Source organism: Miniopterus natalensis, chromosome 6 (assembly GCF_054644295.1).
Source record: "Miniopterus natalensis isolate mMinNat1 chromosome 6, mMinNat1.hap1, whole genome shotgun sequence".
NCBI classification, from domain to species: domain Eukaryota; kingdom Metazoa; phylum Chordata; class Mammalia; order Chiroptera; family Miniopteridae; genus Miniopterus; species Miniopterus natalensis.
In genome coordinates this window covers 83,881,902-84,125,694 of record NC_142086.1, presented here as the reverse complement: position 1 = coordinate 84,125,694, position 243,793 = coordinate 83,881,902, and the positions used below count along the sequence as shown (strand labels likewise).

General features: G+C 46.4%; 2 protein-coding genes across 4 annotated transcripts; one reads left to right on the top strand and one right to left on the bottom strand.

The window, feature by feature from the left end:
* Nucleotides 1-11,302: 11,302 nt before the first annotated feature.
* HLCS (holocarboxylase synthetase) lies at nt 11,303-166,259 on the top strand. 3 transcript variants are annotated; one of them, XM_087818402.1, is made up of 11 exons: nt 11,303-11,320; nt 20,304-20,441; nt 28,077-28,239; nt 29,356-30,299; nt 34,105-34,287; nt 53,533-53,804; nt 155,351-155,418; nt 157,041-157,201; nt 160,682-160,796; nt 162,343-162,556; nt 164,427-166,259. In XM_087818402.1, the coding sequence occupies exons 3-11, from the start codon at nt 28,188-28,190 to the stop codon at nt 164,596-164,598; spliced, it is 2,181 nt and encodes a 726-aa protein (XP_087674528.1). In that variant the 5' UTR covers nt 11,303-11,320; nt 20,304-20,441; nt 28,077-28,187; the 3' UTR covers nt 164,599-166,259. The 3 variants fall into 3 exon arrangements, with proteins under 3 accessions (XP_087674528.1, XP_087674527.1, XP_016076113.2); XM_087818401.1 differs by lacking the exon at nt 11,303-11,320 and adding an exon at nt 16,891-17,106; XM_016220627.2 differs by lacking the exon at nt 11,303-11,320 and adding an exon at nt 17,427-17,485.
* Nucleotides 166,260-167,092: 833 nt separating this feature from the next.
* Nucleotides 167,093-210,403, bottom strand: SIM2 (SIM bHLH transcription factor 2). The gene is made up of 12 exons (XM_087817826.1): nt 210,195-210,403; nt 201,612-201,694; nt 198,499-198,588; nt 191,989-192,097; nt 189,342-189,427; nt 186,908-187,107; nt 182,621-182,727; nt 176,015-176,162; nt 174,521-174,689; nt 173,419-173,836; nt 170,856-171,221; nt 167,093-167,145 (listed from the first exon to the last, which is right to left on the bottom strand). The coding sequence occupies exons 1-12, from the start codon at nt 210,367-210,369 to the stop codon at nt 167,093-167,095; spliced, it is 2,004 nt and encodes a 667-aa protein (XP_087673952.1). The 5' UTR covers nt 210,370-210,403.
* Nucleotides 210,404-243,793: the final 33,390 nt, after the last annotated feature.

The window sequence follows — 243,793 nt, the reverse complement described above, 5'->3', positions numbered from 1 at the left end:
ATAGCTTAACCACGTGATGACTGAAATCTGGACACTGGAACCATCTCTGCTTTGCTCTTTTGCTGTTTCCCATGGACAATGTCACACATTGTGATATTGTAATTAAATATATATTTGGTCTTTGTCTCTGTTTCTGACACAGAGCTTCTGAAACTCTTAGAATTTCCTAAGTGATAAGAGTGATAGAGATATCTTAATATTTCTCTCAAATCCCTTTCAGTCACACTTGAGTTTATGTTAATGAGGTGGCATTTGGAAAGCACCAAAGGTTGGAGGCTGGTTGTCAGGGTAACCAACCATATGACTGGTGACATGGTGGTCGGTCACATTGGTCTCTCTGGCGAGAGGAGAGGACTGGAGGTTGATTCAACTGCCAGTGCCCAGTGATTTAATTAATCATGACTATGTAATGAAGCTCCATAAAAACTTATGTGGACAGGGTTCAGAGAGCTTTCAGGTTGATAAATACATGGAGATTTGGGGAGAGTGGGGCACTTGGAGAGAGCATGACAGCTCTGCACCCTTTCCCCATAACTTGTCCCATGCATCTCCTGCATCTGGCTGTTCCTGACTTACATCCTTTTGTAATAAACCAGTGAGCTAGTAAGTAAAATGTTTCTCTGAGTTCTGTGAGCCACCCTAGCAAATCATTTGAAAGCAAGGAGGGGTCCTTGGAACCTCTGATCTATGGCTGGGCTGTCAGAAGCACGGGTCTTGTGTGTGGTTTGATACGATTTTAAACCCACTTGTTTATGGCAAAAAGAAAGTTGTTTTTACAAGTAGTTATTTTGATACAAGAGTGAGGTGAGGGGTGCTGCTGAGAGCTTATGGATAAGAACCTGTGGAGAAGTAACTACGGTGAGGGGGCCCTATGAATACCTAGAGTTTGTGAAGACTGTCCGACAGTGTTCAGTCTGGGAAAGGCCACTCTTTGCTGATCTAGGAGCTCTCTGAAGACCCTGGGGTATCAGCTCGGGCTGCGATAAAGAGAACTGGGCAGTGGTCCTGGGAGAGGACTGTCTTGCCTGCTAACACTAGCAACATGCTTGAGCAGCAAGGAACTTTGTTTTTCACTGGCACCTGGACGTCAGTTCTTGGTTGGTTAGGCCGACCTTTCTGAGAGCCAACTCATAGAAACGTCCATCTCAGACTAAATTTGGGCTTTATTTCTTTCATCTCCCCCTTGCCTGGAACAATAATGTAATTAATCTGCCATTGGTTTGGAGTATTTCTTTATTGGTTTCTTAAGAGACATTATCCCGTACTTTATTGGCTTGTGAAATTATTGTAATTCCTGCAGTGAACCTATGTTAAATAAATTATTGGCAATGACAATCTCAGTTTCTGAAAATAATTTTTTTCCCCCAAACCAGATAATAGGTAACATAATCTGGGCTTGCTACTGGCATCTGACATGGGGGGAAGGACATTGGGGTGGGGGGGAGACGACTGAGCCCTTAACCTGTGGGATCTGATACTCTTCCAGGTAAGATAGTATCCAAGCTGAGTTGAGTTGTAGGACAGCCCCTGGTGTCTGTGAACTGCTTGGTGCTGTGGGAACAACCTCCACGCATTGGAAATGGTACTAGAACCATTTACACATTCATCCCTGGGCTCAGTCTTCATCTAGGGTCTCCAAGGACCTGCCCACCTCACCTGTTCCAGCCCCCAGGATTCCACAGCGAAACCAGCTCCGTGTCAACTGGACCTGGCCTGGCTCTCTGGGAGGGAGCTGTACACACGACATCTGAGACCCTTCGCAGCTCCACTGAGTCCATCTTGACGGCCTCTTCTTGCCCTGTCTGCAGGGGGTGGCAGGCATTGCCCTGTGCTGTGCAGCTAGCTCCTCATAAAAAGGGGCTTGTTATGGCCCTGGCCAGTGAGCTCAGTGGTTAGAGCTCCAGCCCAGGCACCAAAGGGTTGCAGCTTCGATCCCCAGCCCCCAGTCAGGGCAGGAGGCAACCAATCAATGTGCCCCTCTCCCATCGATGTCTCTCTCTCTCTCCCCCTCACTCCCTCCCTCCTTTCCACCCTCTCTAAAAATCAATGGAAAAAAATATCCTCGGGTCAACAAAAAAGGGGGGGGCTTGTTATGGGCTGAATTGTGTCCCTCCAAATTTCTGTGTTCAAGTCCTGATCCCCAGTACCTCAAAATGTAACTGTCTTTGGAGATAGGATTTTTAAAGAAGTAATTAAAGTCAAATGAGATCAGTAATCCAATATGACCGTGTCCACATAAGAAGAGGTTAGGGCACAGGCACGTGCAGAGGGGAGACCATGTGAGGACAAGGGAGCGAGCGGCCACCTACAAGGCAAGGAGAGAGGCCCTCAGGAGAAACCAGCCCCCCAGCACCTCGGTCTCAGACCTCTAGCCTCCGGAACCGTGAGGAAGTCAACTCCTGTTGCTTAAGCCATGCAATCTGTGGCACTTGGCTATGGCAGACCTCGAGAACGAACACAGGGCTTTTGGCATCTCTCGTCCCAGTGTCTTCTCGGGGCCATTTGTCCTGAACCTTGCGAGTCGGCCTCCCCTTACATTCCTGGAAAATAACCTTGACCATTTCTAGTCCAAGCCCTATTTCACCCTTGGCTGGATGCTCCTAGAACAGAAGCCTGGTACATAACTGACACTCAATAAATGCCCCCCCCCCCCTTTTTAAAAAAATCCTTACCTGAGGATATTTTTTCCATTGCTTGCTTTTCAGAGAGAGTGGAAGGGGGAGGGAGAAAGGGAGGGAGGAGAGAGAGAGAAACATCGATGTGAGAGAGACACATCACTGGCTGCCTCCTGCAAAGCCCCCACCAGGGCCAGGGATGGAGCCTGCAACTGAGGTACCTGCCTGCCCTTGGCCAGCATCACACCAGGGACCCCTCAGTCCCCAGGACGACCATCTAACCACTGAGCAAAACAGGCTAGGGCCTTTTTTTTCCCCCCTAAAAATATGTTTTTATTAACTTTAGAGAGAGAGGAAGGGAGAAGGAGAGATAGAAACATGGATGAGCTGAGCTGCCTCCTGCATGCCCCCTACTGGGGATTGAGCCTGAAACTCAGGCATGTGCCCGGGACGGGGAAGCCAGCTGCGACCTCTTGGTGCAGTGCTCAGCCAACTGAACCACACCGGCCGGGCCAGATTTCCTGCTTTTCCTTAATGTCCCATCCACATACCGCATTACATTTAACCACTTCCTCAGGCTCCTCTTGGCTGCAACAACTCTGAAATTCTCCTTTTGAATGACCTTGACAGTGTCGAGGTCGGGTATTTTGTAGAACGTTCTTGTATTGGAATGTGTCTGTTTTCCCATGATTACATTGGGTTTTGGAGTTTAGAGAAGTATTATAAAAATATATATATTTGGCCTTTGTCCCCAGTTCCTGGCACAAAGCTCCTAAACACCCTGGAACATTCTGAGTGATAAGAGGCCTTTGTTACTCATAATGAGTTCTCTTCAATCCAATCTGAGTGTGAGCTAATGAGGTGATAATTGCTGTGCTCCTACTTGGCTAGCGATGTGGGCAGGTAGCCAGAGGAACCAACCAAGTGATCAGAGGGTTAGCAGTTTCAGCCCCCTCTCCCCTCCCATGAAAACCTCCTAAGCTAAGGGGTCAGAGCTTGGTGCTGTCAGGACGGGGCCCTAGAGAGGGCAGAGCGGCTCTGGGCCCCGTCCCCTTCTATGCCTTTCTTCCATTTGGCTGTTCCTGAGTTGTGTCCCGCGTAGCAAACCGCTCATAGTAAGTAAAGCTCTTCCCTGAGTTCCGAGTGTCCTAGGAAGTGATCAATCCCGAGGGGCGGGGTGTGGAAACCCGTGAATTCGTGGTGTGCTGGACAGAAATGTGGGGAGCCTGGGTAACCTGGCTGGCTGGCGTCTGAAGTGGAGGCCGAGAACTGGGGAGCTGGTGGTTGCGGCTGGAAAAGGCACCACGTGTTTGGTATCAGGAGGAATCAAGGGCTCCAGGAGGAAGACCCGAGAGGGAAAGCCGAGAGCCCGTATTTTTACTAAGCATCTGGAAGGGGGTGAGAGACGGGAGGGCTGCATGAGGGAGGGTTAAAAACGTAAAGTCTCCAGGGGCGCGCGGGGGAGGGAAGGCCGGTAGCAGGACGCCCCGAAGGGTTTGCTTTCTCCTTTGAGTTCAGCGCCGCACCGTGTGCGCAGCCCGCCCGGTGCCCAGCCGGCCGCGAGGGGGCGCAGTGCGCGGCGCAGACACCAAGCGCCCCGCCCCGCCGAGCAGCAGGTCGGGGTGCTGCGGGTAGGGTGGGGGCCGGGGCCGGGGCCGGGGAGGCCGTGTCGTGGGTCAGGGCCGCGGAGTTGCACCGGGGAAGGCCCGGAGACCCGCTCCGGCCCCAGGCGCGCCGCCGCGCTCGCTCCTCCCTGCGGGTCCCGCGCGCTGGGCCGGCCGTCGGTGCGCACGCGCGGCCGGCTGAGGCCCGAGAGCCGCGGTTCCCGCTCCGCCCGCCCGCCCCCCGCAGGCTCCGGGCGGGTCCCAGGCCACTGGCCGGAAGATCAAATGTTAGTACAAAGAACGGAACTGTCCCACCCGCTGCCGGGAAACCGGGCTGAATTCCATAACCTGGGTGTGGGCCAGAAAGGCTTTCTAACAACCCAAAATCCAGGTGCATGGGAAAAATAAAGATAGCTACGTTGGGCAGCACTGAAAAACAAAAACCCTATAGCCAAGCAAAGAAAAGCCCACAGCAAATAAAGGACTGGCAAATTGAGGGAACTAAGGACCAAAAAATCCAATTTAAAAAAGGGCAAAAGGCATGAATGGACATCTGCAAAAAAATGATATAAAACTGGGCCCTTAAACGAATGTTTATTTCCTTTCACGACCGAGAAATGCACATAACTCTGAGCTATCACTTCTAAGTGCCACAGTTTGCAGAAAGTCAAAGCAATAGGACAGCCTTGGGGTAACAGGCACTCTGAAAGAAACACTGCTGGTGGCAATGCAAGATGATACAACTGTAGAGGAGACTTGGCAATATCTAAAAAAATTAGTATGTATTTACCCTTTGACCTAGCAATTTACAATTAGCAACTCACCCTCAAGAAACACCTACACCAATATGAAAGTATATATATGTTTAAGGTTATTTATTGCAACATTGTTTGCAGTGACAAAATTTGGAAACAATCTCAGTGCCAATAAACAGGCAGTTGGTTGAATAAACTCTGGTACCTCCACACAATGGAGTACTACACAGTTGTAAAAAAGAGTGAGGAAGATCTTTATGAATCGATATGGAGTGATTTCTAGGATATATTGATAACTGAAAACGCTAAATACAAGAGTACATATAGTATTATGCAATTTTTTGTTATAAAATAAGGGGAAACAGTAAAATATTCAAGTGTCTGCTTAATTTTGCAAAAACAATAAATAAATAAACCTCAGGAAGAATAAACTAGAAACTAATAAATTTAGAAATTAATAAATTGGTTACCTACAGTGGGTGGCTGGGAATGGACTGAAAGTCTAAGAGGAGATGGCACTTATTTAAGCCAGACCATTTTTGGTAGTTTTGACGTTTAGAAACCTGTAAGTGTTTTAATATTAAAACAATGAAATTGAGTCAATAAAGATGGGGGAAAGAAAAACCTAAAATTGCATACAAATGGAAGTAAACAAATGAACTAACCTGTATAGTAAATTACCCACAAGACAGAAAAATAAACTCAAATTACTTTTGTACACAGCTCTTCGATGCACACCTTGTGTTTGTAAACAAGCACCAAACAAAAAACCTATGAAGAAATTTTGAACTTATTTAGTTGGTAGTGATCTGAAGTAGCAACTCTGACAATATTTTCTGTGTGCTGTGGGATTAAGCAAATTAGTCATTATAATGATATTGTGGGGAGGCAGGGTTCTCACTGTGGGAGAGGGTGATACAAATATGGAGAAAAGGAAGGCAAGAGCTCTGTGACTGGGATCTGTCTCCTGGATCTGCCTGCTGAAAGCCTAGGGGGCAAGGCACCCCATAGGCCATGAGCATTCCCTGCGTCCATATCTTGGTTTCTAAATATCATTCTCCAGAGCTCCTGGGAGAAGTGGGTCATTCAGGGAGGGGCAGGGAAAGTGAAAGAAGAGCCAGGAACAGGTTGTGTCAGCTGAAAGCAAGGCGATGGTCCAAGAAGGATGGGGACAGGCCAGGAGGACACAGGGGCCAGCTTGACAGGGCTTCCAATGGCCAAATGAGGAACAATTTGAGCATCAAAATGAGTATTGCATTAATGGATTATCACACTGGATAAAAAAGAGCCCACAAGTTTAGTGATACTAAAAAGCAAATAAACTTACATATACATAGAGCTAAAAGGGACAGCTCTTCTGTATAGTAGAATGCCAACTAATGAATGCTGAAGGAGCAATAGAGTTCAAAAAGTCACATATTGAATGGATGCCAAAACTGCCTGGTGCAAGTTTGTTGGGGAATAAGCTATTACACAGTCTCAAAACATCACTCCGCAGATGATTAACTACACAGGTAGAAAAAAGGAAGCTATCTAGTGGAAACACTGGTGGATACCATTTTAACCATGTGATCAAAGTCAGCATCACCAATAAGGGATGAACTGACATCAGGTGCCCAAAATGCTTAACCTGAGTTGGATCACTTGGAAACAGCAGACTCAAGTTGAGAGACAAACTAAAAAATAACGAGCCTGATTCTTAAAAAATGTCAAGGTCATGAAAGACAAAGGCAAGGATTAAAGAACTGCCCCAGATTAAAGGGACTAAAAAGACATAACAACTCATGAAATGTGTGATTTTGAACTGGGAAGAATAATATTGCTCTAAACGATGTTATTGGAACAATCTGGACTGAAGAGTAGATATTAGCAATGGATCAATGTTAAATTTTCTGAATTTGGTCTCTGCAATATGGTTACATAAAGGTATGTTCTTTTTTATTGATTTATTGAGAAGAGAGAGAAATAGGTAGAGACAGAAAGAGAGAGAGAGAGAGAGAGATTTGTTGTTCCACTTACTTACGAATTCATTGGTTGCTTCTTCTCTGTGCCTTGACCGGAGATCCAACCCGTACGGTGATGACGCTCCAGTCGCCTGAGCTACCTGCCCGGGGCCCATAAGAGAATGTTCTTATTCGTAGGAAATATAGCCTGATGTACTTAGGGGTGAACAGTCATGATTTCTGAAACTTAATCTCAAATGGTTCAGAAAAGAAAAAAGTCTGTTATACCTTGTACCACTGAGTAGATATACCACTATTTGAATAATGTGTTCCCTGTTGTTGTCAATTTAAAATTTTTGAATTAAAAAATCCCCCTTATATGCTCAGCTGTGCGTGGCTCAGCTGTTTAGCATCGACCTAGGATCCAGGAGATCGTGGTTCGATTCCCTGCCAGGGCACATGCCCGGGTTTCTGGCTTGATCCCCAGTAGGGGGCGTGCAGGAGGCAGCTAATCAATGACTCTCATCATTGATGTTTCTATCTCTCTCTCTCCCTTTCTGCTCTCTGAAATCGATAAAGATATATATATATATATTTAAAATTCCCCTTATAAACAATGCTGCTATCAACATCTTCACAAATATAATTTTTCTTCTTTTATCATTTTTAGGATAAATGTCCAGAATTATGCATACCAAATCAGAAAGCATAAGTGTTTTTGTGGCCTGAAGAAGGGAGTATAAATTCAAGAGTGGCTGATTTAAATAGAAGGCTGTATGTAACGTGGGAGGTGAGGGCATAGACTACAAATAGCAGGAGATTATGAGAGCAGCTGCGCCAGCTATTGTGCAAAGGTCTCTCTCGTATTACTAGGAAAACTCCCCACACCAAGCTTACAGCAGCCTTTTCGGGTTAGTAATACCCCTGCGGTTGTCCTAGGACTCCTGGGTCTAATCCAAGCCACCATGACCTAAATTTAGACATTGGACAATAACAGCCTTGTGATTAACTGGCTCATTGCCTCTAGAGGATTCTCCTGATGAACAACCACAGTGTGAAATTTTGTGTTTCAGAACCTCATAATTCCCCGAGGCAGTTGTGAAAATCAGTATAAATGTAAAATTTAAAAGAAAAAGTGTTTGGCCTCAAAGGCATTGAATTGGAAACAAATAAACCACTGGCAACGGGAGTGTAAATTGGTATCTCTGCTTTGGAAAATGGTTTAGCATTATCTTTTAACACTGAACTCTAGGGCGGTTCAGTAATTCCTCTCCCAGGTGCACACCCAGAGAAGCACCTGCCTGTGGGCCCTGGAGATAAGAAGGGGATGTTCAGGCGGCAAGCTGCAGTTATTCAGTGTCATCAGCAAACAATGGCAAAACAGATTATGGTGCGGTCATACTATGGAACGCTACAGAGTAAGGAAATGAGCAAAAAGCAGCTGTGCACAGTTACATGTGTGAAACTTAGAAACTCGGCCCAGAAAAAATGCAAGGCTCAGAAGTTTACTTTTTCTGTTTTTCATTTATTTTTTTCTTTATAATCCACATATAAGTGAAATCATGTGGTATTTGTCTTTTTCCACTTAAGCATAAAACCCTCTAGGTCCATCCATGCTGTCACAAATGGTAAGATTTCATTCTTTTTTTATGGCTGAGTAATATTCCATTGTGTGTGTATATATATATATACCACTACTTTTTATCCACTCATTTATTGATGGAAGAAGTTTACTTATTGAATAGTATTATTTTTATAAAGCTAAAAAGCAAAACAATGTACTGTGTAGAAATGCATTCATCTGCATTTGAGGTATTTATTTATTTATTTATTTATGTATATCTTTATTGATTTCAGAGAGAAGAAAGGAGAGGGAGAGAGATAGAAACATCAGTAATGAGAGAGTCATTGATCGACTCCCTCCTGCACGCCCCCGACTGGGGATCAAGCCCGCAACCCGGGCATGTGCCCTGACAGGGAATCGAACCCCGATCGCCTGGATCCTAGGTCGATGCTCAACCGCTGAGCCACACCCGGCTGGGCTGAATTTGAGATTTTTAAAGCAAAGAAATGATCAATGTAAACTTGAGATTGTGGAGCCAGGGACATGGACTCAATGAGGACTACAGAGGTCTTGGCAGGGTTCTAGTTTTCAAATCGGGCAGGTGCGCAGTGTTCATTTTATCACCAGACTTCTTACCTTATATCCAGGTTACAGAAACTCTACTGAATGTAGTTAAAAATTCACTGCTATCTACTGTTTTTGTATGTTGCATTTAAAAACAGCAATGCAGAGAAAATCAGGAAACCACAAAATTTTACAGGTGGAAGAGGCCTTCAAGGTAATGGTTAACCTGAAATGTAACCACTTAAAAATTATAAGTATTAGGGAATAGTTATCGTTTGGGAAATTAGGGGACACTTTCTAAACATGAAATCAATGGAAGAAGTCATAAAAGAAAAAATTGAGGGGTTTTATTTAATTAAAACTTTAAAATGGTACAAGAGCCATCTTAAATGAGGCCAAAAGGCAAATGATAAACTAGGATTAAAAATACGCCACGAATATCACAGCTACAGACTAATATCCTAGGCTAATGTCGTTAATATATATATATCCTTAACATATAAAGAACCCATAAAATCATTAAGGAAAATACTAACACCAAAACTGAAAAATAGCAATGGATATGAATAGATAATTAATAGATGAAGAAATGCAAATGGCCAGTAAGACAATTGGGGAAAAAAAATAAGTGTTTCTAGTAATTCAAAAGAACAGAAAATGAATCTTTTAAAGTCAGACACCATTTTTCATTAATCAAAATAGCAAAGATTTTAAGACACTTGTACTGTAGAACTTGATACTGACAAGGGTGTGCTAAAAATAAGCCCTCGCTCTTCTGCAAGAAGATGAAGCCATACAACATTTGAGACAAGAAGTCTGGCCTTACGTTTCGATAGTCTTAGCAGGGTTCAGATCCCTGACTTACAGGAGTATAGGAACACATCTGAAACGATTACCGGAACGGCGGCTAAAAAGTTCTGTATAGGCCTGTCCACTTCGACATCATGACAGCAAACATGGGGGAAAACAGCCCAATAGCAGCAGCGTTCTGCAAACTCGGAATATTTTGCAGCCATCAAAAACCGTGTAATTGAAGACGTTTATGATCACCCCTGAATCCCCCCCGATTTACAGAAACCTCAGCAGTGATGGGAGATCTCAACTCGAGGTTTCCTTAGACCTGGGGTACTTTGTAGCCCATGGGTAAGCACCTGCCCCCAGGGTCAGGCATGATTCCTTTCCCCAAACGCTGAGTCTCCCCACTTGTCTCCAGTGGACACCACGTGTGGGTCTGGGTCCCAGCACAGAACTAGGACCCCCTAGCCCCCCAGACGGGAGGAAGCCCCCATCCTTGCCTGAAATGGCTGTGCTGAACATTAGGACTCCTTGGGGTAGCCCTGGAAACCTGGTGGGTCCTCAGCGAAGGAAGATCAGTTATTGTAACGCGAGGAGGAGCAGCTCGGGGAAAGCAATCACGAGTAACCCACGCTCTGCACCGCCCGCGAGCACCGTCAGGAGCCCTCAGTTTGGCTTCTTTTCTCTCTCACTGAGCAAAATCTTCAGCCACTTTCACAGTGTGCCAGGAACAAAGACAGATCCTGCCCCTGCCCCTGCCCCTGCCCCTGCCCCTGCCCCTGCCCCTGCCCCTGGGGTGTGTGAGTGTGAGTGTGTGAGTGTGAATGCGTGTGCAAGTGCGCGCGCGCGAGTGTGTACGTGTGCGTGAGTGTGCGAGTGTAACTGTGCGAGTGTGTGAATGTGTGAGTGCGTGTGCGTGTGAATGTGTGTGCGTGTGAGTGTGTGTACGTGTGTGTGTGTGCGAGTGCGTGAGTGTGTGCGGAGGGAAGGCAGACACGTGGTACAAACAATGGGATGGGCGAGCGTTCCGCAGCGGGCTTGGAAGGGGCCTCGCCCCGCCGGGTCGCGCGCCTCGGGAGGAGGGGCCGCGTGACAGTCCGGCGGGCCTGGACGGGGCGGGCGCGGCTGCGCGGGCCGAGGCAGTGCTCCGGCCCCACGCGGACGGGGCGGCGAGGGGTTACTCCGGCCGAGCCAGGCGTCCGAGCCAGTGTGTCCGGCGGGGACAGAGCGGGCTGGGGCGTGGCCAGAAGTCGGGGTTGCGCCCCCTCGGGGGCCCCGCCGAGGGCCGTCCGGATCCGGCCTTTCCCACGGTCTGTTTCCCACGCCCCCGCCGCCACCTGCTCGGTCCTAGGCGACGACGCCCCGCCCCCTTCGGGCGCATTCCCGCGGCGCCGCCCACTCGGCGCGGGAGCAGCGGCGGGGCTCGGAGGCCGGAGGCCGGGGACCGGAGGCCGGGACCGCGGCCGGGGTGGGCCCACAGGTACGTGCGGCGCCGATGGCTCCCGGGGCCGCGTCCGGCGGGGCAGCGGGGCCGAGGCTCCGCGGGCGCGGGCGCGCCGCCCGGCGGGGCTCCTGGGAAAGGCCCGACTCTCCCCGGCTCTTCTTTGATCCCGCTGCTTTGCCCTCCTGGGGAGACATTTATAGAGAGGAGTAGCTGTCGCGGCCCGCGCGTCTGGCCTTGTTTTCCCGGGTTCGAGGTGTCCGAGCGGGGCTGGACCCTCCCGGGCGGCGCGTCGGCGCGGCGCTGCGCTCCCGGCTCCCCGGGAGGGGCTCTCCCCCTAGGCCTGACCGTCTCACACACGCGACGCGCTTAGGCCTGCGGTTACTGAGTTGCTGCTTCATTTCTTTTCGTATTTCACCGGGTTTACTGTTACAATAAGCTGCCTGCAATGCTTTTGGGGCTAAGAAGTGGGGTTTGCATAAACATTTTAAAAGTCACGGTTTGACCTGCAAAGCGAGGGACATCAACAGGGGCACCACCGCTTCGTGGGACCCCTTTCTGGATTCTCAGCCCTGGTGCCTCCGGGGAAACACACGTTCAGTGACAGCAGCGGGGAAGCAAAGCTGTGGGCCGTGGGGAGGCAAAGCTGTGGACGGGGCTGCACAGAATGCCTCGGTGCTCCCACTGCTTCTTTCCACCAGGCTTCTTGCCAGACCCATGAAATTTCCAGTAGCAAAGGTTTTGTAATAGGTATGACTTTTTGTTTTCCTTAAGCAGTAAATTGGCTTTTCATAAGCATGGAAGTGACAGTTCCAAAGAGAAAATGTTCAGGTTGGTGGAAGGGGAAGAGAAAATTAAGTTGTCCTACAACTCATCTGCCCCTTTTCATGGAACTTTTGGCCACAAGGAGAGAAGGCCTCTGTGCTCGGCGTTACTGCAGTGTTTGTAACTCGTAGGTGGAGTCTGTTTTTCCATAGCTATCTTCCTGTGTGCTTTGGTTACACCCACTGCCAGGGCACTCTGCCTAACAATCCTTACCCTCTGCTTGTCCCTGTGGTCTTTGTTCCAAATATGCTCTGTCCAGGATTCCACTCAGCAACTTATGGGGCTGCAGTTCATATACAACTGAATATTTTTGCCCTCTGTCCTACATGGCATGGTCCTACTCTGAATTTTCTAGTTAATGTGATAGACACCATTCAAAGCAGCAGCCCAGGACTTGACACTGATTTCAGTTTAAATCTCATTTCATTGGGAGGTGACATAACCTGAAGTTGTATTTCAGGTGGCATAGACTTCAGGCACCATGACTGACCAGTTGAAGAATATTTGTAGGCATACATGCTTTTCTGTGCCTGAGAAAGGCATTGTGGGATCTACTGGAAAGGAGCCCTGCTTTGTGTGGACCTGAGAGTCTGAGTTTCCTGTGCTGTTAAAAGGAGGAAATAGTATCCACTCCCTAGAGTTCTTGTGAGGGTGAAATTGCCTTACCCTTCTCTTCCTGTTGACGTTGTACAGGTGGCTGTTTCTGGATCAGAACAGGCACCAGTCATGCATAATGATGTTTTGGTCCACAACGGAGCACATATGTGATGGTGGTCCCATAAAATTACAATGGAGCTGAAAAATTCCTATAGTCTAGTGATGTTAGCTGTCATAACATTGCAGCAGTCATAATATATACTCAGGTGTTTGTGGTGATGCTGGTGTACACACACCTACTGAGCTGCCAGTCGTATAAAAGTATAGCACATGCAATTATGTATGGAACATACTACTTCATAATGATATTGACTATGTTACTGGTTCATGTATTTACTATGCTATACTTTTTATTTTAGTGTTCTACTTACAAAGAAAAATGTTTGCTATAAACAGTAAGCCATGTTTTGCCGGTAGCAGCCTCATAAATCTCATGTTTGCTGCATCTCGATTGCATCATTTTCTCTTGTGCTTGGTTTAATCTCGTGTTGTTTTATACAGTGACATGCTGTACAGGCCTGGGAGCAATGGGCTGTACCATAAAGTGTGTTAAGTGCACACTATGACGTTTGCACAACCATGAAATCACCTTGGCGCAATTCTAATTGGGTATAATCAACGCTATATGCTCACCCTCCACTGGCACCTTGTGGATGCTCTAATTCCCAAGCTGTGGAAACAGAGGCACCTGCCCACGGTCACTAAATGCATTCGTGTGTGCATATGTGTGGAGTCTGGGGCCGGGGAATATTGGAACCCAGAATGCCTGACTCCATACTGTGACCTCTTGCTTCACTATGGAAACTGCAGCTCACAGGCTCCACCCTGGGCTGCTGCAGAGGCCGGGTGGGAGTTGGGGTGTGCGCAGCTGCTAATGTTTTTATCTCACTTTGGTTGTAAAGGTTGTAGTCAATTTCCACATTCATTTATTTGATCTCCATAACTGGCCTTTTAAAAGTGAGACCTTAGTTCAGGTAATTGAACAGGATCAGTAGGAAGACAGCAATGTACTTAGAGCAAGCAGGGTTCACCTGTTTACAGCTCACTTCACCTTCATTGAGGTGATTTAGACTTTTGAGGCTGCTGAGTGCATGAGTAGTTGGTTTATTGGTACTAAGGCCCCAAACAGCAGGCCCTGTCTGATGGGCAGGAAACTGCTCACAGATGGACAGATGGTGACTCCCCTCCCCCAACTGGGAACAGATTCTGCCTGGGATGTAAAGGACCACTCTTCTCTAATGGATGAAGATAAATTTGCTCCCAATGAAGAAAATTCTGTGAGCACTTCTCTAGCGGCTGAGTAAAAGAGATAACAGTATTACCTCACTCTACAAATGGATGTATGAGCCAGTTTCCAAAACTTTTATTGAGCACCTCCTATGTGCTGGCACAGTGCTAAATGCCAGGGATAGGAAGGTGAATATATTACTGCAGATCAAGTCACTGTCAAGTGAATCGTGTTGTCGATGTATTGGGATCCCAGAATTTCAGAGCTTGGGGAGGGGGAAGGGGGGGAGTTGGAGACCATCTGTGAACTTCCAGCTTCCACCAGGTGACCCTGGCTCCTCGGTGCTCAGGTCTTTCCACCTCCTTAGGGATGGGTAGCAGCTTCCTGCTATTTCTATTCTCTGGGTTGTCTCACTGTCCCATGTTTGGTGTGTTAGTACTTTCATTGTGTCTGTAGCCATGTCTCATTTGGCCAGAAAAGCAAGTGCTGCAGAAAAGATAGAAGGGATGAAAACTGGAAATGGTTAGATTTTTGAGCCATGAGGGTTAGATTTTTGAACTACAATCCTAGTGATTGAGATGGGAATCTTTGTCAATCTGATGGGTTTCTACAGATTCCCACAAAGGTTTTAATTTCTATACTCTATTTTAACAAAATAAAATTCCATTTTACCAGATTTGACAATATGATTGTTCCAAAACAATGTGGTATTAATATGAGCACTAAAGCTACGAGATAGAGATCAAGATGTTCTGTACAGTTCCTTTGGCTCTCAGTATCCCAGTAAGGCTGTGGAGTAACTCCTAATCTCTCATTCAGCCTGGCTCTACATACTCAGGTGACGGAGGGTTTGGTTCCACTATTTCATTTTGCTTTCAACTTAAGGGTACTGGTATTCTAAAAGCTAATAGTTTTAAGCTCTTAGAAGATGGCAGAATTTAGCACATAGTCCCCTGCTACCTCCAGATACTGACTTCCTGGAGGAGGCAGGAGGAAGGTCCAGCTCGCCATTCCATTTTGAAATCAGCCTTCTCAGTCTACAATATTCTGTGTAAGTTTCATTTCATCAGAGTCCCTCTACTGTCACTTGAAATATAGTGAAAAGATTCATACACCTGTGCTCTCTCACCAAACTAACCGGTTCTGCCCTATTATTTACTTTTCAATAATATTAGAATGCACAGTTTACAGTTAGCAAATACATTTTAACTAGATTCACTCCTATCTTAAAACTTAGCTCTTCTTTTAAAATATATGTAACAATTTTTTACCAAGTTAATGTCACATATTATTATACCAAGATTTATAACAAATACATTCAAGGAGTTCTTCCAGTTGGCATTATCTTGACCTATTGCCAGTCAATGTTGATTTTTTACTGCTAGGAGATCAGGGAGATAGATATTATCTTGGCATTTCATATAATTAAGAAATAATGACATATTACATATAAGCTCCTAAGGTTTTATGTAAAAGCGTTTTTTAATTCTTGGGTCAAAATTCACATCTTGCCTTTATTATTATCTGTATTAATCATAGGCAACTCTGGTGTAGAGCTCTGAGTCCTTTTGATAAGTGTAAAACTTCCAAAAGAAATAATTGTAGGAAAATAATCAAAGTTTATAAAAAGAAAATGAAATTAAAATAAGTTTCTAAGCTACATCATATAATTATAAAGAATTATTTATAGGACTTTAAAAAGGCATTTAAATACAGAATTTTCTGGTCCACCGTGATGCTCACCTTGTTCTTTGAGCCCAGTTATTTCCTCTTGGAGTCTTTCTCTTTTGAAGTCTCGCCTTGCTATGTACAGTGGAAGAATTTCCTAGGTCACCTGACCAGAAGTCTGAGGTTTTGAAAGTGGGATACTGCTATTTTAAAGCAGATGAATAAAGGGTCAGGGCACTGGAAAAATCTGCCCTTGGATTCAGTAAGACTTGGGAGTGGTGTACCGGACTGCTTTCACTGTAGTATGCCATCCACTTACAGCCAAGGCCAGAACAGGAAGCCACGCAGGGAAAACCTTGGCTGCGCTTCTCAGTTGAGGAAACTGCTCTTTACTTGCGAATGAAACTCCGGTGTCCCTTTGAGTGATGTCCATAGTGTCCTGTCCCCAACACTTATTTACATATTGCCTTTGGAAAAAATGAGGCCCTGTGGGAGAAATCTCGCCCGTGTCAGGAATAATTATGCTTCTCTTAGGGGACAAGCGCGCTGGATCCTAATGGACGTTTCCCCTTTTCTACTGGTTTTAGGATGCTCGCAGTCAAATTGGTGACTCACGGGTAAAAGAACACCAGGCAGCCTTTTTTTACTGCTCATCTGTCTTACTCCTGCCCTGTCTTCAACTCGTTCCTGCCTTTACTTTAAAATGTACAATACAGGAAAAAAAAATATTGCATTGTATGAACTTACATGATCTTAAAATCCTTTTTGCAAGGCCTCACCTCATTTCCCAGCTGGACTGGATGCAGGCTGTCTGTTGGCACACACTGATTCCCCGTACGGTGCAGGTTAATTAGCTATAAACATACACAGCCCCCTCCTCAACCAGACTCCCGCCCGCAAAGGAAGGGGGGCCTGACCTGGCCAGGCAGCCCGGGGCCTACCCCCTGGTGCTCAACTTGCTTATCCCCTGCCCCCGCGGCCTCCCATTTCCCTCCATCACAACACACCCGCCCCAAGCGGCCTCTCCCCGCGCCAGCCCAGCCTCCCTCCATCATCCCGCGCGTCCCTCCCCTCCCGGGACCGCCTGCTCCCTCGCACCCTCCCCGCTACTCCGCGGTCCCCACCCCCCGTGGCTCCGCCTCTTCCGGCCGGCCGGCGGGGGCGGGGCCAGGCGGGAGGGGGGAGGGGCGGGGCCGGCCGGGCTGGCGAGGTGGCGCGTCCCGGGACCGCGCCCCGCCGCGGCCGGCCGGCCATGCTCATCACGCTGTGCTACTTGTACCTGTGGGCGCGCTGGGGGCGCCGGCCGGCCGCGCTCGTGCGCATCACGGTGCAGCGGCTGCGCGCCTCGCGCTGCTCCTTCACCTTCTGCGGCGCGGCCGCGCGGCCCCGGGACGCCAGCGTGTGCCTGAGCCGCGGGGGCCGCGTCTTCTGTGTCAGCGAGAGCCAGGTGGGCGGGCACCCGCTGGGGCGCGTGCGGGCGGCGCGTGCGGGGGGCGGGGCCTCCGGGGGGCTCCCTCGCGCCAGCCGGAAGCGCCCGCCTGGACGCCCGCCTCAGCCCCGGACCGTGGGAGCCCGGGAAGCGCTCTCCGCGCCGGCCCGAGGCCCCGGGCTGGGGTCCCGGGAGCGCCAGGCCGGGGGCCCGGATGCGGGGGTCAGAGGTCCGGAAACTGACAGGCGACCTGGCGCACGGGTGCCTGTGTGACGGTGCGCTGGCCACTGGCGCTGAACCCACTTAGCCTCCTGACACCCTCTCCACTGTGGCCTGGAGTTTGGTAGAACACGAATTCAGAGCGAGCAGATTCTCAGCTTTCTGTCCTATCTCCGAGGTGACAAAAACGGCCGGTGCTCTCCCTCCGTCAGTTGCGTCGTTTGCTAGCCAGGGCACCCCACCCATTGTCTTTGCATCTGTTTTGTTTGTTTTGCACAATCTTTGTTTTTTGGCCCAGGACTTAGCCTGGTGGCTGCAAGTTCAGCCGGCGCTGTGCTTTAATCTCTGCAGAACCTCAGCTCTCGGTAAAAAGGAACCATTGGTTCTCTTTCCGTTCAGCTATTGGACATGGACTTGATTCACCGCGCGGTTCTGCGCACATTTCCATGGACCTCACTGATACTGTTCATTAACATTTCAAAGTGTTTTTGCATTTCATGGTTTCTTGCCTTTTCCTTCTGGAAAGTTGGATCATTTTTAACATTAAAATGAGATTTTTGTATGTGTGTAAAACCATAATACCCGGCTGGGAATTAAAATCTTGTCTCAGGTTTTGAATATTTTGTTGAGGTTATGCTTAGGTATGGGATTATACGGTGCTGCTAGCAAAGTAAAAAAATGCCCTTCCTTGTGAGTCTACTATAGCACACAATATATAAGTAACCATGTCTCAGATCTCTCGAGGAGTGCGTACCTGGTACCACCTAGATGCCAGGGGGTGAAGTTCATGACATACAGTGGACGCCTGAGGGCAGGAGGGCTTAATTCTCTCAAGGAACCCTGATTGAGAAAGATGACAAACGGGGGGAAAATGGAAGGGTGGATTTTTAGTTCAGAGTGGAAATTTGGAACATTCAAAACATTGAGAGGTAAAATGTCTTTAATTTTCTTGGAAGACAGTTTTACTTTTTTTTTTTTAAATATGCTCATCTAAGGATATGTTTATTGATTCTGGAGAGAGAGGAAGGAGAGAGAGAGAAACAGAGAGATTGATGTGAGAGAGACACATCGATTGGTTGCCGTGGAGTTGGCTCCGCTACTAGGACAGGATCAGACCCAAAACCTGGGTATGTACCCTGATCAGGCATCTAACTTGTAACCTTGGGATTCTGTAACTTTCTGTGTCCCTGGCTCTTTGCATAGTTAACTTTACCCCAGAGTTTTGCTCAGATATCACTGTCTTACCCACCCAGACTAGATAGGATGGGCCTGCCCTGTGCCCTCAGTGTTTAAATCACGGTTCATCTTTCTAGTTTTTTGGTTTGTTTTTTCTCCCTAGGGTCTGGGTCTGTTTAACTTTGCCACTTGATCTGTAATAATCACTCAGTATTTCAGTGAATGAAGAAGTGTTTAGTGGCTGTTGGGTTTCAGCTTGATGTTTAAGGCCTACAATTAGGGAACTTGACAATTTATTTGTGATTAGCTACTGTTATTTTAAGATTTAAAATATCCTGGGGCTGATGATTTGGTTCAGTGGATACCTTGTCAGTTTGCCTGGACCGAAATAACTTTACAGAACTGAATCTTATGCCTTTATTGTCTTTATACTTTATATATTTTAAGTCAGATGCGTACATATGGAATGTTTATAATTGAAGGTCCCATAAGAATTGATAAGTATAATCAAAGATACTTTATACAAACTGAAAATTTTAAGGTTTTTGTTTAATGCACACATTTTCTTTGTTGGGGTCAAGTGGATAATCTGTTTTTTGTTTTTAATTCTTTCTTTTTTAATCCTCACCTGAGGATTTGTTTTTATTGATTTTAGAGAGAAAGGAACATCAATGTGAGAGAAACATCAATTGGTTGCCTCCCGTACACACCCTGACCCGGGATTGAACCCACAACCTGGGTATGTGTCCAGACTGGAATCGAACCCACGACCCACAACCTTTCTGTGTATGGGACAACACTGCAAGCAACTGAGCCACACTGGCCAGGGCTTATTTTTAATTCTTATATTGATAATTATATTTACTCACATAGAGGAGTTGTTTTTTTTTCTCTTCCAAATTTAATTCAACAGGTAATAAGCATGTACTATGTGCCAGGTTACTAGGCCTGGTGGAAACTTTTTTTTTTTAATTTATTTTAGAGAGAGAAAAACATCAATTTGTGTTATTTATGCATTCGTTGGTTGATTCTTTTATGTGCCCTAATGTGAGATTGAACCAAAAACCTTAGTGTATTGGGATGATGCTCTCACTAATGGAGCTACCCGGCCAGGGCAAGGAAACACCTTTTGATCTTCCCAGGAAGGGCAAATTTGAGCTGATTCAGGACACTGGGGAGTCTGACTCAAATGCGCTGTGTGTGTGTGTGTGTGTGTGTGTGTGTGTGTGTGTATTTTGGTGGTGATGCTAAGGCTTTCTGCTCTGGGTGTGTCTTGTTTTTACTGGTTAAAGCCTTAAAACTGATTTGCTGTCTTTTTAGAGAGATTTCAGGAAGGAGAGCAGAGATTAGTGATTTTCCCAACCTGCTCACCAATCTTGAAGCTATAAGAGCTGGAGGAAATGGAAGAACAGTTCTTCAGGCTTCTGTTAGTAACGGGCTTCTGCCTACTGGGATGCACTTCTGACCCTCCTCATCTTTAAATGTTCCTGCAAGTTGTCATTTGGAAAGCTCCTACATACTCTGAACAATAAGGAACAGTAGGAATAAGCCCAGAGTCAGAATTAATTGTTTGATAACAAGTATCTAGAGATGTTAAAGCTGTCCTGAGTCGTCGAGGGGATTTTGCAGCTGTTTGAGTAGCCACAGTTCACCAATAAACACAGGGTGAATGTGGTCTGTAGGAGGGCACCAGATAACATGATTTAGATCCCGCCTGGAATTACAGAGAAGGGGATGTCCCTGATATTGAGGTAAGTGGCAGTTGTGGTTTGAAGTGACATTAAATCCTTTCTGTGTGTGTTTTCTTTCTCTCTATCCAGTCCATTGATGACTTGAACAAATGGGCCCTATTTCTTGTTTCTCCTCTTATACATGAAGCCGAACACATAGCATTCGTGACAGAGAGTGTTTGGGTGCAAGGTGAGAATCTGCAGAGATCATCTTCCTCTTCAGAAACCGTGAGTAACGTGCTTTTCACTTGTGTATTGTAAGGAAACTGTGTGTCTTAATTAAAACTAATTTCATTTTTTAAAAATAATTTCATTTTTTAAATGTTTTTATTGATTTTAGAGAGAGAGGAAGGGAGAGGGAGAGAGAGAGAAACATCAGTGATGAGACAGAGTTATTGATCCGCTGCCTCCTGCACACCCCCTGCTGGGGATAGAGCTGGTAACCGGGGCATGTGCCAGGACTGGGGACTGGGAACCTCTATCTCCTGGATCCTAGGTCGAAGTTCAACCACTGAGCTAAGCTGGCTGGGCTAAATTCATTTTCTTATGAGTGCTATTTCCTGGCCTTTGTGACTTCTTTTCTTTTTGGATATTTTGGGTTAAATTAAAATATGTTAGTGAAATTACTTTCACCTATTTTAATTTTTATTATTTATTTATTTTTACTTTTTAAATGTGGCTGCTAGGAAATGAAAAACTGCCAGTGTGGCTTGTGTTTGTGGCCCTCACTTTGTTATTATTGGGAAGCACTACTCCAGTCTCCCCAGGTCATTTAGTCCATCCTTACATTAAACAAAACCTTCGAGGCTGAAAGTTGTCCTGAAAGAAAGGGCTTATTGAGCCATATGCTACCAGAAAAAGGACCAGGTGGTCCTGGGACATACAGTCTAAACCACCAGCATCTGGGCTAAATGGAAGAGACGAACATGCCCACTGTCCTAGAGCCGATGGGGCCCTTTTATCTAGTGGGTTTTGGGAAAAAGATATAAGTTGTTTTGAAAGAGTTTACACTGGCCATAAATAAAGGGGGGAGGGGAAAGATGAGGAGGGCAGTTCTAGGATAGATATTTCCCACTCCTGGATTGGTTGTGGGCAAGAGTCCAGAAAGTTCATACATAAAGCAGGATGTGGTGGTATCTGGTGGTTGGCTTTTTTTTTTGATAGCCACCTGGAAGTTGATTCAAAAATTAAAAAAAAATATTTTATTGAATTTACTGGGGTGACACTGGTTAATGACATTATATAGGTTTCAGGTGTACAATTCTGGAATACATCATCTGTATATTGTATCGTGTGCTCACCACCCAAAGTCAAGTCTCCTTCTATCACCATTTATCCCCCATTTATCTCGTACCTGCTTCTACCTCCTCTCCCTCTGGTAATCACTACACTGTTATCTGTGTCTATGAGGGTTTTTTTTCCCCTCTTAATCCTTTCACCTTTTTCACCCAGCCCTCCGACAGCTATCAGTCTAATCTCTGTATCTGTGAGTCTGTCTCTATTTTGTTTGTTAGTTTATTTTGTTCATCAGATTCCACATATGAGTGAAATCATATGGTACTTTTCTTTCTCTGACTGGCTTATTTCACTCAGCATAATACTCTTTACCTCCATCCATGCTGTCGCAAAGGGTACGATTGCCTTCTTTTTTATGACCCAGTAGTATTCCATTGTGTAAATGTACCAGTGTTTTTATCCACTCATCTACTGATAGGCAGTTGGACTGCCTCTACCCCTACTACTACCATGGCGGTCAGCCTCACCATATTCCAGCCCTCAGAATGGATACAGCCAAGGTGGGCGACAGCCAGCTTCCTCTTTAAAATTGAGATCCAGAAGTTTCAGATATCACTTCTTTTCACATCACTTCAGCTGCAGGGGAGCCTGAGAAGTACATTCCATAGCTGGACATTTGTGGGTTCAGAGAAAACCTGGAGTTGTGTTACTACAAGGGAGAAAGAAAGACTAGGTATTGGGAGATAACTAGCATCTCTGACATAGTTACCCCATTTAATTTACCTCCTAAGGAGGATTTAATTAAGATTGCACTTAATGGTGGTGGTTTAATTTTTTTTTTTTTTTTTTTAAATCCTCACCCGAGGATATGTTGATTTTCCGAGAGAGAAGAAGGGGGAGACTGGGAGAAAGGAAGGGAGGGAGGGAGGGAGAGAGAGAGAGAAACATTGATCAGTTTTGCCTCTTGTACTAGTCCCGACTAGGGATTTAACCTACAACCTAGGTATGTGCCCTAACCAGGAATTGAACCTGAAACCTTTTTGGTGTACAGAACAATGATCCAGTTACTAAGTCACCTGGCTGGAGTGCTTAATTCTTAATTTTCTGGGGGTGGAAAGATGTCTGCTCACCAAGGGTATTATCCAGTTAACTCATTTTGTCTGTGGTCCAGAGTCCGGTAGGCCTTATGGCCAGGAGCTGGATTTGTCTAGAGCTAGTTTTCTGACCACCCTGGTTATTACACTGAGGTCCGTTTTATAAGTTGGGTTGCAGAACCTAATAAGAAGTTGCTGTCATAACTCATGGTCTTTTCACAAAGTGTGCAGTCCTGTTCAGGTTGATTGCTTGATGGGATTTTGCCTTTTGGGGGGCTCATATGAATCTATGTATATATTTTTCCACCTAGCTCTAGTCATTTGAATTTGACAGGATCCTAAGGTATTCAATAGAAAATATTTTATTTAAGAGAGACTTTTGAACTTGATGAGATCTTATACATTCTTGCACATTAAAAACATTTTTTATTGATTTTGTAAATTTTTTATTTATTTATTTTTTAAATGTTTTTATTGATTTCAGAGAGAGGAAAGGAGAGGGAGAGAAACATGAATGATGAGAGAGAATCATTGATCGACTGTCTCCTGCATACCCCCTACTGGGGACTGAGCCCGAAACATGGGCAAGCACCCTGACCAGGAACCAGAGTGTGATCTCCTGGTTCATGGGTCGACACTCAACCACTGAGCTACGGCTGCCAGACCTATTTATTTATTTATTTTAGAGAGAGATGAAGGGAGAGGGAGAGAAACACAATGTGAGAGTGTAACAATGATGGCTGCCTCCTGCATGCCTCCCCACCAGGGATGGAGCCTGAAACCCAGGCATGTGCCCTGACCGGGGATACAACTGGCAACCTTTCATTTCATGGGACGATGCCCAACCAACTGAGCTACACTGGCCAGGGCCGTGCTTTCCAATTTTTAGGACTATACAACTCTTGCAGATATTTAAAATGATACCTGTTGGAATTTGGGATATCTCATAGATGGCTTTCACGTGCCTTCTGGTCCTGGGCATTCCTTGTGGACCTGTGTTAAGTTGGTGGAGTAGACACGGCACTGCTTGCTGAAATCTGTGCAGCCTGCAGTCCTGCTGCGATGAGGAAATCCCTTTGTTTAGGGCCGACCAGCTTCTTTAGCTTTGATCTTTGGGAGTCAGCCTCTTCCTTGACTTCCCCTTTCTTTGTCTACCCTCCTTTTTCCATCTTGAGGTGCAAATTGGAAGGGCCCTGTTTACTTTTTGCCTCTGGAAGGCAAACACCCCTGAGCCCCGGAGGAGATGGGTGACAGTGCGGCTTTGCTTTGATCAGAGCACCCATCCCTGCTCGCAGGAGTTTGCATGGTCTGTGGCTTCTGGACCACGTTCCTAGAAAAAGGAAATGCATTTCGGTGAGGAAATGCTGGCCAGAGTTGAGAAACCTGATCAGGGATGTGTGTATATTGTTCTTTGGCTGCTTCCTGTCCTTCCCCTGCCTTTGTTTATCTCCTGCTTCTCTGCTCTTCAGAGGTGTGTGAGAGTTAATGAAGGGCTCGTTTTACACTCGGAGCTGACTTTGGGGGTAGCTCAGCGGACTTGCCCCAGCAGGGTGCTAAATCAACGTTTGAGGGCCTGAATGCTGGGCTGGCTGTCCCTCGGCTGAGCATTTGTCCTCTTTGATTGCCAGCGATAGCGCTGAGAACAAAGATGCTTTTAGCTTCTTGCAGGAGGTTGCACTGTTGCTTTTCATGCTTTTCATTCACCCTCATCTGAAAAGGCAGCCCTTGCCAAGGTGAGAGTTTATCTTCTCATCCTGAGCTGACATCCTTCCTCCGTTCTCAGAGCTGGACATAACTAGATATTTGTGTGAAGTGTAAGCTTCACCTCTCATCTGATCAAAGATGTCGTCTTTGAAATGCAGAGTCTGATAAACATTGGTCACCCGACCCTCCGGATGACTCCTAGTCACTCTAGGGGGTGTCTGGGAGGAGGTGAGAGGAGCAGGTGACAACTCTCAAGGGAAGGCTACAAGTGGAGCTAAAAGGAAATTCAGAGACTTCTCTTCCTGTAAATATTCTAACCAGTTAACGGGTTTCAACCTTTTGACCATAGAGACCTGTGTTTATTATTTTTCTCTCTAAGACAGTGCTTATCAGCTTTTAAAATTAGTTTCCCTTAGGAGGAAAATTCAGTTCCATTTGAATTCTCTCTAGAGGGAAATGAAATACTGCAGAATAAGGTTTTATGGGGCAGGGTGGAGCCTCAGAGGATGAAACCTTTGTGATAGCTAGGGTTGCTTTCATGCCCCATTTCCCTGACCAGTTTTTGCCCACTTGGGGGTGAGGACTCTGTGGTTTGGAATAAGAGCACCCCCTTAGGGGCCAGGTGCTTTATGTGTTACCCCGTTTAGCTCTCCAAGTATCCTTCCCAGAAAGGTGCTCTTATCAACACCTCACAGACAGGAAACCAAAGCACAGAGATACCCATCCAGTGACTCACTTGGGTCACACAGCTATTAGCCAAAGGAGCCAGGATTCAACTTTGGGAAGTCAGACTCTGGAGTCCTCTTACTACCTAGGCTATCCTGGAACAGTGTGGAAACAAGCAAACTGCCCTCTTTTTTTCTTTTTAAAATTGGGATGCAATTCATGTACCATAAACATCATCCTTTTAAAGGGTATGATTACAGTTCAGTAGCTGTGCAGTCATCACTACAAAGAGAGACTATACACCCTTCAGTGGTCACTCTTCACCTCCCCCCCCCCATCCCCAGCCCCTGGCAACCACTGAGCCATAAATTGGAATGTTTTGGATATTTCATACAGATAGAGTCATGTAATATGTGACCTTTAGTTATTGGCTTCCTTCACTTAGCACAGCGATTTTCAATCTTTTCCATTTTCTGGCAAATGAAAAACTAATTAATAAAATTCCGTGGCACACCAAAAAGTGTATTTTTTGCCGAATCTGACCAAAAAAATAGGATAATTTGGATTCATTCACACCAGATGGCTATTGGGTTGGCTGTTGTCATTTTCTTAGACAGTCTAAGGGAAAAAAGATCAGTGCCCCTGACTAAATAGCCAGGCATTGCATGTTTTAGAAATTCTTGTGGCACACCTTGAAAATTGCTGACTTAGCATAATGTATGCAAGATTCATCTATGTTGCAACATGTATCAGTACTTCATTCCTTTCATGGCTGAATCCAGTGTATGGATATACACATTTTATTTCTCCATTCATCTGTTGATGGACATTTAGGTTGTTTCCACTCTTTGGTTATTATGAATAATTCTATGAGTAGTTGTGTACAAGTTTTGTGTGTGGACTTGTTTTCAGTTCCCTTAGGTATGTATACACCTAGGAGTGGAACTGCTGTGTCATTGGTAGCTCTGTGTCAAATTTCTTTTCCAGAGGCTTGTACCATTTTATATTCCTGCCAGCAATGTATTAGGGTTCAGATTTCTCAACATCTTAACCAACACTTATTACAGTCCTTTTTGTGATAGCCATCCGAGTAGAGGTGAAGTATCCCCTTGTGTTTTTGATTTGCTTTTCCCTAATGACTAATGATGTTGAGCATCATTTCAAGTGCTTACTGCCACTTGTATATTTTCTTGGGAGAAATGTTTTCCAGATCCTTTGCCCATTCATTCATTCATTCATTCATTTAAAATATGTTTTTATTGAGAGAGAGGAAGGGAGAGGGAGAGAGAGAGAAACATCCCGATTGGGGATCAAGCCCACAACCTGGGCATGTGCCCTGACCAACCAGGAATCAAACTGGCTACCTTTCAGTGCACAGGGCGACATTCAACCAGCTGAGCCACACCGCTAGGGCCCTTTGCCCATTTTCAAATTGGATATTTGTCTTCTTATTGTTGAGTTGTAGGAGTTCTTTATATATTGTGGATACAACTCTCTTATCAGATACATGATTTGCAAATATTTGCTCCCACTTTGTGGGTTCCCTTTTAATTTTCTTGAAAGTCTTTTTGAAGTACAAAAAATTTTGATGAAGTCCAGTTATGTATTTTTTTTCTTTTGTTGCTTGTACTCTTCGAGTCCTGTCTGAGAAACCATTGCCTGATCCAGGGTCGTGACATTTTACGCCTATGTTTTCTTCCAAGAGTTTTATAGTTTTAGCTCTCATATTGATGACTGCATTCAGTTTCATGTTTGTTACTCTTTCCCCATTGAATTGTCTTGGCAGACCTTATCCAAATTCTGTTGTCTGCAAATGTGTATTTATTTCTATACTCTAGAAATATGTATATAGGCTATATGTTTGTCCTTCTGCCAACTGGACCTTGACTTTTGAGCCCAGGTTTCCTGGAGGAGCAAGTACCCTCAGGGCAGAGTGGCTTGGCTTGTGAAAATTCCCCTTGGCCCTGTAGGCTCTGGATTTACCCCAGCATTTGGCGTGGCAGTTCTTCATTATCCGGTCATTCTTCGGTGCTTTTAAGATGATGCTTTATTTATTTTATTCAGCATTTTTCATTGTTTTCAGCAAGAGTTAGTTTTAAAAATCTAGCCTACCAAAAATACTGCCTGAGGCAGTATTTTTCTGAGACAATTAATTTTGGGAAGTAGGGAAATGATTCCTGGCATCTTAAAAAATGATCACTTTTTACTACTATTGCTTTTAACGCCAGATTCCTAATAGCTAATAATAATAGCAGCTTTCATTAATTGAGCACTATTTTTGTCCCAGGCTTTTTACTGGGGGGCATTATGTATCCTTTTTAACCTCATTAACACAACAAATCTCTAAGATTATAGGTATTAACATTATCATTTTATCATTTTTCCTATTTTACGAGTGAGGAAACTGAGACGTAAGAGGTTCTAAGACTTGCCTATGTCTAGTGATGATTAGCTGACTTTTACCTAGACCCAAGTCCTTGGACTCCAGAGCCAGGCTCGGAACTCTATGGGGCCCCTCTTCTCCTTGTCCCAGTTTCAAATTCTTGTATAAAAACTGGAAGGCTTAAAGGACTGAGTTTTGTCTGCTGTCATTTCCCTGTCCCCCTTTGGTGGAAATGTGAACTTGGACAGGCAGGAATTCTGTGGAGAGACCCGACAGTTCTCACCATTCAGGTATCAGTAGGGAAGCATGTTTAAAACTTCTCACTCCTGGGCTGCAACTCTGGAGTCTGAAGCACCAGATGGAGTCTTGCCCAGGAACCTGAAGCTTTCATGTGCTCCGGAGAGTGTTGTTTTAGTTGGTCATGGTCCCCAATTTGAGAAATCTTGTTTACGGGTTACATTATGAATCACAGACATTGTGGACTTATTGTTTAATCCTGTTTCTGTTACTGAAGGGCAAGTTTATGTTTTGCCAGGGTTTGGGAATGGCCCTTTCCCCCATTAGTCCCTTGAGAAGAAGTTGAGATGTCAGTTATCTTGAAAGGAGAAGTTTACCTTTAGTGCTTTGTAAGCCCTGCTGTTGGGTAGAAATGAGAGAGTTGAAGCCAGAACACCACTGCTGGTAATAATGAGATGGGGCGCTGAAGGGAAAAGTGAAGTACCTAGTTATTTTAAAGAAGAGACAGCTCAACCTTTTTTTCTTTGTCCCACTTGTTCTCAGGTTGTGAAGTGGTCAGACTGTTGTTTGCCGTTAGCTTGCAGACCTGGGGACCCCTATCAGTTAATTGCCAAAGCAAGCGTGGATGACTTCAGCAAGCTGGGGGTGGCGTTCATGGAAGATAGACTCCAGATGGCTAATGGACTGATACCCCAAAAGATTGTTTGTAAGTAGCTTTAGATGTTTTCATCATAGCAGATGTCATAGGTTATTAGCTTAAGGACTGTCGAGCACTCCTACTTGGTATGACTTAAGGGAATGCTTATTTTCAGTTTAGTTCAGTCAACAGGTTAGATTCCCATAATAGTATAAAATTCATACATGTGTCAGGTTTTTTCAGGCTCTTACCCCTGAGTATGTCATTAGTGCTTTTAAAATTCTTAAGGATATCCCATAATTTCATTGTCTGTGAGCTGGCATTCAAATTCAGAACCCATGTAATATTTATTTCTCCCAATTTAGTACAGAATAACTAGTTTCTAGACTTTAGTTTGATCGAATGGAATGCATAGCCAGTGTTACTATGAAGTTCTAAATCTTAGCAGTTTTTTTACCTGAAGTCTTTTTTTTTAGGAAGCATGCAAACTGTTCTTCCTTAATTAGGCTTCAAAGCTGGCTTTCTGTGTCCATGAATGTCTTCATTTGTATCTTGAGCAAATGAGTGTCACTTACCAGCTTGGAAACTTGTAGATCACTTAATTTCCCCATTTGCCATGTGCATGTGCCTACCATGTCAGACATGTAGCAGATGCTCACTAAATGGTTTTTGACTCAGTGGTTGTAAATTATATTCCAGTCCTGAGACCAGATACTGGAAAGACCCTTCTCCCCGGTTGGTCCTATGAAATGTCCTGGGAGTGACATTTTCCTGGGGTGTGCCTAGATAGACTCTAGATGAGTACTTTTTTGTTTTGTAGTTTCATTATCATATAGGAGATTGACCCCCAAGAAACTGAGTCTAGGAGTAAGTAGACAAAATTACCTCTCTGAATCTCACTTTCTTCCCTAGTCCATGAAGGAATCTGAGGTTTTCTGATTCGTATGGGAAAGGTGTTATGGATACTTGGATTTCACTTGAGATCATCAGGGGCCCCTTTCTAGCAAGTGGGAGCAGTTATGTGGTTCCAAAGGATGGCGCAGAGTTGAGGTGAGGATGCAGTAGGAGCTGTGCAGGTGGCTGCCCGGGAACGTAAGTCAGGGAACACGGAGTGCGCCATGAGGTTTTGAACTGAGCTGCGTGACAAACCAGAAGAATTGATTGTCTTTTCTGCTCATGCTTTAGCGGTGTACCTGCAGGACTCCGCTCTGAAGGAACTTAAGGACCAGGCTGCTAACAAGCCACCCCACATCCTGCAGCCGAGCCCTGAATCTGCTGTCGAGGGTGAGCTGGGTCCGGGCGTTATGGAGCACGTCGGTAAAGATGACCCAAAGGTTCTTGGTGCAGAACCCACCCAAGGGCAAGGCGGTGCCTCTGGGAGCGAGCCTGCTGGGGAGAGCGACGGAGAGGGCTGCGTCGAGCTCTGTCACCTCCATCTGTCTAGTTGCCACGAGTGTTTGGAGCTGGAGAACAGCACCATTGAATCCGTCAAGTTTGCATCTGCAGAGGACATTCCAGATCTTCCCTACGACCCCAGCGGCAGTTCGGAGGGTGTTGCTGAAGTTACCTGCCGGGAGAGAGAAGGGAGGAGAGCCAATATGACGGGAAAGGCACCCAACATCCTCATCTATGTGGGCTCCGACTCCCAGGAAACCCTGGGCAGGTTCCAGCAGGTCCGGTCTGTCCTGGCTGACTGTGTGGACCCTGATGGCTACACGCTTTACCACCTGCCGGGGGACAGTGCGCTCAGAGACCCGTGGTCAGACAACTGCCTGTTGTTGGTCATTGCCACTGGGGAGTCTATTCCCAAAGACCTGTACCAGAAGTTCATGGCCTACCTTTCTCAGGGAGGGAAGGTGCTGGGTCTGTCCTCGTCCTTCACGTTTGCCGGCTTCCGGGTGACCAGCAAGGACGTATTGCAGGCGACAGTCCAGAACTTGGTTTTCTCCAAGGCTGACGGGAGCCAGGTGAAGCTCAGCGTCCTGAGCAGTGGCTGCGTTTACCAGGAGGACTCCGGGGAGTGTCTCAGCCTGGGCGGGCTCCAGGGCCACCTGGAGAATGATGATGAGGACAGGCTGATTGTGCAAGTGCCTTTTGGAGCACACGGAGGAGAGGCTGTTCTTTGCCAGGTAGGGTGGCAGGTTTCCCTCTAATGATCCTTGGGTATCTCTGATGGGGTGTATCTCCATACAGCTGTACATGGGAATATGCCTGTGTGGCTGTGCATTGAAATGTTTGAGAGCCTGCACTGTGGGGCACTTTGACCTTCAGGCTGAGAGTTTCTGCTGATGTGAGTAGATGGTTTAGATCAGGGTTTTCCTGTTACATGAATATCTCATCTAACGGAAATACTTGTGATAAAGGAGTGTGGCAGACGGTGTTATGGCTAATTTAAGATTGCTGGTTAACCTAGGATTAGTCAGAAAATTCTTTCTTGCTTTATTCTGTACTGGTAATAATCTTTCTAAAATACATTAGTCTGCTCCCTTGCCTCAAAGTATGCTCTGGTTAATATAATCAAACCTTTACTTAATGTAGCTAGTTGAATGCCTTGGGTGGTGATTCCAATGTTAGTAGCCATTACATTACAGTATCATAGTTGATGTCAGGGGTTTCTATGATTGCTCCCCAACTGGTGGGGCTGTGAGTGTTGAAAACATCTTCAAATCCTTAGTTCCTTTCTTATGATTTGTCACTCTTAAAATCTGAGTGTTGAGAAGAATTTCAGATAAGAGAATATTGAAGTGATTTAGATTTTGGGCATATTAATATGTAGGTAAGAAAATGGAAAGGGAGATGAAAGGAAAAGGTACTTTGCACCCTTAGGAGGTCTTTTAGCTCATCTGCTGGATTTTTTTTCCCTACCCTTTTCCATTTAACTTTTTGTTTGTTTTTTTAAGCAAATGGTAGCAGGATAGACTAATTCAAAATTCCTAATCACTTACTGCAAATCTTTTATTGTCTTTGGGTAAACGTTTTTGTTCAAGTTAAATTAACACTCTCCTTGAGGATTTGGTGAACTAATGAGACCACTAAGGAGATGTCGATATTTTGCCCAGAATAGTTGCCAGGATAAGTGTAACAGATTTTGTTTTATTATAGGAATTTTATTGAATTAGAGAACTGTTTCCTTTTTTATTGTTGTTTGTTTTAATTTTGTATACTGTCTCTCTTTTCAGCCCTCCTGAGTCTCTTTGGTTTTCTGACCAAACATATTTCAAGGGTATATAGATTTGTTTCTTTACCGTTTTCTCCACTCATTTGTTCCTAAGATGCATATAAATAAGGAATCTAGACATCGGGAAGGATGAACATGGACAACCAATCAGGTTTTCTCCAGGTTGCAAGCCACATGAACTTGTTTTTGGGAGGCCTAATACATGTCCCTCTTATCTTTTCCCTGCAAATATGGTAACTATAGTAACCGTGCAGTCTCAGAAAATCCACTCTAAAACCCGACTTCCTAGGGCCGTATTTCAGTTTTGGAGAACGAATTTTACCACCCCGGTGCACAGACTTGTACTAGAAAATTGATTAGGCACTGTGGCGATCTGTTTCTCTGAGTTACACAGCAAATCTCCTTGCTGCACCATTTAAATTGACCCCATTACTGTCATAAAATTTGATACTGCATGCATTGCTCTAGAAAAAAAGGCAATATGATGCAGCTTCAAAAATCAGATTCAGAGGATTAGACTGTCATTTTTGAATTTAAATGATTTTCAGTCTCTGTGACAGGGTCACTGTTTTCTCCTCAGGCCTGTGTCACTATGATACCTCGCCACCGAGATCAACCAGTAAATATCCTCACAGGCTGGTTAGTTTCCTCTTTCCCTGTTCAATTTCATAGCCTTCATCTTGGCAATAAATCGAGTAATGATGTAACCCAGTAAGAGGAGGCGAAGTACTTCAAGGGCAGACCACAGCTGCAAAGTAGGTGGTGGTCTGGCGGCCAAGGAGCTGCACCATGGTGTTGTTGCCATCCATGGAGAAAAGGGGGTTTGCAGCACCACCCACTAGATGCTAGTAGCACCCCCTCCCTCTAAAAATTTTAATTTAGAAGAAGCCAAGTTACAGAAATCACTACGGTGACAGCATTGCAGCCAGAGGAGACACTGGTCGGATCTCATGGAGGACCCCAGTGCACATTCCGCACATGCACGCTTTGCTGCTTGGTCTGAACCGAGGTGCAGAGCCAGACCTGGCCTCTCTTCTCGCTCCATTGTAGAAGTTTCTAATCTTGTGATGGACAGGAGCGCTCCTCACACAGTCTCAGTACCCCCCCCCCCCCCCCCCCCCCCCCCCCCCGTCCCAGAGCCCTGGAGTTCTACACGCTTGTGCTGCTTGGATCTGCGTGTTCACAGCCTGGGAGCACATGTGCCATTGTCATACTCCCCCTTCTCTAGGGCCCAGGTGGGGATAGAGCCTCGCTCATTTTATTTGTGCCACCATGAGGGGCAGTGTCCAGGGGAGCCATGTGCTCACATGAGTTAAAAGTGACTCACTGCTGTGCTGACTGTCCACACCAGTCCTGGCTTCTTGGGGTGAAACTGTGGGGTAGGACGCTCAGTAGTATTCGGATTCCTTACAGGGTTTCCCTCTTCTGCCTGTTCCCCCTCCGGGCTCTTTAGAGGACAAACTGCCCTGCTCCTGCCACTGACCACCTGGCTCAGTGTGTGTGAAGCAGGGACCCGCTGTCGTAGGGGCTGTGCAGACACTGTTCTACCAACCTTGTCAGATTGGCCTCCACTTGCAACAGTGGGAGCGTTTGGACAGTATCTGCCCACGGTGCTTCTGGCTTAGTTAATGCTTGGGTGGGAATTGAGAGAATTTCAGTTGCCCGGAGGCTGATACCAGGCTTTTTGTTTTCATGATGCTTCTATACCGTCAGGTCGGGAGCTCTGCAAACAACAAACCCACAGCTGACCCCTGGCAAGAGCAGAACAAATGAAGCAGACACTCTCAGGTTGCTTTCCTGGGTCCTCAGTGTTCTGCGCCCTCAGACGCGAAGGCCTGGTTAGAATCTAATCCCAAACGAGTTCTGGTACTGTCGTCTGCGGCCAACCAGACCTTTCATTGATAGGTGGCGCTGTTGCAGTTTTTACAGCGCAACAAAGCCTGAGTTAATGCCTGAAGTTCCTGATCTTAAACTCAGGTGGAGGAGGTGGGGCAGGCCTTTCCCGGGTCCCCCAAACCTACTCATCTGCTTGAGTTCCTGCAAACATGCTTAAACAGGGAATAAGACTGCTGTCCTCCCTGACTGCTTCCCAGTAGTTACGACTAATAGGGCAGAGTGGAGTTTCAAGCCTGACCCAATGTATCTCCCTCCCCAAACTCAGTAGTGACTTTACGTGGGTTCTCAGCGCAGCCATATTTCTAAGTGTTTTGGTCAGTTATATAACCAAATTAGGTGACTTGCCCAAGGTCCCAAGACTGGTTAATGATAAAAGTTGGGACCTGGAGAAAGTTTGATTACTCTCCTGGGTTGTTTACACCACGGTCTCTCAGCCTGACAGCTATGGTTTTAATAGGCTCTTCTGAATCTATTTTTTAAAAAATATATTTTTATTGATTTCAGAGAGAGGAAGGGAGAGGGAGAGAGAGAAACATCAATGATGAGAGTGTCATTGATCTGCCTCCTGCATGCCCCCTACTGGGTATTGAGCCTGCAACCCAGGCATGTGCCCTGACTAGGAATTGAACCTCGATCTCCTGGGTCCTAGGTCGATGCTTAACCGCTGAGCCACAGTCGGCTGGACTCGGCTCTGAATCTTTTCATTGCTTCGCATTACTTTCTAAATATTCAGGTTCAGAGTTTATAGCATGTTGATAATTAGGATTCATGTTCACATTTTCAGAAACACTAGTCAAGACACTGTTTTTTGTTAATGTCTCTGAGTGCCCCCGTTTATGAACTGGTGTTTTTCCCCTCAGGTGCACTTAGAACTACCTCCCAGCTCTTCAGTAGTGCAGACTAAAGAAGATTTCAATCTGCTCAAGTCTAGCAATAGTAGAAGATATGAAGTCCTTAAGGAGATCCTGATCACCCTTGGCCTAAGCTGTGACATAAAGCACGTTCCTGCCTTAACTCCTCTTCACCTGCTCTTGGCTTCGGAGGTGAGTGTGCGCTCAGCAGGGGAGGTGCACCTGAGGTGCCCTTCCTCCAAACTGTCACTCTTACCTGACTCATCCATGGCCCTGGGCTTCGACTTTGATTTCTGTTTTGACTTCAGAACAATCTTAAAGCTGTCCAGGGTTAACTAATATATTTGATATTTGCATGAAAGGGAGGGAGAGAAGACTATTTGAGTTTAGAAGGTCTTAAGTCTTAAGGTTCTGGCCCTTCCCACTTTAAGGGGAAAAGCGTCACTGTTTTATGTGCCAAGAGTGTATTTGGAAACCACAATTTACGCGCTTGGGATTGAAAACCTTTGTTTTGATTTGGACCCATCTCAGCAAATCTCAGGAAAGGAAAATCCCGTTTTGCTTTATTTTTGTGCTGAAGCCTGCCATCTTGTGGCCAAGGGGGCTCTGGATTTCAGTGTATGTCTTAGTTGTGTCTAACAGGAAAAGGGCCTGGAGTTGGGGATGCCTGCAGGAATTGTCCTGGCCTTGTATCTGCATTTGATGCCTGTGGTTGATACGTGGTGGTTGAGCAGGTTGCCAGTTTCTCCACGTGTGTCTTCTTGCTTATCTCTTTGCTTTGCCAAGCTGTCAATTTCTTATTAATTGTGTCAAATTATTTTGTGAGCCTATTTCTGTTGTCTCCCCTAAATAAGGAAATGGGTGAGTTTAGTGACATAACCATGCAGATTCGGCAAATACCTAATACTAAACACCAATCTTTCCTGCTTTCCCTTGAAAAGAACACATTATATCTCCTACCCAACATTTTTAAAAGAGGAGGAGCTCTCCTTTGGGTTATACTCTGTCCCTTGGCAAGCTTGCTGTGCAGAGCAGAGCAGAGCTGTGAGCCCTCACCTGGAGAAGAGAGATACAAAATCTGGAGCATTTAAGATTAAGGTAGTTTATAGGAGTATTTGAGGACTAGATGAAATAATATATGTGAAAGTTCTGTATAAATTGTATTATTTAAAAGACAGCACTGTTATTAATTTTAATATTAGATTGTTGGGAGGTTGAGTAAGTTACAAGTGTCTAATGTTTCTAACAAGTGCCTGGTGCTATAGGTAATTATTTTAATTTTAAAATTAATAATAAAGCAACAGGTTCTTTTTTTCCATCTAAGAAACATTCTTTTATTGCATTTTCATTACACAGTGTTTAGTCAGTTTGCACTCTTTTTAATGGGCGCTCCTGAGAATTAATGGTATGACTTTTGTTTGCACCTGTATCTCAGGAAATCAAAGCTTGACGTCATTTACTTGTTTAATGCGTTTCGTTAATAGAAGGAAAAGCACCACCTCCATCCATCTGGTGACTTATGAAAAAGTATCAAAATAAAGCTGGTCCTCAGAGCTTCAGCTCTTGTAGACCACCCTCCTGCAGACCTGTTACCATGGAGGGATGGGCAGAACCATGTGGGTAAGGGGAGATGTGACTGCCACTCTCACAGACCTTCTCCCTCCCTCCTTTCCTGAGCATGGAGGGCTGAGGCTGGACATGTGAGGAGGTTCCTGCCTGCTCTGGAGGAGGCTCACAGCCTGGCAGGTCGGGGAGCAACATAGACCATGGCTTGCCCTTGACCGTGCTCTCTGACCTTTTTCCAGGAGTTCTTCTGACCATTCTGGTCTTGGGACTTGTACCTCTTGATTTTTAGACATAGCAATGGAGAAGGAAGGGTGAACCTAGGTTATTCTGTGAGCAGAAGTTTGGAACTCAAGGCTTTTCTAGTGTCTTCTGTAGGATGCGCATAACCTGAAATACCTAAGGCCTTATTGGGCATCTGCTTATATCACAGTACACAGCAGATGCTTCCTCCTTTTGCCCTTTAGGTTCCTTTTTTTTTTTTTTAACATTATTGATTCCAGAGAGAGGAAGGGAGAGGGAGAGAGAGAGATAGAAACATCAACGATGGGAGAGTCATTGATCGGCTGCCTCCAGCACGCCCCCAACTGGGGATCAAGCCCGCAACCCAGGCATGTGCCCTGACCGGGACTCGAACCCCAATCGCTACTTGAACCCCGATCGCCTGGATCCCAGGTCAACGCTCAACAGCTGAGCCACGCCCGGCTGGGCTGCCCTTCAGGTTCTTTAAACTGCCTCGGGGTGGGGGATACATTTACCCTATACACAATCCATGAGAATGAAACGCTTGAGCAAGATTAAAGCAAATACTTGTTCTGTATACACATACATCAGTGTTTCATAGACTCCAAGCCTACCAAACCCCTTAACACATTCTAACTTTGGAAAGGTGTAATTTTCAGTGGTATCCGCTTCTCATTTCTAGTCTCCGTTCAGTCTGGTTGATCTTGGACATCTCCACTGTGGCCTACTTTTTCTTCCCAGCTGCTTCTCTCTGAGTTCTGTTTACTTTGGGGGCCCAAGGAACTGAGCGAGCGAGTGTATGGTTGTCGCGTATGTCCTCATTTCTTGGTGTTTATTAATTCCCCTCAGAGTACAAGTTTTCTAAAGGATTGTCATGCAAATGAATGTTAAGGTAGCTACTTACCCACTGTGACAGCCTTTCTGGTGATTCCTGCTTTTCTGATGCCAAGTCAGAGACATTTAGGAACATCTGGCCGTTGTGCTGGGGGTTCGGTATTGGTAGGTAAGGATGACAGGTTGGGACTAGAATATTTTCTGTTTGCTTTCCTGTAGCCTTCCTGGTAGCTCTCATTGATCCCCATGGAATTAAATTACACGGAGAGGCTCTTGGCATCCTGGCATCCCACTGTGTTAGACACAGCCCACCCTTAGATTCATCACCAGCCTTCCGAATTGGATGCCTGCGCATGCTCTCTGCTTCCTGTAAAATACTCTGCGCTGCTGGGACTGAATCAAAGATCTCTGGCCACATGGTGTCGCTGCTGAGCTAGGCTGTCTGGTGAACAGACACCCTGGACCGATCAAGTTCAGTTTAGAGGTTTAATTTCTTTCTCTTGACATCAATTTCACATAGTATAATTTAGTAGTTTTCCATGATACTGGTGGCACTTTCTTTTGGGTCTGTAGAGATTATTTCAGTGTCACAGTTAATAATATTCATCTTTCATTAAACATTTACTGTGTACTAGGTGCCATTACAGGATGGAATAGGAAAGAACAAAATATACACACTGGTTATCTAAATACCTTTACTGCATACCAGCTGTGTTTATATAGTTTGGTGCCTAGACACTCACTCTTTATAGCAAATAGCGCAGAAGATTTATGAGGTACCTCTGTGCTTCCATATTACTGCGATATGAATAAGACTAGCACGGTGATCCAAGTAGGAAAAAAACACCTGAAGTACAGTTGACCCTTGGTATTTTCTAGGGGTGTGTCCTGAGGCCTTCGTCGACACCCAAATCACCACAGTATCATGTGATTTCCGCTATAAAATCCAGTCAGTATGATTTCATGGTGTCACCGTGCATGACAAGTCCAGGCTTGCTGAGGTGCAGACTCCTGGTGGCCAAGCTGGCCTTCCTCTTTGGCTGGGGTCTAGCCATTTAATTGAACCTCCCAAGGGCAGGATTGAAATTTGGGTCTCAGCAAATTTATGATATGTCAAAGTAAACCAATAAAACACATGAGCACATTCACACCATTCCCATATGTCCATAGAAAAAAGACTGGAAGGAAATACAGTATATATACAGTATATTTTTGGGTGGTGGGCTAAGGGTGATTTTAATAAGCTTTTAAAACTTTCTTTGTATTTTCCAAATTTTGTATAATGTACATGCTTTATTTTTATAAAGAGCAAAACCAGCCCTAGCTGGTTTGACTCAGTGTTTAGAGCATTAGCCCATGGACTGAAAGGTCTTGGGTTCAATTCCAATTAAGGGCACTTACTTTGGTTGCAGGCTTGATCCCTGGCCTCGGTCAGGGCGAGTGCAGGATGCATCCAGTTGATATGTCTCTCTCTCATCGATGTTTCTCTCTCTCTCTCCCCCTATCTCCCTTCTACTCTCTCTGAAAAGTAATGGAAAAAATATCCTTGGGTGAAGATTAAAAAAGAAAAAAAAAAGCAAAACCAGTTATTAAAAATTAAACAACAAATTGCTCTTGTCAGTAGACTTTGAAGGCATTGCATAAATGGTCAAAACTTGAGTTAAGAGGCAAGGAGTCCCATATAGATATTGATGTTTTACTTAATGTTTGACATCTATGTTAATTATTAAAAAAGTATTAGTTTTGTTAGTAAATGACTTTGCGCTGGTGAATGCCCATTAGGCTTAATTGTGGCTCTCAGGGCCTCAGCTGTCTTTTGGCTCCTGTGGGTGGAAGGTCCTTTGGTTCATAATTTGAGTGTCCCTCCCCTGCTTGGATGTAGCAGTTTCTTGATGGAACCCCTTGATTGAACTATTTCTCAGAAAGGACCACACACTTGTTAACATTACGCTGTGAGTACTTTCAGGCAGGTGACCTCCTTTCTGGAAGTGTGGGTGGACCTTGAGACTCCTGAGCTACATGCTGTACCACGGGGTTCTGTGGAGTGAGATTACTGGGTGGCCACCAAACCTGCCATGGGTGGTGATGCTGAATTACCAGGAATCCGCTGTCACTGTGGGGGACATGAGTGTGTTTGTGAGCGACACCGATTTTATAGGGAAGACAGTTCTTTCCCTTACAGAACCTAAAGTCCAATCGAGAGACTCACTCTCTTGCTTCCATTTCTATCTCTGCCAGGAAAATGGCAGAAAGAGAGCCTGTGCTGTAGTGGCCTGAAGGGTCTGCCCTGTAACAGATGTGGGAACCTGAGTGATCGGGACAGAGACCCAGCCTCCCTCCATCCCTGCAGAACTGCTGCCTGGGAGTCCTTTTCCATCCCCCAGTCTGGCTGTAGGACTCGGAAGAGGGTGGGACAGTGCACAGTCCGCCTGGCATGCACCCTTCCCCAGGGCCATCCCGGCTCTGGTCTGGGGAGCACGAGGGTCTTTCGGAAACCACAAAGCTGGGATTCTTTTGGGCATTGCTCGTGGCCAGTTGCTAATGATGTGGAGGCGACCTGAGAGGAGCAGGCAGGATGTTTGCAGCAGTCCTGCGAGGGAGTATGTGGTTCCATTGCCTTGGGGTCAAGGTGTAACTGTAACAAGAAGTGACAACTGGGTTTGTTATTGAAGCAACCTGCGGAAAATCACCCTGTGTGTGCGTAACTGGTAGTGTGGGAGTTGCGGGATGGCTCAGATAGGCTTAAAAACAAACTGGTATCACATTTCAATTTGATTCAACCCCAAATTATTTGCTATGACCCATCCCCCAAAAAAAACCCCCAGGTGTTGTTGATAATGATAGTTTTGATAGTTCTACACGTCAGAAAATTCCTATATAGTCCCTTCCACCGGGAATTACTTTTTTTTTTTTTTTTTAAAAAAGTCTTTATTGATTTCAGAGGGAGGAAGGGGGAGAGAGAGAGAGACATAGAAACATCAATGATGAGAAGTCATTGATCGGCCGCCTCCTTCACACCCCCAACTGGGGATCAAGCCCACAACCCGGGCATGTGCCCTGACCCGGAATAGAACTGTGATCGCCTGGATCCTACGTTGACGCTCAACTGCTGAGCCATGCCCGGCCGGGTGGGAATTACCTTCTTGATGTTGGTTGCTTTATGAAGAATCTTAGCCTAAATCGCAAATATGTTTGTTTGTTTTTTGTTAATCCTTACCCGAGGATATTTTTCCCCCGTTGCTTTTTAGAAAGAGTGGAAGGGAGGGGAGGGAGGGGGGAGTAAGAGAGAGGGAGAGCAGGAGAGAGAAACATCTATGTGAGGGAGACACATCAATTGGTTGCCTTCTGCATGTGCCCCAACCTGGGCCAGGGATTGAACCTGCAACCCAGGTACATGCCTTGACTGGAAATTGAACCTGTGACCCTGCGGCCAAGGCTCTAACCACAGAGCTGTGCCGGCCAGGGTGCACCCTGTGGGTATTATCTTCCCTTCTCCTACTGACCACTTCATTTAGCAAACAACGCGGGCCTACTGAGTATGAGACCTTGCTGTGGAAGTTTCTGGAAAGTGAGGTGATTTCTTATTTCATAGCCTGCATTATAGCTAACCAAGTGCCTTCATGTGTGTCATGGTCTCATCGGGTCTCACAGTGGCCCTTGGGTGGGGAGGCAGAGGGAGGGGTCCTTCCCCCTCAGAAGAGCAAACTGAAGGGTCTCATGTATTATTATGAGTTCACCAGAATTTGGTTGTTGTTTTGTTTTTTAGCACAGCGTTTGGTACGGAATGCCTCCCCCCTTCACCTTTAATCCTCAGTCTGCATCTTGAATGTACAGTGAGGGAAGCTTCTGGTGTTACTCTGAAATACAGCTTAAAAACGAATTTTTAGAGATCGAAATGAGAGAGAACGTCAGAATTCCAGGTGCGCCCTGAATAGCTTTTGACATGCGGCTGACGTGGTGTTGTGGCAGCTTTTACAACCCGGGCCCAGCAAAAGAGCAGCTGGCAGATTAAAGCAAACATTTCAAAGCTTTATAGCTCTGAATGTTTTCAAGGCTCTTTCACATCCCTCTTTCTCTCCTTTCTTTCTTCCTTTGCCCTTCCCCTAAACTGGACATTTTTTGTTCATTGTAACTGACTTCCTGTTATCAAACACAATACCTGTGGCAAAGGTGGCATGGTGAGTTTTGACACTGAAGCAAAAGAAATGACACGTGGGGTGTTTCCCTTAGCTGCCTTTATTTTACTGTTTTTTTTGGGGGGGGGGAGAGGCTTTTCAGCTACTGTATATACTGTATTCTTACTTGAATCTCATTTCCACAAGAAAGTTTTAAAGCAGCTCCTTTGGAGTGTGAATACTTCTGGGCTAAAGCCAAGGCAGAGACTGATAACATGCAGTGGAAAATCCAGTCGCATCTTGGGTTGTTTGCACTTCTGACTGGTAGTCTTAGAGTTTGGGTTTTCTCTGCGTTGCCACTCTTGCCTGCTGGCCTGGGGAAGGGCAAGCTGGTCTCTGAGTGACAGGGACCTCTTTCCCAGTGGCCACTTCCTGGGGATAGCGGCCTGTCTAGGAAGAGCGGTTTTGCTTCCTCAGACTATTTATATCCTCCGCTGTACAGTCACAGATTTGTGGATGGGAAACAGGCTCTTGTGGAATAAAAAATCGCCCAGGACCAAATGCTTTTTGCCTTCTGCATCAGCACCCTAATAGCTGCCATGTGTGAGCGGTATGGATTATGGCGGTAGCTCCTGGGGAAGTCGATTGAAGCTGCCTCTGGGAAGTCTTGCAACGTTCTTCAGAGCAGATTTCTGTCTCCCAAGTCGAAAAAAGACATGCCAGGGAGTGAGCGTACTGGGACCGGGTTAGAGAGCATGATCAAAGGGCCCGCACCTTGTGATGGTGATCAGGTGTAGAGCTGAGGGCCACAGGGCGGTGAGGGGCGGGTGATAGCAGCAGAATCGGGGGAGCGTGGCTCTCAGTTCAGGAGCACTGGGCTCTGAGACCTGATCTCTAGTCGATAAATGTCGTCCTTCACTTTTCGGGATGGGAATGATAGTTGTGTTTCCATTCATGCTAATAATTTGAGAATGTTGCTCCAAGAATTATTCTGTCTTGAAAAAATGTTCATGGTGTTTCTGGATTTCAAGACTGACAGGCAATTTGTGGGCCTGAATGGTGTCTGATCTGCTGTCTGCCCTGCCTGAGCGGGGACCAGGTGGCGGTTTCCTGTGCCGCGTCTCAGCAGCGGGACCCGGGCAGTGCAGGTGAAGGTTTCGTTGGCTTCCTCGTAAGAGCAGGCCAGCATAGCGGTGGGAACGCTCAGCCAGGGTTGGTCTGTCTGGCTGTCTATCTGTCCACCAATCAGTCTCCTTCTCTCAGAGATAAGGGAATGCAAGTCACTTCCTTAGTTTTGTTCTTGTTTCGGCCCCTGTAGCTGCTTCTGAGTAGATGCATCTGTCCAGGCACCACTATTCCCGGTGTGGCCACACAGCCTTCCAGGTACTGAATGCTCCTTGTTCAATTCTGCAGGATCCCCCTGCTTGTGTTGTATTTTCCTTTCTGAAAACGTTCTCAGGCTTCAGTTTAAGAATATAATCAGTAGAAGAAATATTGATGGCACAGACTATAATTTTGGTGCCTATTAATCACTGAAGATACTCTCCCTCATAAATAATTCTAGAGCTCAAACCCCTTTTGACCAATTGAGCAACATGACTTCGCATGCAAACACCTTAGTCTTCAGAACATTTGTTTTAATTGATAATCCTTAGTGGTATTTGAATCTTTATAATTTTAACATGAGTATAAAAATATATACTTGTATGTTTGTTTTAACTAAAGATTCAAGAAAATGCTGTACAATTGATGAAATAGAACTTTCCTCTGTGGAGAGTCCTTTCTCCCCCTTGCGCCTGAGAATGAAGAGACTTAGGTTATAACATCAAGCGATTCTACTAAAAAGGAAAGGCACTCATCCATTGACTTAGACTGAAACATAATTTTGTTGTATGGGTGTAAGTTTTGTGTGTCTTAAGTGCACGTGTCCAAGTGTGGGGAGGGAGGGGTTGTAGGTGAAGAGATGATTGTGTTAGCACTCACATCCCAAGATTTAAATTCAGATCCTACATAGAATCTCGTGGGAAGATGGACTGGCCTCGACCATCACCAGTCAGCAGGATTCTGAGTGGATGCATCACTGGGCTGCTTGTCAGTATCACAAACCACAGGTCTTTCTTGAGCGCTGAACTGTAAAAACTTCTAGTTTAAACCTGGCTGCTTCCTGTAGGCAAAGTAAAAGTTTGAAACAGTAAAATGAAAATGGAATATCCTTCGTAGAAAACTTACAGAGCTTTGCTCTTCTGTGCCATAGAAAAGTACTTGACTAGTTGTTTTCTTTGAGCAAAAATGAATCTTACATACAGCACTTATTACGTGATTGAATGATGGCACTGCTAGTTCCCCTCCTGTTTTTAATCTCAGTAAATATGAAAACACTTATTAAATATTTCTTTTAAAAATGTCTTTTAAAAGAAAACAGTAAAATCGTGGTTTCATAAATTAAAAAATGATGGTTCATTTTGGGGGGGCGGGAATGAGGTGGGAGAGTGGGGAATGTCCAGGCTGTTTCACCCTAGGAATTGCCTAGATTATTCTAGACTGTTGCTTCCCATAGGCAACCCTGATATACACGATGATTTACCTTTTTCTTTGGCTGTTTAGTTCCACAAAATGCTTTAAAGGTCAAAGGTTTGTCATTTTGAAGATTCTCCTCTTTGAGAATCTTCATATTCTAGCCTGGTTATTAGGCCATTTTCCTTCCATGATGATGGGATTAGGTGTGGTGTCTCAGATTGGCCAAATGGGCTTGTCACAGAAGATGGCTTTTTAAAGGACAGCCCAGTGCCACTGAATTCTCATTACAAAACCTCTCTGTTCTTTTGGGGAAGGGTCGGTGAGATGACCTCTCACATCCTTTCCAGGAATCTGCAGTGTCATGCTGGTTCTAGGAAAGCAATTACGTAGATGCAATAATAATAATAATGATACATTTTTAAATCTTTTAAAGTAATTCTTTTGGACACATTCATTTCTAAGAATTTGTGATTTATAACCATTTTCATCTTTATACTGGAACAACTTGATAACCTCCTTCCACAGTTCATTTAAGCACAGTGAAAGAAAGTTATGCTTCTGCTTTATTTTGTTTCTCTCTCAAACTAATTTTCCCGTTGTTTTAAGAATTATCAATGTGATATAGTATAGCAGCCTCAAATTTGCAAACAAGTTGTGAAGTTAAAGTTTGTGTGCTACATTGGCTGTTTAAGAGCATGGTGCCCATTATGTGTATGAGTAGGTTTTCTTACCAGCTCACTCATGTTCTCATGCTCCACGATGCAGTCAAACCACAGAACCACCTTGTGGTGCTGTGTCTGACGGGCTCTGGCCGGGCAGATCCCAAACCCAGTGGGATCACTGAATACCTTTTCCTGTGCCTTGTGTTCGACTTGGAATTTAACAGCTGAGTTTCAGACATTGCTCAGAAACAGTCTTGTTGTACACTTAGTGATACCGTGCTGTATGTGTACTTAGGGGGAAGTAATAAATTCTCATCGGTAGGTTAATGCTTCTTATATTTAAGAAAACATTTTTTATTTTGTGTAGCTGTACAAGTAAAAGAAAATACAGGGTGGGGCAGACGTAGGCTTACAGTTGTGAATACGCAAACACAGTTTATTCTTACATTATTATTTATTAATTATTGTTTTATTTTCCATACGAACAACTGTAAGCCTGCTTTTGCCCCACTCTATTTCACAGAAAATTTCCAACATACAAAAAGTAAACAATAATGTACTGACCCCCTGCGTAGTCAGCACACCGCTTCATGCTTTTCCATTCTGGCCAGTGTTACCTCATTCGCTCCTACCTACTCCTCCTCCTGTATTATTTTGAAGCAAATCTCAGATCAGATCTCTCACCTGTAAATATTTTAGTATGTGCATCTAAAAGATCAGAGCGCTATTTATAAACATAACCAAAATACCACTGTCACACTAAAACCAAAACAGCTCCTTCATATAATCTCTTATGCAGCCAGCGCTTCAGTTTCTAAGTAGAGAGACATCTTTAAAGTTGGGCTGCGTCACCCATGCATGTCCGTCCTTCGTAAAACAAATGTGAGAAGGAAGCAGTGAGATATAAACCATTGTAACTTTCTTGGGGAAGTGATTTGGAAAGTTGATTTGTGTGCCTCTTTTGAATGCCATATTTTAGCCCCGTTATTAGGCCATTCTGAAAATAGCAACAGATAACCACTGGTAATAATGGGCAAAACAACCCTGCCCACTGACGGGAGTTTTGTTCCACGGTCCCCTTTCGGAACTAAACAGGAGTTCCTCGCCCTCTCTTCTGCCTGCGCAGTCCTGGATTTCCCTTGCATGGGTGGGATTGATTTTTGCTCCGTATGCTTTCGGTTCAGGTTGATGTTTAGCCTTTGACCCAGCCACTTTCTTACAATAAACAGTTTGTTGATGAGAGCAGCTGCCCAGCAGATTGTTTCCAGATTGTTCTCATGCAGAGGACAGAGTGCACCTTACGAAGAAGTCAGCTTGGAACCCGTGGCTTCTCCATGCGGCTGCCTGCCTTTCAAGCCAACTGTCAGCCTCTGAACGCTGTGTTGTTTATGTCAGTGAAATGGTGTGAATCCGTGTCAGAAATCAGACCTCACAGTCTTTACTATTTTATTTGATTCTCTGAATGAATGATAGCATTTTCTAGGGGTTTCTGCCACACTCCTTATATTACAGTGGGAGTTCCTAGCATTTGGGATGTGGAAATGAGTGCGCCCAGTGTGCTGTGTGAGGAAGAACATACTTTATCTTGTATAGGAATCTGGGCGCCTTGACTGTTTAAAGGTTTTTCACACAATTAAGGAACAAGATAACTTTCGAACTAAGGTAAGCATTGTCTGCCTTTTATTGCCATCTTGCCCTTTTAAAATAAGTTCTATTTTTTTCTACTTTTGAAAGACAGTACTCTTTTTTAAAATTTTTTTATTATTAAATGAAAAAGACAGGTACCCTAATGACTTGGTAATTTATGTGACTCAAAGGTGCCCCTTACTTTGGATTTTTGCTGCTTCCCTAGTCTGTCCCCCCCCCCCCCCCCCCCAGCTGTTACCTAGAGTGGCCTGTCTGCTTGCTGCAGCCTTCATTAAGGCGAGGTCAGAACTTTCAGCATTGGAGCCAACACGTTTTACTAAACTGGCCACCAGGGGCTGCTGTCAGAATGGTGAGGCTGAGCTCACCTCCCTGGAGGCAAGTTTACTTTTTCTACAACCAGTAAATTTTGTTAAGCTACCAATCCTGGTTTGAAAACTCAGGTCTCACTACACAGCCTCCAGTCACCAAGCATGCTCACGGCTGTGTCCCTTCCAGCCAGGTATTACGTAGGCCCTGGACACAATTCAAGACCTAAGATTAAGACTTGTGTGTTTTTCATTCAGTGCCAGTAAGCTGTTATTAATACACCGATTCCACGCATACTGAGAAGCTTCGTGAAACGCTCTGGGGTTTGTGCTCGGGAAAAGTACTTCCTGCGTTTGGACTCTAGGGTCCAGGCCTCTGGAGGAATTGCCCTTGGTGATCAACATTTGGGTTTTTCTGGGAGATGGTCTTGCCTGGAGCGGCCTTAGCAGCCCTGCCTAAATGTCGACAGCATGAACAGGGTCCTGTTGATTCACCTGAGGTGTGAAATGCTAAAAGGTGTTTCTGGTGGTTGCTTTGTTTTTTTATTTATTTATTTTTTTACACAGAAACTGCATCTTTGATGATTCCAGGATTAACAGCAGAGCAAAAATGTACAGTGAATGTCAGATCTGGCAGGTGCCTCAGAGTTTCTGGAGCAAATCCCTTCGTTTTCTCCAACTTCTTAAGGAAAATTAAAGTGTTAGAAAGGGTGAAAGAATAGGTCATGAATCCCACGTAGTCTTCACCTGGATTTGCCCCTGGTTGACATTTTGCCATATTTTGATAAAGGGTTCGGTTTTTTTGAAAGATGCATATGTTACTGCCCTTATGTGAAACACAAAGCTCAGGGCTTAGCGTAAGTTGTTTACGAGAGCATGAGCCTTCAACATTTTTTGCTTCTAGGATGTGTCCGGGGTGTGGCACTAGTTTCCACTCGGCCCTGGCTTATTTTTAATTGAAGTGAAACCAGTAGCCTACTGGTGTGTAATGGTTCTGGGTGGCTAGTTGTCACCCTACTGGACTATGGGTACATCCTGTCTTTGCATGGACTAACATGCATAAACTTCTTACAATATAACTTAAAAATGTTACATTATAGAACATAAAACATCTTCTTAGAGCCATATGCTATGAGGACAACTAGTGGATCTTTTATGTCCAACAAAAAGGATTCTGTTCCTTCTCGAGGAAAATTCCACTGATGATCACACATGAGTTACAGGATTTGCAAATTTTCTTCAACTTTTTAACCCAAGTCTTGTGACTTGGAACCTTGGACCTGATTATTTGCTTCTATAAGAATTCTTCTGGCAAAGTGTAAGTAGTGTACAAATGCTCTTGTATTATTTATGTGGGTATCCGTCTGCCCCATTAAACTGTAATTCAAGATCATTTGAAGGCAAGGACCATATGTTGTCAATCTTTGTATCACTTTTCCAGTATTTTGCCCACACTAGGCATTTAGTAAGTGCGTTTGGCTTTTCCCACTAATGTACTGTGAATCTCTCCCTCTGCTCCTGTGTCTGGGAGACCCGCGGGGCCTCGGGCACAGGCCAGCAGTAAGCAGCCCAGCCAGCTCCTGCTGGCTGCCCGGCCCAGTCTCGCTCAGTCACCCTTTATTCAGGTGTAACGGGAATTCCATAAACAACCATGTTAAGCAGTCTGAAAGAATCAGCTGTTGATGTGCCTGAGGAGAACTGACAAGATGGAGTTCAGGCGAAAGTGGGAAGGGTTTTATCTTTTATTAATGTGCTTTCCACTTTAGAATCCATGCCAGGTGCCCGCTGGCTGGTCAGCTGCTCCTGCCGTACACCAGTGGCACTTTCTGGAGTGAAGACTTCTTAGACCATCTCTTTTGAGTGCTTGCACATATATCTGCCCTCTTTTTGCACACTTAGGGTGGTGTCCCAAGTCCCCATCCCCATGTGGTATTCTCTGGGATTCTCTGCGTTTTCTGGGGCGTCATGGTGATGGCAGTTGAACAAATGAAACTTTGTTAATGTAGGCGGACTAGGTAGAAAGCTCTCAGCTTTTCCTGAATTCTCTTCCAACTGGCCACTCTCTCTTGCCAGGCACCATGTATACAGTATTTTAATATTGGAATCCTAGAGTTGTTGTTCTAGCTTTTACTGAGGAGTAAATATTTGGGACTAAACATTAAATCTTGAAGTTGACTTAAAAATGAAGAAACTGAGCCTTGGCCAGATGGCTTAGCTGGCTGGAGTGTTGTCCTGTACTCCAAAGGTTGCGGGTTTGATTCCTGGTCAGGGCATACACGTAGGATGCGGGTTCGATCCCGTCAGGTCATGTCCGGGGCACAACCGATAGTTGTTTCTCTCTCTCCCCCTATCTCTCTCTCAAATCAATTAAAAACAAACAAACATGTCCTTGGGTCAGGATTTAAAAGAAAAAAGAAGAAACAGAGGCCCAGAAGAGGCAGTGCCTCCCAGCTGGTCGGTGGCAGTGCTCTTGACCCGATTCTGAGCTGGGGTCCCCTGCCCCATGCAGAGCTCTCCAGAGAGTCAAGGCCAGGCCAACAGATGAGGGGCAAATAGTATAGGGTGGTGTGGCCTTGTGGTGCCCTCAAAGTCAGGACTGTGCCTGGCGCTCGTGGAGGTGTGGACAGTCACACCTGTGCACGTGTGCATGCGCGTGTGTCAGCCAGGACGCGCCGCCTCAGGGTGAGCTGGGCAGGGCCGCCTACAGGTGTCCCACTCGCACCCGGGCTCAAGGCGCAGAGCCTCCTGGGCTCCCCACGCCACGTTCCCAGCTCTGTCAGAAGCCTGTTTGTGTTGGACGGGGCCGAATGGTGGGCGTTGTAGGCAGGCAGGCTTAATGAAGGCTCTGGAGACTTCTACGGGTGTCGAACCCAAACCCCCGAGCCCCACCAGTGGAAGTTAGCGCCTCTCCTGTAGGGGTGGTGGCTGCCCCTTTCTTTTAGTGCCGGCCATGGCTTTCTTTTGGTCCCCACACTTAGAGAATGGATTTCACCTCTCAAACGAGCCCAGTTGGCCCAGCAGAGGTGTGATGCCCGTAAAACCAGCCTTGTTAGAAATGACTTATTCATTACCTCTGTTTTACAGGTCCACCCAGCCTTTTGTGCTCTTTCGCTAGTTGGCAGGTAACAAAAAATGCAGTAAATCTGTGGCCTTTCAGAGCCTCAGCCCGAGCGATACCTTTACATAATAAAAGGAATACAGCGTAACAGACATTTATTGAGTGCCTACTGTGTCCCAGGCACTGGGGACCTAGAAATGACTGTGACGAGTGCAGATTGAGATACCTGATCCCATCTGTCGTAAATCCTTTGGTGTCCCAGGGTTGTCATCTCTGGTACGCTCTGGTCACTAGTGAAGGACCAGGATGTGTAGAAACTCATCTCGTTGTTGGGCCCACATGGGGCCTCAGGGCTGGCGTGGGAGATGCAGTCCCTCCAGAGCGAGTCCCCTCGGCCAGTTCCCAGTGGCTTTGGGCTCTCTCCCAGCAGGTGTGTTCGTCACTGTCCAGGTTCCCCTGTTCCCCTGTTCTCTGTCCCTTCCTGGGCTCTGACTGCTCTGGGCCACAAGGTCGCACTGGCAGCAGGTGAGACAGGTGGACGGATTTCCTCTCCTCTCTGCCCTTGGCTTGCAGCCCCTGCACGGCTCTGGCCTCTTGCTCCTTCAGGCCCATGGCTGGTTCAGGTGCCCACATCTCTGTGCTTTGATTCTGTTAACTCTGCCCATAGTTCCAATAAGGAGCCCTTTGGTTGAATCCTTTTGAATATTCCCTCTGCCTGAAACCCTAGAGCAGTGAGGAGTAACTCACTTAAATGATAAAACCTTGTTTCTCTGTGCAGACCTGCCAGCTAGGCAGCCAGTGAATGAATGGTGGACCAGGCTTCACACTGAGGCCCTCTTGCCAGCCATCTACTCCCCCTGCCTGCCCCCCCTCCCCTGCTCCACCCCCCACACCTCTGTTTTACTGCTATTTCATAGTTGCACATTATATTGAGTTTGTATCTTTTTTTGTGATGCCGTCAAATTTTGATTATAGTAAATGGGCGTTTGCTGTGTTGCTTCATTTTGGGTTAGGTCTTCTTGTGAGGATGTGGGGTAGGAATCAGAGCAAGGGTTTGGGAAGCAGGCCGGTTTGGTTTCGTGGGTTCACATCCTAGCCCTGGGACTTTCTGTGTAGTGTGGGCACCACCACGCTGTCTCGGGTGCCCTGTCCTCCTCTGTGGCTGGTGCTCTGCTGTGGAGGCGCCGCTTGCTGAGGATCAGGGTCCGGGTTTTAAGCACCTAGTGTGGCGTTCTTTCTGGGGGGGTGCGCAGCAAATGGTCTCTTTCATACCACAGATCCAGTCTCGTGTCCGATGAAACAGAACTTAAATTCACTTAGCAAGAGATGTTGCCAGTCACTCCTCTGTCTGTGGGGGGAGTCTTGTTCTGAGAAGTGACTTGAGTGGCCTCTGTTGCTGCTCTGCTGGTTAGGCAAGGAGGAACCCTGAGGAAAGCTCAGTAAGGGCCCCTCCCTGTCCTCTGTGTCTGCAGGGCCATTCACCGGGGGCAGTGGACTGATTGCACAGAGGACAGGGAGCTTCTTGGGGGGGAAATGGGTTGAGACCTTGACCTCTTTTCTCTTTCTCTCTCTCTCTCTCTCTCTCTCTCTCTTTCTTGTTTTCCTGTTAATCCCACCCATGAATATTTTTTCCATTGATATTTTAGAGAGAGTGGAAGGGAAGAGGAGAGACACACAGAGAGAAACACCGATGTGAGAGAGACACATCAATTGGTTGCCTCCTGCACGCACCCGACTGGGGCTGGGGATTGAGCCTGTAAAGGTGCATGTCCTTGACCAGAATCGGACCTGCAATCTTTAAGTCTGCAGGCCGATGCTCTAACCACTGGGCAAACTGGCTAGGGCTCTCTCTCTCTCTTTAAAAAATTATGATAAAATATACGTAACATAAAGTTTTCTATTTTAATCACCTTGAAGTGTAAAATTCAGTGGCATTAATTTCATTCACAATGTTGTGCATCCATCCCATCCCCACTATCTATTTCCAAAACTTTTGTCACCCCAAACAGAGACTCTGTACCCATGAATCAGTAACTCCCCAATTTTCTCTCCCCTCAGCTCCTGGTAGCCTCTAGTCTACTTTCTATTTCTACGAATTTGCCTGTTTTAGGTATTTCACATAAGCGGAATCATACGACATTTGTCCTTCAGTGTCTGGCATTTCACTTAGCACAGTGTCCATTCATGCTGTAGCATCTGTCAGAACTCGATCTCTTTTCATGGTTGAATAATATTCCATGTGGATAGACGCCACATTTTGTTTATCCATTTATCTGTCATTATTCTACTGACACTTGAGCTATTTCTATCTTTTGGCTTCTGTGAGTAATGTCGCTGTGAACATTGGTGTTCAGGTATCTGTTTGAGTCCCTGCTTTTATTTCTTTTGGGTTATACTTGGGAATTGCTGGGTCATATGTTTATTCTCTTTGACTTTTTGAGGAATTGCTGAATTGTTACCGCTACCACTTTGAGAGTCAGTGTCACTAGAGTCACTCGATGGCCTCAGACGGACCTAACTGGATAGAAGCTTTGTCCAGGCCCCACAGGAGAGCTTGCTGGGTTGGTGCCAGGGCCAAGATGAGTGGTCTGAAACCCGGATGCCTAGGGGCAGAAGAGGTAGCACACAGGAGTCCAGCTGTGTCCCCAGGCGATGAGGGCAGTACTACTTGGCCCCAGCCAGCTATTGCCATGTGGGAAAGCGTTCCCACTTCTTTAAAAGCAGCAGGAAATTTGGTGTGAAATGTCCTGATTTTTACGTGATAGTAACTAGTTTAAAATGGGTGGCCCAATTAAAACATGTCCCGGGGTTCATTTGTCTGTTGGTGATAGCTGACCTGCATGTTTGTGGGGATAGACTGGTTTCAGCAATGTGCCACCCAAGCTAGAAGCCTGTCCAGGTCCAGTCATTCTGGGGTGACAGTGCTTGGGATTGGTGGCTGATCACGGTAGGGAAGCAGGAAGGCAGGCTCTGTGGGAACCCAAGCTGGATGCAGTGCCATCTAAGGAGGAATCTGGACAGGTTAGGCAAGGGTGTGTCAGACTGCCCCATTGGGACTGGGATGGAAGCATCTCCCTCAGGCGAGGAGAACATTCATCTCACACCCTACCTGACGCTTTGCTCTGCTTGGTGGTTCTGGTGCTTAGAATAAAAGTCCACCCGAGGATTGCAATTCCCTCCTTAGATGAGGTCAGTCCTGCTCTTCCAGGAGCTCATCTTTTGATTATAAAGATGCTGTGTGTCCCATCCTGTGTGTGAAGACACTGAGCCAATGTGAAATTGGCTGTAAAATACCAGTTTGTAAACTACAGTGGTAAGACTGGGGTTGTTTCACTGGAGAAGGTTATCTACTATTTCTTTGAGTGTATTTAACTGAGTGTGAGACACCCCTAAAAAGAACTTGTAGCCCTGGCCGTTTTGACTCAGTGGTTAGAGCCTCAAGCTGAGGACTTAAGGGTCCCAGGTTTGATTCTGGCCAAGGGCACATACCTTGGTTGCAGGCTCGATCCCCGGCCCTGGTTGGGGTGAGTGTAGGAGGCAACCAATCTATGTGTCCCTCTCATGTCGATGTTTCTCTCTCTCTCCCTTCCACTATCTCTGAAAAAGCAATGGAAAAAGATGTCCTCAGGGGAGGGTTAAAAAAAAAAAAAAGAGCTTGTATTTCATGTCTTTGTGGGTTCATTTTCTGATTTACACACTTCTGGTTGCCTGGCAACTTACACTGTTACGACTGAGGCACAGCTAACCTGATTATTTACAATGAGGGCAATGTGTCTCTGAGAGAGAAAACCTTTAGAGGTTAGGGAAACCTTTTCGGTGTTTCTTGGGAAGAGGAGGACCGAACACAAACAGAGATGGTAAATATTTTGAATCCAATGCCGAATCAGAGGTATGGCTGTGTTTCATTTACTAAATCTCCTCAGATGGATAAATGTAGCCAATGAGGCAACTGGTGGGTACACAGAGGGCTGGAGAATTGCTAGTGAACCCTAGAGCTGGAGGGGACTTTGTAGAATTTAGGATAGAAAGTAGGTTAATGAACTCTACTCATTTCCTTGGATCCTGGTTTCTGAACAGTTTATTTTAGTAGTATAAGCATGCAGTACTTAGCATACTTATTGTTGTATAATGTTTCCAATCTTTTTTTATTACTATTTCAGAGGAAGGGAGAGGGAGAGATAGAAACATCAGTGATGAGAGAGAATCATTGATCAGCCGCCTCCTGCACGCCCCCTACTGGGGATTGAGCCTGAACCTGGGCATGCGCCCTGACCGGGAATCGAATCAGGACCTGCAGGTTAATAGGTTGGCGTTCAGCCACTGAACCACCCCAGCCGGGTGTCTGTTGTATAATAGTTTAAGTGTTCAGAATACAGTAATTTAATTTTTATTGGTCATGACTTAGGAAGTACTTATGTAACCTAAATGGCATCTTATGGTCATCTAACATAATGCCACGTTATGACCTTTCCATTTCTGTCTTTACAACACAGGAAATCCGGGATCCTTTTATGCAGTGGCTGGAGAAACGTGTGGATCCAGGAGGAGTAATAACATCCAGCAAGCTCTCCCTCAAGTTTGTCCCATCCTACACATCTGAAATAGAAGTCACCCCAACTGCTGTACCCGTGGTGACTGACACAATGGCCTTCTCCTCTGAAAATTTTAACTTAGAGATCTACCGACAAAATTTGCAGACAAAACGACTTGGAAAAGTAATTCTGTTTGCCGAAGTGACATCCACCACCATGAATCTTCTGGACGGGTGAGTTGTGGACCTGTGCAGATGAGTCCAGTTATGTTGAAGGCTCTTTCTCTGTAACCAGTGCTGGGGAGAAGGGACAGGCCCATAGAACAGGAACTCTTAATAAACCCATCAGCAAGGTAGGTGTACCGTTGTCCTAGAAGAGTCCAAATATAGGAAGAAGTGAAGTTCTTTGATCAAAGGTTTGTGTTTTAAAGAATGGGCTGTCTTTGTGCCTGTGACTCTATTTTTAATCAGGCCTTTCAGAATGTCCTTGGGGAAAAAGAACATCATGAAAAGACACTTCTAACAGGTGGCATCATTGTTCAAGTTACTGTTTTACTTTCGTGTTGTCAGAACCAGCGTTAAACACTTAGTTTACGTTATTTTGCAAGGGCGTCAGGATAGCAAATCTGAACAACATGTAAACTGTGTTTAATTGAACCAAATTGGAGCTTTGTACTTTGAAAACCTGTTTTGCTGTGTTCCTGTCCAAGACATTTTTTGGGCACTCTGTAATCCCATGTGGATGTTCAAAATTTATTGAAAATTTTCCTTTTTTGTTCCTTCTGTTTCCTGGACTTTGATTAAAGGTTAAAAAATGGAAAACAGATGAAAGGAATTTTTTAACTCACAAATTAGTCAGTATTAATTAATACTCTTATTTTGAGATAGTTTAAAAAGTAGGGTTAGAAAGGGAGTGAACAACAAAAGCATCTTTCCTCAACATGGGACTAAAATGCATGGAATGAAAGACTCCCCCCTAAAACCCCAGATTCACCATTTCTAGACACTTTCCCCTAATAAACTGCATGGCTAGATGCATAATTCAACGTATGGAACATATGGAAATGTTTTGGCTTTTTTTCTTAATAATTCCTGGAATTTGATAGCACACTGATACCTCGTACCTGGAAATGGCAGCTTTAGCGTGTGTAGAGGATGTGGAAAGAGCTTTCGCAGGGCAGCGATTTCCAGCCTGTTTCCATGTCACGGCACGTAAACTAGTTACTAAAATTCCATGGCACACCAAAAAGTATCGTTTTTGCCAATCTGACACAAAAAAATAGGTATAATTTGTATTGATTTACACCGGATGGCTATTGTGTTGGCTGTTGTCATTTTTGTGTTTGACAGTCTGAGGGAAAAGAGGTCAGTGCCCCTGGCTAAATAGTCGGGTATTGAACGTTTTCAACATTCTTGTGGCTCAGCAGTTGAAAATCATTGTAGGGGGATTGGCAGAGTCGGGGGGGGGGGGGGGGGAGGGTAGTAGGAAGGGGAGTGTGAGTCTTGGTAACAACAGTTCTTGTTGACCGAGTTTTGTGTTGTCATTGGTACTTTCCCTCCAGTATTCCAAACCTCTCCTGCCTCCACTCCCCTCCCGCCAACCCCGCTCCCCAGTAGAGAAGATGCCTGTTCTTGTAGGTGGAACAGTCATTACTTGCTGGTACAAACCCTGTGGTAATCTTTTGTTACTCAGATGAACAGCTTATTATATCATGGGGGGTGACCCATTATAATTACATTTTCTTAAAAAAAAAGAAATTCAGGCCATGGCATTTACCACAAGATTTGGGGAGTGAAATGCAGATGGAAAGACACTGGCACTTCCAGACTGTTTTTACTACCTCCATGGACACGAGTGAGGACTATTTTATGCTCAAGGATCGAAACATGGGACTAATGGTCTCTGAGCTTTTGTAGCGGGCAGTGCGTTACCAAGATGCCTGGCAGCGCACTGCTGGATCAGGCGGGCTGAGGCTCCGTGTGATCAGGTGCTTGGGTTATACCCTGGGGAGCCCGTGTTTAGGATGGAAAATAATGCCATGAAAATACACTGCTTTAGTACCCTGAATATTGGTAAGCTCTTTTTGATACTGAACTTTCTATTAAAAAATAAGAATTCTGTCTTAAGCAGTGTGGGTTTGTAAAAGTGTATAGCTGAGCTTAATGACAGTGGAGTTGGAAACTTCTGTAGGAATTAAGAGTTTCTATTTTTATGAAAGAAAAATATTTTAACTTTTCCAAGGGCATTTAGGAATCTTTTTTGTTTCTCTTCTTACCTGGTCTTTGTAGAGCGCGGAGTGCAGCGGCTTTGAGGGTTAACGCTTGGTCCCTCTGCTGGGTACAGAGCAGATGCTGAGTAAATGTTGCTCACCATGACTTACCCTCGACGTACACCCTCTTCCCCTGTGCACATAGGCTCCTTCCTACCCTCAGAGGTGGTTACTCACTGCAGCCTGGTGAGTCCTCGAGCCTGGTGAGACGTTCTAGGGGAGGCTGTAGCCTTTTTCAAGAGAAGGAACTTGAAGAGGTCACCGTAGTGCCAAAATGGCCTAGAATTGTCCACAAAGGGATCATGAGATAGACAAATAAAACATATGGCTCATTACTTTCTAAAAGTAAGACCAAAATAATTTGTGTTATATTTGATCCTACATAAGCTATCCTTATGGAAACGCAGTGTATTGTGGTAATAATAACAATATTAATAGCCAACACGCATTGCAAAGCTTTTTATCTTCCAGACACGGCTTTTATGTACTTCACATGTATGGACTAATTAAATACCTCATCTTTCAGTGCCTGGGGTCATCCTTGGAACTGAGTCAAACTCTATCATCACAGCGTGTGTGGGATCTTTCTTGTTTCTCAATGTTTATAATAATTGCATGGTACATCTCATCAGTGGTCAGCTAGGCAGGGCAGGATGGATTTTCTAAGCCCTGGACTGGGTTTGCTCCATGCTTATTTCTCTCTTTACATTTACGGCTTCTGTGGCAACTGAGCGGCTCTTTCCTAATGGACTGGAATAGAAGGGAAATTTAAATCAGATATAGATCTTTATTATAAGGTTTCTAAAATCCTCCCCCCCAACCCCCTTGGGACTTGTACCAGCTAAACGTTGGGAATTCTCTTTCTAAGAAAGGAGGGGAAAGTATATGTGTTACATGGGTGGTGTGTGCTATTGAGTTGGCTCTGACTCCTGGTGACCCTATGAATGAGTGATGTCCACCATGTCTTGTCCTTAGCAGCCTTGCTCAGCCGTTTTTTAAAAATTTATTTTATATTGATATTTTAGAGAGGAAGAGAGAGAGAGAGAGAAACATTAATATGAGGGCGAAATATTGATTGGCTGCTTCCTGCACTCCCCCTACTGGGGATCGAGCTGGAAACCCAGCCACATGCCCTGACCAGGAATTGAACATGCAGACTTTGGGTGCACGGGACGATGCTCCGACCAACTGTGCCACACCAGCCAGGGCCCTGCTCAGCTCTTATACACTCATGCTAAGGGCTTCGTTTATGGGGTCAGTCCATCTTATATTTGGGTTTCCTCTTTTCCTGCAGCCTTATATTTTTCTTAGCATTATTGTTTTTTCCCAAGAACCCTGCCTTCTCGTAATGTGTCTGAAGTAGGAGATCTTCAGTTTTGTCATTATCTCCAGGATATTCAGGTTTAAGTTGCTCTGGGATGCACTTGTTCATCTTTCTGGGGCTCCAGGGTACCCACAGAGCTCTCCTCCAACACCATGTTTCAAACGAATCCAGTTTTTCCTATCAGGCTTCTTCACTGTCCAGCTTTCGCACCTGAACATAGTAACGGTATACGTAGTAATGCGCGCTGTGGATGATCTTAGCCTTGTCTCTAATGACTCGTCTCTGCTCTTGAAAGTGCATCCTGGGGGGCGACCAGCAATTTCGGACACAGCCCCAGGTATCCATGCTGCTTTTCATTTGCCTGACTGCTAAACAAGGTAGCTGGAGCCTGTGGCAGCCCCAGTGCCTGCAGGATTTGAAATCATAGGTGGAGATGACTATTTGAGTGGTGACACTAGTTTTGTTTTACTGCTTAATCAGTGCCATTAGAGGTGTTTTTCTTACGTTACTGTAAATCTAGGAGGATGTGGAACTTTCTCTTTGGACACATAGTTTGGAGGACGTCATATTTTTTTCAGTGACTGCAAACCCAGCTGAGCTGCTGTGGCTGGAGGGAGACACTGAACGCTGTCTTTTGATGTCTGGGTGTGAGAGCAGGCGGGTCCTGAAGCCACTGACTGACTGCCTTCACCTCCTGGCCCGCCCTGTGACTGTTGAAGCCGTGCTAGTGCCTCAGCAGAGGGGAGGGAGCTCTGGGGGAACCAGTAGCCCAGGGAAATATGGGAATTGCTTGCTGATGATGAAATTAAGGCAATTCTCCCCCCCCCAATAAAAATAAAAAGCGAAAACCATGTGAGTGATGTTTCCCCAGTAGTCTGACCTGGCTGTGCCACCCCTACCCCGTCTGGTTAGAAAAGGTAATTTCCCCCTGTATCCCTCCTCTGGTCATTTTCTCTGACATGTATTTCTGACTGTGAACTGCATTGTCTACTCTGTTGTCAGGGTAACACCTTTTGGGTGCAATGCCGGTTTTGATGCCTTTCTTTTTCCTTTCTGTGCTGTTCCCTGGTAGGTTTCCCTGTGACCTGTTAGCCTAGCTGGTTGGACAGAGTCCCAAGGGCATGGGTTCAGTCCTTTGTCTGGACCAGTGAACTATACTGTGTTCCACAGTCACGTCCTCCAGCTGCCGACCCAGAAAGCCCTCCGCACATGTGAGCTGTAGGTGGGGGTGGGCTCTAGACTGGGGGTGTGGATGGGCCACTGCTGATCCATTGGCACTGCCGGGAAAGTGCCTCCGGGTGCCCACTCTGTCCCGGCGAGGACAGCAGCACCGCACACTTGTTTCACCTCCTGAGGAGTGGTGATTGGCCCTCTGCTGTGAGGAGGGTGTTTAGGCTGGGCCATGGAGCTGAAGAGCTTGGGGGTGACTGAATCACGGTGATCACTGGAATCTTCTTCTGTTTGACTTGTATATTTTTTGATGACTTGTCCTGAGTCTCTGGCAGACACTGAAAGGACTCATGTGTGCAGCAGAGGGTGGTGAGCCAGGTGCTCAGACTCACTGATAGTGATTTGCTTTGCATGCTCTTGCACCCACAGTCACCTGGCCACAGGTGGCTGCTTTTCATTTGTAAAGAATAATTTCTCTTTCCTTATTAAATAAGGTTATTTCCTTAACAGTTTGTAAGTCCTTTGATTTTTTGGGCTTAAGTTTGCCTTCATCATTCACGGAATGAGCATGGATAGAGTGCATCCCTGGTGCCAGGCACTGTGCCAGGTGCTGGGGGTGGTGGAGAGAGATGGAGAAGTTGCCCTGCTCGCCTCCTTGGGCGTCAGAAGGAGTGAGTCCCAGGGCACATTCAGCTCATGGGGTTCTGGTCACCTTCTGGGCTGAGCACTGGGAGCTGGGGTAGAGAGCAGTGGGCCCATCAGTAACAGTGCAGGGAGAGAGGTTGACTGGTCAGTGAACCTTCTTGAGCTGTTGCTCCTATGTGTCAGTCATTGTTCCTGACGCTATAAAGCTCAGTCTGGCCTGGAAAATGCTGGAACTGAAGGCTCCACACTAACTTGCTCTGTAACTGCAGCAGTGTTGCCCCTGGGCTTTGCTGTCCTCAGCTGAGGGATGGGGGGGGGCTCTGGATGCTCCCTGGGGCACCTTCAGCGCTACTCCTTTGACCATGTGGCACTCCCAGGCCAGCACCTGCCACCCAGCCAGCCTTTCTGTTGCCCAGTAACTTCCAGCGTCTTTAGAAGACGCTGGTTTTCTGATTAGCCTCATGATAGTTGAGGAAACTGTATGAAATTTAGTTGACTTCTACCACCAGAGGCACAGACAAACCCATACAATCATTGTAAAAAGCACGTTTGGAGGAAATTTAAGAAAGATAGTATTTTTGTGTCCGAATTTGGGGCCCATCCCAGCTTTTCACCTCTCTACATGCCTGTCTGCTCAGTTCCTTTCCTTCTCTTCGGACGCTGCTCCCCTCACTCACTACTCCGCACCCTCCTCCCTGAAGTCGAGGCCGAGAGGACAGAAATTGGGCTGGAACTAATTTAATGGCTGAGTGACCTCACAGTAGAGAAACAGCCGGGTCCTAATAGGGGTCTTTGTCTACATTTTCACCCTGGCTGGTAGCATGCCAGTCAAGAGTCAAGCTAGAGACACAGGTGGAAGCGATTAGACCTGTCATAAAGTTTGAAAAATTGATTCTGGAGGCGAAGTGAGTAGATTGAACTTGACAGTGTTGTCCTAAAGATTCTAAGGGAAAATTCTGTAGTTTAATTGGAAATCCCCTGATTACTCATTAGCTTTCCAGATGGCTTTGTTGATGTTTTACATATTAATGCCTGTATTGTGTTATGGGTGTTCTCTTAATGTGCACCTAGGTAATGAGCAAAGAATAAATACATGGGCGAGTGTCCCAAATTAATGGGATGTTAGCGTAATTGTGAAATAAAGGGTTTTAAAGAAGTTGATTGCTCTGGAATAATTAGCGTGAGCTTTTTTTATGGGCCAATTTGGTACTTTTAAAGTGAAAATTATTGGAGAGTTTTAAAGAAAGTTTCATTTTAATGTTTATTTCTAAATTAAGGTTTAGAATCTAACTCCAGCCTTTGACTCGGGTGGTCATGACTAAAGGGCTGTTCTGGCAAGTTCTCCGGCAAATGCTTTTTTTTTTTTTGGTCCCAATTCAACGCCTGATTGAGTTAACCTTTCCCACGCCAAACTCCTGGAATTGAATTGTAAAGTGGCCTCCTGTTTTCCAAAGATCTTCCACATTAATCGGTTGTGTTCTAGGATGTCTATTTTTACATTTTGTCACGGATTTTTAAAAGTAGGGTCAACTTACGGGGATGTTTGCCATCTTAGGATGGTTGTGGTGTGTCTGTTTAGATGGCGTTCTCAGCAGAATTGGACCTTCTCAGTCTCTCTCAACGCTGGACAACATTTAACTCTTGGTCAGCTTGAAAGTCCCATGTTTGACTGCACAGAAGGGTGGGACTGAAGGCATCTGCCAGGCCAATGTCCCGTGAGCGACAGGCACCACCTGCTTAGGGGCATGCACCCATGGCAGGGACTCTGCTGTGCCCGAAGCAGTGGGTGCCCTTCTTCTGGAGCCCTCTTCCCAACCCCGGCACAGTCTTTTTTTTTAAGTTCTTTTTTAAAAAAAATATGTTTTTATTGATTTTAGAGAGAGAGGAAGAGAGGGAGAGAGAGAAACATCCATCAGCTGCCCCCTGCATACCCCCTACTGAGGATTGAGCCTACCTCCCGGGCCCAGCAACCCCTTGGTGCACAGGATGATTCAACCACTGAGCCACACCGGCCAGCCCCAGCACAGGCTTTTGCATGTTCTCAGTGGTGCCGATCCTAATCTTCTGAGGGCATGCCAGACTTTTAGGGAAAAAACTAGACAGCATGGTGGGTGTCCGCTGTGGGAGGTATTTGCGGAAACGGCCGTCTCTCCGTGTTCGCTCGTTTCGCATTACTGAGGACCTGACGCCTTGGTTGGAGCGCGGGGCTTAGGTCCTAGGGCGGGGTATTGCTGCTCTGGGTCCCGTCTTCTCCCGCGTGAGGAACTTTGGGCAAGTCAGGAGCCTTTCGGGTCTCCTTTTCCTTGTCTGTATGATGTAGCTGGTGAGTCTCTGCTTTTTTTCTTTTCCCGTGTAGTTCAGTCACTTGGCTGATCTCTCTCCAGGCCGGCCGTGTGCCCAGCGGGAACAGACATGGCTGCCTGCCCCCCCTCCAGGAGCCTGCATTCCTCCCAGGGCAGGGCCAGGCCACACTGAAGTATGTCTGCAAAGCTCTCAGCTCACGTGGCTTGAACTGTCATCATTGTTTAAACTCTGGATGTGATTCTCTCTTTTTACCTCCTCAGTGCATCCTTCAACGGCAGCACCGGGAGTGTCCGTGAAACAGATCGGTCTTGTCTTTGCCCTGTGTGTTTGGTTGGGGTAGAATTTTTGTTGACAATTTTGACAGCTTTTTCTCAACATACTTGGAAACATGATGGCTCATCTCTGGTTGCTATTTTGCCAAAAAAAAAAAAAAAAAAGTGTTGTTTTAATCTAGCTTTTCTTGAAAGGTGAGAAAACAGTCAATTGTCCGTCTTTGTGTTTCCCTTAAAATATGTGGAACCAGTTCTCTTTATCAGATGTTCTCTTTGTAAATCTTAACACTTTATCATTTTCATAGGTAACAGTAGTCAACCTGAAAGAGCCACTTGTTCCCGTTTGGACAGTTCCTTCAGCCCCGTGGATGTGCCTCACGCATTACCCACATCTTCTTTGAGACCCCTAACCCTTCCATGCCAATCAGATGAATGCATGGGTTCGATGTTGCTTTATGCTCTTGGATTTCTTTAAGCACCTCATCTATTTATTCTGTGGAATTCCTTGATTGTATACATGTATTTGATATTCTTTTTGTCAGATGCCTCTATTATATTAAAACAAGTAATAAGCCTGGCTAGTGTTGCTCAGCGGTTGAGCATCGACCTAGGATCCAGGAGATCACGGTTTGATTCCCGGTCAGGGCACATGCCCAGGTTGCAGGCGCATCCACAGTCAGGGGCCTGCAGGAGGCAGATGATTGATGACTCTCTCATCATTGATGTTTCTGTCTCTCCCCCTCTCCCTTCCTCTCTCTGAAATCAGTAAAGATATATTAAAAAAAAAATTGATAAAAAAGAAGAAGTTAAGTACTGTATGATATTACTTATATGTGGAATCTAAAAAAGCTCATAAAAATGAAGCAAAATGGTAATCACCAGAGGATGGGAAGAGGGGACTAGAACAGATGTTGTTGAGGTAGAAACTTAGGAGTAGTACAGGCACATTGTACTACTCAGACTGCCTCAGAAGTGTTGTGGGTTCAGTCCCAGACCACCACAGTAAAGTGAATATGACAATAAAGAGTCACTCATATTGCAGTCTGTTAAGTATGCGATAGCATTGTGTCTTGTAAAAACAGTGGACATTAATTGAAAAGCACCTTATTGCTAAAAAGTGCTAACCATCATCTGAGGCCTCAGCAAGTCATGATCTTGCAGGTGGAAGGTCTTGCCTCGGTGTTGATGAAAATGCTGTACCTGTGAAGCTCAGTAAAACAAGGTGTGCCTGTAAATAAGTCCTTTAGGTCTAATGCCCAGTGTGGTGAACAGAGACAACAGTATTGTAATGTAACTATCAAACTGGCTAAAAGTCTAGAACCTAATCATTCCACTAAAAAAATGACAATTTTGTAACATGATAGACCAGCTAGTTATTGCTACAGTGGCAATCGATATATAAATGTATCAAATTAACATCTACACCTTAAATTTACACAATGTTATATATTGAATATATTTCAATTAAAAAAAACACTTCTGTGAATGCAGAAAAAACCTACTTGGTTTATGAATGAACATTAGTTTCTAAGTGGAAAAATATTAAATATTCTTAGAATTTAGTGTTCACAATAATTCAAGTATGATCGCTCACCTGTATACATGTGGTGAGAAGATAGAGGCCAAGTTCTGGGTAAAAGAAAAATGTTTTGGTAAAAATCTGTAAATGTGTTGGATGATCAAGCAGATGTTTTTCCTTCGCCCTGCTCAGCATCCCTCTCTCCCTTTTCCATTTCTCTTCTGGCTCTTTGTGACTCACTTAGAAAAACTTATGTTTTCCTTTCCAATAAAACACTTACCTGCTTTGGAGGTGAGGGTTGATTTGCTTTCATCTGCCCCTTTAAAATCTTTTACACACCTACCATTTGGCCAAACACACTCGGAGCTCTGAAATGCCCTTGTTTCTGCTTTCTGTTTTGGAGAGAAGCATGTTCTGTTTCTGCATGAGGGGTATTCCGTCACTTTGAGATCCCAAACGCCACATTTTTTCTGCATTGCACAAGGAGTCATTCATCATTTTCATTCTTTGTTTGGCTCTCCCACAAGAGTATTCAAATTAGCGAGAAGGAAAACGATGAAGTCATTGCCTGGCAGAGAAGTATTTTGCTGGGACGTGGGAAGGGGCGAGGAGACAGGAGGGGAAGGAATTTGTGGCGAGGTCTGCACCTACCTCTTTTTCTGACCTTTGGATCCAGAGTTCACCTGGATGCTAATGTAGTTTTCACAGTTTAAAACTGGATACTATGTGTGTACAGAATTTAAATAAAAAACGAAACTACATGGTGGGGTGGCTGTTTCAGTGACCCTGGAAACTCAGGCACTCAGGCTGTAACTTTATCTGTTTCTTTCTGCCGTACCAACTGTGTGATGTTGGGTGAATCACCCTACCTCTCTGGGCCTGTTTCCTCATCTGTAAAATGAGAAGGTTGTACTAGATCCTTGCCTTAATTATTTTTTAAAAAAATAACAAACCCCTTTTCAAATGAAGTACCTCACTGTACAAATGGGGCTGGGGGGCCTTCTCAGAGCCCAGATGTCTCAGGGCACAAGTATCAAGACCACTGGCCAAGAAGTGTCCAAGGTCCTTTCAACTAGGACAGTCAGGCCCAGCCCACTAGAAGCACTTATATCTTTATGGCAGGCTGACTGGTTGGCTGGACTGTTTCTTTTTAAACCCTGCCTAGTTCTAGCAGAATTTAAGGCAATGGGGATTTAACTTTATCTGTTATAAGTTCATTCTGTTTCCTGTACAATCAAAATGGAATACACTGTCTCTTGGTTGTTATGTGTCATGTGTAAGCTATGTGCATATTACTCATAGAACTCAGCACCATTCAGAGTTTCGTGACTTCCCCAGACTAACAGTAGTGAGGACTACTCGGGGTTCCTTCTGGAACCCAGGGAAACCTGGGTGGGTCCCGTGCCTCTGTGAAACTAAGCAGCTGTTGTCTCAGGGGTGATCGCCCAGGTGGTTATTCAGGTGTCTCCAATTAGGGATGAGTGATGTCTGAGGGGAACAACCTCTGCTGGAAGAGCTTCCAGAACCCCCAAACTAAGAATGGAGGACTCCATGGAGTAGAGACTCAGCTGTGGTGGAGAATGCCCCGCAGTCCACAGAACTTTATGAGTGTCTTGGGAAGGTAAAGTGGGTGGAGTGCGGATTGTGGAATTTGGGCAGGTATGTAGTTGTCTTAACTGGGATAGAATGAAGGATTTCACATCTGCTAAACCGAAAATCACCTGAACAGTGGATACTAGAACTCTCAAACCCTCTTAGATCTGTGAGGTGCCTGCAAGGCCAGTCACCCCAACTTCCCGAGGCTCTCTGTGCTGTTGTGGATGTGTCTGAGCACCCGATGCTGAGCAGCTGCTGTGACTTGTTCAGTTGACAAATATGTATTGAGGTCTTAAAACCTGGGGCAGCTCATTCCAGTTATCTTAAGATAGCTCCCTCCCAAGATGGATCCTTTTAAACCCATCCCATTCCATAAAGGAAATCTGGCCATGGATCCAAATAGAGAAAATTTAACTTTCTCCCAAAGGATAGCTAAGATATTTAAGATAGTTATTAGTTAAGATAGTTAAGATTAGTTAATTAGTTAAACTAGATTAGTTAGTTAAAATAGCTATTTGAAGATAATTATTATGGCCTCCTTTATCCCCATGTCATCTTTTCTCTAAGCATCTCCAATTATAAATGTTTCTTCCCATCCCCGTGTTGGAGCTCAAAACTTTAGGGCTGAAGGACCAAAAACCTTGATAGAAAGCCAGCCAGGGTACGTGAAACTACTTAAATTAATTTTTCTCAAAATATTATTCAATTATAAGAAGATTCTTGTTCATTACAGAAAACTTAGAAATATAGTAATGAATACTGAGGAAATGAAAATCATGTATAACCCCACCATCTATAAAAGATCATGTTAATCTCTTGGTATATTTCCTTCTAGTTTTTTTTCCCTCCTATACAACATATGTAAGTTATGGTTACATTATATGTGAAATGAGCATTTCCCATGCAATCAAATGGTCTGCTAAAACCATGTCTTTAATTGGGTTCATATAGTTTGACCATAATTTATTTAAGCAATTTCCTATGCATACATTCTTATCATTTCCAGTCTCCAGCACCTATTATAAATGATAAGCATATTTCTTTTTGAGCTAGTTGTTCTGTATAATTCTTTAGCGACCCCATTACAGTATTTCTTTTCCAGAAGATAATTGGAAAATTATAAAGCAAAAGCAGACATTGATAGAAGTTGAACAGGATGAGGCTAATATATGTTGTTATTTACAATATTTCATATTATTTCATCACTATTACCTCATAATATTTCATCTTTTGTCCAGAGAGATGTCATACCTTAATAATAATAGTTAACATTAAGTAAGCATTTACTCTGTGTCAGGTACTATGCATTATGTGTATTTTTCCATTTCAGTCTTTACCAAAACCCCATGAAGCAGATACTCTTATAGTTCCCATTTTAAGAGCTGAAGGAACTATCACTTAGAGAGTTGAAATGTCTTGACCAGAGCCATGCAAAGAGTGAAGTGGTAGAAGCATTGACTCAAGAGCCTTAATTCTTAGCCCCTAATATTATACTACCTCCAACAGATGCTTTGCATAATTTGTAGTATACTGTATCCCCCAAACTTCCAGTATCTACTTACATATTAATCTTGTTACAAAAACAAATCAGGTTAGCTGACATGTCTAATTCTTGGTGATTTTCTAAATTTTTTAATGAGATGGGTGCAGGAAAGGACTATAATGGGAATTCTAAGTTAAAGTCCCCATTGTTGAGTTTACTAGTGGGACAAGTACTTAACTAGTTTGTTCCTCTGTACCATTGTCTGTAAAATATGGACAATAGTACCTATATTAATGAGTTGTGACCTGGATTAAGTAGAAGGGTATATATACAATATAGTTCCTATACTGTATGGGCTCTCAGTAGTAGTACTTTCCTTATTTCCTTGAATTCCAACTGGAATAGACATCTCTAATTAGTAAAATTTCTTTTGAAAATTAGAATGGCATATTTTCTTTAGCTTGTCTAGTTCACAGTAACCCTTCAAAGATCAGCCATAATGAATTTAGTTATATTTCATCATGTTCCCAAGTTCTGTGAACTTGAAATTAAGTCAGTAGTAATTATCCACTTTGAACAAGAGATAAAAAGATTGAAAAAAGAAAACTGAGGCTCAGGAACCTGTGAGATGATATCAAAATGTCTAATATATGTATAATTGGACTCCCAGAAGAAGAAGAGAGAATGGAGTGGAAAAAACCATTTGAGGAAATAATGGCCAAATGATCCCCAATTTGGTGAAAGACAATTTGGTGACAGGTTCAAGAAGTTTAGCAAACTCCAAGCAGGATAAATAAATATGATGAAAATAGACTTTGGCACATCCATAGACTGCTAAAGACCAAAGATAAGGGGAGAATACTGAAAGCAACCTGAAGAAAACACACTTTACATACAGAAGAACTATGAATTAAATGGCCATGGATTTCTCATCAGAAATTATGGAGACCAGAAGAGAGTGAATAATATTTATTAAAGGCTCAAAGAAAAAAACAACAACATACTTGTCAACCCAAAATTCTGTACCCAACAAAAATATACTTCAACAATGAAGGTAAAATACATTTTCAGATAAAAGAACATGAAGACAATTTGTCATAGTGCAGATCTGCTGGGCAAAAATGTCAAAGGGAGTCCCAGAAGGTGGTGAGAAATACAGCAGATGGAAACTTGGATTTTTAGGAAGGATTGAAATGGAAAATATCTGAGTAAATTTAAAATACTTTTCCTCACTTAATTTCTTTAAAATATATATGACTATTTAAAGAAAAAATTATGACATCATGCATAATCTTGTATATATTGATGTAATACATTTGACAACTAGCATAGAGGACAATGGAGGGGTGGTAAATGGATCTATATGACTGCAGTATTTCTACATCTAATGTAAAATGGTATAATAGAAGCTCAGTAGATGTCTAAATTAAGCATGTATATTTTTAACCTACAGAGTAGCTACTAAAAACATAAGGCAAAGAGGTATAGCCAGAAAGGCAATAGATAAATTAAACTTAAAGATCCAATTAATGCAAAAGAAGGAAGGAAAAGAAAGGAATAGAGAAACAAAAGGTAGAAGGAAAGAGCCAAACAAAATTGATCAGAATGTTAGACTAATCAATAATTACATTAAATGATAATGGACCAAGTACTGCAGTTAAAAGGCAGAGAATGTCAGAATGGATAAAAAAAAGTTTAAGACCTGAGTGTATGTTCTCTTTAAGACACATTTTATTGTTTATTTATTTCTATTTTTTAAAGTATGTTTTTGATTGATTTTTTTTTAGAGAAAGAGGAAGGGAGAGAGAAAGAGATAAAAACATCAATGAGAGAGAAACATCGGTCAGCTGCCTGCTGCACGCCCCTTACTGGGGATTAAGCTTGCAACTTTGGCATGTTCCCTGACCTGGAATGGAACTGGTGACCTCTTGGTACATGGGACAACGCTCAACCAACTGAGCCACACTAGCTGGGCTCTTTAAGACACATTTTAATTATGAAGACACATGTAGGTAGGAGGGAGAAAGATACACCATGCAAACAGTAAGCTTAAGAAGGTTGGAGTGACTTTATTAATAATCATAAGACTGACTTCAAGACAAAGAATTACAAAAGGTAAAGAGGGATGTTTTATAATGTTAATAGGGTCAACTCGTTGAGAAGACATACAATCATAGATACGAATTTACCTGCTAACAGAGCTTCAAAACATATGAAGCAGAAATCAACAAAATTAAAGAGAGAAATAGACAAGTCCAGAATCATAGTTGGAGATTTTCATACCACTCTCTTAACAGGTGAGGACATGAATAACACTTATCAATCACTTTTTAAAAATGATGTTTGTAAACCCTGCATCCAGCTGAATGCATATTCTTTTCAAGGACACATGGTGTATTCACCAAGGTAGAGTATATGCTGGGCCGTAAAACAAGACTCCATAAACATAAAGTGATTGAGATCATGTAGAATACATTCTCTGTCCACGATGGAATTCAGTTAGAAATCAATAACAAAAATGTATCTAGGAAAATCACATATTTCAAAATTAAACAACAGATATCTAAATAATCGAAGGGTCAAGGAAGAAATAAGAAAATTATAAAATATTTTGAAATTAAGGAATATCTTAATAGAGATACCATATTAGAAGACTCAATATTGTTAAGATTCCAATTTACTTTAATTTATGAGTTCAATTCAAGTTTAATCAGAATCTCAGCAGGAGTTTTTATAAGCTGAATCTAAAATTTACATAGAATTTATATAAGAATGCAAGGGTCCTGCAGAAGAGAAAATAATTTCGAACAAGAACAAAATTGAAGTCCTATTACCTGACTTGAAGACTTACTATAAGGGCAGCTGGGCGTGGCTCAGCGGTTGAGCATCGACCTAGGATCCAGGCAATTGGGGTCCAAATCCCGGTCAAGGCACATGCTCTGGTTGTGGGCTCGATCCCCAGCCGAGGGTGTGCAGGAAGCAGCCGATCAATGACTCTCTCATCATGGATGTTTCTCTCTCTCTCTCCCTCTCCTTTCCTCTCTCTGAAATCAATAAAGATATATTTAAGAAGAAAAAAAAGACTTACTATAAAACTTTTGTGATAATCAAAGCTGTATGATATTGGCATTAACAAAAAATAGATCAATAGAACAGAATATCCCCAGAAATAGACATGACCATTTGATTTTAGACACAAGTGTCAAAGTACTCCAAAGCAGAAAGGAAAGTGTTTCCAAGAAATGGTCCTGGAAAAGCTGGATATATGCTCTATATAGGAAAATGAATTAATCTTGACCCCTACCTCACATCATACACTAAAATTGATTTGAAATGGATCATAGACTTAAATACAAAAGCTAAAATTATGAAGCTTCTAAAGGAAAGTATAATGTTTTCATGACTTGAGAGTAGGCAAAAGTTTCAAGTGCACGTGGTGTATTTACCAAGGTAGAATATACTGGTTATGAAAGCAGTCATAAAAGAAAAAAATTGATAAATTAGACTTTATAAAAATTAAACTATTCTCTTTATCAGAAGATACTGACTTAAAAAATGAATGTACAAGCCACACACTAGGAGAGAATATTTGCAAAACAAGTGTCTGGAAAACACTGTTATCTATGATATATAAGGAAGTGTGTGACCCAATAATAAAATGACAAACAATCCAATTAAAACATCTGAACAACCCAGTCAAAACATCTTAACATATAATGCCAGCAGCCAAATAAGTACATGTAAAGATTGTTAACATTTTTTGTCTTTCAGGAAAATACAGATTAAAACCAGGATGAGATACTGCTACACACCCACCAGATTAGCTAAAAATGGAAAGACTGGCCGCACTGAATATTGGGGAGGATGTGGAACCAATCACAGTTCCCAAACATCCCATCGTTGGTGGCAATATAAAATGGTACAACCACTTGAAAGAACCGGTGTAGCAGTTTCTTATAAAAGTAAACATGTACCTCCCTTCTGACCCAACAGCCCTATTCAGAATTATTTACCCAGGATAAATGAAAATATGTGTTTACACAAAGACTTGTACATCATTGTTCATAGCTGCTTTATTTACAATAGCCAAAACCTGGAAACAACCCAGATGTCCATCAGCAGGTGAATGGATACACTGCAGCGTATTCATACATGTGAACTCCACTCAGCAAGAAAAAGGAGTGGATTCCTAATACATGCATCAGCTTGCATGAATATAAAAAACTTCATGCTCAGTGAAAAAAGCCTGCCACGAAAGGTACACACTAAATGATTTCATTTTATGCAGTTTTAGAACAGGCACATCTAATCTGTGTCAGGAGGAAATCAGAAGAGTGGTTGTCTCTGGGGGCGGGGGGGCGCGGGGAGATCTACTGAGAAGGGCCATGAAGAACCTCCTGAGTGATAATGTTATTTATTTTGTTAAGGGTTTTGCTAACACAGGTGAATACATTTGTCAAAACCCAGCAGAAATTATTGTATCACCACAGGTAAATTTTACATAAAAGTTAAAATATTGAACTCTATTAGTATTAGGTGGTAGGGCCATACCTGTACCTTATATTGAAATGCATGAAGTAATACATGGATGGACAGATGGCTTGATAGATGCATACTAAAGCAAGTATAATAGAATATTCATGTAGAATCTAGGTGGCAGGTATGAGTGTTCACTCTAGAATTCACCCTTGCTGTAGTGTGTCAGTATTTTTATAAGTAAATCACTGTGGAAGAATTTTTTAAAAAAATTATGATCATATATATATATATATATATATATATGTATATATATATATATTTAAATATGTCCTTATTGATTTCAGAGAGAGGAAGGGAGAGGGAGAGAGAGAGAGAAACATCAGTGATGGGAGAGTCATTGACAGGCTGCCTCCTGTATGCCCTCGACTGGGGATCAAGCCCACAACCCGGGCATGTGCCCTGACCAGGAATCGAACCGAGATCTCCCGGATCATAGGTCGATGCTCAACCACTGAGCCATGCCGGCCGGGCTATGATCATATATTTAAAATCAATTTAAATGGACAGAAATTGGGTTGATGGGAAGTCTTTTGGTAGCCCTAATTGACTGTGGATGTGGAGGCTGCACCATGAAAGGAAATGTCTCATGTTTTCTACGTCCATTAATTTTCCTCTCTTGTCTTCTTCCTTTTATTTATTTAAGCACACAATTTTCTTTCCCTCCTTGAATAAAATAACTTGAAGTATATGAAAAGTATTAAGTTCAAACTGAAGTGTTCCTTTTGTGACTTGTTGGATTATTTACTCCTTAGGTACTGGGTATTCTGAGTACTAAAATTTAAAACAAAAATCACAGTCTGTATTCTTGTTTTCTGAAGTCCCAGTGGCCTAATTTCTCTTTATTTATGCCCCTGGTGAAAATATGTTAAAAATCTAAATTTGTCTGCACATAAAGTTTTCATTTCTCACACCTCGTATCATCTAGCCTGCTGTCGGGGCCTTTACAAGTGTGTGCGGATTGGGAGGCTCCCCGCTGGGCACAGGCGTGGGGAAAGTGTTCAACCTCCTGTTAAAAAGAGAAGATATAATTAGCAGCATTCTTATTATTTAAAGTATTTTTGCTGCTGTATATTCTGATGTAATTTTACTCCATAATTGCTCAGAACCTCTCTGAGGCTTTTTAGCCAAAGGTGGGGTGAGGGAGTAGGTGCTGGAATCTCTTCCTCCTAAGATACTATTTTCCAGATTCTTCTGCCCAGGTCCTTTGAAACAGCCATGGTGGAGCTTTGAGGGGTTACCTCTCTTCTCTTAGAGTTTGGATTTTAGTTTCTGATATATCTAGCTCATCATTTTGATAGTCTTCTTGTTAACTAGTCGTGAAGATATTTTTCCCAATATGATGTTTTCTCCTAACCTCCCACCCCACTTAAGACTTTCTGTTTATTTTAAGGGACACTTTCAATTATGATTCCTTAGCAATGACCTTTGGTAGGAGGACTGAGGTATAAATCCTCATATCTCCAAATTTAGCCGGTTTACCCATGTCCAATGGAATGATGGCATAGGTAGTCTCACAGTTTCTTTCTACATATTGATAATGTACTTTTAAAATTATTAATGAACCATTTTCTGGGAAGATAGCTTAAGAAATGGGAAGGAGAAGTGCTCATATAGGTGAAAATCATTCCAAGTAATAACTAATAAGACTGAGTTAATTGCTAATAACCATGAGAGTGACTGTTAAGACTGTGTATGAAGCCTACTGGTAAGAACTCTGCATGTTTCCCTTCATTCCTCCCCACGCCGCTCTTCAGCAAGAAGGAGCCTGAAATGCATCTGGGGAGACGTGGTGGTCCAGGTGCATCGTCCCCGGGGAGCTGCTGGGCTTGAGCGCCAGGCCAGTGGCGGCCAGAGGCGGTTTCCTAACCGCAGCACTGGGGCCAAGAACAAAAGCATCTTGCCCCTGACAGTCGTTCAGTATCAACTTCTGAAGTCCCTTAAATGAAAAACACACATGCTTTGGTGTGGAATTAATTATTAAACCGTGGCTATAACTTTTACTCTTCAGACTCTTTGCAGTTTGAGGGTGATAGCCACGGTTCACAGATTTTGTTTTAAAGGTGGTTCTCTGCTGTTCCCATCCCTGTGCCATTCCTAGAAGATTCCAAAGCAACAGTCTAGGGTTTCTCCAGAACTTAAGTGCCCCTTTGTTCATAAAATGATCCTAGGTGCAAAGACCTCCATTCTTTCCTTTTTTTTTTTTTAAAAAAAAGAATAAGGACATTAGAAGTGATCCCTGAGGTAGTGCTGAAGTTCTGACTGTGGTTTTAACTCAGCTGATATAAACACAAGATTAAGGGTGCCGGCTATTGTAAATAATACTGTAATGAACATAGGGGTGCGTATGTTATTTTGAATTAGTGTTTTGTGTTTCTTTGGATAAATACCCAGAAGTGGAATCGCTGGGTCATAAAGCAGTTCCACTTTTAATTTTTTGAGGAACCTCTATACTGTTTTCCATAGTGCCCATCAATAGACGAACGGATAAAAAAGCTGTGATACACATATACGATGGAATATTACTTATCCATAAAAAAGAATGAAATTGTACCATTTGTGACAGTATGGATGGACCTAGAAGGTATTTGCTAAGTGAAATAAGTTGGACAGGGAAAGACAGACACCATATGATTTCACTTATATGTGGAATCTAAAGAGTAAAATAAACAAACAAAATAGAAACAGACTCAGGCACAAAGAACAGACTGATGGTTGTCAGAGAGAGAGGAACATTGGGAGCTGGGTGAAAAAGATGAAGGGATTGAGAAGTACAAAGTGGTAGTTACAAAGTAGTCACAGGGATATAAAGGACAGCATAGAGAATATAGTCAGTACTATTGTAATAATTATGTATGGTGCCAGGTGGGTACTGGGAATATCAGGGGGAACACTTTGTAACTGTATGATTATCTAACCAGTATGCTGTACACCTGAAACTAATACAAAATAATATTGAATGTAAATTGTAATTGAAAAAATTAAAAAAAAAAAAAGATGAATAGTGTCAGCAAATTTAAACGGAAAGGTTAAGGATATGGCATCAGAAAGAGACTTTCTTTATGGGTAGAGAACTTAATAGGACTAAATAAATCTGGTAAAGATGAGAAATATCAAAGATAGAATTTCTTTTCTCTGAGTATCATGAAACTTCTCAGGCAGGTCTTGTATTCTCACGTTGCTTTTTTAAAAGCAAAGGATATTTCAGAAACACAAAGTGCAGTTAGCATGGGTCATCTGTAGGAAAGAAATGAGATTTGAAAAGTGAAAATCTTTTTTCTTGCACATCAAGAGATGGTTGAAAGCAGCTCATGTAAAATTAAATGTCTTTCCCTTAATAAATTGACTCATATCATTTTTAAAAAGTTGTAATTTTCTTGAATCTGAGGCTTGAATCTGAGGAGTTTGAGCTCAGACACAACCTATTGAGTCTCTTGATTTTTCATGGGCAGAAAACACAGCTCAGAGAGGGAAAGGCTGCTCTAAACCTCACCAATGTCAGGAGGCAGAGGTGGGCACCCTTGGCCCTTCACCCCTGCTGTGGCCAAGCCCAGTGCTCTCCTGGCCTGGGGACGGGCTGCTCCCAGGTCTGCAGGCCCTGAAGTGGAGGTGCGCTGTCAACAATGCTCAGGAGGAGAGGCAAGACGGCAGCACAGGTGACAGAGGTGCCCGCCGCCTCCCACAACCACATCAAAATTACAACTAAAATACAGGACCACCGTCACTCAGAACCTCCTGAAATCTGGCTGAACACAAGCCCTACAAGGAGGGAACTGAAGGAGCAACAAGGCCGGTAGGAGGGGTAGAGATGCCAGCAGATGGGGCTGAATCCCGGAGACTTGGCCGCGGTCCCACACCGGTCCCCAGTTTAACCCCGGGAGGGAATCTCGGTGGTGGAGGTTTCCCAGAGAATCGAGGGGTCCCAGCCCCACAACAGGCCCCCAGCCCAGGGCTTCAGGGCCGGGAAGAGGAGCCCCTACAACTTCAGGCCGTGAAAACCAGCGGGGATTGAGGCTGAGGGTCAGGGAGGCTGCGGGAGCCCCAGGCTTTTCTGTTAAAGGGCCCGCACACGGACTCTCACACGCTCCCCCTCTGAGCCCAGCGCTGGGCAGCCGCTTGAAAGGGACCTTGGACATTCAGGGAGGAACTAACCTGCCTGGGATCAGGGTGAGAGCTGGAGGGGCAGCTTTCTCCCAGACAGAATTGCTGGCAGAGGCCATTGCTCCTTTGACCAGCCTTCTCCCCACAGAGCCAGCAGGCAGGCAACTTCTCTGAATCTGACACACCGTTGGCCTTGCCCCTCCCCATCTGCAGGCTCATCCAAACCACTTCCAGTGGCTTTTCTATGCAAGTGGCCTCTCTAGTCTCATGCTTAGAACTTTCCTAAAATCTCTCAAACAAGCAGCAGCGGGTCCCATATGGCTTGATAAGTGGCCCAGGTCTGGCACTAGCGGCAGCCTGCATTGGCTCATAGCTTGGCCTCTCCTGGGCACCGCCAAGCCCAGCACAAGTAGAGCCATCTATGGTTTGCTCTGTAGCTCATGCTGGGTGGCCCCGGGCAAGGCAGAGGCAGAGGCTGACTTTGCACCTCCCAGGAGGCCCCAGAGACGGTGCACCTGGTGGTCAGACTCGACCACGCTGGATTACGACTCTACCACATCCACAAGTTTATCACCATCAAATCAGTATTGCATGAAATGTTGAAGGGTCTTTTTTAAGAAGAAGCGAATGAACAAAAGAACCTGACAAACAAAATAGACCCAGAGACATATTTCAGAGGGATGAGGGGAGGGGTGTGTGGAGAGATTAACCAAAGAAGTTCACATATATGCATTACCCATGGACACAGACAATAATGGGGTGAAGGCCTGAGGAGAGGGTGGGAGCGAAGTGGAGGGGGTCAATGGGGAAAAAAATGGGACACCTATAATGCTTTCAACAATAAAGATAAAAAACAACAACTCCTTGGAAAGAAGTTCTCTGGCTGTGCTAGGCAATTGTTTTGTCCCTTTTGGAGATCATGGGTAGCAGGCAAACAATGTTCTTTGGATACGTTTTCCATTACAATTTTCCTTTTGTCATAATTTTCTTTTTACTTTGTGGAAGGATGTATTTACTGGAATTACATTAGAATAAAAATACAGGGTCAATGCAGAATATAGAGGAACCATAAAATTAGTAGTCAAAATCATAAAAATCCTTTAGGTTATCAGCTTTCAGTTATACAAGTAATGCATGAGTATCTTTCTGTCATAAAATTAAAAATTACAACTAATATTAATGTTCATGCAACCTTGTCTCTCCTTTCCTCCTGTCCTTTCCATCCTTCAACTATTGCTGTTGGGAGGCCGATTTTTCTTTTTCAAGGACTTTTTTACAATCGAATCTCTCGGGGTACAGGTTTCAAGTATACAACTCAATAAAACATCATCTGCACACTGTATCGGGTGCCGGTTGCCCCAAGCGAAGTCTCTCTCTGTCCCCATCTCCCCCTCTTTGCCCTTTAGTACAATATAAAAGGTGTCTTACTCTATGTTTCTATATTGGGATAGAAGACTGAGTTGCTAAGTGGCAAGATCCAGCAATAATTTGGCTTTAGTTCTACTCACGTGATAGTCCAGGACACGTCGTGTAGGTCATTGGTCTGCGGTTTTCCATGCAGTCATTCGGGGACCCAGGCAGACAGCGGCTCTGTGTCTTTAATGTGCGGTTTCCTAGGTCAGTCTTGTCATTGCTCTTCCACTCAGCAAGGAAGGCCAAAGGGTGGAAGGAGAGGGCCAGAAGTTTTCTCTTAAACCGGAGAGGCTGGAGTGGTACATACTCCCCTTCCCTCAGCAAGAGCCGGGCCTGGCCAGACCGGCTGGCGGGAGGCGCGAGGAGCCGCAGGGCGCAGGCAGGAGGCAGGGAAGATGGTTTGGGTGCACTGTTCCCCGGGCTGCCTACTGCCTGCTCTAGGCTGTCGTTCAGCCGTGCGTCTTGGGGGCGCACCCGTTGCGGCGAACCGGCTGGCTCGCTCCTTTTAGCTGCTGCGTAATAGGCCACAGTAAGAACACGCTGCTCTTTGCTTGGAGTCGTCCTTCTTAGTGGCTGGCTGGCCGGTTTCCACCGTTTGCGCTTAGAGTCGGTGTTGCAATGCCCGTTGTGCACAAGTGCGATGTTCCTCTCCGGTGGGGCGTCAGAGATGTGCCTTTTGTTTGGACAGCCTTTGTTAAATTAAACTGCCCACCAAACTGAGCAGATGTACCCGTTTGCACTTGGGGTTAGAGAGAACCTCTTTGAACCTATTTCTCTATAGTGGCCTGTGGTCTGATTCTTGCATTTTAATTCAGACAACAAGGTAGGGCAGCCACTCTCCCACCCCCTCCCACCCCCCAGAAAAGAAAAATGAAACACTACTATGAAAGTTCTTTGGAGAAATATGTATTATTGAGTAGATTCATCAGAGCAGAACATTATTAAAAAAAATGACTCAAGTTCTTGGCTATGTTTTACAGCCAGCATCTAATACTAATTTATTTCTACTTAGTTACTCAGTTTAGTAACAAGTTAAAAATCTGTAGTTGAAGATGTAAAGATGAAACTGAATTATTGAAAGGAAACTGAATTATCAAAGGCTACTTTTTGATTTAGTACCAGCTGCGTTAGAGCAAGATTGCTTACGAGAAATTTGTGATTGAAGGAATGTGATCCCTGAGTTTCTGCTCTGGATTTGCTCAAATCATGAAAATAGTCACCCAAATTAGAGGGACTCCACCCTTCGTGGACCAGAGCGGGAGACCTAGAGCTAACGCAACAGCTTATCTAGCCAGATACGCGATCCTCAGTTTGAACCTGCAGAAATCCGTACCAGTTTTGTAGACACACTTTTACACCAACCTCATGTAAACTCACAGGGTCCAAATGGTTATTTCTTTGATTCTAAGATAATGTTTATGATCATCTCTGCATTTTGTTGATATATTTATTTCCTAGTGTATTTTAAATTTCATTTTTTTTTTTTAAAAGATGAATTTCTTTAAGCCTCAGGTTATTGATTTAATTTTCCTTATTTCTGCCCTTCCCTTTACCATTCCTTCCCCCCAACCGCCATCCAGAGACTTAAATGTATTATTACTTTGTACTGCTAACCAAACTAATTTTGTCCAGATTGAAAGGTTATAAAATGTATGCAAGTCAGGCTCACAAAAGTAAGACAGCACATGTGAATTCAAGAAGCTGTTAGTTATGAAGCTCTTTTCCTTTCTGAAAGGAAAGTAGTTTTAAGCTTCATTGAACGGATCTATGAAAAAGGTTGAGTATTATTTTACAATAATTTTAGACTTTCATGACTGGAAATTAAATGCAGCAGTTTTAGAGGTATATTTTACTTGAACTTTTACAAGCTCAGGCCATGTTTTTATTAAAAAATCGGACTCAGCACCTTATATGGAGTACAATACCAGATGTGAGACATAAGAGAAATTGCTGGGGCCACCTGCTTACTGCGTATTAAAAACTTGTGTGGTAGCTGATGTCATATAAAGTGCATGTGATAGGGAATAATTTTGAGTTATTAGACCATATCAGAACAGTAAGGATCACCGGTGGTGGAATGTTCAGAATTTTCTGTCACATTTTACTATTTGTTTGGAAAAACTTCGGTTGAAATGATGACCCTTTGCTTTCAAAACAACAGCAAAAACCAAGTGCAAAGCCTGAAGGGAATCAGAGTGCATTTTGGAGAAGCAGGAGCTGGGCAGGGGATAGTTGAAAAGGTAAATTTAAATTATTATTTTTTTGTTAATCCTCACTTGAGGATATTGTTTCCATTGATTTTTAGAGAGAGTGGAATGGAGGGGGAGAGAGAGAGAAATGTTGATGCAAAAGAGACACATCAATTGTGTCCCACATGTGCTGACCGCCCTGACTGGGGCTGGGGATGGAACCTGCAACCCAGGTATGTGCCCTTGACTGGGAATTGAACCCACAACCCCTCGGTGTGTGGGCTGGCGCTCCAACCACTGAACCACGCCGTCCAGGGCAAGTTAAATGTAAGTTGATGGGCTTTGTGGCAAGTGGCAGAGTTCTAATCTATAGAGCTTTTCTCTACTTTAAAAAAGTTTTTAATTTTTAATTTTTCTTTTCGAGCATATTTCGCCCTTCCCATCTTTCCTTCATTCCTTCTTCCCAACCCTTTCTTGGCATGAATAGGAGCAGAGCCTCCGTTTCAAGATTTAAGCAGAGTGGTAGACCAGGAGTCCGCAGACTGACGCCTTGGCGCACTGGTCTTTAAACGGGGGCACGTGCTGGGGGACGTGTGTGCAGAGTGGTCTGTTTTCAGACCCTCAGTCTCCATACGGACTCTTTCCTGAAACTGATCGCTCCAGCAAATGCCTGCGGTGGGGCATCGGGCCTGTTTCTTTCTCTGACACCCCTTCATAATTGCCCCTTTTCACCCGTCCCTAATCTTATCATGGATGGAGCCTTGTCTGAGATGGAGTACCCTCTGGGATAGCAAACAAAAGGACAGTGTGAAATATTGGTGTGAGACAGCAAATGACACCAGCTATTCTCATCGCACGCCAGGTAGTTTCTAGCTCTCCAGATGAAACTGAAGAAGGGTCCCACCAATCTGTCAGCTGACAGATCATTAAAAGGTCTGCGATGATAGATAAGGGTGTGATTTTTGACAAATATGTGGGAAGGAGTTTAAAGCATGGAGCGCCATTGCTGTAATAAAACTCCAATTTCCCTCTGCTTGTGTATGTGAACAAGGCCTCTCAGTGTTTCCATCTGTGAAAATGGAAAGTAGGACTAGAGTTGATACTGACCGCTGTCTCATTCTGGCAATAGTGATATTCAACCATGGAGCCAAGAAAAAAAGGATCCATTCATCTCATTAAGGGGTGTATTTCAAGTTTTTGTGTGATATTCTTATCAAAATTTGAAACATTTCTATTTTATCAATTCTGTACTGTTGATAATTGTAACTATGAGTCAACCCAGTAAAAATCATTTTAATATTTAGGACTTCATGGTTACAGGAAATAAAACAATTAAAAATGTCATTTTTATAGGTATTTTTATTGTAGACAGATAAAACAGGAAGGTTAAGACTTTCAAGTAGAAAGCAACTGTGTTGGAATGAAATTCTGGGGTGCAGTGGAATTTTACTGAAGGAGATAAAGGAATTAACATGTCTGACCGAAGAAGTTTGTTTATGTATTTTGAAGTAGATGATGGTGGGTGACACATTTCTATGGTACTTGGAATCCTTCGAATACATTTAAAAGAGTGATGTAATAGTTTTATTTAAAATATCAGTGTCCATCCTAAGCCAGAAATTCCATCCTTTGCAACCATCCAAACATACTGAAAAACTTTGTATGTCAACTTAAAAATGTGTGAATCTTCCACAGTTCTGTTAGGGGATATGCAAGCGAAAGGTTTGAGGACACCACTTTTTTTGGCACACAGAGTTCCCCAGGACTTGGTAGTGTTTCTTAACCCCATGGTAGGGGCTGAGATGGACCGTTGGTTCTTGAGCAGTGAAATGTCTCCAAGAAGAAATAAGGCAGAGAATCTTGAACACGTTTAGGTGTTATTTTACAGTAAGCTTCAATTTTCATAACTTTACTGGTGAAAAAAATCTATCTTTTTGATGTTCAGGGGCACTGTTGCTTGAGAGAGCGCTGAGTGCAAATGTGATCATGTCCTGTCCTTTCTCAAAAACTCATAGGCTTTACATTTCCTAATCTATGAAACTCCAACCCTTAGCATGCTAGGGAACATTCACCCACTTGGCTCCAACCCTTCTTTCCAGCCTCGCGTCTGCTCACAACCCTGCCTGTGACCCTGATGTTCTTTGTTTCAGTTCCACTGAGCACCTGATTTCCTGAAAGTGGATCTCCGCATGTGCCTTGATAGTTTCCCCACCGTTTCTCATCTGGTTCATTTCCACTGCATAATCTTGGTCACTTCTCTACTTTGGATGCTTTGTTCATGTCTCCAGGTAGAGTCGGCGGCTCTTTCCTTAACCTGTGCGTCTCTGGGTCACACTGGTACCCACGTGCCAGGTCTCCCCACTGAGTGCAGGGTTAGTGCTCTGCGTGTGCCCTGTTGGGCCTGCGAGAATGATGCGCACTCATTTATGATTCCACGTACATTTAGCTCCTGGGATTTGGGGGATGTGTGACAGTTAAGAAATGCAAGTGTTGAATTAGGGGCATGGCGTGGTTTGTTGGAAGGACTAGTGCAGAGACCTTAGGGTCTACGTTCACTGTCACTGACTGCTTTCCCCCTGCAAGCCAGTGGGCCTTCGTCTGCCTACTGCTCTGCTCTCTCAAGCATATATGTGCTTGGTCGGAGGTTCTTTCATCCCGTCCCAGGTCTGAAAGCTGAGATTATAGGCTCTGTGAGGCTTACCAGCTGCGTGTATGAGTGGTCACCCATGCCCCGACCAGGAGGCAGGCAAGCACAGGAAACAGCAGGGTGAGGGGTGGATGCTGAACTTGGAGGGAAACGTGTGAAATTTGAAAGAATGCATAAAATTTTAGAAAAATTTGTGAGGGAAAACGGATCTGTTCATAAGCACATGGAAAGATGTCCAACATCATTAACCAGCAAGGAAATGCAAGTCAGAACCCCAATGAGATAGCATCCTATACCCACAAGATATAAATATAATAAAAAAGACACACAAGAACAAGTGTTGGTGAGGGTGTGGAGAAATGGGAACCCTCCTGCGCTGCTGATGGGAATTAAAATGGTGCAGCAGGAACAAGCTGTCTCAAGTTAAATGTAGGGTTACCATGTGACTCTGCAGTTTCACCCCTAGATATCTACCCAAGGGAAGTAAAACATAAGTCCACACAAAAACTTGTGCGTAGAAACTTACATCATCACTATTCATAAGAGCCAAACAACCCAAATGTGCATTGTGGATGAATGGATATATAAATGTGGTCTATCTGTATAGAGGGATATTACTCAGCCACGAGAAACAATGAAGAACAAATCCTCCGAGATAAAAAGTAGAGTAGCGGTTGCCTGGAGCTGGGGGTGAGGAGATGGGGAGTGACTGCTAGTGGGTAAGTGGTTTCTTTTTGGGGTGATGACAGTGTTCCCGAGTTAGATGGTGCTGATGGTTGTACAACTCTGAATATACTGGGACCCCTAAATCCCCCACTTAAAAAAAGTATATTTATGATATTTGAATTCTAGGTCAATAAATCTGTTATTTTAAAAAACTGTAGGTGGTTTAGAAATTCAGAAGCCTATGTCAGAAGTGATGTAACAGGTAGGCACTCTTTAAAAATAAATGTAATAAACATTTCTTGGTGAAAAAGTATTTCCACATCTGGAAGCAGCCTAGAGTAGCTTGACAAGCCACTGCTCACAGGTAAATTATCTGGACCAAGTGCAGAGGGTTGTGGGGTGGGAGGAGAAAGGGGAGGGCCACAGAGCCTGTTGGGTCCAGAATTTTCTCACAGGTGCCTTCATATGGGCTGTGTAGAGACATGGCCCGTGTTATAAGGTAGGTTACTTATGCTCCTTAATGACAGGGGACCACATTTCATTCCTCTTTGTCATATCCTGTCTCCCAGCCCCTAGCACAGAACTTGGTCAGCATTCCTTAAATGTCTGTGGAAATAAAATGAAGTAATTTTTCTGTCAACATATCCACCATTGGGAGAGGTGAAAAATTGAGAAAATGGATAGAATGTGTTTAACTCATTTTCACACTCATTTTATTGAAGCTCTCTGTATAAATAAACCCTTGTGGAAGGTAATGGATTGAGTGATAATTTCTAAGTAGCAAAGTGTTAAAGTAGATAAGTACCTCCTACTGTGGAGAAATTGCCAGGCCAACATCTGAACTGCTGAGGTGTTTATTTTAACACTGGGGAACATTTATTACTCTAAACTTGTTTCTATTCATACACAGTATCTGTCATACCAGATGTGCCACGTCTAAACGAGACACGGTTCAGAAAATGCAGTAATCCCCGTATCAGGTGAATGTCTAAGAGAAATAATTTCCCCTCTTTATTTATTGCCTGTTTCTTCAGCCTCTGTTCCTTCTGAAATAAAGCTAAAGCTGTCATTTGGCTTAGTTTGACTTACACAAAAATTAACATGAGCACTATAGTACATTTTTTCTCAAGTATAGCTTAAAGTTAAAACTTGACTATCTCCAAATAAAACTTGGACTTGGGGGTCTTATTAACAACAAACTATCAGCAGCTTTCCCTGCCCAGCCCTCCCACTGCATTAGTTCAAACTTTGTCCTAGGTGACTGGTTTGGGTGTGGGGAAGGAGCAGCAGGACTTCTGGGAAGGGTGTGGTTTCATGGGCGTGGCTTCCCCAGGGGCGTGGCTTTGATCTGATAAACCTGGCTTGAGCCCTGCTCCACCACTTAGGTAGGGTGACGGCCAGGTTAGATGGCCTCTCTCTGTTTAGGTTCCTCATCTGAAAAATCAGGAATAGTAATGCCAACTCAGAATAAGATGAAATCAAACACTAAATTTGATACCAGGGACAGAGCAGTCAGTGCTCAGTGAAAATTTACCCCTCCCCCGATATACGTGCTTCATACTAGGCTCCATGTGTGCACACGTGCAAGGGTACCCGTGCACTCGTGTCCTGCTAATTCGGACCTGAAACCTGCCGTAACTGGGCTCTGGATGAATAATGGTTCAGTGTGTGACCTGCAAGGAACAATTCTAGGATCGGGTCAGGGTCAGCCTTGTCCTCAGGCAGCCACTAGCCTCCAGGGTGTGACTGAGGACTAGCCTCGACCGTCTTCCCCATCTCCCAGAACACCGGCATTAGAGCAGCGCTGGGGCTGGGAACACATCTGGGGAAGGTGGCTCATGAAGCTCACCTGGGGACCACTTGCAGTCCTTGTTTAAAGTCCTTACAGTTTCAATCTAAACTCTATTCAAAAGGCTGAGTTTGTAGTTGGCTGCTCTTTACACAGGAAAACCTGTATTGGAGGCCGTTAATAAAAGGAGAAGGGTGTGAGGCTGTGACACGGGGAAGTCGTGGCACCGTGCAGGCATTGCCCCTCCAGCCGCGGGTTTCAGACCACGTTTGGAGATTAAAAGATTAAAGTCCTCAATCCTTCTGCTTCTGTGAAATTTCAGCCTCCTTAAGCAAAAGAACGAGATGGTAGTTGTCGCCCTGATCTCCCTCCCTTTGTGAACTGTGTGGGGTGTCTGTGGGGTGCACAGGGAGAGAGAGGTGGGTGCAAAGGCAGATCCAGAAACCACTTGTGAAAAGCCAGGGAGCTTCACTGGCATTTTGCTGAGATGTCAGAAAACCCCAAGTCAGATAAGAGAGAAGACGGGAACAGAGACGATACAGTTCAAGCCAAATAGTGAGTGAGGGATATTAGAAGGTCACAAAGCCCATGGGAAACCGGCCCCAGCAGATCACAGCCTGAACCTGGAGAGGGTGATGGAAAGGAAAGGCAGGTTCACTCGGGACATGGGTGTTCCTAGACTGTTGGCTCTAATAACATGCTGTCCCTTTGCTGGAAGGCTCTGCCCTGCTTGTGCACATGGCCACTCACTGTCTCCCTGTGGGTCTCTGCTTGGATGTCCCCATGGCCAGGCCAGCTCCTACCATCCAGAGGACAGCAGGCGCTGCCTCCCCCGAGGCCCCCTTATCTGCTTCTTCTTGCCCTCCTGCCTGTGTTCACTTTCTCTCTCACCCTCTAAAACTCAGACCTCACAAGGTCAGAACTTGTTTACTGCCCATCCCTCGAGACTTCTAGAGGCAGGGGCTCGGTAAGTGTTTGTTGAATGAGTAGATGCATTCAGAAAACACATTCAAGGCTGTTTTGATTGTTTCCCCTCAATCCTCTGTTTTTAAAAAAATAAGAGATTGATCTTTCCAACCTCAATTTTGCCAATCGTGGTTCCTCTTAGAAATGAGGGCTTGGTGGTTGGGGAGAGAGTCCTGACTATATATTTCAGATGCTCCTTAGCCAGTAGCTACTTTGGGAACATTTTATCTTTTGGAGATATATAAAAATAGATTCCGGATAAATTAAAGAATTAACTATAAAAACATGAGAAATGAGAAGACACTGAGGATGGATATTTAGTCATGCTCATGATGAGACAAGCCTTCTTAAATTTAAGGGCAGTGAATAAAATTTTTACAGAAACTTTAATAACTTTAAATATTTAAAGAAAATGTTTAGAATACAATAAAAAATTTAAAAAAACATACAGTCAACAACACAGGGCCCTAAACTAAATGGCAGCCAGTCAAGAACAAGAACTGGGCTTTTGTGGAGAAAACAGGGCCAGTCTGCTTTGTCCTGGGCACTTGTATGAAATAGCAGCACATGGGTCCCTGAGATGCCAGCAGCCAGGGAGGGCCCTGGAGGTTTGGGGTGGGCGAGCAAAGCAGAGTCGATCCAGGGCCTTGGCACTACAGCTCACTGTTTACCAAGGCCTCGCTCAGACTAGCTGGTGTCATTGATAACTGGGTTGGACACCCTTAAGTGTGCACAGATGAGAAAGCAAATGGCACGAGTCTGTCTGGGCCTCTCTGTGATGTGCAGGCAGACATTGTAAGGAGACCAGGTTCTCTGTATTTCTCCTACCCAGCTCCTGCCTTCTGCCTTCCCATCTCCAGCTTGGCGATAGGATCTGACAGAAGGAAAGGGTAAAGGGAAGGAGAAAAGATCTAGAGGCTTGTATCGCTCAGTGCTGCTAATGTCCACTGGGATACCTGGGTGCCTCGGAGGCGACAGCAGTGGGAACAGGAGAGAAGCCATCAGGAGGTGTTTCTAAACGAATCCCCATATTTGTGAAGACTTTGAAAAGCATCGATTGACCTGTTTTTGGTGCAGGCATTCCTTGCTTTGCATGGCACCATGTTGACTGAAACCCTTGCGTGTTAGAACTGTGACCTCACTTTGCACGGTTTTTGAGGACACGGCTCCCACATGGGTTTCAGTTACTGGGTACCGGGTGAAGTGAGAACTGCCTGTGCTAATAAATTCATAAGTTTAAGCTCATCAAAGTATGGCGCCACGTGGAGGAAAGTACATGGTGTGTGTGTGTGTGTGTGTGTGTGTGTGTGTGTGTGTGTGGTTTCACATACTAGTAAACCTTAGTTCCTTTGCGCTGGTTTTCTGATTTCAAAATACATCAGCCATTTCATGCTCTGGCTCATACCCACCTCATAACTGGAGGTGCGGGAACATGATCCCTAGATGTGGTTTTCTCTTAACAAGGTGATTATTGGTGGTGGGTGCTATTTGGGCATTCATGTATTTTTTTTCCCCTTCTCTTTTTCTCTTTGTTGCTGTGGAGACTGGATGACGTATGTTGCCTGATGATATACCTCCTAGAACGGGTTACATTTTAATGCTTTTCCAGGGTGTTAATTGGGTCTGGGGGGTTTGAAGAGCTACTACGGGTAAGCTGTGTGTTCTTTATGTCTTGCTGACCCATAGAAGCCACTTGTCACCTGAGACAGATTCTGTTTTAGAGAGTCTCACCTCAGTTTACTGCCATTTGTATGTCCTTTAAAACCAAAGCCGCCCCAGTTTAAATGCCAGGCGTGTTCTGTCCATTCCTGCAGTCTCATGCTGCAGGAATCCCTCCGAGATGCCATGGCCTGCCCGGTCTTCCGCCCAGTTCACTGCGAAAAACTCTAAATAAAGGCGTGGTTTCAACCAGATTACACCAATACTTTTTTAAAAAACAGCCTTTTTGAGATATAATTCACATCTGATATAATTCGACATTTAAAGTGTATAATTAATTCAGTGGTTTTAGTATATTTACACTTGTGAGTGTACCATCACCACATCAAATTCAGAACATTTTTGTCACCCCGAAAACCCAGACCCATTAGCTGCCATTCCCCATCCCTCTCTGCTGTCCCAGCCCTAGGCAGCCAATAGCTACTTTTCATCTCTATAGATTTGCCTAATCTGGATGTTTTGTATAAATGGAATCATATAGTGTGGACTTTTGTTCCTGGCTTCTTTTACTTAGCATAAGTAAGAGGTTCGGTTATGTCATGGCCTATCTGTACCTCTTTTTATGATAAATATTTTATGTTGCCATCTTTAACCTCTCGAAGTTAAATTCATAGATTATATAACCTGTCTACACACATAATTTTAAAATTCAATATAATATTCTAAACATAATAAAACAGAAATTAAAAAAAAATCATTCAAGTAAAATAATATTAAGTAAAATAATATTGCTCACATCTGACTGTTTGAGAACACACAGTGAAGTTGTTAGGTGCTTGCCCCGTACGTGAAATCAGGACCATGCCGGCTGCCGGACTGGCTCATAAAGGTGTGTTGAATTGGGTGATACAGACACCGTGAATGGTGTCGCCTTGGATGATACGATTTTACATAATGGGAGACAACTCTGTGCTTTGGACTTTCCCCATTTCCCCTTGATTTATGTGGTGGTAACATCTTTGGAACGTTGAGTATAATAAAACTGTACAGAAAGTACTTGTTGTTTATATGTAAAAACAAAATCAGGTTCTTATGTTAGATAATTATGAGCAGGTTTTTAATCTACACAAGTGACCAGCAGACCACTAAAAATTTGTTTCAGTTATGAGGGAGTCTGGTTGTCCAGGGCTGACCTTGTATGTTGCAGGACAACGTGAGTTCCTGGGGCCCTTTGAACACTAAATTCTAGTCACTGTGACAACCAAAAAAGTTGAGTTCTGAAATGTCCCCTAGGGGGCAGTCCTGCACCCATAGAGGACCTCAGCTCTGGGGTCTACCTAGTGACATCTGCTTCATAAATGCACTCTTATTACTTAAGGTTTCTTTTTCTCGTTGAACCGTTCAAATTATTGGCAATACTCTCATAAACAAGGGGAAGCTGGTACCTTCTTCAGACACCGCAGAAAGGAAATACTCTTTGTCTGATTCTCCCTGTCCCCCTCCCCCAAGATCTTAAGTTCCCCTCCTGTTCTGAAATGTTTCCTTAACAGACCAATGCCAAGAAGTCACTCCTGCACAGGTCTGAGGATCACACAGTGTGCATCTCCTCCGATGCTTGCTGTGATTGTTGCATGTTATAAATTACCTTTGGATGGGGACACCCTCCTGCAAACTCCCTTGCCATGCCTAGGACACGCCTGCCTCAGATGGAAATCCAGTGAGCATTTGTCTTCGTAGTAAATGGGACCTTGTTATAGCAGTGTTTTTTATTTTAATTTTTATTGTAGTTGACATGCAATATTATATTGGTTTCAGGTGTACAACATAGCGATCTGACATTTATATACCTTACGAAGTGAGTACTACGATAGTCTAGTAGCCATCTGTCCCTGTAAAAGTTATTATATTATTGACCATATTCCCTATGCTGTATGTTATATCCCTGTAACTTATTTTATGACTAGTTTGTATGTAGCAGTGGTTTTTAAACTTTCCGTGTACCCCTAAAATAATTTTGAAAATCTACAAATCCCCTTACAGGTGTTTAAGCTGACATCTAACAGTTTTCGTCAAAAGTTTAAATAATTGCAAAAGATTTAATTTTCAACATATGATGAATTTTGATGTTCGAAAGAGTAGCATCTCTTTCTAAAGTCTGTCCGGTGACTGTGAATGCCATACCTGTGAGAGGCCTACCATCGTCCGTTGACAATTAGATGAAGCTCTTCTTTCATAGTCAACTTTTTGTGTTAATTTTATCTCCTCGAACTCCTGTCTCTGTTCCAGGGCTCATAGGATTTTATACTGATGTAGTACATTAGTAATGCTTGACAATCTCTCATCAGCTGCCCTGTGATGCTTCTCTGCATCAAGACCATATAATCTGTGAACATAAGGCTCTGAGAATAAAAAAATTCTTCCAGATTGAGTTCTCCTTATAATTATCAGTGGCAAACAATAGACTCCAAACCAATGCATTGTAAATTTTGACAATTGCTTATTAAATGTAACTAAAATTTTATTGGAAATATGCTTCTGAATGAGATGGGTGGGCTCAGGTGTGTCCATTAGTTCACTTACCTGTGGGTGAACGTGATTTATTGGTAGAATGAGACAGCTCAGCACTTAACTCTCTTCCTCCTTTTATATATGGAACCAATGAGAAATAGCTTCACAGGAAAAAGTGGGTGGGATGGAAGAAGTTTGGTGTGTTTTTTAAAATGTAGCGTCATCACTCAATTTTTGGCAAGTTGAGTGATGCTAAAAATTACATTGCTTGCTCATCAGTAATTATTTTTACTTATTGATTTGTCAGTTAATAACTCATTTAGGTCCTTCTGCAGTTTTGTTGAATGCATAGATCACCTGGTCTTTGAGAGGATTTGTTAGTAGTTGTTAGAGTCACCCACTTATTAATATCTGGAGTTTACCTGAGAGACTTTATTGTGACTTATCAAATTATTATAATCATACTTAATGCTTTATTTAGAGACTCCTTGTTTAATGTACTTAAAAATAGTAGAGAAAATTGAAATAGTTCATTTTAATATATCCCCATCAATACAATATATTTTTAAACAAAATGCTTTTATTTTATCCCATGTTTTAAATATACTTTCATATAAAGCTCAGAGCTACAGATTTAACTCTCCCAGTTTTTGGAAAGTACCTGCCATATAACCTCATTGGCACAGCCAATCCTCACTGCAAACCAAGTAGCCAAACCAAAGTTTCTGTTAGACAGTCCATCTTTTAAATATTTTTCCAAATTGAACAAACATGTTAGTATTAGGCCACACAGGTATATCTCACTTCTTCACTCCTTTTTGAAGATGGGTAAGTGGGGAATGCAGTTGGTCCCCTGGATGAAATAAAGTGCCCCCATCTTAAATAGTTCTTTTTGGCATTTTCCTGGGAGTAAAGCATTCTTAAATCGCAGCTGGGGTATGGAGAGGTAAGATCTTAAGTGAAAGTTGTCTGCACTCCTCGGGCCAGCCCTAGAATACATCTCAAGCAAGAATGATGCAGCACGAACTGGTATAGCTACAATGAAAAACAGTATGGAGGTGCCTCCAAAAATTAAGATTAGAGTTTTGTATGACCCACCAACCCCTCTTCTGGGTATCTAACCAAAACATTTGAAAACACTTACTTGCAAAGTATGTGCACCCCTGTGTTTGTTGCAGCACTGTTCACGGTGCCAAGACATGGAGACAACCAAAGTGCCCTGCGAGAGAGGCTGGGTAAAGAAGATGTGGGACACGTACACGGTGGAGTACTACTCAGCCACGAGAAAGGGTGAAATGCCGCCATTTGCAACAGCATGGATGGACCTTGAGGATATCGTGCTAAGTGAAATAAGTCAGTCAGAAAAAGTTAAGAATCACATGATTTCACTCACATGTGGGATATAAAACTAAAAACAACAAATGTACAAACAAGAAAAACAAATAGAAACTCATAGACACAGACAACAGTGTGGTGGTTCCCAGAGGGAAGGGGGCGGGGGTAGCGAAGGGGAAAGGGGGTCAAATACATGGTGACGGAAGAGGGTTTGACTTTGGGTGGTGGGCACACAATGCAGTATACAGATGATGCATCATAGAAATATACACCTGAAACCTATATAACCTTATTAACCAGTGTCACCCAGTGCATTTAATTATAAAAAAAGAGTGATGCAGCATGGATCAAAATGCCTAAATGCACACTTTGCACTTGCCAAAATGTGTCTCAGCTGGGGAGCGATCTCCGGTGTGCGGTGTTTGATTGAAGGATCTTTTTGACTGTCGTCAGAGGGTGAGAGATATTCCTTTCCTCATCACGGGGAGGAAGGCCGTTGTTTAAGGGGAGGTAGCGTAGAGCTTGTGTGTGCCTGGGCTCCACGCCTGTTCTGAGATAGACTTGGGTTAGGAAGTGAGCATGTGGAAAGTTCAGGCTCTGGGACTTTTTTTCTTTTAGAACAGTTTATTGACTTTTAGAGAGAGAGAGGAAGGGAGAGGGAAAGAGACAGAAACATCGATGTGAGAGCACATCGATCGTCTGCCTCCTGCACACCCTCTACTGAAACTGGGGCATGTGCCCTTGACCGGGAATCAAATTGGCGACCTCCTGGTGCACTAGATGATGCCCAACCAACTGAGCCACACTGGCCAGGGCAGGGATTTTTTTTCTTAAAACTGTCCATGCCCTCTTGAAAGATGTGTTGTCCCAGTTTGAAAATGGTTGTAATGTTAGGATGCCTTCCATCCTCATTAATCGTGAGAGTCTGTGTGCATCGAGTCCTAGAAAGCCAAAGAACATGTAGAAAAGTTGTGCGTGCATTGGGAAGTTACAGAATTCCTGTGTTTCCTCCCTCTTCCCTTCTCTCCCTCCCCTCCTTCTGCCGTGCTCTGTCCCAGAGTGATTTAAGGCAATTTATAAGGATGTTAAAGTCTGTCAAATCCTGAATTAAAATTGGGAGGGACAAAAGGAGAAGCAGCAGCAGAGACAACGGTGGGGAAAATACCTAGAGCGATGGTTGAAACGGTAAAAACGTACAAAATAAAGATTGGCTCTCTGGACCAAGGTTATTGCACCAGGGCTTGGGTGTGGCCTCCGCGCCACAGGGTATGGCCTAAGAAATAGGCTGTTGAGGGAAACTTACCAGCCAAAGATCAGGTCCTCTGGTCCTTCTGGTCCCCCTGGGAGAGGTGTACCTGGCACGGTGCTGGAATGAAGTGGGCTTATGTTCCGCGGAAGGACCCTGTTCCCCTCCTGTTCTCGCTTCATACAGGACAAGTCAGAGCCCCCTTGTCAGTGGGGCATGGAAGTGAGCACTCACGAGTTTAAACTAAGAGTTTGTCCAAGTCAAGGCTCGTGATTCCAAACGACAAATTAACTTGGTAACTTGAGCAGACAAGAAATGTATTGGAGGCTGGATGTTGATAGCTCACAAAATTAAGGGGAAGGTGGGAGGATGAGGCTGGGGAAGCAAGTTAGAAAGCCAGGGAGGGCAGAGCCAGGGTCCTGCAGCTCAGGCCAGGCCTGGGGAGGAAGCTGCCCCGCACCTCTGCCCTGCCCCTGCCCCTGCCCTAGTCCCTGCCCCAGCAGGAATCCTAGGCTGTCTGGGCTCTCTAGCCAGAGAGTCTGGGTGAGCAGGTCTCTGGCCTCCTGACCTCCTCCTTCTCCACCCACAGGAAGGAGGTGCCGGGGCTCAGCCCAAAGCTGCCAAAGCCATTCTTTTCGGTTGAACTCTGATGAGATGATCATTACGTTTAATCACTGAATAAAATGAACGAGATATAATAGATTTTTTTTGCCTTTGGAAATAAATAAAATTTACATGTATACGCACACATATTTATGTACAGGCTCTTTATAAACAATGTACAAGTTAACCTATTGGCGCACAATTATTGATTAATTGATTGCAGACAAAAAGCCTTTTCTAGGCACGTACCTGAGAACCTGTGGTTCTCTAAGTGGTTTTATGCTCCCCAAGCTGGGCAATAACAAACTACTTTCATTCAACATTTTCTGGGTCATTGTTAAAATAACACAGTTTAAATGGAATTCATTCGCAGTGCTGTTATATCAATATATTCTTTATTATTTTAGGGCTAGGTTTCCGTGTGTAACAAGAATGTTGTTATTGTCTTCAGACGTGGTTATTACCACCGTTCCCGAATGGACCTTCTATTCCTGCACCATCTCCGTTTTCTCCTTCGTTAACTAAGAGGCAAATTAGACTCGCATGTGGCCGATTCTGCCAAGTGTTACTTTCAGAAGCCTCTCGCCTCTTTTTTGCTCCTTCAGGATTCCTTCTTTCTTTCCTGAACTGTTCTGCACTCTCAGTCATTGCAATCAAAATTGGTTCCCTCCCAGTATTAGTTCAGTGTGTAACACAGATTGTTTATTTGCTCTTGGGATAGGAAAGGCCTATCTAAGCTTAAAAATCCGAAAGAAAATGGTAAGAGAAAATATAGGTTTCTCTATAGAAATAAATCTTTGTATGTCAAGCAACACTATGAAATAGTCAGGTGACCACTGGAGAAAAAAATGTTTGGGACATAAGTTATAATCAAAGGGTTAATATTTTCAGTACACAGTTTTTTACAGTTGAAAAAGTGAGTTAGGCAAAGAGCAGTCATTTCCCAAAGGAAGCAATCAGGTGACCAGTAAAAATGTGGGAAAACATCTGAGTATCATTAGTACTAAAAATGGAAAAAAAATAACCTTTTGCATGATAAATTGTGAAGATTAAAATGTTATTTGGGCAGAGGTACAGGGAAAAGGGAATTCTCACACTGTAGGTGCAGAATCAATACCGCCTTCTGGTACTTCTTGTGTAACACACGCCTTCAAATGTGTATATGTTTTGACCCGATAGTTCATTTTGTAAGAAGATGAAGTAAGCATAAAGATACATGTGTCTGCATGTTCCCTGCACCACTGTTCATAATAAAGAAAAAGTCTCAGTGCCTAATAATAGGATTTAATGAACTATTGCATAGCTAGTAAAAGCCATAAAAACAGATCCAGAAACAATACCCATTGTATGATCCAATTTTTAACATGTAAAGAAATGAAAAGGTTTGTGCATACACCGAAGGGCGAGGACCAGAGTACCAGAATATATAAAAGGCAGTTCTCTTTGGGGGTAAAATGATGGGAGACTTCCTCCCCTTTCTTTGTGGTTGTCTGAATTTTCTAAAATTTCTTTTGTGAATATTGCTGCTGTAAAACAGGAAGAAAAAACAAATCCTATTGAAAGAAATAAAGTAGCAATGTTTCTGGCCTATAGAATATTAGCAAGAGGATTCTCCTTATGCTGGTCTTTCCTTTTTAGCTCCATGATAGCCCAATTCTTTGGCATTTTGACCCAAATGTTATTTTGGTTTTACAGTTTACCATGTGCAAAATTTAAAATAAAAATTATTTTTGAGAATTTTTTAGTGAGATACCTTGGATGTGAGTTACTTAGTTTCTATGCAATTCTAACAAATTGAGACCAATTAGTAGGATAGTAAATAAGATGCTATTTATATCTACTACATAAAGTATTAAAAATGAAGGTATTGATATCTACTGTTAATGCTTACTATAACTTTCTGTGTGATGCTGTTAGCACTATGAACTTCCTTGTAAATGATCCGTAGAAATGAATCTCTACTAGAGTTCAGATAACTTTGATTCTAGTACACGTCTATGCCTGCTAGCTCTTATTTATCAATCACTTTTTATACCACATCCTGTGCTACACACTGGACTTTTAACAAAAGGGTATGTTACCCTCCAAACTTTCCATGTAAAAAAGATTCCCAGTGTCTGGTGCTATTTGCATATTCTGAACCCCAGATAGTTTTGCCATTTCCTAAAGTTGCTGCACAAAGCTTTTCAATGATGAAACTATGATAATTTGTTGCAAAAGAGAAAAACTCGATCATTTTATTTTGCAGCTGCGGCGGTGTCTTCAACTTCACTATTTACAGAGCTTTTTAAACGAGTTTAAGCTGGATGGCTGAAACAGTGAACCAAATGAATTGGATTTTTGTGTTTTTGAAAAGGCTACAAAAATTGCAAGGGCTGTTCTGGGAATGCCCTTCTGCAAATCCCCTCGCATGCTGGATGAAGGAGGGCACGGCTGTGCATCTGGCATTGTTGGACCGGTGGAGCAGAGGCCGGGGGTATTGACAGGAATGTGGCAGAAGAACCGCACGGAGCTGAGCTGTTTGCTTTCAGATTTAGCGGCTGTTTAGACAAGCAGGACTCTTTATTCTTGCTCAGACCTGAGTGAGCGGAGCCTCAAGGTTGAAAAGTAGAAAGGGAACATAAGAAGAAAAAGTTCTTTCTCAACTTAGTTTTCTCTGTGTCATACTGACTTTCCTTCAGCATTTTCTTTGTTCTGAATGCTATTTCTTTCCATCCTGCTGACCGAAGGATTCCTTCTTTAGGACTCTGCATTCTTTGATTATCCACTCTCTTTTCTCTCTCTCTCTCTCTCTCTCTCTCTCTCTCTCTCTCTCCCCCCCCTTCTCTCTCTCTCTCTCTCTCTCACACACACACACACACATGCACACACACAGCCTATAACAACAACATCGACAACACCACAATGTTCCCATTTTATAGATGAAGCAGCAAACTGAGGCCACTCAGCCAGAAGTGCAGATCTGAACTTGAATCTAGGTCTTTCTAACCTAGACCCCCCCATCTGGTCTATAAAGAGAATAATTCAGTGGCCTGGACTACCAAAAAGGGGGGCAAAATACTCCCCTGTGGCCATCAGTCTGAGCTCATGGAAAGGAATGTAGGTGAGGCTTCTTACCCCACTCAGGGCGGGCAGGCCATTTTGGTCCCTGGGATACGTGGACATTTATACCTACATAGTGACCTTAAAAAACAAACTATTAAACCTTCAGCTTTCACACAATACAATATACAGATGATGTATTATAGAATTGTACACCTGAAACCTATATAATTTTATTAACCAATGCCACCTCAATAAATTTAATAAAAATAAAAAGGTAAACCTTCAGCTTTAACAAAGATTACCTAGTACTGTTTGGGGTGGACACCCACCTCTTTGCTGACCCCAGCCTCCCTCTGAGTAGCCCCAGGGCCAGCTGTTGAGCAGCAGAGGGGCGCGGCTGTCGAGAGCTGCCTGGTGTTTCCAGCTTTATCTCTGCTGGGCATGAGCATTTAGAGTGTTGTTTAGTTTTTGCACTTAGATTAGGGCCAGGAGCATTTGCCACTGTTTTTTTACTGGTCATGAAACATCATGGTTTGCTAATTCAGGCTGGTGAAGATGCCTGTGGTAGAAACAGCAAGTGCTCCTGGCTGCACCGTCAGCACAGCTAAGCAGAGTTAGCGTGTCACAGTGGTGACTCCTCTGAAGGTGACGCCTGCCCTCGATCCCTTTGGTTATGCCTCGCCTCCCTGGTAACCTGTGGCTGCGGACCCCCTTTGCCGGGAGCTGAGCAGCGGTTGTGAGGGTGGTTGGGGGGAGGGCAGGGAGAGGTGTGCAGTTAATGCCTTGAACAGAACGTTTGTTGCTATTTTCAAAAATCACAATCAAAATGTACAAAAGTTATTAAACTTATTTCCTGTGTTTAAAAAAAATTGTGGTGGAAGAAAGTAGAAGCATAAAAAATCAAGTCTCTGTAAGCCAGAGGAGAAGCCTGCGGAGGTGGACTTGCACATCGCCTTAATTGGCCCAATTGACCTTCTCGGCTGTATTTACAATTGCCTTAAAATTGTAAGCAGATGTTTGAAACCCCTTCTTTAATAGGTCTGCAACATCTGTTCCACCAAGGCTGCTGCCCACCAAAGCAGTTGTAATTAGGGAGCACCTAATGCATACATCTTTCCTTATGGACCCAATCGATCGGGTTTCTCCCTGAGGTATTAAAGTCGACCCTTATTCTTGCTTTTATTTGAATACATTTTGCATTATATTTTCTTACACAGAATAGTATGCCAACCCAGTAAAAAAATCCAACCCCCACCATGATGTTCTCTATAATGCATTTTGAAAATGTGTCTATATAGTCACTAACAATGGGTGAAAAAAACTTTTGCATCGTCAATCGTAAACCCTTGAAAATGTGCAAAAGCTTTCGTTCTTTCCTGTTGCTTCTGTATTCTAGATGAGGTATTTCCTGCAAAACCAGCAACGTAAAATGTGCAAATCTTAAAAGCTGGGAGGGAGCAGTATTTATTTTATTTTTTAATTAATAGACTTCATTTCTTAGAGCAGTTTAGATTTATGGAAAAATTGAATAGAAGTAGAGTTCCCGTATATTTCCTCCCCTCCCCTCCCCCACCCGTTTCCCAGTTACTAATATCTTATGAAACAATTTGTAACATCTTATGTAACATTGTAACAGCTGATAAACCTATATTGATACATTATTAATTTATAAGGGCTCACTCTTTGTGTTGTACAGTTCTATGGGTTTTGCCAAATGTAAGATGACATGCATCTACCACTGTAGTATCGTACAGAATAATTTTATTGCTCTAAAAATCCCCTGGGCATCACCTTTGGGAGAGAGCGCTATTGAATGAAATGTTCTTATATGAGAATGTGTTTACTTTCAAAAGAAATTATTTTTCATACATAGTGGTCCAAAGAAATAGTCATTTGAATGTTTTAGAACTGACTGTACAAAATTTTAGAGAACTTTATTTTTTTACATGCTTTATATTTTAAAACAACATTGCATATACCTTATAAATTTTACTAAAGTTGATATGGTATGAGCTATGCCTAATAATTAGAAATGCTAGCATTCATTTCAGTTGCTTACAAATAAATTATTCTTTTAAGGATTAACTTCTTTAAAATTGTATCTTGAAAGTGAATACTTATTTTAAATGACTTGTCTGAGGTAAGATGTATTTAAATGGAAAGAGTTTGGTGTCAATAGGTCCATTTTAGCTCTGTATCCTGAATTTCTTCCATTCGGATGATAGCCAAAATCTCAAAGTAAAGAAATATGGCAGGGAAAAGTGCCCAGTTTTGAACACGTGAAAAGCAACAGCAAGATGCCAGGTTTAGAAATGAGTGACGAAATCCTGGGTGGGAGAAGGTGTTGCATCTGGCCCGAGTCCCCTCCCAGCAGGTGGTTAGGCTGATGGAGGCCCGTGGCATTCAGGGCTGGAGAGTAAAGTGGTATGTGCTGCTATTGGCACATAACCTTGAGCGAGGCATAGACTTTTATCAGCAGTAGAGGTAGGGTAGATTTTTTAAAAAGTATTATGGAAGTTTAAAATGCATACAAAAAAGTACACATATCCTAAAGATGCAGTGTTTTAATTTTTACAAATTAAACTCATGCATGTAACCAGATCAAGAAATAGTGTAGCATCCCAGAGGCACCTGTCATGGTCCATTCTGGTCCCTGTCCCCCTCTGTGGGCACTATCCTGACTTCTAGCACCATCCTAGTTTGCCTGGTTTTGTACTTGATGCAAATGGAAACACACACCATGGACTGTTTTGTGTTCATCCACATGGTTGCATCTGCTTAATTTGTTCCTCTTTGTTGCTGTAAAATACCCTGATGGGTGAATATTCCACAATTTGTCTGTCCATTTGACTGTTGATGGGCATTTGGTTTGGGGCTGTTACATACAGCATTGTTAGGAGCAGCCTGGTTCTTTTGGTGGACATTTCTGTGGAGTATGTACCAGCATTGTGCCTAGTGCTTTCACATGCATTAGTTTGCCTGAGTCATAAATTGCATTGTCCCCATTTTACAGAGGGAAGACTGCTGATAAGATGATGTAATTTGTCCAGGGTTTTATGTTGCTAAGGACAGACCCAAATCCTAGCCTACGCTCTTGACTCCTGTGCTCTTAGCCACCATGTTGTGCAGTCCTGGACTCTGTCGTATTCAAGTGCTGATTAAATCCTCATGCCTTCCAAAGAAGTTGCATTATGTGACTTCTAGATAACATGGGGAGGTAACTGTCTGTATCCTTTATCCAGGCCTCAAATGTAGATAGCCTTTTATCATTACTGTAGTAATAATAAATAAATGTGCTAATGGTTTGGGGTTATTATAAAATTTTATGAAATCTAGATCTTTACATACATTGTAAATTGTTCCTACTATTCAAACAATGATTTATTTATTTTTGTTTGTTTTGTTTGCAGTTACCTCAAAGCCAAAAGAATACCCTTGGTTGACACTTTCAATTCATAAAAACTTAACTATGAGCCAACTGAATTAAAATATTTTTGGCAAATTAAGAAACAACTTCAATTTATGGCAGTAAGATGAAAAATAAATGCCTCCCAAACATTTTGGTGTATGTGTGTGCCTAAGCCTTTCTCATTATTTTATTGCGATATAATTCACATACTATAAAATTCACCTTTCCCAAAGTTTTATCTTCATGTTGCTTCCCCATTCCTCTGTAAAAAATAATCTTAATGAATTTTTTAAAATGAATATTACAAGTTTAGTCTAAAAGCAATATTATAATATAGCCTGCATTTCCTTCTTATCATTTAGGAACGTTATTTTATTTTTTTATTTAAAATATATCTTTATTGATTTCAGAGAGAGAAAGGGAGAGGGACAGAGAGATAGAAATATCGATGATGAGAGAGAGTCATTGATCAGCTGCCTCCTGCATGCACCATTGGGGATCGAGCCTACAACCTGGGCATGTGCCCTGACCGGGAATTGAACTGCGATCTCTTGGATCACAGGTTGATGCTCAACCACTGAGCCACGTTGGTGGGGCAGGAACATTATTTTTATAATTTCTTCCTGTATTTACCATGATGATAAGTCACTTTAAAATATGGGAGACAGTTATTATTTTGCATATCATAATTTCACTATAAGCAATCTAAAAATTCTTCAAAGGTAATCAGTAATATATCAGTATTAATCAATACTATCTTAATATGTTAAGATTCAGGTGAATTGTTTTAGATATTTGGATATTTTTCCATGGAAGCATTTTTCGAGTTCCTAGCAGTAGTCACAGAAGCAATACTGCTTCAATAGTAAATGTAGACCAGATTGTTCTTTTTAAACATCTATGCACTTTTCTGGAGATAGGTTATTTTTGTGTTTTGGACTAGTCATTTTTGCCTCAAACCAAATTTAAGTGTCAAAGAATCTGCCTATCTCAGTCCTATGATCGTGTAAAAATTAGTGATGAGACAAGTAAATTTATAAGATGTTAAAGGTTTCTTAAATCAACCCATGTGCTCCTTTTCTGTTTACGAGCTATTTCAGATCTATCCCTAACCTTCATTATGACTCATGGAGTCTTATTGAAGATTAGAGTTTGTTTATAGTTTGAAAAAGTTTTCCCTTGGAAAGTACTTCTAAAGTTGTGCTAGCAAATTAACAGTGGGCCATTTATAAGCTAAATAAGTTTTGCTATTCAGTACTCTTGGCATCCAGTGAAATGAACGTTAACTTGAGAATTTATCATTCAAGTAAATAAGCAGTATTGTGCCACTGTCTTGAGTTTTACTTGTATTAACGTGGTTGGGTTGGAAACACAGGAATGACATCATTACAGATCCGTATTTGGTTGCGGGGTCTCCTTGTATCTTAAAATATTGTAAAGTTTTCAGAAATATGCATGTAAGATATTAAAATGAGTTGGACCATCTTCCTATGAACATGTGGACTGTCTGGATCTCTTCATGAGTGCCTGTTTCCTTTGCCGGTGTTTTGAGCGTCGGCTCCGAGTTCATCTTTCGCGTGCATCTCGTCCTCGCAGGCCTTCCGTGGTCCCTGCTGACGCCCGTTCTGTCGTTCATCCTTCTCTGGCTGCTACCTGTGTCTTCCCTCTCCTTTTAAGAATTGCATTTCCTCATTCAGCTGGAGTGTGGTTGTGTTTGTATATAAAAAGAAAAGCAAATTCTCACAGAAGAATGAGTCGTGACAATGTGTGTGAGAGAGATTTTAGAGTCGAGCGTCTTCCCATCCTACCTCCTAACACGTGAATCTAAGGAAGATGGTCACCAGTTTCAGGTTCATTTCCGAACGATAGCCATCCACGTTTGACTGAAACAAGCTTTCTGTGCCTTGAACACAGTATTTACTGAAGTGACCCTAAAAAATGTGTCATTGTTTTACCAAGTGGACATGCTTGTGTCTCTCCAACCATGGGTATCTGCACAGCAGCTGAGCATGTGTGGCAGTGCCCATGTCCAATCCCATTTAACCTAATTGTAGAGGCCAGATGCTTTGATTGCTCTGAAGATGAGAAGTTGGTCCCTATTATGTTGATGTTTCTTTGCTACTTAGAAATGAGGATAGTATATCTGCGTATCTGGAACATATTAATTTCTTGGGGCTGCTGAAACAAATTACCACAAACTGGGTGGCTTATAAAACAAGAGTAAATTATTTTCTTCCAGCTCTGGAGGCCAGAAGCCCCAAATCAAGATGTTGCCGGGTCCACACTCCTTCTGGAGGATCCAGGCAGGGTCTGTGCTCTGATCTTCCAGCTCCTGGGTTCTGTGGCTTGTAGGTTCATTGTTCCAGTCTCTGCCTCAGACTTCATGTGGCCTTCTCCCGTATATCTGTGTCTTCTCTTCTGTTTCTAATAAGGACCTATGTCATTGGACTTAGAGCCCGCCCTGGGATTAAGGATGATCTCCCCTCAAGATCTTTAATTACATCTGCAGACACTTTTTTCAAATAAGAAAACAGTACCCAGGGTCTGGGTATTGGGACATGGAAATATATTTGGGGGAGAGGAATGCCACCATTAAACTCACTACGGAAGGAAAGAAAACTCGCATTACTAAGAAGCTGGTGGCAGGAAGGGCGATGGCATATCACTGGCCGGTTTCCTGGGAAGGTAGAGGATTGCATCCTGGCTCTGGGCGCGGGGAGAGTGCTAGCATGCCTCCGTTGGCTGCTTTGAAATGAATCTGCCGCCTAGGTTACATTAGTCAACTAAAAATGGGATGAAATGACCTAAAAATAGTTCCTAAGTATTCTCTGGCTTTAAAATTGGCCCAGATTCCCATGTTACTTAAGAAGTGGGGAAAGAAAAACTTGGGAAATTATCAACTGTGTAAATGATCATTACCAAGGATTATTCAGATTTTGGCTTTGTTTCAGGAAACCGGTTCATTTTGTTTTCAACTTATGTTTTCCTGCCTTCCCCGCTCCCCACTCCAGTGTAAGAACTTGGTTAGCTGTACAACGTATCAGGGTTTCAGCAGGGGCTGGGCTGTACTGAGCCCAAGACAAAAGTGGCTTTCATTATTGAGCTTGATATAAGGTTCATGATTATAGCTGACTCACACATTTTTCTAAAATTATACTTTTATGAAAAACCAACTCTTCCAATGTGTGAAAATTACCACTCATTTCTTCCTGTTGGACTGCTGTGAATCTTACTATAGACTAACCTTACTGGGAAAAGAATCTTTATTTTTAAACAAGTATCATTCCATTCCTGCTGAAACTAGTATTTCTGTGAATTTGAGATGGAGCTGTGATAACAGCAGCCACTGGATAAGTTAAACATTAATGCCCTCTTAACTAATAAGGTTTTTTACACCGAGATGATAATTAAGCCACTTTCATTGTGTTTGGATCCCCCCCCCCCCCCCCCCCCCCCCCCCCCCCCCCGGCATGTCATGGCGAAGAGCATGCTGTCTTTTGTGTTGTATGTTTATATGTCTAAATCTTGTTCCAGTGTATAGTTGGGGGGATTTTGAGTTACCCGTTAGTAGAGGTTTTTACCTAAAAAAGGATCTTCAGACTATAAAAACCTATATAACATGATGCACAGTTTTTGTAAAGCGTTAGGGCTTCATGAAACCTTTATAAATAGCTTTCTGAACAATAAGCATAATCAGATCCCAGTACTAAGAACATCAAGGGGCATCCAGTTTGTGTACCTTTATCATCAGCAGCAAACATTCTGATACAGTTCCTACTACCTGATAAAGCAGCTTAGATCATTCCTTGACACTGCCTTTGTGTTTTTGTTTCTGTTTTTTAACACATCAGGATTTTTACTGCACTGATAACCAAAATAGTAGTCTTGTTATATAGGCTTGGTGAGCATAGTTCTTGCTCCCATTTTATAGCTAAGACACAGATTAACGTGCCTGGAGGGGAGGGTTGGCCATTGAGGACCTTTGGCCCTTCTGAGTATGGACGAAAGGCTGTGTTCCAGAACAATCTTGTGATAATGGCTGGCAGGAGTGGTGGATTGACTCAGGGATCTTTTGAGATGATCTCACTAATCCGAGGAAACCATAATACTGATGGGGATTCAGACAGTGGCATTGGGGATAGGTGTTGGGAAGAGGCCATGGGCATATTTGCATGACATTATTGAGTAAGAAGATAAGTTAGATGTGGGCATAGTTGGCCAGAGAATGAATATAAGCCAGGTGACTCCTGGTTGGATTAAAAAAAAGGGGGGGGGATTAGCTCTTCATGGCTATGGCCGAGGCTTGAAAAGGCCCACGGAAAGAGGGCATCACCTCTGACATGCCTGAAGGGATATTTTCGTGTCTAAAAATGTCCTGGTACTGATTATTGCTGGCAAATCATGACATCTTTATAGTGGCTAATTAGGCCACTTAAGTGGCATGTCTGCTTAGGGGACAGCTGACCCAGGGTGTGTGTGCAGAAGAACCATGATCCTGTGACACCTGATTCCAACCCTGGACTGGGAGACTTGCCTAAGTCCATAAACACAGGGGAGCAGGGAGCCCTGATGTGGCCTTGCTGGGACAGTGAGGCCCCAAGAGAGGGGCACCTCCCCAGGGTTTTGCACTGAGCGGAGATATCACCCTGGAGTCCAGACTGGCTGTCTGAACTATATTTGGATTTATGGGCTAGGGAGGGACCCAGTTATAAAATTACTGCTTCCAACTGTCATCTAGAGAATTGTGACTTATATTACAGCTTTGACATATGTTCTGGATTTAATCTTACTGCTAATAAAATACATTTTGGTTGTCAGTTGGTTTTAATCAAAATTTTGACCCAAAAGGTGATAGTTATGATTGCTGCTTTTTCTGTCTGATTTCTGTGGGATTCACATAGGAGCATTCAGCACTGGAAATTGGCTCCATAAAACTTCACATAACGTGAAATTAAAGTCTTTGTCACAATATTTAGAAAAGACAAAGCTGCGAGTGGCTTTACTGATAAGCAGAGTCAGACGCCTTGGACTCCCTTGGCTTTAAATCTTGGAAGCAGCTGCCTGCTCTGCTGGAAAGGGCTCCTCGCCAACCCTCGGGTTCAGTAGGGGGTTCCGTAGGGCCAGGACACTGGGGATGGGGACATGCAGCTGATGACCTTCATCCCGGCATCCAAGAGGACAGCCATCTCCTCGAGAAGACATCCAACCGCAAGGCAGCGCTCCCTGCGTCCCTGATGCCACGCAATTCCTGACTGATCACTGCTCTTTTTTAAAGAACTTGTTCTCATGCCTCAATCCGAAAATTTAGTTTTGAACTCACAATAATGAGGCCTTAGAAGGATTTTCTGGAAGAGTCTCTTCATACGTACCCTCAACCTGCAGGACCTCCGAAAGCACCGAGCCACTCTCACTCTTGCTCTTGGTCTCCGACACGATATTCTCGCGATAGGAATGGTCCGTCACTCACGCTTGGTCTTTCTCGCGATAGGACACGCTCTCTGTTGGTCATTCTCGCGATAGGTCACTCAGGCTCGGTTTTTCTCGCGGTAGATCATGCTCGCGCTTCCCTGCCCTCTCCCCGCGCGTAGTCTCCTCAGCGATGGGTCCGTCGCGGGTCCTCAGCCTCCGGCGGTGAGGCTCATACTCGGGCGCGCCCGTGGTAAGTTACTTTCTCTTCTCTCTCTTATTCGGCCACTCCCAGTTAGAGAAGAAAATTCATTTCCGCATTTGCAGTCAGGTAATGAAACTAGGTGACTTAGTGACGACCAAGTTTACTAATGAAGAGCCACTGCACCCACTGATAAAGCCTGGGGACTAGCAGATTTTCTCCCACGTGGACAGACAGGCGAAAGGAAACCTCTTAAAACTCGAGGCCCACCTTCGCGGGCTAATTTTGATCACTGGCAATACCTCCCGGCCGCAGTGTGGTAATTTTGGTGTGGGCGTCTTTGGGGCCTGCGCCGCTTGCTTGCTCCGGAACCTTCCCGGCTCTGCCCCGTTCACCCCTCTCCGGCTTGGCGGCCATAGTTTGCCTTTACTGAACGTTGATACCTCCATACGAACCAGTGTCCGAAGCAGATGTTCTGTACGTTTGTTTGTAAAGGCTCCCTTTTCGGAGGTTCTGTGCTCCCTCAGTGTCCCATGGTGCCCTCTAAGGGAGCAGGTTCATAAAATCTATAGTTAATAATGTAAATTGTGTGTCATAACATGTATCAAACTTTTAGAGTGAATCTATAGACAAATAAAGATACAGTAGTAGTTATTGAACAAAGTGAAAATGTCCCTAGGTTTTGTACATGTAATGGGTGACAGGTGGGAGGAAGAGCCGATGAGACGTAGAATGAAGAGTTGAACATGCAGGTAAAACAATAAGCAGGGGTTTTGGTATGTTCTCTGAAGTGTCGCAGGAGTTCAGTAGAAATGGCAACTAAGTGAGGGGCAGGAGAAGTGGATGATGGGCGAGTGAGTTAAATCCTCATAGCGAGAAGCCAGAGGACAATGTATAAAGTTGCCAAACTGTGAAAACCAGTAAGGGCCTGTCGAAACCAGTTAAAGAAAGCACACTGCATTTTTTATACTAGTTTAGGAGCTTGGCTAGATCCCAAGGGTCTTTTTAATCACACATTTTCCATGATTAGCAGTATGGTCTGATAATCACACATCTGTCTTCCATGAGTGGTTCAAATTTTAAAATAGGTATATTTGTCATTTGCTGAAAACTAAATTCTGCAGCGATATTTTTATTGCATTTTCTTTTCCAGTAAGTGAGATCAAAGGAGTGATCCTGAAAATTATGTTTATGGTGGACTTAAGTAAAAAGGATTTATGCAATCAAATTTACAGATTGCTTTTTATTGATCACAACTTTTATGCTAGGGATCAATTTTAATCTACTTGGTATCTTTAATTGCTTATCCACTTAAAAAATTAACTCTGGTAGATGGGAGAACACCTTCTAATGTGAATTGTTTTGCTATTAGTGAAAATATGGTATTATGTTATATGTTACAGTCAGAAAAAGAAATTGCTGAATATGCTATTATCACCTTGTAAAAAAGGAAGAATGAAGGCAAGAAAGGGTAGAGTTGTATTCAGCACATCCTTTAACATTTCCAGAGTGTTGATCTTGCCTGCTCTAATGAAGCATAACCACCAGTGTACCAAGTGATGGACTCTTGGGAAATACAAGTGTGAATATTCTTTTAAGAAATTCAGCCCCATTAGCAGTGGGGTTTTATCTCCTGGTTGATATGCTCTATCCTGATACTTGGTTTTATTCAGCTCCTTCTGAATCTACTGAATCAGACCTCCACCAACACAAGAAATTTAATATCGTTTCTTCAGTTCTCAAAACATGGAAAAACTGTAGAAAAATATTCATCACTGAGTTTCCTTCTGCCATGGGAATTATTTAACCCTTGAAACAGACTTCAAGTCCAAGCTCCTCATGTATTCTATAAGGCGATTGAATGCAGGGTGGTTGGGTACATGCGAGATCAGTGAGAAAGCTGAAGGCACTACTCTCGGTTAGCTCCAAGAAAGACCTAGAAAACAGCCTCTGAAGTAGCCCACCGTTGAGGAAGGGGAGGAGTCATCGGTGCTACTGGAACTGCTGACTTTAGGTGCACACCTTGTAGCTGAGACCAGGGGTCAGGTCCCCACTGCTGCCGCCCCTGCTCACAACAGGTAGGAAGCCTGTGGCCTTGGGATGTTTGATCTGGCCGTTCCAGGCTGGGGACTGGACACACAGCAGCCAAAGAGCAGGAGGGCATCTTTGCTTCTCTTCCTTCTTCCAAATCTCATTTAATTGGCAGACCTACCAGAGGCCTCCAGAACCTTACATGTCAGGGCTTTGGGAATGCCATTTAAAATTTTTTCATCCTCTACAGGATATGAAGACACCCTAGAAGGAGGTTGGAAGGATATGGGGTGCCAGTACTCCTTACCTACCCCGGGGCTCTGCAAAGGCTTCTTTGAGAAGGAGGGCTTTGGCTTGGACTTTAGGGATAAACGGGTATATACAGAATTTGGATCAATGGGACATATTCTAGGTTGGCTGTACTTAGCCCATCTATTTCCCTACATGTTATTGAAGTCCTTCTAGCTTCTCATCTTGGCCCCAAAGTTCATCCTCAGAAAAGGCCCTTCCTGTTGGCCTCTTAACTGGAACCCTTACTTTCATCCTCAACCCTTCTGTTGAAGTAGTTCCCCTATAAAGTGCCACAGAGATCTTCCGTCAAACTCTGGACCAAATCCAAGATCCTCTTTTTGTTTTTAAAAACCCTTCACATAGGCACCGGAGATCTATCACTTCCTGTGTTTCTTCTGCAAATTCAGCCCAGCTCTTCCTTTCATCTCGGGCTCAACCACTAATGTCTCTTTCATGTGCCTGCTTGCTGTTGCCTTTGCATCCTCGTGGAAAGAGCATCCTCACATGCCTGGAATGCTCTTTCCTCTCCTGAGACCCCTCTTTGAGGGAAGGCCTTCTGACATGAGCACCCACATTCTCTTTGTATCACAGTAAGGGTTATACTCGATTATGTGTATTTTTAGTTACGTTTTATGAATATTTTCATGCCAAATTACAAATAAACCTGATGGGATTAATTTGTCACAGAAAAAGTTAAAATTGCTATGTGGCACATACCTTTAATGTATTTGGAAAAAACAACCCACCAGCAACATAGTAGAATGGGAAATAGGGGAATTAAGAACAAAAGCAGTCACCAAATGTTAAAGATTGACAAGTGAAAAGCTCTTTCTGTCATGGGGGGGTGGGGATTAAAAGGTTCCTTCATTGGAAAAAGTACTTAAATCAATAGTAGTAAAAGGTGATTATGTATTTCAAATGTTGGCTTAAAATAACTGAAGTTCATCTAGGCTTGACCAGAATCTTTTCATGAGGTGTGCAGTGTAATGCAAAATCATGGTTTGTTGATCAGTTTCCCCTCTTATGTTAAAATCATAGTTCACAGATTGGAAGTTGATGGGATTCTTTCATTTTCCCTATTTTTATGTAACATTTTATTCTAACTCCTTGTACCAGGTGAATAAAACTCCCTTCCCCTTCTGGGTATTTCCAGCCCTCAGTTGTTTGGCAAGGATGCCCCTTAATTTACCATCCCTGCCCTGTTCTCACTGCCCTCTGAGGTAGGGGTTGGCAGAACGCCAGATTTCTCCTTCTGTCTTCATTGTTTAAAGCCAGGTTTCATCAGTGGCCATCTATTATCTTTGAAATAGTTCCAATTCCCAGCTTGCCACTTGTTCTCTGGTAGCCAGGTTTCCAGAACTGTGCTCTGGCATCACAGATGTTAGATACTCGGTCTGCACATCATCATGACAGGATCACTAACCTGTGCTCTCAGTTATACTACTTTTGTTCATAGAATGATGGAATCCCAGGGCTGGGAGGGGCCTGGGGACCCCACAAGATCCCAGCAACACTGATAGAACCAGACCACCTTTTGCATTTTATTCGAATCAAGAAGTCTAATTGATTTGGAGAACAAATGAAGGACATCTCTTTAAAATTACTTAGAGCAATATATAGGCATATGCGAGTGTGCATGCACACATCAAAACCAAGGCAGTTTCAGAATTAATTGACACAAAGTTTATAACTATTTTTTGATTCAAAGCTAAAAGAATTTGAAATCTAGGCAGTATAATTTTCAGAGTCTTATAAATGGCTAATTAATTATTTTTGGTCTTAAAACAACAGAAATTTATTGTCTTAGTTGTGGAGGCCAGAAGTTTGGAGTCGGGGTGTTGGCTCGGCCATGTACCCTCTGAAGGCTCTAGGGAAGAATCCCTCCTTGCCTCTTGTAGCTGCTTGTGTTGCTGGTAATCCTTAGCATTCCTTGGATTATACCTGCATCATTCCAGTCATGTGATCCTCTTCTCCCTGTTCTTCTCATCTTCCCTCTGTGTGTGTCTGACCCTTTGTCCAAATTTTGGATTCCAGTTTACTCCATTGGCCTCATTTTAACTTACCTCTGTAAAATCCCTACTTCCAAGTAAGGTCACATTTCTGAGGTGCTGGGGTTGGGACTCTAACATGCTTTTTTGAGGCGAGGACACCATTCCACACATACCCACCCCATAGACTCAGCACAAGCCCAAACTCTGTCGTTGAAGCTCCCACCTCCCTGTTACCAAGATACCCCAGGATCCTGTGTACACTCTCATCTGCGGCAGGTGGAACGGTCTCCACTCTGATGTCAGGTGGGTTCCTCGTGGTCTTTGACAGCTGGGCTTTGAAAGTCCTGTCATTTTAGGTTGTCCTACACGCCATCATGGTATATGCACCATGCTTTGCTAAACTCTGCTCCATCTAATGAGGCCAGTCTGAGCTCAGGAGCTCCAGTGGTACAGTCGGTTAGCACGCGGTACTTATACAGTCTGAGCTCAGTATTACCAGATCCCCTTCCCCCACTGTGGATTGCATGATACAATGGTTAAGAGCTTTTAACAAAACCGCATAACCAGCATTCAAATGGAAGCACCTGTATTTATTAGCATTAAGTAACTGGTTCTTTCTAAACCATAGTCATCTGTGAAATAAAGGTACTTAACCTCACTTGAAATTAGGTTTAAGTGTAATAATGCATTGGAAGTACTCACCCAGCCCAGCCTGTGCCAAATTACTCAATAGATTTTGGCAGTAATGGTGACTGATAGTTATATTCGTTACTAAATTATAAAATTGTTGGGAGAGTATCAGACATCCATTTTGGAAACTTTCTGGGACCCATATAATTTCAGAAGCATTGAGTTAGACCAGTCCTTAGAGAGCCTGGTTGATTAAATTTTTAATGTTTCATATTTATTGCACAAACTATATTTTAATGAAAATACATAAAAGAAAAAAATTCCACTATCACACTAAATCAATATATCAGTTTTTTTATTTTTCCAAAAGCTGTTCCAAGCCAAGTCTAGAAGCAAAATCACTTCATGGTTATATAATTTTAGTGTGGACAGAATTTTGTGTTTTTTTTTATTTTTCACCAAATTTTATACTAGAATCGTGCTCCAGTGTTGGCAACTCACCTTCTAGTTAAAAATTACAGCAAAGGTATATTGGACTCATCTTTTGTCCATCCTTTTTCTAAGCCACTGTTGCAGGGGCCAGCCTTGTACAGGTGCAACCAGATGCCCCCTCCCCACCATGGTTAGGAGGGTTCCTGCTGCTTCTCCAACCAGATCAGTGTGGGACCCTGCCAGAACCCACCTGACTTTCGTGCAGACTCTCCTGGGAAGGGCATTCTCATTGGCACTCAGGATGGGAGCTAGCAGGTTAATGCTCCCTTTTTCCAACCCTGGGGCACACGAATCTGAGACATGTTCTAGATAGCTCCTCAGAAGTCTCCCCAGTTCCCACTCATCTTCACTTTCCAGAATAAACTACCTGCACGGAAGCCCTTGCTTCAGGCTCTTTTTGGGGAGCGTGAAGGCTGAGACAGTTGGCAGAGTAGCCCGATCAGTTGTTCGTACTATTTCTTAGTGGTCTTTGTGCTGCTGGAGATTTAGGTAATTTCAAATTTCTGTGGTTCTGAAGCTATGTTGAATACTTTTGTGGAAAAGTTTTTTCTTTCGAAAAGATTTAGGAGCAAGGAGCAAGGTCGCTGAGTTAAAGACCATAATAAACCTGTAGATCATCACTGCCAACTTGTTTTTCTAAAGGGCTGCCCTTAACTTAAATCACCACCAAAGTGTGTAACCCTTCAGCTGCCGCCTCTTCAGTGATTTAAACCTGGCACCCTGAAGAGAAGGAAACTGCGCCATCCTTTATTGTTTTAATTTGTATTTCTTTCTTGGTTGGGAAGCTTGCATATGTGTCTCCGTTCTCCTTGCTGTGTTTGTACCTCTCACTGGGTCTTTCCTTTGGTTCTGGCTTTGGTAAAGCCCCTAGTGGAGAAAGTCTCCACACAGCATGAGCAAAGGAAAGCCTACAAGCAGCAGAAATTCTGCATGAGATAGCAGAGGTGGCATCAGATTTGACCTTGACCATTACCAGATGGCATCCTGTATCATGGCAGGGAAGCCTGGTGAGGAGGGCAGTGGGTGAGCAGTCAGTCGGCTTGTGAGTGGGCTTTCCTGATTAACTGATGGCTCTCATGGTTGTACTATGACAGATTTTTCTCTCCACCTGTGCTGCCAGGGGACCTGCAGGTTAGTGCCCTGTTAATGAGTTTCTGACACCCTAATTTTTCCCCTGTTGTTTCTGTTAAGAATTGATGATTTTAGTCCTAATTCTGTTCACTATCTTCTGTCCTCCTTGTGGGTTCCAGCAAGCCTGGCGCCAGCACTCTTTACTTTCTGTTGATGTCATAGAGTTAGGTACACAGAAAACCTCTGAGGACAACAAATTGAAATTTGTCTTCCACAGATGGGAGGGGGAAGTAGCTAAATAAACCTGGTCTACATAGTTCAAATGCAGAGAAATATTGATCTAGATAATTCAAACACAAAAACCCAGTTGGGTCTCATTTATACAGGTGACCCTGACTCTGTACATCTGGTGGTAGGAGACCTATAAAGTAAATTACACACCATGTCCCCTGCCCTGAAGCACAGTGGTGCATGCATGCACACCCATCTCCCTGCCCCATGCAGAAACAGAGATGTACATCCTGTACATCTGAAGCTGATAAGGGGATTGTTGTTAGTCTTGTCATGGACTCAGTTCTCACATACACGTAAGTATAGAGTACACGAAAGCATTCATTGAGTCGTCTTGAATCCTTGAAGGAAGGTAACAAATTAGTATTTCAAGTTTACATGGAAATTATGTATAGATGAAGAAGTATCCATAATGATTGTTCCTTATAAGGAAGGAGGTGGTAGAGCGTCCCAGGCATAGGCAGGTGCAGATGGTGTGTCAGCAAAAGGCAAGTAATTCTGTACTAACAGATGAATATGATGTCCTCGACCATCCATCGGTTCACTAAATATTTACCTAGTTCTCACTCTCTGCCTGGCATTGTGCATCATGATCAGATAAATAGAAAATGTGGTTTTGATTGGATTGGGCTTAATTTGATTACTATTTCATCAGTTCTAAAACACACATTTTAACACTTGAAATTGGCAAGTATGCTACGGTAAATGGGGTCTTAGGTTAGATAAAAGAGCTATTATTGTATTTGCCAATGCTTTAAGAAAAAATAGCGGAGAAGTCCAGGCTCACAAGTCAAGAAAGCCTGAGTGGTTAGGCCCTGACCTATAGCTCATATAAGTCCAGTGAGTGATATGTTAACTTTAACTTGGGTGTTTTCATTTCTTTTAACTGTACTCTGAATTAAATGTTATTTTTATTGGTAGTTTTTTGGTTTTTTTTAGTTCATTTTTAATCATTATGCTGCTATGACTAAATATAAACAGTTGGACCTTGTCCTGTTTTTGTTCTTCCGTTTTCTGAGCATTTTCCAGGCATGGATAATTGGCCTACAAAACTGTATTTTTGAAATACATGAGAAGTAAAATTTATGGTAAGGATTATCTAGGTACTACATCTGCACCTACATGTATATCTATATACCTGTATGTCCCCAACCAAGTTTTCGATGGATGGACTTGGGAGGGCATGTGTGTATGTTCTGGTGTCTGCCACCTGCGCTAAGCCCATCACAAAGAAGCACTGCAGTTCCAATAGCATTAAAACAATGTAAATATAAACTTATTCCAAAATCAAAATGTTACTTGAAAAAAAACCGTAAGTCAGATGGATAGGCTTTGTGAAGTCTGTGCTTCATCCATTGGATGAAGATTGGCTCGCTATTACCACATAGCACTCACAAGAAAGATATGTCAGCAGTAATTTAAATTACTTGTACAGGGCTCATTGGTGCACGTGGGAAGTTGAGGACAACTGGCTTCAGCTCTTGGTTCTCATGAGGGAGTTTGCTTGCTATTTCTTTTTTTTTGTTTTTTTTGTTTTTGTTTTTTTTAAACTTTCTATAATTTTTATTTTTGTTTAAAGTATTACAAATGTCCCTTTTTCTCCCCAGTGACCCATTCCCCCCCGTTCCTTCCCCCTCCCCAGTCACTCTCCCCACCATTGTCCGTGTCCTTGGGTTGTGTATATATGCACATAAATTCTTTGGTTACTCTCTCCCCCTCCATCCCCCCGCCCCCCTCCATCCCTCTGACATTTGGTCAGTCTCAACTATGCTTCCATGTCATTGAATCTATGCTTGCTATTTCTTGTGCTTCTTATAGTAGGACCCTACACCCAGGTGTCAGTTGCTCCTCTCCCTCCCTCCTGCCACCCCATTCCTCCCCCTTTTCTTCTTCCTCTTCTTCTCCCCTCCCTTCTCTTCCCTTCTTCATTTTGACCACAGTTCTCATTTTAAAGAATATGTTTTCATTATTCTCTTTTCTACCTCTTATAGCCCAGATTTTCTATCTTAAAATTTGTGTAAGTCTTAGGATAATTACTATTTTGTATTAAAAATTTAGCAAACCCTCAATCTATTCAGATAAAATAGTTGAAGTTCTTTTTTTTTTCTTTAAACAAATGCTTAAATACCATATGGGATATTATTGAGGCACCCAGGAGTTGACAATGTGAACCTCTGGGTTAGAGAAGTATTGATACCTTATTTTAAACTGTAACATCGAGATCACTGTTACAGCAAAATACAAAACATGAGATTTGGGGAGCAGGGTTCATTCTGCAGAGTTAGCAAAGGCCTAATATCCCCATTTTTATTGTTTGATGAGTATGACGGTGATAGTTGTAGCCAGGGTTGCAAGTTAACTGAATGAATGAATGTCTTAACAATTTAAGTCAACTTACTTTTATAAGTCTTCTTGGCAGTGGTTCAGCAAAACCATTGAAACACAGTTATTTTTTTCTGTTCTTCCTAATCCTCACGTGCTCTTACTGTACACAAAAGGCAGATGGAGAGAGCATGGAAATTATGGCAAATCTGAAGGAAAAATTCTACTGGACACTGTCCAGCTGCCCCTCACAATGCCCGCCTTCCCAAGGTGATGTAAGAGCTGAGTGAAATAAAACTCCCAACACTCAGGTGATCTGTGTTCCACTTTATAGTTCTTTATGCTATAAAGTGAGTGTCTGGTTTGGTTTACCCTTTCTTATGTGAGAATCATGCCTCCCTGAGTGATAATTGATTTATCCTTTTACACACTTGCTAGAACACCCTCACATCCCAGGCTCCAGGGCTGGCCCCAGTCCAGGGCACCATGTTACCTCCCAGTCTTCACTCATCATGCCATTTTCTGGGTTATATTTCTCCTGCCCCTCCTCCACTGGGCAGCCACCTGCAGAGCTACTTCTGGTTCCTGGGGCTTTGGCTGCCTCTCTCAGGGTAATCTAAAGTTGACAAAAGCCGCCCAGACTCAAGAAGTAGAAGTCTGGGAGTGGAATGTAAGACATGATGGATGGCAGATATTTTTGGGTAAGGGACTCAATGTAGCTCCACTCAGATCCTTACATGAGATGGTAGAATTACTTGTGATTTTAAAAAAACTCTTTTACTCCATATTAATTCTTCTACAATGGGCAGGTCTTTTCTTTATAGAGAAGTGGAACAAGCTTGGATTTTGGTCTGACAGATTCCAGTTCCATCCTCTCTCTGGTGCCTGCTAGCTGTGTGACCTTTAACAGCCAACTTGCCCTCTCCAAGCTTCATGTGTTTTATCTGGAAAATGAAGATGCCCCTGAAGGACTGTGAGAATTAGAGGTACTGTGTGTGAAATAGATGCTGTGTTTGAAGCTCTCCATAAGTGATACTATTGGTATCATTACCATGATTATTATGTTCAGATGCAATATAGTTAGATTGATAAACATAGTGGGTTTGATTACATCTCGAAGGAGTGATGCTAATCTGAAAATGAAAGGTCAGAGGGAGTGACTTTTATTTTCAAATTTTTACAGCATAGTGTTGATTCATGCCAAAGAACAAATGCCACACATATGTGAGGTACAAAGCATGGAAAGTTACAAAGTGGACATGATCACATCTCCATCTGTGCTTCTCCCCTTCTACTTATGTCTCCCTTGCTCCTCCCTCTCAGAGGGCACCCCTCTACTGAACCTTGTGTTTTGCACTGAGGATGAACTTCTGCAAAACATGAGCTGACTGTGTTGCTAGAAATGTCCTGAGCCCACCGGCCAAGTCTGACTTCATTCATTCGTTCATTCAACCAACAATACTGTTGGAATACCTTCTCTGTGTTTTTGTCTTCTGGAGCCACCACATCTGCTGCTTCCTGTCAGTTCCATAGTCTCTGTTTTATTCTTGGTATTTCTGATGTTAGAATTGACGTTGCTTTATAATTTGTAACAATCATTCTTGAGAGTAGTCCAGCCTTTCCACAGGACTAAAAACTGCTCATCAAGATGTAATTTCCAGTCAATATTAGGCCCGCCACTATTAACCATCTCTAGAAGATGGTTACCATCTTCTAGAGATGGTAACAGATTTCCTCCTGTTAGAAAAGCTGTATACATGCCCATCCCTGACTCCATCTTGATAAATGGCTAAATTATCTCTTAATTGAGCACAAGTGAAATACAATGGGAGCGAAAGAGCAGTGTTCAAACACTGCTGCTGCTTCAAGGGAAATTGAGTGCTCTTTCATGTCTGATTTTTTGAAAGTGGGTTTAATGACTGTTGTGAGGCTAATACTGTGGAGACACACATCCTCCCCTGAGTGTGGGTGCATAATAACAGTGTTTAAGCTTACTCGTGAAAAAGGGCCTTCCCTTGCTATTTCATGTAGTGTTTCTCATGTGATTACTTGAATAGACTAACATAAAAATATTTTGGCTGCAGGTGTCACAAGTGACACACTGTACCCTTTCTCCCCAGTGTGTAGGGACAAAAGCGAATTCTTTCAGACCTGCACTTTTAATGAACCATCTCATTGTAGATACTCAGAATCTAATAGTGTGCCTTTTGGTGAAGTTGTTGAGAATTTTAATGCATTTTAGTTCTCATTCATCACGGCCTATGTGCTCCTAGCGGGAGGGTCTTTAGAAATAGGATTAACTTCTAGAGGAATGCATTAGCCATGCCATAGAAGTAGGCAGTGTGCTAACTAGTCTGATAGATTGCCCCAACCCTCAAATCCTCCTGGCTGCCCCCTCCCCGACTTTTTTCCTTTATTGACAGCTTCTCATTGAATAGCTAGAAGCATTAGTGTATTTAGGAGTTAGATGTTTTGTATGATCCTAGGCTGATCTCATATTCCCTTTCTGAAATTAATTCGACACTGCTTTACATGTTAATCCGCAAAGGATTGATTTGGAGAAGGTCAGAGCGGTGCAGCCTCAGAAAATGGAAGAAAAGCTCCACTTAGAACAGCTCATTTCAGTTCCCAGACCTAAGCCTAGCTGCCTTTTCATTGTGGCACTTAGACAGCTGTAGGCGGCTTGGACACCTCACAGAATACATCAAACACTGGGGTTTGATGTGGGTTGTAGGATCGTTGGGCTAATTAAGTTTAGCTTGGTTAACCAATTGCAGTTTGCAAATTGAACAATTGCACTTTGAAAGCTTCTGACACAATAGAACACAGAATCTTCTTTTTAGGCATAAACATTCCTAGTAATGGAGTAGTACTTTTTGAAAGAAGCTTATACCAAATCCACACAATTTGGATGTCTCTAATGTAAAGTTCGTTTCGCTGGTAACAAAACTCCAGTCTCCTTTATTCAGGGAATTGCATGATGTCAAAGACATGAAGCCCCAGTGCCATGGGGGGGGGGAGCTGGAGAAATACTCCGTGGGTGCAGAATAGGTGAGTGTTTGAGAATGAAGAGATTTAAATTTTTCTTTTTAAAGAATTTTAAATCTTGAGCCGTAGTCAAACAAATGTTGGAGATCTGATCACAACTATGGCACAAGATAGGTAATGGTTTTTAGAAGATGAAAACACTAAACCCAGAAAATCAAGTTAAGGCAAATGCAGGGTCATTTGGTGAAAAGACTCAATTTTATAGGGAAGAGCACAGAAACCAATTAAGTCCAGACTGAGCAAAGACACAAATGGTAAGCCCAGAGTAATTCCAAATTTGAGTAAGAAGGAATCATCAGTGTTTATAATTTACCTTTACATTGAAGGATTCCACGTTAGTAAGTGGTTGTTTTTTTATGTTGAAAATAATATGGCATGTGATACATCCTATTATCGAATGCTTAATCTTTATTTTAATCTAATCTTAATCTTTATCGAATCAATGCTCTTTGCTCTGGAATGTTTCTAGACAGCCATAGTGCATTGCAGCTGAAGTTGCTTTGAATGATTGCCAGGAAGGAGGAAAGCCAACTTTAATTTTTGCTAATGGAAGTCTTACTTGGAACTGAGCAGTGGTAGCAGCTGATTTCTTTGATCCTTTGCTTAAGTAATTGGTGTCATCGTTAGGCTTTTTAAAAAAGGTTACTAGTGATGAAAAAGGAAATCTTATCACCTATTTCCTTCACACCTGTGGATATAAAGCAAAGAGTGGGGAGTGGGAAGTGCTTATATTACTAGTGGCTCTGTGGACTTTGTGCCTTTTCGATGCCACTGTGGTACATCAGAATGCAGTAATGCCTGATGCCTCTCTCTAATGCCAGGCCACCCCTTAATCAGTATAGTCTCTAGGGAATGGAGCTTTGGGAGGTATTTCTTGCTACTCTTACTTGTGGTTGCAGCTAATGATAAAACAAGTTTAACTATGCTTCTCACCTTTTCTTCTTGGTTTCTTATGTGCTAGTGAGATAGTTATCTGGCATCTGGATAAAATAATGCCTGATTCTGAAATTAATTAGGTAGGTCATCAGTTGCTTCTGGAACACTGAATTCTAATGAGTGGGAAACAGACTGTTTATAATAAAGTAAATTTATGTGTATGTACTTGAGATTTATTGGACTAGGCCTTTGCACATTCCAGTCAGAGCTGTGTATCTTCACTTCCATTGAGATGGCTCATTACCTATATATCTACCAACACTTTTCACTGGCCACATTGATTAACATGTGAAACTGGACATCCTTTCCCTGGCCAGGTAGCTCAGTTGGTTGGAACATTGTCCCGATTCGCCGAAGTTATGGTTTCAACCTCCTGTCGGGACATGTGCAGGAAGCAACCAGTGAATGCATGGATGGCTGGAGCAGCAAATCAGTGTTTGTTTTTTCTCTCTCTCCCTTCCTCTCTCTAAAATCAATCAATCAATCAATCAATCAATCAATCAATAAAAATAAGAATAAAAACCCCTGTATATCCTTGGACCCGTTAGAGACTTTTTATCCCTAGGGAAGCTAAAAGGGAGGTCATCTAAGGTTCCTTGGTTTCAGAGTGATATTTAGCAATCAGGACATTATGCAGAATAGCAAGATAACAGTAATTACAGCAGTAGTAATGATAGTAGATAGCAGGGATGGTTATTGAACTCTTCCTAGATTCCTTGCTAAGCATTTGACACTTTTTCTTTGATTTACCCCTCAAAGGAACCCATTGACAGACGTATTTTTCTTTGCCCCTTTTTACAGTGTGGACACTGAGGTTGAGTTTGGTTATGTGTCCTGGGATAAAGGTGGTAAGCATGGGAGCTAGGATCTGGTGCAGCAGTTTGACTCTGGTATTCTTGACCAACACACTTCATTAAAAAAATTTTTAAATTAAAATTTTAGTATGTTTGATGATGATGTGGGTTTTGTGTGTGTGTGTGTATGTGTGTGTGTTTATCTGCAGTCAGGAATTAGAAGGAAATTCAGAAGAGACCAAATCTTTGTATTTCACCTTCACTGCTAGGAAAGTTTCATGAGTCGCTGGCCTCTGTCCTTCCCAGCCACATCTCTGCACCTTGTCCAGAGGGGCTTCAGGAAGCATGGTCTTTGCACCAGCAGCCTCAGCTCACCTGGGATGGGGTTAGAAAGGAGGCTTCCAGTCCCCCTGGCCCTGCCCAGTCAGACTCCACATGTTAAATTAACAAGATCCCTGGGTGATTTGTGCACATGTTCGTTCGAGAAGCACCATATGGAATTCTGCTAAAGCTCTTATTTTCTCCTTACACATACCCTCCCCTCCCCTTTACTCCACTCCTTCTCATAGCTGCCTTTTCTCTATTCTTGACAGTCAGAGGAAGAGGTGTTCATTCGTTTCTCGGCAGTATTATGAATAGGTTTGCCAGAGAAAGTGCAGGACACCCTGTTAAATTTTAGTTTCAGATAAACAAGATAATTTTTTATATAACTACATCTTGCGCAATATTTGTAACATACTTATAAATTATCTGTTTGTCTGAAATTCACATTTAAGTGGGCATTCTATATTTTTATTTGTAAAATCTGGCAACTGTAGTTGGAAGAAAATGAAAGTACAATCCTATAGGGGAGAGGGAGAATGGTATCGTACGAAAGGTTAACAAGCAGTTTTAGAATGGGGAGCCTGGAGAGTCGTCCATTTACCTTCCTGCTTGTGGCCTGGCTAGTACTTAACAGCGATGGGATTTGGGGTTTTGTACAGATATCATGGCATCTTCTTCCTGACCCAGGTTGTAGGTGTGGGTTGTGTTTGGGGGGAAGGTGAGGACAGGTAACATCAAGAGAAAACTATACCTATTCTTTCTGAGCCTCCAAAGACTGTCCAACGAATGAAGACATACTCTGGAAAAACCCATACTGAGCCAGAATCAGGGGCACATTTTCTACCAGGTTGCTAAAGCTGGCAGGGTTGAAGAGCAACATTTGGAAGAGAAAATGCCCTCCATGTGAGTATTTTCATTTCTATAGGGTTCAAGGTTGTGCTTATTATGTCAGACTTAACTGTTCAGTTTTCTTGTTTGATGAGGAACATGAAGCTCTGGTTTATTCCCCTCATTAGGAGAAGGTATTGCAGGTGTTTCTCAAGCAGCTCGTGACCTAGTATTTCTTATTGTTAGCTACTTCCAGATGATGGAGTTTGACTCAAATGCCCCACAGCAGTGGAACTCGGATTTAAGGTTTCAGCATTTGCCACGACTCTCTGCTCTTTATGCCACTTAATAAGTTGTACATACATATTTGAAGGGAAATTATGAGCTGCCTTATTCATTACACATTTTTCCAACTTGTAATTGTGTTGGCGTCAAATGTTGGCAGCATTAGAAAGAAGTTGGCATATTACTTGATCATTGTAAATCTTCCAGTGCTTTTAACTGAAAATGGCATTAGAACCATTTTCTTAAAAACTTGCTTTCTTACATTCTCCCTGTTGGGGAAATATGCATTCTAAAAGCTCAACCTTCCACGAATGGGTCTTCCTGCTATTGGCAGACTGACCTGAACAGCATAAGTAAGACTGTCTTTGGACCTCAGGCATGAATGAGATTATTACAGGAAATTATGTGGTGGAAGAAATGGAAGTTAGAATATTAAAACATTGGTTGTTTGGCAGTGTGTTTGCGTTGCTTGGTATCATGAGGTAGGTTGTCCAGAGGAATGCTGACTAAATTTATAGTCTGGTAAAGAGGTATTCCTAGTTGAGCAAAATTACCCGTATAGTTTATGTATTTGCAAATATGTGTAGCATAATAGTGCCAGGAAACAGGAATTCAGAACTCCTTGCTATATCTGATTTATTTTTGAGAGGAAGAAAAGTCAGAGATGAAAAATATTTTTCTCTGCCTTCCCTGTATCTGGTCTCTGGCGTGCTCTTTCATATGTAATTCTTATTTTCCCTTTTAAACTCACTAAATTTGATGAATAGTACTGTTTGCTGAGGAAATAATTTTAATAATTTCAAAATTAAAGTCAAATAATGAGAGCTACATTTAGGAGCTTATGAAGCCTCATATAACAAGCATTTTTAAACTTATTTTAGCATACTTTTTTTTTTTTTAATATATCTTCATTGATTTCAGAGAGAAGAAAGGAGAGAGAGAGAGAGATAGAAACATCAATGATGAGAGAGTCATTAATCGAGCCCGCAACCCAGGCATGTGCCCTGACCAGGAATCGAACCCCGATCGCCTGGATCCCAGGTCGATCCTCAACCACTGAGGCACGCCCAGCCTGGCTAAACTTATTTTAAAAATTAAAGTTCTAAGACACAGTTTGCTAGATTTCAGTATTAGGCAGTATTCCTCTGCAACTAACAATAATCAAAGGATAAAGTGTTGCATGAGTGACACAAAGGCTATGGAACTTTAAAACTTTGTTAACATACTCTATGTGTTATAAAAATATAAATACTACCTTAGAAGGTAGATTTTTTCTCTCTCTCCATGAAATATATTGGAAATTCATTACCTTCCAATTTGAGCAGATTCTAAGAAACCTAAGGGAGGAACCATCTATTGAATAGATTTTAGATACAGAGTAGATTCTATAAAACCCCAATCGTTTTCACCTTGACTTTGCTATACACCTTGCCCTTTGTAGGACAGCTTTTGTTGTGTTCATGAGGCTAGTTTGTGTCTCCTAGAGTTAGTTTCCTACTGAAGCAGAATGATCATAGTTCTAGGTACCATAGTCATTCCTAGATCAATAAAGTGTCACAGAATATCAGAGAAGGAAAGAGCTTAACAAGCTCTACCCAACCCTCTGGTTTTACAGATTAAGAAACCAAGGTTCAGGGAGGTGCAGTTATCTCTCTCTGGTCACTTAACCTGGTTAATAGTCAGTCTACACTATCTGCTATGGCTCCCAACTCCCTGTCCTGTGCTCTTTCAGCTGTCCCTGCTACCCCATGTTTTGGCCTTCTTCAGGAATCATGTTCAGGAGCATGTGAGAGCCCTGAAAGCTTGGATTTCAAAAGTTTAGAGATTAATTATTGCTAAAATATTGATAGATTGGTGTCATAAGTGGGAAAGAGGTCTCTGTGATTGATTTAACTTTTGAACCACATTTCTCTAAGGACCACTACTCAGTGAATCCTATTTTCATACTTATTTTTGTAAGAGGCAAATGGCAATGTCTCCCAATTTCCAGACTATAAAGCTGACTGTACTCCTAACAGTCTAAGTGATACGCTCATTATATTGTCAGTGGAAGAGTATTCTGGCTCAGTAACACGCTGTACATAGTGGATGTTGATGTATGTGTACTGTGGCTTGGACTTTCAGTTCTTAAACAGTCTGTTGCAAAATAAGAGAATGTGGCTAGGATTGATCCTTATCTGGGTAGGTAGGCTCCATGTCCCTCTCCTTTAGTCTGGGTGGGCTCTGTGACTTCCTTGACCAGTGGATATGGTCGAAGTGACACTGTGCTGGTTTCTGGGCCTTAAGAGATTGGTGGCTTCCACTTCCTGTCTTGGAGCACTTGCTGTTGAACCCACTCATCATGCTGCAAGGAAGTCCATGCAGCTGTATGGAAAAGAACTGAGCCCCTGGCCCAGCTTCAGCTGAACTCCCAGCTGACACCAGCCTGTGGTCATGTGCACGTACCTTCTTAGAAGAAGTAGATCCTCTGTGCCCGGTGGAGCTGCCTCCACTGACACTGCTGCTCAAACCTGCCCAGACTACACATTTGTCAGCAAAATACAAGATGGGGTTATTTAAGGACTAACTTTTGGTGTGGTTTGTCATGGGGCACTAGATAACCAGAACTGAGATGTGTATGAGCATCACAGTTCTCTGAAGTGTTAGTGGGGACGAAGGAAAACATGGATAAAGGAGATTCATTTATTTGTTCATTAAATACTGCCTATGCTCTGTATCCTGACAGTGACTGGAGGCTGTCAGTCAACTAGGTTCTCTTGAAGAAGGTGCGAGGGGTATCTCCTTGTGGCCACCATAGTGCTCCTTTTTTTTTATTCTCTGCCCAGTCTGTCTTGTACTCCAGAATACATTACTTGACTCATTGGGCTGTTTATTTGACTGATTTGTAATTGCCTTCTTTCTCTTTGAGTAGCCTGTAGTTCCTTGAAGACTAGGATATCTCTTCAGTGCCGCACCCAGCATCTGGCACATTGTAGGTCAGTATGTACATATTGTGAATACGTGAATTAATAGCATTGAAACCTCACTTTTATCCAGTGTTCCCAACCACTCGTTTCTCAAAGGTTCTGTATTTTACTGTCCCAATATCTTGGGTCAAGTTATTGATGATGGAGGGAGAGTTATTATCTACCAATCACTCTTCTTTTAAGCCACTTTCAGAATGGAGAGGGTTGTCTTGTCACCTAGATACCTTTACAGGATTGACCACAAAAATTACTTTCATCTAATTTTATCCCTGATGTAGAGTCATAATCATCCAAAAGAGTAGACTAAATTTTTCTCCAAATTTTTATTATGAAAAAATTTAAATACACTGGAAAGTTGAAAAAACAGTATAATCAGGTATGAGTTTGTCTTCCTTCCTACCTTCCTTTCTTTTATCTTTTTTCATGGAACATTTGAAAATAAGTTCCAGACATTTTACACATCACCCCTAAAGGCTTTCAGCAAGCATCTCTTACCAATAAATGTTTTTTTCTATATAAACACAATTCCAGTATTTGTTATGTAAACAAGGATTCAATCTTTCATATTCAAATTTCCTCAATTGCATAAAAATGTCCTGTGTTGCTATTTTTTTCTAACCAGGATCCAGTCATGGTTGTACAGAGCATTGCACTTGTTTGTTATGTGTCTTTCATCCCCTTAAAAGAAAAGACACCAGGTATTTTTGTGGAGACAGACCAGTTATCCTAAAGAATGTCCCACATTGGTTTCCTCATGGTAACAATTTTGTCCCTGTAGCCTCTGGGTTTTTTGTAAAGTGGAAGTTAGGTCTAAAAACTTTATTTGATTCAGGTTAAATATTTCTGGCAAGAAAGCTTCCTAGATGATAATGTATACTTTATATTGTATCATTCTTAGTAAAACTAAGTTTGATTGCTTGATTGGGTGCTAACTGCCTGCTGTCTCCCTTGGAAAGGGCTGTCTGTAAGTAATCTGTGCATTAACTTTGGCACCAGGCAGTAGTCTGATTTCCAGTCCCCTTTGTGATCCTTGCCTGGATCAGTTCTCTGAGGTTTGCAAAATGGTGAATTTTCTTATCTGTTTTTCTTCTGCATTTGTTAGCTTGTATTATTTTGTAAAGAATCATTTTCAGAGTAGGAAGTTGATGTCAGTCACTCCAGAAGCAGCAAATGAGTTATCTCTTTCTCTCTCTCTCTGTCTCTCTCTCTCTCTGTCTCTCTCTCTGTCTCTCTCTCTCTTTCTGTGCGTCTCTCTCTCTGCTGGTGTTTTAGACTTATGAATTACTGTTTTATAATCAATTACAGTCTTTATTCTCTTCTAAATTATCCCAGATTTGTCCAATGAGAGCCTTTCAGACACACTCCCATGTCATTTAGAGTCCTGTGACCCCCTCATCTGTCTTTGAGGGCTTTCTTATTCTCTGGCCTGACAAGACCCCAGGCACACCTATTACACTGGACTCTACATTTTTACAAGGAACTCTGGTTCTTTTCAGTGGAGAATGATTTTTAGAAACCAAGAACTTTAACTTCTTCTGAAAATGATGTACCAAGAACTTACAAACTTCCCCCCACCTCCCCTGAATGTAACTGTGAAAACTGAGCATAATAAAAAGCAATTACCTGAAGTTGCTGAAGAGTGAACAGAGGCAGGCAGGCTCTGCTTGGGAGTACCTCCCAGGAAGCGGTAGGTACAGAAAGGAAGCCCAAGGCCCAGTGCTATCAGTGTGGTGAGTGGGAATCCTGGGAGTCTCTGCCAGAGCGGGGATCTCCAGTTCTGTCTGCATGCCTTTGACCACTGAACCACATGTGCATGGAATATACTAAGAGCTCTGAAGCTGCTGTCCAGAGGAACAGAGTTTTCAGTTCAGTTTAGCCAAGATAATTGCCCACTGAAACAAATAACATCAAAGGAAAATAACAAAATCTAGAATATGGACAGTTTTTGAAAAGTTGTCTTTTTTTCCCAGCCGGCATGAACCAGGAGGTCACAGTTCAATTCCCGTTCGGGGGACATGCCTGGGTTGTGGGCTCAATCCCCAGTAGGGGGCGTGCAGGAGGTCACTGATCAATGACTCTCATCATTGATGTTTCTATCCCTCTCCCTTCCTCTTTCTGAAATTGATAAAAATATTTTAAAAAATTGTCTTTTTAAAAATTTGTTTTTCAATTATAGTTGATGTACAATATTACTTTCAGGTGTACAGCATCACGAATAGACATTTATATACCTCATAAGTGATCACCCCATAAGTATAGTACCCATCTGGCACCACACATAGTTGTTACAATATTATTGACTATATTCCCTATGCTGTACTTTATATTCATGTGACTGTTTTTATAAGTGGCAATTTGTGTGTTTTTTTGTGTTTTTTTTGTTTTGTTTTTTAATATATCTTTATTGATCTCAAAGAGAGGAAAGGAGAGGGAGGGAGAGAGAGAAACATGAATGATGAGAGTCATTGATCGAGCCCGCAACCCGGGCATGTGCCCTGACTGGGAATCGAACCTTGGTCGCCTGGATCCTTCGTCGATGCTCAACCGCTGAGCCACGCTCGGCCAGGCAATATAACTGGCAATTTGTACTTATTAATCTCTTCATCTTTTCACCCATCTCCACCCCCCCCCATTCCCCTCCCAGCTATCGACCATCAGTTTGTTTTCATTATCTGTGAGTTTGTTTCTGTTTTGTTTTATTTGTTCATTTTGTTTTTTAGATTCCATATACAAATGAAATCATATGGTATTTGTGTTTCTCTGACTTACTTCAGTTAGCATAATTTTGTCACAAATGGCAAGAATTCATTCTTTTTATGGCTGAGTAATATCCATTGTATATACTTGTGTGTACCACATCTTCTTTATCCATTCATCTCCCAGTGGAGACTAGGTGGCTTCCTGATTTTGGCTATCGTTAAATAATGCTGCAATGAACAAAGGGGTGCATACATCTTTTCAAATTAGTGTTTTGTATATCTTTGGATAAATACCCAGAAATGGAATTGCTGGGTCATATAGTAGTTCTATTTTTCATTTTTTGAGGAACCTCCATACTATTTTCCATAGTGCCTGCACCAGTTCCACCACAGTGCACAATGGTTCTCTTTTTTCCACATCCTCACCAACACTTGTTTGTTGATTTATTGATAGAGAATCTGTACAATTTAGCATTCATTATGTCTAGCATACAAAACTAAAATACCCAACATTTGAGGAACCAAAAAAATTGAACACTCTCTCAGGTGAAAGGAAAATCAAGTGACTCCAACCCCCAGATGAAGCAAGTATGAGAAGGAGCAGAAGAAGATCTTGCTGTGCCCGATTATAACCATCCAAAATGAAGTAAAACAGTACACACTCACAGTGAAGTCAAGTACAAGCCATCTCAGCAGTGAAATGGGAATGATTTTTAAAAAGAACCAAATGGAAATTACAGAACTGAAAATACAACACAAAAAATTCACTGAGTGAACCTCATAGTCGAATGGAAATGACAGAGGAGAGAGAGGAAAGGGGGCAGAAACAATGTTAGAAGCTAAAAATTTCCCACATTTTATGAAAAACAACTTTACAGATACAAGGACCATCAAGCAGACTAAAATACAAGAAAGCCCACTCTGAGTCAGACTGTCGAAAACAAAGGTAGAGAGCAAACCTCAAAGGCAACGAGAGAGAAACGATGCAAGGAATTGTAATCCAATTAATGGCTCATTCCAGAAGCCATGGTGGCCAGACAAGAGTAGAATATCTTTAAAGTGTTGAAAGAAAACAATTTTCAACTAGAATTGTGTATCCAGTAAAAATATCCTTCAAGAATGAAGGATTGAGATGATGAAAAAGTTCTAGAAACGTGTGGTAGTGATGGTTGTACAACAATGTAAATGAACTTAATGCCACTGTATTGTACCTTTAAAAAAAATCAATGAAATGATAAATTTTATGTTATGTATATTTCCCAACAATAAAAAGATATTGTTTTAAAGAATCAAGGCATTCCTGGCCTGGTGGCTCAGTTGGTTATAGCCTTGTCCCTTTGTCCCTCTTGTATACCAAAAGGTAGCAGGTTCCATTCCTGGTCAGGGCATATTACCTGGGTTGTGGGTTCGATCCCCGGTAGGGGTGCGTACAGGAGGCAACTGATTGATGTTTCTCTCTCTCTCTCTCCCCCCCTTCCCCTCTCTAAAATCAATTTTTTTTTAAAAAAAACACCAAATCTTTGGGTGAGGATTAAAATATATATTTTTTGTATTTATTTTTTGATGTTCCCAAAAAATGTATACACACTTTAATAGCTGATAGCTCAATTTTTAAAATGAAATGTATTTTGATAAACACTGCCTTTATAATTATTCTAAGTGTGTGTATACATTTTTTTGGGACATCCTATATATATATATATATATATATATATATATATATATATATATATATGAATAATGAAGGCAAAATAAGAACATTTCAGATACAAGAAAATTAAGAGAGTTCATCTCCAGCAGGCTTGCATTTCAAGGAATGCTAAAGGAGCTTCTTAAAACTGAAGGGAAATTATACCAGGTAGGAACACAAATGCTAGGAAAGGAATGAGGACCATTGGAAATGGTAAACATCTGGGGAAATACAAAACTCCTTTTTTTGTGTGCTTTTCTCTCTCAATTTCTTTATTAACTATATAACTACTTAAAGCAAAATAACATTGTGGGGCTTATAACATTTGTAGATATAGTACATATAACGACTGTAAGAGCAGCCGTGGACCTCTAGTGTTGCAATATCTCTATATTTTACAGGAAGTGGCACAAGATTGACTGTAAGTGGACTATGAAAAGTTATGACATACATTGTAATCCCTGGTGCAGCCACTTAAAAGTACAAGAAATATGGCTAGAAAGCCAACAGAAGAATTGAAATGGATATTCAAATAGTTTTTTTAAAAGGCAGGAAATGAGGAACAGAGGAACAAAGTTTTGCTTTTTTTTTTTGGACACATTAAATGAGTAAAAGGAAATAGTTTTTAAAAAATTTAGGTTATAGTAATATGATGGTAGCCATTTAAAATGGAACTTATTGAAAAACATTAACATGGAAAAACTCCCAACATTTTAAGTGAAAAAAGCAGGATACTCAGCCACTGCAGTATGACAATTTAAAAAAAAATAACGATATATTCATATAGCTATATTTCATAGAAAAAAAGGGTTAAAGGAAATATACCAAAATGCCTTTTGGTAGTAGAATCATAGGTGCTTTAATGTCTTAGTCTTATTTTGTTATAATTTCCAAATTTTGTACAAAGAGCCTGAGTTATCACAGAATTTGTGTTAGCTGTTGCTCATATAAGTTTATCTGGTGTGTAAAGAATCTTACCCGCAAGCAGCCTTTGAGACAGTCCCAGTGACCTCTGGCTTTGGGTACTCATGTTCTTCTGTAAGCCTCTTCCCTTGAGTATGGACTGGACCTGATGGCTCACTTCTAATACATGGAATATGTCAGTAGTAATGGGATATCGCCTTTGAGATTAGGTTACAAAGTCTATGACTTCTGTCTTGCTTGCCTTCTCTCTCTCAGCTGTTTTTCTGGGGGAAGCCAGCTAACATGCTGTGTGTAGCTCTGTGGCGAGGAGCACATGGCAAGGAACAGGTCTCTGGCTAACAGCCACACAGAACTACCTGAGACCTGCTGGGAGTCATGTGATGGAGCCTGGACATGGACCTTGTCCCAGTCAAGTCTTGAGATGAGCACAGTCCCTGCTGCCACCTTGACTGCAACCTTGTAGGAGATTCTGAGCCAAAGGCACCCACCTGTCCTAGACTCCTGACCCACAGAAACTATGAGTTAATACATGTATGTCATTTTAAGCTACTGAGTTTTGGGTTAATTTGTTAAGTAACAGTAGGTAGCTAATACATTCTCTTAAGTATCTTACTAACTTCCTCCCCCTCTTCTCATCCCTCCCATGTTTAGTCCTTGGGGAATTGTTCTAGGTTCCTCAGGGTACCTTTATTTTTCAAATTTTCCATCAAGGTGTGGAATGTCTTTTCTGCACTTTTTTTCATCTTCTGAGTCACCATTTTTTGTTATGTCAGCAAAAGATAACCAACTGACTGTTGCAGTCATTTAATCTGTTTCTTTGGAGACCTCCCCTGCCCCATTCAAAAGCCATAATAAGATGTGGCTTGCTTGTGATCTAGAGCCCAGAGCACTGGTTCGAAGCCTGCATTTTGTCCCTTTGTCACATCTCAAGGAGGATGTCACATACAAGAGCCAAACTGAGTTGTTCATTTTGGGCCACTGCAGTGAGTGAGCCAGTGGCCATGCACAGTTCCCAGTGTCCCAGCTCTAAGCCACCCTGTCACCGTGGGCTGCATGAGATTCAGTGGTGGAAAATTCTCTGGCCTGGAGTATACTTAACTGATGTGTGAGACCCCCAGATTCTAGTCCCATCTCAGCTACAGCTTTGCCACGTCTTTCTACTTAGTCTCTGTATCTGGGAGGCCTGCACAATAATAGCCACTATTTTCTTAGAGCATTAGGGAAAAAATCCCTCTGTGAGTGATAGAAAATGAGTGTTGAATATTTTAAAGCTGAGCAGAATTTGCAAACTGTAATAGAAGCTACCATTGTTCCTAGACCTGTGAAGATTTATGGGGGGAGGAGGGGGAAAATAGCAGATCTCACCTAATGAAAATATCTGCCAATTGAAAATTAGTTTCTCATAAAGTGCCTCCTTATTCTTTTAGCTCATACTTAACACAATGGACATTCGGTGATGGACTTCTCAGTGCTCTCTCTGTGGTCATTGGCCTATTCACACCATTCCTGGCTGCATTAAGTATCCCCAATGCAGAGGATTAAGTCACAGTAAAAGCATACTCTGAATTTTACCCAGAGGTCACGGAGTGCCCCTCTTCCCTTGGCAGCCAGCAGCATTCTTATTACACTTCATTTATCTACTTGGGAGGACTTGGGAGGACCAGCTGGGCCCCTGTCTGCACTCATCAGGAGTTAATTTCTGAGCAAGGTGCTGTGGTCATGAACAAGTGCAGAAGGTACCCTGGTGGTCCTGCCAGACAAGAGGGGCCCTTAATTAGCAGCAACGTTCAATCAGGCTGCTTAACCCGCCATGGGGCTGAGGTGGTCATGTCCTTCCTGCCAGCCTCCTGTAAACACAGCCCATAGCCAGGCTAGGACATCCGTTTGTGTGGCCTGGGATGAGGAAGACGGCACAGACCCCAGCCTGACCCACACCCTGAAGGGATACCTGAATGATGATTTTATTTTTGATAGTGAAGTAACAGAGATTTTCCCCCCTTAAAATTTGGAAGCATCTTTTTGTCTTTGCCAAGTTCATATTTCCCAAACTGTACATCCTACTGGGTTTCTTTCTTTGCTATTAAAAGCAATCCTCATGTCTGGTTTTGGGCGTCACTTAGAGCTAAGTGTAGATTGAGACAGCTTGGTGTGCTGGAAGTCAGGAGACCTCACTAAGCTTGAGGCCTTGCCTTATCTCCTAATCGCGGTTCATCAGCTGCAAACTGGAGGTGATTGTACCTGGCCTGTGTACCTGGCAGAGCTGTTAGGAAAATCAAATACAGAGATAGTTGTGAACTGTCAAACATTATACAACTCTGAGGTGACATTATTGAATACCAGGATCAGGTCACTTTATTTGACTCATTCATTATAGCCGAAGTAGATATTTATTTTATTATTTTATTTTTTAAAAATATATCTTTATTGATTTCAGAGAGAGGAAAGGAGAGAGAGAGAGAGAGATAGAAACATCAATGATGAGAGAGTTGTCATTGACAGGCTGCCTCCTGCACGCCCCCGACTGGGGATTGAGCCCACAACCCAGGCATGTGCCCTGACCGGGAATCGAACCCTGATCGCCTGGATCCTAGGTCGATGCTCAACTGCTGAGCCACTCCCGGCCAGGCAGATATTTAATGTTCACATAGAGAACACCAAAACCTGGTGTCCTTGCTAGATGTTTATGCCTTATTAGAAATGTTATCTAATATTGCAGCATTTAATGAACAGCAAATAAATATAAGCACTTCTTCAAGTTTGGGCTACATGACTCGGATGCACACTGAGGAGCGTGGCAGACAGAGGGGTCAGTGTAGAAGGAGGAGGAAGGGACGGAGTTTCTTAGCTCAGTGTAACATCTCACTTAGTCATGAGACCTTCCAGGTGCTATGAACAGGGAAAACTGAAGGTGGGTTCTTTACTTCATCAGTTCCATGGCCCATGATGGGTGATTTTGGGACTCTCCATCATGAGTCCATGAGCAGACCGTGTTACCTCTGGGCAAGGTCAGCTTCTGTGGCACTTGAACCCAGTATCTTTCCTCGCCCAAATGAATGACTGGATTTACTTACTACAGGTGGCTCAGAATTCTTTCTGGTGATCAGGTAGTCCACAAAACAAAAGTGGAGGCCCGTGGGGGTTAACTGAATGGCAATTATAGCACCTGCTGGGAGCATTGCATTGAGCCAGGGACTGGCCAGGAGGAACTAATGGGCCTCGTGGCTGGCTGGGAGTTGGGGGGGGGGGGGTCTCAGCCACAGGAAGAGTCACACTCAGGCTCTGGGTAGAGATTGGTAGAACACACTCATTTAAGGTGGAAATGCTGAGTATTTAAAGGTTATTGTAAATTTTAAACCTTGTTCTTTGTTTACCTGGCAGATAGGAGGTGCCGTGTCTTGGTGCAATGAAGCGTTATGTTGGTATAGGGAAAAGGAAACTGCCCTCCTGATGGAATTCAGTCTTACTAAAAGCTCATGGTCTGGTGTGGGGGATTGCCTGGGAATGGACGTGTGTACTTGTGTGCGTATGTGTGTGCAGGCGTTGTTCCTGATGGGGAAGTTGAGACCAAATTGTCCGTTACATTGCCTAACTCCACCTGATGGTTTCCTGAAATGGCTGGTGGATAGCAAATCCATCCCTGTTTGCAGGCTTTTTTTTTCTTCCTTTTTTTTTTCACCCTAGGAAATTTCTCTTTACCTGTGGTTTTCTTTTTCTACGTTTGTTTTAGAAACATGGAAATGATTCGTGTAGAATTATTTTGATGGAGAGAAAAGAATTGAAATTGAGGAATAAATCAGCCACTGGATAGTTCTTGCAGCCAAGACTTGTCGGAGCCAAAAGCTCCCACCGTGTCTGGAACCTTGCTCTGGGCCTCGTGGGCATAAACTGGAACCTTGGCAATAAACTTCAGGACACAAAGTCTCCCTATGCCAGGGTTTCTGGAATCCAGATTTAATATTGCACATTCCTCCTTGTTTTGAAAGGAGGAAATCATTACTTTAAATGGTAGGTAAATCTGTTCCATCCTGAACATGGAAATATTGAAGCTAGACAGAGAACATGGAGAAGGACACTGTGGACAGGTCACCTGCTTGCTCTAGTACTATGCTTTGAACGTTGGCAGGTCAAGGCCACCTTCCCAGTGGAGGACAGTGTGCCAGGCAGCTGCTCCCCTGGCCAGCTCAGGCTTTGAGTTCTTAGCAGTGTGTTCTGACTGGTCTTCAAGCTCCATCTGCCTCACTGTCACCATGACAACTGTGTTAGATGTGGGATTCACTTGCAATTTAAGGGTATAGGGTTAGGAACTGGACTCTGCAGAGTTCTCTCTGCACATCATTAATTTTTAATTTAATCATACCCACCCATATCTGTACCTCTGTCTTTGACCTCTAAAATAAGAATTAGGGATTGTATTTTGGGATTGTTACCATATTAATTCCTGTTTCATTCCTTAAACACTCCCTGAAATGGCTAATATATGACTGGTTACTAGTAAAAGGTGGCTTGCTGCTCAAACTGTTCTGTCGATTCTGCCCTTATGAATTATATGTGGATGGTACCTTTTCTATGGACTTGCATTACGTTGAATTACATTGAGAGCAAAAGGTAACCCAGTTCTATTGTAAATCTCTCCAATCACAGGAACTCCTTTGTTCTTGAAGTTTAGTATGGTGCAGACAATAGTGGCAAGGGCTTGAATCTGCATCCAAAGGGCAGGGACATATGTCTTAGCTAGGTCACTCATCTGCTTGGACACTAAGTGACGTCTCCAAGCCTCTTTCCTTCATCTGTAAAATGACAATAACAATAGCATCTTTTCAAGTTTTCCTAGTGGTGAGTAAATAAGACATACAGCAGTTGAAAAGTGCCATGTGAACATCTGTAAAATACATGTCAGATGTTCATTGTATATGTAAATAATGCTTGTGGCAGAGAGAATTTATGTGATTCCCACTCTGCTTTATTCCCCCCCCCCCAGGGAAATGGGCTTGGCTGATGTTATGTGGATGGCCAGTGGTCAGGGTGGTTGTGAAGTGTGCATCTTCCAGGCCTGGTCCATGAGAGTCTCCCACTCCCCCCTCCCCTCCCATTTCGATCTTGGAGATCATGTGGGAAAATGTCAGTGTCACAAGTAAAAGAGCCCTGCCTCTGAGTCACCACTTGGAAGAGAGAACCCTCTCACTAGCCTGAACTTGGGCTTGGGCCACAGCCCTTGGGCTTGTTTAGCCTATCCTGATTAATCACAAACTTGGAAAAGTATATTATTTGCTATTTTTAGCACATAAATTAATTGTATTTTTATATAACTTACATTATGTACATCATAAATATAATGCATTAAGGCTGTTTATAGCATGCTATATGTAATATTGTTACTAAAAGTGCAAATGAAAATCAGCCTATATGCAGTTTTTATAAATAGGACATCTTAAATTTTACTAAAGTTTTGTATGTATCTTGGCCAACACGGGACATTAATAGACTCACTGAGAGGTGAGTTCCTGCTAGAAACAATAATAAAAGATTAACTACCATTGATTAAGTACTCAACATGTGCCAGACAGACGATGCTAGGAATTTTGTAGACATGATAGGCATATGCCCGAAATGAGACATTTGTTTTTCCCTTCATTTTTCTTATACCTGTTAAAATTTAATTGTAAGACAAAGCTTGTTTTTTCCTTTTCTTGATTGTCATGCCCCTGTCCCCATTGTTATAGTAGAATGTGGCACAGATTAATTGAGCCAGGGGCTGATAATGTATGAGAACCTAATTTCTAAAATGTTGTTGGGCAGGCAACTACTAAAATCAATTTCTGGTGGACTGTTGCAGGTTGAAAAATTACATGGTTGCTTTTGGGAATTGGGTATGTTTTGGCTGGTGTGATTAACAAGAATAATTCAGGGGGCCATGGCTTCCTAGTGATCTACCAATCTGTTCTTTAACTTTCTTATATAAACATGTCCAGCCAAGTATGGTTTCCTGCATGTTTCTTTGGTGTGCATTACACACCCAAGCATTATATCCACAGTAGAGTTTCCACGGAGGCAATTGCTGCCATTGATGATTATGCCTCAACAGTATCATCACTCACAAAAGCTTTGCAATGGAGTGTCTTCAGGTTTGCAATCTTATCTCTTTCCTTCAACACCACTTTCCACTCCCAAAATTAAGTGGACAGAATTCACACCCCAAAGTAAAGAAACTGCAGCCAACGCTGAACTTACTGTTCGGTGGGTTCCATAATAATGGGGTTGCATTCCGAAGTTGTTCCAGGTAGGTTGTTTTAAGATAACAAATGATGGAAAGGTATTTTCAGATACTGCCTTACACTTGAGGTGAACAAGGGAACCCCACAGCCCGATCCCTTGGGTTCAGGTCCCAGCCCAGCCACTTACATGGGCCCTGTCTATAAAGTGGGAATAATTATAGTACTTTCCTGCCTCTGTTTCCTCACCAGTAAATTGGAGTTAATAGACGATGTTATAAGATTACTGAGTCACTTCATGTGGAATGCTGAGAAGGGTGCCTGCACTCGTAATTGCTACGCCTACAGCTGCATCTGTTCTGTGTGGATGTTGGTTTTCATCTTGCTGGAGAGCTTGATTACAGAGTCTGTTTTCTCAGCTTATTATGATATGTCTATTGTTTTTGTATGTGCCTGTTTGCTCCCCAAGTGTTCATGATGGAGCACCTGTTGTGTGCTGGACACTGTGCCAGGAGTGTGTTCCACATCCGTATTCTGTATTCAGTAGGTAGGAAACACTTTGCTTGCTGATTCTGCCACATCAGCACGGGGTTGGGCTTGTCCTCAGACACCCACTGTGATCCTCTTTGATGATGTGGTGATGGCCTCAGAGTCTGTAGGGTCACTTGGGCTCAAGATGATCTGTCCAGAAACTGTTGGCATCCGTTCTCTGCAGCTGATATTAAACACAGTTAGTAAATGTGGAAATGAAATGTTTGAAGCTCAGACATCCAGTATAAAGAAGGATAGCCAGACTTTCTTCATGAGGCTGTTTCTAAATGTTTACATTTTACTGTTACTAGTTCCTCACAAACAACCCTGTGATTTTGGCTGCTTACTGAATTCCTGTATTTCCAAATTTGAGAACTGAGGCTTTGAAAACTGGAGTGACTTCCTGAGCCTTCAGGCTGAATCTGAGCCTTGATTTGTAGGGTGGAGTTTTTTGCTCCATGGAAATCTGACAGACCCAAATGAGATAGAGCTGTATCAAACTGTAACTGCTTATAGACCAGAGAGGATGCAGAGAGTGCACTTTATTAGCACAAGCCAACCAAAGTGTGATAAATGGGCATGAGTGTGGGTTTCTATGCCTTGGAGAGTGTCCCCTAGGCCCCTGCCTTAAATATCATGTCTAAACTGAGGGCTTCCAAATTTATATCTCCAGTCTCTCCCTGATCTTCAGATTCTCATTTATTTGACTGGATATATAAATAAACTATAATTAGACTTAGATTATCTAATTTTTACATATCTAAGAGACATCTTAAAATTACCTTGCCCCATTAATCAAGATAGTATATAATAGTATGAGGGTAGAGGTATAAATTAATGGAACAGAGTACAAAGTCCAGAAATAGACTCATTTCTATGGCCAATTGATTTTTGATAAGGTGTCAAGGTCATTCAGTGGGGAAAGATAGTCATTTTAATAAATGGTGCTTGAACAACTTGGCATCTGTATGGAAAAGAAAGTGAATCTCAGCCTTTATTTGATGCCATATGGAAATGAACTCAAAATGGATCATAGACCTAAATATGAGAGCTAAACTATTAAACTTCTGGAAGAAAACATAGGAGAAAATCTTTGTGACTTGGGTGTAGGGAAAGGTTTTTTTAAACAAGGCACAAAAAGCATGGCTTGTAAAAGGAAAAAATGACTTAGTTTAATAAAAAAGAAAAACATTTTGTTCTTATATAAGACACAGTTAAAAGAGAAAGGCAAGCCACAGACTGGGAAAAAATATTTTGCAAAACATTTATCTGACAAAGGGCTTATAGCCAGAATATATAAAGAACCTTACAACTCAGTATTGAGAAGAGAACCCAATTTTTAAAAAAAGGCACAAGATTTGAAAAAATACTTCAAAGAAAACATGTGAATGCCAGAAGGTACATGAGAAGATGCCCAGTATCACTGGGCTTCGGGGAAATGCAAGTTAAACCACAGTGAGCTATCATTACACACCCATTAGTGGGGCTGACTCAGTGTGGACAGTGCCATTAGTTGGAGAAATTGGAACTCTCCTGCAGTGCTTGTGGGAATGCAAAATGATGCAGCCACTTCTGAAAACATGCTGGTGATATCTTATGAAATTAAATACACACTCACTATACGACCCAGCCACGCTACTCGTAGGGATTTATTTGCCCAAGATAAATGAGAACACATGTCGACTCAAAGACTTGTATGCAGATGTTCATAGCAGCTTTATTCATAATAGCCCCAAACTGCAAACAACCAAGTCTTCATCATTTGGTAAATAGATGAACAAATTGCTGGAATACTATTCAGCAATATAAAGGGGCAAAATAGAAATACATGCGTTAATGTGGGTGGTTCTCATCAATATTAAGCTAAGTGAAAATTCATGGTTGTTGCCTGCCTAGAAGCCTTATGTGATTGTCCCCCCTCCCCCCCCCATTCCTCCCTCACTTGTGGGCTTCGGCACAGCAAGCACATACTCCCTACCTCAAATCCTCTCCCCTGCTTAGACCATTCCTCTCCCTTTAGGTCTCTGCTCACATGTCAGCTTATTAGGGAGGCCTTCTCTAACCATCCTTTACAAGACATAAAGCAGCCTCCACACTGCTCTTCTAGCCTTCTTACCTAATATATAATGTGTTATTTGCATATCTGTCTAGTATCTGCCTCCCCTGCCAGAGTGTAAGCCTGCTTTGTTTACTGCTTTATTTCTTGGACCCTAGAATAGTATTACATAGTAGATGCTCAATAAGTAATTATGTGAATGTACAAGTGAGGAGTGCAGGCCCCAGGATAGGGGAGATTTTGGATTTTGTGTGCCTGGTCAAGATACATACCATTGCGTTGTACTGGCAGCCTTCCCTTTGCCTTCTCATTCACTCGTGCCCAACAGGCTCTGATTCTGTGTAGCTTTGAAAAACTGATGAAATGCACGCCAGGAATGAGTGCAGATGCACTTAATATGTTCAAATTGGAAATCTTCATTATTTGTGCAAAAGTATTAAAATAGAGCTTTTTACACAGGAAACTTTTCAAATGATGTATAGCACACTGATTATTAGTTAGGCTTCCTCAACCCCTTCCCCCATTTATAAAAACAGAAATAGAAGGCAAAAGTAGGAGAAAATATTTATAAAATGTTGGACTTAAATGCTATTAAAACAACTGTGGACATGGGACCAATACTGTTTTCTGACATCCCTCTATTCTGTTGCTGAAGATATTTATTTGTTTTGATGCCAGATTGGAAGAATTTAGACAGAACACAAAATACTGTCTTTGGATGGCACAGCCATAAATTATGTATGGAGAGTGTTAAGAGAGATTGTGATCAAAAGTCACCTTTATATAATGAACTTGCTGATTTAGATCTGATGATCTTTTCTGTACATTACTGTACATTCTGCATTACTTCTTTCCCCTGGCCCTGAATTCTTCCTTCTGGAAGTTACCATTGGTTAGCATGGACCCAGCACAGCACATCTCTTCCAGAGAAAGAGTCAGAGCAGGGATGATGGGTGAAGTAGTAGTTTTCTTCCCTTCTTGTGAGTGTCCCCGGTCTGTGTGAGACTGAAGGGATAAAGTGGTGCTTGGGGGTTATTTGTCAGTTTTGGAGAGTGGTGGCCGTTTTATTTTCCCATGTTCCAGATTATTTGAGTCCTGGTCCCTGCAGCCTGTCACTACATCGAATACAAATTACTATAATATTTTAAACAGTAGAAAGAAACATGCTTTTTAGAATCAGTAAATTTGGTAAATTCAGGAAATTGATCATCTGACTAATAGGTCATTTGCAGAACTGACCTAGGTCCACCGACATTTACCAAATGTCTTTTTGCATCTATTGAGATAATCATGTGATTTTCCTCACTGTTCCCACTCATGTGAGGCATTACATGGATATATTTTTCTGATGGTAAACCATCCTTGCATTTCTAGGATAAACACTACTTGATGAAAATGTATTCCACATACCATGCACGATTAAATTCAGTTAGCTAGCATTTCATTGAGGATTTTTACATCTGTGTTTGTAAGTAAAAAGGGCCCATTGTTTTCTTGCTTACGTACTTGCTCAGAATTGAGATCATACTAGAATCATGAAACAAGTAGGGCAGCTTTCCTCTTTTTCTAATTTCTGGAACGTAATGGAATGTTTTCAGAGTTAAAAACTGCAGCTGTTTTGAACCCCAGTTGTGTTTGGTTTACTTAAGCCACCAAAATATTTTTTTAAAGCCTTGTCCTTAATTAACCTTTTAAATTAAAAAGATACTTTTCTAGTTTCACTGTTTTTCTTTTTTCCAGTGAGTGACCTAAATTAACTGTCCAGTTAATTTTTAATGAATATTTATTCACTCATTCATTTGACATTCATTTAGATTTATTGGGCATTTGCTCTGCACAGAGCATTATCCCAGGCCCTGGGGGAGAAATGAATGGCAAGAGTCCTTCCCTCATTTCTCCTGGAAGGGAAACAGATCTCGTTCACATAAGACAGTGTGTCTCATTCTCTGAAAGGAAGGGGTTGGACCACTTGGGACTCTCAGACATTTGTCTGTCGTGGAACACTAATTTTGCATAGCTGTTGAGCTCTAAAGTAGTCATGGTCTCAAAATTAGTAGTTGCAGTTAGAAATGGACATAATGATTCGTCAGATATTTTTAAAGTACCTACTGTGTGCTAGGCAATTTGTGTGGCATAGATACTGTGAAATTTATTTCAGTAGTTTGTTCCAAAGGTGGTCGGTATTTTGGAAAATGCATTTGTCATCATTTATTCCCATTTTGAATATATTTAAAAAGTGTTTGAAGGCATGAGCTTCTCAGGAGGGGACCTTGTGTTCCTATGTCCCTCCTGCTTTGCACACATGAACGTGCATGCTCATGAACAAGCACCACCTGTGACTCTTAGTAGAGGAGGGGTACTTTTCTTAGTGTTTGCAGCTCAGGTGTAATCACAAGGCATGGTCACAATGCTTTGTGCTTCCGAAAAATAAATCAGGGCTGTGGGTTTCTGAATTCTTAACAGGGTGCCTTTGCCAGAGAGTAAAGTCAAGTTAATCAGACATTTTCCCTCTGTAGTGTGACTCATTCCTTAGCTGACTTGACCTGGTCCCAGGGCTCTAAGTACCATCTCCATGGTAATGGTTCCCAAATGAACAGCCTTGCCCAGAACTCTCTGTGGGATAGTCTGTTCCTTCAACTCCAGACCACTGCTTCAGTTCACTGGACTGTCTGTCAGGCATCTGACACTTGTCACATCCAAACTCAGCACCTGGTTTCACCCTCCACTTGCTCACTTCTGGCTTCCTCCTCTCAGCAAGTGTTACCTCCCTTCTTTGTAGTTGTGCCAGAATTCTTGGACCCATCTTTGACGCCTCTCTTTCTTTCAGGAACCCAGTTCATTGTTAAATCCCGTTGGTTCCACTTTCAAAATGTCTATAATGCATCCACTCCTCCAGGTACTCGCACTCGCAGCTCAGCCTGTGCAGCTGGCCTCTCACTAGCATAACCTCCTAGCTGGTTAAAATACAAGTCAGATGCTATCATTCCTCTGCTTAGAATGGCTCAGCATTACTTATTTCATTCGGTATAAAATCCATAATCCAGACCTTCAAAGCCCTAAATCTGCCCCCCAACCCAAATTCCTGTAGCTTCCCCTTCCCCTCCAGACACACACAATGTACTCAGCCCCTTTGGTCTCCCTGCTCTTCCCCAACCCATTGAGGGCCTTTGGCCTTGCTCTTCCCACTTCCTGGAACCTTCCTCTCGCCAATACCTTTCTGGCATACTCTCACTTCCTTCTGCTTTCTGAGCAAATGTCTTACCAGAGGAGCTTGCCTGAGCATTCCACATAGAATTGACACCCACCCCTGTCCCCCTCTAATCCCCTTACTCAGCTTTGTTTTCACCACATTGATGCCTTGCTTTATATAGTTACCTCTTTATCCCTACCCCACCCCCATACACTAGAATGCTAGCTCCCCGGATGCAAAGACAGAACATTTTCACTATAACAACCCCAGAACCTAGCCCAGGGCCTGGCACATAGGAGGAGTTCACTGAACCATCTGTATCCTAGCTGATGTGCTCAGAGGAACTTAGGAGATTGCCCCTTGGGAAAAGTGGCTCCAGGGAGTCCAGGATGTCTGGCCCAGTTCACATCCTCAGCTCGTCCTTAGCAGAAACTGAGGCTCCAGGATGAGTCAACAAATTCTGTGAAGTACACTGCCTTTCACAGGGGTGTCATGGGGCTTCTAAACAGCTGTCCTTGTAGGTCCTGACTCAGTGGACCCTTATAGCAACCTTGAATGAAGCAGTGATTTTCCCCATTTGGTAGATGAAGAACCTGAGGCTCAGCGAGGTTAAGTAATTTGCTGAGGCCCTCGACAGAGAAACGACCCATCTGTTCCCAGCTGTAGCTTCTGGCCACAGGCAAATTTCTTTGAAGTCTGATTTATCTTTAACATTCACACAAATTTTGCATTTCTACTCCATGATTCTGGTGTGTATTTGTTTTAATATAAAAGTAATATTTTAACTTATCAGCTTATTTGGCTTTTTGCTTCTCAGAGTGAGAGTGATACATTCGTGAGAGGCCCCTGTTGTCCTGTGTTTTGGTGTCCTGTGTCCTCTGATGGGCACAAGCCTCTAGATGATTCCCCAAGCTCCTATGAGAACAGAAGTTCCAGAGAAATGCAGCTGTGTCTAAGGAAGGGTCCGGCAGGGAATGGGACATTAGCAAGGGCAATTATTTGACCTGAATGGTCTTTAATCTTTTATTTATCTAAATCAAGATAAGCTTTCTCCTCTTCATAGAAACCCTCAGAGCCTGTGAACAGTCATTTTGTCAGAGAGAAAAATACGTTAGGGGTTGAAGTTGGACTGGACATTTCTACAAGAGTAGGGAGGTGAGTGTGGAGTCCGGTAATGTTGGAACAGAGGACCTGCTGCCCTATCCTGCCATGGCCCATGTGGGAAAGTGGATCCATGTGCTGCATCATCACAGCTGCAGTTACTACCAGGGACATTTGGCATGTGACTTCACAAGGCACTAAAAGGGAAACGAAGTCAAACAAAGAGGACCACTGTCAGAGTTAAGGTGTAGTTAGCTTTTTCAGTCCTGGTCATTCTGCAGGTCTGGGTCTGGCAGGGCACAGCCTTGGCCCCCACCCCCCAGGCCCTCTCCTGAATCTTCCTTTTCCAGTCCTTGGCTGCTGTTCCGAGAGGCATTCCATGGTGCCACAGCTCTGTGGTTCTGAGATGACACCTTGGCTGTTGGTTTCATTATTTGGGAACAGTTATTTGTCGTGGGTACCGGGCATGTCTCTTACCGGCAACCCTTGATAGTAATATCACTTGCCTCATCTGCAAGTGGTTTTGTCATAGTCCCCAGCCTGGAGCTGTCCCGAGATTAAATGGAACCACAAGCAGCAGCTCACATGGACTGACGGAGTAAAATCAGCTGATGATTCTCTTTGATTGAGTCACGAGGAAGTGCCCTTTCTGCAGGTCTAACATGGTAGAATGTCAGCAGTGACTACTTGTGGTTCCACCGCTACGTCTGCCCTGACACTAGCACAATGCAGGTTTGTAAGCAGGTGGCAGCTGTCCCTGGTCACACGTCCTCCTGCCGTGTGACAGAAGAAAAGGCTGCCTGTCCCCAGAGGTCAGCACTAAGAGCCTGCTGAGTACTGCCAGGTGATTTAACTGGGGTCCTTTTATAGGTTTCACTATTGGCACCTGGTTAATGGGTTGGGGATTTAGGGACCCAGCACTGAGTTTGTCTTTTCCTGTTCTGTGCAGCAGGGTCCCAGCGCCTTGATGACAGATAGTGCATCCTCCGCCTGGTTTCTAAGGCTCATGTGCTCCTGTCTGGCTGGCCCCTGCCCCCGGAACACTGCTTTTCTCTGGCTCTTCTCCCCTGGGGTTCACAGTCTGAACCTGCTCAGCCATCCCAACCCTCCTTTTCTTTTTAAGTGGTGAGAGGATGCCCCATTCTAATCTGTTTCTTTTTTTTTTCTTTTCTTTTTTCCCTCTCTCCTTTCTCTTTTCCTCTTCCTTTGCAAAGAATGTATTTCAGGGGCCCCCCTGCAAGGTTTATGAAACTATGGAAACTTAATCTTTGTTGTCTAGCAGACAGGCCCCTTTGAAACAGCCGCATTCCACATGGCCCGGGGGCCGCTGCTAACGTGGCCCTGGCTTACGTGGCTCATGAGGGCCCCCCTTCCAGGGCGCTCAGTGCTACTCTCGGTCCCAGCGTGCCCATTGCATGTTCCCATCACTTTCTATTTCTCGCAGACGGTACAAACCCACCTAGAGTAGGTTACATTTAATGGGGTGAGAAAAATCCACATGGTAAGAGAAAAGTCGCAGGTGAGGTCAAGCCTCTTCCTCCCGGGAGGCAGAATGATTTTCTCCTCTCTGGCTCCCACATTAAAATTCATACAAAAGAGCTCTTTTTATGTTTGATGTATTGCTTTTAAAAACCAAATCCTTCATGTTTTTTCATTTTTGGTTCAGACCTCTTGGCCGACCCAGCAGGAATTTGGAAGTTGGCTGTGCTGCTTCTCACAAATGCTGAAAGCTATGTCGCTGAGAGTCCCTGGCTGCTGGGAAGACGGAACGGAATGGGTGGGCTGGGTGGGCTGGGGAGCCATGGGAGTGCCCCACTCCAGTTTGGGTGTATTCAGGGGCTTATCCCTGTAGACACTGATAGCGAGCACATATGGGGCCCTTCACAATTCTTACTGAAATTTTTCAGGAGCAAGAGTGTTTTTAGGGTTACCCAAGGCACAGTGAGGTGGGCGTAGATTTTGTTTTGGACAGGCGCATACATTGCTGTTTTTCCCTTCATTTGAAATCTTTTCTGTTATGATTCATGTTCCAGAAGATCCTGGATAAGGCATATTTAATCCACTGTAGCTCAGACTAAGACACACCTTAATTTGTTATTTTATTCTATCGAGAAAGCACATTGTCCAACACCCGAATTCTTTGCTATAAAAAGAATCAGAAGCTGCCACACCAGTGCCAAATCTGCACAGATAGGCAATGATGGTGAAAGGAATGACTTAAGAAAATTCTGCCAACTTCATAATTTTTTTAAATGGAGAGAACACCAAAATCCTGCCATCTCCTGCTTGCCAAAACACAAGTACTGTTCAGGCTGACTGAAATGACATCCTGCCTGATCGTCATAGGGCGTCCTAACCCGCCTTCCAGTGCAGACATCCCCCCCTTGCTGAATCTTGACCGACCAGAGTGGAGCCTTCTTTCTGCCTTCTGGATCTTTCTCTGTGGATGAGCAGAAACTTAAGACTCTGAGAAAGGCAGCTAAATGCAGAATGTGTCTTTGTGATTATTTTTATGTCTTTATTCTGAATATAGGAGCCAAGGTAACATCATAGGGCCCTACTTCATAATCCTGCACAATTCATTGAACTCTCTTTAGCCACTAAATTAGCCCAAAACCAAACAAACAGATAACATGCTTTTTAAAAATGATGCTATTTGAGACAGGCAAGAATATAATGAAACAGGTACTCTTCTTAAACCTTGGTGGGAATGTAAGTTGGAACAGCCTTTTGAAAAGCAACTTGATAGTAGCATTAGGAATCACAAGAAGTTTATATCCTTTGATCCAGTTATTCTACTTCTAGTCATGTACCCTTAAGAAATAATCAGATGTATGGGAAAACCCATACTCATGAAGATTTATAATTAAATACATTGTATACAGCAATTTGATGGAATTTTATCCATCAACAGAAAGACTAACAATATAGAGAAATGCTCAGATCAATTTAAAAGCAGATTAAATAAATTAATAGTTCATAGGTTAAAATCTTAAAACATGCATCTGAAAAAGAACTAGAAAATGGAAAAGTAGCAATAGTTGTGTTAGGGTGAATGTTTACATCTTTCTATTTTCCAAACTATAGTATGATTACTTTCATAAATTAAATACCCTATGTACTTCTGACTATGGTAAAAGAAACATTACTTTGGCGTTCACCAGTTTAGAATTCATGACTGTGGACAGAGTAAACTGAAATTTCCTTTGTTTATGGACACAAACAGAATTATAGGGAAAATGCTTAAATTACTTGAGTAGTTCAAGCTTGAAGCCATACTTTAGCACAGTTTTTATTAATTGAATGCATTTGAAAGAAGTAGACTGCATTAAGTAATTTTTCACATTAGACTAGAGTCGTCTGACTATGAATCTATTCTCTGTGTGACATGAGGTGGGTGAGGTGGTGTGTAGAATTCAAGAAGTAAGAACAGATCGCTTGTGAGGCTGTAGATGGTCATTTTGTTGCCTTTTTAAGTAGGATAATGAACATACTCATTTGCTAACAGAGGGATTCTCCTCTCATACCCACTAGAACTTTCTTAATCAAAAAATGCGTTCCCGATCTTAAAAAAAAAAAGATGCCGTACAGAATCTGACCACTGGCAGTTACAGAGCTCTGGCATATGACTGCACCCCAGTCTGTAGGAAATGGGGTGATGGCACTTGGGGCTCCCTTGCATGCCACGTATTACAATAATGAGTTATTCATCTTTACCAAAGAAGTTATTTATCCTCACTAAAAATTCCTTTGAGTTTTTATAACTTCAGGATCTTTTTAATAACACACTCATTTTCTATAATAATCTCCAACTGGAACGCAGCACATGAGCCTCTCTTGCAAACTCCGCCCACAAGTCCTCCTCTCCCTCATTACAGACCTGGTCTATGGCAGGAACTTTCATGTTCCTCCTTGCATTTTAATGCTTATCGTAAAAAGCGTTATGAGAAGTTCCAGGCAGTTTCATTTCGTGAAAGCACACCCAGCAATCTCGATTTCATTAGAATGTTAAGCTTCATTTACTATTCTTGGCCTTATGAGGCTCATTTGCTGAGACAGCGTTTAGCAGTAGGTCTGGATGTGTGTCCATCCCCATGTTCTGCTGGAGGGTCCACTCGGGTCCCCTCTGTTGACAAAGGGTGGCCATGCTGTGATGTTTGGCCCCATTCACACTGTGCCCAGCCCCACTGCACTGTGAACCCAGCACACTGTGGCATTGCCCCTCACTTTTGCCAGTGGCATGGGTTCCTCACATTCCTAGAGGTTCTACAGGACGCTTCTCCAAGCATTTAGCCTGGGTGCAGGAGGGATGCCTGCATAGCACAGCTTTAGGAAGACATAGTGCCATCTCCAGGAGACGGCACGTTTTATCTTTTCTGGGGAGTGGCTACTGAACAGTTTCCTAGAGGCTTGAGGGAGTTGACCGAATCAAGCAAAATGGAAGAAACATATGAGCAGATTGGAGCCAAGGAGAGGGATGACAAGCAAAAGAGATAAGCAGGAGACAGTGATGTCTCCCTGACCACTCTCGATGGATGGGCCGGGGTGGAGGCAGCTTCCAGCCTGGTGTCAGCACAGGCGAACTGGGCATTTATCCACAAGGAAACAACCACCACCGAATTCACATAGCACTCGGTAGCTTTATCGTGTTTTCACAAGTCTCTTTATCTTTCTCAATGTCACGTGAGGTAGGATGGGAAACAGGGTGATTCCTCTTTTTCCAGAATCTACTTTGGCAGGGGACCTCTGACAAGGGTGCCCTGTTGTAAAATGGCCTGATCTGGAATGTGGGAGCTGCCTCCTCTCTTGGAAGAGGTACTGCCATGGAGCCTCTGTCCCTTCCATCTTGTCAGAGGGAAGAGCTCACGTTAACTAAAAGCCCACACTGTGCCAGGTGCTCTGCTCAGGTTGTCCAAGCACAGTGACACATTTACTTCTTAAGAGGTCCAGCGGGGTGAAGGGGCGGGGTCCAGTTTTATCTTCAAGGAGACTGGGGTTCAGCATAGGCAGGCGACCTTAGGGAGATCCCCAGTGAAGCGCCTGTGCTGGATTTTCAGTGATCCCTGTTGTGGCAGAGGACTGAACCAGCAGCCCCTCACTCTGGATGGAGCGAGTACTTGCTGAATGGTGGTTATGCTGGACCTGGAGAGGCCCCACACTCCCACCATGGCCCTGGGCGACCCTCTTGGAAGAGCATCCTAAACTGAGTCACACATGCGTGTGCACACGTAAGCACACTCACACACTGCCAACCAAAAAATATGAGCAGTCCCTACTCCTGGGATTTGTTCAGTACTTCTTGGCCCCAATAAGTTCCTGCTCCGAAACGCAGCTGAATGCAATGCTATATGTAGCTGAAATTACTAACAAAGGAAGCTTCCACACATACTCACTTCTTTAAAAACAGTTCAGGGTTTGCTGTGCCTTAAGCCCCACCCCTCACATGAAGTGAACTGTCTCCCCTTGAACTCTGACCCATTTTATTGTTGCTAAGTCTGAAGTGGCCCCCTTGACTTTGTGTTGCTGATCATCCTTCTTGTTGATATCTTTTCTCCTGATTGATTAAACGTCAGTGCGAATTAAACTTTCCTTGAAATTTGTTTGCATTCTCCCCTGTAGCTAATGTGGCATTTTAATGAAGAGGAATCCAGTTTATAAATGTTTGTTACTAAAAACTAACCCCCCCATATGACTTTGTCATTCTCTGAGATGGTTCAGGATGCCTTTAAAAATTTTTTTGAAGAAAAATGAAACAAAGAAAACCCATGGAAAAGATTTATGTATTTGGTTGGGGGAGGGGGAAATTAAACTTCTCATAATAGTTTTTAAATTAAATTTTGTACTCGTCCAAATCCTTTCCTTCTCCACCCCTTCCTCTGATATTCCCTCACTCATTAAAACAGGATTTTGATGGTATTCGCAGGGAAGCTGATTTACTGGAATAAAGAAGTTCTTTAAGTTTTAAATTTTGGAACATTCCCAGTGTGTCTGAACCCGGGTTTCAGATTTTACTGGCATTTTGTTGGCAGAGCAGTCTTTGGAGCCTGTCCTTATTTGAGCGTGTTTCCTGACACCTTTGGCGGTATGGTACTATGTTTTTTAGATTTAAAACAAAGTTTAAATAGAAAAGCATATATAAACATATACAGAAGATTGATTATAACATGTCAAGCAAAATAAAAGGGCAATAAAAACTCTCAAAAATTAACAAATGGGAAGCACTTTCTTTTTAAAGGGGCAGGAAAAGGCAAAATGAAGACAAAGATCGCAGGAGAGAGATGTTTCAGAAACCCCAGGAAAAGCTGATTTTTCATCTGCGCTTATTGTCATCTCCATGCATAAGTGTTCTATTGAAACAGGGTGAGGATAATGCACTGCGCACATGGTCGGTACCTGCAGTCACATCAGGGCCATAAACAGTAGCCACCTGAGATTAAGGGAAAGCTTATGGAGATGAGGGCAGGGTGACAGCACCCTACATGTTTTGGAGGAGTCTCCAAGGCCAGCCACAGAGGGAATCCTTTGCCCTGCCCTTCCCCTTCCCCTTCCCCTTCCCCTTCCCCTTCCCCTTCCCCTTCCCCTTCCCCTCCCCATCCTGGGCCTAAAGGGACAAGAGACGAAATAGTATTTCCAAGAGCTCCTTGGAGAATCAGTGAGCGTAGAGACCAAGGCCCAGCGTTGGGAGAGCCACTGAGTCGTAAAGCTAGCGTCTCATTTAATGGGGACACCCTATGAGAATTCCACAAAGACCAGGAACAGGCCAGGATGCCCACTCCACATCTATTTAACATCATCCTAGAGATATCAGCCATTTCAAATAGACAAGAGAAGTCAATTAGAGGCATACACATTGAAATAGAAGTAAAACTCTCTGTGTATGATAGTATGCCCAGGTGAAACTAACTGAAACAAAAGAATTTGGTTAAGGGAGCAGGATACACTGTCCTGCCAGCATGAAGCCTGAACAGAGGCCTGTCTCAGGGTAGAAAATGGAATTGGGGAGGGGTGATTGGAAAAGCACAATTTGAATGAAAATCTGTGATAGAATTGGATTCTGAACCAGGTTTAGTTATGAGGGCCATAAACCCAGCATATCATGGAGCAAAGCCCTGCGTGAAAGAAAGAGGCCCCTTGTCCCACTGAGTGAAGAGTTAAGCTGGTGCTAAGCTTTCTGGTCCAACAAGCTCTGGCAGGCTGCTTGATCTCTGGCAGGGCGGGGCTCGAGAAAGGCTCTGGAGAGAGGTCTGAGCTGTGCAAGAGAAGGAGGAAGGGTGATATCCAGGGCAGCAAGCTGGTGAAAGAAGCAATGGTTTTGAGGCCAGCTGGCAGGGGCAGGAAATTCTTCCTCATAATTACCCCTGAGTGGCGCAGTACTGGGGTGGAAAAAAGCTCCCAGTGAGGGCCTGAGTGGTAGGGTGGAGCTTCCCTTTCTAGAGGAAGAAATTCATTACCTTCATGTTGCTTTGTCTGCCCAGGTGTTTCAGCAGCCCCTTAGCTCTGTAGGTAAGGAAACTGCTTATTGTAGTATTTTATGTAAGTTTGGTAAGGAAAGATGGGCATATTTGAAACAAAAACATGTAGAGAGCAAGGAAAACACCTACTCAGACACAAAAGGCAGGACTAATGAACTTTGGCACAAATGTGGTGTCTAATTTGTAAAAATTTTAGATGACTCTCAGTTCTTAAAAAAATGCAAGAACCCCATTTTGATTTTACTCTTTGGTTCTATATTTTCATAACTTTCCAGAAAATGTATAACCCCCAGGACCTTCAAACTTATACAACTGGAAGATGCATTTTAAGAGACTGGTGGCATGTCTACATTTAAATTTTGTTTTGATAAAGGAAGAGATTCTTTGATAGTGACTCAGGGAGTGGGCCTTGGAGCCAGGCAACCCTGGTTAACTGTGCTGGGACTTCCCCAGGCTCTGTAACCCATGTAGCCCCCACTTCCTCATCAATAAAATGAAACTACATGGCAGTGACCATCACAAGAGGTGTTAGTGTGTGTGAGAAAATTGCTCATACCAAGGGCCCAGCACATGGTTGGATGCTCAGTAAATGGAACCATTGCATTATGTGCAGTCTAGAACCTTGTGATACTTTGAGTACATGAAGATCCCATTTTTTACCTGTAGTTAAAGATCCATGGGTTATTGATTAATTAATTAGTTCACAAGGCCTTGGAGAAATCTTAAAGCGAGTGGGAATGGTGCTATGTTGGCTGGTGTGCTCACTGTAAGGAGCCTGTCATATTGAGGTAGTAGCCAAGAGTGGTGTGTGTGTGTGTGTGTGTGTGTGTGTGTGCACGTGTGTGACAGAGGGAGGGAGGGAGGGAGAAGGATGCTGAAAAGCATTTTATAAAATTCAACATCTTGATAAATATATTCCAAAAATAGGAATTAATGGACATTTTCTTAATATGATTGTGTATGTGTCCTAAAGATAGCATCTTACTTAGTGAGGTGCAAATGCTAAAGAGTGTGACGTCATGCTCTGTTGGTGAGGCTCCTCAGAGACACATACCCTGTCCGCTCAGGTTCATTGGTAATGAAGGGGTGCCTGGCAGTATCTAACAAAGCTACATATGCATTTTCCCGCTTCTAGAATTTACCCTGAAGATACACCTTCAACAATACAGAAATACATGTGAACGAGGGATTCGTTGTCCTGTCATTTTGGACTCTGCCTAAATGCGTGTGCATCGGGAGTGGTTGCGTAAGTCAGGCTCCACTTGCACAGTGGGTATTACTTAGCCGTAGAAGAGAATGAGGAGAAGCTCTGTGAACTTAGAGAGAATGTTTCTAGTTTATAGTAAGTAGGGCAAAAACGAAAAGCAAAGGAGTATCTACAAAATGGTAACTTTCTCTAAGGAAGAAAGGGAAATAAGAAAACATGCATGTATCTGTTCAATCGTGCAGGAAAAACCATGGGAAGAACAAATCAGCAACTAGTGAGATTAGTTGAATTGTTATTTACAGAGAGTGGAGCAAGGGGAGATCTAGGTAGAAGGGGGACGAGACACTTTTCAAAGTATGCTTTTCTATACAGTTCTGACCCTTGGAACCAAGTTAAAAATAGAGAAGCAGCAAGATTGGATCGAGGACCTATAATGGAATACAGAAGTACAATTAAGCCTAAGCTTAATTCACATTAATAACATAACCACACTAAAGTAAAAGAAGAAGGAACAAGCCCAAGGAACTTTTAAACATAATATTTACTATATCCCCTCAGGCTAAAGACAAAAGGAACTACATAAATATTGAACCCGAGTTAGTAAGTTTGTTTTTCACAGTAGCATGGGTCAGCAATTCTGAAACCACTTTCGTGTATTACAGTGTTGAGCAAATAAGTGAATACATTTGAGATAATGCGAGCCAGATTTCTCATTATTGGAGAAAGGAGTTACAAATATAGAAAGGGGAGACCAGAGTGAACCTTGTGTTGGAGTGGAATTGGAGTTTCCAGTGAATTCATGGCTTTTAAGGTAGATGGATGGATGTATGGGTGGGAGGAAGGGAGGGAGGAAGGAAGGAAGGAAGGAAAACACTTTCTAGCTCTTTTCCTAGCACCCAGATTTGTTTTATAAATACTGTTCTCCACTAAATGAAGCCAAATCTCCTTACATAAATGGCCGATTCCAGGGCTGAGACTGAGAAAGTTCAAAAGGAGCCTGGAACCTCTTACGCCAGAAAGTAAGGAAATGCTGAAAGAGAACTGGGACATCTCTGCAGGAACCAGCTTGTAGGAGCTTCTTCCACTTGCCCAATCTGGGGCAACTGTGCTTCAAAATAAATAATGATAGGAAAGTGTATAACCTATTGAGTAAGCATCCCTAAGTCTATTCTGATATAAATAGGTAATTAGAAAGATAAATAAGTGGGGAGAAGAAAGAGCTCTCACAGTACTATCCCAACAAGTAAATATGAAAAAAATGATGGAATCAGAAAACCACTGTTTGGCTATCATCAAATAAATAATTGAGTCAAGCAAGACTCATTCACAGATGCAAAACTAGTAGATTAAATTTTATGAGAGACATTTACCTTTCCCCAAGTATTTATTCATTACAGTAGAAAAACAGTAACTTCACAGTGCAAAAACCTGGCACCCTGCACCTTAACCAGGTGAGTCAGAGTTAGGCCACCACTTTCTGTGTGTTGGTATTGAACAAATATTGGCTCACCGGTTATAACAGATGTTCCTCCCTAATATGAGGTATTCATAATAGGGAAACTGAGGGGAGATTGGGTGTATGGGAAGGGAACTCTGTTCATTCTGCTTAGTTTTTCTATAAACCTAAAGCTCAAAAAATAAAGTCTAGTAATTCAAAAAAATACTATATTGTGACACATGAACATATATGAAATGGACATTTCTGTGTCTACAGTTTCACTGAAACACAGCCACACTTGGTCATTTACATATTATCAAGGGCTTCTTTTGGGCTGGGGCCTCAGGGGAGGATATTTGCAGCAGAGACCATATGGCTCACAAAGACTAAAATAGGATGCCGGCAGCTGCATGCAGGCCATCTCCTCCTTGCCATCTCCCCAGCCCAGAGGCATCTGTGCGAGGACCATAACCAGATTCAGCCTGCCACCTTTGCAGAGGCCACATGCTCCACCAGGCACCCAGTGCAAGGGACGGGCATGTCGTGTGAGTTATAGGAGGATGTGTGCAGTGAGCCTGTGAAAGCTCGGACAGTTGGTGGCCTTTGCATTGCGAGTCTGTGATCTCTTGGAATGGAGGAGTTTACTCACCAGCTAGTGAGCTGGTGGACGCGTGCATAACCTACTTGAAGAAGAGCTGGGTTTACATAACTCTGTTAATAGCCTATTTCCTGGTTATAAAATGAATGTACTCCAAGTGCAGGAATATTAGAAAATTCAGAAAAGTATAAAAAAGAAAATAAAACCACTTGAAATTCTTCTACCCAGAGATTACATAGAACAACACAAAAAATGTTGAAATCGTCACATAATTATGCCTCCACATTCTGGAGACAGCCGCCACTAGCGTGTGCCCTGGATTCTCCTATCAATGCACATAGCAGTACAGAGCCTGCATAAATGAGACCAGTGATACTGTTCTTAAGCCTTTCTTATTAATTACCAATGAAATAAGAAAGTCCACAACTGTGTATCAGCATCATTTTTAGTACCTCAAATAATGAATTTTTACAGTTGTCAGGAATGTATTTTGTAAAATATATCTATGCATGTTTTATTAATGGGGGAAAAAGTGTAAAAGAATATATACCTTTAATAAGAAGAGGAGACAATAACAGTGGGAATCTCCAGAAGGTAAAGACAGAATTATATGATGATTTGAATGTCTTCTTTCTGTTCTGTGTAATCTCTGGGTGGTAAATTTCCAAGAAGGACTTCTATGGATGGCTTATTTTCTGCCTTGTACTTATCCATATTTTTCGAATAATTATACTCCTTAAAATAACTGCAACTAATATTTTGCTATAGTTCCTAAGAACTTAAAATGTGTATCTTAAACATCATTGAAGTCATGCTGTCTATAGGCTTTTGATCAAGTCACCTCGTGGTGTCCTTTTGCCCACATCGCCGGTGGTGCATTGACTCTTTCGTGCGGGGCTGCTGTGATGCTTTTTCAAAACTCCCCTACCATGATCATTGACTATTGGTATTGTTTCTGATTTTTCACGGTGTAATATTGTGATGAGTAGTTGTGCCCCAGATCCTTTTGTTTCCCTGTCTGAATACTTCTTAGGCTTTAATCATAGAAGTACAGTCATCAGGTGAGAAGGCATAACATTTTTAAGGATTTCATTGCATACGAAAAACTGGCTGTATGGACTTCTGCTCATTAATTACTATCAAATAAGCTCTTACTCATTGGTTATAATACAATGGGGCTACAGATAACTGTTACTGTCTTATTTTTAAAGCAGATCTTTTAGTCCTGTTCTTAGTAGTACTTATGAATAGTTAATTACAAATATATCTGAACATAAAATCCTGCTGTCCCCAAAAAACTTTCAAAATGATTTTAAAGGTAACTAATCATGTTAAAGAAAAGTTTAAAAAGAAAGAAAAGAGCTTTTGTCAAATCTCATCCCTTTTGTATGAATTTTACATAGTTGGAGTAAAAGTGTATGTAGTTTTTATATCAAACTTTTGTAATTTAAGGTTCTATTGCAAGCATTTCATTCATGTTCTACAGTCTTCATAACTATGATTTTTAATGACTACAAATTATTCCATTGACTTCATGTACCATAATAACATAACCACCCCCCTGCTGAATTCCTTAGGTTATTTACAAATTTTTACTTGTATAGCACTATGATGAATGTCGACTATTTCCTTAGGTTTGGGTCCCCAAAGTGGATTGACTGGGTATGAATTTAGATAATTATTCTTTCAGAATTTTCACTAATTCATACTGGCCTGTCTTCTAGGTTAGTCTTAATTATTGAAGTTTTATTCCAGCGACCACATGAAATTCAGGACGCTCCCGCTGGCAGAGCCCCCAGTAGGTCCTGTGATGTCCTTAGGAATCTCAGTGGCCAGGACACTGTCCTGTTTGCAGACAAAAACAACGCTTTCCTTGTAGCCCAGCTGGTACTACAGTGAGCGCACTCGGCTGCCCCTTGGAGAAGCCTTTTACTCCCCAGCCTTCGCCCACAGGGAAAGAAGGCACCCAGCAGCAGGGTGGGGTCGGTGCAGGCCCCTCTTCTTTGTCCCTTTTCTGTTTCCTTTTGTGAGAATATCATCAAGCCTGGATGGAAATGCATTTACGGTGCCTCCTTGCTGCTAAAGCAGACTCGCGACTTCATTTGGAGAGATGCACAGTTTACAAGGTTCATAAATGCTTCTTTGTTGCCTGTGGCCGTGCGGTTTGGCCCCCAGAGTTATCTCAGATGCACAAATAAATCTGGCGGCCTCCAGTTGTCTCCGGTTCAGCGTTGCCCCCTTCCCCGTTCGTCTCCCTCCTCGCCGTTTCCTCTTGGCCTTCAGCGGCACAAACCTAGTCTTCTCATCAATATGCCCTGTTAACTGCTGCCAAGCCTCCAGCAGTTTAGTGCATATGTTCCCTTAATCATTTCTCTTTGTTCTAGAAGTCTGTGTTTGGTTTCTGAATATCCCCCACCCCCTACCCCCCAATCCCACCGTCACCGTCGCTGGCAACAGCACATGAAGTGTCTAATGTCTGTTTAAAGAACATCCTAGATTGCCTGGCATGGAGAGTGCCGCCTCAGTGTGCTCACAATGTGGTAAATCACCCCCTTCCCATAGAGGTTTGTTAGCCCCTCCTGAGAGCCCATGGCCTTGCCCAGGTGAAGGGCTGCAGGGCCCTCTGGGAAGCAGAGGTGGCTGGAAGACAATTTACCTCCCTTCACAGACAAAGCCTCCTTCTTAGGCCTTTCTATCAGTCCAACACAAGAAAAGGACACTTCCTCCTTGGAGCCTGACGGTGTCTAGGCACCGTCGATCTCAATGGGTTATTCATGGTGTCCAAGAGAAATACCTCTGGAGCTGTATTTCATGGGAGATGGAAGTAGGCCTGGCCTGCAGGCAGGTGGCCTGCTTGCTGGGAGCGCTGTGCCTGTAGCCCAACTGGCCTCTACCCGTCAGGCCCAGCTCTTTCAGCAAGAAAAGGTGTCTCGGGGCTCTTCCTCCCCGGGGCCTGCAAACACCAGTGCACAGCTCCCAGGGGTGCACAGAGACACTGTGTTATTTTTCTCTGCTTTTAAGTATTTTTCTTCTCTTACCATTTGTAAAGTTCCACACATTCCTTGAGCCTAGAGGAGAGGAGGAAGAGCTACTCAGACTTTCTTTAGGGCCCTTTCTCCTTGGCACGGGGGTGCTTTGGAACCCTGGAAACTATTATGGGAAACTTTGTTTATACAGAATACCATCTTTCCCTCATCTGTGCCTTTGCCTCTTCCTTCCGCCAAAAAGTATTCAAAGAGGCCCCAGCAGCTGCCCTGACAGTGGGCAAACCTGATTTTTGCTTTAATAAATCCTTCCATGAACTATGCCTGCTTAATACCTGGTCAGCAGCTCCTGGGAGTGCAGAGGAAAACCGTCCTAACACAGAGTTAACATATGTAAAATGTAGCTGGGAGGAAATTCGCAGAGAGGGTTTTTTCCCCCCTCTTTCTTTTTCAGAAAAAAGTTACTGTTGCCTCGTTTGGTGGAGATACAGTGCACTTTTCTACCTATCCCCCCGAAGGGAAGTTTGTATTCTTTTAAATGAGACCATTTTAAAAGCAGAACTCAAGCCTAAAGTGACCCAAGGTTCTCTGAGTTCTCAGAAGGTGTAGATTTATTTACTATAGTTAAAACATAATTAGTTCTCAGGGGAGAGTGTATCTTTTAAACGGCTTTATTGCCACCATATTGGTTTTCTGAATAATCAGAAACTTCTGTTATGATTATGTTCTAGGGTTCGAACAGAAATGCACTGTAAGTAGAAACAAATGTCAGGAATTGTTAGTTGTCACTCGAAGAAGGGACGCCACACCAGAAAGAACTTGATGGGATATTCCCAAGAAATATAGTCTAACAACGTCTTAAATAAACTGTTTAGCAGCTCAGGCTGGTACACATGCCTCCCCCGCCTCAGTCTTCCCAGAGGCTGAGGATGGGGTATGAGCTTGAAAGCCGGAAGGCGGCCCTTCCTTACCCACATGTTCACAAATGAGTGTAAACAGTGTCCCCACTTTGTCTGCGCTGAAGGATCTCCTGCCCATGTCCCTGTTCTGGCTGACCAGTCTTTCCCACCATTTGCAGGTTGATGTTTGAGATGCCACAGGAAATGGGTTTAATAGCCATCGCAGTCCGCCAAACACAGGGCAAAGGTCAGTCATCTTTTGTTATCATTTCTGTTTTGTCTGTTTTCTAAAATCTGTGCCTTGTGGCCAGAGAGCCCATTGATGGAGTATGCTGATCCTGGAGGTGACTCCAGTTAGAAGTCCTTTGTTTTCATACCCTCCCCCCCATCCTGCAGGCTGAATGGAGAAAGAGGGGTGGAATTGATCGCAAGAGTAAGCCTTAGTAGAATTAAAGCATTTTCTCAAACTGAGACACCTAGTAATCACTTGACATCTGCTTGTGTTGGTTTTAACATTCGGTTGCCTACATCTAAAGTCTCCTTTCTGACACATTCTAGGCATTGCAGTTTGTGACTCATAACTGTGTTATAGAGACAGTTATTTTCCTGAGGGTTCTCTGTGAGGGTCCAGTGTATCTACACTGAGTTCACATGAAGGGACCTTGCACCTGCCAGCCCCTCCCCCAGCTGACAGTAGAATTTGCATGGATTCGAGCTGTGCCCATTCACAGAGTGCCCACAGAGAGGCAGAGGGCTGCTCAGAGCTTCCACCACCTGCTTTTGTCTCAGACGCAAGAGCCCACATCCTTCCAGAATTCATTGTCTGGCTGAGAGCAGATTCTAAGTTTGGTGGTCATGCAGGAGGCACCTGCCTCTGCCCCCCACCCCCACTCCCACCCCCAGCCAGTGCCAGGCTGACCCAAATGTGCTTTTAACTCTTAGGCTCTTATACCTTTCTCAGAAGGAGCAAAGAAATAAGAAATCCAGTTTTCTGCTTCTTTCTCTTAAACATTTCTTTTGAATATGATGATTAAAAAAAGACAGAAAAACTTTGATTAACTATACCTCCCATTTTGATTATTTTATTTTCCCAACTTCTATTTTAAGAAAAATAACTCAGAATGTTAATATCAGGGATCACCTTTTAAGTTTGGCTTCCTTTTTTGTTTATTAATGTGAGAGAGAGAGAGGGAGGAGAGAGAGAGATGTGTTGTTCCATTTATTTATGCATTCGTTGGTTGATTCTTGTATGTGCCCTGACTGGGGATCAAACCTGCAACCCTGTTGCATTAGCATGATGCTCTAACTAATTTAGCTACTGGCAGGGCCTCAGCTTCCTTTTTTAAAATAACAGTGAGATATAATTTATATAACATACCGTTCTCCCACTTAAAGTGTACAGTTCTGTGATTTTTAATATATTCACAGGGCTGTGGGTTGTGTGACCATCACCACAATAGAATCACTTCTAAAAAGGGGCTTCTAGGACCTCTCCTGGACTAATATAGATTCGGTCTGGTTTCCCCATCTCTGTTTCGCCTGCATTACTGTATGGTGAGAATTAGATTGAGAGTGATGTTCCCACACTATAAGACTTTGCATCATCAAAGCACAAATGATGTGCTCACAGAAGCGGAACAGTCTGCTCATTATTGGAAACTTGTTCAGCAACAGAGCTTCAGATTTTGGAAAGCTCTGTTGTTGAGTTAACCCCAGAACACGTAAGTGTCTTCATCAGCCCAGCTTTATTCAGGTGGGACATGTCTCCAGTGTGTGGCTTCAAGTCCTTAAGCCCATTTTATGACACAGCATGGGTCTGAGTCTGTTCATGTATCAAAGTGGCCAGTTTCCCAGTGGGCTGTCTTCCAGGGCGAGGAAGGAATGTATGGCTGAGCCCCGCAGGATGCGCTCTTTCTACGCTGCTGGTGTCCATCCCACTGAGATCCCCGCTGGGACAGAGGATCCCATTTGTCCAGCATCTGATGTCCCTGGCTGTGGTGGAGGCGGTCAGGTCCATTCCTGGGTACCAGGTACGTGCGGTTGCCTCACCTTTATGTCCCCACCCCTGCGTGCAGATGTCGGCTTGGTTTGTGTGTAGCATATGTTTGCATGATGATTGCATGTAGAGCCTTGGCCTGCTCTTTGCAAAGCTGGCAGCAGCGTTCCTGGAGTTTTAAAAGCGCCGCCGGGATTTATAGCCGCTTCAGCTTGCCAGAATGGCTTTCTCTCTTGGGGTTCCCTCTGTCCTGTTATCAAACAGCCTAGTAAGGGTGACATTTTTTTATTTTTTTAATTGAAGCACATTGAACTGGATGGAGCTATTTGTCTGTATTTTCTGGTGAAAAGGCTTATTTAATAGACCCAGAAAATCCCTCTCATTTCCTACTCTCATTACCACAGTCTGTGCTCAGCAGAGCTCTCCTTGGTCTGCAGTTGTACGGGCTCAGTGTGCAGGTTCATTCAGGACTCTGCCCCCAGCTGTAGGGACAGATGTGGCGGCTTCATCGTTACTGTTGGGTGCTTTGGTGACAGTGATTAAGAAGACAAGAAAAAAGGGGCAGTTAACACAGTGACTAAAAAGCCTTTTCTCTGGTACCCACCTCCCCCTCACCAGATCTCCCTTCTCAGTTTTGTGGGAAGAATTTCATATGGCCATTAAAAGGGGGGAGGGGTGTCTCCTGCCTTCTTCCTACCTATAGCTCTTACTTATGCAGGCTAGAAACAGTCATCATATTAATTCCCGAGGCAAGATGCTGAGCTCGTGACTCTCAGAGGAGGCCTGTCAATCTGTGTTTAAACTAGCAGCAGAGCTCTCCTCTGGCCCACAAGTGCCCTGTGCTACAGCCATGTCCTCACAGTCACTGTATAAAGGACTTGGGTATGTGTCAGGCCACCACCGTGCACAATGAACTGTGATCTTTGTTACTGGCACTCAGCACCCTTGCTGTCTGATGGGCTCAGCTCCTTATACCGTCACAAACCTTCGCAGGCCCAGCCTATAGCCCCTGAGCTGGGCATTTCATCTGGAAGAAAGCAGTGGAGAAGACAAAGTTCTGTCGTGGGGGGAAAGATTTTTAACCCTAGCAACAGGTTAATTAGTCTTAGGAAAATAAGCAAAATACTGAGCCTGGTCTGTTTAGCACTTTCACGGTTGTGATTTTGACCTTGTAGCCTCACCTGTTAACTTAGCGAGCATTCTTTGAGTGCCTGCTATGTGTGAATTGCTGTGCCAGGTGCTGGGGGCTGTAACAGTGCATGGAGTGGGGTCCTCCGTTCTCCTTAAACTCCCACCCAAGTCCATATCCTGTTTTCGCAGTCGTCCAGTTCAGCCTCACCTGTATGATGTGCCTTTGGTTCGGATTTGCATTTATTTTTGACACAGACACATTCACTTGCGCAGTACAGCTACAGGATGATTGAAATACACCCAAGTCATTAGAGTTCACCTTTCTTACATCCTTCACTGGGGCCTTGACTTGTCCCTAGCCAGATGTCACTGCCCAGTCTCCCAGGACTAGACAGCATCATTGTAATGCTCGCCCTTCCTTCTAGACCCACTCTGGCTGCTGCTGTTTTCATCTGTCTGTGTAGGCTGCTACAGCCCTGCTCCCAGCCTCCACTCCTGCTCCTGCTCTGGATGTTCCAGTTGTCCTAGGGGTCCAACTCAAAGGCTGTTTCCTGAACCCTCAATCTACAAACTGTCCCTCCTGTAACAGCAACTTCAAATGTCTGAGCCTCTTCTATGGTGTCCCCACGGATGGCTCTGAAGCAGAGCTATTTGTGCGCCTGTTCTGTCTCCTACAGAGTAACCAGCTCTCTGAACGCAGGATTAGTTTTATTTTGGTCCCCAAAGAGCCTAGCCTAGTGCTTTATACATGAGGTCCACAGCAGCCATTTGAATAATGATGGAGACAACGAAAAATAATCATGTGTGGCCCTCCTCTTCATCATGGGATAGATGTCATTGTTTACCTGCGTGACAACCCCAAATTTCATAAACCACATCCTTAACTAAGTGAATCTCAGCATGGGAAATGACATAGACGTTTGAGAGTAGGGCCTCGCAGAAGTGAGTGCCACCCACGGGATGGCAGAGCTGTACTGAGCTTTGGCGGGGGTGCTGTGCTGGGCACAGTGTCAAGGTAGGAGAGTGAGGAGAAAGGGAATTGCCGGAGTTTACCAAGGCCAGTCTCCATGTGACACGTTTTCTAGACTAGCATTTTCCACCTTGTCACCATGGACATTTGGGCCCCCACATCTTGATTGGGGGCCGTCCTGTGCATTATAGGACGTGGAACTGCATGTCTGGCCTCTGCCCACCAGGTTACAGTAGGGCTCCTTCAAGTTGTGACAATCAGAAATGTCTCCCCATATTGCCCAAGGTCTCCTGGGCAGAATGCCTCCCCTCCCCTCCACTGAGAGCCCTATTCTAGACAGAAAAGCAATAGGAGGCTCCTTCTCAGTAATAGGTGGTGGTGAGCACCCCATGTTTTATTTAGACTTTTGTTCTGGGCTCCTGCTTTTCTTCTCTCAGCATAGAACGCTCTACCAGGAATGAACAGAAACACATTCTAAAAGGCCGAGGTGAAAGAAGGCCCGTTGTAAGAAGAGAAGGGATTTCTTGGAAGCAATAAGCTATATGTAGCATAGTGTTAAGCACCGGGCTTGGTGTTGGAAAGCCCTGGGTTGGAAGCCCGGCTCTGTCACATCTTAGCGGTGTGACCTCAGAAAGCCACGCAATCTCTTTATGCTTCAGTGTCCTCTTCTGTTCAACAGGGATGACACTATTGCCAACACGGGTTTAGTAGAGGGAACATACAACTAGTGCTGAGAAGGGGCTCAGTGCTAGCCTGTCCCCAGGGCAGGAATAGCCAACCCCTTGGCACTCGCAGGTTATCTGCTACTCTGTGGTTTCCGTCACCCTTAGACTGTTTCACTGTGACCACGGCACAGGCAGAGTTGCCCACGCCATACCCTTCAGGACAAATCTACTCACATTACCCAAGCCGATGGTTGGCATTTTTCTCGGATGACTGAGTGAGACAAGTTCCTCCTTGGTATCTTCCTAGTGTTCTGTTTGAGCCATGTCTACCTGCCATTCACGGTATTGGTTAATCCAGGGCCATCTTTTTCTTGAGCATAGGCTCCTTGAACCCTGCATCTAGCACATGGTAGCTGCTCTGTGGTGGTGGCTTAATTATCATATGAATTATCATATTAATTCACCAGAGAGGCATCTTCAGAAAGGGATGATAAGCAGTGATGGGGGTGGAAAGAATGAGGGAATTAATGCCAGATATGTTCCTGAGGTCTCTCCCTTTCTAGCCCCAAGAGGTGCTTTAACACTGGCTTGTCCCAAAGAAGTGATTATCATTCTGAAAAAGAAGAGATGATGAAGACCCATGTTTCTGTTTTCGAGAGTATTCTGTTCCCCTTCCTTTTAGCTGGAGGACCTCAGCTGGTCCCTGGTGTCCTGTGATGGCTTGATTAACTTGCAAACTTTCCTTTAGGACATCAACTTACGGGTGAAGTGGCCCAACGACATTTATTACAGTGACCTCGTGAAACTTGGCGGAGTTCTGGTTAACTCCACGCTTATGGGAGAAACATTTTATATACTTATTGGTAAGTTTTTAAAGCCTTTTCCCCAGCATTTTTAAATTAATAAAAATAAAAATGTTTATACATGGGGGAGTGAGTTATATGAATTACTTTTTCTTTGAGTCTTGTAGTTATAGGATACAAGGCAGATTGGTTGAAAGTGCTTCGAGGGGTTTAGCCTTCCTGTCTATGGCCATGCATTTCCTTACACCTTTCCACGCTTCTGCTGCTTGTTGAATTAGAAATGGTGAAAATAAACCACAGCGAGTAAACCTCATACCTGTTAGAATGACTAGTATCAAAAAGATAAGAAATAACAAGTGCTGGCAAGGATGTGGAAAAAAGGTACCTTGTGCCCTGTTGGTGGGAATGCAAATTGGTGAAGCCACTGTGAACCTGAGGCTCCTCAAAAAATTAAAAATAGAATTTTCATGTGATCCAGAGAGTATTTTCAGCACCGCGTACACTTAATTTCATTCCTTACATTCCATAGGCGTTTCAGGTATTGTGTGTGGTGCTAAATGAATGAACCAACAAACCCCTGCAGATCTTGCCCTGTTGCTGGAGTTACTTGGTTTTTCAGGTGCAACTTACACTGCTTTATATTTTAAAGACAGCATATTAAAAAACACAGAATGCTGAGTCCAGTCAGTCCTTCCCTTCACTCTGAGAATGGGTCAGAACGTTTACTGAAGAATAGCATTATTATAAACATCACTTTTGTATAAGGAAGAGTTTGGGGGGGGGGGGGTTCTCAGAGGCCCTGAAAACACTATCGTCTTTCTGCCTAGTTCTTGCAGCATTTCATTGCTGATTGAAGACCCCTTTGAGGTTCATTCAGGGCCCTGCTGAATATGTGGATTTGGCTTCTTTGACTAAGGGCTCCCGGAGAGGATGGTGGTGTTAAGTAACAGCAGAGATAAGCCTATTCAGGCCCCACTGCTGGTAACGCACTTTCCTGAAGCCTTGGCTTGGGAGCCTGTAAAGAGCCACTGAAAATGTGTTGGCCCCTTGCTGACAGCGTAAGCCTAGCACCAAAGATGTCCAAGGATAAAGTATTAAAAGATGTGTTCTAGGGTTATACCGTAACCAGGCTATGAAATCTCTGAACCCAGTTTACTCCTTAAGACCTGAATAAAGTTCATTCTTTTCAAGCCTGTGTTCTGTTACTCAAGTGGGAAAAGAAACAAGAGGTTGTCTGAGCTATGCTACAGTTCTGGGCTAGATCACCCGAGGTATCGTTTCAGAAGCAACTCTGAGGAGTTCTGTCCTGTTCTTGGCTTCTGTGCGATTGAATCAGAAGCAGTTTGCTTCCTCCCAGCTTGCTGGCAGTAAGGTTGGGACAGTCCTGGCCTGATGAGGATAATAAAGGAAGAGTGAAAAGGAAGGTGCCTCAAAGATACATGTCGTTCCCTAAGTGGGCAGGGACACTAAACACAAAATGAGGACAGGAAAGCATGTAGTTACAGTAAAAGCTGCACCTCTTCCCAGGTGGTTGAAAGGAACATGTAGGGTCATCAATAGGTTGGGCTGCTCATGTTGTTCAGTTGTTTGTTCATTTTTTGACCAGGCTGTGGATTTAACGTGACTAACAGTAACCCTACCATATGCATCAACGACCTCATCACAGAATACAATAAGGAGCACGGGGTGGAACTGGAGCCCTTAAGATCTGATCATCTCATCGCCAGAACCGTGACGGTGCTGGAGAACCTGATTGACACGTTTCAGAACGAAGGGCCCAATGGTGTTCTCCCCCTTTATTATAAGTACTGGGCACACAGGTCAGTGCTGGCTCGTCTTCATTCCTTTAAAATTCCTTTATTAAGTCAATAAGTCAGCATCTTAAACTGAGAAACTAATTATGGAGCTAGTTTTTGTGTGTGTTTCTTTAATATATCTATTTCAGAGAGAGGAAGAGAGAGGGGGACAGAGAGATAGAAACATCAATGATGAGAGAGTCATTGATCAGCTGCCTCCTGCACTCCCCTGCTGGGGATCGAGCCCGCAACCTGGGCATGTACCCTGACCAGGAATTGAACTTCGATCTCATGGATCCTAGGTTGGTGCTCAACTGCTGAGCCACTCCTGGCCAGGCGGAGCTAATTTCTGATGGAGGAACTTGGGGGACACCACCTTGAGCAGATTAGCACCACTAGTAACAGGACCAACTGGCCTCTCGCCTCCCACTAGGACGCACTGGAAAGACCACATCACCAGAGAGTTTTCCTGCCAGCACATTTAAGCTGAATCTAATTGTGAGGAGACAGACAAATGTAAATTGTGGAACATTCTAGATAACAATGGTTTTCAAAGTGAGATTTGCCAGGCGGCAGTAGCAGTCTCACCTGGGAACCTGTGAGGAATGCAGATTCTTAATTCTCACCTTGGAGCTCCTACATCAGAAACCCTGAGGCTGCAGCTAGCTTTGTGCTCTAACGCACACTCCAGGGGACTCTCACACCCTTGAGTTTGAGAAGCACTGATATACACCAACAGGCCTCTATCCTTCAGAATGCCAGTTTCTCAGACATGCAGGTGGGGCTTTATGAGATTAAAGTGCATGACAGCTAAATGCAATATGTGCTTTATAATTAGATCCTAGATGGGAGGAAATAGCCACAAAGGATATTAACGGGACAGTGGTGGAACTTGAACTTGCACTGTGCTAGGTAATGTTAGTGCATCAGTTAGGTTTCCTAAAGGTGAGAGTGGAGTTAGGGTTTTGCAAGAGATGGTCTGTTTTAGGAGATGCATGATGAAGTATCTAAGTGTCATGATGCCTACAACTTATTTTAAATGTCAGCCCCCCAAAAGTGTGTGTGTGTGTGTGTGCGCGTGCGCGTGCGCGCGCGTGTGAGCATGCGTGATCAGTTAATGAAAATTTAAGTAAGGGAAACTATGAGGTTCTTTGCACTATTTTTTACAACTTTTCTGTAAGTTTGAAATTCTTCAAAATAAAAATGTTGGGGGAAGGAAATTCTGTACTTGTTAAAATTCTGTACATTTAGAAAACATTCAAAAGAAGGAGAATTAGAATGAGTTTAACTTGTAGTTGATGCTACCCAACTTTATTTCATAAGATGAAGCTTCTTAACTCAGCTTCTTTCCCCCCAGTCTCAGCCAAAACACCTGGAGCATTGCACAGTGTTTCTTAAAAATGCTAGAGCGGGGGAAGTGGTGCAGATCGCCAGCCTAGAGATGGTTATTAAGAGAGGCAGTTCCTGCTCTGGCTGGATAGTTCAGTTGGTTAGAGTATCATCCTGATATACCAAGGTTGCGGGTTTAGTCTCCGGTCAGGGCACGTAAGAGAATTGACCAGTGAATGCGTAAATAAGAGGAACAACAAATCGATGTCTCTCTCTCCCCCTCCTTTCCTCTTTCTCTCTAAAATCAATCAATAAATTTTTAAAAAAAATTTAAAGAGGGAAGCAGTTCCTAACCCACTGTTGGACTTGCCCTCACCCTGGCTATTCTAGTCGTCTCAGAACAGCTCACGCAGACTGTGAGAGTGGGAGCTTGGACTGGATGCATCTGACCTTCCCTGGCCCCGCCCTCCACCCCCACATCCCTCCGCATGATGGATTAGTACCTGACTAATTGCCTCAGTCAGCTGCGTCACATTCCCATGACCTCCCTGTGCTTCACTTCCAGTGCCCAGCAAGTCTGCCTGGGAAGTGCTGAGGGGCCAAAGGTGTCAGTCGTCGGCCTGGATGATTCTGGTTTCCTCCAGGTTCACCAGGAAGATGGCCAGGTGGTGACTGTACATCCAGACGGCAACTCCTTCGACATGCTCAGAAACCTCATCATCCCCAAACAGCAGTAGTCCCCTTGGGAAGACGGCTGGGGACCTGGGCGCTCAGAGTGGGCCTGGCACTGGAGCAGTGGGACGGGACAGTGGCTCTGACGACTCAGGACTGGCCCATGTGCACGACCACCGCGGCAAGCATTCCAGTTCCACTTCTGCTCTTTCCTCGCCCATGGATCTAGAAAACTAACTTAGAGGTGTAGGTGGATTTTTCTCCCTCCAGTTACCCTGTTCTTTGTGTTCTGTCAGTTACTTCATTTGGTGTTGGAAGAAGACCTGGGTGGAGGGTTGCCAGGTGGCAAAGGCTTAGTTCAGGTAAAGCCCTGCTGAAGGTGACACTTTTCTCCCCCCTTGGACTTGGATGTGTGTTTACTGTCCCCCCTTTTTTTTTTACGTGGAAACCGCAGTGGAATAATTCAGAAATTTCCCAGTGGTGGAAACCTTTACCCCTAGACTATTAAAAAGCAAATCAAAGAAAGCTCTGGGGCCAGGCCAGTGGGGAGGTGGAGGTGTGGCAGCTGTTTATAAGCACCCAGGGAGGCGGTTTCCTACAGTGTCAGACAGGGCACTTAGTCGGCACTTAGTTCTCGTGTTCTTTTTGTGTTAACGAAGAAAGGAGAAGGTCAGCTTCTAAGAGTTCCTCTCGGCCTGGTGGTTTGTGGTCCAATAGCAATGTCTGATGGCTGCAGAGATGCATCCAGCTGGGAGGGTTGCAGTGATCTTGCCGAGGAAATCAGTTAATTACTTTGACATTAATTTATGAGCTCTCCTTTCATAGATTTAATTTTACTGCATATTCTGAAGTGATGGGATCAAGTTCAAGATCCTGAAAGAGTTGATTAGGCATTGCTCAGATGTGGGGTGACGATTTGGCTCTGACAGCTGGAGATGAAGGCTCTCTCTCTTACCACATGCGAGGGAGGATCTGGAGCTTCTAAGCCTGTTCAGGCGCCTTTGAAATGTGGAGCATTCCTGCGAGACCGCGCACAGAATACAGGAGTACACGGCATGGCATTCACAAATCATCATTTTTTTGCCCCTTTCTTCTGATAATCGAAAAGAAAGAAAATGTTATTGATATGGAATACCATCATTTAAGTGGGAGGGAGGGTGTGTGTGTGTGTGTGAGAGAGAGAGAGAGAAGAGAGAAGAGAGAGAGAGCGCTCTTTAACAGATCTTCAAAATCTGATATCCTAAAAGTCTCCATCGAAGAACAAAAGAAAGGAAGCCTTTTGATATACATTTGCTGTTTCCAGATGTATTCCATGCTTTTCCCATGTAAGTCCTATCTCTGTTGAACTGGTGAATCACACACATTACTTTTCAGCCGTAAAAGGCCAATTTTTGCCCACTTTTCTCTTCCTGTCAGTCCCAGCAGAAATTAGTGGAAAGAAAATGTGATGGAGCTTTCAGCTTTGAACAAAATTGCCTTATTGTGCAACCAGCACTATCTTCATCCAGCCGTTAGCCAGTCAGGCTAATTCCCGAGACTCACAGCTTCCAGTATAAAACCAATGCACCCTCAGCCAGGCACAGGCAGCCCCATAGGAAGGAAAAAAATAATGTTCAATTAAGTACACCAACCCAGTATGTGCTTTTTTGGAAATGTAACTTTTTTAAAAGAACTTCAAAAGTAATTTTTGCAACTTAAGACATCAGTTAGAATCCCCCCCCCCCCCCCAAAAGGCCACTCTCTCCTCAATGCTCAAATCTTCTTTTGGAGTTAGTCCCAAGTTTAAGTAAAAGTCCACACCACCTCAATATTACAAAATGGACTCACCCTTGAGAGGGCATCTGCAAAGCATCATCAAGAAGAAAGATCTCGGGCACATTCATTTCTCAAACTTTGTAATACAAGGCAAGTCATCTCTCAGAGCTGCCATCATTACTTTTTGAATTTCTTTGGGGGGTTATTTAATGAAAAACATACTATGTTTTGTTTTAAGCCGAAGTCCTATTCTAGACAGTTCTGCTTTGGGGGAAAATGTTATCATTTAATTTCCTTTCTGTAAATTAAAACTAATGAAGTGTGGCCATGTCAAAGCAGATAGAGCTGTTGTGGCCCCGTGCTTTGCTCTGTGCTGGTAAGACTGCTCTTCCTTGTGCAGACGACATCTAGTTGTCTTAAGGGAGACAAAAAATGGACTTGAAGCAGATGCTGTGTTTCTCCTAAACCTGATTTTGCCTCAGATTAACCAAAGACTTTTGACAAAAAATTCTGCTCTGTATAGCTGAATAAGGCATTTTGCTTAGAGCTGTCAGCATCAGGGAAACCCATCCACTCGCACACACACTCATCGATTTGGGGCATTCATGCACCCAGCAGTCTTATCTCAAGGAGTTTTTAAAGTCTTAACTGAAACTGCATGGTCCTCATAATCTTTAAAACACGACTGAACTCAGGATTGGTGTGTGCGTTTAGGACATTGATTGGTCTCCCAGTTTAGAGGCTGTGCTTGAGCATCTAACAGGTTGCGTAAAAGGCAGGACATCTCTGAGCTGAATGCAGATTTCAGGAAAACTTGTGGAAGTGCCCACTATAGGACACAGCAGTAGCTGGGCTTCCTGCAAGAGTGAAAGGAAAATCTCAACTCCTGGAGGATTTCAGGAACTGGCCCTGGGCAGATCCTGGCTGCATTCACAGGGTGTGGGCAAAATGGGAAGGATTTGTGGCCAGTGTGTAACAGTCAGTGGGGTTCCCTGCTGCTGTACACTCAGTGTGACCTGACCGACGAGGGTGCACAGGCCCAGGTCGATAGCATGCCCCACCCCCAAATATACCCCCGATTCTGAGAACTGGGAGAGAAGCCAGCCTCACCCAACAGGTTCAGAATGCAAAGGGAGACATTTTAGGCTTAACTTCTGTAGATCTGTTTGCTGCTAAAAGGCAGAAAATGGAGAATCTTTATTCCTGGGTCATTGCTATGCATATTTGAAATAAAAGGAAGTGGTTTTTAGCTTTTCAAAGAATCATGTCTGAAAAGTAATTACTTTAAGCCAATGCCTATAAAAAGCAAGTCTACCAAAATAAACTTTAAGACTTTCTATACAGTTTGGGCTCATTGTTATTTTTTACCACAAGTTTCATTTTAAAAATAGGCAACTACTTTTGGTTACAGTATTTTTATTCATATTTAAACATATTTTTACAAAATAAATAGTTTTACAAGGTAAAGAATATGTATGCATTTCTAAGTATTAAGAAGCTGGTGCTTTTTTAAAATGTATTTTTGACAAATGTATTGTGTCATACAAAAGAGAAATCTTATTCCAAAGAATGAAAGTTAGCAAAACCCAAAAGTAAAACAAAACAAAAAACAAATGTTTGAGATGAGAAATAAATTTAATACAACTTAATGTAAGTTTATAAATTTAAAAATAAATTTAATATAACTAAAGAACAGATTTTGTTCTTGTAGAATTTTTTTTTACTCATATGAAACTGCTTGATTTTTGTCTTGACAGTTTAAGATCTTGACCTTACATATCAAACTTAGGTTTAGGAACAGCTTAAATGATGCATTTGAGACAAGGGCTACGATTCACTAACATTTTAAGCTACTTTAATTTTCTGGCATTTATTTGAAAATTTTTTTTTCCATCTTATCTGTGGCAGTCCCCAGTCCACCTTAACTGTCTTACAGTTACAATAAATTACAACTTCAGATAGACTTTATACAGGAGTCATTGACGTATCAACTCCTCCCACCCTTAGTGTCCAAGGGAGGAAGACAAGGCCATAGGACTTTAAAAGATCAAGGGGGGATGCGTGTGGGGTAGGAAATACAGGCTCTTTCAGATCTCAGAAGGGCCCTGCCTCACACCCTGTTCACTTCTCTACAAAAGTATGAATGGAATGGCTTTTCTAGAAAGGGCTTCCATGAACATAAAGGAATTCCTTTCCCTGGGAGGCCCTGTGGAGGCCCGGCCAGTCTTGAACTGGGCTTATTTCTCAAACCCATTTGATCTGGCATTTTTGTTAACATGTTAGGACCCACTACACTTTCTTTTCTTCTTTGTATGTGTGAGAGGCCTATTTATTAAAATGCTTCCTCTTCCCCTGCCAGACCCTCACAGAAGTCAAGAAGTGATATCCCCATCTTAAATGTGCAGACTCTTGAAGATGGAGGTAACAATATTAGATTGCCATAGTAACTGCTCTGTTAACTTTGCACTGAGCTGCTGACCCCCTCAAAGCCAACTTGCCTAGGAATCTTCCTTCATTTTTAGGCTATGAAAACCATGATGTTTGCTTAGACAAGGAAGTCTTCCCTAGCACACATCTTGTTTTTCAAGTACATACACTCTGTTAAGTCTGTTTGCATTATTGTTTGTAAATCTTTAACAGTCTTCTTTCTTCATAATAACCTCTGATCTTAAACTGCTCTGAAAGCCTTTGTGGGGTTTTTTTATTATTATTAATAAATATGGCCCCCAATGGTTAATAACAAGGTAGACGCAAAAGCATTTTGCTGTACTTTATTGAAAAATGTAAGGTGAAATATCTCCTGCTCATTACACCTGCACCTTCTGGGAATCATGGTTTAATTATGAGACTCTCAAGCATAAAAGTAATCCCTCGGGCTTATTTTACGTGCACACACAAAGGGCTGCTAATGAGGTATAGCTAAGTGCAGTCAGAGGTGTATGGTCCATTCTTACGACCCAGCTCCCTGGCTGTACAACAGGTGCTCCTAAATTTGCAAATTTCACCTTATACCGTAAGGCAACTGACACCCTGCCAGGGAAGGAGGCAGGTCCTCACAGTGACATTGGGTTGGCAACAGATCATTTCACATTTTTGCCAACAGTCGAAGGTGCACTTTGATTCTAGAACGATGAGTTCAAGACATTTGTGAAAAACACTTTCACTCAGAAAGGTGGAGTTTCCTAAAACTAAGCCATTTTTGGAAAGTCAGCAAAATGGGAGTGTTCATAGTGTGAAGCAAATTGAAAGATGGTGAGTCAAGGCACTGATCCACTTCAGAGCCATGATACGACTTTCAAATGGTGAAATCTTGAAGCAAAAACATAAAAATACTTATAAAACACTGCTGGTGCTTTATAAAAGGTTTCTCTTTACCTGTTACGCACATGGCATGTTCATATGGCGTTTTGCTATGCAGAAAATGCTGAATGCAATGTATACATCATTTTCATGGCACCCCTTGAGCACGTTTTCTTCCATGGGACACAGTCTATTGACAGTTTTCCATATTGCACATGCAAGTTAACTTTATTAGCACTGGTAGCAGACGCCAGCCTAGGGAATTGCAGGTCTGTGTGGGCCAGAGGGATTTTGCCTTGTAATCAGACTTGACGAGTAGCCAATTGCATTGGGCACCTAAATCGTCCACATGTCCATCTCATAAACTATCTGGCTATATATAGACATTTTGCATTTAATGCTTATTCAGTACTCTGAAGGTGCTATGTTTGGTGTTACCAAGAGTTCAGAGGGGTTAGGAGGAAGGAAAAGCTTGTGAATGTACTTGAGAAGCATGCTCGCCTCCTTGGTCTCAGCTTGTTGATTTTTGTACTAAAGAAAATTAAAACAACTTTTAATGAGACTCATGCATGACTTTTAAAGAGCAGAACTGTCTATTTATGGGACTTGGAATAATAACCTTCTGCCTGGGCCTAAGAATCTGAAAGGGCTCTGAATACAGGAAGTCTGTTCCCAGCGCCCACCCCGAGTATCTGACCTTAACAAGGCGCTTTCCTCCCTAAAAGTGGAGGGCGTTCGCGGAGCTAAAACGACCTCAGCTCCCCAGAGGGATGGAAGAGTATCCGGGGCAAGGCAGGGCGCAGCAAGCCTGATTTCAAGGTGAGGACACCAAGTGCCCCCAAACACGGGGCAGTTTGAGGTCACTCGTGGGACGACGGGGACGCCCTGCTCTGCCCTTTCCGAAAACCCGGTTTTTGGAGAGCAAAGGTCAGGCAGTCGCTTTTCCGGCGGGTCTCAGTCCTCTGCACCAGCCTTTATGGCATCTATGGTAAAAATCTAAAAGTTGGCTGCGGAGTTCTATTAAAATAGTTGTCTTTGTATAAATTAATTTAAATCGTGCCTACACAGCTCGCCCCTCTGAACTCGGCTGGACGTTACGAAACCGGGGCCGAAGAGGCCTGGCCTATGGCTTCTCGCTGCGGACGGCCCCAGGACCCCGCGGTGCGGCGCGGTGCGGCCCGGCCGGGTCACCTGCCGTGGGTGATGATGACCGAGGCGCCCAGGTAGTGTGGCAGGGGCGCGCGGGGCGGCGAGGCGGCGGCGGGGCCCGGGGGCCGGGGCCGGAGCGCGCCGACCGCCGCCTCGGGGGCGCCGGGGCCGCAGGCGAGGGCGGGAGGGGCGGGCGCAGCGCCCCCCAGCGGCCCGCGGCGGGCCAGCACGCGGTGGTAGTTGAGCAGCACGAAGGGCAGCTGCGCGGGCGCGCCGGGGGGCTCGGGGGCCGGCGGCGCGCAGCACTCGGGCGCCGCGCGGGCCAGCGCCAGCCGCGCCCCTTCCCGGGGGGGCTGGCGGGAGGCCTTGGCCGGGCCCAGCGCCGGCTCCTCGCGGTAGTGGCCGCAGCTCGGGAAGCTCGGCGGCGGCGGCGGCGGCGGCGCGGTGTCCTCGCCGAACCTGCGCGCGGCGGCGGCGGCGGGCGCTGCGGGGACAGGCGACACGTTAGACGTCGGCGCGGGGGGAGAAGGGCACAGGCCCACAGCCTAGGGGGCCCGGGCTCCGCCACCGCCCCTCGGCCACCCGGGCGCCCCACCCACGGAGCTGCCATCGTCCCCGCCCCTGGTGCGTCCCGGGCCCGCGCTGTCCAACCGCAAGATGCAATTGGAAATGTTCCAGCGGCCCACTGAAGTTAAGGGGGAGCAGGTGAAACCCACGCTGCGCTGCTGACCCGTCGCGAGATAACGCCTGTCTGCACTTAGGTTAATTTAAAGAATTTTAAACACCTTGCTGACCAAAGTAGCCGGCCTCGGGGCGAGTTCTGGTTAGAAATAGCCGGATAATATACTTAATTAAATACAACACATCCAAAATACTATTTCAAGGTGTGATCAGTATTTTTAAAGTATTCTTTGTTTCTGTCTTCGAATGCAGTGCAGACACAGCGCATCTCACTGCACTTGCCAGGCCCAGTGCTCAATGGCCACACTGGCTGACGGCTACCAAACTGGGCAGCACTGGTCTGGGGGCTCCACAGCCCGAGTGTGAGGTGGCCCCAGCCAGCCCCGTCTTTCTGGCTTATCCCTCCGTGGGGACAGTGGAGTGGAAGTCAGCCTGCTCCCTTTAGGGCTGTCATAACTAAAATAACCACCTTCACTAAGGAGATGCCTGCCATCAATTAGCTCCTTATGTTTTTTACCTTAAGACAACCTTTGTCTTTCCTTAATATGAAAAACACTAGGAAGTTGATCACAAATTGCCCCAAATTAGCACCTTCAGTCAATTTTTACCAAGTGTGTGATAAATGAGGTGGTTATTAACCTCTCACTTTCAAAATAGCAATTTAAAAAAATCGGTTTCGGTGTTGTCTCACTGGCCAAATTCCACACACAAAGAAAAACAATTCTTTCAAGTCACTCTCAAGTGGATAATATTTTCAGCTGTTACCAAAACCCTTTGGTTTGCCTTTCTTTACTTAGAGGTCTGGGAAGCCTTGGTTATTTGAGGGACCCTGCCCTGTGCACTGATGGGTATTGGGGATCCAAATCTGAGAAGTCGGTGGCTCCCGGGACAGACCCAGGCCAAAAGGCAGGGCACACTGCACTGCCCTTGTGGCTGAATGTTATTTTCTTAAATTGGTTACTTTTGAAAAACATGTCCTGTTAATCTCCGAGGTTAGATTTCTCCCAGGTCCTTTACAGCCTTGTAAAGATGGTCAGAGAGCACAGAGTAAGAGCTTCCCAAAGCAGCAGGAGGGGGAACAGGGCCCTGCCTGCCTCCAAAGAGAGAGAGGTGAGGGGAAGGGAGACCTGGGGAGCTCTCCTCTTTAAGCAGGTGATTCTCTTCTGGGCACGTAGCATTGACCAGGCATTTAGTGGCATCTGCAGGACATCTGCACCGCCTTGGTCTGCATTTTGAGCAGTAGTTGGGTCAGGGTGAAATAGAAACACACCTCCTGCAGCCAGTCCTCAACCCCACCTTCTTCCCTGTCTGGGGTTGGCCCAGTGAGCAAACAGGAGTCTGCTGGGCCTGGGGCACTCACTGGTGGCACCTCCGCAGAGGACCTCTGCTTGCCGGCCACCAGGAGGAACTGGCCGAGGGGCCATTCCTGTCTCTCTGTTGTGAAACTAGTGTGTGTGTGTAGGTCAGGCACCTACTCCTGGGGTAGGCATATCCCATGGCTTATGATCCCATTTACAGATGAAGAAACAGTCCTGGAGGGGTGGTGGTGGTGAGCGACATTTCTGTCCCTGAGCCTGTGAATTTTCACCGTTTCCTGCACTTTGAAAAATGGCATGGGAAGAAAACCAACAGTCTCCTGTATTCATTTTTGGGTGAAGTGGAGTGGCCTTGTAAAATACATACAGCTGACCCATTCTCAGTACATGGAAGCTGCTTTTGAAAATCACACTGTCTCCCACTGAGGGAGCAAAGGAGGCCTGGGTTTCATGGAGGTGGCTGAACAGCCAGTGTCCTCTGCCCTTTACGCTGTGCTTGTGCCCAGTCACCCCGCTGTAACCACTCTCGTGAGGAAACGCTCACATGGAGGGCAGCAAAGCGCGGCAATCCCCACTTAGAAGCAGAAAGAGGAGAAGTCTGCCCAAACTGTGAGGGTCCTTTCCCAGGTGCCACCCACCGCCACCACCGCTGTTGACAGCCCCACTCCTGCCCCTCGTGCCAACAGGACCCACCTTCGTAGTTTGGCACGAGGCTGTGCCGAGCAGTGTTCACCGGTGGCTCAGAAAGGCTTTTAGCTGGCGACGGGCTGCTAGGCACTAGGGGGTTGGCGTAATGCCACTGGCACTCGCTGCTGGTTGGCAGTGTGCTCAGGAAAAAGCGTGCCACCTCACACGGGGGTCCTTGAGGCTGCCCGAATTTGGCCGGCAGCATTGGCTTTTTGCTGCTGAAGACGTGCGAGTCTAGAGGGAAGTGTCCGTAATGGTAGGAGAAGGGCAAGCTGTAGGACGGGGCGTACAGCAGCTCGCCGCCCTCTGAATGGAGCTGCTGTTCTGGGGGGGCCGCAGCGTCCGCCGGGGGGCTGGCTCTCCAGTTGCCGAGCTGGCCGCACTCCAGTTTGTCCATCGGGAATGAGCTGTACTGCTGCGTGGCACAGAAGACGGTGAGGGGGACCTGCCTTCTGGCTTCAGGGGCCCGACCCCATCCCAGGGCTGGACCCACCCTGTCAGGTCCCACTGGGGACAGGTGCACAGCAAACAGTACCCCAGTGGCCCACCCCCTGGGCACAAACAGATCTCCCCACCCCAAGCTGGCAACACACCACACATGTGGGCACATGCTACTTCTAAGAGCTTGCAAACTACGTAAAAAAACAGAGGACGTTTCAATCTTTTAAAAAAATGCCATGGGGTCCGGCCGGGCGTGGCTCAGCGGTTGAGCATTGACCTAGGATCCAGGAGATCGAGGTTCGATTCCCGGTCAGGGCACATGCCCGCGTTGCAGGCTCAATCCCTAGCAGGGGGCGTTTCTGTCTCTCTCTCCCCCTCTCCCTTCCTCTCTCTGAGATAAATAAAAACATATTTAAAAAGAAAAGCCATGGGAACAAACAATGCACTGGTGCTCAGACCCGTATGCCTGCCCAGTGGGACTGGATGGGGCCATGATGTCAGGCCTGCACCTCAGGCTGTGTCCCTACTGTGCGGGACTTTTCTGGGCAGGGAGACCCTGTTAGGCAATCAGAGTTGGTCATTCCTTAAAATGCCCATATGTCCCCAGCCCCTGGGACAGATGTCAGCACAGCCCACCCCTGCAGGACGCGTGAGTTACCTGTGGGGGGTAAGGGTTTGTTCTCAGCTTTGTCTTCATCTTCGTGTTTTTGGGTTTAGCTAATTTCCTAGTTTCTTGTGAGGTAGACAAGGCGGTCCTCCAGGAGTCCTGGGACTTGGACGTGGACACCTGGTCCAGGGACAGCTGCAGTTCCTTGTATTCAATGTCCCTGAGAGGCGAGAGGGACAGGTCGTGTCCAGCAGGCTCCCTGGCACCGCCCCCAAGCGAGATCACCCTCAAAGCTCCAGCGAGTCGTTTCAGTGAGGTCGGAGGTGGGTGGGATTTGAGAAAACGGTAAGTCACCTCATTATAAAAGTCACCCTGCAGCCCCAGGCTTGGAGCCCCCAGAAATGCTGAGCGAGGACAGTGTTATTTGGCAGAAATAGAGGGGGTGGGTGCGGCTCTCTCCAATCCCACAGGGCCCTGGAAACAGTTCCCAGGAACCCCGTGGCCCACTAGGAAGGTGTCAGGGCCTCAGGGCCACAGGAAGGGCAGAAACACTATTTCAGGGCATCAGGGCCCCCGCTGCTTTGCACCGAAGGGGACCTGAGTGGGGGAACCTTGAGGGTCCAGGAGCCCATTTTTGCCCTAAAGAGCCACCTCACTGCCGTCACGTACATGGGAGGGGAGGCCACCCAAAGTACTGACCATGTCACATCTGTTTGCTCATAAAGTGTTTAGGGGCTAAAATGCTTTCTTCCCTGCAGTTCTGCTAAAATCACTCTACTTCTAATAAAAAAACAAACCAAAACAAAAGGTACAGCGACCCCCGCTCCTGTGAAAGATTGTGGAGCTGGGATGCTCACTGCCTTAGAGCACACGTGAGCCCCCCCCCCCCCCCCCCCCCCCGGTTCAGAGCAGTGGGAGTGCTGCAAGGCTGGCGAGTTCGGGGTTAGAGCCAAGGGCCAGGTGATTTAACGAAACATAGCACGGTGGGTGGGGAGTAATATATGGTCCCAGGCGGACTTATGCCCTGTTGCTTCTAATGGTCTTAAATGTGTTTGCCACTGAACTTGACCTTCTGGGGTTTTAAAGGGACCAAATATTCGCCATGATTTGCAATAAGCTATATAGAAAGACGGGGGAAATGAGCTGTCCTGTCCCAAATGGCAGAAGCATGCATGACGACCCAGCCATGTGTGCACATGGAGAGTGTGATTACGTATTTTGGGGGACCTGCATCCCCTTTCCATCCCATTCGGGGATGGGGAGCATCCCCTGCCCTCCCTCTGCCCGCGCCCAGCCTCGCCTGGGCTCTGCTCCCCTCCTGATCCCTGCCCGAGCAGGGCTCGGTTTCCCTGCACCTGGCCCTCAGTGCTGAGGGCTGAGACCGTCGGACCTTCCCAATCAGCCGGAGTGTTCGAAGGAAAACAAAACAGCAGACAAATGACCAGTTCCAGAGAGAGAGAGAGAGAGATGGTGCTTATTGGAGCGATCCGATGAGGGACAGGGGAGAAGAGAGAGCAAGGAGAGAAACAAATACGTCTGACTTACGTGAGGACATAATTGACACTCACGATGCAGTGGGGCCTGGACGAGCGGCTGTTGTGCACCACGGTGGCGTAGCTCTGCACCCACACCCAGCCGCCCAGCTTGGACAGCAGCCGGTAGTACTTGGTGGTGACCTGGCCCTTCACCAGCACTGTAGGCACAAGGTGACACGAATCCCGAGGGACAGTTAGCAGGCCCTGCCTTTGGGGACGCTGCCCCACCGATGACCCACAATCCTCAGAGAGGCTTTCCTACACACGCGCGTGCACACACACACGATTTCTGCCAACCGTTCCAAGGCACCCAAGGAGCAATCTCTTCTCTCCCTTGTTAAGAACTCAAATTTAATAGTCACTGCTTTCACTGGGGAAAAGAGCCCCCCAAAAGCATCTGCACCAGGCAGAGTGATAAAACTGGATTTGCCTTTTAATTTCTGAAATGCCACAATTATGTTATAATCCCCAAACCCTTAATAGGTGGCGGCGGTGTGGGGGGTGAGGATCGGGAAGGGGGAGTGATGTAGTTATTTAAACAAAATAGTAAGTTAAGTGTATTCAACTAAGTGTCAAGTTGTTGCTAATTGCTGCTCCCAGAACCCCTGTGTATTCAGTGACACTGTTACTCTATTGCCATATATGTTTTCTTCCCATTAACCCCAGTTTTCCTCAGGTGGTCAATTTCCTATGTTGCTCATGTAGGAAAGACTTTTGCTTGACTTGTAGTTCCTGCAAATTGGGCTTATGGCCCATCTTCTATGCACAGGTGCAAATCCCAGGCTGCCGAGCAGCTGACTTGCAGAGCCTCCATGTGCACACACCCCGCACTGATTCCTCTTCGGGGCCTTGGGTGGAGGGGGGGTTGGAGGGGGAGGAGTGTCAGAGACTTTGGGTGGGTAGTGGAAAGGAGGGAGCCTTACTTAGTCTCTCCGGGGGGGAAGGGGGAGGCCAGTGCAAGTCTAAAAGGGCACCTCCTTGGATGCTCAGGTCACTGGCCACAGGACGTTCCTGCTTCAACAAGTCAGGGCTGGCCCTGGGGCTCTAACTAGCAGACACCTGAGCAGGGATTTGGGGAGGTGGCCAACTTCTGCGACTGCAGTAGCTGGTGCTGGAGGAACACCCCCCCCCCCGAGACTCACAGACACAGAAGTTCAACCCTCATCTGTACCACGAGGCAGGGCCCCCTTCCCTCTCCATCCAAACCCTCTCTGGCCTCCCCACTGCCCTTTGTGACTTCTTTCGACACTGAGGTGGCCCTTTATCATCCACTCTAACACCTGCAGCAAAATATTCTGGTGAAGAAGAAAAATTGCTGCCCATGTGACAGTCAAGGAGTTTTAGCCTTAATATATAAAGAGTTCAAACAGACTGATAAAAACACTAAGATCCTAAAAGTAATACGGGCAAAGGGCAGAACAAACAGCTCTCCAAAGAATACATAGAAATGATAAACGCATTGCAACTGATTTAACTTAGTGCTAGATACCATCCATCAAATCAACAGACATTTAAAAAGAAACAACTATCGCATGATTCCAGTTACGTGAAATGCCCAGAACAGGGACATCCATAGAGACGGAGAGCAGGTTAGTGGTTGCTGGGGCTGTAGGATGGGGGGGGGGGCTGGGTTGACGCTAATGACCAGGCTTCTTGGGATGAAGGAAATGTCCTGGAATTAGATACAGGTGAGAGCTGCACCCCCCTGTAAATGCACTAAAAACCACTGGCAGCCGTTAAAATGGTGGATTTCCTATTCCATGAACTTTGAAATGACGGCGGGCGATGCTGGCTAATCCCGGGGTGGGGGGCGGGGGGAGGCACTGTCATGCGCCCACGGGCGTGGGCTGGTGCGGGCCTTCGGGAAAGCTGGTTCCTTCTGGAGAACAGATACCCCGATTTCACGTCTGGGAACCGATCTTACGGGAATCGTGAGTCGTGCACAAACACTCGAGCCCAAAGAGCTCCACTGCGGTCCTGCTTCTAATTCAGGGAAAAAAGGAGGGGAGGCCTAACGGTTTAACAGTTGGGAAGACGGTAAGTAAACTGTGGAGTACACCCCGCCGTTAACTGGTGGTTAATAAGAATTTGTGGCCTCATGGGGAAGGTGTACTGCATAGTGGTAAGTGGAGGAAAGACAAGATTCGGAACTGAGGAAAATCTAGTGACGCAGAAGTGTGTGCACCCCCCACCCGACTCTGATCTTGGGCCAGGCGTCTGACTCCCGATTCTCCGAGTGGCCGCTGTGGGAGGAGGGGACAGTGGCCTCCAGAAGGTTCATATGGGGGTGGGGTAGGCCAATTAGGGGAGACTTCATTAACCAGTTTGCTTATGACACCAAAAGAGACGGCACATGATCAAACTGAGGTCCCGTCTGTGGATTTCCCAAGAAGCCCTGCTTTCCTCAAGAGAAATGCTCATCGCGCCAACTTTAAAATCTGTTCTCGGCAGTGTCTGTCAAGCCCCCAGGAGTATGACCGTGCACTTCCCCTGTTTCTTATCTCGTACTTTACTCTTCCTGGTATTTTATGCAACATTCCCAAAACCTGTCTGGAATCACCTTAAAGCTGGACATAATGAAGTCAGTTTATTCCAAGTGTTTCATATTAGGATCCAAATGGCAGAAGTTGCACAGATTTTATCATCTCTGACCCTCCCTGACTCTGCTATGATGAGGCCAAACTTAGACACAGGATTTTTTTTTTTTTCTTTTGCTTTCTGTGACCCATGGTGAGAGTCAGCATAGCAGTCCAAGCAGAAATCCCAGACATTTAGTCACAACATTCTTCTGTTTGCTCTAGCTGCCATGCCGTCTGGCGTCCTTGATTAGCTGCCTGAAATGATCCCGGGCTAGAGCGATCTAGAATAGGTCCTGCTGATGGTCGTGACGGACGGTGCAGGGAGGAGATGTCCCCTGCACCGTAAGCTCCCGAGGGCACAGGCCCTGACTTGGCACCTCTGCGCTGTATCCCCAACATCACAGTCTGAGGCGGTTCTGAAATCAGGGGGCCCAAGCGTAGATGAAAGCCCATGGTCATGGTTTTCTGAGGCCACTTTGGGATGGAAACTCTAGTTCCATAAATATGCCAGGTGGCCTTCCTGGTTCCTCCAGAATCCTTCCTGGAGGCATAGCCAGGCTAGGAGCCAGCCTCTGGGAGGAAAGTAACTGTCACCTGAAGCATAATTTCTACCTCTGTTTTGAACTTCAGGAGCTGAGGACACCAAAAACGCCTGTCATGGGCTGACTAGTGCCCCCCCCAAAGATATGTTCTACATCCTAACCCCCAGAACCCATGAATGTGACCATATTTGGGAAAAGGGTCTTTGCAGATGTGATTAAGGATCTGAAGATGAGATTATCCTGGATTAGGGTCAGCCCTAAATCCTAGAAGAGACGGAGGAAGAAATGCCAACACACAGAGGGAGACAGGTAGAGATCTGAGCGAGCATGTGGCCACAAGTCAAGGAGTGCCGGCCAACACCAGCAATTGGAGGAGACAATGAAAGATTCACCCCCAAAGCCCCCAGAGGGAGCACAGCCGAGAATCACACCCCAGAGCAGCCCTCAGCCGGTGACGCAGGAGCACTGCGGATACCTCGGCTCATGCTCCCAGGGAGATTGGGAGCAGGTGCCCACGGCAGTGGCCAGTGGCCAGCACCCATCGAATGGCTCCTTCCTGTCCCCGGCTCACCTCTCGCTCCCTGCCCGTGTTTCAGGCATGGCCCAGAGAAACCACTGCACCTGAGCTCCAGGCTCAGCGTCAGCCTCTGGAGTCGGCCCCTCTGGGCCCTGCTCTGTGTCGGGAAGGGAGTGAGGCCTCAGGTACCACACCACAGACAGGCTTCAAAACTGCCCAAGCCCCACACCCTGAAGACCCTGCTGCCAAAACCATGCCTGGGTGGTTGACTATCTTTCCTCTCTTCATCTAAATGTTCCAGCTTTGGAGGGGAACAAACACCCAGGTTAATGTCACAGCTGCTGGTTGCCCTGAGGGGGACGTCAAAGATGATCCCAACCAATGCTGGGGCCAAGGCGCGAGCTCTGGGAGCCTGATCCCCACCCCTGCGTGGGCCAGCCCCTGCCTGCTTTCCTGTGACTCTCCTCCCGTTGTATCTGGAAAAGCTGGCAGAGGGGAGACTGAGGCAGACTCGGGCTAGGCTCACGGTGGATCCCGAGGGCACGCCCGCCTCCCCGTGGCCTGGCTGGGGTGGGCTCTGTGCCTCCGGTCTCCGCAGCGGTTTCCTGGCTGCGGTCAAGGTCCGAGTCACAGCACAGTAGCGATCATTGTCAGAATCGCTATTTCCTGACTCCTCTGATTTACCAATTCTAGCCCATTTGGCAGAGACTCCGCGCTCCCTCTGGGTTCTGAACACTCTGCCTTTTCTGTGTGTTCCTTGGAAGCCCGCACTCGCCTCCCCTCCAGGTTCCTTCAGATCGTCGCCCTGTCTGCACATCCCAAATTCCGAGGGAGGCACAGCGAATCTGTCCTGTGCGTCTCAGGAGGCCTCCAACTAAAAGCCCCTTGTCGGTCTGCTAAGCCAGATGGGCTCGGGAAGCCTGGGGTTCCTGGGGACAGAGACCAGCCCAGGTCGCTGAGGCTAAGACCCGCCAGGCGCTGCGACTGGCTGGAGGCTTGAGAGCCACGTGGCCCGGGCCCCTGCCCCGCCCGGCTCAGCTACAGGCCTCTCGCCTCGAGGCTCGCCTTGCTCACCTGGGAAATGGACACAAGGCAGCCCAGCTCCCTGCACGGCCCCAAGCTCACAATCAAGGAATAGCACCCAGTCTGTGTGTTGGGGACACAGGAGCCCTGCACTGTATCAGCACTGTGGCCTCATTACCTTTCCAAAAACACACATTGTATTTCTTTCCCCTGCTCCCCTCTGCTAGCCAGGCACTGTGAGAGGTAAAAAAAAATGGTATTTAAAGCAGACTTTTAATTCCATAAGTTTTCTTTCTGCAAGCGGCGCCCTGCTTTGAAAACAATTCTTTTGTGTAATTCAGGGATTTGCTTTCAACTCGCCTGCAGAATATCAGCTGCTCCCCAACATGCTCCTGCTTCAAGGGAAGGGGGCTTGGAGCCCCCAGGGCTGGGGCTCTCCCTCAGAGCTGCTGCTGCTCTTTCCTCCCCAACAGTGGTGGGGACTGTCCCCCCCGGGGGCCTGGGGGACTCGTGGAGCTGTGAACACGCACGTTTCTCTCCTTTCCCCAGCCTGCCCTCCCTTCCAGACCGTTCTGGGGTGCACGTTGCTGGGTCACACACCTCTCAATTGCCCTCATTACTCAGAGCGTATACCCCCCTTTTCGCCTCCCATTCCAGTCTCCCCAAGATCTGATTCTGTAACAGACACTTCTGCCCAGTCTGTACAAGAAAAGGGTCTCTCTCGCTCATAGCCACGGACTCCAACCGGCCAATCCCACCCTAGCACTCGGCAGCCGCCTCCCCGGGAAGCTCGGTTTCGAGAATGACAGGGACGCTCACGTGAGGTCGTGGTTAGGTAATTTTTAAAAAAGACATAAAAAGGCTGTTTGTGACTGCGAGTCTCCTGTGCACCGAGACCCTTCCACGCAGGAAGCCGTCCACTCCTGAGCAGGAATGTCCTGGGTGTCACAGGTCTCTGCCTGCCATGTCTTGGGAGGAAGAACAATGACACCGCAGCAACTGCCACCCTCCCTGGGTCCCAGGCCACACGAAATGGGCCAGACGGCGCCGCCGCAGGTGGAGCGGCCCCCGGACCTGCCTTCCACCTGCCACACCAGCAACCTGTCCTCTGACACCGCTTAGCACAGGGCAAAGCAGGAGCGGAGGACGTGCCATCCGGGCTCCTTGCCGAAGGTCTGGCTCCTCCAACCCTGCGCACCCCGTGAACCCCAGGCCGGCCACGGGCACTGTGGGCTGGACGGCGAGAGTGAGGTGTCTACTCCGCCCCCGTGATTTGCTGCCTCAGTTTGGGTGCCAGAAGTGTCGCTTCTTTAGGCATTTCAGTGACGGGAGCACCCCCAGTCCAAATGGTCCCTAACCTGCCTCTGTTGGCTAATCAAATACTGTTTGTTCACCTTTTCCACGCGGACTTCTCCCACCCTACAGCCTGTGGTCTCCCCTGAGCTTCACCAGCCAGATGGTGGACAGCGGTCAGAGGCTGGTCGCTGCTAGGGTTCAGCTCCCAGCTCTGCCACCTCCCTGCTGTGTGACTGTGGGCAACTGGCTTAACCTCTCTGAACCTCAGCATCCTCAGCAGTGAAAGGAGAGTCACGAGCATGAGACTGTCTCACTGGGTTGATGAGACGTTTACTCACTGAAACTACTGCCTGGCCGCAGTTAGGGATCCGTATTGGTTCTCTAACCGCTGTGACTGTTATTTGCAACTGGTATCAGATGTCGCAGAGCAACGTAGGTCCCAAATCCGCAATCTAGAACCGAGCACCTTCTGTACCATCCCCACACCTGCCTGAGTTCCACCGGGTGTCTGAGAACCAACCACGAGCAGCTGTGCTTAAATCCAGGGGTGCGAGGACTCACACCCGAGCTTTAAGATTCGCGTGTACACGATGGACACTTATGGCACCGAACGAGGGACCCCCGCCCCCTCCGGGCCCCTCCCTGGCGGCCGTACTCACGCAGGTGGTGCGCGTAGCGAAGGTGGAACACGTCGCAGCCGTGCACGTGGTGGTAGAGGGTCTTCTCGATCAGGTCCTGCGGCTCGTACCCGGTCAGCTCAGTCACCCTGGGGGGGGGCTCCGTGAGTTTAGCCTGCGCTGCACCCTGCCTTCCATTCCAGCCCCTGCGGTCCCGCCGACCAGCCCAGGGCTGAACGGCTGGGGCGGGGGGCGCTGACTCTGGGCGCGAGGAAGAGCTTTCTCGGGAGGGAGGGCCCTGACTGCAGCCCGGCAGGGCGCCCTGAAACCACTGGCCGGGAGGCCGGCTGGGGCTCAGACCTCACCCCTTCTCCGGGGGAAGCTGACCCGAGGACCCTGAGGTACTGACGCTGGGAGCAAGCTGCCTGGGCGAGAAAGAGCCCACTCCCTGGGAACTTTTGTGGGAACCTTTTAAAAAAGCAGTGTGGTAAATAAGCATAACATGAACTCTACCATTTTAACCGTTTTCAAGTGTACAGTCAGTGGCCATAATTCCATTCACGGTGCTATCTGATCACCCCCCTTCCGTTTCCAGAACTTTCTCATCGCTCCAAACAGAAACTCTGTGCCCATTAAATAGTACGTCCCCGTGTGCGCCCCCCCCCCCCCCCCAGCTCCTGGAAACCTCTGTCCTGCTTCCTCTCTCTCTGACTTTCTCTATTCTAGATGTTTTATCTACGGGAAATGACACAATATGTGTCCTTCTGCGTCGGGCTTCCTTCGCTTAGCATGATGTTTTCGAGGTTCGGCCACGTTGTATCGTGTGTCCGAATGCCATTCCCGTTTATGGCTGGATAATACTCCTCTGTGTGTGGGCACCACCTTTTCTTCATCTGCTCGTCCGATGATGGACGCCTGGGTGGTTTCCACGTCTTGGCCACGGTGCGCGTGTGAGCCTGAGCCTCCCCATTCCACGCCGGGTACTGTTACCGCAGCTGGGCCCAGGATTCCTCCTGATGGGAGTCAGGGAATAACTGGAGATGTTTAAGCCTCACATCAGTGGACTGTTTGGGACCCCCAGGAAAGAGTATAACACGGAAAATATTGGGACTAGAAGGTCAAGCGTAAGCTCACTAGAGCAATGGAAGCACGTTCCCGGGGCTTATGTGACGTTACCCCTCTTCATTCTCTTCAGGCTCCGGGCGTATTAATTTCCCACGTCAGCTCTTTGAAGAAAAGTGGCCGTCCACATCCAAGACGGCATCGTCACTAGCATGCGGATCACTCAGTCCACAGGTGAAAATTGCATGTGGCAAATGCACTGGGAACCAAGCCCTCAGAGGAGGTGGCTCAGACGTCTTGGTGACAGATATTCAAGAACAGATGAAAGAGGGGGTCAAGAAGGGATTCCGGGGGAGGTGAGGCCACGGTGAGCAGTCAGCGGGGACCTGGGACGGCAGGGCCCTGCAGCCCTGCCAGGCCAGACCCGACACACTAGCTGCAAATGAAACGGGGAAACCTGACCTCACTCTCAGTCCTTAACTCACGCCCCTTTCTGTTGAGTTCTGCGCGGGCTTGGGTCATAAATCTCGGAGAGCCTCATATTTCCCTGGAATCACTCACTATTTGGTGTACACATTTCCATGGTGTTCCTCCAGGGCAGGAAGGAGCCGGGCTCGAGGTGGGTAGGAAGGCAACGTGCACAGGCCAGAGCCTTTCGGGGCTCTGGGGACTTGTCTAAGGGCCACCTAGAACTTCAGGCCCCACTGGAGTCCAACTCTGTGTGGCAGGAAAACTGAGACGTCTGGCTTCCCCCAAAAGAAAACCAGGCATCTCTCCGGTGTGGGGATGAAAGAAGCTTCCCAGGCCCTTTGGACGAAAAGTTTCAGAACAACAGCCCCGACGTGTAAATGAATCAGAAACACATGTATTAGGTTTCTCATCAAAGTACACATGGCTTTAAAAAGTTAAAGGGGAGGGGAAGGGCTTGGCGGTGCGCCCTCCTGGTTTTTTCCAACCCTCTAGTGTCTGAAGACCTGTCAGAGGGATTTGCCAAACCCCAAACATCGCTTGGTTCACCCATCCTTAGCAAAAGCACCAGCTACAGTTTCAAAGTGAAATACCACAAACCCCCGCGAACCGAAGTTCAGGTTATGCTGAGTTCAGCTCTGTCTGGGCTGCGCTGGGTGGGGGGCCACTGCCCCGGGGGCTCGGGGCTGCTGGGCTTCCGGCCAAGCCCTCGCCGGGGCTCCCGGGTGTGGATGTCGGGGCTGCCACCTCCCACCTCACCGGGCGCTCCGCTGACCTCCCAGTGCCGGGCCAGCCCCTCTGTCCCCCGGCTGGGCGGCCTTTCAAAGAGCATCGGGCTACCACGCGCGGAAGACCCGAGTGAGTGTGAAGAATTCTCCAGCGCACTCCTGGCAGCACCTCCTAGATGGCCAGAGTTTAGGAAAAGTCTCCAGGCGTTGCTGGAAGCTTGCTGGCGCTCAGCAGGAGGACTGCGGCCTTCGGTGGAGACGGGGAGTCTTCCTCCAGATCAGCACCTTTCTTTCCTGCGCCCTCAGGGGCACGGCCCTCACACCCTAACGTGGAGGGACACTGGCTTTCAGGTTCCAGCACCTGGCCTCCCGTCTGTCTGGGCACCCTCTTCCGGGAAGCCCTCCATCTGCCCCTGGAGCTGCAGAGCTGCGTGGGTTGAACAACTTGGGAAGACCTGAAATCTCTCCTCTGGGGAGACCCCTCCCTTTCCTCTTATAAAGAATTCACCAGGTCTCAGGGGAGGGGGAGCTAGAACGATCGGAGAAAAACTAGGACCCACGATTCTAGAAGAGAGCACATGGACAGCCGGTGTGCTCTGTCCACTCAGAAGGGACTCCGGTGTCTGCAAGGAACTCCTCCTTCACGACCTGCCCTCCCCCCCGGCTCTGGGACCTCTAGCCAGCCCCAGAGTCCTGTCCCATGGATGCCTTGTCCCCACCTTCCCCACTGTCCCCACAGCAGGAAAGTGGCACTTGTCAGCGTTCAGCCATTGCATGAAGTGCCGCACCCTCCCGAGCGTTACCTTTGCCCCTCGCCTGGAGTTCCTGGGAGCCTAATGACCACACTGTCATGCCAACCTCGTCATTTCTCCACCGCTGAGCGGTTCCCAGGGGCATTAACGAGGAACTAGACTAATCCGTGTCCTCACCTTCCACCTCAACCAGGAGGATTTTTTCTTCTTCAACAAATGGTTAAAATGGTCAATTTTATGTTATGTATATTTTACCACAAAATGTGAAAAAAAAAATCAATAAATTCTAGCTTCAGGATAAACAGAAAACAAAAATCATAGAGAGCTTCCTCTGGGAAAGCTCAGGCCCGCCCACGGCGAGTCGGGAGGGGGTCTCTGACCCTGACTCTTGTCTGCAGAGCTGAGGACCCTCTACGCGGCTGGGAGGCGAGGCGCTCACATTGCTGGTATATCCGGCTTTTTACTTTTGCAACTGCTTCACCTGTTATCTAATTTCAGCTTTCCTAACTGCCCTGGGGGTTGCAGGGTGGGTGGGGCAGGCCTTTTTTTTAAAAAAATAAGAAACCAGAAGCCCAAAGAGGCCCTACAGGCCCCAGGCCTCAAGAGTGTGAGGCCAGCAGCCGCCCTGGGGACAGCCCACCCTGGGGACGCCAAGGCCTCCAGCACAGACCTCCCTCTGGAGCAGGCCGGCCGGGCCTCGGGCACACAATCAGTGATTCTTTCTCCCTGGTCTCCCTGCTCTCTTGGAAGAATCACAAGCAGGACAGGAAAGGACAGTTGGGAGAGACAGTTCTGGGGCCATTGCAGCCTCACCCTCCAGCCCAGCTGCAGACAGTGCTTGTGGGTCACAGCTTCCCCCGGGAAGGCCACCTGTCTGCTCCCAGGCCCAGCGGGTCACAGCTCAGATGGCTTCCCCGGAGCCAGCCGGGAGGCTTCCTACAGCACTGCTCAGTGCAGAAACCTGCGGGTTTTCAAGTCCCCCTGGCTTGGTGGCAACATGAAGCAGAATCCGGACACCGCGGCCTTCGAGAGAGGCGGCCCGTGCCCACAGCACATTTCCAATTCCAACTCCAGTGAGACGAACATACGAATAAGGTTTCTGAGGTACCCGTGAGCTGAAGAGGCCAGCCACGCCTGAGTACTAAGGCTGATGTTAATTCTTTCAATTCACGACTCGGTTTCACTAAATCCCTCCCTAATGCGCATTCTTAGCAGGACTTAGTCTTTGCTACATCTCGGTTTAACAGGGTAGCTTCCAGGGCCGGTTCCCCCATCAGTATCTCCCGGAGCCCCGCCGCGGCCGCCGGAGCCAGACTCACCTGGAGTCCAGGAATATCAGCTTCAGGTCAAGGCTGGCCCGGAACATGAACATGTTACTGTGCAGCTTGATCTCGGTGATGGCGCTGGGCGGCAGCGACTGGCCCACGGCCACCAGCCCCACGATCTGGTAGCACGAGTCGTACAGGGACATGTCCAGCATATACTGCCTGATCTTCAAGTAGCCACTGCAGTGGATGACCTGGGGGAGAGAAGGCAGGGTCAGCCACCGGCACCCCCTGCCCCCGGCCCTGGGCTGCTCGTTTTCTCCAACGTGCTGGACTGTCCCCCGCCCCGGCCGCTACTGAGCTGCGCAGTCCACCGCCCGATTCGCTGCTCAGGAGGAACGAACTGTCCTTCTTTCTTAAGAAACAATGTCATAATGAAACAGAAGGGTTCCCTTCCCCAGCTGACTATGTTCCAGTAACTCCGCGAGTTAAGGCTCTCTAATATAGGATGGATTTATACATAATTAACTCATCGCCAAGCTTCAGTTCGATGGCACAACTGAGGTGTTCTGGGGAGCCGATCATTTGTTCCATAAAGCTCGTTTCAGCAGCTATAACACTTATCTTCCAGTGGGATTGGGTTCCACATCTGCTAACTTGACACTGATATCACCTGACAAGCTATATCACTCCGGTAAATCCAGAATTCAGAAAGAACGCTTCGTTCTAACTATATTTTATTTATAATTCAAGACTTTATCCCCTTGTAATAAGCAAAAGCCGGAGTGACTATATAGAAACACTTGTAATAGTTGTAGCCAAAAACCACACAAGAGAAAGCGTATAGCGTTCCAAACGTCAAACAGAAACATTCACGCAGCCTTAAGCCTCAATACTGGAAGCGTTTATACAAGTTACAGTCAGTGAAATCTTGAAAGGATCACAATCACCAGAGCAGCAGCGATGAGCAGCTAAAGTCTTAAACGCCCTTTTCAAAAGCCTTCCTCCAGGAGATGTGTTTTAATAAGTGGCAGAAACAACTCAAGACCCAAGTGTCCAGAAGAATGTCTGTGGGGTGCAGGACCGTGCTGGGGGCTCCCCACCCCTGGGCCAAAGAGGCTTTAGCGTCTGGGACAGCAAGTTAAGAAACGCATCCCTGCCCGGCAGGGTGGCTCCGCTGGTTCAGCGCCGTCCCACACGCCGACGCCGAGAAGGTGCAAGTCTGATTCCAGGGCAGGGCACACACCTAGGCTTCCGGTTCGATCCCTGGTTGGGACACTTAGGGAGGCAACCGATTGATGTTTCTCTATCACCTCGCTCTTTCTCTCTCTTTCTAAAAAAAAAAAAAATCAATAAACATATCCTTGAGTAAGGATTGAAAAAATAAATAAGTTGATTGAGTCTTGCTCAGATTCCACTATTTAAAAAGAAAGAGCGAAACGTATTCTCCAAACTATACAGCGGAGTGAGGTAAAGTCAAAGGCAAGAGATCAGAGTTCAGCTCCAAAGAGGGGCCCGAGGAGAGGGCAGAGGGGAAGGCAGCCCCTGGGATGCGGAGGGGTGGGGGGGGCCCTCCAGAAAGAAGACAAGACCGGCCCCTTTCCCTTCACCCCACCCCTCCCTCCTCTCCTAACACTCAAATTCTCCTGCAAAAAGGCTCCCATCCCCCTCAGCTCCAGACAGGGGTTGGAAGGGTGAAAGGGGGTGTCCAGCTCGGACATCCCCCGACCTGCCCTTCTTTCAGGGAGTGGCTGACTCTCACGCTGAGGCACAGTACTGCCCTCGGGCTCTTTAGGTGACCGACTGCTGGATTCTGGAGTCAGCCAGAGCAAGTGGCCGTGTCTGGTAGAGCAAGTGGGCAGGGAGAAGCGGGGCTGGTGCGTGGAGGCCCCAGCGCTGCCCCTGAGCCTTCCTGCCCTCGGCCGGTCAGCGGGTCCTTGATCATAGCACGGGGCCTATCAGGCTCCCTCACAGGGCTGCGGTGCCTGTCAGACTATCTAATTAGTTAAATGAGATGAGATGCTGCCGTCGAAAGCCCTACTTTGCCCTCAGAACGGGCTGCATTATTACTGTGACAAGCAGCACTGCGGTTATCACTGGGCGTGGCTGGACGTTCCGAGGCTGGGTGACAGTTCCGCCCTCTGAACACCCACTGTGGCCTGGGACCCTGCCCTGGAGCACGGATTCGCCGTGAACTCCAGGGCAGACGGACCTGTGTGCAGAGCAGGACCTGCAGGTGCCAAGGTCAAATTCCACCCTTAGCCACGTGTAGTCCTGGTCTCACGGGATGAATATTCTTGTAAGACGGCGGCTCTCACACCTGCCTCGTGAGCAGCGCCACTAGAAAGTTCTACGTTAGGCAGTGCTAAACGTTTGGGTCCCCGCGCCTTCCTGTCTGCAGATGTTCTTGTTGTGAAGCAAAGTATAAAACAGTGAAGACCCGCTGCCACCTCCTCCACGCCTCCCACCCGCCCGCGGCTCCACGTACCTTGTATCCGCTGCACGTCAGGCCCGCGTTTCTTTTCGCCAGGACGCACTTCATTCGAAGAAAGAACGACCTCTCTATCTCATACTCTGAAAGCGGGAGTCGGGTTAGAGTGGCCAGCTGTCCCGCCCTGCTCCCCCGTCTTCATCCCGGCAATGTCAACCAGCCCTCAGGACCCCCGAGAGCTTCGCCTGGGCCAGGACCTGGGTGCGGTGGGGAGGCTGGCCCCGCCCAGTGCTCAGGGAAGGCAGCTGAAACCCGGCCACAGCAAGAACCTGGGCAACGCCACCCTGGGGTCCCGGGGAGGACTGAATGTGCAGTGGGCCCAGGGGCCCCTCCTGGCGGCCACAGAGGGGCCTGGTGCCAGGACAGTCACCTAGACCAGCCCTGGGCAGGTGCCTAAGCCTGCGAGGAAGGCGAGGCCTGGGAGCCTCTGACTCCCCTCAGGGTAGCAGGTACCCAGTAAAAGTCGTGAGCGCAGCCCCTTCCCCGGGCAGAGGGAGCCAGCCCCAGGGTACCTCCCGCCAGCTGAGCCCATGGCACCGAGGCTGCCCAGCAACATGGAATGGGGAACGGAACCCAACAGACCCGCTGGGTCCGATGCAAGCTTTCACCCTCGTGAACAGCCCTGGACGGCCCCCCCATCACTGCGTCTGACCAGCTGGGCACAGCCTGCCTTTCTTCCACAGGCCTGGCACACCAGCCTCCGCTCTCACCACTGCAAAGGCAAATGAGGCCCTGAGGGAGACGCCCTCAGCTCTCTGAGGCACCAATGCCCACGTGTCCCTGCCCCTGGGTGAGGGCGAGGTCACTGCGCTCTAAACAAATAGCCATTGGGAGGTGGTTAATAAATTACTTTTTAAAGAAAGGTTACCACTGGGAATGGAAGCGCACCTTCCACCCGCCTTGAGGGTGTGCCTGGTGCGGGTAAGGGGTTCCCCTGAGAGGCCACCCCGCAGGTGGAGAGGCTGCCATATTCACTCACAAGCCTCTGCAGTGGGGGGGGTGTCTGAGGGGCATAAGCGTCCCTTCAACAGGGTGGCCCGTCTGCCCCATTTCCAGACCAGGCACTCAGGTCTGAGATGCATCACACGGCAACTGACTGTTTTGGGGAGATCCCATTTCTCACCCAGTTACCATAACCAACGGGTCGGTTCAGACACAGAAAACCAAGTCTGTGGGGAAGTGGGGGGAAGCGAGCACGGTGACCCTCGGTCCCCACATGAGCACACTTAGTGGCCGTGGACGTCCGCGGGCGGCCCCGCCCCTCCTGGACCTTTGCTTCTCCTCTTCCACCGTCTCCACCTCGGACCTGAGCCCACGAGAATCGGGGGGGGGGCTTGTGATGTCCCCAAGGTTCATTTGCTGTCATTTTCTACCCAGTTTTCAAAAGCTGTGCCATGGGAGGGAGATGAAACCAGGGCTGGTGGAGAAAGCCCACTCCCAGGCAGTGGAGGCTAATTTCTTGGAACAAAAACAAGATTCTGAGAAATTCTCTAAGGCTTCCGTGTCTCTGCCCAGCTTTAAACACCCCACCGAGAAAGACTTAGTTTCGAGTGCGATGCTCGCTCCCGGCCCTCATTCTATGAGAAGTGGCTTCTTCAGACTCTTGCATCCCACTGGGGAATTGCGACCAAGCTGGGAAGCCACGGTCAAAGCAGGCGAGAGCCGCTTGGTCAGCGTGCTGGTCGGTCTCATTGGACTGTCGGGGGGAGTTACAAGACCGGGCCCCTGGAACAGGTTCTCCTGTGTCTTCCAAGCACACGTGGCAATTGTCATTCAAGGGGTCACCTATGTAACCACGTGCTCCCATCCTCACTGAGCAGTCACGCCATGTCTGTGCTAACACAGTGCCCCAGTAGGGACCCAGTCAATATGGGTGAAATGATGGGGTGGGGCCGTCAGGAGGAGAATCGTGTCCCCAGATGGAACCAGGCCAGCGAGAGGGACCTGCCTCCATCTAAACCAGGGCTTCTGAATGGATTTGTGCCGTGACAAGACCTACCTATCCCCACGCAGAATAACATCTTTAAGCACATGAAACGAAATAGATGGGTTACAAATGGATGTATTGAAAACATTAGTGATACTGTTAAAACAAGTGGTGAAACACTTGCAAATATGCTGCTTTATTAACACATTAAATAACAAGGCCCAGTTGCAGGGCGTTGAAACTCCTGAGATTTCGAAGGAACTTGTAACAGTACATGGCTCACTGTCTACAGTCTCGAAGCACAGGAAATGCTAAATTTCAACTAGAGGAATAAAATGCAATTTTCCCCATTCAGTTCCACAAACTCAAGTTCTGTCCTTGGACCCTCTGGCTAACAAGCCCAGGTCTAGACCTGTGTGGCCAGAACTCTAACCCAAGAGCACATCAGGCCGAAGCCTCGGACCACTTGCTTTATCTGCCAGCCAGCACCCAGCACCGCGTCTACACCTGACGGGGGGTCAGTAGTGCTGCTCTGATCGAGGCATCAAAGGATGGCGGCACGAGAGACAGAGGCAAAAACGCTAAGCGCACTTGGTGGGTGCGGCGTGCCTGCTGGAGGCCCTGGCTGGCAGCGTGGGGAGCGAAACCCTGGGGTCACAGGCAAGAGCATCGCCTGTCTTTCATCCCGGCTTCTTTTCGTCTGGAGGAAATAAATACCTTGGAGCAGGTGGTGGGGAAGAGGCTGGTGGGCCGCGAGGACAGCCGTCATCTCATCGTGGTCGGAAGGGTGGATGTACTCATAAATGCTGTTGCCCGTGAGCTCCACCTGCCGCAGAAGCGAGGGGGGGGTCAGAAATCCTGCCCAGGGCTGCGGGGGACGGGGACGGGCGTGTACCACAGGTACGCCTGCCCGGGAAGGGGCTTTGACCTCCGCTGACCACCCACGTCTTTTCCCAGCGCGGAAACACTTGTCTTTTCCAAACCGTCTCCCACACTTTCCAAAACGGACAGGGAGGTTTGGGCTGAAAGCTGAGAGAGTCCTGAGCGGGGAGGGGGCTGGAAGGTGACGGATGACAAAGGCGTGTCATGGAGGCGGGTGACCCTAATGGTCTGAGCAGCATCCTCCGTTCAGGAGACAACTTCAAACAGGCTGGGGTCTGCGCTCCCCGCTGCCTGAGGAGACTGGTCGGCCGTGGGCCCGCCGCGTGTCCAGGGTGAGGTCCCCGGAGAGCCTGGTCCACTCAGAGGCCGAGAGGCAGGGGCCACGGGCCCCAGTGCACTTGAGAAGGACTTGAACCCCACAAAGGCCCTTTCTCCTGGCTGCCAGGGAAACCTGTCTCCGGCCTTCCTAGCCCACGATGACTGTGCTGACCCCGTGGCTCCTGCCCACGGGTGTGGCTGGGCGGCCCGCCCCAGAGAGCTATGTGACCCTGGGTTCAGACACCACCTACTTCCAGACACACCCCGCAGAGGACAGACACCTAGAGGCCCACGTCCTGGTTTGTGGAAAACACCGTCGTGACGATCTTTCCGCAGAGGTCCCACTGACTGAGTTCTGAACCCTGAAAAGTTTTCTATGTTCTCCGAACACAAGTGCCATGAAAGGGAATGACAGAGTCTCAAGACCTGGTCCCCCTCACCCATCTTGAGACGGGTGTACAATACTCTAGAAACGACCGCCGTCGGAGCAGCCCTCTCAGCAGAGGTGGGGGGTCCTATTTTGGAGATGACGACAGTGAGTCCGCACCCAGTATGGACGAGGGGGGACCTCCCAGGACGCTGATGGTATTTCCACCACAGCCAGGGGGAGCCCCAAAAGCCCAGTGTGGGGAGAAAAAGTGCGTGGGACACCGGCCTAGGGTGGCAAAGGCCCTCGGGTGGGTCTGCAGAACTTTCTGCGCCCGCTCCGGGGGGAGAGGGAAGCCGGGTAAGGCAGTCTGGCCAGTGCGTGTCCCTGGCCACCCCGTTGGCATTTATCTCTGAGTGTTTTGTTGGGAGCCTCACTGCTCTCAGTCAGAGCAGAGGGGACGTGATCTCCTGCAACGGGGCAACCCCAGCCAAAGGGTTTAATGGAGAATTTCTCCACCATTCCAAGTTAGCCTCGAGGCCATCGGCTCTTCACTGGGACCAGGGGCCGTGGAGAGGTGAAGTCACGTATCCCTCTCCTCCCAGCCAGGCCTTCAGTTTGTTCAGAAATGTGAGTTGCCTTTTTATCTAGAACAAATGACATTGCTGGCCTGCTAGGTGACCTTGTCCCTGAACTGGCAGCGTTCACAGTTCTATTTTCTGCATTATTCACAGAATGTCTCCTTCCAATATTGTGCAGACGGAGCGAATCCTGTTACAGACAGAAGTCCTCCTACCCACCTCCCCACCTGGCACTTTCCTACTGACCCCAACGGATGGCTGTTTGCCTCCACATAAAGTTATTACGTGATGTCATTAAAAAAAGAAAAAGTAATAAAAACAAAACATTCTTTCAGTCATTCCTGTTAATCCTACATTTAAACAGACCCGGGACATTTAAGCCAGCCATTTGGGACAGGACACTCTCTTTTCCTGAGGGCAGCGAGAGCGTGTCAGGTGGACAGTGGTAAAGGTTAGTAAATAGGGGAGTTGTGTGTTTTTAATTGATTACCAATTCTCGTGGCTTATTTTAAAAATTAAAAAACACACACACCACAAAACAGACTTTTTGTGTGTTGGCCTCTCATTTCGTTTTTGGGGGGGGGAAATGATCATCCTGGTTTGCTCCAAGTTCTTATTTAGAAAAAAGTAACTGGAGTCCTTTTAGAGAAACAGCTCGGTGTATTTGCACGGAGACCCGCGTCTGTGTCACAGGCTTCACTGGCGGTTTAACCCCAAAGTGGCTTCCGCTCTTGCCCTAGGCCTTTGCAGAGCCGGGAGAGTGAAGGCCCACGAGTGACAGGCTGGACGTTCTGCCCACTCGGGGCAGGTACAGAGCTTGAGGCAGTCGAGGAAGTAGAGCAGTCTTCAAATAACGGAAATGTTTCTAAAGAACACATTTTGGAATGATAAAACAGTGCTGACCTTGACTCAGAATTACGGTTGACGTGGTGTTTCCTGTATTTACATATGTAGTCGTGCTTTTGAACGCTGGAGGAAATGTGACCACCTCAAAAAAAAAAAAATTACGGTCGTCGCCATAAAACTCTCCAGGTCTCCTACATCAGTCTTATTGAAACAGACCCTCCGTGGGATGTCTTAGCATTGGTAAAACCCCGGTAACTACAAAATGAATTGCTTTCCTACTAAGAGCTTTTTTATGTTTTGCTGAATAGCTTCTCTTCCTGCCAAGAAAACTGCCCGGGATAAATACAGCACTAAATGGATATATTCTGGGTCAGAAGGGGAAAGTCTCCCCGTACTCGGAAAACGCTCGCTGCCCTGCTCTGGGGGTTTTGCTGACTATGGTAAATTAAGCATTTAAAAATAAGATGGTTTGGGTTTCAGGGTTCAAGTTATGTCAACAAACATAAAACGCTGTCCTTTCTCTTTATTTCAAAAGTGAAAGGATTAGGTCTTATGGCCCCAAACAACGCCAGGGCTATTTTTACGGCTGTGCTTCCGGCTGCGATCTCAAGTATTCCCTTTCCTTTCCGTGTCTCGGGAACGGCTGTTTCATACACGTCGATACTTATTGGAAAATGCGTATTCGTTACCTCGATGCTATACAATGTGTGCAACTTCGGTGAGGAAATTTAAACCACATGGATGCTTTAAAATGTTGGAGGCAATACATAGCAGGAATACAGAGCTTTCTGCCTCCTTCAAATATAAGTAAGTTAATTACAGTAACCAAAACACCACGGAATTAAACCATTTAGTAAACTGGCACGAGTAAAATGTGCTTCCCCAACTCTACCTCTCCCAAGGAGATTCGTTTGTCTCTCTGATTATCACGCGTTACCCGTGGGCATCGGCCCCACAGAACGTTCAGGCCCGCAGCCTATTTCCCAGCGCGCGACGGGCCGCGGGCCGAGGGGCGACCTCGCGTTTTGCGTTGTCCCTGTCGTTTTCGGTATGAAGGTTCCACAGCAAGGATCGCTGTGTCCGCTCACTTAAAAGTAAAAACAAACTCGACAGCTCTCCGTATAAAGTAGATTTCTTATTCCAAACTTTTTAAGACGTTTGATAAAAGGCTTTGAATCGAGATGGGCTTGTAACACAATCCTGTTTACACCCGCAAGCAGATCATTCTGATAGCTATTTAGGTATTTCAGGTGGGAAAAAAAACACCCACCAGTTTGCTATGAATTATCCCACAGTTATGGCAAACCAAGGAAGGGGCTTCTGGTCCCTCGGGGCTGCTAACATGGAGTTGAACCCTGAATTAATGTGAAAGATGTCATTACTTAATGAGATAATGTCATCGAGAGTCATTGAAAGTTCCCGGGATGTAGAAGAGCACTATGTAAATAGAAGCTATTCATCAGGAAACCCGTTTAAAGGTTAGTCTTAGACTCCTGGGTAAAATTTCATTAACGTTTTTATCTCTGGTGATTTTTAAAAAACTGTTAAGCCCATTTTAATAAAGTTTTCATGCCTGATACATTTGCCTGACTTTTCCCTACTAACAAAGTAATCTAAAGGCAAAGGGTTTGTTTTTTTTTTAAAGAAAAGTTGAGTATTTAACATCCTCTCCAATACTTTATTTTACTATTTAAGTGAAGACGACAGAAAAAAATACACATCGTGATTCTGCCTAGATTTCCTTCTGCAGAGCTAATCGTGAGCAGGAGGGAGCTTGAGGGGAAATGTTTGTTGTTGCTTGTTCAAACAGTCACCAGAACACTCCCCAGCCGCTAGGCTCACTTCTGCCTTACAGTGTTTTTGTAACTGAAGACTGATACTAAGACAGTCCTGACAAGAGGTCAGGAAAAAAAAATATCAGCTGTCCAGCACAGTTTGATGTATCTTCTTATTTAATTGGCACTTCTGGAAACAGAGACAAAAGGCATCTCTGTAACTTCATTGGGAAATGATAGTGTATAAAGCGTTCCCTCCCCTTTCAAAATGATAATACAAAATTTTGTTTCTGCATTATGACCAAAATAAATGTAATTTTAACTGTGATTCTGCTGAGATGTCCTTTTGTGAAGGTTATCGTGAACAGGAGGCCTATTTGTCACCTCCCCAATGTCTGGGTCATTTTTAACGGAAGAGAAAGATGACTGAGAGAGGGCGGTGGGATGCTAGATCGAGCAGCCTGACCGAGTGAGCTGGAGTGTGGTCTGTGCACAGGCCTCGCCGTGTGCGGGACATTCCAGACGAGTAAGAGCCCTGTGTGTGCCCACCGCAGCATAGATGCTACCCGAAGCAGCTTTTGTGCTATCTGAAGTATAATACTAATGAAATGGTGATAATGTCTGGCTTTTGTGTAGCTCCTCATGGTTTATAAATCACATACAATGGGCACTTTGATTTGTTTCTTACCACAATTCCGAAAGGGGTAGACCAGGAATTATTTTCTTAAGTTATTGTTCAGGAGGGTTAAATACCTGCCCTATCAGACAACAAACACCACATAATTGAATGCATTTCCCTTTTTGCTTTGACTGCTAGGAAGCTCAGATCTAAGTTTAATAAAATATTCCGTAACAATAACTTTACCTATTCTAAAATATGTTTGACCCGTCATTTTTAAAGTATGTGAAATGTTTTGTCTTGTTTGTGACATTATTATAAGACTAATCAAAGGTTTTATAAATCATGACTGAAAAAGTTAAGTAATCTGATCGAGGTCAATCAGCCACAAACCAAGTCCGGAGTAGAAACCACACTGGGCACAACTAAAGGGTCTTAAATAATTCTAAATAGGGCAAGGTGAAAATTCAGAGAATAAAAACTTTGCAAAATATAAAAAATAGTACATTTCATGTTCCCAACAGTATCTTCCATTCTACAAGTACACTGCTCTCACGAGTCACATGGTCTAAGAGCCAAGCCTTAGTAAATCTTACCTGGGAGGCCTGGTTTCCAGCAAACAATTTTAATATGAGATCCACTTTAAAGAATTTGGCATAAAAAACACATAGGCACAGGGGATCCGGATAGACACACATTGGAACAGAAGGTTGTAAACAAACGACAGGTTTAAAAAAAATGTATGGGCAGAAAGAGAAAAGGAATACACCAGATGCAGATTTCCAAACCGGTAATTTTGTTTTTCAATGAGAAAATCCAAGCCCCATTAGTTGGCATGCTTTTTTTTTTTGGCTCGACTACACAAGGGGGCTGGTGCATACAGACTATTCACGGGCCTCCTGGGAGCCCATTTCCTGTATCTAATTAATTCTAGTGTGATGAAACAGAGCTCCGATAATTCACAATGTAAAGAAACATTTAGTCCCTATATATGTAAAAAGAAAAAAAAATGCGGCTTTTAGAACCATGTTCCACACCTGCTAAATCAGAAATGTGAATGGCAACAATCATAGCGTCCCCCCCATCCCATTCGGACCCACCGGCACCGGCCCAGACTGCAGCCAAATTCTCCAGCAAACCCTGGCTCGACCAGGATACATAAAGCTGAGTGCAATTCTTTCCTCTAGGGGATGAACCCCTTTTTAAAAAATGGTTCCAGAAAAATCAGTAATATTTAAATGTCCTAAAGAAACCAGGACCTTGCTGTGCAAAACAGTAGTAAACTGAGTTTTATGAGTTTCTATCACAAGCATATAAAATGCTTTACTGAAACGACCACTGAACTGGAAAAACTCAGGAAAAATTACCCTGAATTCCATGTGAACACTCATAAATCTACCCCCCCTTTCTCTCTCCCCAAAGCACAGTCCGCATAAAACCCACGCTCCCCATCAGCTCTCCTCTCCCTTTCACAGCAACTCACAAGACCACGTGCAGGCCACGGAGTGCGGACGGCAAGTCCCCCTTTGTGAAGCTCTTGCTAGTGACAGAGAGCCCGGCTGTGCGAGCGGAGCCCGGGCTCCCGAACAAGGCCGAGGCTGCCTGTTGCAAAGACAGGCTGGCCATTAACCCCAAAGGAAAAAGAAAGTAGAGAAGTGAAACAGAACACGGGGAGGAAGAGCCCCGCGGGACGGCCTAAGACGAAGATCTTGCAATTTTGGATTATGCTCGTTCCCAAAAGCAGATGCTTGAACACGCTGACGTTCAAGCTGGGTAAGGCTGCCAGGGTCCCCCAACGCTTAAATGTTTAGGCTGCACGGAAAACCAGGGGCCACCTACCTGGGACAAGCCTAAGTGCACGGAGGCTGTTTCCGATATATACATGATTTTGCCGTCAGATGCCACCACAAACACAAATCCATCCAAAGTCTGGAAAAGAAAAAACGGCTGGGGTAAGAGATGATAGTTGTACATTAGAGTTAAATCTAATAATTGTACTCTCCCTGGGACGGAGGATTGTATAAAATATTGTCACCAACACGCATTTGTCAAATGCAAAAAAACAGAGCCCGGCACCTCCGTGAGGGTCGTAAGTTACACCATTCAGGGTTTAGTTCCCGCACCAGGCTTTCAAATGCTTTTAAAGCGCTGTAAAAACAGTCTCACATGCACATCGCAAAAATCACGCCAAACATTCGAGAATTCCTATCATACCCGATTTAAATGTAGTAGCTTTATTGTTTGGGGTTATTTTAGCACTTAGCACAAATCCGGAGTTCTAAGGTACTTAGGGGACACTCTACCACTATATAGACCATTTTATGTCATAATTGGCAGTGTTTATACCACTAGGACATGTGCTTTATTTGCCACAATTTTCTAGTTACCCCTAAGTACCATTTGAATAATAAATTCCGAACACTACCACTCCCCAGAAAAGAAAATACCGGGTTATTTGAACAGACTATGTCTACAGAATTAATTATTTCAAATAACCTTTGCAAACTTCAATGAGAAAAAGTATCCATTTCTGAAAAATTAAAACTACCTACATGATATTCTGACTTTGCTGAAGTTGGCTAGCCCTCAAAAAAATAAAGTAAAATTATAAGAGGTAATTAAGACAAGTAGAAAGGTACTGAATATACTTATGTGCGGCAAGGACAAGAAGACTAAATTATTTTTGAAAAAGGAAACTGCATTTTATTTACCCATTCATATTTTAGATCCAGGACCAAAGAAAAGCAATAAAATTGGTGAAAGATCCATACAACCCACAATGCTGCCCCCATAAAAAATATTCCAAATTAATTTCTGGCCACAAATTCTATTTTTACAGCATGTAATTGAAACCAGATTACCTTTGGTTTTTCTAAATCCGCCCCCTCTTTGGAGGGGGGCCTAAAAAGAATTTAGCAGAAACGAAACTCGAAAGATGCCCTTACGTTCTACTCTCTCAAACCAGAGCTTTTGCTGCAAAATTTCTCTGCCAACTAAACTATCATTACCCTCCTCTCTGCCGAGGTGGAGATCAACATCTTGATTAGAAGCCTTGCTTTCACGTTTCTAACTCAGCTACAAAATATTTTCCCAGCTAAACTCTGTTGCAAAAACATAAACCGCACAGCAGTCTCTAAAGCTATAAACATTTTGGCACATTCTGCATTCTTGCTTAACTCCAAAATCCTTAAAGAGATACATTAATGAAATAGTCTCTGACAGTGAGCCACATGAGTAAAAGAAAAATTATCATAATCAAATTCTGAGAGTTGCCAGCAGTAGCTAAAAATAATATCCTTTATGGAAAATGTTGGGTATGCCTCCATAGCTTCAATTTTTGCTTGCACGGGTACTAACTGCGAAGGCACTCATCCACAAGCCACGGCGGGATTAATTAAAGAAATGTACGGTGGGGGAGCCTGAGGATGTTGGCTTTGCCGCCAGGTTTTTACTGGAGTTCCCCTGCACTTAGTTGTCCCTGATATTAGTGTCACTTGTAATATGTAGAAATATCTAACATGCAAAATACCGCGCTGGGAGCTGGAGGTGAGCCTGGCGGGGCGCAGGGCCCCGCGGGAAGGGCTCCAAGAGCTCCAGTGCCCGCCCGGCTGCCACACCGTTCGCTTTGTGTTGTAAAAGCTTCAGGTTTCAAATATTCCCCGGATCTGCTCTTCCCCAAAGCACACATTTAAAAAAATAAATCACACTAGGACATTCGGGGCAAAAGCGTTTTTAAAAATATCTGCTTTTTCGAAATGCGGAGCTCGTGGCTGACTCTGACCCAAGTCACTGCGTTTGGCCGCCAACGTTTCTTTTTTTTTTTTTTCTTTTAAAAAGAAAACACAGAATAGAAGGAAATGCAAAATAGCTCTCGGTAGGCATTTTTCCGTGGCAGAGACAAATGGCGGAGGGGGGAATGAATCGGGTCGTTGATAAGGCTCTGTAAAGGGCATTTGAAAGACTCTGAAACACGAGGCATGGCTGCCCCCACCTAGCGCCAGCCACCAACTTGGAATTGGCTCTGGAACGCGCCGGTGCTGCGCTGGGCTACCCGGGCGCTGCGGAGGAAACCCGAGGTCAGGGGCTGCTTGACCGCTGAGGACTGAACGGCTCCGGGCTGGGGGCGCTCAGTGGCTGACCACAAACCAAGCAAGGGCTCCCTCCCTCCGTGAGCCCCGCGACTCCGGAGGCCGCACCGCGTCCCGAGCTGAGGGCTCAGGCGCTGGACCGTTTGGATTGAACCCGGCTCCACCACTTGCTGTGTGACCTCAGGCATGTTGCTTAACCTCTCTGTGCCTCAGTTTCCTCTTCTAATGAAATGGGGTTAAGAACAGAACCCGTCTTAGGTGGGTGGTGAAGCCAGATGATACAGTGAGATTTAGAACAGAATCTGGCCCGGAGTAAACTCTCAATAAATGCCAGCTGTTAATATTCTATTAGTGACGCCGTCTCTCCTTTATTGCAACTCTTCCAGACGCACGATTGTTACAGGCTCTGGACTGTGGCTCAGAGTGCCCTGATCCTTCCTTCTCTGGCTCCAGCGCCTGGCACAGCGTCGGGCACAGAGCACGTGCTCCAAAAAAGTTTGCTGGGGGAAGTTAAGGTTGGAAAGGACTTCACCACTCCCAAGGGGGCCCCACGGCCTAGGTCTTAAGGGCTGGGGTACCTGGGACCAAGGGATGGCAAGGTGCGGGGATAGGCCTGGGACTGGTGTCCCCCTGAGCTGAGTCCACAGGGTCCCAGCCCTGGGGCAGGCCTTGGCGGCTGGGGAAACCGCTTGCCCCAGGTCCCAGCACCGCCTCTCCCCTCGGGGCGATGTCCGCAGCCTGGTGGCTGCCTACGGATCCTCTGGGTGCTTACTCTCTGGAGAGGGAACCTCCAGACTGGGTGCGGGGGTCAGAACAACAGGGCTGTCGGCAGCCAAGACCCCCTCCCCCCGCGCCGCGCCCTACCTGCAGCAAGTGCGATCCGAGCTCCTTGGCGACACTGTCCAGGGGCCCCGCGCGGCTGGGCTGTCCCCACGCGTCTCCTAAACCTGGGCAGGGGAATAAAAGAAATCAGTACATCGCGGAGCCCAGCCGGAGCCCCGCGCCCCTCAGGGCGCCCCCCGCGCCCTGGAGGCCCTCGGAGCCCAGGGTCCCCTTGGCGCTCAGTGAAAAAACAAGGCCGGAGGCGCAGTTCCAGGCCGGCCTGGGTTCCCAGGGCTCCGCCAGGCCCACAGCTCCCGTGGGTCGCCCGCGTGCCCGCGGCTCTGGAACTGCCGTCTATTATTTGAAGTGTCAAAAAGTAACCTCATCTGCTTTATTGAAATCGGTCATCCTCGTAGCCAAATGGGGACACGCGCTGATCTATAACTATTCGCCCGAGGACGCCCCCTCCCCCTTCCTTTCCCGCGTCGCCGGCAACGGTGTATTTTCCCAAAGACAAAGCAGCCCAGACGGAACGCCCGCGCCCTGCAGGAGGCAGCTTTTCCCGCATAGAAAAAACACACTAAACTCTTCAAACCTCAGCCACCCCTCGGGCTCCGCAGCCCCGACGGGCGCCCCGGGAGCGCCACCCTCTTCCAACCCAAGAGCTGCAGCCTGGGAAGGGTGTGCGCGGGGCTCCCCGCGGCCGACTCCAAACGCGCGGCGCGGGGCGCGGGGCGCGGGCCGGGGATGGGCGGCGGAAGGCGCTGGGGGCCCCGTATAAACTCGACGGTAACGGGGAGGTGTCTGTTGTCACATAATTGGGGTCCCCCCACCCCTCAGCCTCTGACAGCCTCCTGCCCCCTCATCACTCCCGACGCCCCCGGGGTGCGGAAAGCGCACCCGAGGAAAGCCCGCTCTTCCCCGCAGAGGCTCCCTCTCCCGCGCCCTCGGCCCGGCGGCGGCGACCCCGGAGGCCCGGGCTTTCCCCTGCGCACTCGGGAGGAAGCGGGAAAGCCCGGCGAGGCCGCGGCGTGGAGCGCCACCTGACAGCGCACACAGGGGGTCCCTAGAGCCCCGGGGGGCGCCTGGCCAGCTCTCCTGCAGTTAGCGCCGCGGCCCCCGACGAGCGGCGGCGAAGGCCGTGGCCGCTGTCTCAGCCTGCGCCCCGTTCCCTTTTGAGGAAAACGCGCCCCCGGGCTGCAGGCCCCCTCGTGCGCCGCGCACCCCAGCCGCCTCCACGTGCCGGGTGGGCTGTGGGTCCCGCCGGCGCGCCCGCCCTCCTGGGGGCGAACCGACGGCCCCCGCCCGCCCGCCCGCCGCGCGTCCGGAGTTGGGGACCAGAGGCCGGGGGCGCGCGGGGCAGAGAACCTGTCCAGCCGAACCCCCCGGCTGTTCCCGGGACCACAAAGCCCCTCGAAGGGCGGCGGCGAGTGATGGACGGAGCGTCCAGGCGCAAGCGCCTGGGGTCTCCGCACTGTCCCTGAGGGAACGGGGCGTCGAGGTTTGTGGTGGCTTTGACCCCAGGAGGTGGAAAGCGCAGGCCCAGCTCCAGGTAGCCGTGGGGCCTGGAGCACCTCCGGCGCCCTGGGCCCCCGGGGAAGCTTTAGGGGCCCTTCCCAGCGAACTCTGTCCAGCAAATAAACAGGGGATGGCCTTTTATTTCTCCTGCTAGGCTCTAGGAATTAGGGACTTACCCCGGCTCCCCCAGAAGCAGGTGGTTTATTTCCAAGTACCCCAGTCCCCTAAATGTGACGGCTGCCCCTCAGCCTCCACCCTGTGGACAGAGCTGTCCTCTAACCTCAGGAACTCGCTGCCCACCCCACTCCCAGGATGACCACAGTGAACATACCAGGATGCCACTGCCTCTCGCTCGGAGGTCCTCCCTCCTCCTTTAACCAGAACTGGAAAGAACCAAAACTTAAAACCCCCGGGCCCGAATGAAGGAAGAATTTAAGAAAGACCCAGGAATTCTGATTTCCGAAAACGGGCAGATTTGCCCTGATAACTTACTGTTCTCGGGGGGCTTTCCCAGGTTTGGGCCAAACCACCCTTCCTGGCTCAGTGGGGAAAGTGAGCGGGGTATCCTGGCCTCGGCTTTTGGAAGGGTTTCTGCCAAGTGACCTGCGAAAATCTACACCATTGGGAATGACCCCCACACCAGACTCCCAACCGCCTTGTCCAGGCTCCGGCCTCACATGCAAACGTGCACTGGGTGTACCCGACAATTTCCGTATAATTCAAATGCCCAGCTACTTGGAGAGAGCCTGTTCTCTTATATCATTACAATTTTCCCTGTAAGTTCCCAAAGCCCCTGTTTTTTCAGGAGAAGATTTGGTCCAAACGCTCCTTCAGGACCTGGTGGCAGGGATGGGGGCCGGGGGGGGGACACGAAAGGTTCCCCTCAAGCACCCCGCCCGTGTCACCCCGCCCTGGAGTCACTGCGCTGCCAGCTCTTCCATTAGAAACCGCTGTGGGCGAGGCCTTTTTACTTGGCCCATAAAAATCTACTTTGGGCAGAAGGCAGAGACTAAATAAATTAAGGTTTGTAACCAGTATGCTCCCAAAAAGTGAGGCGCTGTGTGTGTGGCCCTTATCTGGACCTAACAAAGGGCTTTATTTGAAAAAGTGCGGGGAGGAGTGGAAGACAGGGCTAAGCTCCTCGAAAGGTATTAGCCGCTGGCCGTCTGGCCTCCCTGAACCCGGGAGCCCCCCCACTCAGTGACTGCAGGGCATCAGCGGGGTCCCGAGCCCAGTCTGTGGCTTCCCAGCCACCAGGGTTTGGGTCCCGCTTGCCCTACAGCAGGGGAATCCGCTGTGGACTCCCTGCTACTGGGAACCCAGATGGCCAGGTCCTGGGGGAGGGGGTCAGCCACTGGGTCAGAGGGAACGGGAGCCCATATTGCCTTTCCCCTCTGCCTTCCAGGGTTTGTGGGTGCTGACACCTTGGTACTCACACTCCACTGGCTGTTCAGTTAAACCCACCAGGCCCTCCTGCCACGGAAGCTGTCTAATCACGGTCCTCCCTCCCTGGGTGCTCAGTCAGCCAGTGGGCGACCGGCTCTGAACGCCTGCTGTGCCTGGGGTTACCCTCGGGGCTCTGCCCTCCAAGTGCAGGTCACAGACCATTCACATGGGACCACACCAATAAGACGATTTCCCAGGGAAGGGGACATAGTGGAGGGTTCCCTCGCTGTGAGGTAGGGTCACACCTCTCAGGAGAGGGGACACGTGAGTTGGGACCTACAGGAGGCAGCCGGTTTGCGCCTTCCCCTGGACCCAGGAGCAGAACGCACTATGCCAGAGATCGCCCGGTGCAGCCCCACAGAAATGGTCTCAAGTTCACTAAGAACTCCCAGGATGGACAGTGATTCTCACGCTTCCCCAAGGGCAACCTGGAGTGTCTAAAAAACTGGTGACAAAAACAATGCTTACAGGGATCTTGTGGCAATTAAATGGGGTTAATAACAGGGGCCCGACCCCAGCCCTGCCCCTCCCCCTCCACAGAAAACTGGACCTGGGACTGAAAAACTAGCGCAGACCTGCAGGAGCCTGCCCCACCCTGGCCCCTCGGGGACACTCGGGGGCTTCACCTCCCCTCCCTCCTTTAAAGACACCAGCTGGGCCGTTCTGGACGGTCTGATCTCCAGCAAGTGCCCTGACCACCAACCTTTATTTCTCACCTCTGAAATGGGGTTGTTGGGGGACTGAAGGAGCTAAACTGGCTGGTGCGGAGCGGAGAGCGGGTTCTAGCGGAAGGCCTCGGTAATTACTCTAGGGGGGCCCAGAGCTGGTGACTCCGGGCACCAGGAAATCCTCAGGGTTCTGGGCCTCCCCCTTGCTTGCTCGCACTCCCTTCTTCTCCTGCCCGGGAATGCTGCGTCTCTCTGGGGTCCCTGAAATCTCAGCCTAGCTCCAAACCAGCAGTCGCACAGCAGGGTGTGAAGGGGGTGGTAGGTAGGGATGCCCCAGGAAGGGCATGTAAACAGCCATGGGGTAGGGGAGGGAAGGGGGCTTCCAGCTTGGCCCTGCCTCACTGGCCAGTGTTGTCTGTGGTCAGACAACGGACACAAGACCTCCCTACCCCCACCCAAAGCCTGATGCTCAGACCTTGAGGGATGGGGTGAAGCCCCAGCCACTACAAAGAGGCGCTGGGGCCAGGCTTCCGTTCTGCGCCCCCGAGCACCCCGGAACTGAATATGCAGCATCTGCGATCCAGTTCCTCACCTCCAACTGCCAGGGCCCTGCATGCCCTGGAATCTCCCTTCACCAGGGCCCGGAGCATCCTGCTCTGGACTATTAGCTTTCCCTCCAGGACCCAGGTGCACAGCCTGGCAGGCTTCCAAGTTGAGATGGGAGAGGGTTGCAAAAATTTGCAGTCTAAAAAATAAGTCTATTTTTAAAAAACTACATTATTTCAGGCTGCAGTATAGAAAGGTTTTGGCTCTGTAACCCCATGTCTGTTTAGGGGTGTCTGTCCTCACCAAGCCCTCTGAATCAAAACGTTTAGATTCTGGATAGCAATTTGTAAGATGGCCCCCCCTTCTCCCCAAGGGGCTTGGATGTGTGTGTGTGTGTGGGGGGGAAGGCCCTGCCTAAACCTAAACACAGACAAATCCCACCACTGGACTAATTTAGGCCTCCAGCCCCACTTCTGTTGTGTGTGAATGATATTTTTGCTTCTTTTAAGTAAAAGGCTGTGATAAATGTTCCAATCCCTCCCCATCTTTCACCCAAACCTGTCTTGGGTCTTCAGGTCTGGAGATGGGGCAGGAGGGGGTCTGTTCTCCTTTCCATAGTCTGCCTCAGTTTCCAACTCCACTCCTGAACTGGGACCTCTGGCCAGGTCCTCCTGCCAGCCCTTCGTGTGCAAGGGCCCACGGGGAATGCGTGCTCTGCCCCACAGCTGGGGCTCAAATCTCTACTCCAGGGAAGGGACCTAACCCTCGAGATCGGCCCGCAGTTCCTGCAGCTCCGACTCTGTCTGACCCCTTGAAGCCCACTGTAGACCACTGGGTGGCGGAACTGGCCCTGGGTCACCTGCCCCTCTGGACTGAGCAGCAGAGTTTCCCCACCCTGGGTGCCCCTATGTTTCCAAAGCGCCCCTCTCCTGAAGGAAAGGTCACGTTGCAAAGAGGGGAGGCAGACCCGGGGCCCCAGTGCCTCTCTGAGACCCGTGTGTCCCCAACCACCCTTTAACTCGTGAAGTTTTAAATCCTGAGTCCACTTCCGAAGCCAGCCTTGCTCTTCTGCCCTCTTTCCCACCCATCTACCTCCCACTTTTTAGTTTGCTGTTAAAGGGGAGAAAATGTGGGGATCCAGAAAATGCTGGGTCTTGCCAATCCCAGAGGCCCACTGAGTGAGGCACTTCGCTGTGGAAGTTGCATATGGCTGGGGACACACAGGGAGCTCACAGGAAGCAGTGACTGGAGTAAGAACAGGTTCGATTTCCACCTGCATGGCCACGCTCCTCACACTGATCCCAGGATTCCTGTGCAGCCATGGAGTTGCTAAATGGGCCCATGTCACAGAACAGGAGACTGAACAGGTCTGAGACCCGTGTGTCCCCAACCACCCTTTAACTCGTGAAGTTTTAAATCTGAACAGGTCTAATGGGGCAGCTTGACAGAGCAGAGCCTTGAAAGGCCAGCAGCCCCAAGCCTAGGCCAGTCCTAGGCAGGAGTATCCACCTTGGTTCCTGTCGCCTCCCTCTTGACCCCTCTGGGCTCCATGTTCTCTCCTCCTGCCCAGCGGGACTAGGGGTGAAAGGAGCTGAGGCAGAGGGCCCCCTCAGCAGGAGAGCCCAGGCACACTGGCTTGCTCTTGCCCTCGATGTGGGACCTTGAGGAAAACCCAAGTATGGAGCATTCGTGGTTCCTTCGGATTCTGCTATTCTTTTCTGACTCCCAAGGTCCTAGATCCATCTTCACCCAGGGATCCCACCTGCTCCGGGGCTATGGAACAGCGAGGCCGCATTTGGCACGTCGGTTCTGCTGGGCGTCTTTCCATCCGCAGCCAAGAGCCCGGCAGATCCGGGAGCCCCAGCCACCGCCCAGGATGGCTCTGGCTCTAAAACCCGCCTCACGCCCGAGCCCTGACCCCGGTGGCTCTCTCAGCTTCCTCCCAATCCCGTGCACTACGTCCCCAGGGCAGACTCAAGTCCCCCGAACAGGTTAAATCAATTAGTGTCTCTTCCTCACCCGCCCTTGGGAGCTACTGCAGGGGCAAGCAAGTAATTTTGCATAACTGAGCGCTTTCCAAATGCGTCTTTCGTCCCCAGCACCCCCACGTCGCAACTCCTTGCCCCAAAACTGATTTGAGGGAAAACAGTGCAGCCGCCCAGAGCTGCAGGCCAGAGGCCTCTGGGTGCGAAGATGAGTCCAGAAGCTGCCCGTTCGGCCCTCCAGGCCAGCGCCCCGACTCCAGTGCTGCAGGAGAGTGGGGATCATAGCCGTGGCCTCCTCCCCATCCCCTATGATCGCTACCCTGCAGGTTCAGGGCCGTTTACAAAACTCTAGGGCCAAACAGCTCCCTCCCAGGTGCTCCAACCTCCGTGATCACCCCTGCAGACACACAGGCCGTCCCGCAGCCAGGACACTAGTGCAAAGCACAGGGGCCGGTGCTCAAGGCCTGGACCCCCAGCTCCTGCAGCAGGCTCAGGGCCAAGCAACTCTGGGCCCAAATGTCTGGAGACCGACTTTCCAGAGCTAGAACGCACAGGCCCCGCTTAAATATCCGCAGAAGCAGTATGCCCACAACTTCCTAATTTTTAGCAGGCTTTCCTGGAAATCCCCCAAACAACATATGGCTTACAATTAGCCCTCTTTCCTCAGACCTCCCTTTCTAACTAATTTCTGGCTTATTTGAAATCATCAGCAACTAATCATGTAATCTTCAGATTGTTTCTTTGTATATTTTTATTTCCAATGGGGCGGGGGAGGTGGGTGTCCTGTCTGGATCCACACCTACCTTGTAGTGTTCGGATAAAGAAACAGCTCATGGGAGCTCATGGGAGAAAACCAGTTACCAACACTCCTTCCAGGTACAAAGGATTCTGTCCGTATAATATTTTAATTTTCTCTGAAACCTCAGTTGCAGTGGAATCACCTTTGCCTCTCCTGGGCTGGGGGGAGGGGGGAAAGAGTGGTCACCCCTGGGTGGGCAAATAGCCACCACTGCCCAACAGCTCATGGCTGGATCAGCGTTGGAAAAGGAAAGAACATAGGTTTTCTGGTGGACAGGTCACGGGCTTCTGCTACTGGGAGGAAAGCACCCGGAGACTGCGGGGCCCAGCTGGGAGGCACCGGCAAGGCCAGGCCACTGCCTCTGGCCCCCTTGACTCCCTGGCCAGCCAGGCAGCAGAGCTGGAGGTAGCATTGGCCGACAGACCCTCACCTCTCCACCCAAGAGGCGGTGTGAAGTGTAGCTCCAGACCCAGAAATGATTTTAACTGGCTTAGCACTACAGACCTAAAAGTGTTGAGCTTCCGGATTTTGGGCCGTACTGGCCGGAGACTGCCTCAGTGGAGGCGTTCTGGGGCTGGCCAAGGACACCTGTTGCTGCTCTGCAGAGACCCTCGAACGCAGAGGTTGTCTCCCTACTCAGGCGCCAGCTTCTGGGACTCCGGGGACAGAGGCACCCCTGTGGATCCTCTGCTAGCCCTAACCGAGAGGTCTTGGGGCACCCTTTGAGCAAAGTGTCAGGATCTCTGGCACTAGGCCGCACAGATCCCAGCAGGGAACAGAGACACTGCAGGGGGACTGGTTCAGAACCACCAAACCGCAGGGACACCCAAAGTAAATGCTGTGGTGACCAGGCCTCCCCGAGTCCTGAGGTGCCCCGCCTGGCTGCCATGGTCACCCGGTCACCCGGTCACCGCAGTTCTGGCAGGGAATGCTGGCCCCAGCACCCCACCACTTCTTAGCACTGCGAATCTGCTGGACCTACGGGTCCCGGAGACCCTTCCCACCATGGCATCTGCCCCTCTGGGTTTTTAATTCCAATCAGGAAAAAAAAAAAAAAAAAAAAAAGACTGCTTAGGCCTGCCTGCCATTTTCCAACTAATCGCCTACCTCTCTCTCCTCCCGAGTCTGGGCTCAACACTTGCCCTCCCTCCACCCGGACCACCCCAGCCCCAGCCCCAAGGAAGGTGAGCCGAGAAGGGGCGGCCCGACAGGCCCATCCGAGGCCTGGCTCCCCCAAGCGCTCTGCCGGGCGCCGGGGCCTGCAGGCCGGCCTGGGGTGACTCTCCCGGCGCCGAGCAGCAGGCGCCCTTCCCTCCCCCCAGGGGCGCACCAGCTTCCCCTCCACGGGAAGAGAGAGGCGTGAAAGAAGGAAAGAGGAAAGGGGGAGTGAACTGGAGAAAGAAAAGAAGGAAGGAGGGTCGCCCGGAACGCACCGGCGGCTCATAGATCCATTCTGCGTCCGCCCCAGCCCAGCCCTGGGCGAGCGGATGGTTCGGTCTCTGCGGCTCCGGGGCCGCGGCCCCGTCTCTCTGGAGCGGGAGCTAAAGCCCCCGGCGCGGCCCCCGGAGGCGCCCCGGGACCGCCTGGGGGTGGAGCGGCCCCCGCGGACCCGCCCGCGCCCCGCCGCCGGGCCCCCCGCGCCCCCGGAACAGCGCGGCCTCACCTTCGGGAAAGACGGCGCGCATCTTCAGGTAGCTGGTGGTGAGCCGGATGATGGACGCCTTGTCCAGCTGCGAGGTGATGGCCGACGGCAGCGGGAGCAGCTTGGCCAGCTCGTAAAACTCGCCATTCTCCTTCTCCCTCCTGGTCTTGGCCGCATTCTTGGACTTCTCCTTCATCGCGCCTCGGCTCCGGGCATATTAGACCCGGGCGTGCTCCAGGCCCGCGAGCCCCGCGGCGGCGGCGGGCGGCGCGGGCGGCGCGGGGGCCGCGGCCCGGGCGCGGGCAGGTGCGCGGGGCCGCCGGGGGCGCGAGGCGCTTCTCCGCAGCCGCGGCCCGGAGCGCGGCGCAACCCAGCGGCGCCGCCCCGCGCGCTCCGCCCGCCGCCGGGGCGCAGCCTCCTCCCGGCTCGACCGTCCCGCGGCGACCGGAGCCCCGGCTTCGCGCCGGCTTCGCGCTCTCCTGCCTCCCCGCTTTCTCCCGCGCCTCGGCTTCCCGCGGGGGCGGAGGGGCGGGCGAGGAGGCGGGTGCTTTCAGTCTTCGGCCGAGGGCTCCTTCCCGCTGTCCCGGGGCCCCTCTGGGCTGCAGGGCGCCGAGGCCGGCGGCGGAGCCATGGAGCGGGGCCGAGCGCGGGGCGAGCGGGGCGGCCGGGCGGGGGGCTGGGGCCGCGCCGGACGCGCTCTGCTGTCTCCCCGGCGGGTCCCCGCGCCTGCAGACACGGCGCGCGGAGCCCTCGGTCTGTCGCGGGGCGCAGCAGCTCCGAGGTCCACGTGCGACGGAGCCGCGTTTGTTTATGGCGGACCCGCCTTCGGGCGGAGCGCTCGGCCTCCGCCGCCCGGTGCGGGGGGGCCCGGGGGGAGGGACCGCGGCGGGGGCGGGGGCGGCGAGCCTCGCCAGTACCCCGCCCCGGCCGGGGAGTCGCAGGCGCGCCTCCGAGCCGCCGCCTCCAGGGGCTCTCCCAGGAGAGACCGGCGCGCGCCCGGCCCGAGGAAGTCGCGGTGAGTGGACGGGGTGCGCCGCGGGGACCCGCGAGCCGGCCGAGGCCCCGGGCGCGCTCGGGAGGGCGGCGGGGAGGCGCGAAGGAGGGGGGGACGCCAGGACCCCCTAGGGCCGGGCGAGGCAGGTGGCGCGGCCCTCGGGCCAGGGGCCCGGCGGGGGAGACCGAGTCCCGCGAGCCCGCGCCGGCCCCTCGCCCTCACCTTCCCACTCCGCAGGCCCGGGAGCCGAAAGGGGGAGCCGGAAGAGAAGAGCACCCTCCCCCACCTACCTCAGGAAAGGGCGCGAGAAAGGCTCCGAAATGACCCTCCTGCCCTTTTCCTCCTCGAAACGCAGGAGCGAAAGGAGATCGGCGTCGTACCCGGAGGGGCGGGAGACCGCGGGGCGCGCGGGGCGCACGGGGGGAGTGGGCCCGGAGCCGCGCGCAGCCGCCAGGCCTCGCCCGGGGCCGCGGCGGGAACGGGGCGCACAGCCCGGCTCCCACAGCCCGGCCCAGCGCAGCCGGGGTTTGGGGGAATCGTGGCTGCGGCGGGTACTTCAGGTCACGGAGGGAGGAGCGCCGGGCGAGCTCCGGTGGGGGCAGGAGGCCGTTGGAAGAGGGAGGCGCAGCTGGAGACGCGGCCGTAGGTGCCCGGGCTTTCTCCCTCTCGGCTGCACTGGACCGCGAGGCCTCCTGCCCCCCTCCTTTGTACGCCCCTCCAGCCCCGACGCCCGATCCCAAGGGTGGGGTCCTCTCTGCATCCCGGGTAACAGGCCCCTACCTCTTTTAAGGGTCTGAACCCTCCAGATGCCGCGCAGACCCGTGTCCTGGGAGGCTCGCAGCTTCCTCCGGACACAGGGTCAGAGGGCAGCCTCAGTGGACGCTGAGCACCGGGGTAATGGGGCTCCCCCGGCGAGTAGGGATATGGGGTCGTGGGGCGCCAGTTATGGAGGGGGGTACGGGGAGGTGAGACTCCGTGGCTGCCCGACCGGGCGCAAAGTCTCTGTTCTTGGTGCCACCTCACTCTCCCGCGCAGGGAGGAGCCTGCTGTGCCGCGAACTCCCTGCCCGAGGAGGTCCGGGTACCCGCGTCCCTCCCCTGCGCCTGAGGGGCACAGCCGGCGACCCCATTTTCTGTAGCAAGTGCTCCAGACCTTTTCCAAGGATCCCTTTGAAGGTCGGAAGCTCTTTGGCGGTGGGACGAGTCGTAGCTCCCTCGATGGGCGGGACTGTGCGCACACCCCAGCTCGGCCCCCACCGGGCCCCGCACCCTATAGCCTTGGTCTTGGCTTGCGGGGCCGCTGCTCCGCAACCAGGAAGCCGCGGGAGCTTCGGAGGTGGTGGCTCCCCACCGAACGCTGGGCGCGCCGAGGAACCCGCAGATTCCCTTGCGGCTTCGGATCCAGGAGCGCTTTCCTGTTTCCAGCAGTGTGCGCAGAGGGTCGGGCTGCGCACGAGCGTCGCGGGCGCGCGGTGCCCAAACGCCGCGCTGCGGGCTCACTCTCCACCCCCGAATGCGGCGCGGAAATGCGTGGACCGTTGTCGGCTCGGGGCTTCCCGGGGCAGGGGGTCCAAGAGGGAAGGGAGTGCAGGCTGGGCCCCGCCACAACTGGAGCGGGGCGCCCTGAGCGCGCGCCTGCACCGGCCTGGCTTCGGGAAGATTTAATGCTCCCTCACCCCCACGATTTCCGATCCTCAATTATGGACCCGGGAGAATTCCTCCCTGGCTTGAAAGGGATTACCCAGATCGCAGGAACATGGCTAAGTGGACGTGGGAGAAACCCGGCGAGTAACAGGAACACAAACGTTTCTCGCCCTGGCCGGTGTGGCTCAGTTGGTTGGAGCGGCCCCCCGTACGCCAAACCTTCTCAGTGCAAAGTTCCCGGGTTTTACGGGAAAGCGCACTTGAGATCTGGCTGCCGGGTTCTCACGGTGGCAGCCGCTCTTCTCGAGTCAGCCGGACGGACGCGAATCGCGTGGTCTGATAGGGAGCGCACGGCATGTTTGGAGGCTCGCAGACTATCGTGTAGGACACTTCCAGGCCCAAAGCCTGCCCCAAAGCAGACGTCCAAGCGGGCATTCTATACCCCACACCCCAACACACAACACACGCACAGAGGGGATGGCCTGGTCTCCGGCTGCACCACCAAAAGTACCCAAAGTCCTTGGGCTCTGACCTCGAAGTTTCCCAGGTGGGAAGGATAGTGCCGTCTGTGTACAATAGTGAAGTAAGGACCCCCCCTCCCGCGCCTGATTGGGGCCTTACCAGGGGCTCTCTCTACCTCCGGGACCGACTCTTAGGACAAACACCCACAGGCTAGAAGCTCTTTATAAACTGGGCAAAGCACTAAACACATGCCATTTGGAGTGATCGGGAGGATTGTAGGTGGCCTCGGACTGGGACACCTGCTTCTGTCCTGGGCTCTTTGCGCAGGGTGTACCATCCTCCTGGTCTTTGCTTTGCGCCTGAAGCCGGGCACCTCGCCCGGCAAAGAGGGGGGCCTTCGGAGACTCAGTGCAGAGGCTTAGAGAAAACAAATGACCTCTGAAGTCCGGGGCATCACCCAGGGACCAGCGTCTTCCCTGTAGGCCAGTCAGGAGCCTGCAGAGCCTGGGGAGGCGGGAAGCTGAGGGCGGGAAGAGCCCGGCTGGAAGGAGGATTCCGACACCCCGAAGCCCGGAGCTTCCAGTGCGCCGCCTGCTCGCCGCGCGCTCTCACCCCCAGAGGTCCTGCTTCCAGAGCCTGGGAGCACCCACAGTCGCAGGGACGCGCCTCCGCATCCCCCCCCCCCCCCCACTTCTTAGAAATTTTCCATTAGGAAACTGATCTGGAAGAAATTGAGGCCCCAAGAGGAAAGGGGCGGGCCCAGGCCGACCCACATCTGCTTGGATTTTCCGCTTCAGATGCGCCGCAACTGTTCTTCCCCAGGCGGTGCCCGGCGCCTACCTGCGGCCCATCCCCGGCGGAAACCGGCTTTCGCGCCCAAAGGGAAGCGCACAGATGTTCCCCCGGGATGGGCTCCAGGACAGGACGCTGCAGAGGCAGAAGGGGATCGGAGACTTGGTCACTAAGGAGGCGGGGTGGGGGTTGGGGCTGAGGGAGGACGTCTCTCATTCTTAGCACGAGATTTTGGGGGGAGGGGTTTGAACCTCTGAAGTCAAGTTTAAGGAGAACTTCAACCACTGGAGCAAGCCGAGGCAACGGAAAATCCAGGGCTGCTGAGATTGGAACCTATTCGGTTATAAGCCCTGGTCCACTCGGATATGGTCGCTCCAGGAATCCTGCTTGCGGCCAGTACCGCGTCTATGACTGGGAGCCTTTTCAGCCTGACCTACCCGAGAGAGTGCCTCGATTCCTCATTTCTTTCCTCGTGTAAGCCCCATGGAGATATCACCAACTTCTCCTTGGGTCGCTGTTGCTCCCATAAAAGACTGGACAAATGCAATATTACTACTCATGGTTAGAAGTAATTACAGGTAGCCAGGGTAATTTCCTAATGATTCATCCCTGCAGCGGTCAAGACAGTAATTGGCTCTGCTCACTCCCTCCCAAGTCCTAGAGGGAGAGGTGATCTTTTCATTTCGTTTTAAATAAATTATTTCATTGGAGGTCACTCCATTGGAGAAAGGGTTTGTTTCTAGGTTGCTGTGCATCTCTGATGACCTAGTTAGGCAGCAGTAACTACAGTGGATCCAACTTTGGGCACTGGGTCCCCAGGACCCTTTGTACCAGAGAGTTGGGCCGTGGGGGTGGGGCAGGATGGGCAGGTGAGGAGGAACCCCAGGGCGCCTGCTTGAGGCTGATTCTGCTCTCTGGGAGTCCTAAAAGGGCACGACCTTCTCTCAGACTTGACTGTCCAGCAAGCTCTGGGTTCTGGGATTGGGGACTCGAGGGGGCCCACCAGGCAGTGCCTCCTGTCCCGGGAACAGAGTAGCTGCTGCCTACTTCTCTCCCTCCCCCAAGGAGATGCGTTTAGGGAAACAAAAACAGTTCGTGCCACTGGTAATTAATTATAGTGATTAGTATGTTCCAAGAGCAAGGGCCACAGAGAGCCACAGAATCTGCACCTGGTTTGGGTAAAAGTCGGACACAAGTTTCTTCTAATTTTACCTGGGGGTGAGGGTGTGGCCCTTTCTTAATTTTTTTTTAATTGATTTTTTTTTTAAGAGAGGGAGTGGGAGAGAGAGAGACATCAATTCGTTGTTCCACTTATTTATACATTCATTGGTTGATTCTTGTATGTGCCCTGACCAGGGATGGCTCGGCGACCTTGGCGTCTTGGTGTAGCCCTTTCCTCTGCATTTTCTTTCCCTGCCTCCCAAGCCTGGCCTGGCTTTCTCCCGCATCTCTGAGAAGGGCCCGGGGACTTGGGCGCGCCCCTCCCAAAGCACACAGTCATCCAGTGTCCTCCCGGGAGGGCGGGGGTTCCGTGGGAGCGCCGGCAGCGCGGGCGCCCAGGCTCTGCGCTCAGGGGCTGGCCAGGGATCTGAGGCCGCAGGGAAGGGGAGCGAGCGTCGGGCCGGCCTCCTCCCACCCCTCCAGCAGCGGCTGCGCCGAGCCGGGGGCTCCTGGAGGGCTCTCCGCCCGGCTTAACAGAAATGCCGCGTCAAAACCCCGGCGCAGGGGAGGCCGCCTGTGCGTTCTCGGCAAAGCCACGCTTTTCGCCTCCGGGGAGCCCGGGGTCGCTTCTGGAAACCCTTGGGCTGGAGGAGTCGTCATAGCCTGGTGCGCGCAGACGTTCCTCCGTGGTTTTTATCAATTACGCACCGCCCTGAAATCTGAAAACAACTAGTTCATTAACGAGAGCGCTGAAGCCGCCCTTCAAAAACACGAACCAGAAATTTTCCTTTAAAAATCAAAACCTGTCCGCCAGAGACAAATATTTTTGCACATCAAAGGAAGCACGCACACGATGAACTTTTTTTTTTTTTCCTAGCAGGTAATAATAGTGATAGCCAACCCTCAGTATCAGGCTGGTTATAATATGGGGCTATTATAGTCCTTTAAGGACACAAACTCGTTTCATTAATATAGCGGAGCTATTTGCGAAGCGAAGTGAAGGTTGGGGAATTTACCCCTAATCTAAGCAAATCTGTAGGAGGAAGTAGCCACCTCGCTCGAGGTTTAGCGGAGAAAGTTGCAGAAAGGCCGGCGGGCGGCGGGCGGGCTCCGTGGGCGCCTCCAGCGCGCGCCGGGGATTCGCCGCCGTCGCCACCCGGGGCTCCAGCATCTTCCCGCTTCGCGCGGATTCTTCTTTTATTTATTTATTTATTATTATTTTTTTATTTTGGGGGTATTTTTTCTTTTCTTTTAAAAGCCGGCGAAGAAGGCGGGCCCCCGAGCGCGGGTGCCTGGGAACTCACTCGCTCCGGGGGGAGGGGAGGGGCACCCACGGGAGAGCGCGGTCCCGGCCGGAGTCCCGGGTGCGCCAAAGCCGACGTCAGACCCGAGCGGCGGCGGGGCCGCGCGGGGGGCCAGGCAGGGAGGCGAGGGGGTGCGGGTGCCCCTCGCCAGCCCTCCCCTCCCCAACCTGGGCCGAAACCCGACTTTGGAAGTTGTGGGGCACACGCGAGGACGCGGCCGGCCGAAGGGGCCGAGCGTCGGGCTTCCCGGTCGCCAGAGGCCCTCTCAGTGCCGCAGGAGGGACCCAGGACTCCCAGTCCCGGGCGTTCGGTGCGGGCGCTGAAGGGGATTGCTTTCCCCGCACCCTTTGCGGTGCGGTTCCCGCCTTTTGACCGCAGTCGCGGGACCGCCCACGGGGCTAGAAGCGCGTGGAGGGCGGTAGGCGGAAGGGGGCGCACCGTGCGAGGCCGCGCGGGGGCTGAGGCAGCAGCGGGGCGCGGGGCGCGGGGCGCGGGCGCAGTGAACCCCCCGGCGTCGGGGAGCCGGGAGAGGGGTGTCCGCAGACTCCGGGGCGGCGGAGCGCAGCGCGCGGGGAGTGGCGGCCCCGAGCACGCGCGCTCGGCGCTTGGGGTGGGGGGCACGGGGTACACTGGGAGTCCCACCGCGCGCCCGGGCTGCCGCGCTCTCCGGGAGGTGTGCGCGACGCTTACACGCGGGTGGGGCCCTGCGGCCTTGGTGGGGAACTCCGATCTTCCCCGCTCCCCCGCCCCACTCGCGTCGCTTCGCCCTGCGCCGCATCCCCCCAAAACCCCTTCTTTCCAGTTGGAAAGTTGAGATCCGGGGGAGCGGGGGCCGCGGGGAGCGGGCGGGAGAGCGCGAGGCCCGGTGCCCGGGTGCGGGGCGCGCCCGGTGGGAATTAGAGGCTGGTCGCCGTCGGGGCTTCGCCGAAGCCGGTTGGACCCACCCTGAGCGGGCGCGCGGAGACGCTCCCACGCGGGCGGCGCTGTCGCGCGGGGGGGGGGTGGCGAGGGACCCCGCGCAGCCCCCAATCACGGAGAAAGAGCCAGCTCCCCGCCGCCCCCTTCGCCCCCTTTTAACTGCGCGGAGGCAGAATTCGGTTTAGGCGCCGGAGCCGACGCCCCGGAGAGGGAGGGCGGTGATTGAGCGCGTTTTCGTACAAAACGGAAGATTTAAAAGCAGCGCTTTCTCTCAGTTCAAGAGAAGCCGCGGCGGCCAGCGGATGAACTACGGGTCAGTTCAAACCGCGCGGTGCATGAATAGCTGGGGCCCCAATTTCGGCACCATCTCCGTTTGTTTGAAGGCAGAAAGAAAACCATCTTGGTTATCGCACCGACGCGCTTTTCGCCCTGCGGTGGAGACAAAGACAGTGTTTAATCTGACTGCGAATTCTCCGTGCTCTGCTTCCAGAAGCTTTGGAACCAGGCGGGCGAGCCCCGGGGAGGCGCGCGGGGGAGGCTTCCTCGCCGGGCGCACAGATTTTAACCTTCAGGCGAACTGTCGCGCCGCTTTCTTCTCTCCGGGAGGGGTGGCCCGCGCGCGCGCGAGCGTGTGGGGCCCCAAGGGAGCCGAGCAAGAAGTGCCCCTGCGGTCCCACGGCCGCCGCCCATGAATTAAACCGCTTTATTACGGCGGGGCGACCGACCTAGTTCCAACCTGGCTTTTCCTTTTGGAGAATTCTCACAGCTGCCAGGCCCTGAGCTGGGCGCGGGGGCTGCAGAGGCGGACACTTGGCGGAGGTTATTGGGAAAGCTAAGTTCTGAGCTATTATTACAAGCGGGTTGTGGAAAAGAAACGCGCGCAGGTGAGCGCGGCTGGGCGATAGCCGGTGGCTGCTCCTGGCAACGCCACAGGCTCCCGTCCCGCTGCGCCCTGAGAACACTAGACCCTGTGTGCACAGGAGAGGAAAGCCTCAGACAACCTTTACGCGCTTGAAACACGGTGAAAAGCTCACCTGTGAAGTGGCTTTATACTTCCTGGGTAGTTGGGGGTCAGGAAGGAAAAAGATCACGGCCATTTTCACCCATGCACAAATAATTTTAGTGTTTATTTAAGTCCACTTAAAGTAATTGAGCAGAAAATACCTGCCTTGTTTAAGCAACATTCGGGGTGCTCCCTTGAAAGCTAATTGACTTATTTATGTTTCTGTTTAGCCCCGATGCCGACACCATCATTTTTTGGAGAAGCTGTCAACTCTGACAAATGAAAGTGGAAGCCAGGATTGCTGCACCTGCAAAAAGCATTGGAATTCCAGGGCCCACCCCGCATATCTGTTCTTAGGAGCCCTGTCCTTGGACCCGACTTGGTGGTTTGACATCCAGCAGTTGGATTTTCTGAAAGTAAATCCCAGAAATGGAAATTCACTCTCAGTGTTTTGCACAAACATTTTAACATCTGAGTGGCCTGGATTGGGCCAAGAGACACAGATCCTCCCTGCTGTAGACATAGCAGATCTGAAAACCTTCCTTTGAGGGTGGAAAGGCAATAATTTAGACACATAGAGAAAAATTCCTAGCGAGAAGAAAAGCAAAAAGTGAAGTTATAAAATTTATCTTTTACAAAATCCTGTGAACATTATTTGACAGTAAATGTATTTTTCTAGGTATGTTTGTTGGTCTGAACTTCTCAGTGCCCCTTGGCATGTGTGAATTGTGAGAGTGGTTCTCAGCAAAGATGACTGATGGATCTTTTAGGAATCCATGCTTTAAAGTTGATTTTTCTGTGTTGGCTGCAGAAGCTGCTTCACTGGAGATATTTTATGGGATGGTTGTTAAGGGAACCCTGGGTAAAATTTCTCAGGAGTGTCTCTGAAAACATTATTCATAATTATAAAGTGATTCATAGAAATCACCAGAAAAATTATGGCAAGCTGTGTTCCAGCATGTTTTTAGGCCATGTGGAATAAATAAAATCGCTAATGTCTGGTTGGGCAATACCGCCTCCCAGTCTTCCTCTGACCACGCCGGCAGGACCTGCTATCGCTTCATAGAGCTGAGGACATCTGATTTTCCTTCAAGTGTTTTCGATATTGATAATACAAGATAATTCCATCCCTTTAAAGACTCTTGAATGGTATATATTCCAAGAGATGGGTTAGTTAGCACAAAAAGGAGTATCTTTAACCTTAGGATTTTTTAAAAGGGGGAAGACACTGTAGAAAACCCACATGATAGAGTCTGAAAGACAGAAAAACCCATTGGAACGTAGACCCACCTGGTTAGAGGCCAGCTGATGTTCAACAGGTTTTTTTGGCACCTCGGTGAAATTCCCAAAACTGCCCCCAAGCTTTGCTTTGCAGGGAAAAGCAGTACATTGAGGTCCCAGCCCTACAAAGCCCCTCAGCTGGGAGCTGTGTGGATATGACCGGCTGCTGCTGTTTCCTCTGCCTGGTAAGGAGGTAGGACAGGGCCTGTCAAGGCTGCTGAGGGGCCTGCACTGGTTAATGTAACTTCCTAAGGCGTTGGGTTTATGGTCTAACTTTCCGTGTGCCTTGGTGAACTGTGACAATGTATGCCAGTTGCTGATATTTATATGGAGAATTGTCATTTAATCGGATTATTAAATAATCCAAACAGAAGCAGTATCCCTTACTAAAAAAAACTCCCAATTTCCAGCGCCGTGTCTGGTCACTCTGATGTGCTGTGGTGTAACCTATTAGGTCATTTTAGACCTCTTCACAGTCAACTGATTCACGGGCCTGGGTGGTGAGTCACCTGGCATGTGAAGGTGGCTAAAACACACAGACCGAGGGTTGAATGTTCCAGGCGCTCATGTTTCATGTGCAGTTAGAGCTGGACTCACTTCGAAGCAGCTTATGTTTTATCCATCAAAAGGAATGCAGTTCTTTGAATTGGAGAGTCCGCACACACTCCTACTTGCACACACGCTGTTACTCATTCAAGAAACATTCATGGTGTGCCAGGCAACCCACCAGGCATTCGCATGATAAAAATGAGCTCCTGCCACTGATAAGGACTTTGAGAATCTGGCCTGCTAATGTGTTTCAAGGGCCTTAGAAATGTTCACAGCTTTGGAACCCCTAATTCTATTTCTGATCATTTGTCCTATGGAAATCATTTCTAATATGAAAAAAAAAAACAACACACCTTATTCTTCCCCATGAGTATTTGTGTAATTGTTAACGGTTCAAGATTTGGTGTCAAATTTAGGTTTGACTTCTCTTTAACCCTCAGCTGTAATAGCTGTACAATGGGGATAAAAGCTACTTCTTAAGGAGGTTATAAGTGTTAAATAAAAAATGAACGACCAATATAACAAATAGAAAGGGCCTAGCACACTTTCTAGGAGAAGGAAGTATTCAATATACTGTAGTTGTTATTATTGGTATTATCGTCACAGCATATCTATAATAGCAAGCTTTGGAATATTAATATTTATAATATCAAACTAAGTGGGTGGGAGTTGATGAATTAAATGTTGCTATATATGCAGGGGTGGACAAAAGTAGGTTTATACCGAGTATGGAAAACATAGTATTTATTCTTGTATTATTATTTATTAATTATTGTATTATTTTCTATACAAACAACTGTAAACATACTTTTGCCCACCCCTGTATTTAATGAAAAGTTATTCAGCTATTTTAAAAAACTGTGAAAATTTATAACAACATGGTATGGACAAATACCTTCTTAGAAAACAGCCTGGAGAGCTGGCAATATTTTCCAGACTCCCTTGCAGCTAGGGTTCCTAAAATGACTTAAGTGTAGCCAATTAAAGGTACTTATTTGAGAAGTAAAGTGGAAGTCACATGTCTGTGGCCTTTGTGGTTTCTGCTGGTGGACTTGATGTTTGGAGGGGGGTGGCGAAGAGGGCAGTGTTAGTAGAGGTCCCTCAGGTGAGGGTTAAAAGACAACAACTCTGTTCCAAGCCAGATTTATAGGCTCCATCTGCATGCCCAGACCAGTGTATAATGGTGCCCTTGGTCACCAGAAGGATGGGAAGATAAACTGTAACTCATCTCCCTTGCTCAGGAAATGGCTCTGCCATTGGGCAAGACTGAGTGTTATAACCCTAATAAAAGTCCTGAGATTCGACTTTTGGTATTTCCACTTTAAAAATTATATCTACCGGGGTTCTGGAAATATTTTATAATTCGATCTAGGTGGTGGTTACATGGGATGCATGTGAAAAACTCATCAAACTGTACACTTAAGACGTGTGTGTTATTTCGTTTAACTATATGAAAGTTACACCCCGATTAAAGAAAAGAACTCTCTGGCAAGACCCACAAAGTGGAAATTTTCACTTTTAATGACCAATGCCCTTGTACAATTTAATGGGTCAGGAGGAGCATGAGCCAAAGCCAAGATTACTCACTCAGGTCCCCTTCCTGTAGAATACTTGGTGAGTTAGTCGGTTTGTAGAGACTCGCTACTTACACATTCACTTGGAGAGATTTTTTTGAGTCCACTCAGAATTGTGAGCTCTTCCTTAAACATATTAGCAATCTATCTTATCAATCAAATTTTCCCAGAGTTCCTGCACTAAACATGAGTTTGACTTGCATTGTCAAATGCTAGAAAACTGTAGTAATAACCATACAATAAACAAAATACTTGTCCCTAGATATTCTGAGCTGAAAGATACATAGGTTGAATATCAATCACTTGGATTAAGAAAGTGTAGGGCAGAGGTTTGCATGTCTCAGTGTTCCTCCTTACTCTGGCAGCGAACAAGAAGGTTTTGTGTTGAGGGAGATGCCTGCGCTTAAGGAGGAATATCGCAGCTGCCCTGTGCAGCCGCCCTGGGGTCACTGGGGACAGGACTCTCCAGCAGAACCCAGAGTCAGGATTCATCAGAGGATCTGTGCCCCTTCTCAGAGGGCCTGTGTGCCTTAACATTTTGCTTTGTGGGATTACTGCAAATTAACTTAGGGGACCTTTCCTCCAAAGGGATGTATGTCTGCTTTTGCCATACCAAGATCATCTCAGAATTCTTCAAAGATTTTTTTTCTGTAGAATAATGATCTCAGAGTCGGGATCCCTATGGGACCCTAGGTCAGGACAGCCCCAACCCCTTCCTGATACCGTAGGTTCCCATTTAGATTCCTAGTTACCCCAGCCCTGCCTCCCTGCCTGCAGCTACTGAGCATTCCTGCCTCAGTCCTTGGCGATTCCTGCTCAGCTTTGGGTCACAAAATCCTAGGAAACTCCATCTTCCTCCTTTCCTGCCCTCTCGCCTTTTAGACTCAGCTCTCTGCGTCTGTCCTTCTATTTTGTGGCATCCCCAGAGACCTCATCCACCTCCAGGAGTATGTCATGTCTGAGATCTTATTGTTGTGGAGCAAGCCAGCCCTGAAGCATCTAGTTTCTCATGGTCTGGAGACAGTTTTGTGAAACTTAACTTTACATGAATACATACACTTTGGTCACTTGCTTGGTGTCACTTTTGGCCGGAACAAATGGATATACAGATTCCACCCTGCTCACGGGGGTAGCGTTGGTGCTGGGCTCACAGGTTGAGGGGAGGATGACATGAGATGACTTTTGTGGAAGAACACCCCCCGTTTTACTTCACCTACAAAATTAGAATCACAAGGGACCTTCTCCAGCCGTAGCCTGGACTCAGCCTTGCCTTTGATTACTTATGTTCAGCCTCAGTAGTGTCCGTCTGTCCTGTCCGGTGGGTCATCCCACACTCCCACCGTAACACTCGCTCTGAGAAAATGGCTAGGACAAATGCATGAGTAAAACTGTGCTTGAGTATGACCCCTCCCAGCAATATCAGTGCCTGGAGCAGGGGCGAGTCCAGAGGAAAGAAGCTCTAATTGTAGAATTTGGGATGTTGGCCTAGTGGTTCTGCAGGGTCAGGAGGGGAGGGGTGGTGGGATTCTGAGCCTTTCTGGCTCCCCTGAAATCACACCAAGTGTTCAGCAGCCACTCGCTTAGCCCGACAATAGAGGCCGATACCTTTGGAGAGGTGCCTATGCTTCTTCCTGGCTTTACGGGCCCACGCAGCCGAGAGGCTGTGATGCCAGGTCCCCTTACCCGTGAGCCCCGGCTGAGAAAGCAAACAACTTGCTACACACGCACACTGATTCAAATTGCTGAATGGAGTTCTTCTCCGCTGAGTTATAATGAGGGCTGAGTTTTCCAAGGGTGTGATATATGAGCCTTCCACAAATGGGTTTTAAATGGGGGCACTGGCTGTTTCACGCCAGCTATGGCTGGGTTGGGGGCCCTTCGGCTCCAAGGAGCCAAAATGAGCTGGTGGAGGCAGGGGAGAGGCTGAGCAGGCGGAGCCCCTCCGCTCACGAGCTGTTCCACTCAGCATCACTGGGCGCTTCGTTGTCATTTCTCTCAAGAAAGAAAGAACACACGCCGATGTGAAGATTGACCGTGGGATCCCTCTGTGCAGCAGACGGCACCAGAAATGGAAACGCTGGCACTCTTTTCCTGTTTGTGCTTCTTTCTCCGTAGAACTGTGTGGAGGTGAGTTAGAATTTCACTCTCCCCCCTTCTCTCTCTGCTGTACATTCCAACTGGAAGAGGGAGGAGAGTGTAGTTGGTTGAAAAAGGTCTCCCAAAGCTATGTCCATGTCGTAATCCCTGGAACTTGTGAAGGTGACCTTGTTTGGGAAAAGGACTTTGCAGATATGATTAACTTAAGGATCTTGATGTGATGAAGAGAGCATCCTGGATTATTGGGTGGGCCCTAAATGCCATCACAGTCCTTATAGGAGGCAGGCAGAGGGAGATTAGGCAGCTACACAGAGAAGTGGGGGATGTAAAGATGAAGGCAGAGATTGGAGCGATGGGGCCACAAGCCAAGGGATGCCCAGGATTGCCAGTAGCTTCCAGAAGCTGGGAGAGGCACGGAAGGATTCTCCCTCAGAGTCTGGGGAGGAAATGCAGCCCTGCCAACACCTTGGTCTCAGACTCCTGGCCTCCAGAACTGTAAGAGAATAAATTCCTGTTGTTTTAAGCCATGTAAACTGAGTCAGGCATTACCAAGGCTCCAGGCTAGTGGCCAGCATCAACTTTCTCTTGCTTTATGGACTTGCAGAAATTGGGGGACCCAAAGGCTCATTTGGCCTGAGCACATGCACCCTGTCAGTGTCCCCACGGCTACACCTCAGGTGCCCGTGACTCTGCTTAGGATCCTGTCATCGGCTTCCCACTCATTTCAGTCTCTGTTCAGCCACTCTGCCTGTCACCCGACTGCTTGGCCTTCCCTTTGTCCTTTCGTTTGCATCTGTACCCGCTTCCATCTTATTTAGTCACATATCCAACCTTGCTCGCCCTTGGGTTCCAAATTTCCTATTTCTGCATTTGATTAGCTATTGTAAGTGAAATCCCCTTGAGTTTTACAGCACAGAGAGAATTGCAAAGGAGAAACAGATTCTTTCAGGACAAAACAGGCACCAGGGACACCGCTCTCTCTGACATGACAATCAAAAGGAAAGGCTTCTTAGAGAGGGGACACCTGATGCAGTTTTCAGATTGAATTCTGTTGACGGGATTCAGGTCAGACCTATGTAACCCCTGTGTATACAAACTGTGGGGCGTCTGCTGGGGTCTTGTGTTTGGTCCACAAAGTCAGACGGGAGGGAATGGCCTCTTTGTTAAGACAGAACACTGAAGCCCTCAGGGTGAGGGGGAGGGTGAGAGAGACGTGGACCCAGCCCTGAATGGGGTTGTTTCCTGCCACAGGCTATTGTGAATACAGTTGTTAGGGACCTTCTTGTACGTGGGTTTTGGTGCACACAAGCACTCTTGTCCCAGGGAGTGGAACAGCAGGAGCATAGACTGTTCATAGGTTTAGCTTGAGTAGACTCAGCCACACCTTCTCTAATACAGTTGTAACAATGTATATCTCCCACTAGCAAGGGGAGCTTTCAAGTTGCTCCGATCTTTGACAACACTTGATGTTGTCAGTCCTTTAAGTTTTAGCCATTCTGGTAGCGATTTGGAAAGAAAAGATTGGCCATTCCTCAAAATATGTCACAACGCTTGGCCATCTGTAATTTGCTCTATGACCTTGGAAAAGGGCTAAGTTCCCTGTAACTCTGTCTCTCCATCAGGAAATTGAGTAGATTACCCTTGGCACCTCTGTCTTCCCTGAAGATGCCTGGAGTTGCTGGTTTAAGCTTGATTAGCTTGTGAGAAGCCTTGGTGACCTTCTTGACCACTCTGGCCTTCACATCTGCCCCTTCGATGGATTTGCATGTAGCCTTAGAAAGCCTTTCTTTCCAGCTGCTCCTCCTTGAGTGTAGAAGCTTCCTTTAGAGCCTACTGGGTCTGCAGGCCACCGCCAAGGCTCCTCTCACCATACCAGCCCTCCTCTCCTCCTGACACTGGTCCCTTGTAACTGCATGACTCACCCCTAGTCCTGAGCTCTGGGAAAGCAGGGACCACTTTGCACTATCCCCGCTGTGTCCCTGGGAGCTCGTTAGCACCGCACAAACACGTGGGGAATGAACGCAAGAATGAAAGAGTGGAATTCATTCATCACGTTAATTCTGCACGTCCTCAGGTTGAGTCCTGCCTTTCAGATCATATTTAATTGCTCATTTGTTTTTTTTAATTATTAAAAGTGTTATTACAAAAAATTACTTGGGCCACTGTTGTTTCCTCTAGGTTGACTATTTAAAAAAAATTTTTTTTAGCACAAAAAGAACTCTTCGAGTGAGAGATAAACAAAGCCATTAGGTAAAATTAATTGGAGTAATTAAGAGCAAATTGTTTTCCTGGGAAAACCATATAGTAGGAGCTGGTCAGGGCAGGTCTGCTGGGAGCCTCGGCTCCTGGGGCTTCCTCAGCTTTGGTCTCTGCTTTGTTCGGCGGCTGCTGGTGGTTCTCACTGGTAGCCGCTACTAGTGGTGGTGACACATTAATTGAACCTCACTGCTTCCAGGTGTGTGGCACACTCCGGGGTCACCAGTGCAGGGGGGCTCCATGTGCATTCAATTACTGCTGCGATATGAAGGAATGCAACCTGTCATACATTCAAGTGTCAGTTACCGCCGGGACCCGCTGCACAAACTAAACCAATCAGCCCTTCCCCGAGGAGCACCGCTGGGCTGGAAACACTGGAAACCGTGTGTGTGTGACGGGAGAGGCGGGGAGGAAACAGGACCGAGAGGGGAAGGGCCAGAAGGCTGATAAATCCTTCTGGAAAATGCAGGCAAGGTGTTTCCACTTGTTTCGAGATGGCACTGTGGAGTGTGGTAGGACATGGGGTGGCGTGAGGAAGCCACGGGAGCTGCAGAAGTCGAGCCCGGGATCCGAGCATGTGCCGGGGCCCAGGCTGCGGATGAAACAGCCATCACTCCATGTAGGGAGTTATTACATGGGGCCCACCTATGACCTTCACATGTTCAATGTTTATACTCAGGCTTTACATAAACAATGTGAAGACATGCTCACTCTCCTGCAAGATTTGGCTCTAAACTATTAATCTAAAATTGCGATACTTGGACAATCAAAACATGCAATTAGTTTACGGAAGAAGAATTTTCACAAGCAGGGTTTTCCGCCCTCTCCGGTTGTCATGAACTGTAACCGGGCCCTGTTCCCTTTGGGTTCGTTCAGAGGAGTATGAGGCCGTGACACCCTGGGGCCGCCCCACGAGGCCCCCTTTTAGAGGAATTTTTCTTTCCTTCCTTCCTTCCTTTTTTTAAAAGGCATTTTTCTTAGGAGCCAGGCACGGTTATTATAATTAGTATTTATTACACCGTCTTCCTTCCCCGAACGCGCAGTGATCAATCATGATTACCTGACTCCAGCTCTGCCCTGCATGGAATAAGTATTATCCCCCCTTCCCTCAGCAATGAAAAGAGGGCGAACAGTCTCATTCGAGGTCACCCAACAAATTATTCCATATTAGAAACCACAGCCGCTTAAGCTCCATCACCACGGAGACAAACAAGCCATGTTTTTAAGTCTCCGCCTCTCAGGTTGGGGCGCGGTATGTAGCCCAGTTCCCCAGGTTGACCTTGGCATCCATTCACCAGTCAGCAAATACTTGTTAAATACCTACTTTTAGATGTGTTAATTGTAGGAATGAGAGTCTTTGGTTGACAGAAGACAGATTGAATTCCAAACCTTAAAACCCCGCTGAACGCTTATTACTGGGGAAAGTCCTCATTGTTGGTGCCATTTAATTTCAGGCCCATTTCTCCGCCTGTCCCCTCTTTCTGCATCTCTTCTAGCTCTTACCTTCTCAAGGTCCCCTGCTTGCTCACCTTGCTTTCTCCTCCAGAACGTGGACCCTGGCTGTTGAATACATTGAACTGGATTAAACCACCAAGCTTCAACCATTTTTTTACTCACACAGCAGGCCATTTCGTGTGGTCAGCTTAATCAAGGACTGCTACAGAGGGCTGTGGTTTCTGCTTTTGTAATCAAACTTTACAGTTTGTACCTGGAGAGAATGTTGAAAATGGCATGATGCCACACAACTAAGGTGAATGTTCCAGTTTTTATTATTAAAGTTAGGACCTGTTTGCTTCTGGATTTAATTGATAATTTGCTTATGAAAGCCCTCAGTTGGGATCTTTTAACCAGGAGCCAACTTCCCCGTGTTGGGAGATAATGGGAAGGGCCTGGTCAGGAAGGAGCGCAGCTGGGCTTGTGAAGTCTTCCAGGGACACAAATAAGATAGCTGGTGTGAGTCAGGCTACCTCAGGGAGAGGGGGGGAGGGAGGGAGAGGAGGCCTGCCTGGAGCAGGCCCTTTGCCTGTCCAGCTCACGTTAGCCCCACTATATTCTCATCGTGGCATAGGAGTGACTCCCTTTTCTATGTGACCACATCTGTATTAATTATTTTACAATAGCACAAGGTAAAGAAGAGAGAATGTTCTGATGCTCTGCTCTTGATTGCGTCTCCTTGCTGAGTGTGAGCAGCCAAACAAACGCAGACTCAGCTCCAGACCCAAAGGGGCTGGAGCAGCGCTTTCGGGACTGTCCTCCTGGGGTTGCACAGAGCCCAGTGAGGTGAGCTGGTTTGGAGACAGACACCTTCTTGCTTTGTCCTCACATGGTGGGGAGAGAGAAAGCAAGCTCTCTTGTGACTCTTCTTGAAAGGCACTCATCCCGTTCATGGGGCTCCACCCTTATGACCTCATTACCTCCCAAAGGCCCCACCTTCACATATCATCACATTGGGGACCAGGGCTTCAACATATGAAGTTTGTGAGGATACAGATATTAGGTCCATAGCATCACGTTAACCAGGCAGTTTAGTGAAATCCGCTGAGCGGACTTATGAACAATCCTGGCCTCTGTCTCTTACGTGGTCTCAGTTCAGGAGTATTCTCTCTTTTTCTCTTTGGCTTGTGCATCTTTCAATGGCCTGTCTCTGTCCAGATACCCTAGAAAACAGAGCCTGAAGCAAGGACCAAGAGCTAAAGCGTCATTTGGGAGGTGCAGTCTCTGGGAGGCAGAGCGCAGGAAAGAGGAGCGAGGCCAGGAGGGTGGGGCGTGATGCTACGAGCTGTGAAGACAGAACTGGTTGCTCGGCAGACGTGCTCCTCAGCTTCACGGGTGTCACTGTGTCTAAGACTAGACCATTGGGGGGAGAAAGAGAGAAGATATTCACCTCCCTGGCTTCCCCCAGGCTCTTGCTTCCCCTTGGTCCATGTCTACCCCTTGGGCAGCTGACTCCTGGACAATCGATTGCCTCATCCAGCTTCTTCCCAGCCAGGCAGACCCCATGCCCTGTGGTGCAGATGGCATCCTTCTTTGGTGAGTCCAGAGTGTGGGCAGGAGCCAGAGCCTCTAGGCAGGCAGCTGGTTGGCCTCAGGCAGGAGAACGTCCGGGGCAATGAAGCTGGTCAGTCACTGAGGCTGAGGCTGCAGCCAAGGGCCCAGGAGGAAGGTGATGCGAGAGCATCGGAGGGACACATTAGGTGTGTTCAATACACGAGCCCATTCACACGATAATTAATAAATAGTTATTATGCCTCCTTGGCTTAGGGCCTGGGAGGAAAAATCAGAGAAGAAGCATTAATTAAACATGTAACCTGGGGAGTCCAGCCTGGTGTGAGAATATACCCGAGAGCACAAATAAGTGCACAGGGCCCAGGTGAGGGGGAACATTTGTTTAAAAAGATGGTGACATTCATGTTTACAAATGCTTAGTAGCTTTATGAGTTTGAAGGCTTAGCTGCTGGAGCTATGGAGGTGTTATTTAGCTTGATTTTAATTAACAGACATAAAGACATTCCTAGATTTCACTTCCTCAGTCACTGACTCAACACAGATTTCCTGAGAACTTCCTATGGCCTGGCGACGTGCTGGGTGCTTCCTGAAACTGTCTTATTCCCAACTCACCTTGGCCCTGTGGGTGGGTTTACGGCCCCTATTTCATAGTTGAAGAAATTATAGCTTAGGCAGCTTAGGTAACTTGCCAAGGTCATGCAGCTTTCAGGCTCAAGACTGGGATGTTTTCCCGGGTTTCTGACTCCCAGTTCACTGCTGTTTTACTGGCCACAGGGTAGGGGGAGGTGAACGCAGGTACAGTGACTGCCCACAGGGTAGTCGAGCCCTTTGTGAGGGTGCACGGAGTAAGGAGTCTACCACTCAAGCACCATTAGCAGGGAGCTCCAGGTGCTAACAAGTCTCTGTGGCCCACAGGTGACCTGAAGAATAAATGGTTTAAAATCTAAATGGATTCTGGCGTGCACCTGCCTTTTTTTTTTTTTTTTTTTTTTTAGTAGATCTGCTGCCCTCCTTAGGTTGGATCTGAATCAGCGTTAAATGGAACCAGCATGTTGGGGTTTGGCCACCCAGGTTTGCTTGGTGGAGCTGATGAGAAGGTGAAGGTGAGGTGGAGGGTGGTGTGGGATGGGAACCTCGCTGCCCCCCCCCCCCCCAGAGCTGGACAAGACAAGCCCGGAGGCGACAAGCCAGGATGAGCTTGGAGTGGCCATCTGTGAGGTAGGTCTGTTCTGCGCCCTGGGAAGCCACCTGGGGATGGAGAGCAGGGGCTGGCTGGCAGGATTCCTAAGACACCAAGAGCCATTGCAGGAAAGAGAGGCATCTGCAAACAGGAGGCAAAACTGAGTCCCAAACGAGCTGAGTAGGGACGAGTGGGGGTTCCGGGAATTTAGATATGGTTTGAAGACCTCCTTGCGAAACACTGTCCCGGCTCAGACGCCTCCCAACTTCAAGAGTTAGAAGAGGGGTCTGAGTATGGGCCGAAGTGCCCAGAACAGGAGGCCCTGCCGGGCTCGCCGAGAGAGACCAGGTTGGCAAAGAGGTCTTCAGTGCCCGGTGGTGTGAAACCGAGCTGATCCAAGAAGTCAAAGCGGTTGTGTCCTGCACCCCACCGCTTTTTAAAGGCCGGACTGCCCACTCCTCACCAGATCCGACTTGTTTTTCCCTGAGAATGAGCATATGGGTTCTCATAGCAATCACAGCCTGGGGAGCTAGGGGCCCAGCCCACTCCGTCCACGAGGGTTTGCTACTGCTCCTGAGTCACCCCAGTCTCCCACGGCTCGGGCAGAAGAGGGGGATGGGATCGGGAAAGAGGTTGGTTACATCACTTCATCCCCACCCCGGGACACCCAGTCCCGAACCCTGGGTGTCCTCTTTGTCGCTTCCCCAGAAGGCGCTGTGGGCAGCCTCCCTCACCCCAGGCTGGCTTGAGATCAAGCCTGGGGGCGGAAAACCCCTCCTTTCTGAGTCACAGAGGCCTTTCCTTGGACCCCCTCCCCCTTGACAAATAAAACCAGGACGCGGAGATCATTACGCGCATGTTATTATGCAAAATTGGATTAATTAACCTCGTCTGGCCTCTCAGCGTGAGAGGCAGAAAAAATGGGGTCTAGTTCAAATGCAGCATTTTGAAAATGTCAGCCATGACTAGGTGATAAATATTTATAAATATATACGCCTCATATCAACAGGGTGGCCAGTGTATTTTTACATGTAAGTACACAAAGGCACTCTGTTGTCAACACGCACTCAAAGCAGCGGCCTTGAAAGGGCCGTTATGGCTCGTACAGGAATGTTTATTAAGAATAATCCTCCGCTGAATGGGCCCATTGACGGTATCAGAGCAGCCAGGCCGGGGTGGCGGACCGTCAGGACTGATAGTGCTGTTCCCATAGCAGGCCGAGGCCTGACAGCGGCTCGATGTGGCACCAGCCCTGGCCATTCCTGGTTGCGTGTGTTTGTTCTGGAAACGTTGACCTAGGACTTGAGTGTGTCCTTAAACCATGGCATGTAGGTCCAGAGTCACAGAGCCACGCGAAGGATTTCCCCCTGTAATTTGAGCTCCAAGGGCTAACGAGTTCAGATGTGTGTCCCAGCTAAACCCTTTCTGCCCCCCCTTCCTGAGTAGGAACATTTCCTGGGGGTTTCCCACATCTGTCCCTTCCCACCTCTCCCCTGCTTTTCCTAGTAGAGCCCTCTCAGCTCAGATCCCTCTGGGCATCCCTTCCTTGTCTTAGGGGGCTTTTCATTCATTTATTCAACCAATATTTATTGAGTGCCTACTATGTGCCGCACATGGACCAAATGCTGGGCCTGCGGTGAGGGATCAGATAGACATGGTTCCTACAACCCTCCTGGGAAGAGACATTAAAAAACACACGAGGTTAACAAAAAGCAAGGATGACTTCAGAGGGGGAGGTGGCACTAAAAGTCAAGCAGGTCCCCTAGGTTGGGGAAAGTTTGGGTTTGGGTTGGGGATGTGTCCTGGGGAGTTTTTAGGAGGGGACATCTAGAAAGTGTGTCCGGGAGTGACCTGTGGGTTGAGAGCTGACTGCGTGAAGGAGCCAGCCACCCACGGTCTGAGGCTGGAAGAACCTTCCAGGCAGGAGGAAGAGTGAGGGCAGAAGGCCCTATGAACATGGCGTGTTCAAGGATCAGGAAGGTAGAGAGCTTAGTGTGGCAGAAGCCAGCAAGCAAGGGGCAGGTGGCCAGGGGCCCAGAGGATGCCCCCTGCATGTTCCTCTTGGGAAATCGCAAGTGGCTCCTGGAATGCCGGCTCCTCTCAAGCTGGAGCCGTTCACACCATTGCCAAGAGCCCTCAGGGAGGCCAGGAGATAGTTTTCAGGTTGTTGACTCAAATCCCCCCTGGTCGATCGGTTTACTTAGTAACGTCTGGGATAAAACTGCGGTCCGAGGATTTGGGGTATTTTCCCCTATTCTGTGTTTGAGTTTGAGCTTAACTCTGCCCGTCATGACATTTTTCATCATGGAGCTTGATAGCTCCCTCTCGATTTGGTCCCAGTTCACCGGGAGGCCTCCAAGGTGACTTATTTCCCCTCAGACACTCCGTGGCTCGCTTACCACTCAGCATGGTTGAAAGAGAAAATTTAAAGACTCAACTTTGTTTATTATTCCAAGAATAGTTGACATCACGATCAATACATCCAGACAGAAGCTATTAACATTTTAATGAGTTACTCAGTAATATTCCAACGATGCATCAATGAGTCATGGCCCCTTTGATTAAGGGTGTACTTCGGAAAGTACTGTAAATATATATAAGGAAGGCCCCGGATGGGGAGCTGTCACCCATCAATCCTGGGGATAAGAGTGAGCATTCATGAATAAAGAAGCTCACAAGGTGGCTGTCCCTGGGCTACACAGTTTACTGTAAGAGAAGTAACCTTTTCAAATGCCACTGGTCCCCACTAACTGACAAACAAAGTTGTCCACCTCTGTTGATTGCAGAGGGGACTGGGATGACAGAGGCCAATAGAGGGATGGGTGCCCATATGGTTCCAGTCCAGTGTGTTAAATACTTTGCCATGAACACCCTTTTGGGTCCCCTCTCTCCCGGCTTTCAACTCCCTAAAGATTTCCCTGAGGTCTTTCTTGATCTGATTGGGCTCTAGACTGCTGTGATATAAAGCTCCCCCGCTCCCCAGGGGGATCTGATGCTGATGCTGGCCTATCCCCGAGACTTTGGAAGGCAAACTTAATTCTTGTTTGTGCCAAGGAGAGGAGGCCTATGAGTTTGTGAAGTCAGGGTGAGGGTGTACCAGATGACCCAGCCTACCTTCTGCAAGACATGGGGCCCATGGTTTGCTCTCGGGCTAGATTTGGGCTTGGGGACAGGGGTGGGAGACTGGGGGAGATGACAGGACATTAATGGTAGTAATCACCCTGTGAAGCTTCTAATGATGAGCCCTTTAACTCATGGACCAGAGCTTGGGAGGCTGTGGGCTTCAGCAGCTTGAATCTAGGGCAGGGAAAAGGAGTTGGCCCACGGGGGTGAGGCTAGAGTTGAGGCTGAGCCAAGGAAAGTATCCACACACATTCCTGCAGTTCTGTAGTGGCGGGAGGCGGCGGCGAGGGAGCACCGAGGTGAATGGACCAGGGCGCCTTGTTCTCACACCACGGCCCGTGCTCAGCAAGGACATGCACGTCGGAATAGAGCCAGCCTTTCCCATCCTCTGTGCGATTTTGCTTTCACTTTTCTGTGCTGGAAACATGCTGGCTCTGAAGCCTGAGTGCAGCAGCAGTGCACCTGCTCACTGCACGCACCTACCTGCCCGCAGCACGCGGGCTCGCCCACTGCACGCACCTACCTGCCCGCAGCACGCGGGCTCGCCCACTGGGTGCACCTACCTGCCCGCAGCACGCGGGCTCGCCCACTGGGTGCACCTACCTGCCCGCAGCACGCGGGCTCGCCCTGGCCCTGCGCCTGCTGACACTGCTGCTGCCCCACAGTAGTGACGAAAGTCAAACGAGAGCGCGTGAGGCGCGCTCACCACAGCCTGCTGCCAGGCGACTCGGTGCTGTCTGGGACGGCTGTCTACACTCGGCGGCTTTTCCTCTCAGCTCGTGGGGGCAACCTCATAGATCCAACGGGAAAGGGAAAGATGGCAGCGCCTGTGACGTCCCCTGGGCTGTCACTCAGATCGCGGGAGAACAGCAGGGCCGGCGGGCAGGCAGCCTGACCTCTGCCCCCCATTTCCTGAGGTCACAGGCCGCTGGCGCGTTTCTGTTATTCTGAGCTTTGACAACGTTTACCCAGCGTCTGCCATGGACGTCTGCTTTTGGCTACATGGTGGACCAAGCTGACATGGGACAGCTCTGGGTACAAATGCCAACAAAAGCTGGGTGACTAAGGCGATTAAAAAGTCGTAGCTGAAAGAAAGGGAAGGTCCCAGCGTCAGCAACACAGAGGGAACTGGAAGCGGAGGCAGGGGAACCATCTGTGTGCGGTGGGAGCCTCCGGGAGCTTCTCATGACCTAGGTCTTAACTCTCAGGACAGGTGGCCTGGAACTCAGACCTCCCGCGTCCAGGGAAGGCCCTCCACAGGCAACACCCTCTGTCGGCGGCAGACTCAGAGGCCAAGAAAGGTTTTTCCCCCCTAAGGCTCTAAGTGGCAGGGGAAAGTCACCCAGGGGGAAACTGAAACCTGAAGTCCAAGCCAGACGCCAGTCATCCCATATAGTTGCCTCAGTTGAGTGGTGAGTGATGCGTAACCTGAGAATTGACATAAAGTTGGTGCCTGGCTAGTTTCCACAGAAGCGAAGGTGGAGATGCCTTGCAGGCCATTCCCATAAACCCGGCAACAAAGGGTCCCCTCCGAAGAAACAGTCCTCTGTGTTGAGCTCATAACTACAGCAGGACACAAGAGGAATATCGCAAGCTTGGGCCGGCCGTGGTGGGCAAGCAGAAGGCCCTTTTTGGGGTGAGTTAGGTTGGCAGCCTGTGGGGCAGGACCTGTCATTCAGCTCCTCACCCAAACGCCATCAGCCCCAAGCCCACCTGGGGAATGATGCCATCCTCATGGGACAGGACTTGGGACTTGAGGCTCCCCTAGTAATGGCAAAAAACAAAACACTGGAGATAAAAATAACTCCGAGCCAACAGCTTGTTTCTACAAATTGCAATTAAGCAGCCACTGGCGCTTCCAAATAAACACAGTCCCAATTTCCATCTCGGTGAAACTTTATTTAATGTCTCCGTGACATCTGATGACCCATATCACCCCGCAAACCCTGAAACAAGAAACAGCATGTCACCCTACCCTTAACACAGATGTCGAAGTCAACAGGCAGAGTGGCTTCCTGAGGGGGCTGCTGTCATGGCCACATTCTGCTAAAGGGACATCAGACGTATCGAGGACATCGGCTATGTGGGAACACCCGAAATATAAATGTTCTTCCCCAAACACCCCCATTCCTGAGTTGGTGATGTTTCTCCTGGAGAGAACAGGTCCAAATATTCTGGAATATGCCTCCTTTTCCCTGCTCAAGCCAATTATTCTTATCAAGCTCTTTCATGTGTGACTCTCCTGCAGACAGAGAATGAGAGACCGGGCCCCTACGCCTGATGTTGTTACTCTCCTTGAAACAGGTACTATTATCAAAACCTAGGGCTGGTCTTATAGGTTACTGGAAAGGAGTTTTATTAGTAAGACAGAAATACAACTTGCAAGAGATATCCAGGGAAATCAAAGGTTAAAGCCACGGCCTCTTCAGGCGGCGAGTAATGAGTGTGTGTGTGTGTGTGTGTGTGTGTGTGTGTGTGTGTGTGTGTGTTTTCAGGTGAAATTCACAGACACAAAATTAACCATTTTAAGATGGAAAGTTCAGTGGCACTTAGCGTATTCACCATGTTGTACAGCCACGCTTCTATCTAAACACTTTCATCACCCTGAAAAGAAACCCATTAAGCACTTGTTCCCCATCCTCTCTCCAGCCCCTGGCAACCCCAAATTTCCTTTCTGTGTCCATGGATTTGTACATTCTGCACATTCATATAAATGCAAGCATACAATAAGTGTTCTTTTGTGCCTGGCTTCTTCCGCTCAGGATGATATCTTCAAGATTCATCACATTGTAGCATGTACTGGAACTTCATTCCTTTTCGCGGCCGAATAATATTCCACTGTATGTATTGGAGTGTGTGTGGTTCTTTTTTAAAGAAAGTGACTTTGACTCTGTAACCTGCGTCTTCTGTGACTAGGAAGCCTTTTTGCTCCCTTCCACCTCCTCTCTGGAACCACAACGGGCAGAGTAAGATTGCCAAGTGATGTCTGCAGCAGCTGAAGAGCAAGCTGGGACCAGGAGTAAAACTGTGCTGCTGGCGAGTCTTCGACACAGGCATCTTGAGCTTGGGGTCATCCAATGCTATGAAAGAAGTTTTGACCCCGCAGAGTTAAGCAAATAGTAAGTAGGAAAATAAATTTGGGGCTCGGGTTCTGGCAGATTAGGGGAAAGGTAATTCAGTTAGTGCTCTTGGGGTGTGCCTCTAAAATAAACTATTTGGGGAACTCTCTCGCTGGTGTAGAATCATGTAAATAAACAGTCCCTCGATTCAGACTACTTGTGAGGCTATTAATCCTATTTCATTTTGCCAATGAAGGATTTTGCTCGACTTTTCAATGTCCTGTGCAAAATGTCCTTCCTGACCCTCCTCCCTCCCCAGCTCCCTTCACCCCGTGGTCCCCAGGGACTCGTTTCCTGTGCCCTGTGAATGCTATCGGGTGACACCCAGGCGTGGAGCTCCAGCCCTCGCAGTCTGAAAGCTGACCCCCGCTGTCCTGTCCGGTTTGATGAAATGGTCACCAAAGTCTGTTTAGTGGAGTTTTCTGTTTTTTGAACAAGAGGCATAAATGTGCATTTGGGATGAAGACAGATGATTCTTGGGTAAAATGAGGTTTTAGAAATGAAAGTGTTTGTTTATGGGTTTGAAACATTGGAAAACAGTATGGTTCCGACTCTCACAAGGAAAATGAGCTGTTTTCTCCCTAATGAAGTGTTTGAGACGGTTGTTGGGGAAACGAATGATGGAGGCTTGTTAGTTAATGGTTCCTCCTGGGCATCTCAGGGGCTAGCACACACTCCCTCTCTCTCCTCTCTCTCCCCCCCTTGTTCTAATTCACTCACGTGCACACTCACACACTCACACACTCACATACATACACACACACACACACACACACACACACATTAGAATCTTTACTGAACTTTTGCTCTGTGGCAGGACTCTGATGAAACCCTCCCCCCAAATATGATTCATGCCTTCGTCCTGCTGGGAGGACGGGGTTCATGTTTGGTTCTGCACAGGCCCTGGCACACAGCAGATGCTTCGAAAGGGCCGATAGAAGGAATGGGCGCGCCTTCCAACTTGGCTGCAACAGCATCTCCCTGGTTCCGGCAGGAATCTAGACAGAAGCGTCAGGAGCACAATTGCCGGTGTGCTGCTCGAGAGGAGAGCCATTTTCATTGTTTCATTCACTCATTCTTTATTTTTAAATATGTTTTTATGTTTTCATTGATTTCAGAGAGAGGAAGGGAGAGGGAGAGAAAGATGGAAACATCAATGATGCGAGAGTCATTGATGGGCTGCCTCCTGCACGCCCCCTGCTGGGGATCGAGCCCGAAACCCGGGCACGTGCCCTGACAGGGAATCGAATCATCATAGGTCGATGCTCAACCGCTGAGCCACACCGGCAGGGCCATTCATTCGTTATTATTTATTCTTTCTGTTCCCCACCACTCCCCTTCGGCAGCCATCAGCTTGTTCTCTGGACCCTGCTGCCAGTCTACAAGGAGTGGAAAGGGCCTTGGGGTTAGGAATCCGGATTATTGCCAGATTTTAGATCCTGTCTCCCAGCCATGGGGCCAGAGGGTTTCAGCAAGGTGCCATCCTGGAAATAGCAGGAAAAATGAGTATCTCCTGTCCTACGATGTCCTGCACTAGGGAAACCTTGACTCCAGAAGAGGGAGCTGGGCCATTTACTCGACATAGGTACTGAGCTGGGTGCCTTCCATGGACCAGGCATTGGGGTGCTGTGCGAACAAGGCCGTGATGGGGCCAAGAGACATCAGGAAACTTGGCCACAGAGAAAGGGGGTTCTGTATTGACTTAATGAAGTGGTAGAGGGGGCTGGGCCTTTGAGCAGTGCTTTCAGGGACACCCAGAGAATTCTTTTGTCCATATATATTGTACCCACTAATCTGATGTTTGGCCATTAGATATTAATTCCTTTGTATATGAAAGACTTTTAAGACGTTGAGAAACCCAGATCTGGTGCCCGGTCCTATGGAAGAGTACACGGGATGGACACTAAGATGAAAGGCGGCCAGAGGAGGCAGGACCCAGACGGGGGTGTAGGGGTGCTGCTCAGGACAAAACTCTGTTGATCGTATGACCTGCCCAGGCACCGATCCCTCTGTCCCTTCGTTCCTGGAGTCTGACTGTGTTTGGTGACTCTCCCTCCTCCTTGTTGCCACATCTGTGCTTTTGCTCAGGTCGCCCTCTTTGGGGAAAGCATTCCATCTGCAGCTGAGGAGTAAAATCGGTTCGTCTGCGCCACCGAGGTCGCTCCATTTCCCTTGCAGACAGTTGATTTAAGGATGAACTTGGGACTCAGTTTTGGCCAATGAGATGTGTGTGTGTGGGGGGGGATCTGTCAGCGGGGGAGGGCCGTGGAAAAGCTTCCTTTCTTTTGGAAAGAGAGGGGAGGAGACCATGCCTCCTCCGGTGCTGGGCATCGATGCATCTGGGAGAGGCAGAGCAGGGCAGACCCAGAGCCTGTGTCTGTGCCCCGGGAACCCTGGCGCTGCCCGCCCAGCACCCTACTTACACGGAGGGCGCATCTCTTCCTTGTCTACACCATGTGGAATTGACTTTTCATCCATTCATTTCTTGAACAAATGCCTTTTAAGCACCCACTGTGTGCTTAGAGTTGCATCTATTCTAGCAGGAGGGACAGAATATTAAACAATAAACCTGATGAATAAGTAACAGAAGTAGTCGGTGAGTGTAAATAGAGCAGTCAGGGGAGGCCTCCTGGAGGAGGTGACATTCAAGCCCAAAGCATTGCGGCTAATTCTCTTTATGAAGGTGAATGAAATAACACAGCATGATTTGAGCTCCTTCTAGCAAAGCTTGCTTCAAATGAAGGGGTTCTCATTTGCGTGCCCCTCCCAGGGACATATTGGATCGTAACCACCCAAAGGAGTGCTACGGGCACCCAGTGGGTAGAGGCCAAAGGTGCGGCTAAACACCCAACAAGGCATGGGACAGCCTCACCCATGACAAAGCGTGACAGGGTGAGGGCCAGAGTGTCAATGGGCCTCGTCTAGACAGACAGACTGGCTTTCGCAGCAGACGGAGAAACCAAGGTGGATCCATCTGCCCTTTCCCTGGGCAGCTTCGGCTGACGGGCGGACCACACAGACTCGCTGGAGCAGGTGGGGACGCCTGGGGCCCAGGTCCCGCCCGGGCACCGTGAGCCCACACGGGGGGTAAGAGAGGGAAAGACGCAGGTCGCGCTGACTGGTCCAGCCCCCGCCAAACCGCAAGGGAAGCGAAAGGAAACACATCCCGAGAAATCCTGTTTATGGCGCAGGAAGGGTTTAGTGACTTCACTGCTCAGATTACCCTTCGGATATCAGTTTCATCATCATCACCCTCCGATTTCCTGTTTTCCTTATCTTAGAATTACTTTTTTAAATGTTTGCACAGCCCATATGGCTTTGGCTTCAAGTTGATTAGATATGGAACTGGTTTATAATGGATTAGAATGCGGGAGTTGTTTGCTTTGTACCGTTTCAAGAAAGAAATGAAAGAAGCTGCAGTGATGGGGAGAGATAGTGTGTATTTACAGTCCTGCTCTTTTTTCATTACCGGAAAAGACAACTTATTTAGGAATGTGGCTTATGGTCTTGGTCACTTTATGATTTGTGTTTGACTTTAGGGTTTTCCTGAGTTACAAATCCCTGCAGATTTGTGGGATTTAAGAGGTACCCTTGTACATTTATTTTTGCTTTTAGCCTTTTCGCCCCCCGGGGTTGTTTTTCCTTTCCTCCTACATTCGTCTGTTTCCCTATAAGCCGTTCCCCGCACCACTTTTTCCTAGCGCCTGCTCACTTGGGAACATTATTCAAATGAGCCCTGTGAGACGACAGCCTGCGGCCCTGTTATTAAACACTGACCCACTGTGCATTGACACTCAGCATCCGGACATCCTATTTCAGCTCACATTTTGGTAAATATATATTTTCTTGATCATTTCAAACTACCATGCAAAGCCACATCCTGCCCTCTGTTAGATGCTCAGAAGGGCTCCGTATGCCACGGGTGGCTCTGCAGGCAGGCAGAGAAAGGCTGTGCTAGCTCGGTGGCAAGGACACCACCAGGGCAGGTCTCCGCACACCCTAGCAGCTAAGAGGGTGGCCCGCTAGTTGGGACCAGGACTGAGAGCTTAGATTCCTGGGGCTCTGTGGATCTCAGGGTTAGAGGTCATCTTTGGCATATTTCAACATAACCAACCTTTAGGATCCTCTGATGTCATTGTTAGAATGACATTGTCAGAATGGCATCAGTGTGCACAGTCACAGGCTAAGAATGTGGGATCAGGATCCAGGATTTTTCCTCTGATAGCCCTGGATCCCCACTGCCTACTATGTAATCCAACCAGTGTTGGTAGGACTTGGTAGGCAGAGAAGGAGAGAGGAAGCAAAGGTGAGACGATCGAGAACAAATGCTTCCCAATTTCCAATGAGCTCATCCAGGCAGTTGGAAAGGTCTACACAATAACAGAAAATAGCTCCTTGTATTAATCAAGCCCGTCTTCTGGTGTATAAATATGAATGGCAACCAAGGATCAGCATACATTAAAAAAAAAAAATCCCCAAATAAGAGGACCAAAGTGACAAACAGAATAATTGATGCCAAAGAAAGCATAGGTAAATTAGGCAACAGGCAAGAACTCAAAACAAAATTTCTACCTAAACCTCTAATAAGTATCTTAGAAAAATTTTAGGAGATAGTGCATCTGTAAAATGAGAATGGTTGTTCAAAAGAAAAGGGGAATAAGAGAATAAGAAAGGCTTCTTGAAAATTAAAAATATTATTATCAAAGTAAAACCTCTGATAAAAAACCAGGAAGATAAACTACAGGAAGAAAATCTTCCAGAATAAAAATATGGAAAATAAGAAAGAAAAGGAAGGTGACATGGAAGATTGCTTCAGCATGTCCAGCATTCTATCAGATGGCTCTTCCAAAAATACAGAACAGGAAAGCTGAAAGGCGGAAATGTTCATAAAATAATAGAATAAAATAATTAGAGCTTTAAAAAAATCTATTAGAGCTGAAGGGAAACACAGGCTCAGCTAAAAAGTGTTCAATAAATGTTGGGCAACTTGAATAGGTCAAGTTTCACACCTGGGCACATCCTTTTGAAATTTCCAGACACCAAACGTAAAGAGAAGGTCCAAAAATCTCATAAGTACAAAGAATAGATACTTACAAAGGGACAAGATCAGATATGCATTGGATTTCTCATCAGCAACACTGGATGTTAGAAAACAATGGGGCAAAGTTCTGAAGGAAAATAATTTTATTTTTTTGAAGGAAAGTAATTTTAAACATAGAACTTTATATCTAGCAACCTGTCAATCAAACAAGAAGGCAAATTAAAGACCCAGAAGGTTTTACCATCCACTTACTCTGTCTGGAAAAATTACTTAAGGATACTCTCCCGTAAAAGAATGATAATAATAATAACTAGCACTTATTGAGGGCTTACTAAGCGCCAGGCATTGTTTTAAACACTTTATGTGCATTAACTAATTTCACCCTCACATCTACCCTGTGTCAGGTTACTATATTTATCATCATAACCCCCATTTTATACACAAGGAAACAAAGGCATAGAAAGATTGTCCAGGGTCCTGCAGCTACTGTGTGGGGGCCCTGGAGAGTTGGCTCCAGTCTGGCCCTGAGGCACCGGAATGTACCACCTCTCGGAGCTGGAAAGAACACAGTGAAGGGCAGGCAAGGCTGCAGGACCAAGTGACCCCATCCCAGGAGAAAATGGGAAGGATGTTCCAGGAGGAGAACCACTCAGCCGATCTGGGAAGCAAGCACTGCTAATCAGAACAACAACAGGCTCCAGGAAGTTCGGCTTTGAGGTGACACCAGATTCTCCTAACAAACAGTGTGATGAGGAAAAGCTGGGTGGTCTCATGATGGGGCCGAGGATTACACTTCTTTTGTGAACAAACATTTAAAAAGACAATTTGCCCTGGCTGGTTTGGCTCAATGGTTAGAACATTGGCCCAAGGACTGCAGGGTCCCAGGTTCACTTCCAGCCAAAGGCGAGAACCTCAGTTGTAGGCTCCATCCCCGGCCCCAGTCAAGGCACATGTGGGAGGCAACCAATCGATGCATCTCTCCCACATCGATGTCTCTCCTCTCTCTCTCCCCCTTCCACTCTCTCTGAAAAGCAATGGAAAAAAAATCCTCAGGTGAGGATTTAAAAATGGATAAATAAGTAAATTTAAAGAAGACAATTCAAACTAAAGTGGGGGCAGGAGGGGAGCTTGGGACGAGGGATCAAGAATGAGGGTCCAGTTGACCCTGGCGCCTGGCTCGGTCCCCTGGGAGGGGCCCAAGTTGGTGGCAAAGGATCACACTCCCTTCTCCGGGGATGGAGTCACATCACATGGTTTAGAGATGAATATGGACATACTCACAGTGTTATAAGCACTATGCACTGGGGTTTGAATTTTAGAACCAACCTCTAGGCCAAACCCTCAGTTATTGTTCTGAATACAACGCAGATGATCGAATCTTGACTTGGCTGAAAGGAAAGGGAGGCAAGAGGGGGCGGGAGGTAAGGAGGCCACATCCCCTCATCAGGTGATGTGAAGCCCAATAGCGTCTGAAGGCGAAGGGCCAAGAGACGTCCATGTATCGTGTAAACAGGGTCTCTCGACCTTGGCACTGCGGGATCTGGACTGGATTATTCTCTGTCAGGGGCTGTCCTGTGTATCGCAGGGTGATTGACAACATCGCTAAATTCACTAGATGTCAACAGCACCTCACCCAGTGTAACAACCAAAAGCTGTCTCCAGGCATCGCCAAATGTCTCCCCCCCACACCCGGGAGGGTTGCCCCTGCTTGAGAACTACTGGTTTCGAGTCATAAATCTAATCATTGAAGAACTAAAATTAGAATGAAACTAAGGAAAATGGGGAGGAGTTGGAGGTGTTAGGAGTTATTATAAATAAGCTAAATCACTCATCATTCATAGCTAGAAGTTATAAGATTTTGGTCGAAAGCTGATAAATCTAGAAAGGAACTATAATTTTAATGTGGCAACCTTTTGAAAGCGACGTGTGATAAAGTGAAAACTACTCGCTTAGCCCAGCCAGCATGGCTCAATGGTTGAGCATTGACCTAGAAACCCGGAGGCCACGGTTTGATTCCCAGTCAGGGCACATGCCAGGGTTTTGGGGGCCGATTCCCAGTTGGGAGTGTGCAGGAGGCGGCCCATCGATGTTTCTCTCTCATTGAAGTTTCTATCTTT

What these genes read in the sequence shown, in the direction of transcription:
- HLCS (XM_087818401.1), top strand. Translation starts at nt 16,912, where the DNA reads ATGCTCATCACGCTGTGCTACTTGTACCTGTGGGCGCGCTGGGGGCGC. An exon ending in GATACCCCAAAAGATTGTTT is followed by an intron (nt 28,240 to 29,355) that starts GTAAGTAGCTTT and finishes CTCATGCTTTAG; the next exon opens with CGGTGTACCTGCAGGACTCC. An exon ending in ACCATGAATCTTCTGGACGG is followed by an intron (nt 53,805 to 155,350) that starts GTGAGTTGTGGA and finishes CACCATTTGCAG; the next exon opens with GTTGATGTTTGAGATGCCAC.
- SIM2 (XM_087817826.1), bottom strand. Translation starts at nt 210,369, where the DNA reads ATGAAGGAGAAGTCCAAGAATGCGGCCAAGACCAGGAGGGAGAAGGAG. An exon ending in CTGATATTCCTGGACTCCAG is followed by an intron (nt 182,728 to 186,907) that starts GTGAGTCTGGCT and finishes GCCCCCCCCCAG; the next exon opens with GGTGACTGAGCTGACCGGGT. An exon ending in CAAACCCTTACCCCCCACAG is followed by an intron (nt 173,837 to 174,520) that starts GTAACTCACGCG and finishes TGTGCCACGCAG; the next exon opens with CAGTACAGCTCATTCCCGAT.